At 43.1% G+C, this 256,112-nt stretch overlaps 4 protein-coding genes, 1 non-coding gene and 2 pseudogenes across 13 annotated transcripts; 4 read left to right on the plus strand and 3 right to left on the minus strand.

The window, feature by feature from the left end:
- Positions 1-1,161: 1,161 nt before the first annotated feature.
- TMEM241 (transmembrane protein 241) lies at positions 1,162-115,427 on the minus strand. 6 transcript variants are annotated; one of them, XM_042962144.1, is made up of 16 exons: positions 115,299-115,427; positions 110,115-110,161; positions 107,082-107,159; positions 91,279-91,360; positions 75,690-75,767; positions 66,268-66,293; positions 64,434-64,485; positions 62,549-62,597; positions 61,617-61,662; positions 59,741-59,776; positions 57,119-57,153; positions 45,675-45,744; positions 41,087-41,180; positions 28,213-28,246; positions 9,935-9,999; positions 1,162-2,644 (listed from the first exon to the last, which is right to left on the minus strand). In XM_042962144.1, the coding sequence occupies exons 1-15, from the start codon at positions 115,368-115,370 to the stop codon at positions 9,965-9,967; spliced, it is 834 nt and encodes a 277-aa protein (XP_042818078.1). In that variant the 5' UTR covers positions 115,371-115,427; the 3' UTR covers positions 1,162-2,644; positions 9,935-9,964. The 6 variants fall into 6 exon arrangements, 5 of the variants coding, with proteins under 5 accessions (XP_042818078.1, XP_007076050.1, XP_042818079.1 ...); XR_006209889.1 differs by lacking the exon at positions 28,213-28,246 and adding an exon at positions 18,616-18,961 and having other exon boundaries at positions 2,630-2,644; XM_007075988.2 differs by lacking the exon at positions 28,213-28,246.
- LOC122232896 lies at positions 27,215-27,323 on the plus strand. The gene has a single exon (XR_006210289.1). It is a non-coding gene; the product is annotated as a U6 spliceosomal RNA (small nuclear RNA).
- Positions 115,428-125,117: 9,690 nt separating the features above from the next.
- Positions 125,118-150,483, plus strand: RIOK3 (RIO kinase 3). Its single transcript, XM_007075989.3, has 13 exons — positions 125,118-125,470; positions 132,797-132,912; positions 133,516-133,661; positions 133,756-133,863; positions 134,078-134,187; positions 135,775-135,918; positions 136,577-136,704; positions 144,092-144,289; positions 145,953-146,112; positions 147,522-147,602; positions 147,689-147,778; positions 149,115-149,222; positions 150,167-150,483. The coding sequence occupies exons 1-13, from the start codon at positions 125,408-125,410 to the stop codon at positions 150,272-150,274; spliced, it is 1,560 nt and encodes a 519-aa protein (XP_007076051.1). The 5' UTR covers positions 125,118-125,407; the 3' UTR covers positions 150,275-150,483.
- A 10,666-nt stretch (positions 150,484-161,149) lies between these two features.
- On the minus strand, positions 161,150-163,135 carry LOC102956240 (annotated as a pseudogene).
- Positions 163,136-169,812: 6,677 nt separating this feature from the next.
- Positions 169,813-189,060, plus strand: RMC1 (regulator of MON1-CCZ1). Of its 3 annotated transcripts, none has more exons than XM_042961347.1 (20): positions 169,816-170,027; positions 170,768-170,844; positions 172,960-173,044; positions 174,685-174,741; positions 176,065-176,151; positions 178,067-178,207; positions 178,537-178,640; positions 179,920-180,009; positions 180,098-180,203; positions 181,467-181,578; positions 182,972-183,016; positions 183,267-183,320; positions 184,711-184,839; positions 185,389-185,495; positions 186,886-187,005; positions 187,302-187,379; positions 187,633-187,737; positions 187,834-187,902; positions 187,988-188,213; positions 188,896-189,060. In XM_042961347.1, exons 1-20 carry the CDS (start codon positions 169,926-169,928, stop codon positions 188,973-188,975), a joined length of 1,974 nt encoding a protein of 657 aa, XP_042817281.1. In that variant the 5' UTR covers positions 169,816-169,925; the 3' UTR covers positions 188,976-189,060. The 3 variants fall into 3 exon arrangements, with proteins under 3 accessions (XP_042817283.1, XP_042817281.1, XP_042817282.1); XM_042961348.1 differs by lacking the exon at positions 169,816-170,027 and adding an exon at positions 170,128-170,346; XM_042961349.1 differs by lacking the exon at positions 188,896-189,060 and having other exon boundaries at positions 169,813-170,027; positions 187,856-187,902; positions 187,988-188,080.
- On the minus strand, positions 189,013-242,983 carry NPC1 (NPC intracellular cholesterol transporter 1). Of its 2 annotated transcripts, none has more exons than XM_042961346.1 (25): positions 242,781-242,983; positions 226,680-226,802; positions 225,619-225,725; positions 222,937-223,112; positions 215,163-215,330; positions 214,329-214,578; positions 212,418-212,491; positions 211,518-211,888; positions 209,818-210,044; positions 207,402-207,502; positions 204,496-204,598; positions 201,304-201,493; positions 200,690-200,872; positions 199,865-199,979; positions 198,005-198,132; positions 197,771-197,911; positions 196,525-196,614; positions 195,901-196,088; positions 195,458-195,573; positions 194,712-194,841; positions 193,182-193,382; positions 191,984-192,215; positions 191,131-191,244; positions 190,236-190,398; positions 189,013-189,580 (listed from the first exon to the last, which is right to left on the minus strand). In XM_042961346.1, the coding sequence occupies exons 1-25, from the start codon at positions 242,862-242,864 to the stop codon at positions 189,498-189,500; spliced, it is 3,858 nt and encodes a 1,285-aa protein (XP_042817280.1). In that variant the 5' UTR covers positions 242,865-242,983; the 3' UTR covers positions 189,013-189,497. The 2 variants fall into 2 exon arrangements, with proteins under 2 accessions (XP_042817280.1, XP_042817279.1); XM_042961345.1 differs by having other exon boundaries at positions 211,518-211,939.
- Positions 201,955-202,053, plus strand: LOC122232839 (annotated as a pseudogene).
- Positions 242,984-256,112: the final 13,129 nt, after the last annotated feature.

Consider the following 256,112-nt stretch of genomic DNA (forward strand, 5'->3'; position numbering starts at 1 on the left):
ATACCATATGATCCAGTAATTTCACTATCGGGTATTTACCCAGGGAAAATGAAAACACTAACTTGAAAAGATCTATGTACCCTATGTTTATTGCAGCATTGTTTACAATAGCCAAGATATGGAAGCAACCTAAATGTCCACTGATAGACTTATGTGGCATATTATGTGGTATATATACACAGTGGAGTATTACACGGCCATAAAAAAGGACGAGATCAAGCCACATGAAACAACATGGATGGACCTAGAAGGTATTGGGCTAAGTGGCACAAATCAGACTGAGAAAGACAAATACCATATGACTTCACTTAGAATTTTAAAAAATGAATAAAAAAACAAAAAGGAGAATCGGAACTATAAAAACAGAGAAGGAACAGATGAGTTGCCAAAGGGATTGGGGGGTCAGGGGGAGCATAACAGTTGAAGGGGAGAGGGAGGTACAGGCTTTGGATTATGGAATGAGTAAGGCCTGGGAATAAAAAGCACAGTATAAGGAACATAGTCAATAATATCCTAATAGCGATGTAATAGGACAGATGGTACACTCGTGGTGAGCATAGTATAATGTGTAAACTTGTCAAATCACTAAGTCGTACACCTAAAACTAATTAACATGTGTATCAACTCTACTCAGATTAAGAAATTAAAAAATAAAAACAATGGGACTCTGGAATGCCATCAAAAAAATTCAAACAAACAAAAATAAAAAAGTCCTTAGTAGAGATTCTTTTAAGAACAGGTCTCCTAGAAACAGGAGATGGGCCCATTACCTGTGCATGGTTCTTTCCTGACTTAGGAACCTCAATTTGCTTGAATGGCACTTGGAAAGACAGGCTTCAGATGACATTTGGACAGATGCCACTTTCCACAAAAGGAGAACTCTCTCAGTTGTACAGAAAGAGTTTTGTGGGAGCAAAAGAACAAGGGCAATTCTAAACCCGGTTTTCTATTTGATCTTCAGCCTCTGTAAAATTTATATAGATGAAGGACATACAGCAAACTGAAACTATATGTGTGTAGGGGAACCTGGGTGGCCCAGTTGGTTAAGCTTCCAACTCTTTGATTTCCGCTCATATGATGATCTCATGGTTGTGGGACTGAGCCCCGAGTCAGGCTTTGGCTGGCAGTGCAGAGCCTGCTTGGGATTCTCTGTCTCGCTCTCTCTCCGTCCGTCCCCAGCTGTGCACGCTCTCTCTCACTCTCAAAATAAATAAACATTAAAAAAAACCAAAACTGTATCTGTGTAAACATCACTCTGAACATCTTTACCTTAAATGACACACAGAGACCAGGAAAAGACAAGGGAATGAATTTAAGGTACTCAAGTTCCAAATATACGAATCTATTCCTATTTGTTTCATCTTCTGTGTATTTTTTCAACAAGTTGGAAGAATGGCCCCTGACTAAGCTGACCTTATTCTCCATGGACAGGCTTATTTCCCAGACGCCGAAGATGGTTCTCCATGAATGGCGTGCATGGCCACCAGTGCCAGCCTGGCTTCCTGCCTGGGGAGGGCTCACTGGGACTTCACTACCTTCTACATCTCAACATGACCAGACCCGACACCTGGCAGAGCAGTCAGGCATTCAAAACCTGTCATGAGCAGAAATATTTGAAGTCAGACATTATTTTCTTAAACCTTCACTGTGAGTTCAGAAGCAAGTTACCATTTCATGCATGTTCATTTCTTTGGACTCCCACAGAGGAAGATTTAGAGTCTTAATCAAATTTTTAATCTGGCCTGAAAAATATACTTCAGTGTTCAACGATATGAATGAAATCTCCTCTGAGCCACCAGGGAATTCAATGGATTAAAAGCTTTAAGGGATGTGAATATAAATGCGTGTGCTTTTGTGTATACATATGTTCTATGTTTGTGTCACTGGCCAGGGAGCACATGCATCAACAGTTATAAACCCTATTCCCTCTGGTGATCATTTAGGAGCAAGTTAGCCTCACAGTGGACAACAAGAGTGTATAGAATGCAACACAACACACAACCCCAAAAAGGCTTTAGCACTCTCTCTGGAGTAACAGCATCCTTGCTGATGTCTTACTTGACTCAGAACTCCCATTTGACCCTCATCTCTGCCCCTGCCCCCCGTGAAAGCCCTCCATGAGGAATTCTGTCTGTGCTCCTAAGTGGGTGAGTGGGGGCTCCAGGCAAGCCCGTGACAGCAAGGGAAAGGTGTCCCCAGAAAAGTCTCCAAAGATGTAAACACATAAAACAAAGTGCAACGAAATTCCTTGAGCCCGCCTCCGTATAGTCATGTTTGGTGAAGGGTGTTTAATAAGGAGGCTTGCACATCAGTCAAGGTGAGCAGACCCATCCCCACATGGGGGGTTCCGGGTCTGGGTCTGCCCCACTGGGCCCAGCATGGTCAGCAAGGCTTGAGTGAGCCTCTCGGAGCAGGAAGACACAACAGTCAATTCTCTCCAACAGCCCAGAGACTTCTTGATGCAGTGAGAAGTGGTGGCCTTGTTGTTCCTGTTTTCTTCCTTCTAACACATTTGAGCGGGACCTCTGAGGCCCAGGGGCCGTGCATTCCAGCCAGCAGCCTGTGAGTCTATTTTTCCTGTCCTTACGAGCCCTTCTGCTCCGAGAAAACCAGCAAGGCCTCTCCGAGTCCGCCAAGCAGGAGGCTGCAAAAACAAAACAAAACAAAACAGCAAGAGGTCAGCTTTCTAGTCCCTCGAGTCTAGAGGCTGTAGACCCACAGACTGCCCGGTGCTCACCTGCATCGGGGCGAGGGATCCCTCATTCCCTAACCCCCACCAGGCCTGCCCTGCTGCCAGGTCAGGCCCAGGAACTGCCTGGTCGTCCCAAGTAAACCTCAGGTGTGTGGCAGGAGGGGAGTGGGCTGCAAAGTGGGGTTTGATCTTCCCCTGCCTCCTGTCCCCAGGAAGAAGGTTGTGTGTCCTGTTCATCCTGACCCGGTGAAGTGACATGCTCCATTCCGCAGTGGACACAGAGGGTTGATGACATGAACCCATGCAGGTATCCAGTCTGATCATCACTGGGGTGACGGTCTCTGAAGCCTGTTATTTCACTGAAACTAACAGAACACTCAGAGATGAAAATACTAAAGGCGAATCATGAATCTCCCACCAGAGCAGAAAGAAATGTGGCCAGAGATTTGAAAATGAAAAGGTGGTGAGAAAACTGCAGACCCTGAGAAGGAGGAGTTGAATATTTTAACATGCCTAAAACTGAATACATCCAAAGGTCTCTGTACATTTTCTATTTTAAACTTCTTGGTAGACAATCGACGTCTGGTCTGAATCCCAAAATTCTTCCCAAAAAGCACTTCTGAGGACTGGACTGGGCCATCACAAAAGATTATGACAGGAGGTCCCTGGTGATGAAATGCTCTTGGTCAGAGGGGCGAACAGCCCTTCGGTTCTACCTGCCCTTCCAGTCTTCTCCCACATCCCCCACAAGGCCACCCACGACACACACACATTTACACTATGGCATCTTTATGTTTCTTTCTTTTTTTTTTCTTAAACATTGTTATTTATCTTTGAGAGACAGAAAGTGTGAGCAGGGGAGGGGAAGAGAGCGAGGGAGACACAGAATCCAAAGCAGGCTCCAGGTTCTGAGATGTCAGCACAGAGCCTGACGTGGCACTTGAACCCATGAACCGTGAGATCATGACCTAAGCCAAAGTCAGAGCTTAAGCAACTGAGCCACCCAGGCACCCCGGCATCTTTATGTTTCTAACATTCGCCCGGGGCACCAAACATATGAAACACAGGTAGGCTGTGCACATCACATTCCCAGTGAGAAATGTCACCCATGCGAGGGACTCTGACATAAAGATAATGGTAAATGTACCATTTGCCCCATTTAGCACAGGAATGAGCTGAGCAAGCGTGAGACTATTAAAACAATAAACCGAGTTCCGATTGTGGCTCAGGCATTTATTAGCCACATGACCCTGTGCGTGCTATTCAGCTCTGGTCTTGTCTGTGCCCCAGGAGACGGTCACATCCAGCAGTGTCTGTGAGGCTGAAAAGGATATACCGGAAGCCATCAACCCCCACATTTGGCCTATAATGCACAAGCGATAAAATATACTGACTAGCTGACTGTCCTCCCAGAGCAGAATGCCTTCCTCACTGGCCCTCAGAGCTGGTGTCCCGACTCTGCTTGAAGACTTCTCCTGAGGGGCAGGCACGTCCTGCTGCACAAAGCAAGCCTGTTTCACTGTTGAGCAACTCTGGCCGTGGGGTCCAAGCAAGCGTCGATGGGGATCTTACTTCTCAAAGACCCTGGGCACATGGTTCCTCCCTCCTGAGGGAAGCCCTTCCTCAGACTGACCCTTAAAGAATGCACATGTCATCTTCTGAAACACTGGGGCAAGTGCAGAGTCACCGTGACCTGACACAAAGGCTGCACGGGCCTTCGGGCTTGGGCGGGGCTTATTTCTGCAAAGGTAACTAGGGGCTCAGCCATTTCTATGGGTTTCCAGGAACCCTGCTTTGTCACCAGGGAGAAGAACAGGGTATGGGCTGGCTCGTTGCCACTCCTCCCCCCATGGCCTTAGAACCATGCTGAAATGTAATAACCTTGCATTTCATCCGTTCAGTTTAGCTATTTCATGAAACACCAAAGCAGCTTAGTGAATGCTCAGAAGGAAACAAACCTTGGTTCAGTTTACTGTTAAGAGAGCCAGGGAGGTGAGCTTTGACGTTGTCTTCTAAACAGCAGGAGAAGCTGACACGGGGTGCAGGAATCTTAATAGCATTACAACCATTTAAGTCAGAGCTTGACCAAACTGTTTGCAAATCTTGTAATTCCCATCATTCCTGAAGTGAACACACTTCGTGCAATGAAGGCTCTGCCATACCAGATGGCAGAGCATACCCGGCCAGAAATACTCATCACTAGGTCCTCTCCCAGGGCTTTATTTTCAGCGGCCCTCCAGTCTTTCCCTATCTCAATTTTACATTCATTATTGTGCTTATTCAAGCACCTCCTGATTGCACTTGATAGGGGGCAGGGACTGTACCCTTTTCCATCTGTAGGCCTAGCCCTTCATGCAGCACCTAATAAATATTTTCTCAATGAATGACGGTGAATTTCTTACCCTTGCTCCCCTTTTTCCCACCTATAGTCCAAACTATTTTTGTTTTTTCTCTTTTCCTAATGTGCCTAGAGATCTGCCTAATGTACCATTCCCTTGGGGACTTGCTGAGTGACAGTTCACAATCTGATAACTTACTCTCTGTTGAGAAGTAATGAGTGACAGTAATTTAGAAGTCCCTTCCTAGCATTTTAGAGAGTTTTCACATTTTTTAAAAGGTTTTTTTTTTTTAAGATTTTTTTCATGTTTATTCATTTTGAGAGACAGAGACAGAGCATGAACAGGGGAGGGGCAGACAGAAAGGGAGAGAGAGAATCCCAAGCAGGCTCCACACAGTCAGTGCAGAGCCCAATGTGGGGCTTGAACTCACGACCCTAAGGTCAACACCTGAGCTGAGATCAAGAGTGGGACACTTAACCGACTGAGCCACCCAGGCACCCTTTTTAACTCAAATGGAAAACTGGTAAATTTCAGTCACTGTGATCCTAGCTATACTATGGCGTGTGTTGGGGGGAGTACTTTCTTCACCCCCTAAATTCACTCTTCCTACAAAGAGGCTTGGGCAGTCTCCGTGCAGTGTCCTAAAATTAAAGGCGTAAGACATTGTTACTCAAAGATGATATAAGACCATTTTCTAAAGACTGTTGGTATTAGTGAGGCTTGTGCTGAGATCAAGCATGTTGGTAAGCCATGATCACTGGTGGGCCACATGAATGACTGCCTAAGGAGAGAAGTGGTCATGGAATCCTCAAAACAAAGAGGTTGTGTTTTGGTCATTTTCTCTCCTTGTACTTTTGCAAAGAGAAACTATTGCAAAGAGAAGAGTGTCTAAAAAGGATGCAAAGAGAGGGCACCCACAACTAATTCTACTCAGCAGAGACACTGCTCACAGTTCAGCATTTTTTCTTTTGTGCGTGTTGAATCCTCTTTGCTGAAATTTTGGAATAAAGGGAATTCATATCAATATATACAATAAAACTGTTAATTGAAGGTGAATAATTAAATATTAATCTGGACATTTAAATTCTGGGTTTGCAATAGATTGTTTTTATAATTAAAAACAAGATAATTTGCTGGACAAGATCAGTTGCTTTTAAGAAAAGACTTTAGGGGGCTCCTGAGTGGCTCAGTGGCTCAGTGGCTCATCTGACTTCGGCTTAGTTCATGATCTCACAGTCCATGAGTTCGAGCACTGTGTCGGGCTCTGTGCTGACACCTCAGAGTCTGGAGCCTGCTTTTGATTCTGTGTCTCCCTCTCTCTCTCTCTGCCCCTCCCCCACTCATGCTCTGTCTCTCTCTCTCTCAAAAATAAACATTAAAAAAATAGTTAAAGACTTTAAAATTTGACCAACATTGGTACTTAGGTTTATAATTTTCCTCCATATATATATATATATATACATATACATACATATATATATATACACATATACATACATATATATATATACACATATACATACATATATATATACACATATACATACATATATATATATACACATATACATACATATATATATACACATATACATACATATATATACATACATATATATATAATATATATATATATATATACACACACACACACACATTTTTAAAGTTTATTTATTTATTTTGAGAGAGAGAGAGAGGGCCAGGGGGAGAGAGAGAGAATCCCAAGCATTCTCTGCACTGCATGAAGCATGAAGCCCAATGCAGGGCTGGAACTCACAAACCATGAGATTATGACCTGAGCCGAAATCAGGAGTCAGACACTTAACCAACTGAGGCACTCAGGTGCCCCAAGGGTTATAATTTTGGGGGTACAGTATTTAGAAGGCTGGCCACTCGTTTATTCGGCAAGCCCTTAGGGCTAGGCAGGGAGACACAGAGGTGTGTGAAATGTGGTTTCCCTTCCGCAGGAGCTCACGATTGCAGGTAGATGGGGTGTGAACCCTCACCCGGCGCTTAGTGTGGTACGTGCTGACGGGGCTGTGCACAGAGAGGTTGGGAGAGGCTGCCCAGGCCTTGACACACGAGCTGACCAAATCTCTAATTAGAGGGTAAGCAAGGTTCTTAAGATCTTGCTGAAATTTGGAATGGCGTTTTCTCCACTAACCACCACAAACATTTAGATCTGTGATTCCCAACTGGGGTCATTTTGCTGCCAAAGGGACATGTGGCAGTATCTGGAGACATCTGAGGAGGTGCCGTTGGCCTCCGGTGGGGTGGGGCTCAGTTTGTAGCTAAAAACCCTCCAAAGCACAGCACAGCTCCCTACAGCAAAGAATTATTCACTGTAGCCCAGAACATCAACAGTGCTGAGGTGAAGGAAAACCCTACTTTAGATGATGACCTGTTTTGTACAGCTAAGCTGCTCCCCATCCAAGAAGGCGGCTAATGACATCTGAACTCATTTCCCAGACGGTGACCTTGCTGGGGTCACGCACTGTCTATAGCCTCAGAGCCCACCACACGCTTTTTGTGAAATGAATGAGTATAAAGCAAATGGGTGTTCGGATGTAGCTGAGACAGAACCCCCCCGGCCTCAGCCAGCCTGGAGCCGTGGAGGCCGTGCTGACTTAGCCCACGTCCACGTGACAGGCAGCCTCTACCTGGTCCGGCAACCGCCGCCGTGGGGACGTACAGGCTCAATGTAGCACTTGTTCCACATTTCCAAAAGAATCAGGAAATTTGGACTTTTATGGGGAAATCACCTGATTTCTAAACGTGATCGAATTTAAACTCCGAAAGCCAAAAAACAAGCAATAGTGACCCTACGGGCAAACACGGGAGGTCTAAACAAAACAGTTCTGCAGTCCCTGCCCTCTGTGACTTCTGATCAGTCTAAGCTCCCACACGTCAGAGAGCAGGCCTGCCCGTGCCCAGGGTCTGAGAGCTGGTCACCCAGGCTCCGCTGGGGACGGCGCGGGCCGGCTCTGTGCAAAAGACAGGAAATCTGAACTAGAGTCTGACACTCCTCTTCTGGTGGTTCACTTTGTGGTTGGAAAATTCTTTGAGGCTGAAAACACACCATCCTTAAACTCAAGTTCTGAAAAATCAGGAAATTCCAAAGTCAAGGTTCCTTTTGCAATAATCACACATGCTGTTTCCTTGATTTGGGAACACACAGCCTTTCTTTCCATTTTGCTCAGGGCATACCATAAAGTTCACAGGATGTGAAACAGCCTGCAGACCTGGCCTCTTCCAGACTGCTGCTGTAATATCTAGGCTCAGCCTTTCCTCCCCACTGGAGAGCCACCTCCCTCCTATTTCTCACACTCTGGTCAATGCCTGGGTTTTTTAAATCCGTTCTGAAATCGTGTACAGATTATGGTTGTCCAAGGCTTATTCGTGAGAAAGAAAAATACGCCAAGAATTTAGACTATCGCTATGAAGGTTAAGATACAGACATTGGGGGAAGAGTGTCAGGAGACACTGGGAATGTACCAGGAGATCTTGGCAGTTGGGTTTTTGGATGTCACCAGCCCACTGTGGGCGTCATGCCTTCCTGGAAGGACAGGTGCAGAGGAAGGAGGAAGGCGTGAAGGATTAGCTCTGTGCCCCACAGCCCCAGCTCTGGCTCCAAATCACTAACTCTCACCGTTGGCACCCCCTGCCTCTCCACCCTTCCTTGTGTTTCCTGGGGCCAGAGGGCCCAAATCCTCTTCCACCCACCACCTTGCTCGGCCTCTGTGTTCTGCCTAAGGTCCAGTTCAAACCAGTGGCATAGCCCGCCTGCTGGCCCGTCCTCTCTCCTTCCTTCGGCCCTCACATTCACCGTGCATTCAGACTATGACTATCTTATCCCACAAACTATCTTCATGATTTCCATTCTCCCGTACTCCTTGAAGGCTGAAGGATGTCTTACTTCACATGCGGCAGTCACTCAAAAGATATTTTTAGCTAATTGATAGAATTATTGCTAATAGCATTAAAAAACCCAAGACAATGAGATCTTTTTCCTATGATCATTCCATTGGCCAGTCTTAGTTCATCATGTCAGCCCTTGAACAAGAAATAGAGCTGTCTTATCCTGGATAACACTCCTTTCGTATTGCTGTCGAATTATCTAGAAGCTCTTTATGGATGATCATATTGGTGGGAAGAGGAACATACAGGCCAATTTCTCTTATACCTCCCTTATGGCCCACTGTTACCTAGACACTGTCTACACTGCTGGTAAATCCCTGGTGTTTGCCAAATCAGTCGTGCAGAAGTACATGAAGGCTACGGGGCCTTGGATACACACAGATCTGGTTTTGAATCCTCACCCAATCATAGTAGTTATAAAATCTTGGTAAAATCACATAATACATATAAAACTAGTAGTTCACCGGTAGTGCTTACACTGGTGTGGATGAGTGGCTGAAAGATGCACGGTGGTGTTCTGTTTCTTGAACTGGATGCTGACTGCAACGGGTTTGGTATATTCAGTTGTGAAAATTCATCACGTTGCACATTCATGATATATATACTCCTCTGGACGTATATTTATGTGTCAATAAAATACATACCCCAGGGCGGCCTGGCCGGGGTGGTTCAGTCAGTTTGAGCATCTGACTCTTGATTTCAGCTCGGGTCACGATCTCGTGGTTCATGGGTTCTAGCCCCATGTTGGGGTCTGTGCTGACAGTGCGGAGCCTGCTTGGGATTCTCTCTCTCTCTCTCTCTCTCTCTCTCTCTCTCTCTCTTTCTCTGTCCCTCCCCTGCTCTATCTCTCAAAATAAATAAATACAAACTTAAAAAATACACACACACTCCAAACACCCTTTTGCCAACATTTGAGAAAAAAAAATTAGTATCCTGGTGAAACCCAAATAAATTTGCTCTTCCTCTCTCCAGGCAAAAGACTTACCATCCCACTGTTGCACTCGTCAGGATCATATCAAACAGCAATATGGACAAGCCAGCTGTGAGAACCTGTGGAAATAATTTCAACAAAAGGCCATCAGAGCAGCAGGACTTCGGTAACCTTCTCCAAAGTCATCGTTCACAATGACTTGTGAGGCCCCTGTATTTAGTGCTCCCTCTGAGCTAAGCATTTGGTGTGGAAAATGCCAAGTCCTAGTCTATTCGGGAGGTGAGAATCTTCAAAGAGACATTTAACTTCCGAACTCTTCAAAAGAGGAGGCACGCAGCCAACGTCTCACCCATCTCTCTCCAGGGCAGGGGCATGGTGAGAATATTCATTTCCATCCTGTCTCAAGGTGAAGAAATAATCCCCAAAGCCAGTTGTGCTCATTCATCTGTCCCCAGATCCTCCAGATAAAAACTTGGCTATCACCCTGCCTTTGCCCACAGCACCGTCTCTCCCCTGTCCTAATGGCCATGTCTTGCTGGCCCGTGATACACATTCTACAAAACCAGATACTTCTTGGGGGAGGGAACAATTAAATCATTAACTAACTCTTTGCAGGGGCACCTGGCTGACTCGGTCAGAGGACCATGCAATGCTTGATCTCGGGGTCGTGAGTTCAAGCCCCCGTAGGCTGTAGAAATTTCTAAAAAAAAGATGAATAAACTTAAAACAAATATTTGCAAGTGTCTAGAAGCCAAAAGAGAGGGAAGAGGCTACCCCCACATCTTTCAGAGCTAGAAATTACGGAAGAGTGTCTTGGAATGGCAGTAACAGAACTCGCACCCCCACGGTATCACCAAACAGCACACAGAGTATATGTGAACCAAAGACCCAAGTTCGTCACCATTTGGAATGCCTGCTCAGGAAAAGATGGTTATTTTCCTAGAATTCCGTATTCCCAGATGCAAGACAGCTTCTGTTAGGAAGGTCAGCCTGAGGACTTACTTTCTTGCAATGAGAAGTAAGAAGCAGGTCATTGTGGGATGGGTCACTCAGGCTAGACACCCTGGGACATGGGCAATACCATCTCACTCAAGGGGACCCATCCACTGTCCTGGAGCCCTCTTTGGGTGTCCAAGCTGGGAACAAGGCAGCAAGCAGGTGGTTCAAAGGAAGGAGTATGTTGAAGGAGCCTCATCCTCATTCATTTACCATCTTAAAAAGAAGTCTGGAAACATAAACCAGGGACCTTCAGTATAGAAACTCTGTGAAGTTTTAGAACCTTTGTAATTTACCCATTTGAGTCCCTTTCTGTTTGCTTCTTTTATTGACTTGCAGCAAAAACCCTGATAACAAAACAGACCTGGGTTGTCTTTGGGAACAAAAATGAAGCGGCGACCAGGTCAGCCAGACAGTTTGCAAAGCTGAACCCGAAGAACAGAGGAAAGAGGACTGTCAGAGTGCTGGGGGTGGTGGTGGGAGCATGTATCTTTCTTTTCTTTTTAAAAATTTTTTTACAAGTTTATTTATTTTTGAGAGACAGAGAGAGAATGCGAGACAGAGAGCACAGGAGGGGCAGAGAGCGAGAATCCCAAGCAGGCTGTGCTGTCAGCAGGGCTAGATGACAGTGGGATTCTCTCTCTCTCTTTCCCTCTGCACCTCTCCCCCACTCGCGATTGACACGGGGCTCGATCCCACGAACCACAAGATCATGAGCTGAGCTGAAGTCAGACGCTTAACCGACTGAGCCACCCAGGCGCCCCGGGGGCCGGTACCTCACAGAGCATGATGAATGGCACTTGCTCTCCTACCCTCCTCTCGTTTTATTTAACATTATATTTAGGACCTTTGCATCAATGGTCATACCTGAAGTGGGCCTAATATTTTATTAGCTCACAGTGCATCCATCTGGTTTTGGAAACAAGGTTATACCAACCACATAAGTTAGTTCATCAACCTCCCTGCTTATTTTCCTATAAAGAATAAAGATGATCTTTACTGTGGATGTTAACTCTGACTTGAACACCTTTGGACCTGCACCTTCTAGTTGGGGTGGTCTTTAACGGCCAACGTCCTAATCAAATTTTCTCCTTCTCCTTGATTCAAGTTTGTCATTTTCACTTTTTCCAAAAATGTGTTTCATCTAGGTTTTCCAACTCATTAGCAATTTGCTATTTGGAAAAAATATTATTTTTTCTCATTGGTGCCCATTTTAATTACCTTCCCTTTCATTCTTAATTTTATTGTCATTTTTCTCTTCCTTTTTTTCCTTCCTTAGTTTTTTAAAATTTAAATTTTTAATTTAATTATTTTTTTAAATTTTTTAATATTTTTTTTTTTGCATTTATTTATTTTTGATAGAGAGAGAGCACAAGTTGGGGAGGGGCAGAGAGAGAAGGAGACACACAATCTGAAGCAGGCTCCAGGCTCCGAACTGTCAGCACAGAGCCTGATGCAGGGCTCGAACTCACAAACCACAAGATCATGACCTGAGCCGAAGTTGGACGCCCAACCGAGTGAGCCACCCAGGGGTCCCTAATGTTTATTTATTTTAGAGAGAGACAGAGTGTGAGCAGGGGAGGGGCAGAGAGAGAGGGAGACACAGAATGGAAGCAGGCTCCAGGCTCTGAGCTGTCAGCACAGAGCCCGACGTGGGGCTGGAACCCATAAACGACAAGATCATGACCTGAGCCGAAGCCGGCTGCTCAACCGACTGAGCCACCCAGGTGCCCCACCCCCAATTTTTTTTTATTTTAGAGAGAGAGAGTGTGAGTGGGGGAGAGGGGCAGACGGAGGCGGAGAGAGAGACAGAGACAGAGAGACAGAGAGAGACAGAGAAACTCTTAAGCAGGCTCCACGGTCAGTGCAGAGCCTGACATGGGGCTTAATCATGACCCTGGGATCATGACCTGAGCTGAAATCAAGAGTCAGATGCTCAACTGACTGAGCCACCCAAGTGTCCCTCCTTCCTTCTTCTTAATCAAAGTTAAGTTTGTTCATTTCTCTTTACTTTTGCAACTTCTTGGGATGTCCTGACATGGTGCCAATGGTGATATGTTTCTTAGGACTGATGAAACAGGCCCCGTTCTACTGACGGATGGCCACGATGTTGGCAGCTTGGTGTAACGGAACACCTCACAAAATCTATGAAGGGCCCAACTAGCCTTTCCTCATTCTTCACCATGTCTTCATGCCCTTCACCCCTTATCACCAGCTCTTTACGGCCTTCTCTGATGAGCTTCGGCCCTCATTCTCTGGTTGCGTCTCTCAGGTGGCTTTCCATCTAGCCTGCGAGGCTGCCACCTCCCACCTGCCCTGAAGTACCCCAGCCTGGGACTTGGGCCTCTGTTTCTCCACACGCCTCTTAGCCCAGGAGGAATCCCGTCTGCCATGAGATAGACAACGGGCCTGCTTATTCCTCTTAACTGCACCTTTTGCCAAGAAAAACACATCTTAAAACTTCCAAACCAGCCCTTACTTGAAAATAAGACTGGTTTAGTAGCCACACTGGTGCCTTTGACATGTGCCGCTTCCTGGAGATGTTTGTACAGTCTCCTGCCTTTCTCCCGAGGCACTTTTTCAAACTTTTCTAACGTTTTATCTCTCGATGAGCACCTTTTCTGCTGGCTGAGACACTGACTAAAATTTCACAGAGAGACGTGTCTTATTTCTGTAGTGAATGTATGGCGAAGCTGTCTGCACTACGGAGCTACTGTGAAGTTCAACAGACCACTTTGTAATCTATTCAGTAAGAAACACTGGTTTCTTGGGCTTCCTTTTGCTTCCATTGCCAGCCCTCGCAGTCAGCATCGGAGGCATTTTCTCACACACACATACACACAGTCACCAAAGTTCTACCAGTTCACAAAAGTCACTGCTGAAGATGGGTTGAGTAGGAGCTGACAGCGCCTCGCTGAGAGGCAGACAATGGGCACTCGGCCAGCCCGACTTGCCCACTAAGAGACTTGCACCCACACATCAACCTCAACATGCAATGTGAGCGTCAAATTCATGCCTCAGCCAAGTGGAAGATTTCTGTATGCCATGGACCGTCAGGACTGCTCAAGACCCCTCAAAAGTGTGAATGATAAACCTGTTCATGCCAAGGGCCCACTCTGCTTCCGGTTCTACTGCGGAACAAACAGAAGCCAGGAATAGCTGAAGGCACACGTCTGGGTACAGAGTGCCCTACACACGGTCACCTAGGTGCAGGACCTGAGAGGTGGAAGGGACTCCCTGTGATCACAGGTGGGGGAACTGTGACCGAGAGACGGTGAGTGATTTGCTCCAGGGGCCTGGGACCCCAAGCAGTGAGGGGTGGAAAAGACCTCGACTCCCAGGTCAACCTTCTCACACAGCCAGAAACTCAAGAAAGGGCCCACGTGAGCTCCATATGGTTTTTTTTTTTTTTTTAAGATTTTGTTTTTTAAGTAATCTCTACACCCAACATGGGGCTTGAACTTACAACCCTGAGATCAAGAGTCACATGCTCTACTGACTGAGCCTGTCACACACCCCTCCATGCAGTTTTAGAAGAAGAAAAAAAGAAGAATCCACTGAAGACAGGGCTTCAAAGAGATATTTGCAAACCCATGTTCATAGCAGTATTATTCACAATAGCTCAGATTTGGAAGGAACCCAAGTATCCATCAATGGATGAACAGATACCCAAAATGTGGTATATACATGGTTATTCAGCCTTTCGAAGGAAGGCAATTCTGACCCATGCAACAACACGGATGAACCTTAAAGACATCATGCTAAGTGAAATAAGCCAGATACAGAAGACAAATATTGTATGATTCCACTTACATTAGGTGCTTTGAGGAGTCAAATTCAGAGACACAAAGTAGAATGGAAGTTACCAGGGCCTGGGGGGGAACTGTGAGTGGGGAGTTAGTGTTAATGGGTACAGAGTTTCAGCTTCGGATGATGAAAAGGTTCTGGCAGTGGATTTCAGAAAATGTGTAAACTTTTTTTTTTTTTTAAGTGTTTAAAAAAATGGCTAAAATCTGGGACTCCCGGGTGGCTCAGTCTGTTGAGCATCTGACTTCAGCTCAGGTCGAGATCTCACAGTTCATGGGTTCGAGCCCCATGTCGGGCTCTGTGCTGACAGCTCGGAGCCTGGAGCCTGCTTCAGATTCTTTGTTTCCCTCTCTCTCTGCCCCTCCCCCACTCACACTCTTTCTCTGTCTTTCTCTCTCTCAAAAATAAATAAACATTTAAAAAAATGGCTAAAATCTGCTCAAGAAATAGACTTCAAGTTACACTTGGAACTTGCCATTCAAGAAACTTAAGTAGCAGCCATTACGAGCACTTGTCCTTATTTTCAAAAAGCATTTTCAAAAATACAAATTTTTCCCCACAGAAGAAAGAGTCCTGTGGTCTGAGGAATGTCTCCCCTGTACACACAGATCTGAATAACAAACACCAGGACCTGCCACAGCTGAGGGACGCCAACAACAGCAGAACTCAATACATTGTGTCTGCGGCAGCAGGGGCTTTGAACTTCCTGGCTTTGTCAACGGATGTCACAACCTCTGTGTTATTGAAACAGATTTTGGTATTTAAAGCAGATCAGGCTTGTTTTTTAAACATTCATTTTGATCCTAAGACAAATTTTCTGTTTGTCTAAGGGAAAAATAAAGGGGAATATTGTTGGTGGGAACCTGCCAGACAGTTGTGCATTTGGGGGGCAGGAATCAGTCAGGCTTGTTGCTTGTTAGCATTTTGTTGTTTAAATACCTACGACTTCAGGGGCACCTGGGTGGCTCAGTCGGTTAAGCGGCCGACTTCAGCTCAGGTCATGATCTCACGGTCCATGAGGGCTGTGAGTTCTAGCCCCGCGTCGAGCTCTGTGCTGACAGCTCAGAGCCTGGAGCCTGTTTCAGATTCTGTGTCTCCCTCTCTCTGACCCTCCCCTGTCTCTCTGTCTCAAAAATAAATAAATGTTAAAAAAAAAAAAAATTAAAAGAAATAAATAAATAAATACCTACGACTTCAGAAAAAATGGACTGCAGCACGTATAAAAGCCCTTCAGGGTGACTGCCTCACTTACAGCCTGCACCTCCTACTTCAACTAGCTGTAGTTTTTCAAACACGGGTTCTACCATCACGCTGCCTTTGCTGCAAGGTCTCTCTGCCTGGAACAGTTTCAAAGGCCTCCCCACACAATTCCTGCTCACTTTTTGAAAACCCATTTCTAGGGACGCCTGGGTGAATCCGTTGGTTAAGTGTCCCACTCTTTTTTTTTTTTTTAATGTTTATTTTTGAGAGAGAGAGAGAGAGAGAGAGCACAAGCAGGGGAGGGGCAGAGAGAAAAGGAGACAAAGAATCCAAAGCAGGCTCCAGGCTCTGAGCTGTCAGCACAGAGCCCAACACAGGGCTCAAACTCACAAACTCACCACCTGAGCCAAAGCCATACGCTTAACCGACTGAGCCACCCAGGCACCCCAAGTGTCCCACTCTTGATGTCAGCTCAGGTCATGATCTCATGGTTGGTTTGTGCGACTGAGCCCCATGCTGGGTTCCATAATGACAGAGTGGAGCCTGCTTGAGATTCTTTCTCTCCCTCTCTCTCTCTGCCCCTCCCCTGAGCTCTCTCTCTCTTTCTCTCAAAATAAATAAACATTAAAAAAAAAAAAAAAAAGAAAATCCATTTCTAGAAAACATTTTCTGGACCTTCCCCCCTGCCTCGCCCCATCCACACATCTAAGTGGATCAGGCACTTCTTCCAGTGACTTCCATGCCCCTTGACATTGTACATGTTAAACTATGGAAATGTGTGGTCTCCCCAACCAGGGCATGCACTATGCATCTTTGTATGTTCAGGACATACCAACAGAGACCCATGTAAGGTAAGTGGCCAATATACTTTCCAGAACTGCACTAGTCATCAGAGCTGGTAAGTCACAGTCTTGTTTTTTTTTGTTATTTGTTTTAGAGAGAGAGAGAGAAAGCACAAGCAGGGCAGAGGGTCAGAGGAAGAGAGAGACTCTTAAGCAGACACCACAGAACACAGCCTGACATGGGGCTCGACTTGTTATCATAACCTGAGCCAAAACCATGAGTCAGACGCTCAACCAAATGAGCCACCCAGTGCCCTAAAATCTTATTTTTAAATCCCTTTTGATATATTAAGGGCACTTGGACCCCGGACGGGAGAAGCACAGAGACATTCTCTGCTCCTCTTCTCTGCTTCTTTGCCCAATTACCCTCCAGGAGGCTAGAAAGAGCTCCTCAGGGAGGATCTGCAGCTGGTTCACTCTGATTTCAAGTCCAAAAATGTCAGGAAAGATTCTGATTGTCTCCTGGACCAAATGACCATGGCTAGGGGGGCAGAGGAATGTAAGAGTGTGGAAGTTCATCCTTGAACTTCATGGTTGGAATCAAGGAAGGAACATTTCCCTGGGGGGGAGGGAGGGAAAGTGCTGGGCAGACTGAACACCAGATGTCTTGCATGCCCTTGCCATCTACACCTGGGAGCCTGTAGGAAATGCAGAATCCCAGGCCCCACCCCAGACCTACCGAACATCTACATGTGAACGGATCACCAGGTGATATGCTTGACCATGAAAATGTGAGGAGATCTCAACACCCCCCCCCCCACCAACTCCAGCACTGTCTCAAGAACTACTCTGTCCAGCTGGTGTGGGACAGCTTGGCACAGCCACATCTCCAAAGAAGGGCAGGCTGTAACTTCCTCACAGACCATGGAGAGGAAGGCATATGTCAGACTGGCCTGGAGTCTGTCTGTGTCGAAGACTCACCTGTGAATATTACTAATAGACCTTCCTTTTAGGGTAAAGAGTAAGGCGATAAAAATTTATAAACTGAGAGCAGATTATCTCTTTTTCACCTAGGACCCAAGGAACTATTCCAAGTCCACCAGACAAACACCTCAGCTAAGGCTGAGAATCTACTTGACAATTTCAAAATGTTCAATCAACCCTTATTATAAATCCTATGATTTATTATAATGATCAGTGTAATAATTATAATTATTACTTTTTATTTTAGAGAGAGAGAGAGCAAGCATAGGCGAGGAAGAGGGGCAGAGGGAGAGAGAGAGAAAGAGAGACAGAGACAGAGAATCTCAAGCAGGCTCCACACTCAGCACAGAGCCATCATGAGGCTTGATCCACGTCCCTGGGATCAGGACCTGAGCCGAAATCAAGAGTCGGTTGCTCAACCGACTGAGCCACCCAGGAGCCCCATGATCAGTGTAATTATTATTATTTTTGAGAGAAAGAGAGATAGAAAGCATGAGTGGGGGAGGGACGGAGACAGAGGGAGACACAGAATCCAAAGCAGGCTCCAGGCTCTGAGCCGTCAGCACAATGCCCAATATGGGGTTCAAACTCAAGAACCGCAAGATCACGACGTGAGCCGAAGTCAGACGCTTAACCAACTGAGCCACCCAGGTGCCCCGATCAGTGTAATTATTAATGAGAGACAACCCAAGCTAAACTCTGGGCTTGGCTATTAATAATCTTCGGCATCGCTTCATTCAAGTGCGCAATGAGTTATTCCTTCTGCCAGGTATCAGAAGAACAATCTTATTAATTCATCATTACAATTTTAATTACCTTTGTTCTTTTATCATAGTCTAGGGTTATGTATATATATATAATTAAAAACATATTAATATATATAATATACATCAAATATATATTTAAAAGATATATTTAAAAAATATATATATATACACACATATGTACATACATATACACACCAACCTGGGGCAACAGGACTTTCTCAAAGGCACAGTGTCTTTCTCTTCAGACACAGTTTCAGATATGATGCAACTGATGGGGATTAATAAGGCAGCCGGTGGTGAGAGGAACAAGTTCTTCCTCATGATTCTCTCTGCCCATTGGGAAGGAAACTCTTCGGCCTCCTGGCCTTTTACTCTCATCCAAGTTCATTCTGATGGGAAGACTTACTCATCTTGCTGTACATTTACTGAGGCTCGTTACACTTGTTGGTGGGATTCCAGGGCTTCAAGCACAAAACCCAGACTCTATATGGTTTCCTCTTCTCTTGAATCCAAGCAATAAAATTCTCCAGAGTTTCTGTCTCCACCTGTTCGGGGTGGGATTGGAGGATGGGAAGGAAGCCATGCCCCCTATAAGGAGCAGAAAGCCTTAAGTCTCTAAACCAGGGTTGACATTTTCAACTCAACTTTGTTTCCCACTTGCCTACTAGTCCTTGTGCATGAATTCTCTTAGTCTACATTCCCAGAAGGGAAGAGGTGTGGGCAGTAGAGTTTAAGTACCCAGACTTTGAAGTGTCCAACACATGCTATGTACTGAAAAGACCTGTGCGTCTTGTCACACCATCTGACACCGGTCCTTTGGTTGTAATTTCGAAAATCTGTGGCCCTTTGGACATGTTTTCTCTTGGGACTTGTAACTTCCTGGCACAGCTGTGCAGGTGTTAGCTCTTCCCCCAGGTGTCAGACTTTTCTCTTCGGTATTCATATTTCTCAAGCGCCCATATTAATATGTACACTGACGAGGTGTTTCCTGGTACCTTTGGAGGGCTTCTTTTTATCCCTGTTGGCATTCCACTTCAGCTCATCCTAAAATACCTGATTTGTTGGATTTTCTATCAAGTAAAGGGGCTGTAAATATGCGAAGTATAATGCTGACGTACTTAGAACATCCCATTGTTGAAGACAAATGGAGAATTTGAGACAGCCCCAATTTCCTCTCAAACTCAATTCAGGGACAGCCTGGCATAGAGTTAGTAGATTCTTCACCTCAACTTTCTCAGTTTCATCTTACTCAGTAAATGTACCCGTCTGCTCACAGACTTACCTTTAGAAGGATGGGTTTCTGACAAAGTTATTTTTTAGATTTTGTCCTGCTGATTAAAAAGTTCCATCAGTCTCCCAAAGCTAAACAGTGCTCTGTGCTTCTGGAAAGGAAGGGCATGTGGCTAAGGTGTTTAATTTTCTAAGTTGTTTTGATTCACTCAAAGGATAGATCTAATCTCTGAAGTGTATTTTTAGAAATGAAATAAATTTAAGCTCAAAGGAGCTTTAAATAAAAGCACCATAATTATATTTACTCCAAGGCCATGAGGCTTTTGTTCATCTCCTTTTGACAGAAGTTCAATTCATGCCATTGTTACCCTTAGTAATACTAGAGATGGAAGAACAGATTTGCCAAAATACATACAGCAGGACCTCCTCGCCATGTTTAAAGAAACATGGTGCCCATTTGGGAAAAACCCTTTTGCTACTTACAACCTGCCTCCTTCCTTAATCCCAGTAATTCCTGAAGAAATACCACTCGGGAGAAGTGAGGCTGTGAGGTCATGGGCAGTGCCCTGGTTCCAGGTCTGGTCACACTCGATTCTGCACAATCTGAGAGTGACAACTCCTGAGGAATGTACAAAGCTTGTGCAAGACTCACCATGTCAGCTCAGTTCCACCAGAGGGATTCACACAAACCACGAAGGCTTTTAGCTATTGCTGGACAAGATGGCACCCACTGCAAAATGTCAGCAAGCTCCTCTCTATGGACTCCCCCCTCCCCCCATTCATATGTTTAAGCCCTAACCTCCAATGTGGAGATGGGGCCTTTGGAAGGTAATCAAGCCTAGATGAGGTCATGGGTGAGGGGGTCCTCATGATGGGCTTAGTGACCTTGTAAGAAGAAACCAGAGAGCTCTCTCTCTCTCTCTCTCTCTGCCATGTGAAGACACAGCCAGAAGGCAGCCATCTGCAACCCAAGGAGAGAGCTTCCTCCAGACACCAACCTAACCTTGATCATGTACTAGTGGCCTCCCAAACTGTGAGAAATAAATATCTGTTGCTTAAGCTGCCCAGTCTGTGGTATTTTGTAATGGCAGCCTGAGGAAAGACATTATTCCTTGCTCTTTTGGAGAGTTAAAAAAAAAATGAAAGTGAAAAAAACAAGGACTAACAGTTTCAGAAGAAGCTGTCACCGAATTAGAAGTGAAAAAGGAAAAAGGCTTTGAGTTATTGCTGGAATGGAGCAGAGGCTAAATGACGTGCACCGAGCACCTCCCTGGGCGCTAGAGAGGCGAAAATGGAAGTCCGGAACCTGCCCTCGCGGCACCCTATTCCAGGTCAGCTGCTCCAGAAGGTGACCAAGCAAATTGTATCAATATAACACGCTAAGTGCTGAGATTACGAGTACACTCTGGATACCACGGAACAAGCCCCACACCGAGGCAATGCCCCTATTAATCTGGGACAGATAAGAGTTACTGGGTGAGGAAGTTTGGGAAGGGCGTTCTACGAAGAAGGAACAGTACAAACAAGTCAGCAAACTCTAAGCCCCTGGGTATCAACTAGAGCACCAAGTGAGGTGAGTAGTGGCCACCGTTAAAGCTGAAAGAAACAGAGAGGGGAAAGAAAAAACTCAATAGCTGGGAACCCCTTTTCTCCTAGCAGGTATTAAAAAAAAAGCCTTGGGGCGCCTGGGTGGCTCAGTCGGTTAAGCATCCGACTTCGGCTCAGGTCATGATCTCACGATCCGTGAGCTCGAGCCCCGCGTCGGGCTCTGTGCTGACAGTTCAGAGCCTGGAGCCTGCTTCAGATTCTGTGTCTCCCTCTCTCTCTGACCCTCCCCAATTCATGCTCTGTCTCTCTCTATCTCAAAAATAAATAAACATTAAAAAAATAATAAAAATTTAAAAATTAAAATTAAAAAAATAAAAATAAAAAAATCCCATGGAATTTTTTTTACTTAGGGAAGCAGGCATCTGGTTTCAGGAAGACTGGGTATCTGGTTTGATCAGCATGCCAGAGGTAATCCTGGACTTCAAAAGAGCTCATGCCACTCTCGTGGGCCTCTGTTTTTGTGCCCATGTCTGTGGGGGAGTCCTGGGGGTCAGAGACTCCCTGAGTGACCTCAGGTGGGCCAGCTGCCCTTTCTGGATTTCAGTTTTCCCCTCTATAAGAAAGGAATCCTCTATAAAGTGTTTCTCAGGGATTAAATTTTAGTCTTTCTTTTTTTTAATTAAAAAATTTTTTTTTGGAATGTTCATTTTTGAAGGAGAGACAGAGTGTGAACAGGGAAGGAGCAGAAGAAAGGGAGACACAGAATCCAAAGCAGGCTTCAGGCTCTGAGCTGTCAGCACAGAGCCCAATGCAGGGCTCGAACTCACAAGACATGAGATCATGACCTGAGACGAAGTCGGATGCTTAACCCACTGAGCCACCCAGGTGCCCCTTAGGCTTTCACTTAAAAAAATTCTTTAAAGGGGATTAGGGATTTTATTCATTCCCTGACTTGTTCTGGTGAGAATTTTTAAGAAGCTTAAAGAAGCAGGGGTTACAGGCAAAATACATCCATTAGAAGTAGATGAGAGAGATAAAGTGTACTCTCCCAGGCATAAGCCAGGTGTGGGACTGCTCTGTTGTAACACAGACCTCTTTTTCTAAAGTTTAGCGTTAGTGTTTTCTAAACCAGAAATGTTACTGTGTATCCTCCCCAACGTTTGGTATTGTCAGTGTCTAGAATTTTAGCCATTCTGGTGGGTATGTGGCTCCACATCAGATTGGACACCACTTGCCTCTCATTTCCCCATTCTCTTACAACCAAGCTAGTACAGGGCAGACAGCTGCAATTTCCCTACTGAAGACCCGGCCAATAATATTTAGGGCTGATCCTCTTTTTCTGGCTGCTTCTCTTTTAAATAAACACCTGGGTAGAACTTCCAAAATGTTAGAAAAAACAGATTCTCTGAGTCATTTGAAAAATTGAAAAAAGCACTTTGAAACCTGTGGTGTTGCTTGGATCTGGTCATTTTGAATTTCTCTTGACATGAGAATGGGAAAACGGAACAGAGCATACGTGAAGGCTCTCTATCAACACGAATCAGCAGCTCTCAAATTGTAGCTGAACTCAAAATGCAAACAACACGTCAAATGTTTCTCCATCGGCGAAGGAAAGGCTCATTGTTTGCAAGTAATGCTGTCCTAGCGAACATAAAATGTGCAACACACGTTATTTCCTACAATCCCTGCAACATTTCTGTGAAGTCATACAATGATTTCCATTTTACAGATGAGAAAGCTGATCCATACGAAGGCTAAGTAATCTTTCCAAGGTTACACTGCTAGAATGGAATTCTGATCCAGGTCTTTCTGTCTCCCGAGAGCTGGGCTATCTATCACAACTCTCTACTGTCTCAGCACTCTATAAATTGCTGCTGAATAAATCTGCTGAATGTTACATGTTCCAATAGAACAACATGAAAAAAAATTTTCAGGAAATAGAAAAACCTCTTAAGAAGCATGGGTATTGAGGGGCACCTGGGTGGCTCAGTCAGTTAAGCATCCAAGACTCTTGATTTCAGCTCAGGTCATGATCTCATGGTGGTGAGGCTGGGCCCTGAGTCGGGCTCTGCACTGGGTGAAGAGCCTGCTTAGGACTCTCTCTCTTCCTCTCCCTTTGCCCCTCCCCTGCTCATGCATGTACTCTCTCTCTCATAAATAAACAAATAAATAAAACACGAGTATCAAAAGCCAGTTATGCATTACATAATTCTCAGAGTGAACAGTCAACAGCCTGCCTGAGTATAAATTGAGGAAAATGTGAATAACCACGACTGACTTCCCAGAAGACGCATCAGGACTTGGTGAGGTCTGAGTGGTTCACGCAGCTGTAGCTCAACTCTGATGCTGGGCCAGGGAGTACTTCCGTGAAGAAGTATCTGTTAATCACACAGAATGGGCTCAGAGCTGGGCTGGCTGCAGTGGGGGATTCGAGAAGACACCCACCTACTCCCTCAGTTCCCTGGAGTTAACTCTTTTTCTAATTTCTCGAGAGTTCTAGCTATTCTTGAAAGGCAAAACTTATATACTCCAATGAAAGGTGACACTGAATAACCGCCAAACACCTCCCCCTGAAAGTGCTGAACTCGAAATCCTAATATTTTAAGGGTGCACAGAGGACAGTAAAGAGATCTGAACAGCACAGCCTAACGGTGCAAACATTCGGCAATTTGGGATAGTAGTGTCGACCATGCTTACTGCAGCATCCGTAAGGTAATGATTTGCAAGAGTACAGGGACCAAAGTCAAGAGAACACCTCTTAACTCTCACCTAAAGAAAAACAGTTGTTTTCACAGGTGAAAATCCTTTCTGGGGGAGAGAGGGCAGTGCAGAGATAGTAACAGGTGATTGGATCCTTGAATTCCTTCTTAGAATTAGAACTAACACAGTGTGACAATCTTGTTTCTTTTTTAGGGGGAGGGGTAGTCATTGTACAAAAGACTACCCAGAGACTTGAAGACAATGACTCCTAACTCCAGTTTCAATTAAAAAAAATGGAAGAGGCACTTTAATACTCACCAAATTCTTTACAGTTCAAATTTTGCACCTGGGAAAACCCCCGACACTTTGCACCTTATTTGGGCATGTTAATGGCGAGTGGGGACACTCTGCCAGGTGTTAGGAATATAACCTTGAGTTAAGCCTCCGACTCTTGATTTCGGCTCAGGTCATGATCTCACCGTCATATGATTGAGCCCCACGTTGGGTTTTACGCTGATGGCACAGAGCCTGCTTGGGATTCTTTCTCTCCCTCTCTCTGCGTGCCCCCTCGCTTGTGTGCACACACCTCTTCCCCCTGCCCTCTCAAAATAGATAAACTTAAAAAAAGAAAAAAAGATATTCCCTGACCTCCTTGGGCTCACAGGCTCATACCCAGGTGGCTGGCTGGGAAGGAGTGATCTGATTATTTTGATTTTTCTAATTTGCCTGATCCTTGTCCTTCCTTTTCTTCTCCTGACATGGAGGTGAGGGAAAGTGGTGGGTATTTTATCAACTCTTGACTAATCACCTACCACATTCTGGGCCAAACATCGTGCATCTGGAAAACTGTACAGAAAACACACAAAACCCCAAATAGGGAATAATGGCCTGAGACGAAGCAGAAAAGAAACGAGGTGGAATTTTCCTTGGAGACAGATGTGACTGGGGGTCTGCTCCCTGTGCAGACCCCCCAGCCTCCGGAAGTCCCAGGAGGAGAAGACAGATGTGGAGGTGTAGCCTGGGAGATCCTGTTCCCCTTACAACTACCACCCCGCCCCCAAGACCCCCTAGAAGGGCACAGAAACAACGTAATTAAATGACAAATCTAACACTAGCTGTGTTTACATGGTACCAGGCAATTCACTGTTGACTGAAAAAACTTTTCTTGCTGGGTATTTGACTGACTCGCTATTTGGGATCCATATAAACAAGAACAACCTGCCTGTTGGCCTGGCCTTACAGACACATTTACTTACATAGAAACAAAAACATCACCACAGGTCTTTCAAATCCACATGTTACTCCTTTCTATTTGTGTCAAAACTCCGCCTTCCCATCATAAGAGTCTGCACCTTTGAATTTCCCAAGGAAGGTTTCACTGTGTTAGCTTTGACTACTTCAGCTCCTTCTCTCGTGACCCAGGCAACTCATTTCTGCCCACACAGCCCACCCTCTGGTTTGGGCACACACAGGAGAGCTCTTTGCTGATCACCCTGTGTTGGGCCACACCTCGGAGAACTTAATTTTAGGGATACGGAGGGAGGGTCTTTACAAGGAAATGATAAATGCACAAAGGAAGGAATGTGTGCATCCGGAGAAGGAGAGCATTACTGGGGGCAGCTGGAGGTACTGCATGAGGTAACGAGCAGAATTCCGCCTTTCCCTGTCTCTGACGCGAGGGCACAAACCTGCAAAGATGTGTAAAATAACACGGGCAGATTCAGGCATTTACTCAGCACTCGTGTATGCAATCCTATCCTACAGTGAACAGAGTACTCGCCAGTGTATCCTCCAGCAGAGGCCTTGTGAACATCCCTAATTAACTGGACTTTGTGTCGCAAAAATCACTTTAATTTCAGTTATGTTAAATTATATACAGGAATGCCTGGGTGGCTCAGTCGGTTAAGCTTCCAACTCTTGATTCTGGCTCAGTTCATGATCTCACCATTCGTGAGTTCGAGCCCCGTGTCAGGCTCCGCGCTGACCGTGCAGAGCCTGCTTGGGATTCTGTCTCCCTCTGCCCCTCCCCTGCTTGTGCTCTTTCTCCTCTCTCTCTCTCTCTCTCAAAATAAATAAATAGACTTGAAAAATTTTATATATAAACCGTGGAGCCAGGAAATTTGTAGAAATTCAGGGTATTTCCTTAGTAAATGAACTGATACAAATTCATTCAGGTCAAAAGTTGTGAAAGCCAGCATTGTTATCATATTTTTGCAGCAGAGAACACTGTGATGGTCAATGGCACTAAAAATAGCTGAGAAAAGAATTAGGAGTTCATAACTGGAAACAAGAAAACAACAACCTTATCCAAAGTAGCAAAATGTCCGTTAGCATCCCTCCCTATGAATTTTTCTGACAATAGGAAATGGAATTTAATTTTTTTTCTCTAATCCATAACTGTATGTCTCCTCCCCTGTGCCCTCTGGGAAAACCTTATTCATAAACGGATAATTCCCAGATAACTAAATTCTTTGCTGACTGTTTCCATACAGCTCCACAACAACAAGGCAGCTCCTGAACTTGCCACTTCAAGTTCCTGTCGCTTCAGCAGTGATGTCATGGAAAGACATCCCCACGTGCTGTGTTTGTTGCCCAGCTAGAGGCTGTAAAGGAAATTATGCTCTGCCTCTAGGTTTTAATTTTCCATGAAACGTTATTCTCATTGCCAGAGCTGCCTAAACTGTGAAAGAAAAGTGATTTAATTAGGTCATAGCCATAGTTAGATTTTTAAGCACACTCTTCTGACAGAAAAGTCATATTTCACAGCTTTGTTGGGTTTAATAATTTATTTTCATCAAACCATTCCTGACGTGTTACGGTGCTGAATAACAACGGAGAGAGGAAGACGTGAGAAACACTAACTGCTGTGCGGAAAGTTATCTCTTCAAGTGAGCTTTTCTTTTCTTTTCTTTTCTTTTCTTTTCTTTTCTCTTCTTTTTTCTTCTAACATTTATTTATTTTTGAGAGAGAGTGCACAAGCAGGGGAGGGCCAGAGACAGGGGGGACAGAGGATCTGAAGCGGGCTCTGTGCTAACAGCGGTGAGCCCAATGCAGAGCTCAAAGTCATGAATCGCGAGATCATGACCTGAGCTGAAGATGGACTGAGCCACCCAGGTGCCCCTCAAATGAGCTTTTCACTGTCCCAGCAAGAGAGGTGGAGTCTTAGGCTGATTAGAGGGAAGACTGAGTCGGGGAGGCTCCTCTTTCCTGATTCCCTTTCCCCATTCAGTAAGTGTGGAAAGACAGTGACAGGCTCTCCACACCCAACAGGCGGTGACGATGACAAGAATGATGAGGAAAATAAAGGAAAGGAAGTAACTGTGCCCACTTTGGCACCATATGTACTAAATTTGGAACATTACCGAAAACGATTAGCATGGCCCCCTGCACAAGGATGACACACAAATTCATGAAGCGTTCCCTAGTTTTCTGTAACTACGTGAGGTGATGGATGTTAACTTGTTACGATGATTGTTTTGCAATAATACAAAATCAAAATCATCATGTTGTGCACCTTAAGCTAACAGTTATATGTCAATTATATCTCAATAAAACTGGGTGGGGCAGGGAAGGGGTAACAGTAGCAACAGAGTAGGAAGAGGGAGAGAACTAACACTGTTCAGCAGAGACGACCTAGTGAGAGCAAAACGTGATGGGCATCATAACTCTACTCCCAGGATTTCCCATAGTCTTTTCTTTGTGTGTGTGTGCACACCCGCACGTGTGTGTATTCTCGTGCATGCCGGATACTGAACCTAAGAAGTCTCATTCCTGAACCTGAAAGATTTGTTTACTTGTCACCTCCTCAAAAGTTCAACTTATGATTCAAAATCAAGCCTTGAAACTTCTGTACAAATACATCTAAAAACTTAAGCAAAGAGTAAACAATTATGTTATTTAGAAGACACGAAATTTGTGTGATCCCATATTAAAAGACACTAAGCTGTTCCTTCTTCTTTAGAAAAAATATTTCTACCAGAAATGGCAAGAGTGTTATCAATGGTCTTGGAGACATTTTAAAATTCCAAACATCGAACCCTCACAGCATCTGTTGACAATGCTTTTACAAGTTCATCCTATACACAAAACAGGCTTAATTTTACCCAGTAAACTGACATTGCCAAGACTCCTTCTTGGTTCAATATCTTGGTAATAGGTCAAGAGAAATGTCAACATGTCATTGAAAAAAGAAAGACATTAGTCTGTGCTCCCAAGATCTGGCAAAACAGCCGGAGAGACAGCTAGTCAAAACTCAGAAAAATTCTTATCCTTTTAAGAGATCTTCATAAGGATAAATCCGTCAGAGGCTGAAACTTACCAGTAGATCTTCTCACCCCTTTTAAGAGCAACCCCTACAGAGGAAACACAGTTCAGGATGGCGGTCTGTTACTACACAGGGAGATGTTGTTATGGAGACAGCTCTGAAGGCTCCCTGGCAATCCCAGTGTATAATTAAGGCTCCATCACAGAACAGCCAGCAGGGTGGTCTCCATAGGAACCAACAAACACACATTGTCACTGGGCCTAGCAACTGTTCTGAATCAATGACTCTTTATATAGGTTTAAAAACATTGTGAATGGGGCATCAATTGCTTGTTTTGTTAGACAATGTCTGATTAAATATGTGTGAGAGACCCCGTTCTCATGCATGCTGAATTTCCAGTAGTGTCTAGAGTAGGCTGCCCATAGCTAAATTCACTTACCTAGAACTAGGAAATACAAATGATAAATTCAGACTCAGGAAGTCACTGGTTAATTTGGTGGAAGAATTAAACCAGTGGTCGATAGTGCCAGGGAGGACTGGCACCCATTCTTCTATGGCTGTCTAAATATTATCCCATCCTCTCAGTACACTCGACGTTATTATTACATTTGTTTACAGATGAGCACACATCTAGAAGGTGGCAGACCTGGGACTCAAAGGTAGGTCAGAATGAAGTCCCGGTCCAGGTTTATATAACTCTACATAATAATGCTCTTTGTTTTCGTACCACATTATCACGCCCCAGCTACCCTCACAGACATGATCTCATATATTCTGCTTTTACCTTGAAACATTGGGGAGTTCAGTTCTAGAATTTTCTAATTTTGCAATATTTTCTTCCTTGATCTTTCTTTGTCTGCCTGCTCTACTTCTGCACCCACCATGCACTCCAGGTTTGAAGATTTACATGGGACCCTTTCTAGGAAGGTTTCCCCCATGTCTAGGAAGGTTTACCTGGACTGTGTGAGAAGCATTTTCCTAAGCAGCAAAGGGAAAGGAAGCCCATTACATAAGATTCTGACTGCTCAAACTCTAATAACAGCGGAAAACATCCCAATTAACTGCTTGTAGCATTTACACATAATCTTCTATGACAGAAGGCAGACTTGGGTGATAGGGATGGAAGGTGAGATTGCCAATTCCTACTTTATTCTGATGGGTTCTATTAAGGACTTTTTTTTTTGAGAGAGAGAGAAAGTACGAGTGCATGCACACATGCCTGCAAGCGGGGGTGGGAAAGGGCAGAGGGAGAAAGAGGGAGAGAATCTCAGGCAGGCTCCACACTCAGCTTGCAGCCCCACACGAGGCTTGATCTTGAGACTGTGAGATCATGACCCGAGCTAAAATCAAGAGTCAGATGTTACCGACCGGGCCACCCAGGTGCCCCTATTAAGGACTTTTAAATTCTGGCAAATGCTTTATTAAGTAGGTACTGATAATCAATGATCAGGCTCCTGGCAAATCATCATTATATATAATCCTACAATTGAATGTACACATCATCAGCATTTAGCCTTAAATATTAGATTCATCAACACTGTCAGAGCTCACTCGAGTCATAACATTTCTAACATTTCTGAGCTACCTGATCAAAACCAAACAGTGAGGCTCTTTCCTTGTTCCCCTGAAACCCCAGTTCCATGCATCTCTTGGGAAAGCCTACTTCCCATTTTTCACTGCCCTTCTACTGAGGCTCAGGAAAAGGGCTGTCTTCTCTAAAGCGAGCCCCCATTCCCCTTCCGTCTCCCATTGAAGTTCATTATTCTCCCTATTTCCCCTCATTCTTCAGCATCTCCAAATCTCTCTGTATATGGCGTCTTCTTTTCTAGTTTCAAATATGCCCAAGTCCTTCTTTCCTCAGAAAAGAAATTATCTTTGCTAGATCTGACTATCCCCCTGCCCACCACCAGTCACAATCTCCTTCCCGCATCTGTGTATTCTTGGATATTTATGATCTATCTTCCGCCCCCCTCCCACCCTGTGCTTATAAAACTTTTTCCTGCAAGACCAGTAATGTCCTTGGTCTAGGCTTATCCCAATCCAAATCTCTCTGACCTCTTGGCAGCATTTTGCTTTACTCCTTTAAACTCTTCCTTAGACTTCCCCACAGAGAACTTGCCCAGCTTTCCTTGGCTATCACTTCTCTCTCCCACACATTATTGATCTCTGGTATTGAAGTATCTCCCAAGAAAGGCTTAGCCCTCTGCTCTGCTCCACCCACATCCTCTTGCTCCTGCAGTGAGCTCATCTATTTCTTCACATTCCTTTTTTTTTTTTTAGTTTTTTTTTTTTTACACATTCATTTTTGAGAGACAGAGACAGCGCACAAGCGGGGGAGGGGCAGAGAGAGAGGGAGACACAGAATCAGAAGCAGACTCCAGGCTCTGAGCTGTCAGCACAGAGCCCGACACGGGGCTCGAACCCACGTACTGCGAGATCATAACCTGAGCCGAAGTCTGACACCCAACCGCCTGAGCCACCCAGGCACCCCATTCACGTTCCTTTTTTAAAAACATGTTTGTTTATTTATTTATTTATTTATTTATTTAGAGAGAGAGGGAGAGAGTGCACACGTATATGTGTGAGAAGGGGAGGGGCAGAGAAAGAGAGGAAGAGGGAGAATCCCAGGCAGGCTTCACTGTCAGAGCAGAGCCCAATGCGGGGGTCAATCTCATGAACCTTGAGATCATGACCTGAGTGGAAATCAAGAGTCGGACACTTAACCAACTGGGCCACCCAGGCGCCCCTCTTGACGTTCTTGATTCCAACTCCACTGCTCTAGGCGGAGCCCAAACGGACACATGAAGCCCTGAGCTCTGCCCTCCCTTTCACCCCATATGTCCAGCACAAAGCAGTTCCATTTAGATGCTCCCTCACCATACACATCTGTCTAAAATAGATTTCACCAGCTTCCCTCCCCAAAGATGTTCTTTCATAATCCCCCCACCCGTTTCTGTGATGCCATGGAAGTCTCATGTCTCAAGCCACAAACCTTGGGGTCATTTGTGAACCTCCCTATCGGCCACTGCCTGGACCCAAACGACTATCACACACTCCCTACTGCTCTAAAAGGATCTGGGTCTTTGTTATCTAATTCTTTGATCACATAACACTTACGTGATAGATTAAACAATCACAATTTCTTTTTCTTCAGACTGTCAGTCAAGTTGACCTTTCACCTTTATTGCCATCACTCACTACCTTGATTCACCTCCCTTCTAAATGCTTGGAACTCATTTCCAACATGACTTGCCTTTAGACCGTCTCATTCAAAAGTTCACAGTCATCTCCAGGGCGTGGCTTTCAGGGCTTCCTAACTGTCTCTTCCAGGCCCATTTCCACCCCCACACCCTCACACTCTCCTCCTCCTCTGGTCAAATTTATTTCCTCATGGTTCCCCACGTGCACATCCTGCCTTGGGACCCCTGCCGTTCATCCTGGAAGGCTGTCCTTCCATTTCCACTTCTCCCAGGCAACCTGGGTGTGCAGGGGCCAGTTCGGTCTCTCCACCACCTCAGCCCACTTGGAGCTTCCCTTTACCCAACTCCTGAAGTCAGTACTACCCCACTTAGCAATGTACTGTAACAGTCTCACCCTGTCACTCTTATCTCCTCCTCTGGATTATAAGATGCGCTCGGCAGGCCCTACACATATACTAACCCATTTTCCCCACCCCAGACTCCAAAGGTTTTCCCAATAAAGGCTGACTGGTAGAATCATGTCCAAAAAGAAGGCCATTCAAAGAGAGACCACATACCTTGATATCAGGCACTTTTAATACTACCCAAACTGAAAGAATCTAGTATACCATGAAGTCCCATGGAAATAGCAGTTGTTTCTGGCAGGCAGTAAATTATGACACATTGTCAGGGAAGGGACTGGGGGAGGCAAGCAAGGTACCTAGGGTGCAACATTTAAGGGGGCACTCATTGTTCTCAGGTGCCGACCCCACACTGCATGATGGCCCTCATCCCAGCCCTGTGCATGTGAAAAATGAGACTCTTAACATTCAAAAAACAAACTAAACCAAATCAAGAGACACATACAAGGCAAGCTATAGAAAAATCTTTCCCAGAGCCATAGAGAACAAACTAAGACTTGGTTTCCTGGTCTACCACTGAGTCAGGACAAAATGGCGGCAGCAACTATGGCATTAACTTAAAGGAAAAAAGCATTCTTATGGAAGCAGCTTTGAAATGGAGAGCAAAACCTGGATTCTAAGGGCCCTAGAGGGCCAGAGCTGCTGTCTGGGAATGAATCTTCTCTCCTGGCTCATCCTCAACATAAACTCACTCTGGCCTCAGTTGCTTCTTCCCAGTGGATGCTGAGAACACCAGTCAGTTTGAAGTTAACCAGGATGAGACAAGGCACTATTCAATCCGGAAAAAATTCTCACATGATAACTTAAATCTACTAGAGAAACCCATTAGCATACCACATCTTCCTTATATGTCTACACATTTCATTGCTTTCGTCTTAAATTCATTCACTTTTTCCTGCATCAGTGCTTTACAAGTGGGAAGAGATTCCAAGATTTTATGAAGATGAAGTTAGATTTCACACGCCCAAATTTATCAAACTGAAGGGAGAAATAAAAAAAGTTGCTAAAAAGGTTGCTTTTTAGAAGGTTTCTTCTTTAAAAAATGTTTGTTTGTTTGTTTGTTTGTTTGTTTTGAGACAGAGAGTGAGCAGGGGAGGGGCAGAGAGAAGAGAAAGAGAATCCCAAGCAGGCTCCGTGCTGTCAGCACAGACGCTGACAAGGGAATTGATCTCACAAATGATGAGCTCATGACCCGAGCCAAAATCAAGAGTTGGACATTTAATTGACTGAGCCACCCAGGTACCCTGAGAATGTTTCTTAAATTCACAGATAGAAAAACAAGAATAACAATGGTAACAATATAAAGTGACTTCAAAGGCCCTTTTTTTTTCCCATGCTGAGCATTCTCAGACCTAAAGAAGATACTAAGATAAGGACCAGAGAGAAGCATGGATACCTTAGAAGTGATGAAGTTCATGTGACAACTCCTTGGAAAATAGCAGAGAATGGATCCTTCTGGAGCAAGGAAGAAGGTGCCCTCAGCCTCTTCTGAATGACCTTCCTTTCTGAGTGTCTTTGAGTTTTTCCACAGAATCCAAATTCTCCTCTGGGGCCAACGGAACATCCTTCTGAGTCATTTTCCGAACATGCTGGCACTCACTAGAGTCACAATGACGTCATGGGGAAATGTTGTATTGCTAAGTACAATTATGTTGTATTTCAAATGTCAGCACATTCTGATGTGTAGGTGGTCCAAAGAATGGGACAGTATTATGCCACTGAGGATAACAGAGCTTATTTTCAAACAGAAAAGAAAAAGGAGGAGGAGGGGAGGGAGAAAAAGAGAGACTACTGAAGCTAGAAGAGACTTTAATGGCTCAACTAATCCAATCTTCAACATTTAAGGAGGATTAGCATTAAACCTTAGCAGCCAATTAAAAACCCTTATACTTTTGAATCAGCTACAGAGAAGGAAATGATGAACCTCACCTCCCTCCAAGTTTAAAAGAAAATGAAAAATTTAAATAGGTAAAAAGGAGGCTCATGAAAGTAGTGGCCAAACAGGCAAAGGCATACACAAGAAAAATATCCTTCCTAATACCAAAAGACAATATTTAAGCACTATTCTTTGAGTACTTTGCAGCTTTCAGGGATGGTTTAATGCCATAAAATCCACCCACTATAAATGTAAAGTTCAATGATTTTTTTAAAGTGGGCTCCACGCCTAGCACAGAGCCCAATATGGTGCTTAAACTCATGACTCTGAGATCAAGACCTGAACTGATATCAAGAGTGGGAGGCTTATCTAACTGAGCTGCCCAGACGCCCCAAAAATTCAATGATTTTTTTAACTGTTTATTTTTATTTATTTTTTGAGAGAGTGAGTGTACACACCAGCAGGGGAGGGACAGAGACAGAGGGAGAGAGAGAGAATCCCAAGCAGGCTTCACACTCAGCACTGAGCCCAACATGGGGCTCGATCTCACAACCATGTGAGATCACGACCTCCACCAAAATAAAGAGTAAGATGCTTAACCGACTGAGCCATCCAGGCACCCCCAAAATTCAATGATTTTTAATGAACACATTTAATAAATTAATTTAAATGATGGTGCAACCATCACCACAACCCAGTTTTAGAACATTTCTATGAACTGAAATAACTTCCTTGAGCCTATCTGTAGTCAATTTTTGCTCCAAGAAACCATCACTATGCTTTCTGTCTCCATAAATTTGCCTTTTTTGGAAATTTCAATAAATGGAATCATACTCTATGTATTTTTTTGCACTGGCTTCTTTCACTTAGCATAACGTTTTTGAGATTCATCCATGTTGCAGCAATGAAGTAATAGTCCAATCCTGTTTATTGCCAAATAGTATTCCATTGTATGTGAACAGTACATCTCTTTTATACATTCACCAACTGATGGCCATTTAGATATTGTCCAGTTTGCGGCTATTATGAATAATGCTACTCTGAGTGTTCATGTTAAAGTCTTTTTGTTTTCATTTCTCTTGGGTAGAGTTCTAGGAACAGAATTGCTGAGCTATTTAGTCAGTTTATGCTTAGCATTTTAAGAAACTGGCAAGACAGTTTTCTAAAGTGGCTATACCATTTTACATTCCTACCAGTAATTTATGAGGGTCCCAGTTTATCCACATCCTCGTCAGCTCTTGATATTGTCTATATTTTTTTATTACAGCCATCTTAGTGAGTGGGTAGCGATATCTCATCATGATTTAATTTGCATTTCCCTAATGGCTAATGACATTGAGTTCCTTTTTATGGACTTCACAAACCATTCATATATCTTCTTTGGTGAAATGTATGCCTATTCATATCTTTTTTTAAGAGTTTTTATTTAAATTCCAGTTAGTTAACATACACTGTAATATTGGTTTTAGGAGTACAACATAGTGAATCAATACTTCCATATCACCGGGTACTTATCACAAGTGCCCTTCTTAATCCCCATCACCTGTTTCACCCACCGCCCCCACCTTCGCCCTGGTCTTCAGTGTGTTCTCTATAGTTAAGAGTCTGTTTCTTGGTTTGCCTCTCTCTCTTTCTTTATTTTTTCCTTTTTCTTGTTGGTTTTGTTTCTTAAATTTCACATATGAGTGAAACCATGTTATCTGCCTTTCCCTGACTGATTTATTTCTCTTATTAGCATTACACTCTCTAGGTCCACCCACGTCATTGCCAAGTAGCAAGATACCATTCTCTTTATGACTGAGTAACATTCCATTATATAGATATTTATGTATTCACATCTTTCAACCATTTTTTGGTTGGGTTGTATGTAGTCTCACTGAAGAGAGTACAAAGAATTCTTTATATATTCTAGAAACAAGTCCTTAATCAGATACATAATTTGCAAATATTTTCTCCTAGGCTGTGGCTTTTCATTTTCTTAACAGTGTCTTTTGACCATTAATTTGATTTGCATACTATTTTAATTTAAATGAAGTCTAAGCCTGGGGCACCTGTGTGGCTCAGTCAGTTAAGTGTCCAACTCTTGATCTCAGCTCAGGTATTGATCTCAGTCAGGGTCATGGATTCAAGCCCTGCGTTGGGCCGCACACTGGGTGTGAAGCCTATTTTTTTAAAAAATGAAGTCTAATTTATCAATTACTTTCTGGCTTATGCTTTTGGTGTCATATCTGAGAACTCTTTGCTTAAACCAAGGTTGGTAAGATTTCCTCCTGCAGTTTATTCTAAGAGTTTTCTAGTTTTAGCTCCTATATTTAGGTTTACAATCCACGGTTGAGTTGATGATAAGAGAGAGGGTTTAAGTACTTTTTTTTTTTTTTTTTTTTTTTTGCATACCTGGTTGTTCCAGCACCATTTGTTGAAAAGAAAATCCTTTCCCTGTTCAATTGCCTTGGCACTTTTATTGAAAGTCCACAGACCATAAATGCCTATCCAATGCCAATACCATAATGTCTTGATTATTCTAGCTTTATAAAATTCTAAAATCATGAGTTTAAATCCCCCAACTTTCTTTTTCTTTTTAAAGTTTATTTATTTATTCTGAGAGAGAGAGCATGTGTGGGAGAGGGGCAGAGAGAGAGGAGGGGAGCGAGAATCCCAAGTAGGCTCTGCACTGTCAGCACAGAGACCCACCTAGGGCTTGAACTCACGAACCAAACCGTGAGATCATGATCAGAGCTGAAATCAAGAGTTGAATGCCCAACTGACTGAGCCACCCAGGTGCCCCTGTTTTTCTTTTTCTAAATTGTTTTGGCTATTGAATTTCCAAATAAACTTCAGGATCGGTCTGTGGATTTGTACAAAGCGTTTGCTGGGATTTTGACAGGGATTACATTAAATCTATTGATCAACTTAGGAAGAATTTCCATCTTAACATCGAGTCTTTCCATTTATTGAGATCTTAGATTTCTCTGAGACTTTACAGTTTTCAGTCTTGAACTGCTTTGTTAAGTTCCTAAGTATATTTTTAATGCTGTTATGAATGAAATTATTTTCTTAATTTCATTTTTATGAACATGACTGTTCATTATTAATACATAAAACTATGAATGATTTTTGTACATTGATCTTGTATCTGAGACCTTGATAAATCGTTTATTAGTTCAATTAATGTTTTTATAGATTTCTTAGGATTTTCTACATGTAGGATAAATGTCATCTGTGAATATAGACTATTTAATGTTTTCCTTTCTAATTTGGATGCTTTTTTTTTTGGTCTTATTGCACTGCCTGATAGAAGTGGTGAGGCACAAACAGTCTTGTACTGTTCCCAATCTTACGGAGAAAGTATTCAGTCTTTCATCATTAAGCATAATGTTAACTATAGGTTTTTCACATGTGCTTTTTATCAGGTTGAGAAGATTCCCTTCTATTACTAGTTTGTTGAGAGTCTTTTTTAAAAAAAAATTTTTTTAACGTTTATTCATTTTAAAAGACAGAGACACAGCATGAGTGGGGAAGGGGCAGAGAGAGGGAGACACAGAATCTGAAACAGGCTCTGGGTTCTGAGCTGTCAGCACAGAGCCCGATGCGGGGCTCGAACTCATGGACTGCAAGATCCTGACCTGAGTTGAAGTCAGAAGCTCAACCGACTGAGCCACCCAGGTGCCCCGAGAGTCTTTTTTAATCATGAATGGATGTTGGGTTTTTGTCAAATCATTTTTCTGCACCTACTGACATGGCTCCTTTTTTATTCTTTATTCTGTAAATATAATGTATTATAGTACTTTCCATTTGTTAAACCAACTTTGCATTGCTGATAAATCTCACTTGATTATGGTATAAAATTCTTTTTCTATGTTGCCAGATTCGGTTTGCTACTGTTGTGTTAAAGATCCATATTCATGGAGAATATTGGTCTATAATTTTCTTATGATTTTATTTAGTCTGGCTTTAGTATCAGAGCAACTCATAGATAAATTGGGAGTTATTCTCTTTCCTCTGCTCTCTAAGAGAACTTGTAAAGAAAAAATATCACATTTAAAAATATTTGATAGAATTCATCAGTAAAGCCCATTGGACCTGAGCTTTTCTTTAGGTAAAGATGTTTAATCACTACTTACATTTATTTACTTATTATGAGTTTATTCAGATTTTCTATTTATTCTTGAGTCAATTTTCCTGGTTTGTACGTTTCTGGGAATTTGTCCATTTCCTCTAAATTGTCTACTTTGCTGGTATAATATGAATAAAGTTATTCATAATATATAATCCTTTTAGTTTATATAGAATCAGTGGTAATGTCCCTGATTTCATTTCTAATTTTGATAAGTTGTATCTTCTTTCTTATTTTCTTAGTTAGTCTAGCTAGAAAATAAATAATTCTCCCGTGTGATTCTTTGCCTCATGGGCTATTTAGAAGTATGTTATTTAATTTCCAAATAAATGTTTTTTTCTAGATTTTTTTTCTGTTGTAAATTTATTTTTTTTTCTTTTTTTTTTTTTTTTAATTTGAGAGAGAAAGAGAAAGTGTGAGTTGGGGAGAGGGGCAGAAAGGGAGAAAGAAAGACAGAGAGAGAGAGAGAGAGAGAGAGAGAGAATCTTAAGCAAGCTTCATGCTCAGCACAGAGCCTGAAGCAGGGCTGGATCCCACAACACCAGGTTCATGACTGGAGCCAAAATCAAGAGTCGGATGCTCAACAAACTGAGCCACCCAGGTGCCTTGTTGTAAATTTCTAATTTAGCTCTGCTGTGGCCAGAGAACATATGTTAAATGATTTTGATCTTTTCAAATTTACTAAGACTTGTTTTGTGACACAGCATAACACTTAACCTGAAGAATGTTCCATGTATGTTTGAAAAGAATGTGTTTTCTGCAGTCAATGGATAGAGTGTCACATGTCAGTTATGACAAGTTGGTTGACAGTATTGTTCAAGTCATCTGTACCTTCTATACTCTTACTTTTCTTCTGGAACTCTTATATATGTTAATATGCTTGATGTTGTCCCACAGGTTTCTGAGCCTCTGTCCATATTTCTTCAATTATTAAACAGTCTTTGTTCTTTAGATTGAACAATTTCTTTTGCTCCACATTTCAGTTCACTTAGTTTTCCTTCTGCCCTTCAAGTCTGTTATTGAGTACCTCTAGAGGATTGTTCATTTCATTTATTATACTTCTCAACTCCAGAATTTCCACCTGGTTCTCTTTTTTTTTAATTATCTCTCTTTATTGAGATTCTGTATTCATTGACTCTTTCAATTCTTTAAATATGGTTTCCTTTAGATCTCTAAGCATATTTAAATAGCTGCTTTGCAGTCTTTTTCTGCTAAGTCCTATATCTGAGGACAGACACTCAGACACAGCTCCCATTAACTGCTTTTTTCCTGTGTATGGATCACGCTTTCTTGTTTCTTTGAATGCCCCTAAATTTTTTGTTAAATATTGGACATTTTAGATAACATATGGTAGCAACTTTGGATTCTGACTTTTCCCCAGAGCATTGTTGTTTTGCTTATATAGTAATTTGCCTGGACTAAGTCAATGAAATCAGTCTCCCATATACGGTACAGCTGCTGACGTCCTTAATTTTTTTTCTTGTTTTTATTTTTAAGCTTTTTCTGGCTTTCTAGAAGCCATCCACATGTCTGCATAGCTTAGTGTTCTAGCAAAGACTAGTCAGAGGTTTTGCTCAAACACCTTCAGCCAGATAGGCTTCTCTCTGCTTCTTCTGACTGTGTGTGGGCTGGGGAGTACATTCAAACTTCAGGCTGAAGTTTTTCATGTCTGCCCCAGCTTTTACTTTCTACTGGCTCTCTCCCATCTCCTCTGTGCGTGCACGCAGGCTCTGCTGGCCAGGGACATGTGGGTGTTTTGGGCACACTCCATCTCTGCTACTCGTGTACATAGACTCCGGTCAACCTGGGACACATGAAGAGCTATCAAGCCCCTGATGGCTGTCTCACCTCCCCGAACTACCTACTAGTCCCCAGCCAGACCACTGGTCCATTGCTTGCCCCAAAGAGGACTGTAAACTCAAGATAGTGGAGATACTAGCTCTTTTTACTGATTTACCACTGACATGGCCACTTTAACTAAAAATACTCCAAATAGAATATTCTGGAAGTGGCAGCAAGGCTGCTGGTTTTCACAGCCTGCCCTGCTCTGGTTGAAATAACACACTGACAGAGCTGGGGAGGAGGGAATGGGAGCAACCTGAGGTAAGAACGCCACAGGCTCACGCTGTTCCTACCCAAAGTTTAGCAGTTTTCGTGAACAAATGCTTGCTTCCCAGTTTGTTGCATGCCTTTGGTCAATTTTTAGAGAGCTGAAATGGATATTTTTGACAATCTTTTCCCAGCTTTCCAGTTACTTTTTGTGAGGAGGATTTGTCAACCTCTTCATTCTGTCATGCAAGAAGTCAGTATCTCAGTCACTCTTCACATTTTGCTATAATTAGAATTATTAATGCTGTTAAAAGGAAGAACTATACAGGTGAAAATATTACCATGAAATGTTGTTTTCAAAGAAAAATGTTTGTTTTTGTTTTCTGGCAGAAAAAATCAACAAACATAAAGACGAGTGAAGATCTAAGCTTAAATGATGATTTCATGAGATTAAGTTAAAAAATCTCATTTCTCAGGGGCACCTGGGTGGCTCAGTCGGTTAAGTGTCTGACTTTGGCTCAGGTCATGATCTCAAGGCTCATGAGTTCGAGCCCCGAGTTGGGCTCTGTGCTCACAGCTCAGAGCCTGGAGCCTGCTTCAGATTCTGTTTCCAGCTCTCTGCCCCTCCCTCCCTCCCTCCCTCTCTCTCTCTCTCTCTCTCTCTCAAATATAAATAAACATTTAAAAATTAAAAAAAAGAGAGATCTCATTTCTTAGAAGCAACACCTAGGGCCCTACGACTTGACTCCTTCACAGACATGAGAGAAATGAATGACATGCTCCACTAGGAAAAAGTTAGTCCCAAAGCATCTCAGTCACGACTGAGCATCCCCCAGCTGCTTTTCCTGTTTCTTATTTTCCAACTTCTCTATCATAGGCCTCAACCATGGTCATCAGATATGCAACGGACATTCCTAGAATAGTCTGTTGTTTGCAGTCTGGACACCGTCACAGCCCCATTCCTGCCCTGTGCATCCAGGAATCCAGTCTCGTAGAACTGGAGAAGACTTAGAGATTTTGGGGGGCAAAACCTTTCACGTTGAGATGGGGAAATTAAGGCTTAGGGGAGGCAAGGGGATTATCCTTTCCAGGAGTGTGATAAAGATTATGTCGTGCTGATAAAATAGAGGACCTCAGAAACCGTTACTGGAATGAGTGAGTTATCAAGTTCAGGGCCAATGACTGGGAATGGTTTCAGGAAGATCAAACACATGCTCCAAGAACACTGGACATGAAGGCTCCTGAGGTTGATTTTTCCCAACTTCCCTCTTTCTTCCCTCTTTCTTACCTTAGCAAAGAAAATCCAGGCTGCACACTGCCCTGGGGCCATAAGGCTTTTTAGCTTCACTGTGCTGAGCATGAGAAAGAATCCTAAAATTCCACTGGAAGGAGAAAATATTCTCTTGTTAGTGAGGCTTGTCTTCCTTGAGCCAATAGCTATTTTCTGTTACATTTTACCAGCTAGTTTCTAATTATTACACAACCTCTATCTCATCTGTGCTTTCTAGTGATCTCTGGATAAAAATATCAAATATTTAAAAACCCACGAAGCTCTAATTTTATGAGGAGCTATGATAAAAGTGTTTCACTGGGTGGGGGGCAGGAAGGGAAGGAGTATAGAAACTTGGGAAATCTCTGGCTAAATCATGAAAGAAAAAAAATGTGGAGGACAATACCTCCTGCTCCCTCCCATACTATTTCTAGAGCTTGGTGCTTGCCAAGGTAGAGCTTCAATTTTTTTTTTTCAAGCAGAACAAACTGCCAGAAAAAAACTTCCAAAGCGAAACTCACCATATGGGGACAGAGGGTCTGGACCAGCTCCTGGGTTCAAGGTAAGAATCTAAAGGGGAGGACTGGCTCCAGTAGCAGAAGCGCCCCCAACCCAGGCTGAGCTACACAGAAGCTATGCTTTGGGAATGATGCCTAAGCCTATCTGTGTGACCTGAGAGACCACACGCCATGGGAGCCCTAGAGGTCTGGAGCATCCAGACCTTGGCCTAGCAGTGGACACGTAATTAGTGGCCTATGCTGGAATCCATTTTTTAAAATTTTTTAAAAAATGTTTTATTTATTTTTGAGAAAGAGAGAGAGAGACAGAGACAGAGACAGAGCATGAGCGGGGGAGGGGCAGAGAGAGAGGGAGACACAGAATCCAAAGTAGGCTCCAGGCTCTGAGCTGTCAGTACAGAGCTCGACTCAGGGCTCGATCCCATGAACTGTGAGATCATGACCTCAGCTGAAGTTGGAAGCTTAACCAACTGAGCCACCCAGGCACCCGCACTGGAATCCATTTTTGAAAACATCACTGTGTGGCCAAGGACAAAGCAAAGGGCACTCCAAAACAGAATGGTCACTCTTCCTTGCATTCAGAGGCAGGACAATTGGAGATGAGAGACTCCACGATCGAGGCTGACTTCCTATAACTCTATCAAGTGGGCGCTTGAGTGTGACTTTTATTGGAAAATGAAAAGCAAGAGCTAGGACCGCAGTGGTACCCCAAACCAGAGAGGCAGGTCATATGAGCTATAGCTCTAGGCCCTCAGGTGACGCCCTGCCATCTCACCTTTATTATAGGCACTGGTGTGTGGCTCCAACATAGACAAGGGGCTCTGAGAGGGCAGGGACCAACCTTGGGCTACTCTGATTTCCCCAACAGAGCCAAACATGGTGCCTTGGTCATTGTAGGTATTCCAAAAATATTTGATGGGTTTACTTAGGAGCAGGCTGGATTGAATTAAACACCGATAAGGCCAAATTTCACAGAAACGTGTGCCTTCGCTTCATTAGATTAGATTAGTTTACAGCTGCATCCCTGGGCAGGACCAAGGACAGGGATGAAGGTTCCCTTGTGTATATTTCAGCCTGTTGGCCACTGATAACCTGCAAAGTTTGTTCAGATTTGAATCTGCAGTCGAGAGAGGCTGGGCAGCTATGGATGAAGACAGGCAGTCATTCATACCCGAAAGGCAAGGTGGGTAAGCAGCCGGCTGGAAATTGAGTGACCTGGGCTGTGCCCACTGACCCTCATAACCTTGACCAAATCCCCCTGTTCCTCCTTTTTTTCCTGCCTCAGGTTCTGTGTTGTTAAAGCAGGAATAAGTATAGTGGTCCTTATCCTACCTTACGGAAATCAGAGACTTTCAGAATAGGAAGCCTCCCTACCCCCAAATCTCACTTTATTAACAAGCAAACTGAAGCCCAAGCACAATTTGAATCCAGGTTTCCTGGCTCGTTTAAAGGTTCACCACAGTATGGAGTGCCTGGGTGGTTCAGTCAGTTGAGGGACCGAGTCTTGATTTTGGTTCAGGTCACGATCCCAGGGTCATGGTTTCAAGCCCCCGCATTGGGTTCCACACCGAGCATAGAGCCTGTTTAAGATTCTCGCTTTCACTTTCTCTCTCTCTCCTTCTTTCCCTCTGCTCCTCTCCCCCTCTCCCCCACTTGCACATGTGCTCTCTCTCTCTCTCTCTAAAATATGAAAAAAAATTAATAAGGGTCCTCCACAGTTCTTCAAACTTCACCATGAAGATACGTTCTTGACTCAAGAGACAGAAGAGATGCTGCAGGTGCCCACGGCCACCGCGAGGTTGGGAGTGGAAAGTGGGGCGGCTACCGCTCCAGGGCTCCTCCTGGTGGCGTCCACCCCTGCCTCCAGGGATGTAACAACTTCACATGTGCCTGTACTGTCTCCCACACGCCCTCCCCTCCGACGCTCCCTTCTCTCCACCTCCAGCCAGAGGAAGGGCATGATGCCACATCCCCTTGCCCCTCAGCACACACTCTGCCAGAGCAGAGCCACTCGGGTCTGTGCCCGACACACATGGGAAAGCATCCATGATTCCTTCCCATCCCTTGCCTGGTATGCCTGTGCATCATTTCTAAATTACTCATGGGTCCCTCTCTTTCTCCTTCCACACTCAGCTCTCTACCCCTCCCTGTGGAGGCAGATCTGAAAAGCAACAAGAGGATCCTAGAAGTAAAAGAGTGCGGGCTTCCCGTCCATGTGTCTCTGGGTCATGGCTACCACTGTCCCCTCGGGCCTCCGTGACCCCTTCTGGGCTCCCGCAGGGCCTCTGAAGGTGACAACTCTTAGTCTGAGATATGGTCATGGAGGAATCATGTGATGACATGGGGGAAACTGACACATTTTTAAAAGAGGTCAAGCTTTGTCCTGAAGGCAGGGGGATAGAATGTAATAGAGTTACATCAATTCACACAAAGACTTCCAAATCTTCTAAGTATAAAACCCTGATTTTTCATGCTGGGTTACAAGGAAGTTGCAGATTAAAAGGGGCAGAAATGGAGCTAGAACATCACCCCACAAGGCCAGCATCAATGGGCTGCGAACCGTGCTGCTCTGTTCCAAATAACCAAACAACGGATGCCCTTCCCTCTGCACTGTGTTTGCCGGTCCTGCCAAATAACCAGACCCAAAGGGAACAAGTGCACAGACCCCAAAGCAGCACTAACACTCATGCCACCCAGTCCTAGCTAACAGGCAGCCGACAAGTCCCGACCACATCAATAGGGATGGAGAAGATGACTCCTGTCAGTGTTTTCCTGAAACTTAGCTGCGGATGATAAATGAATCATTCTGAGGCTCAAATGCAAAACCAAACTGTACAACATTGGTACGTTTTGTCCTAACACACCCCGAAGTCAGAAATAGTAGCGAGCCACACAACCAGCTTTTTGACTCTGAAGAATCACTGCCTCACAAGGCACACTCTTTTATGCGTGGGAATAAGTGGTCTGGCTTGGCAACTGCTCATGGTCTGTTGACATTTTATTTATAGTCAAGCTGAGCAGATAATAATAATGGCCATCATTTCCTGGGCCAGGCACGATGCTTAGGGTTTACGCATCTTATTTAATATACACAAGCACCCATTGGTGGGATTATCTTTCCATTTTACAGATGAGGAAACTAAACCGATGCTTGGGGGAACTAGGGCAGCTTGCTCAAAGAGCAAACCAATCAACAAGCAGCAAGGCTGGAATTCAGCCCAACACTGGACTTCCCACCATATCAGAACACACGCCATGAGACTGTCCATTTCTCAGCACAATAAAGTCAAGCAAAGTGGGGATCATGGCAGGAAAGAGGGGACAGGGTGAGTATGAACTCCAACTATATGTATCCATCCCTATTGATCTGAGGAGCTCCCACAGCCAAGTATTAAGGGTCACTTTGCTGTCTAGATGTCTCCTAGTCCCTGGTTTCCAAAACCTGTTTCTCAGGGTCTTAGGATTCAGTCAAGGCTTTTTAGAGATTGTCCTCTAGGGAAAAGGCAGGGACCAAGGAGGTAGCTGAATGGGTGCAATTCTGGACCCAAGTCTTCCCTTGAATGGAATCTGATTCATCATTTTATACACTCAAGTTCTGTTTAAGAATCGCTAGTGGAAGGGGCTCAGTCGGTTAAACATCTGACTCTTGGTTTTAGCTCAGGTCATGATCTCAATTCGTGGGGCTCAAGCCCCATGTCTTGGGATTCTCTCCCTCTACCTCTGACCCTCCCCGCCCCTGTTCGCTCTCTCTCTCTATCAAAATAAATACATAAACATTAAAAAAAATTGCTTGTGGAGGGAAAAACACTGGGGGAAGCTTGGCTCTTCTGCAAGCTTGAAAACCACTGTCCTGGCCAAGGAACTTCTGCAGGACATGGTACCCCCAGACCCACGCTGGCCCTGAGCACCTGGTGATGCTCATGACAACCTGCTGATGGCCGAGGGAGCTGCTTCCAGACCTGCACAGCCACCACTTTCTTCTGCCCCTCATTTGGGTAACTGGCAGTGACCCTGGACTTGACAAAGACAGGAAGCAGTACACACACAGACAAATTAATAGTGCTAGGGGCTTTCTGAGTTAAGCTTACCTGGCACAGCAGCTTCCATGGAACCTGTAGAAATACAGGAACGGAAAGTCCGGGACACTGAAGAGATCACCTGAGGAGCACAGCAAGGGTGAGACAATGACGCACATGCCCCCCTGCCCCCAGCTGTCCTGGAAAACGCAAGGCAAGGGTCTTTAGCACAGCAGCCATCTGAGCACTGAGCTGCATGGCACTGAATTCACTTTGGCATTCCCAGGGTTTCTAGGTTAGTGGCATTGTCTTAAAATAATAGCGTGATGCTGGGGTGCCAAGGTGGCTCAGTTGGTTGAGCGTCCGACTTCGGCTCAGGTCATGATCTCACGGCTCATCAATTTGAGCCCCACGTTGGGCTCTGTGCTGACAGCTCAGAAGCCTGGAGCCTTTCCGATTCTGTGTCTCCCTCTCTCTCTCTACCTCTCCCCGGCTCATGCTCTGACTCTCTCTGTCTCCCAAAAATAAATAAACATTAAAAAAAATGTTTAAAAAAAAATAATAGTAGGATGCCCATAATGCCTATTTAGCGAGAGTCTGTCCTGTGCAGGGCACTATGCTAAAAGCTCTATGTACGACACCTCTTTCAGTCCTTGTAATTACTGTGTGGTGTTTTATCACCCCCATTTAACTGGTGCTCAGAGAAGTTAAGGGATTTGTCTAGGATTACACAACTCTTGAACTGTGAAGCCAGAATGTACACCCAGTCACTCCAAACCCTACAATCTTTCCTTGTCACCAGGCGGCCATCCTGGCCCAAGACAGAGTACAGGACAAAAAGAAACTTTTTTTTTTTTCTTAAAGATTGTTCTATTCTTTCCTGCTTTATGTCTAAAAAAAGGCTGAATGCATGCCTCTGACATCTTTTTCTCATTTTGTGTTTAATTACTGCACAAACGGCACAGGGGCCAGACCGACCATGCTTACTCATTTGGGTGTAAGGTCCAAAGGGTACATTTATTTCTAATGAAGTAAGTCCATTCTTCTAGTTCCATTTGGTGCAAGAGGAAATAATCACACATATTGGCTGCTTCCCTCTCTGGAATTTGAACTTGGTCACAAACAAGAAGTCAGGAGATTGAAAAAGCAAAAAGCCTTCCAAAAATGTCCAGAGGAAAGGAATTAAGCATTTCCACAGCAGATAGCTTAATCCTTCCAAATCTGGAATTTCTGAGACTCTGCAGGAGCCAGACCTTCCAGACCCCCGGGCTTCGGTCTGTCTCTCTGGATCTGGATGGACTGGAGCAAGAAAGGCTGGTCTTCCTCAGGACTCACCGTATGTTAGGTGTGCAGTGCAACATACGAGCAGGAATGCCTTCGTCTCTGAACCTACTAATCAAGAGTTTCAGAACAAGACACACTGGGCTGCTATACTTCCTCAGAGACCTAACTGATTTCAAATAATTCAACCACCTCTTGGCAAGGAAAATGCTGAATTCCAGTGCCCTAGAGGGCTTTTAGCACGACGATTCTTTTGTTTCGTTTGTTCGTATGTGTGAGTTCTTAGCCACGACAGGGTGGGTCTCTTGGGACCTGGTTTTTGTGCAGCCCGACCATAGGTTCAGGGCTCTGGCTTTCTTGCTGCCATAACTCTCCTGAGCGCTTCTCTCGTCTATGTGGACCTGCACGGGTGGAGGGGCTTTGCACACAACACCATCGGGCTCAGATATCTAGTGCGTGAAATACACGGTATCTGTGGAAGTGCCTTTCCACACAGAGGCGACAGCGAGGTAACCCTAGGCACCCCAGCCCCAGAGCCCCCTGTTCAGTCGGGCGAGGCGACAGTCCATGCAGGCTTTGCGCTGTCTCTCTGGCAGCTGTGGTTCTTGGCCCTGTTCCCACTTCCCTTCCGGTTTCAGAGAAACTGCAGTGCAGTCAGCGTGATGATGAGGAGGGGCAGAGAGGAGATCAACTAAGTGCAGGACCTCAATATTCTTCTGGCGCCGCCTCCTCTCTGCACCCAGGCTGTCCTCAGAAATGCTCCAGGGACATGAATGAGATTCACGGAGCATTGGCAGCCTTTCCGGCCCAGCACAGGCTGCTGAGGGGCTCTAATGAGCAGTGGAGTGCTGAGAGGTGGACTGGAAAGGAGGAAGGCAAAGGAAAAATCACAGTCCTAGGAAATTTACCAGTCACATGATAACCTTCACCCAAATCCTAAAAACTGATTCGATAAATTATTGAGAGAGAAAACAGCTTATTTTTGAGCCATTTCTATGACCTCCATATATTTCTCACACAGTACTAGTTGACCATGCCTGTCTCTCCTTTTGTAACCATCAAGTCCTTGCGAGGTGGGACCGTACGTTACCCATATCCACTGTGTTAGGATCAACCCATAATAAGCACTACGGAACCGAAAGTATCCAAAACACCTAAACTCTTCTTGCTTCCCCTGCAGAGAATGTTCCACTTTCCAGTTGGCTATGCTGGTCTTTAATTTCAAATTTGCCCCACATGCTTCCCCTCTGATGCCTTCAGCCTGCCTTGTCTTTTACTAGAGTTCTTGAACAAAGAGGGTGCGTGCCAACCTCTAAAGAGCAAAGGTTAATGACCACATGACAAATGGCCCTGAAAATGAGGCAGTGTGTGGCTGGCTGGCCCAACCTCAGTAGAATGAAATTCAGGGACCTAAAAAATTGGTAAAGATGCTCAAAAGACCACTCCTGCACCAGCGATTGTGAACTGCACAATTTAAGCACAGATTAAGTAGTTCAACAGTCGTAAACATAGTTTGTGGCAACAATATGCAGCTTAGGCAATAAAGTTCGAATTGAGCCCTCACTTTTAAGTTTTTATTTAAATTCCAGCTGACATACAATGTAATACTAGTTTCAGGTGTACAATATAGTGATTCAACACTTCCGTACAATGCCTGGGGCTCATCACAACATGAACCTTCATTTTTATGCTCCAGTTAAAATCTGCTGACTTTCCGAGTGAGGGAATGAATCCGAATTCTCTGAAGACTGCAGAACATGAAACTGCCATGGTGAAAAGCGTGGCCCAATCTTACCACACTCAAGACTTACTGATATTTGAACATCAAGACAACTTCCTCTCCCCACATTGTAGCCCTCGGAACGGGCAGGAAAATGGAAGGTCAGCTCCAAGAAGTAATTAGTGCTACTTGCTCTCATCTCACACGTGAGCAAGAGGCGCACCAGGTAACAAGGTCATTTCTGGGTCAGATTCCTGTGGTTTTCTCTCTGTTTTGGGTCCTTGAAATTCTCTCCCTTTGAACACACAACAGAGGGGCTCAGTACAAATACGAAATACACACTTTCAAGCAAAGAAAGAACTTCTCTTCTCTACTAGTGCTTAAAATGGTCCAAGGGGAAGCAAGGTTCCAGGATTCTTGAAGCCTCTGCATGAATCATGAGGTTGAAAGATTAGAGGGGGAGGTGGATTTCATTCACCAAGAAGCAAACCCAGTGCCCAAAGGGGGAAAAGTGGCAGGGCCAGAACTAAAGAGACCTACCCAATCCCTACCACCATGTCCCAAGTACTCCAAAAGTGTGTCCCAAAGCCCCATCCTATGCATCTAAAAAACCGCTTATCTTTCTAGTCACTCGGGAATGAGTGAGAAGGGTAGCTCATACAAAAGCACTAGCAAGAGACCACAAAGACTAGCTAAAATAAGGCTGACAACACCAAATGTTAGTGAAGATGTGGAGCAACTGGAACTCTCAGACATTGCTGAGTAGGGGTGTAAAATGGTATAAACACTTTAGAAAACTGGCACTTTCTTAAAAAGTTAAAACTACATCAACTCTAAGACACAGAATTCTAAGTATTTATCCAAAAGACAAGAAGAGACAAAAAGTCCTGTATAAGAATGTTCATGAGCACCAAAAACCAATAAATACCTAGGAATAAACATAACCAAGGAGGTGAAAAATCTATACACTGAAAACTACAGAAAGCTTATGAAAGAAATTGAAGAAGACACAAAAAACTGGAAAAATATTCCATGCTCTTGGATAGGAAGAATAAATATTGTTAAAATGTCAATACTACCCAAAGCAACCTACATATTCAATGCAATCCCTATCAAAATAGCACCAGTACTTTTCACAGAGCTAGAACAAACAATACTAAAATTTGTATGGAACCAGAAAAGACCCCAAGTAGCCAAAGCAATCTTGAAAAAGAAAACCAAAGCTGGAGGCATCACAATCCTGGATGTCAAAGCTGTATTACAAAGCTGAAATCATCAAGACAGGATGGTACTGGCACAAAAACACTCAGATCAATGGAACAGAATAGAGAACCCAGAAATGGACGCACAAACGTATGGCCAACTAATCTTTGACAAAGCAGGAAAGAATATCCAATGGAATCAAGACAGTCTCCTCAGAAAGTGGTGCTGGGAAAACTGGACAGTGACATGCAGAAAAATCAACCTGGACCACTTTATTACACCATACACAAAAATAAGCTCAAAATGGATGAAAGACCTAAATGTAAGACAGGAAGCCATCAAAATCCTCAAGGAGAAAGCAGGCAAAAACCTCTTTGACCTTGGCCACAGCAACTTCTTACTCAACTTGTCTCCAGAGGCAAGGGAAACAAAAGCAAAAATGAACTATTGGAACTTCACCAAAATAAAAAGCTTCTGCACAGCGAAGGAAACAATCAACAAAACTAAAAGGCAACTGACAGAATTGGAGAAGATATTAGCAAATGACATATCAGATAAAGGGTTAGTATCCAAAATCTATAAAGAACTTATCAAACTCAACACCCAAGAAACAAATAATCCAGTGAAGAAATGGGCAAAAGACATGAATAGACACTTCTCCAAAGAAGACATCCAGATGGCCAACCGACACATGAAAAAAATGTTCAACATCACTCATCATCAGGGAAATACAAACCAAAACCACAATGAGATACCACCTCACACCTGCCAAAATGGCTGACATTAACAACTCAGGCAACAACAGATGTTGGCGAGGATGCGGAGAAAGAAGATCTCTTTTGCACTGCTGGTGGGAATGCAAGCTGGTGCAGCCACTCTGGAAAACTGTATGGAGTTCCTCAAAAAATTAAAAATAGAACTACCCTACAATCCAGCAATTGCACTACTAGGTATTTGTCCAAGGGACACAGGTATGCTGTTTCGAAGGGGCACATGCACCTCAATGTTTATAGCAGCATTATCAACAATAGCCAAAGTATGGAAAGAGCCCAAATGTCCATCGATGGATGAATGGATAAAGAAGATGTGGTACACACACACACACACACACACACACACACACACACACTGGAGTATTACTTGGCAATCAAAAAGAATGAAATCTTGCCATTTGCAACTACGTGGATGGAACTAAAGGGTATTATGCTAAGCAAAATTAGTCAGTCAGAGAAAGACAAATATCACATGACTTCACTCATATGAGGACTTTAAGACACAAAACAGATGAACATAAGGGAAGGGAAGCAAAAAGAATATAAAAACAAGGAGGGGGACAAAACATAAGAGACTTTTTTTTTAATCTTTTTTTGTAATGTTTATTTATTTTTGAGAGAGGGACAGTGTGAGTGGGGGAGGAGCAGAGAGAGAGGGAGACACAGAATCCGAAGCAGGCTCCAGGCTCTGAGCTGTCAGCACAGAGCCCAACACAGGTCTCGAACTCATGAACCGTGAGATAATGACCTGAGCCAAAGACAGACACTTACTGACTGAGCCACCAGGTGCCCCAAGAGGCTCTTAAATATAGAGAACAAACAGAGGGTTACTGGAGGGGTTGTGGGAGGGGGATGGGCTCAATGGGTTAAGGGCATAAAGGAATCTACTCCTGAAATCATTGTTGCACTATATGCTAACTAACTTGGATGTAAATTAAAAAATAAATTATATAAAAAAAAGGATGTTCATGAAAGCTTTATTTGCAACAGCCAAAAACTGGAAACAGCCCCGGTAAGCATCAGCAGGTGAATGGATAAACAAAAGGAGGTATGTTTATTTGCTAGGTATGTTCATACGCTAGCACCCTACTCAGCAATAAAAGGGAATAAACTGGTGATACATACAAGAACCTAGATGAATCTCTGAACACTGCATTGAATGAAAGGGCCAGACATAAAGGAATACTTCCGGGGTGCTTCCATTTATATGAGGCTCTAGAATAAATAGAATTTATCTATGGACACAGAAATCAGATCATGGTGGCTTTGGTGCTAGGTGAGAAGGGAGTAATGAAGAAGGGGCAAGAGGAAACTTCCTAGTGACAGAAATGGTCGATATCTTGATGGGAGTAAGCTACACGGGTGTATACATTCGTCAAAATTGACCAGGCCGTACACAAGATAGGTGCATTTCATACACGCAAATTATACCTCAATTTTTTAATGTTTTAAAAGCACTACTAAATAATTAAGATACAAGTTAAAAAAAAGAAGAGGTGAAAGGAAACCAAAGGGAAGAAAGCCATGCTTTAAAAATATCAGCAATTGGTGGGGCTCCTGGGTGGCTCAGTCGATTAAACATCCGACTCTTGATTTTGGCTCAGGTCATAATCTCACGGTTTGTGAGTTCAAGCCCCGCCATCAGACTCTGCGATGACAGTGCACAACCTCCTTGGGATCCTCTCTTTTCCTTTCTCCTTCCCTCCCCCCTCTCAAAAATAAATAAATAAACTTTAAAAAAATAAATAAAAATAGAAATGTCCGCAATTGTTAACAGATCCTTCATAAAAACACTGTACCCATGGGCCTGAGACTTAACTGGGTCTCAACTGGTGCAGGTGCGGGGAATCAGGAACATGCCCTTCCTGACACTCCAGCCCTGCAGTGGACATTCTAGATGGAAAGTGTAATAAGCAAGTGGGGAAGAATAAAGGGTTGTTCTCATTTAAAAATGGGCTAGACTACTCATGGGTACAATGAGAAAGCTAACGAATTGGAAGGAATTGGAGCTCCCCCATCACAGCAGTCCTCGAATACCTCTGGAGGAGAGGTATTTTCCTCAGGTGTTTTATTTGCTTAAACTCTGTAATAATTGTAGACTGCTATGAGAAAACATCACCAGGACCCATCAAAGAGTTTAGGGTAAATGACTTGGGTTTATAAAGCTGAGAAAAACTGATCCCCTGGTTCTCTTCTAGATTCTGAGCTTCCATCATCTCTCATACCAGATTTCTACCTTAATATACCTATCTGCTTGAGTTATCCACTCTACCAAACAAATATAACCATTTTACTGTGCCTGAGTGCTTTTTGAAGCAACAAGTCGCTGCTTACAGCTGTTCATGTTGTGCACTGCCCAACTTCAAAGGGCAGGGCACTGTTCAGCTAGACCACAACAGTGTGTGGCAACCCTGAGAGTTTCGAAAAGTTAAAGCGAATCAAAACCTAGACAGTGACTTTCATGTGGTTTTCACAAGCAGCCTCCCTACTCTAGTCAGGATTGTTTTGCTTACTCAACAGCCCCGAGTCAAGCAGGCACTTAAGGGCCAGCCCTTTGATACTAAGGTTTCAAGTCAATGGCACTCCACTGACCAGAGGTGAAAAGAGAAACGGCCACACACATCTTTAAGGCCCCTTGGCACACAATTTGTAGAAGTTCTAAGAAAGCAGCAAACGGGATCATGGTGACCACACGCCGAGTACCGTCATAACACAGAAGTAGGTGTGGTTTTACAGTGTTTCCCTGGGACGCTCATGGATTAAAAGCTGAACTTGGTGCTGGTACAGATGGAAATCTTGGGCTTCTTCCAGAAGGCTGCCACCAGTCTGTATATAACCCCACACACACATCTTCACCGGGGCCTTTGCCAGAGCCCTGCTATGATGGCTACTGAGGCCAGAAGGATTCCTGAACCCTACAGCTCTGGGGCATCCCTTCACTGGGAGCCTCAGCCACCTGCAGCAAGGGAGGCCAAGGCCACCTCAGCTGTTGACACCAGGGTCACAGCCAGTCTCACAGGCCAGCAAAATCCTTCTCAGGAGCCCAGCTTTCTTTACCTGGCCCCTGCAAAGATAATCACCTCCACTACCTGAAAACCACAACGCACAAACTTGCATGCAGGAGTCCTTCCAGGGAAGCGTACGGAGCCTCTCTCTGATGAGCCCCATGGGAGTTACAACGCCCTGAGCTGCCCACCACAGACTCATCCTCAGCCATTCACCATACCGTGCAGTCAAAACCTGCAGAAGGAATGGGGGTGAGTATCTGACGTCCATTCAGTTGTTGTTGTTGTTTTTGAATATAATCTGAAGGAAAATTCATTGTTGTAAATATCTTTTTCTGGTATAACTGAGTTCTAAACAGGTTCTCAAATAAGAGCGATTTGTTTTTGTTTTTGTTTTTGATGCCCTATACATTTTTTTTAATTGAGATATAATTCACCCTTCTAAAGTGGCTCCCGGGTGGCTCAGTTGGTTGAGCGTCTGACTTCAGCTCAGGTCATGATCTCATGGTTCATGAGTTCGAGCCCCATGTTGGGCTCTGTGCTGACAGCACGGAGCCTGGAGCCTGCTTCGAGTTCTGTGTCTCCCTCTCTCTCTGTTCCTCCCCTGCTCATGCTGTCTCTCTCTGTCTCTCTCTCTGTCTCTCTCTCTCTCAAAAATAAATAAACATTTTAAAAAATAAAGTGTACAATCCAGTGGTTTTTAGCATATTAACAGAGTTGTACACCATCACCACCAGCAAATTCCAGAACACTTTCATCACCTCAGAAAAAAAAAATCTGGGGCCTATTTAAAAAAAATTTTTTTTTTGAATGTTTAATTTTTTTGTGTGTGAGACAGAGAGAAAGAGAGCATGAACAGAGGAGGAGCAGAGAGAGAGGGAGACACAGAATCCAAAGCACACTCCAGGCTCTGAGCTGTCAGCACAGAGCCTGACATGGGCTCGAACTCACAAACCATGAGATCGTGACCTGAGCCAAAGTCTGATGCTTAACCAGACTGACCCACCCAGGTGCCCCAAGGGGCCTATTTTAAATTACTCTTCTGCCTAGGCCATTCTGCAACCATAGGCTACTGACCACTTTGTGTTCCCAGAGAGTAAGTAAGTGCCCAAGATATTCTTGCATTGACCTAAAAAGTTTAGCAATATCTCAAGATGAAATGTGGGATTGCTGGCCAAACCGTATAAACTATTACCAGCATCACTCTGCTCAGAAACTGGTAGACAAAATGGCCCTCAAACTGATGAGGGAGCATAAGGCAAGCTGACAGGCCGCAGCCCTGCCCACCCCCCAACCCCCAGGTGGGATATGTGTGATATTCCTCCCACTCCTTGGCTGCCCAAGAATGAAGGAAAGGGAAAAAAACAAATGGTTAACTGATAGAGATCATAGTCCTGCAGGACCTAAGTCTCCATTACCCCTCCACAGTGATGTGGGAATCAAAGGCAGAAGGAAATGGCAGATAGAACTAAATTTCCTTATAACCTGCAGCCCCTTGACAAACACTTGAGGCTCGCAGAGTAAAAAGTTTTTCCAGGAACTTCCTACTGTTTTAATGCTAATGCTTTGCTAGAGGGAAAAACAACTTTAGCTTGACAATGGCTAGGCCTCCACTATCCTGGGAGTCTTCTTTAGCATACGAAAAGCTCACTAGAAACTTCCCATGGACTTTACCTCCCCCAACTCCATAGTATATAACCAGTCTCTCTTCATGGTCCCTGGGCAGCTCTTTCTGCCCACAGGTCCTGTCTCCATGCTTTAATAAAATCACCTTTTTGCACCAAAGATGTCTTCAAGAATTCTTTCTTGGTCATGGGCTCCAGACCCCCCATGAACCCCACTATCACCCCAAAAACCTCATCAAAACCAAGAGAAGCTCCACAAGGAAGTTTAGTAACACTGAAGGTATTCACTCACTCCAGAGACTTTATAATAAACTGTAGAATCACTGAAAAAGAAGCATTTAAAAAGAAAAACCTGAGAGAAGGGTCAGGAGACCTAAACTCCAGTCTCTCTCTGCTATTCACCTCCCCTGTACCATCTTGGCCATATCCCTTAACTGCTCTGGGCTTCAATTTCCTCATTTGTAAAATATGACGGCATCAAGGATAATCACTAAGATTCCTTCCAGCTCTGAGAATCATGAGTAACAACGAACAAGCATCACCTCTTGGTTGAAAGGCTGAGGGATTTCTTGAGGTGAGAACCATTCGCCCAAATCCACCAGTAATCACTCAGGGAGCAATAAGCATGCAAACCAAGCAGAACCAGCAAACTTTCCAAAGGCTTTGACCGAAACACATCTCAAAGGGGAGGTTCCTTAGGGGGCTCTGCAATGTCTGGTGGGTGGCAACCTCCTGGCCGTGCGAAAGAATGACAAGAGCGCATGTAAAGGCAGACAACCAGCAGTATGGGTGAGCAGACTGTTCAGGGTCAACACCATGGGGTCCATATGATTTTTATTTTACAAAGGATAGGCTTTCAACACGTGAGAGTGCAGCGAGCACTCCACAGCAAACCTCAGAGTCTGGAGATAACACCAGACTGTGGGAACGGGCAGAAAATAGATGCGCATCAGTGTGGGCAAGTGTAGACTAATGCATTGAGAAAAAGGTAATTCAAATTATCCCCATGAGGCACGATTTGGATGGGTCACATACAATCTAGAAACACTGAGTCACTCTCGACAGTTCCCTCAAGATACTAATTCAAAGAGTCTGAAGCAGCTAAAAGCACCAACAGAAACCTTTCATTGTTTTGGGCACCATAGGAGCTAGAAAGGGCCTTAGAAACAACCCGGTTCACCTTTCTCATTTTAACTGAGACTCTGAGAGCTCGGGAAATGTCTCATGCACAGCAAATGGCCAACAAACATTAGTTTAAGGAGCGTGGCCAAGAAAACATGTATTTCCAGCCATACTGCACACAGATACTATTTCCTTATCTTTGGCACCAACTTCAAAACGGTAAAAAACCACAATGGAATAGAGTATTGTGGGCAATTCCTGAATCTGAAAAACCACTATAGAGTAACCAAGGCAGCAACAAGGTAAAGGTAAGCTTTAAAACTTGACTTCCTTAATCAGGAATCTTGAATATTGCAGGCTAATATATGATAAAAAGGTATGAAAGGAGGTCGATTAGAAGTAGGGTGAATTTGAACTTTCTCACCAAATCCTTTAGCACTAGGATTGAAGAGCGATTCTGGATGTTTGAAGAAGGAACTTTAGAAGTGGAGAAGGTGAGCACTAGTTTATCCGGCAGATAATAAGCCTGTCTGTACATCTGAGACCACACCAGATGAAAACACAGACAACAAAATTGAAGAAAGGGTAAGAATAAATTCATGGGCGATAAATCCACAATGGGTCCTTGAGACCAGGTTCAATGTGGGCCGTGCCTAACCCCTGAGCTTCCATCCTGAAGGCAAACCACATTCTCCTACAAAACGTCCCTTAGGGATAATAAGGGGGCGGGGAGGGTGTGGTGTCAGAGCACTGGGTTGAATGGGCCACATAAAACAGTCCGACTTACCTGTCGGATGAGATGCAACTGCCAGGAGCACCACACTGAAAAAGAAACAGCAGAGCAGTGAAGAAGTCTTTCCCAGCACTGAAAAATCACAATGTATATTTCCACCCATTCTACTTGGAAAGAGTGAAATTAGCCTAAATGCAAATTATCTGCACTGAATGGTCTCATTCTGCCTAATTCCAACTTGTCAGTGAGAGGGTGAGAATCTCCCAAGATGCCTCAGATTTTGACAAGAGGGTTGAATGTACCCTGTGACGGACGGAGGATCTATGCCCCACTCTGAGGTCATCTATGCCACCAAGAATTATCACACTCACCTAATCTTCCAAGAATATTTGTAAGCTAAACAAAGCAAACTGTGAATTACAAATAGGCTGCAATCTAAAAAAATAGCTGTTGGGTGTGAGCTGAATCTACTTTTGCCACAAAATTAAATTTGTAGAGGGTAAATTAAATTCCCAGGGGGCACCTGGCTGGCTCAGTCGGTCGAGCACGTGACTCTTAATCTCGGGGTCATGAGTTCAAGTTTCACGTTGGACATGGAGTCTACTTAAAAAAGACTTTCCAGGAGAGCGCCTGGGTGGTTCAGTCGGTTAAGTGTCCGACTTCAGCTCAGGTCATGATCTCGTGGTTCATGAGTTCAAGCCCTGTGTTGGGCTCTACACTGGTGGTGTGGACCCTGCTTGGGATTCTCTGTCTCTGCCTCTCCCCTGCTTCTGCTCTCTCTCCCTCTTTCTCTCTCAAAATAAATAAGCTTAATTTTTTTTTTTTTTTTTTTTTTTTTAAAAAGGGAGATCAAGGGGCGCCTGGGTGGCTCAGTCGGTTGAGCGTCCGACTTCAGCTCAGGTCACGATCTCATGGTTCGTGAGTTCGAGCCCCGCGTCAGGCTCTGGGCTGATGGCTCAGAGCCTGGAGGCTGCTTCCGATTCTGTGTCTCCCTCTCTCTCTGCCCCTCCCCCATTCATGCTCTGTCTCTCTCTGTCTCAAAAATAAATAAACATTAAAAAAAAAAAATTAAAAAAAAAAAAAAGGGAGATCAAACCAGTTGTTGGCTCTGTCAGGCAGAGCTTCTAGCTGGCAGACCAGCACAGCTGCCTTAGGGATCTGAAGGATCCCAGTTCTCTGGGTGCTGATGGCCTCAGTGTCCAGTGCCCACAGGAAACTGAACGGCAGCCCTCGTTCTGATTCACATATCTTCATCACTTGTACTGAAATCCTTGGAAACAGAATCGTGGCTTCTTTAGTGGGGTGCGGGGCAGGCCCAGCCAGGAAGCCTTTGGCACCAGGCTCACAGGCAATGAGTGTTCTTACTGGAGGGGAAGGAGCTGGGCTGACAGAAGAATGAGTCAGGGGTCACAGAGGCTCACTTTTCCATCCCCTTATTCCTTTGCCACTCGAGCAGACTATAATAAGTTCTGGGGAGAAAAAGAACTGCCAGCGTATTCTGATGTCACGGAAACATTTTAAACATCAAGAGCCTTCTGCATTTTCAGAAGACTCTCTTGAAAGGCTGCTGGTATGTCTGGGCAGAGTGGAACTAATGATTGTTTTCAGCAGAGTACAAAAGAGGCCTATAGCCATGCTTGGAGTGGATCCTCTCAAAAAAGGCATTTTAATAAACTGATATTTATGAGCTTTATCTGCAGATGGAGAGTACAGCTCATGTTGAACGTTTTAAGATGAACTTCCTGCAGAAATCAGCATGACCAAATGCTGAAAGGCACATCCACGGCCCAGGTAATCTTCCCAAGCATGGCTGCATTCGTGCAAACTTGGGCTCTCCATGGCAGAGCTCATGCTCCTTCTCAGCTAGGTCCCAGTCAGCGACCACTAACCTCCAAAAACACTAGGCAGCTGTTCTATTTAGCTGACAGAGCCCTATTCTTTGCTTGGCTTTAGCCAATGGTATATGAACAACAGTCCATATACTGTATTTAAATATTATAAATCAAGCTTCAAACTTCATTCTATCTTAATAAATAAATATACCTTCAAAACAACCTGGAAGCCTGGATTAGAACTCAGAATTCTTGGAGTCCTTAGAGCTTCATATCAGAATGTGGTCGCATAGACAGATCCAGCCTCTGGCTCCTGGCCCCCAGTGAGCCCCCTTCTCTTTCCACCCCAGGCTCCTTCCTGCACACTGAGGCCTCACACGCTTGTGTGTGGACACATCAGCCTGCAAGTCCACCCTCCATGCACACCCTCCTCCCCCACTAACAGCCTGGTTTTGGACACTTCTTGGGTCTAGGAAAGAGTTGGGAAGACAGACCCAAGGAGGCCTTGGAATCAAGCTCGGGACCAATTGAGCAGGGAATTCTAGATCCCAGGCTAGAAAGGAGGGTATGAGCCCTGGGAAGAAATGTCCCCTTAGCCTTACAGACTCCATAAGCCATGGGGAGAAGCATGGCCTTCTGAAGTATGGAGCCAGACAGAGGTCCCTCTTGCCTAGTCTACGGACAGAACTACGATTTGGTTTCCTCGACTTTAAGTCATCTCACAAATTATTTAGCTTGCCTTTCTGGTAGGCACATCGGCTCAGAATCAAAATATTGGAAAATAAAAATCCATTAGTGCCAGAAAGACGTGAGTTGTTCTTTGAAAATGTAAATTATATTTTACCTGAACATGTAGTTTAAGTACTGCTGGTCAATGTCACTAAGGAATGAGAAAAAAGAAAAAAAAAGACAAAACATGTGAAATAGTAGAAGTGTTTTACATACACAAAATAGTCATCTTCTACTAATAAATTATATCTATGGTTAAGTTCCTACATTTAAAAACTGTTAATAAATGGTATAACGAGTATACCAAATGAGTATATTCAAAACTAGTTCCTGGCTCATTTAAAAAAATTTTTTTAATGTTTATTTATTTTTGAGAGAGAGAGACAGAGTGTGAGTGGGGGAGGGGCAGAGAGAGACACACACACACAGAATCAGAAGAAGGCTCCAGGCTCTGAGCTGTCAGCACAGAGCCCAATGCGGGGCTCAAACTCAAGGACCTCGAGATCGTGATCTGAACAGAAGTCGTACACTTAACCGACTGAGCCACCCAGGCGCCCCTGGCTCATTTTTAAAACACATTTCCCAGTTTGGTGCTATCACACACATGTTCACCTGTGGCAGATTATCTTCTACATGTAGTTTGCCTCCTTAAAAAGGAATGTCAACTCTCAGGCCACTGGACTGGCTCCTGGGGCTGCCATATTTGACCAGTAAAAATATAAGACACCCAAATAAATCTGAATCTCAGATAAAGAATCATGTTTAAGTATGCTCCAAATATTGCCTGGGACATAGCTACACTAAAAAAAGTATCACTACTTATCTGAAATTCAAATTTAACTGGGCATTCTGTATTTTATCTGGCAACTCCACTGGCTTCTTGCTGCAGAAACACTTCATTAAAAGAAGGAAAAGTGCTCTAGGGACCCAAGTCACAGCCTCCGAGCATAACCCTCTCCCAGGGGTCCTTCCCTTCAGGCCCACCAGCGGGCCCTGAAACCGAGAGGCCAGTGAGGCCAGTCTAGGGCCTCTGACCTCCCAGCTGCAGCCCAACTCACACCGGGACTCCCGTCTCTTCCATTTACATTTGCCAAGGCTGGTATGTTGACTGCCCACAATAGAGGCCTCATTTTACCCCAGAACAGACTGGGGAATTTCTGGGTCTAAACAAAGTCAAGTTAGGAAGGGGCTGAGGAAACCAGAAAAAAGAGTTGGTCTCTGAGTTGGAAGAAGTTAACTAGGGCCCAAAGCAGCGAGTCACATAATTTTTATAAAAATGTCGTCTGAATGCTGCCTCTGAAGGGAGAAGGTAGAGGACCCCCCTGCTCTTCAAACGTCATTGGTATGATCAGGTGCTGGTGGACCCCGCCTGGAACAGCCCAACAGCAGGACAAATGGCTTTGGGGGCCCCAGGCTGCTGTGCCCTGACCACAACCCAGACTTACAGAGTTTCTGGCTGAACAGAACAAGCTCACAACACTATGGGCCTCACCTCTTTGCTTTAACCAAACAAGAACTCACCACACTTTAAAAGTTTACCTTAGGGCACCTGGGTGGCTCAGTTGGTTAAGCATCTGACTTTGGCTCAGGTCACGATCTCACGGTTCATGAGTTTGAGCCCCACATGGAGCTCTGTAGAGCCTGCTTCAGACTCTGTGTCTCCCCCTCTCTCTGGCCCTCCCCAGCTCACACTCTGTCTCTATCTCTCTCAAAAATAAATAAGCATTAAAAAAAATAATAAAAATAAATGAATTAATTAAATTTTACTTTAGCGTTGCCTGGGTGGTGCAATCAGTTGAGTGTCCAATTCTTGATTTCAGCTCAGGTCATGATCTCACGGTTTGTGGGTTCCGACCCCCTTGGGGCTCTGTGCTGACAGTGTGGAGCCTGCTTGGGATTCTGCCTCCCTCTCTCTCTGCCCCTCCCCTGCTTGCTCTCTATCTCTCTCAAAAAAAAAATAAAATAAACTTTAAAAAAATTTTAAAGTTTACCTTAACGCATTGGGTTTCCAGGACTTCTGCAATATCTTATAAGCCCCTGAAAACAAAGCAATGGGTGTTACTGGCACAGGGCATTCTGAATAAAGGGCTGCAGCCAATTCCAGGGAAGCATGAAACCCACATGGACAAGGGCCGCCCTTCCCACGAGGGACATCCACAGCCGACAGGGGGCGACAACAACACTGGAGGGCTCCAGGATGTGAAAGCCACAATCCCTGTGATAAAAGTTCAGTACAGAAGAGTGCTGGGCCAGGAAGGCTCGTGATCACCAGAAGGAGACAATTAACAGGAAGCTTTCGGCTTCCTTTGCAGGGTGCCCAGGAGAAAGAAACACTGGATCTCTGAACTGTGTGTAACAAAGTCAGGGCACTGCTTTCCCTCCACGACAGTGGACAGGAAACACTGAGCGTATGATTTGAAATAAAGTCAGACAGCCTTTTTATTTCCCTCCCTTGCTTTTCTTGGGGTATACTGCTGAAAGAGGGTGTTTCTGACCCAAACTTCTGGATCTCCCTCACCACTTTTTGAGAACACCAACCGGCATGTCGCAAGTAGACTTGAGCAAGTGGGGCCCGAGCCATGGTGAGTTAATTAATGTTTGTCGAGAAAAAGAGGAGACTATATCAGAAATGAAAATATTTGAAGAAAACTCCAAAACAGGAAAATCAGATCAGAAAATGCCCATGTAATTTTAATCCTGACACCTGGTCTTTTTTTTAATTTTTATTTTTAATATAATTTATTGTCAAATTGGCGAACATACATACAGTGTGTAAAGTGTGCTCGTGGTTTTGGGGGTAGATTCCCATGGACACCTGGTCTTTAATCTTCCTATTGCTCAGAGTCACTGAAAAGTGGACATATATGATAAGGTCTAAATAATAAGCCTCAATTATTTAAGTGAGCATTCTTTTAAAACTTACCTACACAGAATAAGTGAATTACAGCCCAGAAATATCCATCTGGATCAAACTGTAACACAGGATTAAAAAAAAAAAGCGGCTGTAAGTATAGACAAACAGGATCCAGCATAGCACTTGGAAACCCTAAATAACGGATGCACAGTGCCAAGCCAGGGTTCCACAACAGGACTCTCGGGGTCTTGGGCCAGTCCGTCCTCATTTCTCAGCTGGTTGCTTATAAAATTTTCCTAACAGGGCTCTTTGTCTCCAGCACCCCTTGCCCCATTCTCCACACTGTCCTCACACTGTCTCTAAAAGGCTAATCCAATGGTGTTGCCTATGGCTTAAAATCATGCACTAGTCCCCCAGGGACTTTAGGATTAACTTCAAACTCATGACACCCAAGGATCTCTCTGACAAGCCCAGTCCTATCTACTGTACCCCCTCCAGGGAAAGAATTTGCACTTCCCCAAGCATGAATGCTCCCCCTCCACCAACTTGGGGGGGGCACTCCCTCTCTTCTTCCCTTCCTTATTTTTCTCCACAGAAGCTTATCTCATCTGACATGCTCTATTTCACTTGTCACCTGTCTCTTTCTCTACCATCCACTAGACTGTAAATTCCCGCAGGGCAGGAATTGGCACAGGGGCATGCACATAAGATGTGCTCACTAAATTTGAATCACAGAATACTCAGGACAGCTCCAGGACTGTGCCCACACCTGCTTTGTTCTCCCACCCAACTCCTCCTCACCCTTCAAGATTTCGGTCCGATAGCAGAGTAGGGCTATCATACCAGATACATCTGGTATCAGTTCTAAAATCCCCACTTATTCATTAGCTGGGGACCTTTGGGGCCTCATTATTCTTTTCTTTTTAAAATATTTATTTATTTTTGAGAAAAAGAGAGCATAAGTGGGGAGGGGAAGAGAGAGAGGAAGACAGAGAATCCCAAGCAGGCTCCTCACTGTCAGCACAGAGCCCAATGCGGGGTGTGAACTCACAAACTGTGAGATCATGACCCAAGTCAAAATCAAGAGCTGAACGCTCAACTGACTGAGCCACCCAGGTGCTCTGGGGCCTCATTATTCTTTAGCTCTGTAGCGGAGATAATAATAGTCCCTTTCCTCATAACACTGTGAGATTTTAAATAAAATAAGACTTGTAAAACATTGGCACAGAGCCTGGCACATAGATAGCTCCCTATAATTGTTAGCTATTCCTCCTTTCTGGGTCCCTGAGTCTTCTTAGGTGCCTCACAACATCCCGTATCTCCCCAGGACAGAGCTCTGGCCTCCCTGTTGTAATTATCTGTTTATTATCTGTCCCCCTCCCCTTCGCTCTGTCTAGACTCTGCCTGGATGAGGACAATTCTTCTTTGTGTCCCCAGAGCCTGGCTCAATGCCTGACACTTGATGGGGACTTAATAATTGCTGGGGGAGAAAAGAAAGAAAAGAGACCCACTAATGAGATGACAGTACTGGGGGGTAGGGGTGGGTCCTCAGTGCCTAATAAAGAAAAACTCAGGATAACAAAGTGAAAATCACTCTACAGATGAGGCCCTTGGCTGAGGGGGAAAATCAACTTTGCTTCAATGCATGAGGCTAAGACAACTTGGGCACTGGCTTGTGGGTCCTCCAAGCACCTACAGAGGGCAGACTGCACCCACCACAGCACCCACAGGCCAGAGCCCCGCTGCATTGCCACAGCCTTGGGGAGAAGGCAATAGCCTGAGGAAAAGATGTTAACCTGGCCAAGAGGTACCCGGCCCGGAAGCTTTGAAATGCATTTGTACAGACTAGGGTTCTTCTGATTCTAGAATGAAGGACTAGAAAGTTCTGCTCATACATGCAGGCTTCAGAGAGTAAAAGACACTTGGAAGGCAAAATGAATGCACTTGAACTGACCTGGGAGTCGTTGAAGGGGAGGCATCCTGCAGCAGCCAGGAGGAAGAGGGCACTGTGCAAAGGGAGATAAAACAGGCAGCTTCACTTTCCAACATCAAAGTGTTTCCCAGAGACCGTGGAGATTGAAACACATCGAGTGGAGCACGGATGAGGCCAAGACCCTGTGAGACCAAGCCCCATTCCCCCGTCCCTCCTCTGAGAACCCCAGTAGGGAGTTGTCAACCATGTGCTCCACTGGTGACCAGACAGTTTCTTCCCCGGTGCTCAGCTGGCCTTTCCCCAGACACAGGCATTTGTAAAACCACAGCTGGCTCACTGGAGAAAAACAGGATGCCGGTGAAATAGATAATAAAAGGAGATTTTTTTCAAACTGCAGATGCCCAAAAATACACTAGTGGAAAACTGGGCAGTCAGGCTGTAGTTATAGCACTTGGGCAAAAGAAAGCACATTAAAACCTTGGGTGCAGCACCTTCGCCAAGTGATCAAACTTAACATCTCCAATGAGAGGACAGATGTACATCATGTGCCTCCTGATATGACATCCTGAAAGGACCCAACGTCACTCAGACGGCATTCCTGCCAAATATGCGTAACCCGCCCCGCATGGCCGGCTGGACCGAGGCAGGGGAACCGGTACAGAGGACTCCTCAGAGCTGGGACCTCACAACCCTGGGAAGGTCAGGATGACAGGGAACATCCTAAGTCACAGGAAGGTCCTCCACTCTAGCCCATCCCCATCCTAACGCCTTGCCAACTCTTAAGAAGGCACACAAATGGCTTCAAGAAGACTCCAAGGCACCAGATTACCGAGGCACTCAGAGGCAAAGGGTGTGGTGAGTGGAGGGAGGCTGTCGGAAGGGTTTCTGGGACCACATAGGATGAGGCAGGTGGAAGGAGAAAAGAACTCTAATGGACTGGGTGTCTACCTATAGTAGAAGACTTTATAGAATATAGGATCCTTCCCCATCCACAGGCAGTGAGTGTTAGACAGCCCCTTGGGGCTGAGAGAAGATGGGGGCCAGCCAGGTGTGAGACAGCACCTGGTTTTCCCACCAAACCGGGCCTTGAGCAATACCTTAATATATCAGGTATTAGTGGGTTTTAATGCCTCTCTTTCACACCTGCTAATCTTTTAAACAAGAGAATGAGTCCTGACAGTGTTGCTGTTATTTTTTTTCCAAGTAGCAGCCTATAATAAAAGCAAAACAAAAAGTCCTAAATCCGTGTGTCTGTTAGTTTCCTATCTTCAGGAATGAGCTTCGTGGCTATTGTAGAGGAAGCCGGAAGCAGCTAGAGAACAAGGCAGTTATCACACTGGAGGCACAGAGACCGCCTGAGGGTCCAGCCCGGTTCGTGTTCCAGCCGAGGCGATGAGGCACAGAGGGCTGTGAAGTCTGCCCTGAGTCACTTTGCCATGGCCCAAGACGACGACTCAGATCCCTGGCCTTGCAGCCAGCACTTTTCCACCACGGGAATCATAAAAACCCATTAAGTTGCAAACAAATATTTTTCAAATTTTAAGTCATTCCCATGTTTTCCATTTTACTTCTCCCATCAGCAGTGCACAACTCTTAGTGAAGGTTTGGGCGACAGCAGCTGAAATCTAGCACACGTTATTTTCCCCTTAGGAACAGAATATTTCAGGGAAAAAATACACAAAGAGAGAAAGAGTAAAATTTAGAATAAGACACAAAATAGGGGTATATAAGCGTACATAATAAATTCTGTCCACTCTCAAATAGGAATCTGCAACAGTTTATCATCAACAGTTAAAATTAGGTTAAATCTTCTATTTTAGAGGGCTGTGGGTTTTTGGGGTTTTTTAAAACTTACCTACAGATCTTTGCAGGAGAAGTTTTCTGTATGAAAATAAAGAGACTTCTAGTTACTATTTAAAAATTCTTTTTCCCCTTAAAAGAAAATATTTTATTTTTAATTGTTTTTAAGGTTTATTCATTATTGAAGACAGAGAGAGATTGAGCATGAGTGCGGGAGGGGCAGAGAGCAAGGAGACACAGAATCCGAAGCGGGCTCCAGGCCCTGAGCTGTCAGCATAGAGCCCGACATGGGGCTCAAACCCATGAACCACGAGATTATGACCTGAGCCAAAGTTGGACGCTTAACCGACTAAGCCACCCAGGCGCCCCTAAGAGGAAATATTTAGATCCAGAGGCAAATAAGTTTTGAGTAAGCTTATCGGGGCCTTAAGCATTTGCTGCACCTCAGTATTTCTTGGGGCTTTTTCTGCTTGGACCACATGAAGAATGACTCAGAGGTCCAGAGTTGAATCATCTGGGCAAAGCACTCTGGGTGTGCAGTTTTACTACCCTCACCACTGGAATTATGTTTACTCACAAAACCCCAAAATGATGCCAGGGCTAAGCCTTCAAATATCTTACACACCAAGAAAAAAGAAAGAAATTGATGTGACCTGTGTAAGAAGAGAAATTAAGCTCTTGTTCAACTTCTGTTCCAATCTATCTTCTTATATTTTCCTTTCATTAATCCGGCTCTGACTCTGGGCAGTGTTATAAATCCTCGGGGATGATGTATAAGTGAAGAAACATGAAAATGGAGAAAGAACAGTTAACTCCCCCCACCGCCCCCAAAAAGAGAGAAAGGGCAGACTGGGGAAATTGGCATTTAAAGCTCTCTGAAATGAGGAAATTCTAATGCAGACTCTACCTTTAGCCTCTCCTTTTTATTAGTCATCTAAAGGGAATTAGTCCTTTGCACTCAAGAAAAAAGTTCTAGCAAGGAAAAGCATAGATTTTTCTATATTGGATAGAGGAAATGACAGATTAATTCTGGTCATTTCAAAAGGATTACTTTGCTAGTTGAGGACAAACTGTAGTTTTTATTACTCTAGTTCAGGGAAAGTGAAGTATGAACATATTGTTTAAAAATGAAGCACTCGGGGTGCCTGGGTGGCTCAGTCAGTTAAGCATCCAACTTCGGCTCAGGGCACGATCTCACAATTCATGAGTTTGAGCCCCACATCGGGCTCTGTGCTGTCAGCACAGAGCCCGCTTCAGATTCTCTGACCCCTTCCCCTTTGCCCCTCCCCCACTTGCGTTTTTTTCTCTCTGTGTTTCTCTCTTCCTCTCTCTCAAGAATAAATAAACGATTTTTTTTTAAGTCTGTTAAAATTAAAGCACTCAAAAGGTACAAACTTCCAGTTATAAAAGAAATAAGTCTTGGGGATGTAACGTACAACATGGTGACCATAGTTACTAATACCGTATTGTAGATCTGAAAGTTGCTGAGAGTAGATCCTGAAAGTACTTATCACAAGAAAAAAAATTTTATAACTACCTATGGTGATGCATGTTAACTAGACTTATTGTGATCATTTTGCAATACATACAAATATCCAGCCAGTATATTGTACACCTGAAACTAATATAATGTTATATGTCAATCATATCTCAATTTTCTTTTTAACGTGAACCACTGACAAGGAAGCATGTTTTGCTATGAAGGCTATCTTCAGTTTTCATGCATTACTAAATAATCCAGTTTGTACTGTTTTAATAAATAGATCTTGTTTGTATGCAAAGGAGTGGCTTGCATCTGTGTGCCGAACCTGCCTCAGCTGGCCACGCCAACCTTGACTCTACTGCCACCTGGTGGGGACACTTATCTCTTCAGTAGGGAAATGTGTCATTAAAAGAACCAAATGTAATCAACATCTCAACAGTTTGGCAGGAAAGTAGCAATAAGACAGGGACAAAAAACACGTCCCAGCTCTTCCATGAATAGTAAACATGTTCACCCAGCAAGTGTCTGTCTAGGGGCTTCCGACACAGGGCAGCAAATCAATACAGTGCTTGAAACAGTTCACCCATTTCTCAGAAGAGAGACTGCTTGTTTTATTTTATTTTAAACATGTCTTGGGGCACCTGGGTGGCTCAGGCAGTTAAATGTCTGACTTTGGCTCAGGTCATGATCTCGCGGTTCTGTGAATTAGAGCCCCACATCAGGCTCTGCGCTGACAATGTGGGGCCTGCCTCAGATCTCCTGTCTCCCTCTGTCTCTACCCCTTCTCCACTCATGTGTGCTCTCTCTCTCAAAAATAAACATTAAAACAAATTTTTTAATAAATAAACACCTCTGGCCAGAGGAGCCAGAACCTGAGATATGGATATTAAAATAAGCAATAAATGCATTATTGAGCCCTGTCTCCTAGGGCTCTGAAAACAACTGAGGAGTTGATGTCAGGGTGTTCATCTTCTGAGGCTCCTCAGTCCCAAAGTCACCCGGTGATAAGTCCTCGTGATACCTCAGTGTTCTGAATGGGTCAGTATAACTTCTCAAAAGGCATACCACCAAAAATAACAATAAATAGCTAACATAACCGGGGGTCAGCTAAATTACCATGAGGGCTACCTACTTTGGGCCGGTGTTGTTCTAAGCCCTCTACAGCCATTGGCTTATTTCATTTTGGGTTAATTAAGTCTCAAGTTATATGCTACAGATGCGGACACCAAGGCACTGAGAAATTAGCTAAGTTGTCCAAGGTCACAGGGTTTGGGTTTGGGTGATCTAGCTCCAGAGGCTGACCTTTTATGATGCTATTCTGCCACAGCCAGCCCGCCAGTCCTGCGGTGGCATCCCACCGGCCCTTTCAAACCACTACCTTCATTTGCTGCTTCCTCTGCCTGACTGGAGTGCCCTTTATCCCTGCACTTTGAAAATTCCTACCATCTGTGTGACTGGGTTCAAATCTCACCCCTGACCCTTCCAAACAGACTTACCAGTGGTCACCTCTGGTCCCTCCACACCCGTTTCAGCCCATATGACATTCTATGGGCATCACAGAGTGTGTTTACACGTTGGTTCTTCCATTTAGCTGAGTTTTGTGAGGGTGACCAATGTGTCCTCTATATCTCCATAGCCAAATGTCTGATATAGAGTATACACTTAATAAATGTTGAACAACCAAAAGAATGAGTAGCAATATTGTAATATTCAACTGTGACAACTATATCTGCAAGGTAGCAAGACTATTTCCACAAGCCACACGTTACCTTATAAAAGTCAAGCTGTGTGTGTGTGTTTGCGCATGCATGCACAAAAAAACAGGGATGGTGACAATGAACCACAGTTACAGATGGAGTATATTCTCATAACCTGGGAACAAGGTCATGAGGAGGTCAACCTTCCTTTCCGGAGTTGAGTCTGGTGAAACCTGACACAGAATGGACAAAAGAGGCCTCAATGTGAGTCATAGGTTAAGTCTAAGAGATGTCATATACAGCCGTGTTCCTGGTAATATCTGGTCACTTTGTTGAGGCTCCAGGCTAAATGATCAGGAAAGTGAATCATATTGAGAAAATATCACAGCAATACTCATCACAGAGCAGCTTTTAATGCCAACCTACTAGAAATCACCTACAAGTTTACACACAGGTACTTGCCAACACATCATGTTCCATGTAAGTGGAATGAGGACACAAATAGAGATTCCTGACAAATTGATCAGGAAAATAGGATAGTATATCATTTATGTAAGTATGTCTATATATGTGCCTAGAAAAAAAGTCTGAAAGAATAGAGTAGTATCCTCTATGAAGTAGGATCACACTTGATTTCTGGGACATTTTTCCTCTGCATGTTCTACAATTTATTATAGTTTATTCCACTGATAAAGGAAATAAAGGTTTTAAAAATATTTTTTAATGTTTACTTATTTTGAGAGAGAGAACGTGTGTGTGCAAGCAGAGAAGGGGCAGAGAGAGAGGAAGAGAGAGAATCCCAAGTAGGCTATGTGCTGTCAGCACAGAGCTCGACATGGGGCTCAATCTCACAAACCATGAGATCATGACCTGAGCCAAAATAAAGAGTTGTACACTTAACCAAATGAGCCACCCAGGAGCCCCAAAATAAAGGGTTTTTTTTAAAATAACTAAATACGTATGTAATCCATGCAATTGTTTCCTAATTTGCCCTGACAAGAAATGTTGTTTATAAAGAAAACAATCAATAAACCTAAAAGACAAGCTACTGAATGGAGGAAGATATTTGCAAATGACATATGTGATACAGGAGTAGTATCTAAAATATATAAAGAACTTATATAACTCAACACCAAGAAACAAATAATCCAATTAAAAATGGGCAGAAGACATGAACAGACATTTCTCCAAAGAAGACATCCAGATGGCCAACAGACACATGAAAAGATGCTCAACATTGCTCATCATCAGGGAAATGCAAATCAAAACTACAATGAGATATCAGCTTACACTAGTCAGAATTGCTAAGATCAACAACACAAGAAACAACAAGTGTTGATGAGGATGTGGAGAAAAAGAAGCCCTCATGCGCTGCCGGTGGGAATGCAAACTGGTGCAGCCACTGTGGAAAACAATACGGAGGTTCCTCAAAAAGTTAAAGATAGAATTATTCTATGATCCAGTAATTTCACCAGTGGGTATTTACCCAAAGAATACAAAAACACTAACTTGAAAAGATATATGCACCCCTATGTTTATTGCAGCACTATTTACAATAGCCAAATTATAGAAGCAACCTAAGTGTCCCAACAGATGAATGTATAAAGAAGATGTGGCATATTGAGGCACCTGGGTGGCTCAGTTGGTTAAACATCCAACTCTTGGTTTCGGCTCAGGTCATGATCTCACAGTTTGTGGGTTCAAACCCCGAGTTGGGCTCTGCGCTGACAGTCAGTGCAGAGCCTATTTGGGATTCTCTCTCTCCCTCTCTCTCTACTCCTACCCAATTCATGCTCTTTCTCTGTCTCAAAATAAATAAACTTAAAAAAATTTATTAATGTTTATTTATTTTGAGAGAGAGAGAGAGAACGAGCAGGGTAAGAGCAGAAAGACAGGGAGACACAGAATCCAAAGCAGGCTCCAGGCTCTGGGCTGTCAGCACAGAGCCCGACGCAGGGCTCGAACTCACAAGCCATGAGACCATGACCTGAGCCAAAGTCGGATTTTCAACCGACTAAGCTACCCAGGTGCCCCTGAAAATAAATAAACTTTAAAAAAAATTTAAAGAAGATGTGGCATATACATATACAATGAAATATTATTCAGCCATAAAAAAGAATGAAATCTGTCCATTTGCAACAACATGGATGGACCTAGAGGGTATTATAATCTAAGTGCAGTCAGTCAGTCAGTCAGTCAGAGAAAGACAAACACCATATGATTTCACTCATATGTGGAAGTTAAGAAACAAAACAAACAAACATTAAAAAAAAAAAAAAAGAGGTACAGCCAAAAACAGACTCTTAACTATAGAGAACAAACAGATGGTTACCAGAGGGGATGTGGGTGGAGGAATGGGTGAAATGGATGAGGGGGATTAAGAGTACACTTGTGATGAGCACCGGGAGATGTATGTATGGAATTGTTGAATCACTGTATTGTACACCTGAAACTAATATAACACTGTATGTTAACTATACTGGAATTGAAATTTTTTAAAAAAGAAAGAATGCTGTTTAGTGTTAGTGATGAAATGGAGATGAAGATTCAAAATATTTTGGCGTTTATCCAGTTTCTTCCTCTCAGCCTGGAAGTCTGGCCCCTGGTTTTTGCCTGATGATGATACCCCTGAGGACTCTCTAACCCTGTTTCTTACGTGCAGCCTTGACTATGTGATCAGACTTGTCCACCAGGAAGAAATACCTTGTAGAAATGCCTGGATCTCTTCCCTAGACCAGATGAATCTTCATTTTCAATTCACAACAAAGGTGTCCACTTTGAAGATAAGAAGCATGAGTCAGTCTCCCAGAACCTGAGCAGCTCTTGGTGAGTTTCTCAACCTCAGTGACTGGCTAGTGAATATTCAGCTTGGCAATTCTGGGGCTGGACTTCGGGGCTTTGCAGAGAACACGTGGTCCCTGCCAAGGGGGATTCTGAGAAAGCAGGCAGAGACCCAGGGAAACTCCTACTGCGTTTCATTGAACCTCAGATGCCACTGATTGTAAAATTCCCCATTCTTTTATATACTATCAAGAAAGAAAGCATTTGACCATGGCAGGCCATTGATAGTAAAAGCGTCCTAACTATAGGTAGTGAATACTTTTTTAAAAGTTTATTTATTTTGAGAGAGAAGGTGCAAGCAGGGGATGGGGCAGAGAGAGGGGGAGAGAGAGAGAGAGAGAGAGAGAGAGAGAGAGAGAGAGAGAGAGAGAGAGAATCCCAAGCAGACTCCACAATGTCAGCACAGAACCCGATGCCAGGCTCGAACTCATGAACCGTGAGATCATGACCTGAGCCGACATCAAGATCGGACACTTAACTGACTAAGCCACCCAGGTGCTCCAGTAGTATTTTTTTAACATGAAAAAAAAAGCAGCATGTAATTGATGAAATACGGAAATTGCCAGATGGGGTGAGAGGTATAAAGTCAGAGAGAGGTGCTCACGCTCCTTGAGGTGTCAGGGAAGGCTCCAACTGCATGCAGACCAGCCTAAAATACTGAGAGCCTCCCTCGTGAGACTTCGAGAGTCACCACAGGGTCCCCTCTCACCTCCTGCAGTCCTTTCTCCTCCATAGACAGCTGAATGAGCTTTCAACGCTGTAAATCTGATCAGTCCCTCGGGCCTTTCACACCCAACCCTGGCCGTTCACTGCGCTCAGCATAAACCCCACATTCCTAGCCCAGCCTCAAAGTCTTGTCCTGTCTCCAGTCTCATCCTAAGCCACCCTCTCTTTCTTGTCAAGCTCCAGCCTCACTGGCCAAATCCCTTCCTACATCTGGCCTTTTGCATCAGATGGCTCCTCTTCCTGGGAGCCCTCCCCTTGCCCCACCTGTTGAACTCCTGTTCAGCCTTTGTCTGTGTTTAAATGTCACTTCCCTAGAGTGGCCTCTCGGGCCGTACAATCCAGCAGGTGGGTGTAATGATTTGTCTAGTGTCTTCCCTTCTCGGTTGATGCTACGTACGAGGAGCCCAGAATGGTAGGGCCATGGCTCTTCCTCACTACTATAGACTCAGCCTGGCACAGTGGGCACGTATTTAGAATAAATGAGATGGTGTTGAAGAGGTTCTCTGACAGATCACAAGAAAGAAAACATCACGACATGGTCTAGGAAACATGAGAAGTTTGGTTGTGGCTGGATTTTCTAAAACCCTAGAGGTAGATGGTATCCTGGTGGTGACAAGCTTTACATGCCTCTGTGTAGGTCATGCGTAGTCCCCAAGTACATGGGCACGTGATCGGATCTGTATCAGAAGGTCACTTGCGTGCAGTGTGGAGGAAGGTGAGGGGGAGAGGCAGGGGGAGAGGCAGAGGCAGAGGCAGGGAAGGCAGCCAGGCACTACTGCACACCTGGCAGGCGATGGCAGGCGATGGCAGGCGACGGCACACACACAACGCAAAGACAGTCCAAGCCAGGTCTGCTCAACCCAGGCCCTACTTGGCTGCCCAAGGGCTTGGGGGAGCAAGATGTCATTTGGCCCCTAGCCAGATAGCCCTGAAAAACAGATGAGCATCTGACCAAGGTGACAGCAGCAGTGGGAATGGAAAGGAGGGGACAGATTCAGAAACAGGGTGTGGTGGAGGGGTGGGGGGAAGACGACCAAACCAGGACTTTAAGAATCCCTATATTTCTGACTTGGGTGGTGATGATCAGGATCATGGGATCGCCAAGTAGGAAGCAGGTTAGGAAAACAGCAGTTCCGGTTTGGTCCCTTTGCATTTCAGATGCCCAGGAAACAGCTGGGCAGACAGCTAGAGGCAGCAGGCCGTGGGGATCTGAGCTCAAGAGAGAGGCCTGGGCTGGAGATGGGACACAGGAGTCACAGTGAATGGAGCGGGGGCGCTGCCATGGGTGTGGATGAGACTATCCAGAGAGTGTGCATGGGAGCAAAGGGCTCCTGACACAGAGCCTTGGGAGACCCTGAAGGGCAGACGAAAGAAAGGGAGAAGGAAGAGCCAGAGACCGGGAAAGAGAACCAACAGGTCAAGGGGGCCAAGAGACTCAAGGAAAGGCAGCAGTGAACCTGGTGAATGGTGTACAAGGCCAACGGAAGTCGCATAAACGCAGCCATCGGTGACTTCAGCCTAAGCAACTCCAGGGGAATGGTGGGGGCAGAAGCCGGAGCAGGTTGGGGGTGAGAAGGGCACGAGGCCATGAACAGCTCCGAACCTGACCCTCCCTCCCTCCCTCACACACTGTGCTGGGGGAGGGCAAGGATGCGGTGGGGCGGAGGTGGAGGGGTGCACAGGCAAGAGAGCACGCCGGCGTTGGCATCCAGTGTTGGTTTTAGAAACACAGCCTTTCAGAGCTGGGTTAGTGTTGGCGGGTCTCCCAGGGCCCACTCCATCCTTGGTGGACTGAGAGCACTGAGTGTGTCCACTGGTTGAGGAAAGTCAGCCAGCAGAGACAGAGAGAGGTCAGCTATCCAGGATAAGGAGGTAGTCCATGGAGCTGCCCGCAAGCAGCAGATGGGAATGACAGGGTGCACAGGTGTATGGAGTGGCCTCGGCCATGGGAAGGATGCCTCTCTCTCCCACACACCCGTAAGAAGTGAGCTGCCTGAATGGCCAACTAGCCTCTCTGGTTGGAAAGTTCCACATTTTTATATGAAACCATCTCAAATGGGCAGATGTTAGAAAAAAGAGCTCCCAAAAGAGGACCAAATTAAAACTGCCACTAATAACATTAATAAATACCTACTAGGCGCCAGAAACTTTCAGAAATACTTAACACATGTGCCTCGCTGCGTCCTCCCAACAACTGTATGAGCCAGGTGTCGTTAGTGTCCCCTTTTCCCCAGTAGAGGCACAGAAAGCAAAGACACTTTCTTGAGCTGGTGTGAGGCAGAGCTGGGCTTGGGAAGAAAGGGGATTTCCCCCGGGGGGGGGGGGGGGAGGGAGGTAATGCTCCCAGCACCCTACGTGAATCTCTGCAATATGTTTCCCTATGGCCCCTGGGGTTCATTGTGGGTGGGAATAAGGACCCCCGCCCCCATTCCTCAGCCCACAGTAAATTCCTCCTCATATCCCAAGGTGCTTGCTCTGCCCTGACCTGCAGCTGAGTGCCATTCAGATCAAGCATTCCCACACATGCACAGTGAACTGAAGAGATGTCAAATACACGATGCTTGAAATTAGTGATGACTGCCAGGCAGTCTTGACCACTGACAGGAAACAGATGGCAGGAAAAGGTAGACACTAATTTGGGCCATTAAAAAAAAAAAAAAAAAAAAAAAGAGTTCATCTCTGAAATTTAAAGCAAGGGAAGCGAGACTAGCATTTTGCATTATCATTTACCTCTTTCCGAAAACACTTCTGGTGCCCACAGATGATAACTTCAGCTACATTATGCAAAGTAAGAAACACAGGAATGGCCTGAAAGAAAACAGAATAATGTAATAAGCATGAAAATGTTTTCTTTGATCCCTTAATTACATAATACTTGGTTTCTGCTTAAAAATAAAGATCCGTGGGAACTTTTGGCATTCACATATATGATCCTCTCCAGCAAAAACTCTTCTGCGTGGATTAGTGCTCTCTGTTGGAGTATTATTCTTGGCGAGGTGGATGTAGAGGCTCAACACATATTTATTAAGCACCTACTGTGTGTCACAGGAAAAACATCCCACGTACAAGGTGGATACGTGATAGGGAGACTGTCCCTATCGAGGTAAGAGCTCTGATGGAATACACAAAAAGGCGCACTTACTCAGCAGAGTGTCAGAACCCTGCCAAGAGCCAAGTGGCCGCTGAAGAGTTTCAAGGGAATGACATGATTTGATCTGTGTGTTTAAAGGAACTTGGGCTCCCAGTAGAGGACAGAAGGCAGAGATGGTTGCAAAAGTCTTGGGGTGTGGCAGACTGAAAAATGGCCCCCCGAAAGACAGTCACACCCTAATCCTTGGGACCTGTGAATGTCACCTAACATGGCAAAAAGGGGTCTTTGCAATTGTGATTAAATTAAGAATCTTGAGATGGGGAGTTTGCCCCAAATTATCTGGGTAGGCCCCAAATGCAAACACATATATTTGTAAGAGAAAGAGATTTGACACACACGGAGGAGGAGGCCATGTGACCACAGAGGCGGAGACTGGAGTGATGGGACACAAGCCAAGAAATGCCAGCAGCCAACAGAAGCTGGAGGAGGCGAGAAGTGGATCGTCCCGTAGAGCCTCTGGAGGGCAGTGGGGCCCTGCAGACACACCAGGATTTCGGCACAATAACGCTGATATTCTCTACAGCTGGAGACAACAAGTTTCTGCTGTTTTAAGCCACCCGATATGTGGTAATTTGTTACAGGAGTCATGGGAAATTAATACAAGGAATGGCAAGATGGCGGCCTGAACTTAGCAGTGGCAGTGAAAAAGGAGAAAAGTGTTCACATTAAGGAGATATTTAGGAGACTGAACTGAGGTAAATATTTGAATGACTGGGATCAAATTTGCACCCAAAAAAAAAGTGAGGGAAAGGAGAAGAGATAAAAAAAAAAACAAAAAAAAACAAAAAAAACCTTAACACTCCATGGGTGCCTGGGTGGCTCAGTCAGTTGACTGCCCAACTCTTGATTTTCAGCTCAGGTCATGATCTCATGGTTTGTGAGATGGAGCCTGTGTCAGGTTCGGTGCTGACAGCACTGAGCCTGCTTAGGATTCTCTCTCTCCCTCTATGTCTCTGCCCGCTCCCTTGCTCGCACATGCACTCAGTCTCTTTCTCTTCTCAAAATAAATAAATAAACTTAAAAAACAAAAAACAAAAAAAAAATCCCTAACACTCCAGAGGGTTATTAAGGTAAACAGAGCACCCACTGCACATTTACTATTGCTGAGCTGTTTGCTAAGAATGTCAGTCTCTCCGAATCTGATGGGTAATCTTGACATGGTGAGTGAGAAGGATTAAAGGGTGTGGGATTTTGTTATTGTCTCTGTTGTTGATGACAACAATACATTGTGATGTATTGATGTCAATATTTCTTGAAAAGTGAAAAAGATCAAGCATATACATGGGTTTTGGCATCAGAAGGGGCTAGTGGAGCAAGGCACTTATCCAAACCTTAGTTTGCTTCTCTGTATGGGGATAGCAATTTCTACGACCTGGAGCACTTGGGAGGAATGACAGAAACGAGTAGGTAAAGGATAGAGGAGTGGTTCGGGAGCACTACACAAAAAGTGGTCAGTATTAACAGACAGCCCACTCTCAGCAGCCTAGACAGAGGACCCTGAGTTGGGAAACTGTTCCAGCTTAGAGGACCCACTTAAGATCACGTCACTCGCCTACTTCCAGATGGATCTGTTCTTTATCTTTTTGGAGGATATATTTTTACCTTGTTTTTAAAACTTTGTAGCTCTTCCCTATTTTAGTACTTTGTTCTAACTTGCACTGTTTTTTATTCTTTTGGAGTTCTTGCCTTACATTTTCCTGCCTTTTTAACATTTTCTACTGATTTATCTTTCATTAAAAGTGCAACTCAAATTGTTTTTTCCTTTTAAAATCATACTTTATAAAAATAAATAAATGGATAATAAAATATCATACTTTATTTTAACAAATAATCCAGTTAGAAAATGGGCAGGAGACATGAACAGGCATTTCTCCAAAGAATACATCCAGATGGCCATCAGACACATGACAAGATGCTCAACATCACTTACCATCAGGGAAATACAAACCAAAACTACAATGGAATATCATCTCACACCTGTCAGAATGGTTAAACTCAACAACACAAGAAACAACAAATGTTGGTGAGGATGTGGAAAAAAAGGAACCCTTGTGCATTGTTGGTGGGAATGCAAACTGGTGCAGCCACTATGGAAAACAGTACAGAAGTTCCTCAAAAAGTTAAAAATAGAACTACCTATGATCCAGCAATCACACTACTGGCTATTTACCCAAAGAATATTAAAACACTAATTTGAAAGAATATATGCACCCCTATGATTATTGTAGCATTATTTGCCATGGCCAAATTATGGAAGCAGCACAAGTATCCATTGATAGATGAACGGATAAAGAAGATGTGGTGGGGGTGCCTGGGTGGCTCAGTCAGTTAAGCATCAGACTTCAGCTCAGGTCATGATCTCATAGTTCGTGAGTTCAAGCCTCGCATCAAGCTCTGTGCTGACAGCTTGGAGCCTGGGGCCTACTTTGGATTCTGTGTCTCCCTCTCTCTCTGACCCTCCCCCCTTCATGCTCTGTCTCTCTCTGTCTCAAAAATAAACATTAAAAAAATTTAATTTTAAAAAGAAGATGTGGTATATATATACATATATGTGTATACATATATATAATAAGTGATGGAACATTACTCAGCCATAAAGAAGAATGAGATCTTCCCATTTGCAATGACATGAATGGACCTAGAGATTATTATGCTAAGTGAAATAAGTCAGTCACAGAAAGACAAATACCATATGATTTCACTCACATGTGGAATTTAAGAAACAAAACAAACGGGGGGGGCACCTGGGTGGCACAGTCGGTTAAGGGTCCAACTCTTGATTTCAGCTCAGGGTCATGATTTCACGGTAAATGAAATAGAGCCCTACATCAGGGAGGAGCCTGCTCGGGATTCTCTCTCTCTGCCCCTCCCCTGCTCACTCACTCTCTCTCATTCAAAATAAATAAATCTTCAAAAAAAGAAAAAAACAGAAACAAAAGGGGAAAAAGAGGGAGAGAGAGATAAACCAAAAAGTAACCTCTTAATTACAGAGAACACACTGATGGTTACCAAGGGAGTGGGTGGGGGGTTGGATGAAATAGGTGACAGGGGTTAAAGAGGGCACTTGTCATGATGAGCACCAGGTGATGTACGGAAGTGTTGAATCACTATATTGTACATCTGAAACTAATACAACACTATATGTTAACCACACTGGAGTTAAAATTTTTAAAAAGGGTTTAAAAAATCATACTTGATATTTATTATTTTCTAGTTTTTAATTTATCTTTTGTGCTTCTTTTTATTCCTCTTAAATTTTTATATTTTGAATTAATATTTATTGTTTTAAGATCAATAGAGATTTTTTTTTTAACTGGCTTTACCTATTAGGCCATGTTTGGCAAACTTAGGGCCTGGGCTTCTGGTTCTCAGCTTGAGAAGATAGCAAAGAAAATCTTGGGTGGGTTACATGAAAATATGAAAGGGCAGCCTGGATACTATTTATTTAAAATTAAGACCTTTTGGGGCATCTGGGTTGCTCAGTTGGTGAAGCATCCAACTTCGGCTCAGGTCATGATCTCATGGTTCATGAGTTCAAGCCCTGCATTGGGCTCTCTGCTGTCCGTGCAGAGCCTGTCTTGGATCCTTTGTCCCCTCCCTCTCTGCCCCTACCTACCCTTATTGCATGTGCGCATTCTCTCTCTCTCTCTCTCTCTCTCTCTCTCTCAAAAATAAATAAACCCATAAAAAATGAAGACTTTTTTAAAAATTTTATTTTAATTTTTGAGAGACAGAGAGCACGAGCAGGGGACAGGCAGAGAGAGAGGGATACACAGAATCTGAAGCAGGCTCCAGGCTCTGAGCTGTCAGCACAGAGCCTGATGCAGGGCTCGAACACACAAACCATGAGATCATGATCTGAACCAAAGTGGGAGGCTTAACCGACTGAGCCATCCAGGTGCCCCCCAAAATGGAGACCTTTTTAAAGGACACCAGATTTAGGAACTCTAGACCTCAAAGGAGGCTAATTTTCTTGATTTAATAAACCATGGATAGGTTTCTCGATCTCCCTAGACTCTGCTCTGGTCACATTCTGGAAAAGGATCTATCATACACACAGAATTGATTTTCAAGTACACTAATGACAGCTACCAACAATGTGTTGGGCACAGTGCTAAGTATTTTAATTGCATTCTTTTATTTAAATCTCCTTCCCAGCTGCCATGTTGGGGCCTTGGGGGCTGCTTTGGGCTCTGCTCATGTCACAGGCTCTTTGCATTTGGCCCAAAGGGCTGCGAGAATGACAGTGAGGGCGAGGTTAGGCAGGCTGTGACCAGGAATCGCCTTCAACCTTATTTGGTGCATCTTCCGCATAAAGTGAGGAAAACACCCCCACTGCTCCATGCCCAGCATGGAGCCCAACATGGAGCCCAACATGGGCTTGAACTCATGACCCTAAAATCAAGAGCTTTGCTGAGATCAAGAGGCAGACACTCAACCGACTGAGCTACCCAGGCGCTCCCCCCACTTTTTAAAAGTGAGATGGGTCTTAATCATGGGACTTTTGAATTCATGTAAAGAAGGTATATTCTTTTTAAAGCCCTCTATTCCATCATGTTAAAAAACATTGGGAAAATTTGGTATCAAAGACACTCATTACACTAGATCACAGATCTGGAATACCAGATCAAACATCTGGAATGTTTGTTTCCAAATTAAAAACACACACACACACAAAAACTCCTTCCAACAACTCAATTAGTGGGTGCTACCACTTGATTTATAGACAAGGAAACGAATGCTCAGAAGATGAGGAAACTTGCTGAGAGCTCACAACGAGTTCAGAGGCCAAGCCATGCCTCCAATCCAGGCTCTCTACAAAGCCCAAGCTCCTAACCTTGATGCTACAAAACCCAAATTACAGCAAGCCCCCAGTGTAACCTTCCTGGCCCTACAACTGTCCAAAGTCCAGTAGGACTGGTGTGTTCCAAATCCCACCAGTCTGCTCCCTCCAGTAAGAAAACTGGTATGATCTAAAATATAGGAACTCAGGGGGACCCAGCTGGTTCATTCAGAAGAGCATGTGACTCTTGGTGTTGGGGGCTGTGAGTTCAAACCCCATGTTAGGTGTAGCGATTATTTAAAAATAAAATCTTTTAAAAATAATAAAATAAAAAATAAAATACATGAACTCAGGGTAAGCTCTATGACCTTTTTAATTTTCTTTTATTTTTTAATGTATTTACTTACTAAGAGAGAGAGAATCCCAAACAGGCTTCACGATGTCAACACAGAGCCCGACTTGGGGCTCAATCCCATAAATTGTGAGATCATGACCTGAGCCACAACCAAGAGTTGGACGCAGCTGACTGAGCCACTCAGGTGTCCCTCTTATCCTTTTTTAAAGGATAGCTTCCACTGCTACTTTAAAAAATTTAACTCTGGATTTCTCAAGCCATTTTTCTACTGAGAAGCTAGCAGGCTTTAGGAACAGTAATTGTGGGGTGCCTGGGTGGCTCAGTCGGTTGAGCATCTGACTCTTGGTTTCAGCTCAGGTCATGATCTCACAGTTCATGAGTTTGAGCCCTGCGTCAGGCTCTGTGCTGACGGTGCAGAGCCTACTTGGGATTCTCTCTCTCTCCCTCTCTGCCTTTCCCATGCACACGCTATCCTCCTCTCTCAAAATAAATAAATAACTTAAAAAAAACCCAAACCTGTAATTGTACGATTGACGATCTCAGCCTCCATAGAGGCCTATGAAAAGCAGTTACTAACACAGTTTGCAACTTTTATTACTGATTTTCCTTGGCCTCTAATTCGGTGTACAAGTCCCAGTCTGAACTATGCTATCAGTTCAGGAGAGCCCCTAGTGACTGATTCTTTTAGAAAACCTGCCCTTTATTATCTTATGAAATGAGGTTCAGCAGGACTTACTTTTTGTCAAATCAGACAAAAGTTCTGAGAAATGATACTAGCAATAATAATAGCTAAGATATATTGGATGCTTATTATGTGCTAGCTGCTATCCTAACTGCTTTTGCATATTTAATTGTCATTATAACTCTACCAGGTAGATGTTATTAATACCCCCCATTATGCAGATGAGAAAATGGAGGAATATATTTTGGTTCTCTTTTTTAACCTTCCTCTTAATAGTTTGAAAACCACTTTTAGCAAATCTATATACTTGCTTGCTGCTAAAGAGAACAGAAAAATAGGTAAGTTCTTCCACATTGTCAGGGGTCTAGGAATGGCCTCAACAACAAAAGGTCCTACCATCTTTCATTCAGGAAAAATGGCCAAGATGAACTACTATAAAGCCCAAATCATCATTTTTGACACAAAATGTAATTAGCCAAATTCAACTACACTGCAAGCCAATTTAGTTAGTTATCTAGGGGTACAGTTTGCAACTAATTTATTCTTAGAGTCCATTAGCTTAAAATTCAACATTTTATCCATGTACCATGGGAAATTTTTCTCTGGCTGTGAAAAGAAGTTGGTATCTATTATTTAAAATTTTTCATTATTCCCAGGGCAGCTGGGTGGCTGAGTCAGTTAAGTGTCCAACTTCGGCTCAGATCGTGATCTCATGGTTCATGGGTTCAAGCCCCACGTCAGGCTCTGCGCTGACAGCTGGGAGTCTGGAGCCTGCTTCCGATTCTGTGTCTCCCCTTCTCTCCCTGCCCCTCCCTCCTTGGGCTCTGTCTCTCTCTCTCTCTCTCAAAAATAAATAAACATTAGGGGTGCCTGGATGACTTAGTTGGTTAAGCGCCGACTTCAGCTCAGGTCAGGATCTCACTGTTCGTGAGTTCCGAGCCCGGTGTTGGGCTCCGTGATGACAGCTCGGAGCCTGGAGCCTGGAGCCTGCTTCAGATTCTGTGTCTCCCTCTCTCTCTGCCCCTCCCCTGCTTGCGCTCTGTCTCTCAGAACTGAATAAAAGTTAAAAAATAAAAATAAAAAATAAACATTAAAAAAAGTTAAAAAAAAATATATTTTCTCATTATTCCCATGCTGTCCAGAGTGGAATTTTGAAGCCTTGATTGTTATTTGTTCAGGTGTTGGGACTGAGTTAGAATAGTTTTCTATGGAGAAGTTGGCCCCACCCACAGGCAGGGCCTTGGGTCACTCTGTAGACAAGGATGAGACTCCCTTTTTCACGCAGGAGCTCGGGGTCAGCTTGTTAATTTTTGTAAAAGAATGTCAATCCCATCTTCTCTTTGGGTGATTTTTAAATATGTGGGTGTGGATTTAATCTACAAGATAAAATAATTGCACCCCAGGCTTTTGCCAAAGAATGTAATTTTGAACTGTTGACTACCCAATTTTTATCAAAATCATGCATGCCAGAAACAATGTTCCTGGATGGTCGCCTAAAGGCAGTCTGCAAAGGAAGCCAGATAACCAGGGTAGCAGTTTTAGCCCCAGAGAACTGCTCCTACTGAACTGTTCTATTTCATCATGCATCCTAAATACTCTAAGAATCCTAGACACTAGGCTACCACTGTGTTTGTTATAAGGATGTTGTTGAAGACCCTGCCTCATTAAGTGGCCCAGTCTACCTTTTTGGAGGACACAGGACCTGAGAGTAAGGAAGCTTTGCTCTTCTTCAGCAATGACCTCACTCTTGTTTTTCTTTTAACTTTAATTTCAATATCATGGACACACAATGGTACAACAGTTTCGGGTATACGACGTAGTGATTCAACAGTTCTATACATTATACTATGCTTGCGACAGGTGTAAAAATGACCCCACTCTTATCCTACAAGCACTGAGGGTCTTGTAACTTTTTCATTTGGCCACAGAATGCCGAAAACTAAATTCAAGGCCCAACTGTATTTATTTTGTAGGATATTACAGTATGAATGTCTATGCACTAAGTCTCTCTGCAGCCTCATCTAGTTCTTCTATTATTCTCCACATAGATTTCCTGTAAAATTCCATTCATTAAAAAAGTCTATGTTATTTTAATTATTCTTTCAACCCACCACACATCCTTTCTGGAAGATGGTGAGGTATTTAAAGATGTACATGCAAATGAATACATTCATAAGCTGATTTGAATGAGTTATTATTATTTCCATTAATCTTATTATTGTCGTTATATGGCAAAGCCCCTAAGGGCAGAGGACCAGATTCCCCTTTTGCCAGTGTATCTCCAGTACAAGCTTTTGGAGGCCATCTCTGTCCTTCCTCTGTGCATCACATAAAGTAGCTGGCCTGTGTTTTAAGGGCCTTGTTGTGTGAAAAATGGACATTTTAAAGCACCAAGGTTCCTCCACCTTGGCAAGATGCCTGGGAATAAGAAAAGACCCAAGGGACAGCGGCTTGTTCCAGCTCATTCATTTGGGGACACAAATGTACAGGCTGGAACAGAGGGCAGACTGGCCTGTTTTCAGTGAATTGCTATTTTTCTCACACTTTTTACTGAAATGCATAGACATGAATGAGTTAAAACAAATATGCGTGTCCTTACAGCAGCCAAAGAAAGTCTGCGTTAGTCAAGTGAGAACCCATTATCATCTCCTCCTCTTCTTATTATCCTCAAGAAAGCCTCTAACAGAGTCGAGGGTTTTTTAAATATATTTTAAAATTGAGATAAAATGTACACATAGCATTTACCATTTTAAACCATTTTTATTTATGTATGTATTCTTTTTAATGCTTATTTATTTATTTTGAGTGTGTGTGCATGTGCGTGAGCATGTGAGCAGGGGAGGGGGAGAGAGAAGGAGAGAGAGAATCCCAAGTAGGCCTCACGCTGGGGCTCGATCTCACGAACCATGAGATCATGACCTCAGCCATAAATCAAGGGTCAGACACTTAACCGACTGAGCCACCCAGGTGCCCCTCATTTTAACCATTTTTAAGGTACCTTCAGTGGCATTAAGTATATTCACACTGTTATGCAACCATCACCCCCATCCATCTCCAGAATTTTTTCAACTTGCAAAATTCAAACTTTGTATCCATTAAATACTAACTCCTCACTCTCTCTTCCCCCTGGCCCCTTGACCACTCTAAGCACGTCATAGAAGTGGAATTACACGGTATTTGTCCTTTCTTGACTGGCGCCTTTCATTTAACATGATGCCCTCAGAGTTCATCCAAGATGCTGCCTATGTCAGAATTTCTTTCCTTCTTAAGGCTAAATAGTATTCCATTGTATGCATATTCCACATTTTGTTTATCCATTCACCCATCAAAGGACACTTGGGTTGTTTCCAACTTTTGGCTATTTTAAATAGTGCTGCTATGAACCTGGATGTCCAAATATCTGTTCAACTCCCTGCTTTCAATTTTTTTTTTTTTTTTTTTTTTTTTTGGTGTAAACCCAGAAGTGAAATTGCTGGATCATACAGTAAGTCTATTTTTAATTTTTTGAGGGACCTCCATACTATTTTCCATAGCAGCTGCACCCGCTCACATTCTCAACAGCACTGCACAAGAGCTCCAATTTCTCCACATCCTCACCAGCACTTACTATTTTCCGGGTTTTTGATGACAGCCATCCTTGGGGATGTGAAGTGGTATCTTGTTATGGTTTTGATTTGCATTTCCCTAATGATTAATGATGCTGAGCATCTTTCCAAGGGCCTATTAGCCATCTGTACATCTTCTTTGCAGAAATATCCTTTCAAGTCCTTTGGCCATTTTTGAATTGGGCTGTTTGGTTTTTGTTGTTGAGTTGAGGATTTTTCTCTATATTCTGGATATTAATCCCTATTGAATGACAAAACTAAATTTGGTAATGAGGTTGATGTCCTTTATTCAAGGGAAAACAATCCTTGGATTGGGGAAGTATGGTGCCTCAGAAATAGTGGGGCACTCTTCCCAAGGGGTTCTGGGGAAGAATGAGTTTTATGAAGCATTAGAAGTGGCAACAGGGAGGGGCACCTGGGTGGCTAGGTTGGTTAAGCTTCTGATTTTGCCTCAGGTCTTGACTTCAGGGCTTGTGAGTTCCAGCCCCATGTCTGGCTCTGTGCTGACAGCTAGAGCCTGGAGTTTGCTTTGGATTCTGTGTTCCCCTCTCTCTCTGCCCCTTCCCTGCTCATGCTCTGTCTCTCCCTCTCTCTCTGAAAAATAAATAAACATTAAAAATTTTGAAAAAAAAAAGTGGCAATAGGGAAATGGTACGATTAGCTGGGGTTGCAGATCTGACCTTATTTAGGAAGATCAAGGAACAAGGAAATAAGTATAGAACCCAGAGTTGCCGTGGTGTTTGGGGATTGGCTGTCTGGATGTACTGTGTTTCTGGTCAAGCAAAGCATTTACAGGAATGCTAAAGTTTAGTTGGTAGCACCCCAAAAAGGAGGAGCTCTGTCTTGGGCCTAGAAATTGAACTCTGTTCAACATCTCTTATCAGATAAATGATTTGCAAGTATTTTCTCCCATTCAATGGGTTGCCTTTTTATTCTGTTGATGGTGGCCTTTGATATACCAAAGTTTTTCATTTTGATGAAGTCCAATTTGTCTATTTTTTTGTTGCCTGTGTTGTTGGTGTCATATCCAAGAAATCATTGCCAAATCCAGTGTCATAAACTTTTTCCCCTGGAGCCCCGGGTTTTTTTTGTTTTGTTTTGTTTTTTATTTGTTTTTTTTTAAGTGGGCTCCATGCCCAATACAGGGTTTGAACTCACAACCCTGAGATCAAGACCAGAGCTGAGATCAAGAGTCAGACGCTTAACTGACTGAGCCACTCAGACGCCCCTGCAGCCCTGTTTTAATAAGTCATTTTATAAGGGTTATGGAGAACATCATCTTCAGATGGAGCAAGAAGATAAGTAAAATCCAGAGGAGGGGTTTACTATTTTGCCACCAAGCCCACGCCTTAAAAAGTAATCCTTGCAAATGGACTCTGATCAGCTCTGGTGGGAAACCAACATGAAAGAGGAGAGCTGCCTCAAATCGGCAGTAACAGGGAACATCAGGGGAAGAGTCTCCATTTTATATCAACATTTACATTCTTTTCCTTTGTGGATCCAAGTTCCTTCACGTAATATAAGAGCCAAACAAATGGGAAGGGGACCCATGGGCTCCAGTCTGCTTAACTGAGTAATTTGCTCCATCTGGGTCTAGTTATCCACGTACGCTTCCTTACCAACACCCCATCCAAGCTCCATCGCAACGTGCGGAGTGAATTTTGTGCTCATGGAAGACACATCCCAACAAGCATTTAGGGAAGGGCCAAGATCAAAGAGCTGGGTGAGAGACCAAGAGTGGTCCTGTCAAACTGCCTTAGCTCAGATTTGCAGAGTCCTTCAACTACTGACCCTGGCTTCCCCGGGGCAAGAAAACGACATGGTTTGAGCAGCCAAATCACCAACACCAGGATGGCCTCTCACTGGCAAGCTCACTAATGTATGACTTTGCACATCTGTTCTAAATACTCACCAGCACAGGCTTTGAGGCAACCCTGTCACGCTGACGAGGCTTCGGCTGGGAAATTACAATGAGAGTACTAATGACCAGTCAAGGTTGTACTGACACTCCAAAGACCAACACTCCTGCCATCAGAACCATTATCATCGTCATCACTGTGACCTTATTCAGTGTAGGACAGCTGGAGAAACTGCCCCAATTAGCCCAAGTAGACGGGACAGCAACTACATGGTTCCTCTCTACTTACCCCAGCTCAGCCCTGATGGGCTGATGTCCCCTGGGTCTCCCCTGATGTGATTTAGGGAGGAAAGATGGTAAGCTTTGGAGATGACCTGTTGTGGTTGGACACGCTTGGATTTACACCTCTGCTTTAACATTTACGAGTTGTTGACCTTGGCCAAATAATTTAGATCTCAGTTTCCTCATCTGTAAGCGAGAGCAATTAAGTCTGACCTCATATGTGATGAAGAGTGGCAACGGAAAGTGCCCGGCACACGCTAACACCGAATATTCATAGTGTCTCTTCCCATGGTGAGCTGTGTGTCTTTCCCACTCCCCTTGAAGTTTCTCAAGGTCAGGAACCATATCTTCTTTGTTTTTAAGCGACCAGCCCATAGTAGACCCCCCATGAGTATGTGCTGAATGGATAAACCACAAGAATAATCCCCTTCCCTTAACTTTGTATATCATTCGGTTGTGAGCAGGAAAAACCAGTAAAGAATTTTCCCTGCTATGCCTTTACAGAATGAGTTAAACCAGCTTCCTCTTAGGAGTTGCACGTCAGAAGAACAGAGCTTCAAAATCTTGTCAGATAAGGGAGATCTTTGTGGAGCAGAACTACCTGGAAAGTGTTCTGCATAACAATATACCCACGGATTTTAACTGAGCACTTACCCCAATTCCTTGTGGATTCATTAAACTGACAGCTTGACGGCAGCAAATTGATGCCTGTTTTCTATCTAACACAAGCTGTATGACTGCCTTGTGTTTAACCCACTCTATAAATTTGTAAGCAGCTATGTAAAAACAAAAACCTCAGAAAACAAAGAAAAGATGCCGGGTTGTTATTTCACTGAAAAACAATAATGAGCGTCTCTTTTCTGTGTTCCTCCCACTCTAATTGGGTATATTTGGGTTTTGGTTGTTTTCCTTTGCTCGAAGAGTTTGAGTTTTGCAGCAGCTTCTTTTTGCCTGTTAAAGAAGGCTGTGCTCTAGCCCAGTGCCACTCACAGTGCCAGTCACCCCGAAAATAAGCTCAGGCCAGAAGGTAAATCAGTGCACTGCTTCCTTTCTCAAGAAGTCTCACTATGAAAAAAAAAAAAAGTCAGCTCAACTGAACAAGGTGTTTAGTGCCAAAGTTGATGTACATTCTAGCACAATCTCCTTATGGACAGGTGACAAAGAGCTCACAGATTGGCACCGCATGTGGATCACACTTCGAGGAGCATTGTAGTAGGTTATGGAACTCCTCATCTGCCTGAGAATATACTGGACTGACCTTTACAATGGGCTTTTGAAGGATTTTAGGCCACCTAGTATCCTTATCCCTTCTTTTGGCGAAGCATCCCAGTATCAAGGATCTGCCACACCCTGTCTCAGTCGATGGGAACCAGGTGGGGATACTGTTAAGACCAGGGCCGGCCAAATGGTGCTCTGAGTCTCTCCAGCCACAGTAAATGGAGATGATGATCCAGGACCAACCAATCGGCATAATTCCATCTTCCTAGTTGGCTTTCAGACCTGGGAAGGGCAGTGGCCCTACTGCTGTATTCAGAGTGAATACCGGGACTCATGCAGAAACTATAAGGATGAGTCTCTTTCCATTAGACTTCAAGTTGTAAGGATGTGGGCCTGGAGTCAACAACACCCATGAGGGGAGAGCCTGGCTGTGAAATGGAGAAAAGACAGAGCAGAACTGAAAGGGAGACAGAAACTGTATTTGGAACCTCTGGATAAAGCCTTGCGTGATCTACAACTTTTCAATGATATATATGATCCAGTAAATTTCCCTTTTGCTTAGAACAGTTTATGAGCTTTCTAATGTTTACCATGAGAAGAGTCTAAATTAGGCCTGGACTACTCTCCCCTGGGCTATTATAAAATCCATACATGTTGGCCCTAAAAAGACAAAGCTGAAAAGGCAAAAGGTCTGGAGTTAGAGGAGCTGTCTAGTTGGGACTAGAGGCAAGTTACCAAGACTTGCCACACCTGAGTTCCTTCCTCTGTCAGGTGATTAACATCTGCCCCATCCATCACCTGTCAGGTGAATATGGGAATCACATAAAAAGAGAGAAAATCACTCTAGAAACATATGAAAAGGCACTGCACAAACAAAAAATATTGTTATTGCTAGCCCAATGATAGTTATGCAAACTTCAAAATTCTGGCATCCATCACTATCCAGTTCCTACAAGAAATACATTGTTCTTAAAATAAACATGGTGGGGGTAAGGAGAGGCAAACCAAGAAACAGACTCTTAATTACAGAGAACACACCGATGGTTATAGGAGGGGAGGTGGGGGGGAAGGGGTTTAAATAGGAGATGGGGATTAAGGAGGGTATTGTGATGAGCACCGGGTGTTGTATGTAAGTGTTGAAAGACTAAATTCTTCACCTGAAACTAATATTACACTGTATGCTAACTGGAATTCAAATAAAAACTTAAAAAAGAAAGAATACATCATTTTTATCAATACCTGTATTGTGCTCTAGGAGGGAGAGCGCCCTCTGCAGGCCAGAAGGTGTAAAGCAAGGCAGCAGACTCAAAAGCCGGACAGAATAGAGAAGGGGCGGCAGGAAGCCAGACCAGATCTCAGGTTCTGGGCTGAGCACCAATGTGTGTGCAGTTGGTCATTTCTTGGGCCCACCCAGGACGTTTCTCCCCTATTGAACACAGCATCTAAATGACTCAAGGTTATGAATCATGCAAGAAAAATGATGGTTTAATTTAGAAATTAACCGCTAGTAACTCTCAACCACTATTTTGCAACTTTGGGGTTATCCTAACAATAACATTATCATGCAGGTAGGCAGATTTTGTGTCTGTTTTACTGTTTTCATATCTGAGATCTAAGGGACCAACAGAACAACAAACTGCATAAAAAGATTAAATCGTTCTGTAAATTTTGCATTTTTTCCAAAAGTCAGAGTACAATCATTCTGTGATAGAAACAATATGAGCAGTCAGGGTACAAGAAAGGAAGAGGCATTACTGACTTTTAAGCCTCGTTCTGAGTCTCTGGTCAATGGAAGTATCAGTGAATTGTCTTTTGATGGAAAAATAACACTTTTATATTTTCATATAGTTAGTGTACCTGGAAGAAGTTTGTTCTTTACAGTTCCCTCCTTTGAGAAGCTCAAATCTGGATGGGGTGGGTGACACTAGTAAAACAAGTGTCCCTACATACTGGGTGTCAACACTGTGCCAGGCATGTACATCACTCCTAAGCCCAGCACCGCCCAGTCCACGTCACCAGTGGGCAGGGTTACAGTTCCTCAGAAGCAAGGAGCAGGCTGAGCCCACTCTCCCTGCTCCCGAGGATGGCCTGTGCTCAGGTAGAGCAGGCTGGCCCTGTTTGTATCAGGCTCCATAAATATCACAGCTTTCTCTTCCTTGTCTCCATTGGTGCCTCTTCATCTTATAAAACAAGATGGCCCTACCCTATCATCTGGTTATCTTCAGTTCAGGGAGAGGGGGTAAAAGCCCCATGCTGTTCTCCAGTCTATGTGCACCATCACGAAAGCTGATGTCCTGTCCTCTATGGATCCAAGGCACAGTAAGTTAAAAAGCAAAGGGGTAGAGGAAAGAGGAACTGTCTCCCTAAAAAGTCTCTAAAACTTACCAGTTTGGATAATGCTCTGGAACCGGAATAGATTATGCCCACATACAGCACCGAAGCAGGAAGCCACGTCGAAACATCAGATCTGAAAAAAGGGAAAGAGACCAGAATATTTCTGTCACTTTCTGTCCAAAAGACCGAGCTGGAAGGCATGACCTTTCAGATGCACCAAATACGACGGTGATTGTCTTAACATCTCTGAGTGACCTGTGAAGTGTGACATGGGCTGTGTCCACTGAGAGTGAGGGAGGCTGCCAAAGTCATCCAGCTATAGCCCATCACTCTGCCAACTACCTAGTGTTACTGATCCCACGACGGAACACAAACGATCTGGAGATGGAAAAAGGCTTCCTAAAGTTTGGGAGAGAGAACAGATCTGAATTTTTTCAAAAAATTTTTTTTACTTTATTTATTTTGAGAGAGAGAGTGTGTTTGAGCAGGAGAGAGGCAGATAGAGACAGAGAATCCCAAGCAGGGATTCTGCACTGGCAGCACAAGGCTCGATCCCACCAACCATGAGATCATGACCTGAGCTGAAATCAAGAGTCGGATGTTCAACTCACTGAGGCACCCCTGATTTTTTTAAGGTTTTTAAGATTTTTTTTTAAGGACAGTGAACATTATTCTTTGGATTTTAAATAGCCAGAGGCGTTGAACCCATGCCAAATTATTACAAATTTTTAAAGGCTATTTACCGAGGCAATATATCAAACGGCTCCATGGAACCACAAAAGAAGGAAGCAAGTGCCAAAGGACAGAATTTTAAAAAGAATACTAGAACTCAAGCTGGGTGGCCATGTGCTAACATCTTCCACCATCAACCTGGAATCTCTAAGGACTTCTGGAGGGCACGTTTCTTGATTCAATTGTGGCCACACCAAAAACTGCTTTTTTCTTTTTTTTTCTTTTTAAGTTTGTTTGTTTATTTTGAGAGAGAGAGAGAGAGAGAGAGCAAGCAGGAGAAAGGCAGAGAGAGAGGGAGAGAGAAAGAATCCCAAGCAGACTCTCCACTGCCAGTGCAGAGCTTGATGTGGGCTCGAACTCACAAACCATAAGATCATGACCTGAGCCAAAATTAACAGTCAGACACTTAACCAACTGAGCCACGCAGGTGCCCCCGAAACTGCTTTGTTCAATACAGTTTAGAATCTTGCTGTCTTCAAGAAAGGCAAAATCCCGGTTTTTATATAGAGAACCCATCACTGAGGTTCCCTCAGTCACAAACACATTTGGTCCACTTATGCAAGTTCCCGGAGTTATTCTCATAATAGATATAAATAAATGAGACCATTCCAGCAGAATTTAACATAATAATCCCAGCTAACTCAATGAACTGCTCTCCTGGGATGATGCCTGCTCAAGAAATGTTCTTTGTGAATCTTATTAGCATGGGCAGGCATCTATGATCAGACCTGCTTTTGTACCCTTCCCAGGGAACCTGGTGCTAAAATGTCTCTAGTCTCTAGTTAGGCCTCCAAACCCTACTTCCTGAATATATTCATTCAGCAAATATTTCTAGCAATTTGCAAAGTGCTGACAGTGCTAGAGTTATTATTAACAGCAGCATCCTAATTAACATTTACTGAGCACTTGCTACAAATGAGGCAGTCTGCTAAGTGTTTTCTATGCTGTGTCTTTTAAAAATGTGTACAACCACCTTATGAAGAAAATGTCTTTGTTATTATTATTATTATTATTATTATTATCCTCATTGTGCACATGAAATAACTGAGGCAATAAAGAGTTTAATTTGCCTGTGGTCAGAAGAGCTGGTTATGGCAAAGCCAAAATTTGAATTCAGGTCATCTGACTCTAAAGCTCCAGCTTTAAGCCACCCTTTCACACTTTGCCCTCAAGGACCTCATAATCTAGTGGTAGACACTGACATATGACAAACACAGCATGATTCTGCTCTGGTCGCACACTAAGCATCTAATGACCTGAGGAATATTCTCTGTTCTTACTCGTCTTACTGCAATAAAAGACGTCTGCACTTCCAGCCAATAGGTGAATAGAGAAAGGAAGATGCTATTCTCCATCTTGATGGATAACAACATCATGCTTGACATCAAACCAATTGCTACTCCTCTAGGAAACGACTTCCCCATTAGACCTTAAGCTCACAAAGGTCAAGGGAGACAGGATCCAGGCCCATGGCCCACTGAGCACCACAAGGAGGCCCAAGAGCATACACAGCAGGGAGCATAGTGAAGAGGGAAGGAGTGCCCTGCGTGAAACAGCAGCACACCCACTGCAGCAGGCCCGGTGCTTCAGGATGTGAGCTCAGTAAGGCCCTAGGCATTTGTGCTTTGTTCCCTCTTAAACAAAGAAGACTCCTGCCCAGTCATATGCTCCAAGAGACCTCAGGGCATCTCAGTGGCCATGGATGTGAAACAAACAAACAAACAAAAAAACATGACTAGGGGAAAAGAAAGAAAGAAAGAAAGAAAGAAAGAAAGAAAGAAAGAAAGAAAGAAAGAAAGAAAGAAAGAAAGTAAAGAAAGGAAACATGGCTAGGGAACACCTTGTATTTTAACCCTGTACCCGAAACACAAAGAAATGACTTTAACTATGAAAAATAAACAGATCCAGTTGGACCAGAGACTTCTGGGAAATGTTACAGAGCAGCTGTGGGAGCATTTGGATATAACCATGGAACTATGATCCACAATTATCGCACCCAGGGCCCACCTTCTAGGTGGACAGAGCCAGAGCAACATGCACCAAAGGCAGAAATTTAGACACCTGCAAAAGCAGCTGGTTGCCTAACCCTGTCTTGGCCCTCATGAGCTCTCATCAGAGACAGCTGCCTCCCTCCCTCCCCCCCACACACCAACAAAAAATTATAGCTGCTATCGAGAATGATAAATACAAATCACGGGGAAAAGTGCTGCCGAAACAGATATGAGCAAAACAAGTATGAAAGGATGGGGGGTGGTGGGAAGAAAAATAATTAAAAATTACAAAGAACTCTGCATTCATATTGTTTCACAGTATCAAAGTTCTCACTCCACTGAAAATCTTAGGGTATGCATTAAGTGTTGTTGATGCAAGAAAAGACTCAAGGGAACACCAGTCGACCATCCATACACAAAGAAAATCTTGGGGCGCCTGGGTGGCTCGGTCGGTTATGCACGCGACTCTTGATTTCGGCCGAGGTCATGATCTTATGGTCAGTGAGTTCGAGCCCTGCATCAGGCTCTGCACTGACAATCAATTATCAGAGTCAGATAAGGGAACTTCTGCATATATTATTAACATGTCTCCCACCTGTCAAATAAACTGTAAGTTTCATAAAGGTGGGAGCCATGTATGTTTTGTTCATATAAATCAATGTAAAATATCACATGCATGAATATTATAAAAGAGACTAAAGGACTATGCCATACCATAAGGGCATCTGATCTAGTCAGTGAGGATAGAGAAACCTGCCTCCAATAAGTGATACTTGAGATAAAACTCAAAGTTCAAGTGGGTGCAGGGGGTGAGGGGGTGATGCAGAGAAGTAGAAGGGACACCACATTTCCCTCCTTGGTCCATTACTCACAGCAATAAAAGTCTCTGAAGGTTCAGTAAGACTTTGTCACAAGTTGGTTCTTCACTAACTATGACTCCCAAATTCTTTTTTTTTTTAATTTTTTAAATGTTTATTTATTTTTGAGAAAGAGAGAGAGTGGGGGAGGGGTAGAGAGAGAGGGAGACACAGAATCTGAAGCAGGTTCTGTGCTGACAGCAGACAGCCCGACACAGGGCCCGAACCCACAAACCGTGAGATCATGACCTGAGCTGAAGTCAGACGCTTAACAGACTAAGCCACCCAGGCACCCCTATTATTCCCAAATTCTTTGCAACATTGATCTCATTTAATTTATACACTAACAGGGGGCCTGGGTGGCTCAGTCCGTTAAGTGTCCAACTTCTGGTTTTGGCTCAGATTGTGGTCTCACTCGTGAGTTCAAGCCCTGCATGGGGCTCTGTGCTGACAGCATGGAGCCTGCTTGGGATTCTCTGTCTACCCCTTTCTCTGCCCCTCCTCCAACTTGTGCTATCTCCGTCTCTCTCAAAATAAACACACATTAAAAAAAAATTGACACACTAGCAGGAGAAATGGGCAGACGGTGGCAGTCACAAGAGCACACACTCTCTCCCTCAGAGAAAGCCTGCTACAGGGAGTGCAGTCCACCGACAGATGCACTTACATAATTTGAAGAATTGTTTATACTTGCTGCTTCGGGAATCAGAATTGGGATCTCTGGCTTGAGGGGTTTTCCACGACTGTTAGGTAATCTGCTATCTTAACGTGGACAGGTCAGACCTTTCAACAGTTACCTGGGGCAAATAAAATGCCTGACAACTGAGTTTTCCGTACTTTTCCAGGTTATGTGGAGACAAGGCGAAGATGGGAACTATAAAGGTGGTGCTTTGGGGGGCTTTTGCCATCTCTTTTTTTTAAATATTTCTTCAGGACAAAATGAAACTGTAATTTCAAAATCCTAATTAGCGCTGCTAAAATGGAGGATTATTTTCCAGGGAGATAACAGCAATAAGTGATGGAAATCACACCTGGTTCTGGGCACTAAAGAGTATAACCTTATAACATGCACATGGTTACCCAAATCTTTGGAAATTAAAAGTAGCTCTCTTCACTCCCAAGGAATGTTCCAGCTAACTAAACTTAGCTAACTTTAGCCAATAGCTCCAAGGGATGGACAAAGTTCACACATTTTCCCAGACTGTGTCCTTTCTTCTAGGTCAGGTCATCTAGGGCTGGGGGTATCTAGGGGTCACCTAGGTCACTAGGGGTGGGGCGGGAAAGACGCACAATTACAGAGCAGTGCATGGCACAACACCATGCAGTAAATGTTCTCCCGGTTTTTCTACACGTAACTCCAAAGACAGAGGCCATAAGGGATTTCATGTAGATTGATCTACACCTACAGAAAATGCACTGGCCAAAAAACACCATAAAGAAAATCAAGAGATGATTAACAACTTAGGAAAAAATACTGGCAACATATAAAACAGGCTGGAATTTAATATCCTTGATGTATAATGAGTGTTTACAAATCAATAAGAAAAAAAAATCGGGGCACCTGGGTGGCTCAGTCAACTTGAGTGTCTGACTTGGGCTCAGGTCATGATCTCACAGCTTGCGAGTTCGAGCATCGCATTGGGCTCGCTGCTGTCAGCCTGTCGGCACAGAGCCTGCTTCGGATCCTCAGTCCCCTCTCTCTTTGCCCCTCCCGTGCTCATGCTTGCTCTCTCAAAAATAAACACTAAAAAAGGTTTTTAAAAAATTTTTTTAAAGAAAAAACCTCAACTTCACAAAAGAAAAATACTCAGTGGACAAAAAAGGAGGTATTTGCATGTGTGTGTGAGTGTATGTATGTATATTTCTCTTTCACACACACATAAGAAATACAAATAGCCAATAAACATATGAAAAGTTACACACACACACACACACACATACACACACACACTACTCTTTACAGTATTACTGTATACATGCATACTTTTTACAGTATTTAAAGGTATTTAAAGTTATCCACAATGATGTTTTCATTTACAAGGAAAACAAAACTGCATTCTGGCCTCCTTGTTAGGCATCAAGTATCCCAAGCACCTTGGGGCCTGCTCTTGCTTCCTCCACCAGGAACCCTCCCCCTCCAGACACCTGCAGAGTCTACTCTCTCACAGGCTCAGATCTCTGCTCAAAAGTCAGCTTATCCCTGAGTCCTTCTTACCTAGAGTATATAAAATAATAACCCCCCCTCCCGCCCACTAGAACACACTCGGGCACACACACATGCACACCTATTCCCCTACCCGGCTTTATTTTTCTCTGTATTTACTACCATCTGACACATCATGTACTTCCATTTTCCTTTGTTTCTTGTCCATCTACCTCAACTAGAAAAAAAGCTCTATGAGGGCACGCATTTTTTGTCTGTTTTGTTCACGATGCACCTCCTGTGCTGAAAACAATGTCTGGTATATATGCTAGGCACTCCAATATTTGCTGAAGGAGTCATCACGTATTACTTTGGTAACTTAAAAAAAATATTTCCCTTGGGGCACCTGGGTGGCCCAATCAGTTGAGCATCCGACTTTGGCTCAGGTCTTGATCTCATGGTTTGTGGGTTTGAGCCCAGCGTCAGGCTCTATGCTGACAGCTTGGAACCTGGAGCCTGCTTTCGATTCTGTGTCTCCCTCTCTCTCTCTGTACACACATGCTTTCTCGCTTTCTCTCTCTCTCTCTCAAAAATAAATAAACACTTAAAAATATATATATTCTTTTCCTTTTTCTGGACTGATACAAGGGGAAAACAACAGCATCAAAATACACCAGAAAACTCCAGGCATGACCCTAATTCACATTTTTTCCTATACTTTTCTTAAGCCCTTCAGAGGATTTGCTCTGAACAGATTTGCTGGTGCTTACAGCTACTAGATTTTCAAGGACAGGGATGAAAGTAAAAAATTTCCCACCATTTGCCTCTTTGAAATGGCCCTAATGGGTAATTCTAACAATTTCAAATTCAATAAACATTTCTAACAATCATGTTGTAACCTACAACTGTGACAACAGAAAACTAACTGCATTAACAAACATGCTTTCTTCAATAGACATGAACTCAGAAACTTGGCATGGAGGCAGTCATTTTGTTTCCTATAATAATTTATCTTGTTTTCTTATTAAAAAGTAGTACTTAGGGGCACCTGGATGGCTCAGTCAGTTAAGCATCCCGCTCTTGGTTTTGGCTCAGATCATGATCTCATGGGTTCATGAGTTTGAGACCCACATCAAGCCCCACATCAGGCTCCACACTGGCAGTGTAGAGCCTGCTTGGGATTCTCTCTCTCTCTCTCTCTCTCTCTCTCTCTCTCTCTCTCTCCTCTCTGTGCCCTTCCAGTGTATTCTTTGTGTCTCTCTCAAAATGAATAAATAAACTTAAAAAAAAAGTAGTACTTTTCCATGCTAGAAAATTTTCAAAGTACAGATAATCAAGAAAAACACTACAATTGCAATCCTGCTACCCAAAAACAACCACTGTTAATACCTTGCTAGGTCTCCTCCCAAACAGGGCCTATATGCACATATATGAACACTGCAGCAAAAATGGGATCCTACTGTACACATTGTCTCATAATCTGCTTAACGTCTTTCCACGTCAAAAAAATCATCACCAATTTATTAATAAGTGAATAATAGGCTACTGCTGGACACTGAAGTTAATCCTCTTACTAACCTAATGCTGTAATAGTTATCTTTGAGTACATTCCCTTTTCATATTCATGTTTTTGCAATATCAGGATAAACTCCCTGAAGTGGAACAGAAGCTCAAAGACACATTCATCAAAGTGTGGCATTAGTTACAAAATTGCCTTCCAGAGGGGTTATGCCAACTCAGCCCTCTGCGATGGGGTACATGCTAGTGTTCCCCCCAAACTCCTGTGTTGAAATCCTGCCCCCGGTGTGATAATTTGGAGGTGGGGACTTTGGGAGGTAATGAGGTCAGGAGTGTGGAGCCCTCATGATGGGATTAGCGCGCGTGCTCTCTCTCTCTCTCTCTCTCTCTCTCTCTCTCCCTCTCCCTCTCTCCCTCCCCCTCCACCATGGAAGGAGATGAAAAGATAGACAAGAAGAGGTCTTCACCAGAACCTTACCATGCTGGTGCCCTGATCTTGGACTTCCCAGCCTCCAGAACTGTGAAAAATCAATGTTTATTGGTTAAGCCACCTGGTATTTTCTTTTTTTTTTTTTTTAATTTTTTTAATGTTTATTTATTTTTGAGAGAGAGAGCAAGCAGGGGAGGGGCAGAAGGAGAGAGGGGGGGACACCGAATCCAAAGCAGGCTCTAGGCTCTGAGCTGTTAGCACAGAGCCTGACACAGGGCTCAAACTCACAAACCATGAGATCATGACCTGAGCCAAAGTTGAAGGCTTAACCAATAAGCCACCCAGGCACCCCTGGTATTTTTCTTTTTAAGTTTATTCATTTATTTTGAGAGAGAGAGAGTATATGTGAACAGGGGAGGGGCAGAGAGAGATGGAGAGAGAGAATCCAAAACAGGCTCCACACTGTCAGAGCAAGCCTGACATGGGGCTCGATCTCACAAACCATGAGATCATCACCTGAGCTGAAACCAAGAGTCAGATGCCCAACAGACTGAGCCACCCAGGCATCTCCAATCTCTGGTATTTCTGTTATAGCAGCCCGAGCTAAGACACCTTCTACTGCCAGCTCTAAGACTATATAATTCTCTGGCAGCCAAATACCTACACATTAGGGACAAACCAGGCACATATCACTAATGCACCTTTTCTCCACCTATAATTTATAAGATGGCACCTCCCATGCTGGCTTATTTGTCCATTGTCCTATGTGCCAACAAAAGAGGCATGATGGAATTAAATCTTGAGGTGGTCCTCACAGAATGCTGGGTCTCTGTCGTACGAGGCCCTCTGGGGAACTGCTGAGCCAGTGAGTGTGTGAGTGTGCGTGTGTGTGTGTGTGTGTGTGTGTGTGTGTGCATGTGTGCAGGGATGGATCTCACAGCAACTCCTGGGGGAAAGTACTATTTGCCATGGGTCTGGTTTGAAAATTGTAGTGATACATAGTTTTTCTTATATGATTTATAAGCACGAGTATTGTGTCTTGTTTGAGTCTTGGGCTTGTTTGTTTTTTTGTTTGTGTACATCTCCTGTCCCTAAGGATCCTGATAAAACATTTTACAAGAAGCTAACAATAGTCTGTTGCCGTGAATTATAAAACTGTTGTTATCGAAATGAAGGCTAATTAAATTAAATCACTTGTTTTTCAAATAGAGCATGCATTATGGAAGGAACATCTGCTCCCTCAAAACACTCAGAAGTTTATCTGTTCATGAGGGCCCTTTGAGCTGAGTTCTTGAAAATTCTCTGCGTTATGCTGACACCTAGTGGAGCTAAAAATAGTTTCCAAACATAAAAATACCAAGTCTAGGTGATTCAGTCAGTTGAGCATCTTGATTTCAACTCAGGTCATGATCCCACAGTTGGTGGGTTCGAGCCCGAGTCAGGCTCTGCGCTGACAATGCGGACCCTGTTTAAGATTCCCTTTCACCCCCTCTCTCTGCATGCGCTCTCTCTCTCTCAAAATAAATAAATAAACTTAAAAAACAGTACCAAGCCACCAAGATACTAGGATTCATATTGCCTGTTGGCATTGCCAAAAACAGTAATATCTTACAATTATAAAGTCAATATTTGCTTTACAGTTTACAAGGACTTTTACATATATTAACTCCCTACTCCCTACTTAGAGCAGATACCTAGATTTCATTTTGGGGGGTCCAATCCTGGTGAACATGGTCCTTCAAGAATCCTACTCACTACTGTCCCTCTTTCCTAATATTCTTAGACCTTTCCTCCTTCATTCTTTACTCTTCCTCTGACTCACAGAGGGTCAACTCCCTTAACAAAGTTCAGCCCTAATATCACTTGAACCCAAAAACCCTGTGATTATACTGTTTCTCACAGAGCCTAACTTAGAACAAGAGTCAGCAAACTATGACCCATGGGCCATATCCCACCTGTTGCCTATTGCTGAAATACCATTTTATTGGCACACAGCCACACCCATCTGTGTATGTAGTCTATGGTGGCTTTCATGCCACAAAGGCAGAGCTGAGTTGTTGCAAGACACTGTATGGATACAAAGCAACAGTGACATGAGGTGCGGTCTACACTGAAGTGTGAGTTCAGCAGATTCCTATGCCCTGCAGGGTGGTATAGGCATGACCAGCAGCCACTATAAACTTCGAAGGTCCAAAAATTCTGTCCCAAGAAAGAAAAATACTGCATGGTATTTGGAATTATATGTGGAGTCTTAAAAAAAAAAAAAAAAGAAAGAAAAACTAAGAAAACAAACAAACAAAAAGTCAAACTCACAGAAACAGAACAGAAAGGTGGTTGCCAGGGGCTGGGGGCAGGTTAATAGAGGAGATTGGGAAAAGGGTACGAACTTTCAGTTATAAGATGAATAAAGTCTTAGAATCTAATGTATAAAATGGTGACTACAGTTGATAACACTGTGTTGTTGTGTCATTGACATTTCCTAGAAGAGTAGAATTTAAATGTTCTCACCCAAATAAATAAATAAATAAAGTGAGGTGATGGGTGTGTTCATTAATTGGATGGAGGGAATCTTTCACAATATGTACATATATCAAATTACCACAATGTATACTTTAAACATCTTACAATTTTAGTTGACAACTATACCTCAATAAAGCTGAAAAAAAAATTCCTGTCCTCTACCATCCCTGGCTTCATGGACTCTTCTCTGGGGAATAACCATAATCACCACACCAAAACCAATCAGATTTTATTCATATTACGTCCCTGCAGTGGTTCTCCGTGTTTCCTGAGAATGCTTTGAAAGCTGTTTTTATCCTCCCCCCAAAGTAATTTCTACATAATATACATAAAGCATTCCTCTGGTGAAAAAACACAATAGGAAAAAAGATCAAAAACACATGGATTTTATGTTAACTCTCCTCTGTGAGCAAAGGTAACTGTTCGTAAAATTACAGGTCACTCAAAATGAAATACAACACATTAAAAAACATATTTGAGAAATTCCAACCACCAGTAGCTTTGATGAAGACAAGCTATCTCACTTAAAAACAAATAATTAATCATAAAAAGAAGCATCCTAATTGATTGGCTCACTGTTCATTTCTTTAGGGACAGGGCTGAGTTAACTTGGAGGTTTTATCAAAGAAAATTTTTTGAAAGTATTCTTTATTTATTATGAGAGAGAATGAGTGTGGGAGTGGGGGAGTGGCAGAGAGAGAGAGAGAGAGAGAGAGAGAGAGCGGGAGAATTCAAAGCAGGTTCTACATCAGTAGTGCAGAGCCAGATGCAGGGCTCAAACCCACAAACTGTGAGATCATGAGCTGAGCTGAAACCAAGAGTTGGATGCTTAACCAACCAAGCCACCCAGATGCCCCAGAAAATTTTTTTTTCATTTGCAAAAGAGAGTGAGAGTGAGGGAGAGGGGCAGCGTGGAGCCTGACGTGTGGTTCATCCCATGACACTGGGATCATGAGCTGAGCCAAAATCAAGAGTCAGATGCTCAACCGAGGCACCCAGGCTCCCCTATCAAAGAAATGTTTTATAGTTCTCCAGCAAAGATCCCCAATGGAAAATTAAAGAGTGGAGCTTTCTCCTTCATCTGTTAGAAATCTCTGGTCACAAAGGCATTGTGGTATAGTGTTATTAACTTAGAACTTCTCATCCTTGAAAACTTGAGAGTTAAAAATTTGCTGTCTTAGGTAGAGTGAACAAAAAGTAGTAAGTACATTAAAATTTACTTTCGAAATGTTTTTATTTAAACATGTAGTCTGGTCATAAAGGGACCGGAGGATGGCATGTAATGTCTCCAATGAAATCACACCTGATTCCGTAAGCAATGGTTCAAGAATCCAGTAAAGAGTGCCATGGTCTCACTGTCAAATGTCTTGTCACGGTGTTCTAGATCACATTCTGGAAACACAGCCTACAGCCAGGGCTCCCACATCTGCTAGAAAAATCACTTGAACATTCTGCAGCAGGTTGGCAATGGCAGTAGAGCTGCCGATATAAGGACAAGCTTGCAACTGAAAGCCAGTGTGATCTTTCCCAGGACAGAAGGCCTCTAAAGCATCATCCAACACTTGGTGATTGCTGGTTGCTGAGTAAAAATCTTGGAGATGGATTCTATCGGGTCACTTAGTGGAGTCATGACATGGCCAGAGACTAACCAACACAGCAGAATGGCCTCTCTACAAAGTAGGAAATGTGGTGCCACGTTCTGGAACTTGTTTTAAGAGGTAATCTTGGATTCTGCTGCACCCCAGGCTATAAGGGGTCTAAATGAGCTCTCATGGTATATGTTATTAAATACCGATTTGGAAACCACCCTCCAGCCCCACTGGTACAATCTTCACTCTACGATGATCCAGAGGACTCCACCCTGTCCACCTGCTGCTGTTTCCATTTTTAGTAGAGTCCAACCTCTGCCACCTCCACACAAGTGCACAGTCACACAGCAAAGCCAAGCTTTGGTTCTCTAGTAACATAATCGGAAAGCCAAGCCTAGTAGGAAACAGCAACCATGGCAAACACACACCCAGCCCAGGCATACATGAAGGAACATGGGTGCTGGGTCCTTGCTGCTAGACATCTGGTAACTCCCCTTTGCTGAGGATCTGTGGAAAATGGAAATGCTGTGCTGTTGCAGCAGTTATTAATTATAAGATTCACTAAGACACTAGGATCTTTGATAAGGCGTTAACCGAGCTAACATCGTGTGTAAGGATGTGAAGCCACCTGAGGAAGTACAGGCAATAGAAGTGAAGAGGTCTCTGAGAATTTAGCAGGGGGACGGAAAGGGGACATGCCCACAGATCTGCAATGGGTAGAACCTAGCATCACACAAGCTCAAAGGACAACAGTGTCTAGTGGGTCTCAAATTTCTACTGTTGGAGGATCATTCCTTTCAGGGAATGAACCTTGAGTGTCTTTGACTTTACTCAGCTCTACCAGTCATTCCTCCTTCCCTTCCCCCAAAAGGCAGAAGTATGAAGAATTCCATCAAGAGATGAATGGATAAACAAACTGTGGTATACATACAATGGAATATTATTCAGCTTCTTAAAGAAGAAGATTCTGACACATGCAACAATTCTGAGGACATTATGTTAAGTCACAAAAGGACAAATACTGTATGATTCCACTGAAATGAGGTATCCAGAATAGGTAAATTCACAGAGATGGAAAATAGAACAGTGGTTATCAGGGACTGGATGGAGGGAAGGCAGAATGGGGAGTTACTGTTTGTTCTGTTTGGGATGATGGAAAAGTTCTGGTAATGGTTGCACAACATTGTGAATGCACTTAATGCCACTGAACTGTACACTTAAAAATGGTCTAAAAATGGTAAAATTTATATTATGTATATTTTCTCACAGGAAAAATGTTTTTAAGTGGGAACCAATGGCTTAGCTCTTAAGGAAACAGGGCCAAAGTAATGTTTAAACGACTATTATGAAGTAAATAATTCACATCAGAAATTACAAGATAATTGTAGTCAGGGGCATTGTAAACAGAGTAGAGGACCCATGTTGATGAGCACTGGTGGACCCCAGTCCACAATCTGACCATTAGTACCTGCATTCTAGACCAATCTCTTGCCTCTGTGGAGGAATAAATGAAACCATATGGAATCAACATGCTTCATTATTTAACTGAATATTAGAACTATCACAGGCCTTGTGAATTCAGGGCACATATTTATTTTTATTTTTCAAATTAATTTATTTTTTTAATTTAAATCCAAGTTAGTTAACATGTAGTGTAATAACGATTTCAGGAATAGAATTTAGTGATTCATCACTTACATATAACACCCAGTGCTCATCCCAACAAGTGCCCTCCTTAATGTCCCTTGCCCATTTAGCCCATCCCCCCATCCAACACCCTGCTAGCAACCCTCAGTTTGTTCTCTGTATTTAATTAAGAGTCCCTTATGGTTTGTCTCCCTCTCTGTTTTTATCTTATTTTCACTTCCCTTCCCTTATGTTCATCTGTTTTGTATCTTAAATTCCACACATGAGTGAAATCATATGGTATTTGTCTTTCTCTGAGTTATTTCGCTTAGCATAATACACTCTTGTTCCATCCACATTGTTGTAAATGGCAAGATTTCATTCTTTTTGATCGCTAATATTCTATTGTGTGTATATGTATGTGTGTGTGTGTGTGTGTGTGTGTGTGTGTGTGTATACGGATATAGATATATAAAGCACATCTTCTTTATTCATCTGTCAATGGACATGTGGGCTCTTTCCATACTTTGGCCATTGTCGATAGTGCTGCTATAAACATTGGGGTGCAAGGCACTTATTCATTTAAATGAAGACCCAGTTCTCCCTGAACCATCCACCATAACAATGGAGTATAAAGTAAGACCTCTGCTTAATATCACATATAAAAGTTTCTTCAAAAGTATCTTCATTTTGTGAAGGTAAGGATATTATACAGGTGAGTGACCTGGCCTGATCATTCAGTAGAGCTGTCTGCCTTGTCCATATAAACTTTGACTTCATTTCTCTTCATTTTGTGTATCATTTCAGGTGAGGCATGATGTTCTGGAAGAATTATAAGAATTTACCTAGGTGAGGCAGGAGTGGCTAGCCAATTCAGGTTGTAATTTTGTCTGAAAAATGTCATGGTTTTTGAGATTTCTTTTAAATGTATTTGACAAGTTGCCTTAAGAGATTCATAAAAACTAATATATAATACAATGTGTGATCTGAACTGAACCCTGGATCAGAATTTGGCAGGGCGGTGCGGGGGGCGGGGGGCAGGGTGGGAGTTACATTATAAGGATATTATTGAGAAAATTGGAAAAATATGACTTTGGTCTGTAGATGAGATAACAGTATTGCATCAATATTAATTTCCTCATTTTGATTACTATACTATAGTGAAGTAAGAAAATGTCCTTCCTCTTAGAAAATACACACTTATGAATTTAGAAGGGGAATTTTACTCTCAAATCTGCAACTTACTCTCATATAGTTCAGAAAAAATTATATATATATATATATACATATATATATGTATACATATACATAAATCGCAAGAGAAAATTATAGGAGAAGCAAGATAAAAGAATGAGGAATATGAGTAAAGGGTATGGAAATTCTTTGTGTTATTTCAAACTCTTCTGTAAAGTAGTAATTTCAAAATCAAAAATTTCCAAAAATTTTGAGTTCATTTAAAAACTCATTCATTGGGGAGTGCCTGGGTGGCTCAGTCAGTTGGGCATCTGACTTTGGCTCAGGTTGTGATCTCATGGTCTGTGAGTTCAAGTCCCACGTTGGGCTCAGTGCTGACAGTTCAGAGCCTGGAGTCTGTTTTAGATTCTGCGTCTCCCTCTCTCTCTCTGTCCCTTACCTGCTCATACTCTGTCACTCTCTCTCAAAAATAAATTTAAAAAACATAAAAAAAAATTATAGGGGCTCTCTTCTCCTCTCCTGCTAGTATTCTACCAAAAATAAATTAAAAATTTATAATAAAAAATTATAATGAAAATAATTTAAAAATTATTTTTAATAAATAATTTAGTATATTATATTATACTTAATATAATATAATAAAATATATTAATTTATAATTAATATAATATAATTAAAAATTTTAACTTATAAAAAAAACACACACAAAAAACTCATTCATCCGAGCTCCTGGGTGGCTTAGTTGGTTAAACGTCCGACTTCGGCTCAGGTCATGATCTCATGGTTTGTGAGTTCAAGCCCCACATCAGGCTCTGTGCTGACAGCTCAAAGCCTAGAGCCTGCTTCGGATTCCGTGCCTCCCTCTCTCTCTGCCCCTCTCCTACTTACGCTCTGTATCTCTGTCTTTCAAAAATGTATAAATGTTTAAAAAAACATTTTTTTAATTAAAAATAAATAAAAACTCATTCGTTGTGCTCCTATGATCTAAAACAAAGCCCAATTAATACAGTATTATAAGTTATGTATCTCAATTAATTTTAATATTATATTAGTAACATCACTAAGCAGGAAAACACACTCCTTCAGTTCTATGTGATTATAAAAGCATTAAAATCCCAAGGTTCAAAAGGAACTAAGAGATCAAGCAACTCAAATAAACATCTGCATTTCCCAGTGTAACACCAGAAAAGATTAAATAATGTGAAGAGAATGCAGGGTATGAATCATGAATCCAGCAAGAAGATGTTGTTCTACCTTGAACTGCTGTTGATCTCAGCCCAGCCCAGTTTCCATGACACATGAAGCAAAAGTCCACCAATTAACGTCTGCCACCTGAAAAAGACAAAGGCCAATGTGAATTTAAGAGAGTGCCATAGTCTCATATGCCATCCAGACCTGGCAGAGCTCCTGGCTGACACAAATATACACATCCAAGCCTTCCTACAATTCTTTTCTCCCATTCTCTCCTAACTAGCATCCCAGGCCCCTCCTTCTCAACCTGTATTATTCTCGAATCCAGCTGTACCATTCAGTGCTGACACTGATATTCTTCTCTTCTTATTCTAGACTTTTCCTGAACAACCTCCCCCACAGTCCCCACTTCTCCCATCATCCTTGAACTGATGATTTCCAAATCCCTACGCCCACCCGGATACCACCACCCTGACACCCACAAGCTCCCAATGATAACTTGCCTAAAACGTTACCTTGAATTTCCCTTCCTCATTCTGATTTTCGTCCTCTTCCCCTAATCAGCCAAACCAGAGCCTAGATGTCATCCTAGCTCTTCTCTCTTCAGTCACCTCTCTCATCTGCTCGCAAAATCCTATTGAACGCATCCCCATAACAGTTCTAGAGTACCAAGTCTTCTCTTCCCCACCTCTTCTGCCTCTGCCTAATGCAGGCTCCCATCATGGCACTCCTCAACTCCAGTATCAGTCCCCAAACTGGTGTCCCTATCGCTAGGATGGCCTCACAACTTTCATTCTCTACCTGCAGCCAAAGTGCTTGTTCTAGAAAGCAAACTTCATTTTGCCACTTGCTTGTTTTAAAAATGTTTGATTTGGGGTGCCTGGATGGCTCAGCCATTTAAGAGCCTGACTTTGGCTCAGGTCATGATCTCACAGTTTGTGAGTTCGATCCCTGCATGGAGCTCTCTGCTGTCAGCACAGAGCCCACTTCAGATCCTCTGTCCCCTTCTCTCTGCCCCTCCCCCACTTTCTCTCTCAAAAATAAACATTTAAAATAAAAAGGCATCATTTCTTTAAAAACAAAACAAAACAAGGGTGTCTGGGTGGCTCAGTCATTAAGCATCTGACTTCAGCTCAGGTCACGATCTCATGGTTCATGAGTTTGAGTCCCACATCAGGTGAGCTGGAGCCCTGCTTTGGGTGAACACAAGCCCTGCTTTGGGTGAGCACCAGCCCATTGGGGTAAAAACATGAATCGCGCTTTGGACGAGCACCGCCTTTCTCTCTCTCTCTCAATCTCTCTCTCTCCCCCTCTGCCCCTTCTGGGATTCTCTCTCTCTGCTGCTACTCGCTCACTTGTGCCCCCCCTTTCTCTCAAAAAACACACAAAAAAACCCAAAACACAAAATACAAAACAAAACCAGTTGATTGATTCTTCCCAGGTGGCCAGATGCAGTTCCCAGTCTCTTTTCTGCCATAAGACACTTGGGATCAAGTGAGACATTCTTCCTCTGCATGCAAAGTACAAGGGGAGCACAGGTTATAAAATAAGCACCCCTGGGGCACCTGGGTGGCTCAGTTGGTTAAACATCCAACTCTCACAGTTTGTGGGTTCAAGCCCTGCATCAGGCTCTGTGCTGACTGTGTGGAGGCTGCTTGGGATTCTCTCCCTCCCCTCTCTCTCTGCCCCTCCCCAACTTTTGCTCTCTCTCTCTCTCTCTGAAAACAAATAAACTTTTAAAAAAATTTAAATTAGCTAACTAATTAGTTAATTAATTAAACACCCCTGCCCTTCCCGCTGTACAAGGCACAGCAAACTTCAAAATGAGTGAGAGGGTACTACAGGCAATAACTTCACCCTGTTTCACTCTAATTGCTTTACTTTAGGTGAATAATTCATAGATTTCAAAACCTCATTTTTAGTTATGACTTGAGACACCTCACCACGGAAGTGATTACAACACACCCATGTGCTGCGACACAACAGTTGAGAACTGCTGGCCTACGGGGATAAAGTCACTTGCGAGTGACACACAAGCCTTCCTGGACAGGCACCCACCCCTCTCCAGGATCAGCTCCGGTGCATCTGCCATGGGCAGCTACATTCCAGCCATACTGAACAGCTGACAGCCTCGGGAATGTGTCAGGTCACTTTCTACTTCTAGGAGTCTCCATGTGCTGCCCTCTTGACACATCATGTTCTCCTACCTCTTTGTGTGTTGGTGAACACCTGCTCATCCTATTAGATTCAGTTTTTATGCCTCCTTTGTGAAACCTTCACTAACCCAGCCAAGCAGAACAGACAGATATGGGTCATGCCCTCCAAGTGTGACCTAGAGCAGTGGCATTCAACCCATATGATTCTTCCCCCTAGGGGACATTTGGCAATATCTAGAGACATTTTTGGTTGTCACAACAGGGGGTGGGGGAGGGGAGGGTTGCTAACTGGCATCTGGTGAGTTGTAGCCAGGGACTCTGCCAAACATCCTACAGTGTGCAGGACCAGCCCCCATAACAAAGGATTACCAAGCTCAAAATGTCAATAGTCATTTGAGAGACAGTGGCCTGGGGCAGGGCAGGGCAGGGGGAGGGCACCACGGTGGCTCAGTCAGTTAAGCGTCCAACTTTGGCTCAGGTCATGATCTCACGGTCCGTGAGTTCAAGCCCCGTGTCAGGCTCTGTGCTGACAGCTCAGAGCCTGGAGCCTGCTTCCGATTCTGTGTGTGTCTCTCTCTCTGACCCTCCCCTGTTCATGCTCTGTCTCTGTCCCAAATATAAATAAACATTAAAAAAATTTTAAAAACCCAGAAGTTCATATTCTTTAACCCAAATTTCTTATATAGGAATCTATTCCAGAGAAATAGCTAGAAATTTGACAAACTTGGATACAAAAATATGTCTGACAACACTATTTTTATACCCCCAAAATGGGACACAATTTAATGCCCACTAATAGAAGGGCTAAATAAATTACAGTATGTCTATTTGATAAAAAAAAAAAAATCTATGTAGTCATTAAAAATATTTTAAGGAACATTTAATGATGCTGGTTGGACATGCCCCACATATGTGTACAAAGAGCATAAAAGATACTCACCCTTGGAATAATGTAGGGTAGGTAAATTTCAAGACAGATAGGACATACTGAAAAACAAAGAGCAGATTAATGGACATTTTCAAATTATGGAGAATCGCTAGACTGTATAATCAAAGAAATCCCTATTGAAGAAATATAAGTATACTCTAGTTTCAAAAAGGCATTTACCCTTCCCCCCAAAATCATACATGGGAAAAAAAAAAAAAAAAGACCTTCTAAGTCATACTAAAAAGAGCGAGTCTTTTTTCCCCAGGGTCGCCAGAAACCTAACCACCTCTTGGTGGGGAAATAGAACTGGTATCGTCAGCAAATTGGGCCGCACAGCAGCTGGGTCTGGTGCTGTGGATGTCCAACAACTCAGTATCTTCCCAGGCCTCAGGGGAAGTCATGTTGGAACTGCAGTAATTCAAGAAAACCGGACAAACCCCTGGACGCACTCTCTTTTCTCAGGGTACCCCCTTTATCTACTGTCCAATTTACCTCAAAATCCAACCCCCTTCTTTGATTCTCTTCAAGCAAGAACTGCATCCTAGTGTTTATTTCCTTTGTTTTCCTTCCATTTGGGGGCATTTGGCTTTTGCATTCTAAAGGTACTTTTTTTGTTTTTTGTTTTTAAACTAATACTGCTTAGGCATCATACCTTTCCCTGTGCTTTAGCGTTTTAAGGATTTTTTTTTTTAAACCAACTTGGCTAAGGTCAACAACTTGTTTTTCTATTATGTCTTTTATAACACTTTATGAAATGGGACTGTGTTTTGTCTTTCTGGATATCTTTTCCTATTTTTCCTACCATTGAGCACTAAGACTTTTTGTAAAGTTTAAAAACCATTAAAGGCTCTAGGCAAGGACTCTACTGATTCTTCACATGATGTAAAAATAGAGTGGACTGGTGTTGGGCAAATTTACATACCTATTTTTTTCCCATGGATTAACCTATACATAGGCCTCCTAGTGTGACCTCCTAAATGTCACAATTACAGCTAACTGCCTGTGCTCTGTATTTACTTGAAATGGACCTTCAGGGCCCCTGGGTGGGTCAGTCGGTTGGGTGTCCAGGACTTTGGCTCCAGTCACCATCTCACAGCTTGTGAGTTCAAGCCCCTTGTTGGGTGCCCCGCGTCGGGCTCTGTGCTGATGGTTCAGAGCCTGGTGATGCTTTGGATTCTGTGTCTCCCTCTCTCTGTGCCCCTCCCCCGCTCACACTCTGTCTCTGTCTGTCTCTCTCTCTCTCTCAAAAATAAATAATAAGACATTAAAAAAAAAAACTTAAAAAAAAATGGACCTTCTTCTTCTCTGAAGTCTGTTTATTCACATAGGTCAATAGGCTCCTTCCCACTTTCCCCTGATATTTTCATTCTAAAACAGAGAAAGGATGAACAAGTGAGCATCTGGGCCATGTGCTCTATCATCCTAAACAACCCTCTTGAAGACAGCAAATATTTATTTAGTTTAGTGTATGCTGGGCTTTGTCCTACATCCTGGGGGGAGACAAAATGCTGAAGCTCTTACCTGACCTTGCTAAAGAAGAGTGACAACAGTGAAAAGTGAAATCTCTGACAAATGCAATCTAAGTCCTAATATTCATTCTTTAGCAGTTCCTCAGGCCACTGAAAAGTGTTGCTCAGAGCAAAAGGCTATTCAGTGGAACAGCAGTGAGCACTTCTCATGGAAAAAGAAGGAGCAATTTGGGAGTCTTTGAAAGGAAAACAGATGTGGACATTGTCCCCAGGCTGAAAGCTTAATAGCTGTGAGGGGAAGAAGGGCTGGTGGCTGCCTGGGCCCTAAGCCTGGTTACTGCCAGGACCTCCCACAGGCTGGAGGAACACCTCAGACACGAGGTCAGGAGAGCCAAAACACTTGCTGTTCAAACTAAAATCAACCGTTCTTTTAACACTAGAAGGGCTGGGCCTAAAATAGACAAGAGTTTTTTCAATGAATTTTCTTTTCTGCAAATACAGAGGGAAATAGTTAGAGGAGAAAACTACCCTGAGAAACAGGAAAATTAAAAAACTAGCATGGGGCGCCTGGGTGGCTCAGTTGGTTAAGCATCTGACTTTGTCTCAGGTCATGATCTCATGGTTTGTGGGTTCAAGCCCTGCATCGGGCTCTCTGCTGTCAGCGCAGAGCCTGCTTTGGATCTTCTGCCTCCCTCTCTCTCTGCCCCTCCCCTGGTTGCTTTCTCCCTCTCTCTCTCCCTCTCTCCGCCCCCCTCTCTCTCTCTCAAAAGTAAATAAACATTAAAAAAATAGCAAAGAGTCTTCTAAAAACTGGAAGAGTGGATCCTATCTCTAAACACAAAATAATGCTCACTAATTCAAAAGAAAAATCATTTCGCAGAGATTATATGCTGGGGGGCTCACTGCACAGTTCCCTTCTCACTTGGCCCCTATTTGGTCCAAGCCAACCTGTTATGGCTGCCAGAAAGAAGCACGACTGTCCTATTTGAAACAATGGCATCATCTAAGAGTTACAGAGTCCCTACCATAATCCCATTATGAAGGACTACCTCTCCCACCCCTACCTGGGCCTCACATCTGCCTGCTGCTACTCTTGACTCCATTTCTTTCCCCTTTGTACAGTCTCCTCCCCTCCCGTTCCCTCTGCTTTCTGCTGTTACTCTTCTGCTTTTGATTTGCTCCAACACTCCCAAGAGCCCTAAACCAAAGCGCTCCAAACCATCACGGAAAATGGAAAAGGATTTGTTGTTTAAGTTCTGAGGGTCCTTGGAAATCTACAATTTTTATTACTCGGATTAGATATTCCTAGAGACAGGACAGTTTGGCTTCTTTTTCTCTAGCACCTTGAAGCATGATGCACATGGAAGGTAATCCATCTTTATAGCATTGACTATAAAATGGTGAGGGACCCTAATAAATATAACAATAATGCCACAGATGCCAATGTGCATCCAGAGGAGGTATAAATTTCTGTGAACTAAGTGTTATCTGCCTGCTGGATTGTTTTGCTTAGATACTCTGTTTTTTAACCAATGCCCGCCTGGCTCATGGGTTTTCATGAAAGACTTGTCACTCTTCTCCGTCTGATGATTATATAGAAATAAAAGGAAGGTCATTTTGTTTTTAAGTGAAATATTATCAATATGTTCATCAGGTTAACTAAACAAATTAGAATAGTTGAATGAAAAGGCCAGGATTTCACAAATTCACATATTCTAGAAAAGGTGCTAAAATAAATCTTTTAGTTTAGCTTCCTGTGAGGAAGAAACAAATCTGTTAAAAGCTAATTACTGGGTCACCCCATATGCAAAAGATTGTCTTTCCTTCCTTCTAGAGTAATTACCACTTACCTTATTTACCATGATATTGGGCACTTGGCCAGTCAACTCAGTAACTCAATTAATCATTTTGATTAATCCTCAGAACGACTTTTTGAAAAGGACTTGTTAATCCTATCTTAAAGTTAAAAAACTTAGCTTTAGAGAAATTTAAGTCCCAAAGACCAAGCTAAGTGGAGCCAGGATACAAACCCATCACTGTCTCCCAGGAAGGCAGTATTAATGGATCTTCAAAGGCCCATCACCAAAACTAAAAATCAACTGGACGGGAGGAAGGATTCTGACAGGGTTCTGGTGCATCATCTGAGTATTCTGAAGACAGTCCTCACGTTAAGAGAGAAGGTATAAGGAAATGCTATTGGTTAACAGTCCTTTTCCAGAGAGCAAGAGGGCTTTGGGTTTTGAGGGGGATGGGCAGGGGAGACCCTACAATGGGGGAAGGTGGTCCTGGGCCTGGTATCCCCCACTTTGTCTTGGTGTCCAGCCAACCTCTATGACAAGAGGGGATGCCCCACCCTAGCCCTCAAAAGTCTAACATTTCCCTGTATGGTCCTAATCCAAGGCCAGCTTCTCCCTCCTAACAAAATAAAAACATGGCACCACTGCTTTTCTGGATTTTCATAAAAAACAGTTTCATGACATTACTTTAAAGAAAATTAACTTTATAAATATTTTATTTTCAAAAATAATTCCACAAAAAACTCTTGAATATAGTGGAAATGTATGGGATGGAGACATAACTTTAAAAGGACTGCCAGGGCGTCTGGGTGGCTTGGTCGGTTAAGCGTCCGACATCGGCTCAGGTCATGATCTCACGGTCCGTGAGTTCGAGCCCCGCGTCAGGCTCTGTGCTGACAGCTCAGAGCCTGGAGCCTGTTTCAGATTCTGTGTCTCCCTCTCTCTCTGCTCCTCCCTGTTCATGTTCTGTCTCTGTCTCAAAAATAAATAAACGTTAAAAAAAAAAAAAGACTGCCAAGGGCACCTGGGTGGCTCAGTCAGTTAAGCCTCTGACTTTGGCTCAGGTCATGATCTCAGGGTTCATAGTTCCAGCTCCACATTGGGCTCTGTCTGTGCTGATGGCTCAGAGCCTAGAGCCTGCTTCAGATTCTGTCTCCCTCTCTCTCTGCCCCTCCTCTGCTCTTGCTGTCTCTCTCTCTCTCTCTCAATAATAAATAAACATTAAAAAAAGATTGGCTATCAGTGGTGTGAGGGGAAGATGGATATGGAAATGGATTGATCTCTTCTGTTTAAAAGCTTGGCTGGGGGGAGGGGGGTGGCTGTCTGGCTCAGTTGGAAAAACTTTGACTTGAGCTCAGGGTAATGAGTTGAGTCCCATGTTGGGTGTAGAGAGTATTAAATAAATAAAACTTTAAAAATAAAAAAAAATTAAAATTAAAAATAAAAACTTCTGGAACCATGTGGGTTTCTAGGGCAGGGGCGTGTTTCAGAAAAAAAGGCAGGATATGTCAGATTTCTTCTACTCTTCCTGCCGCGAAAGAACAAGAGCCAATTGCTTTTTTTCCCTGAAAAGTAGTATGCATAACCCAAAATTAAGTTCCTGGGAATTCACCAGTCAAAAAATTTGGTGACTCCTACTTACGCTCTCTTTCTTTCTCAAAAATAAATAAACATTAAAATAAATAAATTTAATTTTAGAAAATTCGTTGTCCCAGGAAATGTAAAGGATGCTTTACAGGACCGGAAACAGGGCCAGTGCAGTCCAGCAAATCCTATTTCTAAATGAGCATTCCACACAGAGTCGGCTTCCTCTCCACTACCATCAGGAAAAATCAGGTAAAAAGCTGGAGGCTGCATCTGTTCCACGTACGATGTGGGGGGCTCCGATCTCCCACGTGCAATCATCGCCACCCCGCGCCCGCCCCCCTCACCTTGTTCGTGAGGTAAGACGCCAGGTAGCAGGTACAAAAGGTAAGGCCCACCAGGCACCTCCTCACGCACATCGGGCAACCCGCGCCCCTATCCGGGAACCCCGCTGGAGCTCCGCGGCAGCCTCCGGAGCAAGGCCACAGCCGCAGCTGCCAGGACAGCCACGTGGCTCCAAGCTCGGCCAATCCGCGCGGGGACCGCCTCTGGCGCCTGCCTCTTAAAGGGACCCGGCCGCCGCGGGCCCGGCTGCCGCCTTGTGGGCGAGGTCGCTCTCTGCTGTCTTGGGAGGTAGGGAGAGAAAGATCGCCGGGCCGGGGCTGAGATCGACCCCACCGCCTGTGGGGAAAGGGACACTAGTCCCTGTAAAAAAAAGTCGAAAATGGCAGACGAGGGGAAAAAAGCAGTTTACAAAACAGTTCACAACATTGCATCACCGTTTAAAGAAAAATGTTCATAGCTGTCATCTAAACGATGGGACGAACATTGTTTATATGCTTTAATGAATTTGCCCTGTTTTCTACACCGGGTCTGTATTACTTTTGCAAACGACACCAAAAAGTTAATGATAAGTGTTATTTTAAAAGAAGGAAGCCTGAGGAGCTGTAATGAATGTAGTTGTTTTTTGTGCTTTTTTTTTTTTCTCTTTTTTTAAGAGAAGTCATTCCATTGTGTTGAAATTTACATAAAATAAATCCTCCTGAAAGTGGAGTTTCAAGCACAGCCCCTATTCCTAGTATATAGGTTAGAAAATTTACCTAGTTAGGTTTCCGGCAAATAGTAGTAAACATACATGAAACATGTTGATGGACTTTGTCAGGAACTAGAGGTACAAGTGTTCCCCACATGCACACACACAGATATTTAGAAGTACCCTGTACACCAGGAAACCTTCACTTTTTAAAATTTGTATTCCCTGGGGCGTTTGGGTGCCTCAGTCGCTTGAGCCTCCGACTTGGGCTCAGGTCATGAACTCGCGGTTGATGGGTTCCACCCCGCGTGGGGCTCTGTGCTGGCAGCTGGGGGCCTGGAGCCTGCTTCAGGTTCTGTGTCTCTCTCTCCCTCTGTCCCTCCCCCGCTCACACTGTCTCTGTCTCTTGCTCAAAAATAAATAAAATTTAATAATAAAAAAAATTAAAATTTGTATTCCCTGTGTAAAATTGCTTATCAACTATAGTATCCAAGCAAACACCCGATGTATTATCTCTACATAAAAGATAAATAAGAAGTAATTTTCCCCTGACGATATTTTAGGAAACCTATTTCAGAGGTAAATAGTCCTTACAAAGAAAATTTTTGCTCAATAAAATTTCTTTGAAATCAGTAGTTGGTACTACTTGATATTCTCTGAGTACTTTTAGTACATGAACAGGTTCAGGTGGAGCCCTATTATTTTCTAGTTATTACTTAACTTATTTTCTTTGACGGAAGTTGCTTAACAAGCAGGAACAACCAGAACAATAAAAAACCACGCAAATAGAAGCTGACATTTGTAGCAAGAGCGCTGATAGATTTTGCCAGAGCCATTGATTTTTCCAAAGCTGCATTATTCTGTTTCACAAAGCAAACTAAACTAAGATTAGATGAAAATAAAATCATCAGGTCTTATACTGACACACAACAAGCTGCTACATATGAGATTGAGGTTACACCTTCTAAACACAAGAAAAGATATAACCACTTGTATTGTTAATTAACATCTTTGAGACCAAAAGTTTACAGTTATAAATTTTCTTTTTTATAATGGATCCATAAGTGCTCAATAAATGTTTGTTAAATAAGAAAAGACAGGAACTTGGATAAAACAACTCCTCTGGGGGTTTTCCCCAACAAATCTTTTTTAATAATGAATTTTTTTGACAGCTCACATGGGAGAATTCTCAAAGGATGGCAGAAGCAGCAGCATACATTTTTAAACCTAAATCCCACTTTAAAAGTAGACAGAACACGGGGCGCTTGGGTGGCTCAGTCGGTTGAGCGTCCGACTTCAGCTCAGGTCACGATCTCACGGTCCGTGAGTTCGAGCCCCGCGTCGGTCTCTGGGCTGATGGCTCAGAGCCTGGAGCCTGCTTCCGATTCTGTGTCTCCCTCTCTCTCTGCCCCTCCCCCGTTCATGCTCTGTCCCTCTCTGTCTCAAAAATAATAAAATAAACATTAAAAAAAAATTTTAAAGTAGACAGAACATAGGGGCGTCTGGGTGGCTCAGTCGGTTGGGCAGCTGACTTCAACTCAGGTCATGATCTTGCTGCTGGTGAGTTTGAGCCCCTCGTCTGACTCTGTGCTGACAGCTCAGAGCCTGGACCCTGCTTTGGATTCTGTGTCTCCCTCTCTCTCTCTGCCTCTCCACTGCTCAGGCTCTGTGTCTGTCTCTCAAAAAATGAATAAACGTTAAAAAAAAGTTTTTTAAGTAGACAGAACATTAATATTTCTTATGAATGTAGATGCAAAACTTCTCAACAAAACACTAGGAAATGGAATCCAGCAACATGTAAAAGGAGTACATGCCAAGACCCACAGTGATTTTTCCCAGGAATGCAAGATTTGTTTAACATGCAAAAATCAATTCATATAATATACCATATCAGCAGATTAAAGGACAAAAACCACATGATCATCTCAGTAGAAATAGATAAGGCATTGGACAAAATTCAACACCTTTCCATGATTAAAAACACTAAAAAAAACTGGAATAAAAGGGAATTTCCTCAATATGATAAAAGGCATCTGTGATAACCCCACAGCTAGCATACTTGATGGTGAAAGACATTTGCTTTCTTCCCTAAAATCAGGAACAAGACCAGGATGACCATTCTTGCCACTTTTACTTAACATTATATTGGAAGTTCTAGCCAGAACAACAAGGCAAAAAAGTAAAATAGAAGGCAATATCTATTGGGGGAAAAAAACCCCTCTCTCTACCATAGATTTTGAATATAAAAGATTTTGAATATAAAAAAATCCTGGGGCACCTGGCTGGTTCAGTCAGAGGAACATGTGACTCTTGATCTCAGGGTTGTGAGTTTAAGCCCCACCCCATTGGGTGTAGAAATTACTTAAAAATAAAATCTTTAAAAAAAAAAGTCATCAAGGATAGAATGATAAGGTCTAATATACATTTAATATAAGTTTGATTAACAAAGAATATAGAGAATGTGAAAGAGGCACTTTTCACAGAACTAGGATAGAGAATGAATCCTCAGATACAGTAGAGACAATGAATCCTGAGCAAACTACATGAAAAGAAATCCACTTAGCCAATTTTCACGTTCAAATACCATATTTTGATTGTAGCAAAAAACACATGACATAATGCATTATCTTAACCATTTTTATTTTATTTTATTTTTAATTTTTTTTAACGTTTATTTATTTTTGAGATAGAGAGAGACACACAGCATGAACAGGGGAGGGGCAGAGAGAGAGGGAGGCACAGAATTGGAAGCAGGCTCCAGGCTCTGAGCCATCAGCCCAGAGCCCGACGCTGGGCTCGAACTCGCAGACCGCAAGATCGTGACCTGAGCTGAAGTCAGACGCTTAACCGACTGAGCCACCCAGGCACCCCTATCTTAACCATTTTTAAATGCACACTGCAGTAATGTTGAGTATATGCACATTGTTGTGCAACAGATCTCTAGAACTTTGCATCTTGTGAAATCGAAACTCTACCTATTGAACAACTCCTCTTTTCCTGTTCTCCCCCATTCCCTGGCAAACACCATTCTACTTTCTATGTCTTAAAGTTTGACTAATTTAAATTCCTCTTATAAGTAGAATTAAATACATATTTTTAATTAAAGATTACTCTCCTTTTATTTATCCTTATAGTCAGAGTATTATATCAATTTTTAAAATAGTATACAGTAAAGGAAGCAAAACAAAGTATTTGTTATGAAAAAATGGCAATGGGTTCCATAGGGTTCAGAATCATTGAATCCCAACCTAACCCAACTGACCCATATCCATAACACTGCACTCTAGTAACCTTATCTTTTTTTTTTTTTTTTTTTAGATTTTATTTTTAAATAGTCTCTACACCCAACATGGGGCTTGAACCTACAACACCAAGATCAAGAGTTGCATGCTCTACTGACTGAGCCAACCAGGTACTCCAAGTAACCTCACTAAATATACCACAGACTTTTCCTGTCCCATGCCTTGTCTTATACCATTCCTTCCCCTGAAACTAACTTTATAGCTTTCTCCAACCTTCATGCCATAGTTTGGTGGCACCTTCTCCATGCAGCCTTTCCAGATCTCACTAAGCCACAATGAATCCTGAAACGTTCATTTTCTATAGCTGTGATTTGACAAGTAATCATGCACCCTTTTGAGATAGAAGTGTTGTGTTATTTAATGTTGTGTGAATATATTATCTTTCCAACTATATCTTGTAGTTCTTTTTTTCTCCCACAAGACTTCAGAAGTATCGTAGGCAGTTAATAAATATTTGTTGGTTGCCTGAAGCAACTATATGCAAAATAGACTTAACTAGTTTCAACATTAAAGACTAAAGAGTTTTATATCTGCTCTCTTTACTTTTTTATTAATTTGTTTTGGCTAGGCTCCATGCCCAATATGGGGCTTGAACTCACAACCTTGAGATCCAGAGTCACATGTTCTACCAAGTGAGCCAGGCACACACTCCTGTTCTCTTTAGAGACCAAGAATCTGCTGATTCCATGTGTTTAGGCAGTGCAAATTCTGGAATAGCTTTGTCTCTGCTGAGCACCAGTGAGTTTATCAAAAGATGATAGGGAGTAAATCTGGAGCTAAATGCTTTAAACGTTGTGCTTATTCCACTTCACAGAGACATGGCCATTCAAGGACTCATTCTTAAATAACATAGGACTACATGCTGTTGTTAGTAAACCACACTTTTTATAGTAATAGTATTTATAAATGTGGACTGTAAACTTTTTCAATGCTGTACATTTCACCCTATCTTCCTTTTTAAGACGTATACGGTTGGTGGCACTAGGGATATACCTTAAATCATTAAATCATTAAAATTGTTAATCCACAAGCTCTATTCTAATGTGAAACTCCATCCCAAGGGGAAAAAAACTTCCCTTATCCCCACAGCCTGCCTTCTCTAAAACTTGAGTTCCCTCTGAGACTACTCATCTCCGTCTGGTGTCCAGGGCAAGGAATAAGGGTCATCATTCTTTGCTCTCTCCAGAGTAGCCCCCAAAACATTATTCTGCACCAGCCCCCCAGGAAAATGGCTCTCCTCTGGCATCTCTAACCATCTCACTCTGTCGAAGCTTCCTTACCAGCATCATCTACCAACCTCTGGGGTACAATCTGCATGTATTCTAAAGACTCTGGCACCTGCTCATACTCACTGCCCTCCACTCCAAGCCCTGCCATCTTGCTGGATAATTTTAAGGTCCATTTGGATCACCCATCCAATGTCCTGATGTTTTATCCTGTTCCCTTAAGCTTCCCAACCTCATCCTCACCGCTGCTTCTCTGTAGCTTCCTCTGACTCGGGAATAATCTACATCTGCTCTACCTTTAAAACTCTTACATAGCAGGCTTCTCACTCACTCACTCGCTCTTTCTGAGATGAAATTCGTATAACATAAAATAAAGCATTTTAAAGTGTAAAATTCATTGGTATTGAGCAGATTCACAACATTGTATGACTATCACCTATATCGATTTCCAATTTTCTTCACCCCCAAAGAAAACCCTTTACCTATTAAGCAGTCACTCTTAATTTCCCTCTTCTTCTCACCCCACCCCCTGGCAACCACCAATCTGCTTTCTGTCTTTATGGATTTACCTATCCTGGATTTTTCACATAAGTGGAATCATACAATATGTGCCTTTGTCACTGGCTTCTTTCACTTAGCATGACGTTTTCGAGGTTCATCCACATTGTAGCACATATCAGTACTTCATTCCTGAATTAGTTTCCCTGGGCTGCCATAACAAAATACCACAGACTGGGTGGCTTAAACAGTAGAGATTTATTTTCTCAGTGTTCTGGGGGATGGGAGTCCAAGATCAAGGTGCCTACAGGACTGTTTTCCTTTAAAAGCTGCTCTCGGGGGCACCTGGGTGGTTCAGTTGGTTAAGTGTCCTACTTCGGCTCAGGTCATGCATGATCTCTCAGTTCGTGGGTTCAAGCCCCACATCAGGCTGTGTGCTGACAGCTCAGAGCCTGGTGCCTACTTCAGATTCTGTGTCTCCCTCTCTCTCTCTGCCCTCCCTCCCCCACCTATCACATTCTGTGTGTGTGTCTCTCTCTCAAAAATGAATGAACTTTAAAAAGTTTTTTAAAGTCTACTCTCTTTGGCTTATAGATGGCTGGCCTCTTGCTGTCCCTTCATGTGGATGTTCCTCTGTGAGCAGGTGCCCTAGATGTCTCTTTCTTTTCTTATAAGACTACCAGTCATACTGGATTAGGGCCCCACTCTACCACCTTTATTTTAATTTAGTCACCTCTGTGAGACCTTATCTCCATATACTGTTACATCCTGAGATACTGGGGGTTGAGACTTCAATAAGCGAATTTTGGGAGTCATGATTCCATCCATAAAAGTTGCTTTTATGGCTGGGTAATGTTCTATTGAATGTATATACCATATTTTGTTTATCCATTCATCCACTGATGGACATTTGCATTGTTTCCACCCTTTCGCTATTGTGAATAATGGTTCCATGAATATTCAGGTACAAGTATTGTTGAGTACCTGTTTTCAATTCTTTTGGGTATATACCTAGGCGTGGAATTGCTGGATCATATGGTAATGCTATGTTTAACTTATTAAGGAACTGCCAAATTGTTTTCCACAGCAAGGGCATCGTTTTACAGTCCCACCAGCCACATACGAGGGTTCTCCACATCTTTACCAACTCTTGCTATTTAGCCCACTACCTCTTCACTCTTTAGGTCCATTATGGCATTTCTCTCTCTCAATTTCTTCACTCCAACTTCATCAAAATCTCTTGCCCTTGACTCCTTATATTCCCCCTAAAAACGATCTCCTTTTTCATTTCTTTCCAAAGCTAATATAAACCACATAATTCAATATGTGTGACATTGAGCTCCCCAAGTGTCAGTTTTTCAATCTATAAAGTGGGGATAACAATATTCCCCAGGACCATTTTAAGAACCGAATGAGCTAACATGTTTGAAGTGTTTAATTCAACACGTATTAAGCATTCACTAAGCAGTAGCTATGATATTAACTATCAGATTTCTAACTTTACCCCTTACTTTTTTCTCATAAACTCCAGGCTTTCATTGGTCATTTTTTTTTGTTCATTTTTTTTTGTTCATTTTTTTTTAGTGTTTATTTATCTTTGAGAGAAAGAGAGAGAGAGAACAGGGCAGGGGCAGAGAGAGAGGGAGACACAGAATCCAAAGCAGGCTTCAGGCTCTGAATTGTCTGCATAGAGCCCAACCCAGGGCTTGAACTCACAAGCTGTGAGATCATGACCTGAGCTGAAGTCTGACATTTAACCGACTGAGCCACCCAGGTGCCCCTGGTCATTTTCAACTGCATCCATTTAGTTCATTCATTCACAGGTATTTGTTGAGTGCCTATTACATGTCAGGCACCATACTGAGCATTGATTACAGCAGTGAACAAAATAAACGTGACCCTTGCTTTCATGGAGTAAAAGAAAAAAAAGGTAAATAAATGTGTTCTTATACATGTTGATGGCTGCCATGGTTCATAGATAACTGAAGTTTAACGTATCCAAAATTAGCATTATCTTCCCTCTGAACCAGATTTTCAGACACCACCATCCACCCAGTAAACCAATTGAAAAAGCAGAAGTTATTTCAGCTCCTTGAGCTTCAATGAGATGCCTTACCTCCCATTCCACCCCTACCCCTACGTGCACTAGCAACATCAGGCACCGAAGTCCAAGAACAAAATCTTGGAAATAAGATAAAGAGTTGGAATATTCAAGTTGCCTTATAGAAATGAAAAAAAATCTGAAATTAGTCTCAAAGTATTAACCCTCATCATTAATTGCCTGGCAGGTTTTCCAGTCTCCAACCTCACCTCTCCCCAGTCTACCCTTCACACAACTGTCAGAATTATCTTCCTAGTAAGCAAACCTGAAAACATGACTTTCCCCATTTAAAATCTTTTACTGACTATTGTCTAACCTCTGAAGTTCTTGGCATTAAAATCTCTTAGACCGGGCCCTTCCCTGCATTCTCCAACTCAATCTTTTACTTTGTCCCTTTTGAACTGTGGGTTCAAACCATGTCAAACCTCTTGCCTTTTTCCAATGCATGCTGTATACAGTTCCTCTTTGTGTGGAAGCCCCCACTTGCCCTTACAGCCTATCTCAGTGATGGCTGCTTATCTTGCAAGAGTGAACTCAATGTCATTGACCTTAAGGAATCATTCCTGAACATCTAAGTAGATCTGACCTCTTTCCTTTATGTGATCCCTGGGCCCTGCATATACTTCTATCATAGCATTTTTAACACTTAATTGTACTTGTGTTTATGACTTCAAGGTACATGAGGATGGGCACTTATTTTTATTCATATTTGTCACTTCAATGTTAGGTACTAAAGAAAGCACTCACATTTTTTAAAATAAATTATCTAAAACAAATAGCCAGATTCTTAGTTCTAGTTTTGACTTCCAGTCATTTTCTGATATGTCTCCCACATGGCCCCCTTACTGGCACATTTTTGTCACACACTGCATCTCAGTCTTTCTTTCTGATCTACTCTTTTTCCTTTAATCTTTTTCTTTAGAAATTCTTGGCTAATTTAATAGGAAACTCCAATAACTTTTCTTGCTTGATTCTCTCTCCTGTTTCTTTCTTATCCAGAATTGAGGGATCCATTTAATTTTGGTTACATCCATTTTCCCTCAGCTATCTATACCCCAGTCGTAACCCTTTGGACCTTAAGAGGGAATGTAATTTCCACACACATTCACATATATGGGCAACATTTGCCAAGCACAGGTCTGTATCCTATAATTTGGAGTTTTTGAAATATTCAGAACGTGTTCTGATCGGGAACGGCAAGACCTGTGTGCTAAAGGAAACCATCAAGGTGAGTGTCCTAGGGATCTCAAGCATAGACAGTCAGGGATCCTGGCTCAGAATGGCAATTTAAGGAGAACATTGCTATTCAGAATAGTGCTTATTTCCAGAATGTCTGAAGAGTCAACAAGTAGAGATATAGAGCCAGTCCCCTAGCCCAGGGTGCCTGGGTTCACCACTCATTAGCTTTGCCACTCACTAGCTGTATGGCCTCCAGCAGGTTACTTTATGCCTAGGTTTTATTATCGGTGAAATTGAGATCATGCTAGAAACAATGCACCTCTCAGGATTCTTTTGAGGATTGAGAGTTAACACAGTACTTTGAACAATGCACAAATATAGTAAGTGAAACGTAATGCTTAGCTATTTTTATCCGGTCACTTGATAAGAATCTACAAAACACCTAACCAAAACTTTTATTACGCAGTCCTATTTTTTTTTTGCTCAATGTTCCATTACACATTTTACAAATTTTCTTTTTATGCCCCGCTTCCTAATGGCAGTAACAACAAAATCTGACTACTTTCTGTCCCCCATACCATCCCAGTTTAGAATTAACTCAGAAAATAATGAATGAACAGAAGCAGTCTCATTTGTTTGTTGTTATATACAACTGAGTCACACGCAGTCAAATTCATTTTAACTAGATCCAGCTGCAGTCTCCGGCAGCCAGAGGGGAAGGAGGGGGAGGGCGGTACGAGAACAGGGCGCGGCCTAGCCAGAGGAACCACGCCCTACGCCAGCTCTGTCTTGCACGCGCGACCGTGACCACAAAACAGAGCCAGTGGCCAGGGCAGCCCGGGACAGGGGCAGCGGCCGGAAGTGCGGCCTGCCGGGGGCGGGGAAACGAGGCAAAACCTGGAGCCCCGGACGGGCGGCCTATCAGAAGCGACGGTCCCAGCGGAGAGGGCGGAAGAGAAGAAAGCCAGTTCCGGACGCGGCCGCGCCGCCATCTGTCACCTCAGCTCCGGCACCAGCAGCCCGTCACCCCAGTCCTGCCGCCTGTCTCCTCGGCGGAGGCTGCTTCCCGGTCCTGCCACCTGTTTTCCCTGTTCTCGTCTCTGGCTTCTTTTCCAACATGGATCTGGTCGGAGTGGCATCGCCTGAGCCCGGGCCCGCAGCGGCCTGGGGACCCAGCAAGGTGAGTGGCGGTCGCGGCTGACGCACCTGCCTTGGTCACCCGGGCTGGCCCTCCCGGAATGCTCGGAGAGGGTGACAGGCACGGAGGCGGCTCCACGGGCGACTGGGGAAGTTCTGAGCGGGACCCCGGCGACCTCGGACGGTGGGGACGGGGGGCGGCGCTGCCAGGGTGGGATGGGGGAGGCTAGGAGGGTGGCCGGGTCTGCCAGTGGCCACTCTCGGCGGTTTGGTCTCTCTCCAGATCTGCACCTTGATTTGTGAACCTCGGTAGCAAATATTTGGCTGGGCTGACTTAGAAACTCTGACGTTTGAGGGAAAACAAGCACTATCTTGTTTGTCACGGGCCAAGTGAGTCAGCCCGAATACTGCACAGAAAGCCCGACCGAAGAAAGGCCATTTAGGCAGCTGTTTCCTTAGGTTGACAAATGCGGTTATTCCCTCTTAGTCAGTTTCTTGGTTTTGAAGTAGTAAATAAATGGTAAATCCAGGCGCACCTTCCTCCCTCAAACTAATACTCGCGTACACTGCATACTGTCAAAGCGGTTATGAATTCTCATTATCTGTCTGGGTTTTAACGTTTAAGCTTTTTCCTGTAGTGGCCAACTATTACGTTTATTTCACGTTTGATTTCTGGTTTTCAGACTGCTCCTCTGCATGATAGTTTCATCAGAAGGAGGAAAAGACTCTTCTGCCGCTTTGTTGAGGATTTGCTTGAAAGCAAGAGTGCTTCAGTTGCGATGTTGTGTTCCTCAAATTAAGGTTGTGAAGGAATCCAACTTTTATAGCTTCTTAATTGTTTTTCACATGCTGTCACGGAATATTTGTTCCGTGTAGAGGGTCACTCGGTTTATTAGATCTTTAGGCTAGGTCTTAACAGAGCAAGGGGAAATAATTCGCTATTCAGAAAAGTATGAAAGTTTAATTAAAGTTAATTTTATGAAAGTTCTGATACAACTGCAGGGAGAATTAAGAGAATCCACTGGCAGATGTGGTTACATCTACATGTTATTTTGTGTAATTTTTTCCTTCTAAGCCGTGTTTACAAGGCCAAGATCAGTAGACATAAAAAGACAAAATCAGTAGCCTAATACAAATAAATGTGTACTTTACATGTTAAATTCCTCCAGTTAAGCACCTAATGGCTGATAAAAATGCCAAATGAGACAAACTTTGATCAGAATACATAATGTCAGAACAAATTTCATTTAGAAAACTAATTCAGTAATAAAATGTTATCATATTTTCATTTAAGGATACATCATCAGAAATAGAAAGTTTCAGTGTCATCATTCAACAAAAAAAATAATCCGGGGGTTTATTGATGTTCTGCTGAGAAGACAGCATTTTCACAGGGTAAAAATTAGATGCTGCAGGTATTTCTTAATCCTCTCCTCCTCTAACTGCTTGGAAGACCTAAGTAATTACAGAAAGCTTAGTGGAGGAGGTAGAGATTTGAGGAAGGTCTTGAAAAATGGAAAAAATGTCAAAGGCCAGCAATTCCCAAAACTTTTTGGTTAGGACCAATTTACACTCTTAAAAATCATTGAGAACCCCAAAGAATTTTTGTTTATATTGGTTACATCTATTGATATTTGTTATATCAGAAATTAAAACAGACATACGAAAATTTTTTATTAAGTGATATAAAAGTTGTTATGTGTTAATACAAACAGCATTTTTATATGTAACCTCTCCCTTCATTTTCCAAAACAAACAAACAAACAAACAAACAAAAATTAGTGGTATAGTATTGTTTTGTATTTTTGCAAATCTCTTTAATATCTGACTTAATAGGAGACCTTTTTTCTTTTACTCTGTTGTGTATGCTTTAGTTGAAGCATATGAAGAAATTATGTTCTTACAGATGTGTAGATTATAGCAGGTATAATCAAAGATGGCTAACGAGCACATAGATGTACTGAGAACAAGCTGAATTAATCTCTAAAAATGCACATTTAGGGGCGCCTGGGTGGCTCAGTCAGTTAAGCATCCTCACTTCGGCTCAGGTCATGATCTTGTAGTTTATGAGTTCAAGCCCAGCACTGGGCTCTCTGCTGACAGCACAGAACCTGCTTCGGATCCTCTGTCTCTCTCTCTTTCTGCCCCAACCCTGCTTCTGTGCACTCTCTTGCACACTCTCTCACATGAAAATAAATATGCATTAAAAAAAACCTTAAATAAAATAAAAATGCACATTTATATCCTAAACCTACTACCTTAGAAAATTTTGGAAAATGCAAGAATATACAAGTACACATTCCAGGAGCCATCAGAGTGATATTACCATATCTGATGTAGACTGGAAAACTCCACTCTACACTCTTTATTTGAGGGAGAGGGAGGGAGAGGGAGAGAAAAGAGAGGAAGAGGGGCAGAGGGTGAGAGAGAGAGAGAGAGAGAGAATCTCAAGCAGCCTCCACACTCAGCACAGAGCCAGACTCAGGGCTCCCATCTCACGACACTGGGACAGCGACCTGAGCTGAAATCGAGTCAGACATTCAACCAACTGAACCACTCAGGCCCCCCTCCACTCCATGCTTGAGAGGATAAGAGTGGAAAAGACAAAGAATGTCTTAGTACAAAATAATTTTAATCTCACAGACACCCTGAAAGAGTCTTGGGGACCGCTCCCCCTGGGTCTTGGGGGTGCCAGTTATAAAATGCCTAACTGGTATTATAGACAAAGAATTTTTAATGGATATTCCAAGAAGGGAGAATTGGCAAACTGTAGGTAAAAGTGAGGAAATGTGTAGCTCTGTTGGAAAGAGAACTGTGAAAAATTAATTCATGGGGCTCTTGAAAACTGTCAAGTTCATCAAAAACAAAGTCTGAGAAACTCCCAGCCAAAGAGTCATGCTGACTAGATGTTATATGGTGTGCTGGCTTGATTAATGATTCTGAAATAGAAGGACGTTACAGAAAAACTAAGAAAATCTGAATAAAGTATGCACTTCAGTTAATAATAATCAAGTATATAAATATTGGTCTATTAATGATGGCAAATATACAATACCAATACAGGGGAAGCTGGGTATGGGATATTTGGGAACTCTATGCCATCTTTGCAATTTTTCTGTAAATCTAAAAGTACTCTAGCGTTAAAAGTTAAAAAAAAATTAATGTATAAACTCAGATGATGTTTTCCATAGACCCTTGTCTTTAGAAGTAAAATTACCACTTAAGTGTTCTATCTAGATTGTATCTCTTAGTTGCATGGGCAAAAAAGAGACCTTCCTATGGGTTATGATTCTCTTGGCTTGCTTCAAGTTGAGAATTGGATTTTTGTTATTACGTGCCTCCTTCATGTTTGCTGTTTTTTATTTACTTGATTCTTCCCCACAGTTGTCTGCAGGATGAGCAGCTAGGGGTGCATCTTTGTGAGCTAGAAGGAAATGGGGATAATTTCCTTCTAATCTGCAGCCATCCTGGTGTTGAAGAATGTGGTAGTTATAAAGAACTCCACAGAGCAGTGGTGGGTTTCCTAGAGGAGAGGAAAACCGGTCTAGTCTCAGGGGCCTTCAGCAAACAGGAAAGAAAGAATCAGAGAGCTGGTTAAGGCCTTGATACATGTCATGTTTAGAGCAGAATGACTAACTATAACTAGGAAAGGTTGTGTGGGGTTTCTCATCAGATCTTGATGCTGTGGGGAGTTTATATTGACGAAGGGAATAATGGGAAAGGACATTGGATAGTGACGGTGCAGCAAGATTATGGAGGGCTTTTTCTATCTCCTTGAATTTATTATTATTATTATTATTTAATTTTACAAAGTTCCTCTATTCACAGAGGGTGTTTGATTTATCGAGGAGTCGCAAGATGATGACAGAGGATTCCTCTCTATACACCCTGTAGTGCCCATGCATAGGAGGAGCCCCCGGTAAATTATCAGAGGCTCCCTTGAGATGATGAACCTCTTGTGCCTGTGGAGGACTGCCCCCTGTCTGGCAGCTGTCCCTCACACAGCCCAAAAATTTTTATGGAGGCCTTTTGACTGCTAGTTTGAGGAATTTGGATTTGAGGAATTTGGGCAACCTTTGTGAAGCCTTATTTACCTTTACCCATGGAAGTTGCCCTGGTGTGGGTCAGCCCAGCTGAGCTGGTCAGTAGAGGTACAAGGAAGGGGAGTACAGCTTGAGAGTACAAGGCTTCAAGGAGCAAGATCAGTAGGAGTGGGCAATTAGGATATCTTGGTGCTCTGTGGTCTCTCTCTGTTTCTTTTTCTGGTTCAGTATCTTTTGGGTGTAAGTCAGTCTCTGCCTCAAAATAAAGTCACCCCCTGTCGGTATTGCCTCTTCTGAGAAATTGTCAGATAATACGTTGTTTAACATCTTATAAAATTAATTGACTGCCGACAAACAGCTAGAAGCACCAGAAGTGGCTAGCCAGAGGGGCCGATTTCAAGATGGAGAAAGGGATGTTAGAATAGTAGAGGTGTAGAAAGGTATCACACCTCTACAGCCTGGGGACAGCCTGGCAGTTCTGTGAAATATTTCCAGTGGGGTTTTTTTGGCACATGTTATTCAGTGAATACCTAAGTGTCTCTTTATGTCTGAAGCTCTATGCTGGGCTCTGAGAATGAGAAGACCCTGCCCTTCAAGGGGCTCATGTTGTATTGTGGCTGATACATTAATACAGTCATTGGTCCTGACCTACAGTGTGTGCACAGTGGTACGGGAACACAAAGGCAAGGATCTGGTTTTGTCTGATGAAATTGAGAGAGCCTTATGGAGTTGGTGACAAATAGAGAAGGAGAAAAATACACCGAGAGGAGCATGTGTGTAGGTATGGAGGGGTGAAAGTATGCCATAATTAGCATATGCTTATTGTTATTAGAGCATAGGGTAGGTAAGAGTTGAGACTGGAAAGATAAAGTAGGTGAAATTGTGAAGAGCATTCCTCGTTGAGGAATTTGGATTTCCTACTGCAGGCAGTACAGAGGTTTGCTTCTCACATTCCAACACAGGGTGATTAGGGAAGCAGTATAGCAAAATACTGAGGGCGGCTTCTTAAGTTCAAAAGCTGCCTTAGTTCAAATCTCAGCACTTCCATCTGCAGTGTTATTTGGGGTTAAAAAAAACCTTTCTGTGTCTCAGTTTCTAAATCTATAAAATGGGGGTGATGTTGTAATTATGCAGTTGCTGTGTCTCGAATAATCTATGTAAGTTATGTATATTAGGCAAATGATTCACATACAGTGAATATTCTAATGTCTGTGATTCTGCTGTTAGTCACTGCAAAATGTGGTTGACAGATCTGAGTTAGAGGATACAATCATTTACCTTTTGGAACCTGGACTTTGAAACTGATCATACCAGGCATTTCTAGGTTAGGGGGCAGCATTATGTATTCTACCTAGTGGATTCAGAAGGAAGTCAGCAGAAGTCATGTGGCAAAGAGAGCTGTATTCTCCAGATTATAGAAAACTTAAAGATTCCAGACCTCAAAATCCTCACCAGGAGAGTGCTCAATTGCTGATAAGATCTGAGTGACTAAAAGTCACACCAGACCTTGAGGAAGCCTCCTTTATTCTGTCCACATCTGGCTTTATGTAAGGCTGGAATAATTCTGCAGTAGGCTAGTATAGGTATGTGCTGGGAGCCTGCTGCATCTCATTAATCTCAGGATAAGACTTGATAAAACTTGATTCTGATTCACCTAGGCATAAATAGGTATCTATCACCTGTTAGAGCTTTACCCTAACAACCTGAACCAATTCCTGAATCTCAATGTTAAGGAACCTGAACAAGGGTCATAGGCCAGGTGGAGGACCTAAACTTGATTTGAAAGTGTTGTGGCTAAAACAGATACCCATCATATGCTATATTCTAATTTAGACACTTGGCAGTAGTTAAGGGGTAAGTTTGGACTTTATCCTAAAGGCAGTGGGAAACATTAGAACAATCAAGAGCTGTAAGTAAGGAAACTCAACTAATCAAATCTGCATTTTAGAAAAGCCATTGTGCTGTGGTATGGAAAATGGAAACAAGCAGGACTAGAAGCAGAAAGATTAGTTAGGACTGTCTTAGAGTAGCCTGGTGATGGGTGGGTGATGCCTTGGAGTAGAATCTCAGAAGGAAGACAGAGAAAGCTGGGCCAGTTCAAGAAAGATTTAGACATGTTATTCAATATTAGTGGTTTAATCACTAGATTATCAAATGTGATCATCTGCCGCTAAGCAAAGCTTACCTTCTCAAAAATTAGGAATTGTAAGATAAAGTTATGGTTTGTATTTCAAGAGGGCTGAGATAGTGATGTCATTGAGAAAGGCCAACTTGCTGATTGTCCAAGAAGAGTTTCACAGGATATTGCTTTGTTGCAGTGGTATTGTTTCAAGACTGCTTCTCAGTTTTTATAGTTCAGAAATGTAGTTTTTATTCTTTGTCATTGTTAGTTTTGTTTTAACATATCCCCAGATGTCTTGTGAGAGGCTGACACACACTTTTGACATGTAGAAGACTTACCCCTTAAATTAGAATGAGGTATAATTTCTAAGTGGGCTTTGAATAGTGCTAGTTGGTATAGTCTGTTCCTAAAAGAGAATCTACAGGGGTGTCTGGCTTGCTCAGTCGGTAAAGCATGAGATTCTTGGTCTTGGGGTTGTGGGTTTGAGCCCACCTTAGGTGTAGAGATTACTTAAAAATAAAATCTTTAAAAAAAAAAAAGAGAGAGGAAATCTACATGGGAAGCCAGATTAAAAGCAGAAGATTATTTGATGAGCATGGAATCAGAACAAGGATGGTTATATGAACTCATTAGGTAGTGGGGTGATGCTATCATAGCCTGGTATTCTCCTCAACTAAAAAAACACACCTACCAAAAAAAAAAAAAAAAAAAGGGACACACCTACTAAGCAGGTTAGAAAGTGCTTTTGGCAAATGTAGTTTACATTTATCCTTGATTAGGTTTGAGAAGGGAGATCTTTTTACTTTTAAGATAATTTTCTTTTCTTTCTTTTTTTCTTTCTTTCTTTCTTTCTTTCTTTCTTTCTTTCTTTCTTTCTTTCTTTCTTTCTAGAGGGAGGGAGAGGGAGAGCAGGGTAGGGGCAGAGAAAGAGGGGGAAAGAGAACCCCAAGTAGGCTCCACGCCGTCAGCTCAGAACCCCATGTGGGGCTCGATCCCACGAACCATGAGATCATGACCTGAGCCGAGATCAAGAGTCAGACACTTAACTGAGCCACCCAGGTGCCCCAAGATGATTTCTATAAGTAGGTAATTCTTTATTTTGGATTGATTTTAACTAGTTTAATTCTCAAAAGATAGCCTTATTTTCAAGTTTGGAAGGTACTTTTCATTACTATGAATTAGCCCCTTCTTTTTCTTTAAATAGTGTCCATGGGCTACCCCTCAAAACACAATATCTTGTTCTTTGGCTGATGTAATGAGTGAACAGCTGGCTAAAGAATTGCAGTTAGAAGAAGAAGCTGCCGCCTTTCCTGAAGTTGCGTAAGTAAAATTTACAAAGAATCTATTTTGTCTAGCAGCTTATTATAAAGGTTTGAGGATTTGATTAGTCATTGTCATGGCCAGTGATTAAGAAATAACATTTTGAAAAGCAGCGCAGTAGAAAGAGCACCATACTGGGAGTTCTCCGATATTTGGGTTTTGGTTCTGATTCTATAATTAGTTGTCAGTGCTGTCTTGGGCAAATCCCTGTTTCTCTGGGTTTTAGTTATTACAATAGTTGAATCACATGATCTCCAAATTAGCAAATACTGAAGTAGGATACAGTTTTGATCAAATGTTTATAGTTTATCTTTTCATATATGCTTTCTCTCCAGAACACAGAACAAATGAATTTTGAGTGTCAGTTTGGATTTTATTATAGTCCATTTAGCTTTCTCTTGTAGCTCTCTTAATCCTAGTTGGTGCTTTCACAAGTGCCTGCCATTGGTCAGAGGGCAGCTGGACAGAAGGTGAATGATTTGGGCAAGTTTTTCCCATTGCTTCTTCAGTACAGTTTGTAACAGTGAAAAGATACTCTCATAATCCATTGCATCTGTTTACACAAGCACATTATATTAGTTTGTCTTGCCTTATTTTGAATAGTGTTGCTGAAGGACCATTTATTACTGGAGAAAACACTGACACTTCCAGCGACCTAATGCTGGCCCAGATGCTACAGATGGAATTTGACAGAGAATATGATGCACAGCTTAGGCGTGAAGAAAAAAAATTCAATGGAGATAGCAAAGGTACTGTGACCTTATTAAGACAACTCCATTGTGTGGCAAGAAATGCTTGTAATGTGCTCCTAAATACATCTTCAACTGTTTTTGCCTTTTTAAGTTTCCATTTCCTTTGAAAATTATCGAAAAGTGCATCCTTATGAAGACAGTGATAGCTCTGAGGATGAGGTGGACTGGCAAGACACTCGTGATGATCCCTACATACCAGGTATTGATGCTTTTATTTCCTGAGGAGTGGGGGGGTGGGTATAGGACAGGGACAGAGGAAGACTAAGATTTCCAGTGGATCCTTATATTTTACATTTCTCTTTGAATCTCATTTGTAACTTATTAGATTCAAATATCTTTTCAGACAATATTGAATGTAGCAATGTAGTCTTTGCTATTTTTACATAAACTTGGCTTGTCTTAATCGCCTTTAGCAAAACCAGTTCCTACTCCCAAAAAGGGTTTTATTGGAAAAGGAAAAGACATCACCACCAAACATGATGAAGTGGTATGTGGGAGAAAGAATACAGCCAGAATGGAAAATGTAAGTTACAGGAAGTATTCTCTGTCAATCAAGAGTTTTATTGGTATAAGTTTAAAAAAACATGGGATTCTAAATAAGTACAATATCTTAAATTTCTAAAAATATCCTTCATAAGGATGGATGTAAAGATGTTTTAGATAATAATATAGCAGTACCATGAAAACTCAGACATAATGAGAATGGATCTGAGAATAAAATTCTACAACAATATTAAGAAAACTGGTTTGATTTGTATTGATTCTAAATTTAAGAAATAGTTATTATGAAAGTAGTGTATTTATTTTTTAGCATATTATTTTCCATAAAATAGCACCCCCCCTCCCCCCCCCCCAAGAAACAGAGAACAGTGTTGATTGGGGGATAGGAAATGGGAGAGAGAAATACTTTCTATCATACTTTTTTATACTTTTTGAATTTTTTTACTTTGTGCCTGAATTACCTCTGCAAAATCAGAAATAAAATGTAATTTAAAAAATAGAAAAAAGAAGAAAAATTAGCATACTTTCTCTTATAAATATTGTGGTTAATAGAAAACATTTAGACTTTAGAACACAAATACTTGTTAAGTAATCTTTATTTATTTATTTAAATTTTTCTTTTAATTTTTTTTTCTACACCCGAAGTTGGGCTCGAACTCACAACCCCAAGATCAAGAGTAACACGCTGCACTGACTGAGCCAGCCAGGCACCCTGTAAACTGATTATTAAATTCTAGAAATAGGCCAGACCTGACTCTAGAACAACCCTCCCCAGTAGAATTTTATTTGATAATAGAAATATTCTATATCCATGTTAACTAATAGTAACCACATTCGACAGTTGAGCACTTGAAATTTGGGTGATGCAGCTGAAGAGCTGAATTTCTAATTTAATTTTAATTTATTTAACTTAAAACAATTTTTTTTAACGTTTATTCATTTTTGAGAGACAGAGAGAGAGCATGCGCGGGGAAGGTGCATAGAGAGGGAGACACAGAATCTGAAGCAGGCTTTAGGCTCTGAGCTGTCAGCACAGAGCTCAACGCGGGGCTCGAACTCACGAACTGCGAGATTGTGATCGGAGCTGAAGTGGGACGCTCAACCGACTGAGCCACCCAGGCGCCCCTAATTTATTTAACTTTAAATTTCTACATGTGGCTAGTGGCTACCATATTGGACAGTGGCAGCTCTAGAACATAATTGTCATGGTGTGGGCGGAGCTAGCTGTATACTAACCCACTTCTCAAAAATAATTCATTATAAGATTGTATTTCTTTGGTAAGATTTGGTGTAGCCTTCAAAATATAATGTGTCTTTTGTCTAATGTAAAAGCAAGGTGCAAAGCATATGCAGAAATGCCTTAGTTTTTAGATGTGATTCAGTATTTTCTGTGCTTTTCTTAAAAAGCCTTGCTCTCCTTTCTGTTGTGTTTTTTAGTGAGGTGTTTTTTTTTGTTTTTTTTTCTGTGATACCTATAGGTTCTGCTTTTGTAGGCTAATCACCTATTGAGTAAGAAACCTGTTCCAAGTAAAGACTGGTACTGTAGTTTTTTTGTTATTACCATCCCTGGTTTAAAGTATTCAGATGCTAATTTTCTTCTTTTTGGTAGTTTGCACCTGGGTTTCAGGTAGGAGATGGAATTGGAATGGATTTAAAACTATCAAACCATGTTTTCAATGCTTTAAAACAACATGCCTACTCAGAAGAACGTCGGAGTGCCCGCCTGCATGAGAAAAAGGAGCATTCTACTGCAGTAAGTGTTCTTACATGTTTTTCTTTGATGGGAAGTTCATATTAGAAAACTTCATATTTGGGGAAGAAACAAAACTTCCATGTTTGATATTTTTTCCATGCGATTGACTTTTCAAATCAGAGTTATAAATAAAACCTGAGTAGCTTTGCTGCTTGACTTTTCAGACTTGATGTAGCAGTTACTAATCACTTACTCAAAACTAACATTTTAGTGGTCATAATTAATTCGAATATGAATGTTTTAAGATTGAAAAAATTGGTTTCTGTTATACTGTGACATTTATAATAACTTAATCTCTAATGTTTTATGTTAGTGAAGATAGTATCTAATATCTTGAGAATAAAGTGATTTGTAAAACTTAACAAAAACAATAGTAACTACACTAGCAGCTATTTAAATTTTAAAGATAAAACAAGATTTTGACTAACCTAGTGTCTGATTTTTAGTAGTTCTTTTAGATATTCACTGTCAGAGGCACTGAGTTGTTACAGAGGTAAATTGTATTTTGACAGCACAGTTTTAGGAGCCTGTTATATATACATCTAGGTAAATTATAAAGGTAAAAAGTATATGTTTTGAATGTTGGATACTAGAAATGGCTCAGAAAATGTTTTGTTATTACCAGTCATTTTCATTTATAGCGCTTTATCTTTTGCAGGAAAAAGCAGTTGATCCTAAGACACGTTTACTTATGTATAAAATGGTCAACTCTGGAATGTTGGAGACAATCACTGGCTGTATTAGTACAGGAAAGGAATCTGTTGTCTTTCATGCATATGGCGGGAGGTAAATGAGCAAAATGCAGTACCATCATGTCAATAAAATCTTAGCCCATTCTTCCCTATATTAATGGATTTATACAAAATCAGTGCTACATGGCAAGCAGGGTAATGTAGAAAGCCTCTAGACAATATAAGGAGTGTACAAGGAAAAACGCAATCATCCTCATCTCACCATCCAGAAATAACCATTAACCAATTTGTATAGACTTCTTTAGTCTTTTTTCTGTGTATATATATTTTCTACATTATTGTTATCATACTATCCCATACAGGCTGCTGTGAGTGACAGAGCAAAGTTTGCACTTGGGTTTGTCTCAAAACCCATGGTGTTTTTACTACGGGGCCCTTTCATACCAGCTTGAGTGGGATATGCTTAGATCAGTTACTGATTCTTGCCTTTGTAACTCTGATCCTTTAAGAAATATCAACTTTAAATAATGTTTGTATCAGGGCACCTGGATGGCTCATTCAGTTAAGCAACCACCTTCGGCTCAGGTCATAATCTCGTGGTTCGTGGGTTTGGGCCCCACATCGGGCTCTCTGCTGACAGCTCAGAGCCTGGAGCCTGCTTCTGATTCTGTGTCTCCCTCTCTGTCTGCCCCTCCCCTGCTCGTGCTCTGTCTCTGTCTCTCAGAAATAAATAAATGTTAAAAGAAAAAGAAAAAAAAAATGCTTGCATCATTTAAGGAAAAGTCTTGTAAAGATCTTACACTATTTAGATCTTACCCACTTCACTTTTGTTACAAGGGCTTAGATGAGTCAAGAATAACATGAAGAAGGAAGATACTTTTTAAAGTGGAGCCTGTTTAGAGATTGTGCTTAAGCCAGGAATGTAAAATCATCTGGTCACTGACCATTGAAGTCAACCAACAAGGTTCACTACACGTCAGCTATTCCTTTACCTTACTAATATTTACAAACAAAAACATTAAAATAGATTACAGAATTCTAACTCTTTTTAGGTTCAGAATGTATTTACTGTGTACTTAAGGGGATTCAAATGATTATTGGTCAAGTCCTTGCCTTTGCTTTTCTTAAGTATTTAATCTTCCTTTCTAGATGAGACATACATGTGTAATCACATATTGAATTATACTGTTAAGTTTAAAAATGAAAAGGATAAAAATGAATATTAGGGTAAAATAGCTCAACATTTTCAAGCCATGCGATCTGGAGCAGATTACTAAACTTTGTTTAAAAACTGACCCTTACCCGGGCACGGGTTGGAGTTAAGCGTCCAACTCTGGATTTCAGCTCAGGTCATGATCTCATGGTTCATGGGTTTGAGGCTTGCATTGGGCTCCACTCTGGCAGTGTGGAGCCTGCTTGGGATTCTCTCTTTCTCTCTCTCTCTCTCTCGCTCTCTCTCTGTCCCTACCAGCTCTCTCTCAAAGTAAATAAATAACTTAAAACAAAAAAACCCTGGCCCTTACCTCATAGGATTTTTGTGGTGATAAATGAGATCATAAATTTGACAATGTCTGGTATAAATCTTTAAAAAAAAATTTTTTTTAACGTTTATTTACTTTTGAGAGAGAGAGAGAAACAGAGCATGAGTAGGGGAGGGGCAGAGAGAGGGAGACAGAATCCAAAGCAGGGTCCAGGCTCGGAGCTGTCAGCACAGAGCCTGATGTGGGGCTCGAACTCACAGACTGTGAGATCATGACCTGAGCCGAAGTAGGATGCTTAACTGACTGTGCCACCCAGGGGCCCCTGGTAATATTAATCTTAATAAATAACTTATTTCTTCCTTTAAACTTCATTGCCCTCTTCCCAAATTTTATTTAAGGTTTGCCTAAGACCAAGTATAAATTAATGACACAAATTAAAATGGGAGATTACTCATGGTAGAAATTAAAACTACAGAAAGGGCTAAAATGAAAAGTAGCCTTCATCTTACCAACTCTCCTTACCCAGATCTTTTCTTCAAAGATAACCACTATGTTTTAACAGTTTTTAGTTTAGTCTTCCAGGAATTTTTATGCATGTATCCCTTAATTTGTTTATACAAAAGAGATTATATTCTCTATTCAAGATCTTAGTTTTTCAGTTAATATATCTTAGATCTTTCTAAGCTCATACCATCCCATTTTTATAGCAGTACATTACAGTGTGTTAATGGGCTTATAGCATAGCCAAGAAGAGAACATTATAGCAATAACTGTTACGGTTGATAAAAGAGAATTATGTAATAGAGTACACAGGTAGGACTATTTTTGTACATCTACCTTGGTGTGCTTTTGCAAATATATACATTTTTTAAAGTTTATTTATTTTGAGAGAGCATGAGTTGGGGAGGAACAGAGAGAGAGGGAGAGAGAGAATCCCAAGCAGGCTCCATGCTGTCAGTGCAAAGCCTGATGCAGGACTTGTTCTCATGAACTGTGAGATCATGTCCTGAGCCGAAATCAAGAGTTGGATGCTTAAAGAACTGAGCCACCCAGGCGCCCCTCTTAAGCTGAATTCTAGTTCCGAAATTGCTGGGGCAAAGACTGTATGCATTCTTTTCCCTTTTTGTTAAATAGTGGAACGCCTCAATGAATGGAGAATACCAGCTGGCTATTGTAGCAAGCAGCATATCTTTTATTTATTAAAAATTAAAAAAAAATTTTTTTCTTGTATGTCACACCAAAGGCCAGAAATCCTGAATTTGTGTTTATAGTTTCATTTTACTGGCAGGACAAATGTGATTTCCCCTATGAGTCAGTCAAATCAAATAAGTTGTTGTACATTCTATAAACGTCAGTAGGTATTGACAGATTGCCCTGTGAGAAGGTCAATTAACTTATGCAGCAGTATGAATCTGTTTCCCTCATCCTCATTAATGCTTAGTAATATCAAACGTAATTTTTTGTCAGTGTAGAAGATGAAAAGTATTATTTTGATATTTTGGTGTGCATTTGTCTATAATTAAGGTTGTACATTTTTGGAAGTGCTTTTATACCCATTTGTATTCCTTTTTATTGTCAACTGCTTTGTTTATCCTTTATCTATTTTCCATTATACCCAATGATAATGAATGATCTCTCTTTCTTTCTGGTAGAATTGGTATTGTAATCTGTACTTGCGCATTTGTAAGTTAGCGAAACTAGAGAGCGTTTGGTTTTCTACAACTGAGAGTAAATACTTTTTAAAAAAAATTTTTTTTTTTTAACGTTTATTTATTTTTGAGACAGAAAGAGAGCATGAACGGGGGAGGGTCAGAGAGAGAGGGAGACACAGAATCTGAAATAGGCTCCAGGCTCTGAGCAGTCAGCACAGAGCCCGACGCGGGGCTCAAACTCACGGACCACGAGATCATGACCTGAGCCGAAGTCGGATGTTCAACCGACTGAGCCACCCAGGCGCCCCCTTTTTTTTTTTTTAATTTTTTTTTTAACATTTATTTATTTTTGAGACAGAGAGAGTAAATACTTCTTTTAATATTTATTTTTGAGAGAGGGAGAGAGCAAAAGAGAGAGCGGGGTTGGGGGTGGCAGAGAGGGAGAGAGAGAATCCCAAGCAGGCTCCACGCTGTTAGCACAGAGCCTTATGTGTTTACTTACTTAACCTTGAGATCATGACCTAAGCTGAAACCAAGAGTTGGATGCTTAACTCACTGAGCCACCTAGGTGCCCTGAGAGTAAATGCTTCTAAAGTTTTTAGTTTTCTGTGCTATATAACAAATTACCACAGACTAGCAGCTTAAAACAACACTCATTTATTATCTCCTAGTTTCTGTTGATTGGAAGTTCCAGCGAGCGAGGCTTAGCTGGGCTTTCTGCTCAGGGTCTCTCAGGGCTACTCTGGGTGGCAGCTGGGACTGCATTCCCTTATGGGGCTCAGGTCCTCTTCCCTTGGCACAGTTCAGTTTATTGCCGCTGTAGCACTTAGGTCTCTATTGTTGGCTGTCAGGTAGGTAGGGGCTGCTCTCAACTTCTAGAGGTCACTGCAGGTCCTGGTCATACCTCCCTTTCATGCAGCACAAGTGAGACTTCATACAGGATAGGAATAGTGAACAGAACAGTATCATTGCCATTCGTATTCAGGGAAGAGGTCATGATGAAGTTAGATCTCAACCTGGATTGTAAACAGTAGCCAAAACCCCATAAAAATCCAACAACAACCTGGTGTTGAGTGCAAAAAGCTAATTGCTTAATATTTACAGTATACCATCTGTTAAACTTTTAAAGTTATACAGAAAATAATATACATGGATTTTTAAACATAGATGCTTGTGTATGTGAGTATTTATATATTTTTTAGAAAGAGTAGGAAGATACTGTTCATGATGGTGATTGCCTCTGGAGAGGAATAAAGAAATAAGAGAAATAAGGAATAAAACTACCTAGCGTGGTAAACAAAGGGAACTTCAGCTTTATCTGCAATATTTAATTATTTTAAACGAATAAAAGGGCTGGAAATGGGAGGCTTCAAGTTTAGGCAATGAGGAGATTGACAATGAGAATAGAAAATGTATGTTTAGAGGTAACAGGGTATAAAACCACGTAAGCAAACTGGAAATTGGTAAGGAGGACCTTAAAAGCTAGACAGAGGGATGAGTAATTTACTAAGAAACAAGGAAGTTTATGAATCTTGTAAGTTAGAATCTTAGATACCTTCTGAATAGGGAATCTCCTCAATGGTATTTTTTTTTAATTTTTTTTAAACATTTATTTATTATTGAGAGACAGAGAGACACAGAGCGTGAGCAGGGGAGGGGTAGAGAGAGGGGGAGACACAATCTGAAGCAGGCTCCAGGTTCTGAGCTGTCAGCACAGAGCTGGACACAGGGCTCAAACTCACAAACTGTGAGATCATTACCTGAGCCGAAGTCACTTGCCCAACCAATGAGCCACCCAGGGGCCCCTCAGTGGTATTTTTGATAGGGTCTCATCTACCTTATAGTTAAACTGTTGCAGTGACAGGGAGCTTATCTCAAAATCTAGAGGTGTTTATAACACCTTTAAACTGGGAATTTCTTTCTGGTATAGAATCTCTAATCTGTCTCCTGAAAACTAAATCATCCATTCCCAAATATTTGTGCAGCTAACATGTGTTAGGTACTCTTCCAGGTAGTGGGGATATAGCCATGAATGGTATGAGGAAGATCTGTGAACTGATAGGATGTACTTCCTCCCCACCCCAATCCCCTACCAAGACAGTAATAAATCAACAAAAAAACATCAGATATGTGTTATGGTAGGTAAATATGGTGACATCATAGCAACTGGTTGACTTCTTTTTATTAGTAGAACAGGAAGACTTATCTGATAGAGTGACATTTAAACTAAGATTTGAGTGGCACCTGGGTGGCTCAGTTGGTTAAGTGTCCAACTTCGGCTCAGGTCATGATCTCACGGTTCATGAGTTCGAGCCCCATTGTCGGGCTTTGAGGTGACAGCTCGGAGCCTGGAGCCTGCTTCGGATTCTGTGTCTCCTCTCTCTTTGCCCCTCCCCCACTTGTGCTGTCTCTCTCTCTCTCTCTCTCTCTGTCTCTCTCTTTCAAAAATAAACATTAAAAACAATTTTTTTAAGCTAAAATTTGAATGGCATCTAGGATGCAGTATAGAGATCAGGTGGAAGAACATTCTGGACTAGAGAATAGCTAGTGCTAATGGCTTAAGACAGGCACAAACTTGGTATCTCTGAGAGCCTATAAGAAAGCCAGCATGCTGGGAGCACAGTTGTGAAGGGGAGAGAGGAAGCTGGGAAGTAAACAGCTTAGATCAGGTAGGACCCTCTCATCCAGGGTAAGGAGCCCCCTCTTTAAGTACAGTGGGAACCAAAGCTATGATTTGATTTTTGTTTTGAAAAATTACTCAGACTGTAGTGTGGAAAATAAATGATAAGAGGGTAAGAGAAGAAGCAGTAAGGTCCCTTAAATTATTGTAGTTTGAATGAGAGAGAACAGTGTGGTTTTGGACTGAGGAGGTGTAGTGAAAAGGAAGAATAGGAGGCCATAGGGATGTGCTTCGAAGGTAAGAGTCAACAGTGTGTGCTGTTGGATTAGATGGGTGTGAGAGGGTACATTCTTGGCTAGAGCAGCTGGGTGGTGCCATTTACTGAGATGAGAGTGTGAAGAGAGGCAAGTTTAGGGTGCAGTTAACAAGAATTTTGTTTTGAACTTGTTAAGTTTGAGATGCCTGCTAGACATCCGAGTGATTCAAGTAGGGGTCAGGTAAATGGGCCTGAAGTTCTGGAGAGAGTCAGGATAGAGGTAGAAATGTAGGAGTTACCTGTGATAGATAATATTTAAAGCCATGGGGCTAAATGAAATTCCCCAGGTAGAGAAGGCAGAAGGAGAAGCAGTTGGAGAACTCTGATCTTCTGAGGTTAACTGGCAGAAGAGGAATCAGCTGGGAAAATATAGTACAGAAGGAAGAGGTTGGGAGTTTGAGTTAGAGTTTATCCTCTGGAGATACAGTTCCTTTCTTTTCCAGATTAACATCCCTTCACATATTTAAAGGTAAATATTGTGTCTCTCTCTGTCCTCCTTTTTGTTTACACTGCCACCACCAGTGTTTCAAGTCTTCACTGGCTTACTATTGAGGGGCATTACATTAGCGTCCTAAGTAGGTTCCACACCTCTGGACTCTTCTGCCCCCTTCCATCTTGACATTATCATTGACTTGATCTTCATGAAGTGTGTGAAGCCCTTGATGATTCCTCCCACCTGTGGAAATACATCCAGGCTTCTCACCCAGGCAGGCAGGGCTCTGCACACATCTGCCTCCATCTTGTCCCTTAACTCTGACTTTTTTCGTTTACTCTTTCCGGCCAAGTCTTAACTATAGTGTTTGTTATTCCTCAGACATGTCCTATGGTTTCCAACTCTGCTTGTGATAATACTGTGACAGTGCTTGTTCATATCCTACCCATCTGTTTCGTTGCCACCTAATATCCTGCAGCCTTGCCTGGCCTTCCCAATCCAAAGCGACCTGTCCTGTTCGTGTACTTCTTGTATTGTCTCACGCCCCTCCTTGCATATTCATAGGGCAAGGACCCCTTTGCTTACCTTTTTATCTGCTAGAAGTGAAAGAGACATTTTAAACAGCTGTTCTGTTTTGTTGCTTTTATTGAATTTTGCCTATAAACCATCCCAGGTAGATTGTAGCCTATTTTAAAGCATCTATGTTTTTGTTGTTCCTTAAGTTTGATTCCATTGTCATTAAGAAAGGTTATTTTATTATGGGTTATTGAAAATTGGTTGGCAATTTATTTGAAAGTGTTTTACTTAAGAAATCAAATCCTAATTATTAAGACCCCAAACTTGAAAGCTTAAAAAAACACCAAGGTTTGACATTCTTAGATGAGTTAGATCTACTTTTGTATCATAGATTTTTTATTTTGAAATTGTTTTACTTCTGAGCTGGCAACTTACACTGACTTAATTTTTTTTTTCCACTTAGCATGGAAGATGAAAAGGAAGATAGTAAAGTTATACCTACAGAATGTGCCATCAAGGTATTTAAAACAACCCTTAATGAGTTTAAGAATCGTGACAAATATATTAAAGATGATTTCAGGTTTAAAGATCGCTTCAGTAAACTAAATCCACGTAAGATCATCCGCATGTGGGCAGAAAAAGAAATGCACAATCTCACAAGGTAAAGAAAATCACTGTGCTAGAAGTTATCTAGGGTAATTACCTTTCTGTATTAGGTTTACCAGCCAGGCAAAAAAAAAAGTCATGCTTGCTTTTAAATTTATTTGTAGAAATTATGGAAGGCCTTGAAATTCTAGGGTTTTGTTTTGTTTTGTTTTTTAATATTTATTCATTTTGTGAGAGACAGTGCAAGTAGGGGAGGAGCAGAGAGGGAGACACAGAATTGGAAGCAGGCTCCAGGCTCCGAGCTGTTAGCACAGAGCCCAGTGCGGTGCTTGAACTCACAAACCGTGAGATTATGACCTGAGCTGAAGTTGGACGTTCAACCAACTGAGCCATCCAGGCGCCCCGAAATTCTAGTGTTTAATGAGGCTTTCTGTAAGAAAATATTACCCTGTATATAACCTGAATTCATACTTTTTTAAAAGGTTTATTTATTTATTTACTTTGAGAGGGAGAGAGCATGAGCAGGGGAGCGGGGGAGAGAGAGAATCCCAAGCAGGCTCCACACTGTCAGCTCAGAGCCCAATGTGGGGCTTAAACTCAAGAACCATGAGATCATGACCTGAGCTGAAACCAGGAGTCGGATGCTTAACCAACTGAGCCATCCAGGCATGCCCCAAATTCATACTTCTGGGATGAATAAGCTGTTTTCTTTTTTCTTTCCTCAGTAAAGTTTGAGGGAAACAAAGTCATTTTCTGCCTAAGACATTTTGTCATATGTCTATATGCTGTCTTTTTTCAGCTTCCAATTAAGCTTATTATAAATAATAATTGTTTCAGAAAATGTTTATTACATCTAATGTTTGTTAATTTGGTTGGGGCAGAGTCTGACCAAATTGCATTTTGTTTTAATTTATTAGACTTGTTCCTCAGTTCCCTAAGCAATTAAAGAGTTAGTTTTGTCAACCAACTAACATAGTAATAATCTTTCTCATTAATAAAACTTTTCATATCTTAATCTATTAAAAGCTTAATTTTAGTTTTTTCTAGAGATGTTTACTCTCAACTGTAATTATTCATATTTATTAGTAGCAGAATTCTTCTACTTAGTATGACGTCTAAATAGGATAATTTCTTCAGAGGTGTTGCCGCCCACCAGTCTCTTTTCTACACTTCTGAGATCTCATCCCTGCCATTCTTAAAATTCTTCAACAGCCCCTATAGCCTTTAGTGTTCAAAGGCCTTTTCTGATGTGAGGCCCACCTGTAACCTCAACCCACATTGCCTTTCTTCTCATTCAAGATCATCTATGTTGATCGATACACATTCCCCAGATGGACCGTGCTCTTGAATGCCTCCATGCATTTCCACAGCTGCTTCCAGCCCTAGACCAGCATGCCCCCCACACTGTCTTAATCTAGCTAATTCCTGTTCACCCATTTCTTACACTAAGCCATCCTGATGCCACGTGCTCCTGTAGCTCCTACCCACACCTCTGCCAGTGCATGTGCCACACAGCATTGTCTCCTCACCTGTCTGTGCCTTCTAGCAGTCCATGTGCCCTGTAAGGGCAGAGGCTTTGTTTTACTGTCTCTGCACCTCCCACCCCCTGAGTAGAACATGGTACCAGCTCATTGCAGGCCCTTGTTAGATATTTGTTGAATAAGTGAGATATTCTCTCCTCCTAATTTTTACATCCTGAATTATTTCTTTCTGTGTAGAATGCAGAGAGCTGGAATTCCCTGTCCAACAGTTGTACTACTCAAGAAACACATTTTAGTTATGTCTTTTATTGGCCATGATCAAGTTCCAGCCCCTAAATTAAAAGAAGTAAAGCTCAGTAGTGAAGAAATGAAAGAAGCCTACTACCAAACTCTTCATGTAAGTTGTGCTTTTCACAGCATTTACATGCCACCTTTTAAAAATATTTTGTTTAAACCTTAAAAATTTCCTAAAATAGTACTATTTTAAGGTGATGTAACAAGGACAGACTGAAGTTTGTAAAGGAATATTAACATTGGAGAGTTGTCTTTATATCAATACGCTGCTGTCTTGAGTCACTTTAGAAAAATCGTAGACCTAAGGAGTCCACAAACACTCATTGGTTAGCATTAGTGACATGGAAGCATGAAGCTGTTATTCACAAAACAGTATATTAAATAGAAGTTGACGTTTCCACATTTAGCAGATGCCATGCCTCGTTAGTTTGTATGCCTTCTTGAATGTCCTAGCTCTTAACAGCTAAGAAAATGCCTGTTGTTGGGAAGTGGGTGGGGAGCAGGTTTGGCCTCATTTTAAGAATGCTGGGGACGACTGAAGACGGGAGGAAGTGGCTTCTTGAGAGTGTGCAGGTCTTAGAGTTGGAAGGCACATGTCAGGAATCTTGAAGCCATTTATTCTTCAGGACAGCAACTGAATTCATCTGATGTCCTCCCAGCTTAGGAAAATGTTACTAATACTGTTGTCATTCCTCTGTAGTTTTTTTTTTCCCCCGAGTAAGCTCTACACCCCAATGTGGAGCTTGACCTCACAACCCTGAGATCAAGAGTCACATGCTCGGCCAAATGAGCCAGTCAGTCTCCTCAATAGAGAAGCTTCTATGCGTTTTATGTGGTCTCTGCACGAAGCATTACATCCTACAGTAGCTGATGTAAATATGAAAGTGTTACCAAATAATTTTTTAAGACAGAGCTAGGGAGATGATCCAACTTTCTCTGCTTCCAATAGGAAAATACTGAAAGGAAAATCATGTTCATTTTTCTGGATTCTATGGGCTGGGGAAGAGATGAAGGAATGATGTACTTTCCTATTTGATTCTAGCAAGGCTGAGAAATAAAACATTAATGTTTATTTCTACTGTCAAAAATCAGTTAACGAGTATGTAATGCCACTTAATTTGTAAGAATATCTCTTCCCTAATGTGTCTGGCGGGAAGTACTTTCTACTTTGTATAAAAAGGTGAAAAAAGTTTTCACCCACTTTTATAAAGGGAAGTGGCTTTTAGATCTTCTGGTTAGTGACCATAACATGGCTGCTTTCTTAGCCCGTGGGAATCCTGGTCTGCCCCTTGATCTCCTGACCTTGTTGTTGTCACATAGACAAGGAAATAGAGTGTCTTACTCATTCCCTCCATTGTCTTAGAGTTCCCCCACCCAGTCTTAGACTGTACAAAGTAAAGAGGAAATAGTTTTGCTTTTTCGAGAAATTATTGGTTGGCATAGACATTTTAGTTGCATAGGTAACTTAGAATTACTGCTCACACCCTAAATGTGTGCCTTGCCTCTTCACAGTTGATGCAGCAGTTATATAATGAATGTACCCTTGTACATGCCGACCTCAGTGAGTATAACATGCTGTGGCATGCTGGGAAGGTGAGTACATTTTGTTACTGTCCATACTAAATATCTTGATGTAAATTATTGAATGTGTCCTGAACACATGCTCTACGTGTAAATAGGTCTGGTTGATTGACGTCAGTCAGTCGGTGGAACCAACTCATCCTCATGGCCTGGAGTTCTTGTTCCGTGACTGTAGGAATGTCTCACAGGTAAGCGTGTAAACTAATATTTCTTTATAGGAGGTAACAGTTTCAAATATTTTTCTCCTAAGATAAGTCCAATGGTCATATTCTTAGAAATTGAAGGAAGGGTTTGGTTACCGACTGCTTTCAGGATAAGGATACAAAGATCAATTTGTCAGATTTCATTTTCAACAACAATTTGATTGCGTGTCTCACATTTGGGCTATTGAATTAAATTTGCAAGGGAGTAAGTTTTTATTTTGACTGCAGATATTTAAGCAGTCAAGTAGACCTTTAATACATGCACAGTGCTTTAAGTGAAGCTGGTGTTAGTAAGCCTAATGCTGACTGCCAGTGTTATTACCATTAAAAGGAGAGTAGTCATCTTAGTGGCACTGTCTGATCACTATGAGGTAAACAGATTAACGAAGGTAAAACTCAGTAATCACACATTTGGGTCACGTTTATTTGCTGTTTCTAAAGGAAACTAATTGTTAGCCGCAGATTCAGATAAGAATGGTGTTTCTAAATGATAGAATAACTTCATATTGGAAATAATTTCTGAACCTACTTGAAGATTTTAATTCACGGATGGGATTTAGTGAATATTTTGAGTCTACACATTCAAAGCAATGCCACCCAATTTTATATATACTGCTCGTTTATAGCTATGGAAGGTGCATTGTGACAAACTAAATCCAGAAGGCAGCCTGTATGTGTACCAGAGGACAAATAGCAAGTAGAACCTGAACAGCATAGTTAAACTTGAAATGGGGAAATCTGTGGTTTGAAAACTATGGAAGGGGGGCACCTGGGTGGCTTAGTGGGTTAAACATCCAATTCTTGATTCCGGCTCAAAGTCGTGATCTCGCGGTTTGTGAGTTTGAGCCCATGTCGGGCTCTGCGCTGACAGCAAAGAGCCTGCTTATGATTTTCTGTCTCGCTGTCTCTGTGCCCTTCCCCTGGTTACGTGTGCCCTCTCTCTCTCCCTCTCACTCTTTTTCTCTCTCTCAAATAAACTTTAAAAAAATTATGGAAGGGACGCCTGGATAGCTAAGTCAGTTAAGCATCCGACTTCAACTCAGGTCACGATCTCATGGTTTGTGAATTCGGCACACATCGGTCTCTGTGCTGACAGCTTGGAGCCTGGAGCCTGCTACGGATTCTGTGTCTCCCTCTGTCTCTGCCCTTCCCCTGCTTGTGCTCTCTCTCTCTCTCTCTCAAAAATTAATAAACATTAAAAAAAATTTTTTTTAATTATGGAAGGAATTCATTGGCATCTTACAAGTACACTCTTCCCTGTGTTTTGTTTCCAAGGGAGCCTTGCTATAACATCTCCTACTGATTTATATTTCTTTACTAGTTTTTCCAGAAAGGAGGAGTAAAAGAAGCCCTTGGTGAACGAGAACTCTTTAATGCTGTTTCAGGCTTAAACATCTCAGCAGATAATGAAGCTGATTTCTTAGCTGAGGTAAATGGTGTGCGGCTGTTATTCACCTTGCTAATAAAGCATGGGATGGAGTAGATAGCTGAAACCGAGAGCTCATTTTATTCTTCTGTTTTCTCAAAAGCGAAATTAGAGATTTTTCTTTCCTTGAGATGTTTTCGTCCTTTCTGGGCTTAAAACCTAGGATAGACTTAGAGCAAAACACTTCTTCAAGGAGTTCACAGTTTAATTAAGATGGACAAATAAGATCATTTCCAGTATACCTCTATGCCTCTATTCACGAATGAGGAGGTGGGCTGGTGGACACTCTGGGTGATACAGAAAACAGTAACACATCATCCCGCCCTTAACTGAATATAGAAAGTTAGCAGTGGTCGCCCTTAGAAATACCCAGTAATTACAGTATGGATCTATAGAAGCATAAAAACAAAAAACCTGCCTCTGGAGAAGTTCTCTTAAAATTGAACAGAAATTAAAAAGTGAAATAGCTAATTATTCCCGACAGTATACCAATGCAGAGAATGATTATGGAGTCTGTTGCAGAACTCCTTAGGTATTTGAATTTGGCCAAGCTGTGCTGGAACATAAGGGCAGAGGAGAAGTAACAGGAAGATGGTATAGCTGACATCTAGCACAGTACAGTTGCTCAGTAAGTAGGAGTTATACTGTTGTTGAACCAACATTAGAATTTCCTTTTTCTTGTTTCCTGAAAGCTTTATAGAGTACACAGTAACACACAGGATCCTAGTTACTAGCTTGATAAAGATACTAAGTATTAATTCAAGCAATATAATCAAGTAAAAAAACATACATGTACGTGTCATGCTGTAGTATGTGTCACATACTGTAATTCCAATTCAAGGCCAGTGTCATTAGGAAAGACCTAGTAAGAGAAAACTGCGGGTTCAATCTGAAGTGTGGTTTCTGTGAAGTAAGATTTTGACAAATGGATTCAATGTATTTTGTAGATAGAAGCTTTGGAGAAAATGAATGAAGATCATGTTCAGAAGAATGGAAGGAAAGCTGCTTCATTTTTGAAAGATGATGGAGGTCCACCAGTCCTGTATGATGAATAGCACCAACACCCACTGCTTTCCATTGTTTACACAGTGGTGACTGTCAGCTGCCAATGGCAAATGAAGTTATGGGTGACTTGAAATACCAAAACATGAGGAGTGTACAATGGTGCTTCTGTGCTTTTTTCCCCCCTTGTAACCCATATGCCAGATGTGTGGAATTTGTAGCTCAGCATTGGGAGAATAAAATGTCACTACCTCTCGTCTTATGAACAGGATAATATAATTCTTTAACAGCTACAGCTTATCTAGCTGAAACCAACCTGATTTTATAGGAATCGTGGCATAAAATGTTTTGATGAGAATTTTTAAAACTTAGGTAACATTTCCAAACATGGGAGGAAAGGACAGTCTCTCCTTACAAGGGAGACTTTCATTACAACGTACTTGCTTTTTTCACCTCCCCATTTTGTGTTCTATCTATCCTCAAATATTTTATTGGCCTAAAACTAGCCCTTCTCAATTCTTTTTCCAGCTTGTGACCATGATTCTAAAGGAAAATTTCTTCTCTTTAGTAGGTGATAGAAATGGAAATTTGGTTGTAAAATGACTGACAGAAATAGAAGTTTATTGTTACATCAGGAATATGAACTGAATTTTTCTTTTCCATATTCCTATCCAAGACAAGGCATCACAGGTCTCTGAAAGAGAGAAATATGTCAGAACTTCTTAACTATTCGGAGTTTTTAAGTTTAACTTTAAATTCTTCTACGTTTAGGTGAAGTGGTTAGGGTAGAATTCATGGTGCAACTGCTCTGTGTTTATAATGAAAATGTTAATTATCCGGAACGATGGAATATAATTAACCATGTTTTACATATTTTAATGAAATCAGTGAAACAAAGTTCAATTTACATTTCATTCAGACTGTCTACTGATTGATTTTGAAATAGAGCAAACTAATTAGAAATATTAAATAGTCACATGTTGAAGAGTATATATAAAATAATGTGTGCACCAAATTAACCAAGCAATTTGAACTGGCCTCACTCAATAATTTTTAGTACTGGCTGGATGTCACTTCTTATATAAATCAAACACTATAGTTGAGAAGTACATTGGTTTTGTTAGGATTGAAGTTCATTAACTACAGTGTAATCATTCCTCCTGTTACTGAAGTCAAGTTAGTTGACTTCAAAGACCCAAACTTTTTGCTACTGAAAACCCAAACTTTCTGTCTGGTACTGGAAAGTAAAAATCTAAACATCATTCACACTTGAAAGCTTCTTTAACGTTATTTTAAGATGCCAAATATGTTCTTTCTAGAAAAATATTTATTTTTGTTTCTGTTACATAGCTTTTAACTGCATTTCAGAGAAGTGTGATTTTGGGTAGACTCATTACATTTCTGAAATGTTTACTACTCTGAAACAAAGATTTAGATGAGTGGTGATTATTGGCTTTACAGAAATTTCAGAGAACTAATTTTAAAAACCATGAACCATTTAAAGAATTTTTTGTTTTGTTTTCTGACATACTCTGTTTGACAAAGAGCAGCAAACCATTGCTGTGTGGCATTCTTGGAGTGTGCTGTGAACATGCTTTTTAAGATATTAAATATGAAGAGAGCATTTTAGAATTGGTTCTTTGTGTGGTTTTTACTGTTCTTTATGTTAACTTATGTCCTGGCACCAAGTTACCCCTTCTTTATAAAATTAAGCAAAGCTATCTTAAGCAGTTTTTTTCCCATTCAACTTCTCATATTTAGATTTCAGTAAATGATCTACTTCATATTACGAATAGGTTTTTCTCTTACATATCCATGAGTACATATTTCACATAGTAGAAAAAGAAAGTGGGAGTGTTGCTAAGTAAAGACTCAGATACAAATGGGAAAAGCCCAACATTTGGAAATAAGGATATTTTACTTTATTGGAAGTAGATACATGAGTATCTATAAGTTATGGAAATAAGGATGACTGTAGAGGATTTTTATATCAACAAAATAGTTGTTTGCATTGCCTTTTTTATAAAAAATCAGTTTTTCTGCTTACAAAAATGAGAACTACATGCTTATTTGAATTTAAATGTTACAGGAATTCAGAAATGTGAAAGCAAAAGTCCGTTGTATTCCAGAAACTATTGTTTCTAGTGTGGCATGCATCCCTACCAATTTTTTTTTCCCTTCAGCATATGTTACTGTTTAAAAACACCTCTGAACAGGAAGCAGGATGAAGCGGGGCCACTGATGGTGAAATGTTGGTCATGGGTAGACCCCCTAAGCAAGATGAGGAGGTGGAGTCTCTAAGATATGTCAGAGGCAGTTCATTTAGGTTCCAGGCATCACGAGAGACTGTTCTCTGCACCTTCTGAAATTCTGAGCAGTTTTCCCAGCACTTTAGAAATTACAGGTAGGGGCGCCTGGGTGGCTCAGTCGGTTAAGTGGCCGACTTCGGCTCAGGTCATGATCTCGCGGTCTGTGAGTTCGAGCCCCGCGTCGGGCTCTGTGCTGACAGCTCAGAGCCTGGAGCCTGTTTCAGAGTCTGTGTCTCCCTCTCTCTGACCCTCCCCCGTTCATGCTCTGTCTCTCTCTGTCTCAAAAATAAATAAACATTAAAAAAAAAAAAGAAAAGAAAAGAAAAGAAATTACGGGTAAAGGGCACCTGGCTGGCTCGGTCAGTAGAACACGTGGCTCTTGATCTTGGGATTGTGAGTTTGAGCCCCATGTTGGGTGCAGAGATTAAATAAGCTTAAAAAAAGAAATTGGGGGGTGAAAGCTCATCTGATTGTACTTTTCAAACCTCCATACTTATGTTTTGAATATAGGTATTTTTCTATTGGAGTTCTGTATGGATTACATAAAATTTAAAGAATGATTTAAGTTTTCAAAGCTTGTGCTTGGAAACAGTTTATTCATTTGAAAGCCTCTTGTTTTTATTTTTTGATCTCCTATGTGTTAATCAATTCAGAAATATTAGAAGGGTACTTTTGGGAACAGCATTACTTTTGCTGTCCTAGGCTTTCCAGCTTTTTCCCAAACATAGCTAGCTTTTTGAGGAGTTAAGATCAAATATAGTAGAAAGATAAGAAAGCAGCTGGAAGGGGAAGGTGGGGTATTCACAGAATAAATAAGTGAGCTACTACTGACCTTTCTAATGATTTCTGGGACAGAAAGAACACATAATTGAATAGAATATTTGACACAAAGTCATAAGAATGGTAAAGCATCAATGAGTCAAAATTTATGAAAAATCTGGAAAACATGAAAGAGGGTTTGAAAGTTAAATCTGAAGAAGAAACAAGTCCATTGCTTGTAGTATTAGTATATTGTTAATAACAAAACAACTCATCAATTTCATTTTTTTTTGAAATTGTATATTTGGAAAATGGTAAAACAAACATTGGACAGCAGAATTGAAGCATCATCCCCCCATCCTCCCAGTTCATATGTTGCAGCCTTAACCCCTAATGTGACAACTATATTTAGAAATAGGGCTTTTAAGGAGGTTAAGTGAGGCTGTTTAAGGAGGCTTTTAATAAAGGTTAAGAAAAGTCTTAAGGGTGGGACTTTAATCCAATAGGACTGGTATCCTTAGCAGAAGAGGGAGAGACACCAGAGATTTCTCCCTACACACAACAGAGGAAAAGCCACATGAGGACACTGAGAAGGCAGCTGTCTGCACCCCAAGGAGAGAGGCCTCATCAGACACCCAACTGTGCTGGCACTTTGATCTTGGACTTTAATCCTCCAGAACTGTGAGAAAATTCATTTGTTTTTGAAGTCACCCTGTGGTATTTTGTTATAGTAGTGTAAGCAGGCTGATACAAAGACTAAGGTGGATATAAAGATTTTTTTTGGTGGGCATCCTACTTCTTCAACTGATTTAAGAATTTTGCTTGGATAACAAATATCCAAGATATTTGGGGAAATTTCAGATGAGATCGTGGGAACATTGCCCATAATTGAGGAGGAATGATGGAGAACGGGAAGCTCTTGGATATTTGCAGGAGCCACTCCGGTACTACTTTTAAAAGGAAGAATATAAATATAGATTTACTTATTAAAATGTTACTATCACTTGAGTGTGCATGAATTTCAAAAAATCCATTAAGTAGGCTTGTTAAAAATAGGGCAATACAAGAGGTAGGATTTTTTTTTAATTTTACTTTTTATTTTTTTAAATTTACATCCAAATTAGCATATAGTGCAACAGTGATTTCAGGAGTAGATTCCTTAGTGTCCCTTACCCATTTAGCCCAACCCGCCTCCCACAACCCCTGCCGTAACCCTCAGTTTGTTCTCCATATTTATGAGTCTCTTCTGTTTTGTCCCCCTCCCTGTTTCTATATTATTTTTGTTTCCTTTCCCTTATGTTCATCTGTTTTCTCTCTTAAAGTCCTCATATGAGTGAAGTCATACGATTTTTGTCTTTCTCTCTAATTTCACTTAGCATAATACCCTCCAGTTCTATCCACGTAGTGGCAAATGGCAAGATTTCATTCTTTTTGATTGTGAGTAATACTCCATTGTTTATATATACCACCTCTTCTTTATCCATTCATCCATCGATGGACATTTGGGCTTTTTCCATACTTTGGCTATTGTTGATAGTGTTACTATAAACATTGGGGTGCATATGTCCCTTCGAAACAGCACACCTGTATCCCTTGGATAAATACCTAGAGTGCAGTTGCTGGGTCGTAGGGTAGTTCTATTTATAATTTTTTGAGGAACCTCCATACTATTTTCCAGAGTGGCTGCACCAGCTTGCATTCCCACCAGCAGTGCAAAAGAGATCCTCTTCCTCCGCATCCTCACCAACATCTGTTGTTGCCTGAGTTATTAATGTCAACCATTCTGACAGATGTGAGGTGGTATCTCATTGTGGTTTTGATTTGTATTTCCCTGATGATGAGTGATGTGGAGCATTTTTTCATGTATCAGCTGGCCATCTGGATGTCTTCTCTGGAGAAGTGTCTTCATGTCTTTTGCCCATTTCTTCACTGGATTATTTGTTTTCTTGGTGTTGAGTTTGATAAGTTCTTTATAGATTTTGGATACTAACCCTTTACTTGATACGTTGTTTGCAAATATCTTCTCCCATTCTGTCGATTGCCTTTTAGTTTTGCTGATTATTTCCTTTGCTGTGCAGAAGCATTTTATTTTGATGAGGTCCTAATAGTTCATTTTTGTTTTTGTTTCCCTTGCCTCCAGAGACGTGTTGAGTAAGAAGTTGCTGTGGCCAAGATCAAAGACATTTTTGCCTGCTTTCTCCTCAAGGATTTTGATGGCTTCCTGTCTTCATTTAGGTCTTCATCCATTTTGAGCTTATTTTTGTGTATGGTATAAGAAAGTGGTTCATTTTTCTGCATGTCGCTGTCCAGTTTTCCCAGCACCACTTGCTGCTGAAGAGACTGTCTCTTTATTCCACTGAATGCTCTTTGCTGCTTTGTCAAAGATTAGTTGGCCATACATTTGTGGGTCCATTTCTGGGTTCTGTTCCATTGATCTGAGTGTCTGTTTTTGTGCCAGTACCACACTGTCTTGATGATTACAGCTTTGGTAATACAGCTTGAGCTCCGAGATTGTGATGCCTCCTGCTTTGGTTTTCTTTTTCAAGATTGCTTTGGCTATTTGGAGTCTTTTCTGGTTCCATACAAATCTTAGGATTGTTTGTCCTAGCTCTGTGAAGAGTGCTGGTGTTATTTTGATAGGGATTCCGTTGAATATGTAGGTTGCTTTGGGTAGTATTGACATTTTACCAATATTTTGTTCTTCCTATCCAGGAATATTTTTCCTTTTTTGTGTGTGTTCTTCAATTTCTTTCATCAGCTTTCTATAGTTTTCAGTGTATAGATTTTTTACCTCTTTGGTTAGATTTGTTCCTAGGTATTTTATGGTTTTTGGTGCAACTGTAAATGGGATTGATTCCTTGATTTCTGTTTCTGTTGCTTCATTGTTGATGTATAGGAATGCAACCGATATCTGTGCATTGATTTTATATCCTACAACTTTGCTGAATTCATGAATCAGTTCTAGTTTTGGTGGAATCTTTTGGGTTTTCCATATAGAATATCATGTCATCTGCGAAGAGTGAAAGTTTGACCTCCTCCTGGCCGATTTGGATGCCTTTTATTTCTTTGTGTTTTCTGATTGCTGAGGCTAAGACTTCCAATACTATGTTGAATAACAGTGGCAAGAATGGACATCTCTGTCTTATTTCTGACCTTAGGGGGGAAAGCTCTCAGTTTTTCCCCGTTGAGGATAATATTAGCGTTGGGTCTTTCGTATATGGCTTTTATGATCTCGAGGTACAATCCTTCTATCCCAACTTTCTTGAGGGTTTTTATCAAGAAAGGATGTTGTATTTTGTCAAATGCTTTCTCTGCATGTATTGAGAGGATCATATGGTTCTTGTCTTGTCTTTTATTAATGTGATGAATCACATTGATTGTTTTGCAGATACTGAACCAGCATCCCAGGTATAAATTCCACTTGGTCATGGTGAATAATTTGTGGAATGGTAACTTTAGATAAAATTAGCCGTTGAGCAACCTAGTAGCCAATCATTGTCAAACAAGATTCAGGAGACTCAGGACTTTCATATCAACCCCAGTTTATTCAATGTTTTTGACAGTGACTTGATGATAAAAAAGGATCCTCTTAACAGATTTGTGAAATGACAGGAATCTGCAAGAGTGAAATACACAAATTTGTTCAACCGTTCAGCCATGGAAAGACATGGGTGGTTATTTCTGGTATTGGCTGTTATGAATAAAGCTGCTATGAACATCTGTATACATATTTTTGCATGAACAATATAGTGCAATTGCTGGGTTGTATGATAAATGCATGTTCAGTTTTATAAGAAACTCAACTGTTTTCTATAGTGGCCGTATCATTTTACACTCCCACCTGCACTGTATGAGTTTCTCCATATCCTGCCCATCATTTTTTATAATCAGGTTTTTTTTTAAATTTACTTTCTAGCCATTCTAGTAAGTGTGTAGTGATATCTAGTAAGATCAGTACTAATAGTGACATGATTTTTTTTTTTTTAACTTTTCAAAAGACTTTATTTACACAACTATAATTAAAAAAAATATTCTAAGAGAAAGGAAGGGGAAGTCTCCTCCCTTATTTTCTTTTTTTTATTTTTATTTATTTTTTTATTTTTTTTTATTTTTTAATATATGAAATTTACTGTCAAATTGGTTTCCATACAACACCCAGTGCTCATCCCAAAAGGTGCCCTCCTCAATACCCATCACCCACCCTGCCCTCCCTCCCACCCTGCCCTCCCTCCCACCCCCCATCAACCCTCAGTTTGTTCTCAGTTTTTAACAGTCTCTTATGCTTTGGCTCTCTCCCACTCTAACCTCTTTTTTTTTTTTTTCTTTTCTTTCCTTCCCCTCCCCCATGGGTTTCTGTTATGTTTCTCAGGATCCACATAAGAGTGAAACCATATGGTATCTGTCTTTCTCTGTATGGCTTATTTCACTTAGCATCACACTCTCCAGTTCCATCCATGTTGCTACAAAAGGCCATATTTCATTTTTTCTCATTGCCACGTAGTATTCCATTGTGTATATAAACCACAATTTCTTTATCCATTCATCAGTTGATGGACATTTAGGCTCTTTCCATAATTTGGCTATTGTTGAGAGTGCCGCTATAAACATTGGGGTACAGGTGCCCCTATGCATCAGTACTCCTGTATCCCTTGGATAAATTCCTAGCAGTGCTATTGCTGGGTCATAGGGTAGGTCTATTTTTAATTTTCTGAGGAACCTCCACACTGCTTTCCAGAGCGGCTGCACCAATTTGCATTCCCACCAACAGTGCAAGAGGGTTCCCGTTTCTCCACATCCTCTCCAGCATCTATAGTCTCCTGATTTCTTCATTTTGGCCACTCTGACTGGCGTGAGGTGGTATCTGAGTATGGTTTTGATTTGTATTTCCCTGATAAGGAGCGACGTTGAGCATCTTTTCATGTGCCTGTTGGCCATCCGGATGTCTTCTTTAGAGAAGTGTCTATTCATGTTTTCTGCCCATTTCTTCACTGGGTTATTTGTTTTTCGGGTGTGGAGTTTGATGAGCTCTTTATAGATTTTGGATACTAGCCCTTTGTCCGATGTGTCATTTGCAAATATCTTTTCCCATTCCGTTGGCTGCCTTTTAGTTTTGTTGGTTGTTTCCTTTGCTGTGCAGAAGCTTTTTATCTTCATAAGGTCCCAGTAATTCACTTTTGCTTTTAATTCCCTTGCCTTTGGGGATGTGCCGAGTAAGAGATTGCTACGGCTGAGGTCAGAGAGGTCTTTTCCTGCTTTCTCCTCTAAGGTTTTGATGGTTTCCTGTCTCACATTCAGGTCCTTTATCCATTTTGAGTTTATTTTTGTGAATGGTGTGAGAAAGTGGTCTAGTTTCAGCCTTCTGCATGTTGCTGTCCAGTTCTCCCAGCACCATTTGTTAAAGAGACTGTCTTTTTTCCATTGGATGTTCTTTCCTGCTTTGTCAAAGATGAGTTGGCCATACGTTTGTGGGTCTAGTTCTGGGGTTTCTATTCTATTCCATTGGTCTATGTGTCTGTTTTTATGCCAATACCATGCTGTCTTGATGATGACAGCTTTGTAGTAGAGGCTAAATTCTGGGATTGTGATGCCTCCTGCTTTGGTCTTCTTCTTCAAAATTACTTTGGCTATTCGGGGCCTTTTGTGGTTCCATATGAATTTTAGGATTGCTTGTTCTAGTTTCGAGAAGAATGCTGGTGCAATTTTGATTGGGATTGCATTGAATGTGTAGATAGCTTTGGGTAGTATTGACATTTTGACAATATTTATTCTTCCAATCCATGAGCATGGAATGTCTTTCCATTTCTTTATATCTTCTTCAATTACCTGCATAAGCTTTCTATAGTTTTCAGCATACAGATCTTTTACATCTTTGGTTAGATTTATTCCTAGGTATTTTATGCTTCTTGGTGCAATTGTGAATGGGATCAGTTTCTTCATTTGTCTTTCTGTTGCTTCATTGTTAGTGTATAAGAATGCAACTGATTTCTGCACATTGATTTTGTATCCTGCAACTTTGCTGAATTCATGTATCAGTTCTAGCAGACTTTTGGTGGAGTCTATCGGATTTTCCATGTATAATATCATAATAGTGACATGATTTTTGAAAGCATAATTATCAACATTTCAGTGAACAAATATTCTCCCAATGGCTAATGCATGATGATGTTACAAAATCATGAGTATTTTGGTTTTAAAATATGTCCGCAAATTCTTTGATACCTCTCCTTTGAAAAGATGGAAGCTAATTCCCTTCCCCTTGAATGTGGACTCTATTCAGTGAATCTGTCAGTGAACAGAACCTAGCAGAAGTGGTGGTGTGTGACTTTAGTGTATAAAAGACATTGTGGCCCTGCCTTGTGCTTTCTTGGATCCCTTACTCTGGGGGAGGTCAGCTGCCATGTCTTGAGGACTCTCAAGACTCATATGGGGAACAAAATCCTGACAACAGCCACACGAATGGGGTTAGAAGCCGATCTTCTGTCTTCAGTCACACCTTCAGATGATGGCAGCCCTGGTCAACATCATAACTGCAACTCATGAGAGGCCTTGAATGAAAATCCTGATGCTTGCCCTATCCTGATGCACAGAAAATGTTAAAAAAAAAAATGTGAGTTTAAGCCATTAAGTTTTGGGGGTAATTTGTATTGGAACAATAGGTAACAAGTAAGATACATTCAAAGCTCAAGAAAGACTAGTGCATTTTAATGCAACAGAGTACAAAAAATGTATTGATAACAGTTTTAGATACCACATTGCAACTAACCTTAAGAAACTACCACTTGTTGAATACTTGTGTAATATTAAAGAATATCTACAATGATCTGAAAAGGCCATTAATATACTCTTCCCTTCTCCAACTACCTACCTATATGAGGCCAGATTTCCCCCACATACTTCAATGAAAACAAGATAGCCCAACACATAGAGTACAGAAGCAGATATGAGAATTCAGCCGTCTTCTGTGAAGTCAGACATTAGATTTGCAAAATATAAAAATGCCATTTTACTGAAGTTTTGGAAGACAGTTATTTGTTACTTATGGATGTTCTTTACATGAACATGTAATGTTTTTTTTATTTTTAAATGTCTAAATTTTTTTCAGTTTTGACTTTTAACAGTAAATATTGATACAACCCATAAACAGAAGCTCATTGAGGTCCTCAATAATTTTTACAGTGAAAAGATGTCCTGAGGCCCAAAACTTAGAGAACTGCTCTACCACCTAGAGGCATGAGGATGTATGTAAAGGAAAGCAATTAGAATTGGACTGGAAATCATGTTGTATGTGGATTAGCCAAAGAATTTGAAGGTGCTTGGCCTAGAAAAGATTTAGGACCTAACGGCTATCTTCTAAAAGCAGAACATTGGGGCACCTGGGTGGCGCCATCGGTTGAGCATCTGACTTAGCTCAGGTCATGATCTTACTGCTCGTGGAGTTCGAGCCCTGTGTCAGACTCTGTGCTGACAGCTCAGAACCTGGAGTCTGCTTCAAATTCTGTCTCTGTCTCTCTGCCCCTCCCTCTCCCCTGCTCGCTCTCTCTCTCAAATATAAAGTAAAACGTTAAAAAAAAATTTAAAAGAAGAGTACTGATCCATTTTAAAAACCAAAAGGAATTTTAAAAATTCAAAGAAGAAAGTGAAAGTCACATGAAAACCTGCCAACCAGTGACAGCCACTATAAAAACATTGGTACCTGTCGTTCTAGACATCTGTCATAAAGTCTAAAAAAGAATAAAAAAACAAAAACCAAAAGAACTGAGAGAAAAGCCTGTATGCTGTGCTTAGGTTTTAGAAACTGTCAGAAACACTTTTTCAGCCACCGCAGGAGGAAAACAAGTCCGTAAAGCTACTTATCTTAAACACCAGGGGTTACTTGAGCTCTGGTGGCTCTGGAAAACACCTGCCCATAGAAGAAAGAAGAAAACAAAGCACCTGATGAACTTACTCCGGGCCCACTAACAGCCAGGGGCAGTCAGGGCAGGGGACCCACCTCACATCTCATCAAGGGGTTCAGTTGGAGGCTGCATTCCTTTTCTCCTCTGCTGACTTTTAGTTTACGGGTTCCTGGTAGGCGTGCCCTTCAGGGCCCCACTGACAGCCTGGCGGTCACCAGGGCTGCTCTTCCACTGCAGCCCTGCGTCTGTCTAAACATACACTTTGCCCAGCTTTTCGGCGTCTACTCATCGTTCCCTTTCCTGCTCAGTGCCTCGTCCCCTCAGTCACCGCTTTCAAAGCAACAAATTCATCATGGAACGAAGTGACAGCAAATGTCAGGCTCTCTTCTCTGGGCTTCCCTGCTCTCCAAGATCATGGCTTCTCAGGTTCCAGCTGCCGTGGTGGCTCTCCAAGCACCTTCGTGAAAGGTATAAAACGGGCGTTTACAAAGTAATGAAAACAAAGGTCCTAGGTGGTTTTTTTTTTTATAACCGTTGTGCATGTTTTAGTGTTTCCAGTTTCCAGATGAACCAAAAATAGTTGAGGAACCATAAGAAAATCTTTAATGATTTTTTGAGTTCCTATTCAGACAATACCATGCATGACTTGATCTCCCGTGTAAAACCCAGGGACCATGTGGCCGGCTATGTCGCCATCCCTGAACAGCACGGCCAGTGTACACTCATTGTCCTCTGCCTCCTCAGAGCACACACGACTCAGCTGTGTGACATTCTAGAAGTGGCACACATGTTTCAGAAACAGCCTAGCTGCCTGGCCGTGCGGTAGCTCTTTTATCCCCCACATGCAAAAAATAGTCAAGGGGGTTCCCCATCCACCCAGGATCTGTAGAGTTTCCTTTTTTAAATTTGCTCTTACTTAATATTACACACAACTGAGGAGCTGCTAGGTCCAGCTATCACACAGTATGTCATATTAATAAAAGCAATACACACACAGACATTATTTTATCTAAACACACTATAAAACCAAGTGAATTCTAGGGCATGCCTTGCCCCCAGTATTTTATTTTTAAAATACTATTGGATATGCATAGCAGTTGTGGTTTTTTGTTTGTTTTTCTTTTTTTTTTTTTTTTTTTTTCTTTTTTTGACAGATCCTGCCGCGGGTTTATTTGTAAAAGTAGCACAGGCGGCTGATAGAAGGCCAGGCATCACACCAGTCCTGCCACCCTGGCAGACAGAAGGCTCTACACCGGAGCCTCTGTGGGGGCCCAGGCACTTTGGGGAACCTGAGCCGCAGCAGGGGCTGGAGCCGGAGTTTCAGCTGCAGCCTGGGCCTTGGTTTGAGCCTAGGCCTTGGCCTTTGGCCGGCAGAGTCTGAGATCTTGGCAGTGCAGGCACAAGCACGTTTCCCAAGCTTGGGGTGAGCGATGTAGGCAAGTCGATTGATTGAGCTTGCAGCTGCCACTGTTTGGGATCTTGGGCTCGACAAGGGCCTTGATAGCCTTGGTACGTGCACTCATGAACTCGGCGTTGTTGGCCTGCATCTTCTTCAGGCCCTTCTTGTCGTGCTTCCAGGCAAAGTGTATTCCTCAGGAACTTGGGGTCTACCCCCTTAAGATATTTCATACCTTTGGGTTTTTTCAATTGTTTTTTCACATTTATTTATTTTTGAGAGGGGTGGGGAGAGGCAGAGAGAGGGAGACAGAGGATCCAAAACAGGCTCTGTGCTGTGAACGCAGAGCCCAACGTGGGGCTCCAACTCCCACACCACGAGATCATGACCTGAGCTGAAATCAAGAGTCAGCCGATTAACCGACTGAATCACCCAGGTGCCCCCAAGAGAGATTCATACCTTTGTGACCATCGTTTCTTGATGCCATTTCTGTGCCATTTTTGTGACTGGTTGTGCCTGGTGTGTTTCTTGGACTTGTCCATGCCTGCACCAAAGCCCAAGGCTCCCATTAGCAGTTTTAATATAGGAGTGTTTCAACTCAAATGTTAGCTTGAAGAGATCAGATATTGTTTTGTGCAAAGCTTTTAAATCACAAAAAAATAGTTATGAAATGGCAATAACATATCAGTCTTTTCTCATTACCTTTAAATTGTTTCATATTACTCTAAAATACTGCATATAGTAGCCTGCTTGCTTCTTTCCCTCGTGTTTATATTGTACTTATTATCATGTGTTCTTTCCGAAGTCAACTGCCCTCTTCGCCTGTCTGAACCCTGACCACTGTCAGCCTCTGCATTCTCCAACTAGCCCCTTTCTGTGTTTGACCACACTGGTCTTTGAAGCAGGGCTGGGCCAACAAGCCCCTCTAGCCCTTCTTAGCTCTAGTACAATATTACATTCCTTAGATTCTTAGGTATCATGCATGCTGCATTGTAATGCACTTTTTTGGAGCCGGGGTAGTAAATGCTTGATACATCCATGTTCTCCACAGAATTTAAGAAAAAGCTGATGCAAAATGGGAGCTTTAGAAACATGTGTTGATTAAATAATCCATAAGGGGGGAAAAAGAGTTCATGTGTAGCTTTGACTTTCACAACTAAATAAACAGTGGTTCCCGCGTTTGTCTGTGAACAGGTGAAGATCTGGATGCAAATTATCCCTTGAGGGGGTTTACTAAGAATAGTAACATTCCCGAGCTGGTGTGGGGGGTGGGAGGTGGAGGGGCTACCACAATAGGACCTGAGAATCCAAATTTTTAAGAAACAGCACAACTAACCTTGAAATGCAATGAAAAAAAAAAAAAAAAACCTCCTTGCTAGTTGCTCACCCAAGGTGTATTTACATTTCCTTTACTAAAAACTTATTTTCTACAGGGCATAATGTACCCAGCTACAAACTACATTTCCCAGACTCCCTTGCATCTAGAGTGGCTATCAGACAACCATGACCAATAGGATGTAAGCAGAGGTCAGTGGGTGTGATCCTCCGGGAAAACTCTTCAAAGATGATCGAACTCAGCCAACACTGGCTCTTTGCTTTTCACATTTCCCCTTCTTCCTGCCTGGGGACTGCAGACCCTGTGTTAGAGGTAAGCATCCATCCTGCAGCCATCACATGATGAGCATGAGGACAAAAGCCACACAGTGAGAGCATGAATAGCTAAGTGGAGAGAAAGAAGGAACGTAGATCTCCAAAGCATCTTGGAACCTTAGTACTGGGCCTGGATGGCTTACTTCTAGATTTCTTTTACCTTTAGAAAATCAGTGCTATTTGGGTAAGCTACTATAAGTTGGGTTTTCTGTTACTTGCAGGCAAATGGCAAATGCAATTCCAACTGATACAAACACTGTATATTCAGAACATTAAGACCCTATGTAGGGACCTGTGTGAAAGAATAACCTGGAGTCCATTACACAAGCTGTAATTCACAAAAACCTGGAAGAGCTGAAAGATAAATAAACACACAGTCTCTTCTGTCAACAACAACACAAAGCAATTAAGAGCTCCAGAAAAACAAACAAAAAACCGTATGACAAAGTCAGCTTTTGTTGAAGCAAACAAAAACGTGCCATGAGTTTTCGAGCAAATGGTGGAGAATTTTGACCTTGATATTTGGGATACTCTTTTTAAGAGGTCAAGTTTAGGGAACCAAAATTACATTTACTTTTTTTATAGACCCAATAATTCCACAGGGTTCTATGGTGAATATCATGATATTTAAAAAAATAATGATAGTATTTTAAAACGATTACTTTTCAACATTTAGATATAATCCATAGACAAGGCATTGAATTTATATTTATAGAATGTAAATGCCCTAAACTTAAGTTTGGACTAGTGAGTGGGAAGCAGAGAAGAGGGGTTGGTACAGGTGCCCTCATCTCTGCATATGATGTAGTATAGAGTCACTGGAAACTTGCTAACACTGGTGGATTGAAAACGGAGGCCTAGATATATGAAGTTATGTGAGTAAATACTAGAAGAATTAAAAATGATATAAGCAACAAAAATTGAGAAGTATTGGGGAAGAGAACAGATCAATGTGCTAAATTCCTCATCTTTTCATAGCAGAGCAACATGTACTACCTGAAGCTCATAAAACAAGGTAAATGTACGAGAGGTAATAGTGTTATCGTCAGAGCTAAAAGAGACGTTGGTAACAGTGGCTTCCTCTGGGTTGAGGCCTTGAGGATTTGGGGGAGGTGGGAGAAGAGAGATTTTTTGCACTTCATATCTTTCTGTACTAAAATTATATTGACCTCCACGTGTACATTCTTTTCATAATTACAATATAGCATGTTTTTGTTTATTTTTAAAAACTTTTGATTCTGACAACCACCTGGTTTGTGGAGTCATTGAACTAGACCATCTTGGGAAATACCTTTGAACTCAAACACCCTTGTGAACTTTTACTCCAATACAGTCATGGGAAGGGATGAGCAAAGAGGCCTCTTTCCATGGGGCTCAATGTAAAACACAGGCATTTAGAAAACTTTTGCTCTAATTATCTTCCCAAAAAACCCTAAATGCAGTTAAAAGAACAATGTTTTGAGATTGTTTAATGAATCATTAAAAAACTAAAACTTTTTATTCCTAATAAAAGTAAAATTCAAATGTAAAACATTTGGATTATTTTGATTTGTATATAAACTTTTATTTTTCTCTGAAAATCAAATCTAGAGCTGACAGAAAGTGTGGCAGCAATAAAAATACACCAAAAAGAGGTATATGGCTTTGCACTCTTTTGTCGATTTAATGTTTAAAGAGCAGAAATAAGAACTATGAACATAAATAATTGGACTGAAGAAGGAAACATCTGCATAAATAACAAAGGAAGTCCACAGAAAGAACCTGCTGGTAAACAAAGTAATTTATCAGGCTGGATGGGGATACAATGGAAAGAAAATTGTCACCTAATTCTAATTCTGGTCTGTCATTTATGGTGATTCCCAAACTGGTATCAGGTGCTTACACATTTGAGTCCTGGTAACATTTGCAAACTGAAAATTCTAGAAATGAATACTGATCCATTTTTAAGGCCTATTTTCAGAGTCTTGATGTTTACCAAGGAAAAGATAATTTTTTAAATCTGGGAAGAACAGGGAATTCTATATGGGCGTGGGGCCAACAATCAAACTGTCTTTAATGCTCAACTATACAGAAACAAGGACGTTTGTGACTGAAAGAAATGGACCACGGAGAGGCCAAGATTTGGTTTGCCCAAGGTGGTTCCAGATCCTCTGGATTCTGTGTGGCCTGCGGTGGCTCCCTAGATTCTCAGCATTTCCTGGGCCACGGCCACTGTCAGGACCACTGTGTTTGGGGACCTCTAACCCATAGCCAGGCAGATCTCAATGCTGCTTGCAGACCCAAGGCGAGGCGCACAAAAATTAAGCCTGGCTCTGTCAGAAGCAAAACTTTGCCACAGTTGTTGGAATCTCTCTGGAAAGAGGAATAAGATGCCCAGTGTTGAAAGGAAGTAACAGAAGTTTTCTGAGCGACCCTCCAACACACCGTGCGATTGCCTCCCTGCTCTTGGCCAACATTCCTGTGGGGCTCATGCTCCAAGTATGCCCCTTCATAGGGAAGGTTGGCATAGTGAAATTTGGGGGCCTCCCCAGTCTCCAAACTTTGCTTATTCTCACTTGATGGCCTACCAGCGTTTGGGCATGGGGATGGTAAGAGGGTGAGAAGCGTCCAGGATGACTCCAGCTTCTTGATTTGTGCAAATGGATGGGTGGAGGTGCCATTTACAGGGATATAGGACCCTGGGAGAGGACCCTGGTGGCAGAGGTCAGGAGTGTTGTTTTCGAGATGCTGGTTCCCAGATGCTCTGAGGCACCCTAGTGGAGGTGACTGGATGTAAGCGCTGAGAGACAGCAGCACAAAGACACAGCCCTGCTCTCGTGGATCTCGCTGTACAACGGGAACAGACTTAGTCAAATAACTACTGAGATAAATATCAACAAAGTTTCATGAGAATGAGGGAGTGATTAAAAGGTACTGAGTACTTCTGGGAAATCCATAAAATGAAAGGTTTTCATGAACATAGTGCCATGGAGCTCCCTGAGGACCTTGATGGGCGCTGCCTTGTTTACAGTGATGGGGCAGCAGCTGGGCTCGAGTGGAGAAGTGGAGGCAGAACATGACAACTCTTTGGAGAAGTGTGCTGTGACACAGAGGGAGGGGGTCTTATCTGGAGACAGAAGTGTTTCAGGAAAAGTTTTCATTTGTTTTCAGCTCGTTTGTTTTGTTTTTAAGAAGAGAGCAGCAAATTGAAAGACCATTTCTAGGAGCCAGGGTGTGAGAAGAGGTGTGACAATCAACACTTTAAGTTTTCTGAGAAAGTGAGAAATGGGATCCAAAGAAGTCCTTGGGCAGGACCGGTGTTTTTCTAACCTCATGGAGGATCGGAAGGGTGGAGGGGGCAGCAACGGTGGAGTGGACCCACTTTTCTCCATAAACAGAGGCAAGGGGTCTGCATAGGGCTGCAGGCAGGCTGAGGGGAGTGGAGAAGGCTTGGCAATATCTTTGCAGGGAAGGAGGGAGGAGAGGGCAGGGGGGAGAGCCAGGCAGGGCTGTGGGCCAGAAGCATTCCTGCTGGTGCCTGCTTCCAGGTCTTGCGGTTCCTCCTCCGGCAGTGGCAGGTACAGAGCAAGCAGGTGGAGTTCATCCAGGCTGAGGATCTGTCAGACAAGTGTGACAAGGACAGAGGAGCAAGGACGTTAAGGGTAATGGCAAAATTAGTACTGGAATGGAGGAAAATGGAATTGCAGCTGGATGAGGAGGGAAGGGAAGGAGAGGGCAACACTGGGCAGAAAAGGTAGAACATACGAGGGTCACAGGGGAGCAGCTGGAGGGATGGGTCATCCACAGGTAATGCTGATAGGTGATAGCAGGTAAGGGGTGGAAGGATCCTGGTTAGTGGATCACACAGACAAGGACAGATGTGGCCAATGGCAGGAGCCTTACTGAAGCACGTTTTCCCTCTTCTCTTCCCCTTCCTTCCTTCCTTCCTTCCTCTGTGTGTGTGTGTGTGTGTGTGTGTGTGTGTGTGTGTGTGTGTTCATTAAGGAAAGGAGAGGAAGGCCCTCATCTTCTTACCATGGATCTCCCAGCCTCCTTCTCCCCCATGGTTACGGAAAAGACCAACCCCTCTGTGTGTACTCTGGGTTCTGCCGCATCTCACCTGACACTGGTACCTCGTCTTCTCTACATTCCATCTTTACCTCTCTGCTAAACCATTCTCACTCATGCAAAGATGTCTCAGTTCTTTTTAAATATGGTCCTCCAACTCTGTCTCAGAGGTACCTGGCATCTGCAGATTCCTGGGCTCCACAAGAGACTTGCAAGGTTCTTAGGCAAAGTATGCACAGCCTTGCTGCTGCTTTCATTTGAAAAACCTAACTCATGCCTACATCCTCCCACCCTGGGCCACCTCCATCCCCATTCCTCCACTCCTCTCAGAGACAAGCTTCTCCAGATCCGTTAATGTGGGTTTGCCGGCTATCACCTCATCCTCACTTCCCATTCCCACTTCCAACCTGCTGCCTCCCAGTCTCTGCAGCGATACGTCCCATGGAAGTATCAGTGTCTTCCCTGGGGTAAAAGTGGGACACTTTTCAGCGCCCTCTCTGGCTTCTCAGCAGCCTTTGTCAAAGTGGACCCCACCCTACCTCCTGAAACAGTTCTTCACTCAGCCCCAGAGGCAAACGGGGCCCCTAGTTTTCTGCATATTTCTCTGGCAGGCTCTGCTTGTTGTCCTGTACTGATTCCTCTTCTTGGATTCTACAGATGGGTTTCCCGTTGCTTTATTCACTTTATGCCTCTATGTGACCAACCCCGCCCAATTCTGTGGCTTCAAATACCATCTGTATTCCAATAAGCCCCAATTACTATCTCCAGCCTTGTCACTCCTGGTGAGCTTCAGACCCACATATCCATCTGTATAGATGTCATTTCTCCTCGGATTCACATGTCCAACTCTTGATCCTCACCACTTCCCTGCCAAACTTCCCAAGTCTCTGTATCTTAGAGAATGGTGCCCAGAGCCATCGGTTGTTGACATGGCCACCTAGCGATCATCCGTGATCCCGCCTTTCCTCCCTCTTGTCTGTGTCTTGAATGAGGCGTTCCCCCAACCCTCCTTAAATGTCAAAGCCATACAAAACAGGCTTTCTGACTGCAATCTAAACTAGGTTTTCCTGTTACATGCTCACAGCATCCAGGCGCTGGCCACAGCACTCCTCTCGCTTATTAAGTTCCCAGAGGCAGGCTCAATAAACCCTTCCGAGAGAGGGTAAGCCTTCCCTAAACCAGGGGCAGCCCTGTCCCAGGAGGGTACCCGGCCGTGCGCAAGCCTCCCGGAACAGAACACGCCACCGTGGGCGCAGGCGGGACCGGCGGCGCCTGCGGGAGTAGCCGCGCGGACTACCGCCGTCGCCTCTGCGCGGCTTCCGGGTCACGTCCCCGTCCCGCGAGCCGCGCTGGGACTCCGCCCCCCAGGAAAGGGGAGGAGCCTCTTGTGCCGAGCGGGGCGCGGTCGCGGTCGCTAGGCCCCACCGCAGCCGGTCAGCAGTCGCCCATTTAAGCGCTGAGGGCGGCGGGTCACGTGCCGGACGGGGTGGGGGCGTGGCACCAGGAAGCGGCCTCCGCGCCCACTCGGATCGCCGCCGCCGCCGCCTCCCGGCCTGACTCGCCGCGCCCCGGTGCCGGGCGCAGCTTGCCGGGCTCCACGCTGGCGGCCGCCCCCGGACCCCCCGCCGCCGCCGCCGCGGCGCCTGCTATGGGCCAGGAGGACTACTATCTGGAGCTGTGCGACCGGCCGGTGCACTTCGAGAAGGCGAACCCGGTCAACTGCGTCTTCTTCGATGAGGCCAACAAGCAGGTCCGGGCCGGCCCGCGCCCTCCTTCCCCGCGCTGCCGGGCGCACCCTGCCCGCCATCCCCCGCGCCCCCAGCGGCGTCCTGCGCGCGCGCGCGCGCCCAGGCCGGGTGCTGGGGGACCAGGCCTGGGGCCTCCCCTCCGGTCCCGGCGCGGGACTGGCACCAGCCCCGTGCTGTTGGGTGGGCCGAGGGACCAGGCGCCACCGCGGCGGGGCCTGTCTCCTCCAAAGTGACAGCTGGGTCGACCCCGAACCTGCGCCACCGACCCTGCAGCGCCCTTTGGCCGGTGTGGTCGGCCGTTAGCTCGCCAGCCCTTTCTCGGTGCCTTTGTTGTGTTTGTCATTAGTTACTCTTGCACTCACGGATTTAGGCGTTGAGATTGGCTTTATTCTTGGAATTTTGGAAACGGAGGGTGGGGGAAGCAGTGTGAGGAGTAATAGGGTGTGCTTAAGTGTATCAGTGGCGCCTTTGCTGAACCGGATTAAAATTTGTAGCCTCGGCGACCCAGGCCCGGTTTTGCACAGTGGGTGGCACTCACAATGGTTTAACCTTTTTGGTCTCCGCTACTCCCTTGCCCCTTAAAATTCTTGTGAACACCAGGTATCTGTAGATGAATATGTGCCACCTTAGTTGAGCTGAACCAAGAGTGGGGTGTGGTGGAAATAATCACTTGTTAGGCTGGTGTCTGTGTCTAAAGTCTTTCAAAGTTCAGGCCATTAACGTTGCTTCTTTTGCCTCCTAGGTTTTTGCAGTTCGATCTGGTGGAGCTACTGGGGTGGTAGTTAAAGGCCCAGATGATAGGAATCCCATCTCATTTAGGTAACTATTGACATTTACAGAATAACTTTCACGTGTAAATAAAATGATGTATTTTTTTGTTTTTGTTTTTGTTTTTTTTCTGTTTCGTCTTCAGAAGGTGGTTTTAAAAGTTTGTCCTTTGTCTTCCCTAAAAGTTCTGAAGTCTGTGCGCATGCACATCCCTGCCTCTAGGCAGAGGGAAGCAGACACCTGCCAAGCAGACACCTGCGAGCAGTCTCCGTGGCACACATCAGTACTTCATGTCAGAGTGAAATGTGTAGAGTAGTTGTCTCTTGGGAATCAAATGCTCCAACATAGGGTACCTACTTCCTCCTACTTGAAATTAACAAGGCAGTTTATTGATGTGTCCATTTCCGGTGTCTTGGCGGAGGAGGGCCTTCATTTGCCTGTGGCCCGGCTCTTTCCAGAGTATGTGGTAGGTGGAGGAAGTTCCTAGGTTAGTGTTTCCTGTATAATTAAGAAAATCCCAGCTTCCACCAACGGTGACTGGATGTCCCAGTGTATGCAGGTTGAACCAGTATAATTGCAAATAGCACTTCCTTTCACTTTCTGAAGTGCCTTGATTTGGTTGATAAGTTATCTGGTCTTCGTTCCTGTGATTACAGGAAGGGAAAGTGTAGTGTGGGCCCTCGATTCAGTGGGGACTTAAATTTTTTGCAGGTGGCCTGTGTTAATAAGAACGAGTTTTTGAAGTGGAAATGAATGATCATTTGTTTGGCACACACTGATTGCAGCCCCCCCCGCCCTGTGCTAGGCGCCAGGCATGTGAAGGTTTTGAATTAGCCTGGCGCCCTTTTGGAGAGCTCATATATGTAGTGTGGGAGACAAGTGTGTAGACACATTATGTCGATTGTGAGAAAGTGCCGTAATAGCACTGTGTTCAGAATTGGGGCACACGAGAGAGGAGACATTTATCTTGGGGTAGGCTGAGGAAGACCACTGCCTCGGACGGGGAAGGCCTCAGAGAGGAGGGAGTCTTTGAGCTAAACTTTAAAGCTTGAATGGAATGATTCTGAGTGGGGAAGAGAGATGGCCTTTCAGATGGCGAAGAACGCCAGAGTGCAAAGCTTAGCAGGCAGGGTGTTTGGGGAATTCCAGGTCTGTGTAACTGAGATCAGGTGTCCTCGCAGGGAAGTAGAGGTGGGGGTGGTTTGGCCCCTGGCAGGAGTCAGCTTGAACCTTATGTATTCTGCTATGGAATTAGGGCTTTTTCTTATTGGAAATTGTAAGATGGGGGCATGGCACGATCTTACCAGCGTTCGGAAAGATCACGCTGTTCACAGCATTGACCTTGGATTACCTGGGAGCGTGTCAAAGTCAGGGGTACCACTGAGCGTCGACTGCAGTAGTCTGAACCGGGCATACGCAAGACCAGACCCAAGGCCGAGTAGACTGTCACATAGGCACTTGGGAGGTGCTTGGGAAGGTCTTGGGTAAGTCTTGGTGATCATTTGGGTGTGGAAAGTAACAGTGAGCTGCTGATCCAGATTTGGGGGCTTGGTAGGGTTTGAGGAGGAAGATACTGAATTTATCCTCTTTTAAATTTTAAGTTTTGATGGCAAACATTTTAGCAATTTTGTGTATTTTTAACAGTTGTCTGGTGGTATAATTAACTGCATATATTTAATGTATACAGTTGATGAGTTTTGACATGTTAACCATCACCACAGTCTTTAAGTTTGCTTGTGCGGCTCTGTAATTCATCCCTTGACTTCCTCTTGTAAACATCTGTTTGAGGCCCCGTAAGATGCTGGGAGTTGGGAAGTAAATGGGAAAGTGTAAGCTTGGCTGTGAGAGCATGGTGAGCGGGGAAGGTGGTGGTTGGTGAAGAAGGTTGCTGGGTGGGTTTTGCTTATTTATGTCCAAAGTGACTCTCAGGGGAAAGTGCATCTGTTCTCCATTCTTCAGTCACTTGTTAACCACAGTGTAAATTTCACTGGCAACTTGCTGCCAGTTGGATTTTGTTGTTTGAAAAGAAGTCCTGATAGTGTCAGAAACATAATTTTCAACTAAGATCTGCTGCTTTCTGAGTATTTAACTTGCCTTTTCTCACAAATTGATAGATGCTAGAATTCAGTTCTTAACTTTTTAACTCACCCCCTTTTTTTCTTAAAGAATGGAAGACAAAGGAGAAGTGAAATGCATTAAGTTTTCCTTAGAAAATAAGATATTGGCTGTTCAGAGGACCTCAAAAACTGTGGTAAGACATGCCTTTATTTATTTATTTATTAAAAAAAATTTTTAAATGTTTATTGTATTTTTGAGAGAGAGAGAGAGCCCGAGTGGTGTAGGAGCAGAGAGGGGCGGGGAGACACAGAATCCGAAGCAGGCTCCAGGCTCCCGAGCTGTCGGCACAGAGCTCAATTTGGGCTCGAACTCATGTACCAGGAGATCATGACCTGAGCCGAAGTCAGTGCTTAACCGACTGAGCCACCCAGGTGCCCCTGTTTATTTTTTTAAAGTTTTATTTAAGTAATCTCTACATCCAATGTGGGGCTCGAACCCACAACCCCAAGATCAAGAGTTACATGTTCTACTGACTGAGCCAGCCAGGTGCCCCAGGACATATCTTTAAGTACAGAGTAAAGGAAAGGACATTAGAAGTACACATAGAAGAGAATGAATTACAAAAAAACAGCTAAAGGAAGCATTTATTATTTTAATGTCCTGAAAGTTATAGTTCTGTTGTACTATATTTGAGCCTTGGGAATTCTTTTTTTAAATTTTTTTTTAATGTTTATTCATTTTTGAGAGACAGGGTGTGAGCAGGGGAGGGGCAGAGAGAGAGGGAGACACAGAATCCGAAGCAGGCTCCAGGCTCCGAGCTGTCAGCACAGAGCCCGATGTGGGGCTTGAACCCACGAACTGTGAGATCATCACCTGAGCCAAAGTCAGATGCTTAACTGAGCCACCCAGGCACCCCGAGCCTTGGGAATTCTTGAAGATGAGAGAGACATTTCAAGGGATAAATATTTGTGACCTTAGTTTGTCATTTTTGACTTAAAAATGTTTTAAAGTAATTTGGAACCTCAGGCAACCTTGGATTGATTGGTAGCGGAATAGATCATGTGAGTTGTATTTTTGGCAACTTTGTGAATTAGCTTTAATGGAGTAACTCCATTTACTCACTGCTTGCATCTTTGAATGCTTGATCCCCTAGGAACAGACATTCAAAGTTGGAGCACCCGTTTGGCATTTTCACTTTCCTAAGCATTTTCACTTTCCTAAGTATTCACCATCACCATTTGTAAAGTAGAGCAAGACCTTTTGGAAACAGGCAGAATCTGATTTCCCCCTGTCAGTATTAATTGCTAAAATTGTTGGAAAGCCTCTTCTAAGAGGCAGCAACACATTTCTCTGGAATCCATTGGTTTTCGGTATCAGTTTCTAAACTAACTGGATAATTGGATTAACTTTTTTTTTAAATTGCATTGGAAGGGGACAGATTGTCCAAATTGTTTTTTTTAGTTTTCCTGCCTTCTATCCGGTTTTTTTTCCGATCACTTTTTAAATTTGTCTTCCAACGTTTTTTTTTTTTATTTATTTATTTTTGGGACAGAGAGAGACAGAGCATGAACGGGGGAGGGGCAGAGAGAGAGAGAGGGAGACACAGAATCAGAAACAGGCTCCAGGCTCCGAGCCATCAGCCCAGAGCCTGACGCGGGGCTCGAACTCACGGACCGCGAGATCGTGACCTGGCTGAAGTCGGACGCTTAACCGACTGCGCCACCCAGGCGCCCCTTTTTAAATTTGTCTTTTGTCTGTCTGGTGGTATGCCAGTGTCTGTTGGCAGTATGCTGCTTGATCCCAATTTCTCCTTGTGGTTTTTTTACTCTTCAGGATTTCTCTAATTTTATCCCGGATAGTTCTCAGCTGGAATACACTCAAGAGTGCAAGGTATGAGCCCAGATCCTTTCCCGGCTGCTGGCCATCTCACTGTGTGGGTGACGTGGGGGAGGGGCAGCGTGCCCTGGGAATTGCCAGCACACCCTGGGAGGCAGGCTGTGCCTTATGCTGACTCCTGTTGCACGTTGGCTCTGTGACTTGGACAGTTTTAAAAGTTTTGTTTTTTTGTTTTTTTTTTTTATGTTTATTTATTTTGAGAGAGAGAGCACGCGGGCATGGAGGGGCAGAGAGGGAGAGCGAGCATCTCAATCAGGTTCCACACTGTCAGCACAGAGCCTGACTTGGGGCTGGATCTTGAGAACCGTTAAGCTCGTGACCTGAGCCGAAATCAAGAGTGGGATGTTTAACCCACTGAGCCACCCAGTCATCCCAGTTTTAAAAGCCTGTTTCTTCTTTTATAAGATGAAATCGGGAGGATTAAATGGGTGACAGGACGTTAATCGCCCGGCTGTGCTGGCTGTGCGGGGGGGTCAGACCCTGGATTCCTTTTATAGCGGCCTTGTAGGAGGTTTTAGGAAGAGGAGTGTTTTCCCCTCTCCTGATGATGTTTCCTTGATTTGTTGTCCTTGTGTCCTTCCACTTTCTTTCCCCAAGTGTAGATTCTAATCGGTTTTAATTAGATATTTGCTGGGTAGCATAAACGAGGCGAGGCGGTGGGGCTCAGCTCAAAGCAGCAATGTGACACCCTGGAAGGTAGCGGAAGGTGCTAGTGGCTGGGTATGGCTTTTAGCAGCTTCACAGTGGTTTTGCTAAATGGAGTTTAGGGTGGGCTCTGCGACAAGGAGAGGCCCTTCGGCCCACGAACCGAGTCCCTCACAGACCTCTGGATCTGTGCGCCGCAGAGCCCCTGTCCTAGCCCTGTGCGGCCTCAGGTTTGGGGCACTGCTGTGCAGCAGGGGAGGCGAAGGGCTGGGCTCAGGGCCCCAACCCCATCTTGGTCCACACTCACTGAGAACCTTCTAAGCTTTTCTACTTTTATAATGCATATTTTTAGAATACAGGTAAGAGAAAGTCACCTGCCCTTTGATTTTCCTTAAGGAAGAAGTTGATATCTGTGTGCGCTGGTCAGTTACCTTTCTGCAAAATTCAGGCTTTTCCCTCTGTTCTTGAGAAGGAATTAAGAGTCAGGTGCTTTAGTGAGGCATCCCAGGTGGAAATCTGGGAATGTTGTATTGAAAAGAAAGTTTGATTTCTTGGTAAGTAATCAAATCGGGGTAACTTTTATTAAAGAGTGTGAGAAGTAGAGTATTTTAAGCTTTTGAAGAGTTGTACAAAAACTAATTAATTAAAAAAATTTTTTGTAATCCTTTTCAGACCAAGAATGCCAACATACTTGGATTCTGTTGGACCAGTTCTACTGAAATTGTCTTCATAACAGATCAAGGAATTGAATTTTACCAGGTATTATGTTGATCACTTCTGTTTGCTGGACAACGGTCTGTGATGGCAGTGTGGCAGCCTTCTGAATTCACTACTGAATAGACATTTTGAGATTCTGAACTTTAGGTTTTTGTTTGGGTTTTTGTTCTTTATTTCTAATTACAAGAAATGCATGTTTTTTATAAAACGTTTAAACATTACCAGGCTATCTGGAAGGTAAAAGTACCCCCATAATCCCTAGAAATAACTAGTATGAATAGTACGTTTTTCTTTGTTTTCCTACACACATGCAAACTTCATTTTTTTATAAAAATGGGAATGTTGTATATGAAGTTGTGGCTGGCTTTTTTTTCATAGCAGTGGGGCTTGTACATTTGTCCATATTTTATTCTGAGTAGTGTTCTGTTGTGTGGGTGCACTGCGGTTTAATTAATTCCCTGTTGATGAACCTCTGGCTTGTTCTCATTTTTCTGTGATTGTAAACAATTCTGCAGTGAACATGCTTGCAGACATTTCTTTATGTTCTTGGGTGAGGCAGTTCTTGGAAGGGGAATTACGGCACAGATACGAACATCCGAAAAGCTGAACAGATATTGCTAAATTTGGTCCAGAAGTTTGCTCTGTGACTTCCAGTATAGGGATATCTTTTTCCACATTTTTGCCAGAACTGCATATGATGAGTCCATAGACATATAGTCTAGGTATTAGCCCTTTCTCAGGTGAGATGGTTTGCAAATACTTCCCGTTGCACAGGCTGCCCTTTTGCTCTGTTGACTTGACTTGGTACCTGCCTTGTCTTGTAATATGTTCCAGCTGCCCGACCTGTTGAGCATGCTTCTGAATCTTTCAGTGGAGCTAATCTAGAAAGTGTTCAGATATTCTCGGGGTTCAATTTTGTTGACCTAATGAAAGCAGTATAATTTAGAATGTACAGATGGAGAAAATACACCCGTTAAGCAAAATGTGAGATGTTGGTGCTTTGCCATGGGGCCATCCTCAAAACCTTTGTAATGACCACCAGAAAGAAAACAAACTGCACAAATCTCGTACACATAGAAGGAGAGTTTTGTGTATATGGTAGCGTGGATAGGATTACCTGCTTTCCGAAGGGTTCCTTGTGGCAATCATATACTTTTCTGTTCTCTGTAGTGGAAAAGTGTACATTCATGTCATCTAGATGGTCTTCAGATCTTCAAGAAATAAGTTAAAAAGAAAGAGGACTCTAGCATATCCGTTCCAGATCTGAATTGTCAAGAAACCCATGCCTCTCCACCATGACTTCCACATCGGTTCTGGAGCACAGTGTTCTAGGAGCATTCATGTCTCGGAGCTCTATACAGTGTTCCTTAATTTATATGAATATTTAGAGTATATTTAAGACCTGCCTCAACCATAAAATACTAGGTTTGCATGCAGAGTCTCACGAACACGATTGTTAGCAAAAGGGAGCTGCTCCCAGACTCAGTGCTACCTGGAGTCAAGACAGAGCCAGGTGGAAGGCAGGTGCTACAGGCTGGGTGTGGGTGATTCAGTGCATGGGATCGTTGGGGGTGGGGGGGTGGGGTGCGCGTTTGCTTCCACGGGTTGGAGGAGGGAGTATGTAGTCTGGACTCTTGGGTGGATGATGCCTGGAGAGTGTGCAGGCTCTTGTGGGGAACTGGCCTGCCTGGGCTGTGACTGCATAGCGGTGTCTGAGCCGTATTTTCTCCTTGGTCAGGTATCCATGCTGCCCGCCTCTCAGGGTCGTGCTGTGAATAAATGAGCCAAGATTGGTAAAGCACTGAGCGTGGGGAGCAGTAGCTGCAGCAAACAAAAACCTGTGCAATTTTACTTAGTGGTTTTTTCCAGATTTTTCTTGTTTTCTTAATTTACCATCAGTCGTCTTCCATTTTGCTGATTTTAAAATAAAGATTCTGTTTCTCGAACTTTGCTTCAGGTGTTACCGGAGAAACGAAATCTCAAACTCCTGAAGAGCCAGAATATCAACGTGAATTGGTACATGTACTGCCCTGAGGGTGCTGTGATTCTGCTGTCTACCACAGTCCTTGGAAATGTGCTGCAGCCCTTTTATTTTCGGGTACGAGTGAGCCTGTCTTTAGGAAAAATTCCCTTTCCCCCCTCCCATCCTGTTCTTCTAATATACTAAGGTGTCCCGGACTTCAAAGGGGCAAGTTTCTCCAATAACCTCACCACTTCTGACCACTAGAGGGCACACTGTACCATCCTGTCACGGCCAGGAATGACTCGTTCTGTGGGGACAGACTCCAGGGAGTAAAGGACTTAGTGGGACTTCGGAAAGGATGGAGAGACAGAGTGTGTGCCTGTCCTCCGTGGTTTTATGTAGGGAATGCTAAAGCATCAAAGAGGTTTAACCAGCTTTTCCTAAAACTTGTATCACCCCAACAGGCTGGCACTATGTCAAAGCTGCCCAAGTTTGAGATTGAATTATCAGCTGCGCCCAAGTCAACTAAACTGAGCCTTTCCGAGAGAGACATCGCGATGGCGACCATGTATGTCTGTCTTTTGAGAGAATTCCTTCCTGACATTGCTTTTGGTAATAGAAGTAGCAGAAGTGCATCATAAAAGCACAGCACTTTCGACAGGTGCCCTCAGAGCACATGATAAAGACTCCCGCTTTCGCGTTCAGTGTCTAGATTTTATGAATGGAGAAAACTGGTCGTCAGCTTGGCATTCTTTTCTGATTCTTCTAGCTTTGTGATCTGAGGGAAGTTTTTTTCCACCATTCTGGTCTGATAAAATGAGAACATTGGACCAATTTGTTGTTTAGGTATCTTAGTTCTATAATTTTTTTTTTATTCTGTGAGTAGTTGAAGGTTATCTAGGACTTTTATTTATTTATTTTTAGCTAAAACATATCCTGCTGGCTTTAAAGAACATAGTTTATCTAACAAACATGGAACTAAATTACTTATGTAGGAAGGTATCCTCGCTTGTAAATGCAGAGTATCTCAATTTCTAAGCTTCATTATGGAAGTTTTAAACACACCATAATAGAAACCGATGCAAAGAATACCTTATGTACCCATAACCCAATTCAAAAATGTCCCAATTTTGCTCCTAAATTACTTCTTGGATTCTTCTATGGCCTAAAACAGTGGTTTTGAACTTTAACGTTCTTTGGGAGTTAGAATGCCTTTTTTTTTTTTTTTTTTTTTTAAAGGCCATCTACTGTGGCATCCCAGGTTAGAGAACAGATACAGTGAGGGCAGTCCTCACCCAGTGGCGGCAGAGACCCACTCCCTTCCCTCTGGTCTCATCCCTGTGGCAGACCGAGGACAGTGTCAGCCACTGGAATAGCAATGTGCATGCAGGAACTGGTCACAGGAGCATTTCTTCCATGAGGCTTATAAATGAAGAGTGATTATATTTTCCTGTTATCAAGGAATGTACTCATTATGTAGAACTTGGAAGATACAGAAAGTTCCAGAAAAAGAAAGTGGACTCGGTTTATTACTCAAGGATAGCTATTAACAACATGTGTTTCTTTCTAGTAGTTTTGGACATTGTGCAGAAGTTTGTCTTCCTTTTAAAGTACTGTGATGGAGCTGTATTTAGTTTTGCATCCCCGTTTTCACTTTTATATAATGGCCTTGGGTTTTTGGTTTTTTTTTTTTTTTTAGCTGCACTTTGTAAATATTTTTGTTGGCTGTGAAATATTCTGTTAGGGAATATGTCATAATGTACTTAACTCTTATGGCCTCATAATTTAGCATTTAGAATAGAGGAGTTTCAGATGTCCTGTGTGAAGTCTGTCTCTTTGTTCTCCAGATACGGACAGCTTTACGTTCTCTTCTTGAGGCATCATTCTCGGACCTCCAATAGTACAGGAGCGGAGGTAGTCCTATATCATCTACCACGGTATATTTAATGCTGTCCTCCTCCTCCAATTTTAAAATATGAACTAAAGCTTGTCGATCTATGTTTTGACCTTTCTGTTATCCTACAGAGAAGGTGCCTGTAAAAAGATGCACATATTAAAGTTAAATCGGACGGGGAAGTTTGCCCTAAACGTGGTGGATAACCTGGTGGTCGTTCATCATCAGGATACAGAGGTAGGGGTTATGTGTGGGTGTCTGGTCTGTCAGTGTGGCTTAAGAGTTAGGAAAATTAGGGCGCCCGGGGGGCTCAGTCTGTTGAGTGGCCGACTTCAGCTCAGGTCATGATCTCACGTTCGTGAGTTCGAGCCCCTACATCGGGCTTACCGCTGTCAGCACACAGTCTGCTTCGGATCTTCTGCCTCTCTCTCTCTCTCTCTCTCTCTCTCTCTCTCTCTCTCTCTCTCTCTCTCTGCCCCTGCCCTGTGCGTGCTCTTTCAAAAATAAGTTAACATTAAAAAAAAAAAGTTACGAAAATTGACAAAACATGCAGAACAGAGACTAGAAAGTACTTTCCATGCTAAAGCTTTGGTCTTCCAGATGCAAATGAGTTTGGTATTCTAGATGGTTGAGAAAAAACGGTGATTCCCTGTCTATTGATTACAGTTAATTAAAAACTATTCCAGGGGCGCCTGGGTGGCTCAGTCGGTTAAGCGGCCGACTTCGGCTCAGGTCATGATCTCGCGGTCCGGGAGTTCGAGCCCCACGTCGGGCTCTGTGCTGACAGCTCAGAGCCTGGAGCCTGTTTCAGATTCTGTGTCTCCCTCTCTCTGACCCTCTCCCGTTCATGCTCTGTCTCTCTCTGTCTCAAAAATAAACATTTAAAAAAAAAATTTTTTTTTTAATTAAAAAAAAAAAAAAACTATTCCAGAAAGTAGCACATGAGGGTATTTGACTCTGGAACAATTATTTGGTTGGCTCAGCCAAGCTGGGAATTTACTACAGAAGCACAGTCTTGCATGAGCACACAAGCTTTGTATTTCCTTTGTGAGTACAGATAATGCTAGGTAATGATTTTGAGGCTTTGTGGCCCAAGAGAAAGACTAGAACGGGTCCTGCTTTTTTTTCCTACATGGTTAGCTGGGTATCTGGTCACAGACAAGCTCCTTGTGTCCCGTGCCTCCCGCAGGGTGGCAATACCCTTATCTTGACTAATGAAGGTATTTCTAGTCGAAGTGAAAAAGATCTGCTGAAATCACTTGGAGCTTTTCAAGGGCAGCCTGTCATAAATGCCAGGGGTGTGCGTGAGCGTGGGGGACAGTGTAACAGAGTCGTGATATCACAGCAGACTCCTCCCCGCGTAGAACCAGCCTGTGGGGGTGCAGCGCAGGGCATGCAGACTCTGTAAGCTGACGGGAATGGAGGGATCTGAGAGAACAGAAGGGACAGGCCAAGTCATGGCTTGTTTCGGCATCAGAGTCTTACTTTTTTCCACTTCAGACATCGGTGATATTTGACATCAAGTTAAGGGGAGAGTTTGATGGCACCGTCACCTTCCATCATCCGGTGCTTCCGGCACGCTCGATTCAGCCCTATCAGATCCCCGTGGCAGGTAAGGGGACCTCCGTGTAGTGGATGGAATGAGGGGTACACACAGGGGTTCCCAGGCCCCTGTGCTTTTGGGGGGGCTTTGTGTTCCTTCCAGCATCTTCCTTTTCCAGGGCTAATAATGTGAGCATTAAAAGAGTAGGTTGTGTCAAATGATTGTCTTGTGTCTCCTGCTTACGTGGCGTGAAGGTAACCGCTGGTGAACTGGTGGAAAGCCAAATCTAGACGTTAACCTTCAGCTCCGTTCTGGTTGTTTGGGACCAGTTAGAAGGCAGTCAGGTTCAAATTGGCCAGTTACAACAAAACAAATGCCAGGTGTGATCAAAATCATAGCCTGGGCAACGATTAATAAGAATTCAAAAGTCCATTGAATCTCTGGCCTCCAGAGCATGGGTTGGTAAAGCATTTTTCACAGCTAAAGGCTTTTCGTCATGTTTAACCCCCTAGGTTGTAAGCCCCATGCAGGCTTGTAGCGGCTCTGTATCTTGCCCGCCCCGTGCTGCTGCAGGGTGTGTCGTGGGGACGCACTTGGTAGCTGCTCTCATTCCCCCTTCTGCTGTTGGTCTGTTCAGCTGTTCGTTTTCAAGCTGACTGCACATCAGAATCACCCCGGGGGCTTTACAGGGGTACCCGCTGTCACCTGAGAGCGGTCAAGTCCATGTGATTGGCAGCCAGAGTTGAGGCCCGCGTGCAAGAACTTCTCAGGTTCTAGATTCAGGTGTTCTTTGCCTTAGCTTGTCTGGGCCCTTCCCTCTTTTGAGTGGGCTGTCCAAAATGACCATATTTTCCAACCAGCTGATTAAAACCTATCTTCTGATTGTCCCTGGGTAATCGGAGCAGGACTGGGAACGATGTTTAATTTGCAGGGCTGCACTTCTCAGGTTTACCATGGATGCATGGGCAGTGCCACTGGGAATTAAGAGTCCCTGTCATGTGAGGTGTTTGGGGTCTGTTTCCTAGAGGAGATCTCTGTGCCTGGACCTACCCTGTGCGATGGGGAATTGAGCTAATTATTTAGACAAAGTACAAAGCACTGTTATTTGAAATCTTCTCAGTGACTGGCCTGGGGATGTGATTTTGAACCATCCAGGACTTGGTGATTTACTGTGTAAATGAAGACGAGTCCTCTTCGGTTATTACAGAAGAATGAACAACTCTGAATCTGTCGTACTTTCCCCTTCTTGGGAGGCCATTTTCACGGATTGTTTTCAACTTCCCCCTTCCTCCTTGTATGTGGTATCAGTGGTACAAGACAGTTCACTCCTTCCTTATTCAACTGTAGTCGAATCACCATTTACTGAAGGCTTTAAAAGTACTGCATTTCACCCTCTGAGCACTGGTGTGGGCAGTATTTCCTGGTGGCATTGTCGTTGCACACTTGTTTTTTCCATTTGCAGGTCCTGCTCCTGTGACCAGCCAGTCTCCCATCCCGTGCAAACTCTGTATCCTTTACAAAGGCTTTACTGTTGGGCACAGAAGGGAAGATAGTATCCCTCTTTGTCTTGGTGTGTGAGAACAGTCCTGCCTGGCAGCTGTGAATAACCTGAATAACGTCTTGGGAGCCCCCCTGGGGGTGCTTTCCTCACCACCTGGGCCTGAGTAGCCTCTGCAAATAGGGGGCGGGCGAGTGCTAATCAGAACTGGGTTTGTCTTTGGTTTTTATCCTGGTTTACCATTTCCTATAACATGCAGATTCTTCATCCTGGATTGTCTTTCAGCCTGACATCATCATCAGCGCAAGCCAAGGTGGGTCAGAGGGGACAGTCATCACGTTAGAAAATAGTTACTTGTTGGTTTTGGATGACACTTGTAGCCAGTAACAGGTTCAAGGTGAATCTGACAAATGACCTCTTCCTTCAGTCTTAGGAATGGGAACATTTTTCACTTTATACTCTGTTCTCTACGGTTCTGTTTTATCCTGAGCATATACTATTATTTTTTAAATGTTTATTCTGAGAGAGAGAGAGGGGTAGAGATTCCCAAGAAGGCTCCATGCTTTCAGTGCAGAGCCCAATGTGGGGCTCGATCCCACAGACTGAGATCATGACCTGAGCTGAAATCAAGAGTCGGACACTTAACTGAGCCCCCAGGCGCCCCGCTTATATTAGTTTTATAATAAACAACTAAGAATGGCTATTCCCCTGCTTCTAGCCCATTTAGGTCTGTCCGTTCTGAAAAGCCAGACTCCACAGCACGGTGTACAAGGCCCTCCCTGCCCTGTCCTTATCACCCCCCATCCTACCCACGTGTGTCTTTGCCCTTTTCTGTTCCGTTTGCATAGAAGTGCGCTCCTGCTTCCCACTGTGCTGGGCAAGCTCCTTCAAGATGCTAGCTCTCTCTTCCTGGTAACCCCCTAGCACCTGTATCTTCCTGTTGGGAGTACTTTCCACATTTGTCTTCAGTCATCTTGTGTATTCTCCTGTCTTACCCACTGGGATTCACGAGAATTTTCGAGGTTTCCACTGCATGTAGAATTCCCCTCTCCCTTCTCCATCTGGAACGGTGCTGGCTCTGGACCAGCTGCAGGAGAATTGAGAAGGGGACCACTCAGGTCATCTTTAATGCAGTGTTGAATTCTCTCGTGGAACCCCAATTGAGGAAGGCACTACCTGTCTACCTGGCAGTGTGGGTGTTCAGGAAATTCATGGATTGGTGAATGCATGAATTAGGAACTTCCCTTGGGAGCCTCGGGAGTTACCTTTTGACTTGAAGAGCCAGTGCGGGAGAAACCAAAGTATAGGACCAAAGTAAATACCGCATGTTGACATCCTTTTCTACCTTCAAGGTTAAAAGGGGGCTGGGGTGTGGGGACAGAAATGCTCTGAGTTGATCGAAGACTTGTCACCCGCACTTATTTCGGGAGCTACACTGTTGATGTCCCTCTGATTGGAGAGGGTGACCTTGTTGGAGGGAACCGTCAAGCGGGCGGTGGTCGTTTGGCTGGGCGTCCCTTCTGTCGTCAGGTGTGTCCTGCATTCCCTGGACTGCGCTTGGGTTAGTAAGAAGAGGGTAGCAACAGTGCTTTGCAGGACGGCCCCCTCCCGCGCCCCCCAAATGAAATGTTTTAGGGGAACCATCTTTTGGGCTTTTGTTCTCGTTTGCGTCCAGTATGAAATTTGCTGCCTCCTCAATCCAGGTTACCTCTGGAACCTCCAAGTAAAGCTTCAGCCTATCGTAAACCTCTTGCCAGATAAAGGAAGACTGATGGACTTTCTCCTCCAGAGAAAGGAGTGCAAGATGGTCATCCTGTCTGTCTGTTCGCAGAGTAAGTGGACGAGTCCTTCCCCATCGGACTGATTCCAGTACTCGGCTTGGGCTGCCCACACCCTTTATTGGGAGCTGGGCCACATTTGTCTGCTTTGTCCATAGTGTGTAACCTCATTCTTCACTTGAAGAATGAATTATTTAACCCCCTGGAAGGAAAGACCGGGAAACAGAAAAATGACTCACAGTGACTTGGGTAGAAAAGCTAAATTGGATGGTTCCAGCAAAAGCAAAGCTAACTGTGGCGCACTTGACGGTAATGAGCTAGCATCTCCAGCCTTAAAACAGTTCCCAGAATCCAAGTCACTCACTGCGTATGTGTCTACTTTGAGCACTTTCTACTGAAAGCTTCTGTATGTAGCTCCTTTTCCTAGTAACCAGGAAGGGCTGGTGAGTGATTTCCAATCTCCAAATGATACCCTTTCTCTGAATGCTCCTTGAAGGTATGTTTACCTGGTAACCCTTTGAGGTTAGTTACTTCTGTGCTAACAACTGTCTGAATTCTGAAGTGGATATAAAGTCACTTGACCTGTCTGAACATTCTTCCCAGTGTTGAGCGAGTCAGACAGAGCAACCTTACCTGTGATCGCCACGGTTTTCGACAAACTCAATCACGAGTACAAGAAGTACCTGGACGCCGAGCAGAGTTACACAACGGTAAGCTGTGTGTGTGCTGGGACAAAGGGCTCTTCTCCACCCCCACCGCCCAGTGTATTTCCTAACCAACTATAATGCGAGGTTCTGGTGGGATAACACGACTGGGGTGTGCGTGCCAGGTGGCAAGGTGGCTGTGTTGGGGGTCACAGATTCAGAGTTTGTGCCTCCCCTTAGCTTGAGGCTGCGTGTCACTTAATGCCTTCGCTTGTTTTTAACTTGTGTTGAATCTTACAGGTAGATCCTTGGTCTTATCTGTTTGGTGGATAAGAAAAGCAGTTTCGGCTTTGCCTTACTTTATACATACTTCTGCCCGGTCAGAGCCTGGACTGAACAAATTAGGCGTATAATCCTTTTGCCGCATCTTATTTCCTTTTAGGCTGTAACAGCTATAAAATTAACACTTATGCTGGCATTCGGTCAGCGTCCTGTCAGGATAGTGATGACGTATTAGCACTGTGCTTCCACAGAGCGGGTTCACGTGTTTGTCGTGAACGGCTAGAAACCATTGATGTGGCCTGTAGCCAGGTTCTGCTATACCGTTAGGATGAGCGGAAGGACGTATTTCACTTCAAGGACCTGATTAGTCCTGAGGCTTAAAACAGAAGTGGTTTTAGGCAGTAACGAGGAACCCAGAACTGCACTCCCCTTTAGCTCCTCGGGGGTAAGAGAACTGACGCAGGCTACTGAAGGCCGAGTGACCTCGGAGTGCACCTGTCCCTGTCCTGTGAGACACGCGAGGGGGGCTGGGTTCTTGCAGAGCCTCCTCGGCCTTGCTGCTAGTGTACTGGGCTGTGGCAATCCGTAGGTCTGACCCCAGATGGGTTTCTGTGCCTCGCTGCTCTGGCTCTGAGTCTTTTTAAATGCATGCCGGTCAGAGCGTGGTTCCCCCCTCCTCCCCGGCAATGGTGGAGCTTCCCCAGCCCCTACCACAGCTGCACCGTCAGCCCTGGGGCGAGCTGCTCTAGAGAGTTCGGGCAAGTCGTCCGTCTTCTCGCAGAAGTCAGCAATGTTTGGGTGGCCTTGTTGACCACTCGGAAACGCACACATCCAGCCTTACAAGCGGTATTCCCTTACTGTGTGACCAGTACACCATTCCATTTTTATTAGATAACAAATACGAGAAAGTCCGTGATTAAGAAAATGAGGGATTTTAAGAGGTGAGAAAAATGTGTCTCAAGCAGAAGCGGACTTCTGCTTTTTTAGCTCCACGTGTGAACGTTGGCATATTTTCAAGATGACCAACTCTGACTTCTAAACCCAGCCCCAGCCCGCACAGGAAAAATGGTTTTGTCCACGTAATAAGTGCCATCCTCTGCTCGTATCTTAGGAATTCAGTCTTTTGGGAGTCCCTAGAAGCTGACGAGAGTCCCGTTTGCAATGTGTTGTCTAGGCAGTAGAAGCAGGGCCGAGCCGGTGCAGCCCGCTTCTCAAGAGGCCGGTGCGGACCCAGGCTGTGGTCGATCAGTCTGACATGTACACCCACGTGCTGTCGGTCTTCACGGAGAAGAAGGTGGGTGACGGAGCCTCCAGCCAGAGATGTTATCTGCAGGGAACTGAGGAAAGCAGAACTCCTGATGTGATTTAAAGAACCGGAGTTCTCTTGGGTGAAGACCCAGTGCTAATAGTTTGGCGTCTACTAGGCCAAAACGTGACCGTCGACGGGGGGAGGTTCTGGAGGGATCTGTGCAGAACCCGTGAACAGCACTGGGCCAGAGGCGCACGGAAGCAGAGCGGGCGGGTAGACGAGCTGCAGGCGGCCTCCTTGCGAGCGTCCGGTTTTGAGACTACTCTTCTTTTCTTCTGTAGGAGATGCCTCATAAATTTGTGATAGCCGTGCTGATGGAGTATATTCGCTCTCTTAACCAGTTTCAGATCACAGTACAGGTACTTTCCAACCATTTGTGGTCCCAACTTAGAGGAGCGGGGTCTGCGTACCAGACCGAATTCTGAGTGACTCTCCCGACGTCACCGTGTCGGGCTCAGGCGGGATGATTAGTGTTTAATCGAGCATCCTGTCGACGCACAGGTGACAGAAACCTTAACCCGTCACTTAGAATAGCTCCATCCTAGACACACCTGGCCTCACGCATGTTGTAGTTGGGTGACCGGGAAAGTCTTCTCCTGTTTTTGTCCTCAGCACTACTTACACGAACTTGTCATCAAGACGCTCGTCCAGCACAACCTCTTTTACATGCTGCACCAGTTCCTACAGTACCATGTCCTCAGTGACTCCAAGCCTCTGGTATGTGGCCCCAGGCTTTTACTTCTGGGATTAAAAACTTCAGATTTAACCGTCTGACATCTTATGCTGAAGCTGGTGTGAAAACATGTCTTTCAGGCTTGTCTGCTCTTGTCCCTAGAAAGTTTTTACCCGCCGGCTCATCAGCTGTCTCTGGATATGTTGAAGGTAACTCTTGCTTCGTCCCCGTTTTAAACTGCATTCACGTCTCTTCCTGTTGCCGCTGCTTACCTGGACTTCTCTCCCCTTCCAGCGCCTCTCGACAGCAAACGATGAAATAGTAGAAGTGCTTCTTTCCAAACACCAAGTGTTAGCTGCCTTAAGATTCATCCGGGGCATCGGCGGCCACGATAACATTTCTGCACGAAAATTTTTAGATGCCGCGAAGCAGACTGAAGACAACATGCTTTTCTATACTATATTTCGGTTTTTTGAACAGCGAAACCAGCGTCTGCGAGGGAACCCTAACTTCACACCAGGTAGGACACGGCAGTGGTAAAAAGGCCTGGGGCGAACACAGACTCAGGGTAGCAAGAGAATGCTGGCAGGCTAGGAGGTGAGAAGCCTTTTGGGAAAGTTCCCCTAAGGAGAACTGAGTGAGCTTTTTTACAAACAAAATCCCATGGCGGTGGTAAGAGGAAAGTCAGAATGCCAGTGGAATCTGAATTAGGCTTTGGAACCTGCAGCGGACGCGTTCTGGGCACAGCTCAGGCCTGAGCGTGGGTCTGGGAATGCTCCTTTCTGAAGAATCAGGAACGAAACAGGAAAGGGCGACGAAGGGTTTTAAACGGCCTCAGGCTTATTACTCACTCTTCTCTGCAGACTTACGAAACCTGAGGCATCCCCTCCTTTAGGATGGGAAGGAACACGTCCCTTTTATTTCAGGCCTGAAGACTTTTTGTAGCTTAGCGAATGGTGCAAGATGGTGTTACCTGTGACAGGTTGGCCTCTCTACTTCTCCCCAAGCAGGTGGGGATTTGCTGGGGTTGTGAAGGTGCCCAGCAGCCATGCACGAAAGGACAACTCAAAAGCTTAGGAAAACAAAGTATTTTATGAAAGAAAAATAAGTTAAAACCCAGCATATGTATCTATGAGCTGTGAAGTCTTCATTCTTTTTTCCCTTTTGTGCCACATCTGATTAAATCTGCATTTCTTTTATAGGAGAACACTGTGAAGAACACGTTGCTTTTTTCAAGCAGGTTTTTGGAGACCAAGCTCTAATGAGGCCTACGACATTCTGATATCACTTGCTAGTTTTTTTATATATATATAAAAATGTGTACAAAGTTAATTTATTGCATTAATAAAGCTCTTTAAACTACAAAATGTTATAGTAAAGTGTATCTACACCATCCTCAAATGTTACTAAAAATATGGTATAGAATCTGTGTGATGGCTTACTCCCAAACAAAAGGAAAAACATTGCATTGATTGGCCTTTAAAAAGTGTCAGGGAGCAGATCCCACTCAGCCATGCTAGTGTCACCTTCCACCTGCCAAAGGGTTAGGTCTGGTTCGCAGAGAACTGGAAGGCCCCGCAGCGTCCCGGGGCTGCCTTCCGATTCCGTAATGCTTCCGATTCACGCGTCACATTTGCATTCCTGAGTTTAAAAGCACTATGGCCGAAGCTGCTGCTGTTAAGTAGCCTGATGTCTGGTACCGTCCAGTGTCCAACTCGGCCTCGACGGTGCAGCCACTGTCCAGTGAGCGGTAGGCTGAGCGACCCACAGACACAGTTCAGAGTCCCCCGACCTCACAAGAGGGCTAGAAATTTAGGAGTTGTTCTCGCTCTGTACCTTTGTATTGCTCTTGAGTGGCCAAGCTTTTGGCTTTATTTATTGATGGGCCTGTGAGGGATTAAAGAAAAAACTTCTGGATTATTTCTTCAGTAGAAAAGGAAGGCGACAGGGTAGTTCTGTTATAGTACAAACTTTCTATCCCTCTGAGATTCAAAAACCCCAACTCCTCATGTTCCCTATCTCAATGCTTCAACTTCTTATAAAGCTCAAGTCAAGCAAATTAGTACTGTTGTCCTTTCAACCACAGGTCATTTACAGAAGCTGAGGTGGCCGCAGAAGTAAAGAGACCTTAAAGGGTAGTCTCAAGACATGACCCGAGGAGCAGAGGGAGCACTTTGCTGGCACAGGGAGGAAGGGACCAGAAGGTGCTCTCAGCACTGCTGGGCTGTGGCCAGCGGCCCAGCCACTCCTCTCCATAGCAGGGAGGAACCCCCTGGACCGCCGCCACTCAGGCTCCTTCACCGTCTGACTTCTGGGCCTTGTTCGGCAGACAAGGGGAACTTGTTAGGAAGGAAAAGTGTTAGTGGTTCACTAGTGAAGTTGTTTGGACAGCCATGAAGCCCCTAGACAAGACTCTCATCTCAGAATTTTTTTTTACACTTAGTACCAATTAAATGACCATTAGTACAAAAGAATGCTTCTAGATCTTTCTTCTCCTTTAGTAGCATACTTCCCCTACCCATTTAAAAACAAGAACACTTACCTATGTAGCTGAGTAAGACCGGGAGGAAGATCAAGCCGTGGGTGGCTCCCAGTAAGACCATAGCCAAATACATCCTGAAGTAAAATATCTGGAAAATCTGAGATTTGGCAAAGGCCAATACCACAATCCCTCCAAATTTTGTTAGTGTGATTCCACTGAACACCTGAAAGAAGAGATGGGGTTTAGAAAGCACTTACCAACCTACTCTAATTCCACATTTCCTCACACACTGATTTCTGGATGGGCAAGGCCCAAAGCAATGGGGGTGGGGGTTGAACCCCAGTCTTCAGAGTTAATAAGCATTACATTATACCTGAAATTGATTTGCTGCTTATGGGCCTGGAAAAAAAAAAGGTGTAAGGGTAAATAAAATCTGTGTATGCTGCATAGACACTGGGTTCTGTCTTTAAACAGATTTCCTTGTATTTTTTAGGTGAAAGCGATTGAGTATCTAAAATTATTACAAAAGTGTTAGTTGTTCTCTGTAACAGTATTTTCTAGGCCGGCAAAGTAACTGGCTGATAGGCTAAAGCAGGCTGTGGAGCTGACCTAAGAAGACTCTGGGCTTGAACTATAAATTGCACCATGGGCTCTGAGTGTGACGGCTCCCTCGCTTGTCAACACATGGCTGGCCTGTGTCTTACATGGAAAGGCCTTCCGGTCCTCAAATCAAACTTCTCGGTTCTTCTCCTGCCTGTCTACAAAGGATTTGCCAATGGAAACAGTTATAAAGAATTTCAGGATGTAGCTATTTCGTGAAATGCCCGAAAACTTACCCTTGGTTGTTCTTAAAGGATTCAAATTCTGTTCTCCCTACTGAATTTTACAGCTGCCGAGAAGCACTCAGTTGACGAGCTGGGCACTTTATGTGGAAATGGCTACCCCGGCTACTTACAGAACTGCCCATGTGAGCGAGCGCCTCTTCTGCCCGTTGTGCACGGCTGCCCTTCATGCTCACCGTGAATGCTCTCGTTATGTGGCTGCAGAACTCCACGGAAATGCCACAGCTCTGGAAAAAAGTGCTTCCGTTACATCCTTTTGTGGTTGAAAATCCTAAGAAAGCAGGCCCTCTTCTCCCACGATCTACGGTTCGCAGGGCATCCCAGGTAGCTCAGGAGCCTGAAGCATCCCCTTTAACTTTGTGTATACCAATCTCCTATCACACCAACTGAAGCTGTACCAGGCAACTCGTGAGATCCTCAAGGCCCAGCACCCAGAGCTCCAGTTTTCTATAGCGAATTTGCCTGTTTTAAGGGAACTTGCTGAACCCACGTTACCCCCACCCTCCGAGAGCCAGCACGCGATCACCAGATTTGCTTTAGTCAGGCCTCACTGCTGCTCCCCCCGCCCCAAACAGTTCATATTTTAAGTACAGACACACTTTGTTTTCATGCTTTCTCAAATGCTCACATCTTCAAGACGATTAAATAGCACCTGACAATTGCATGGGAAGCAAAAGGTACTGTTAAGAATTCCATCAGGAAGGAGTTTTTCTAAATAAAAAGTGAACATCTTGTCATCGGGCTATAAGCGTTTTTGCAAACGCTTCAGAGTAAGAAATTAAAGGCAAAATACCCTCGCAACACTACAAAGTCCCATTTTCAATGTCCTAAGCACCTCCCACATCCTCACTCCATCTAGCAGCCATCCTGTTTGTCCAAGAACAGGAACTGGCCTTGGTCTTTTACCCCAAGAACTAGTTCATAGAAGGGACACAGGCGTTATGGACTGAGTGGACCAGGACTCACCATAACCAAGTTGACCAAGGAAACTGCATTCAGACTGATGCCCCACAGCCACATGACGCCAAACATGTTGACCAAGATCATAGCGATGGTGATACACATGATCACTGCAGACCACAGATCACAGCCCAGGAGAATCACGGTCACCAAGAATATGGCTCCCAGGGACACGCCGAGGTTAAAGATCGTGTCATCAATAATGGTCAAGTACTGTTCGTAGAAGACATAGAACACACTGGAGAAGAGAGAAGCAGGTTCTGTCACAGCTCATTCTTGTTCTGGAAGCTCTACCTTTCATGCTGCCACTACTGCAAAACTGAAACCACTCTGAGACACATCCCATTCATAAACTGCCCCCGTCTGTGCGAGACTCCTCTACAGTAATTCTAGCGAACTTTTGATTGCCCACTGACACCCAAGAAGGGCCTAATAATGACCCAAAATGTGTACTGTATATGTCCATAAGCCCAACCTATTCTGCTTCGTAGGTATTTACAGAGTATTTCATGGTATTTTGAAAAACCAAGTCCTGATCTATCCTGAGAATTCCCTCAAGTCAAATAGGGTCTATGCAGGGCCTCAGCAGAAAATGCTTTTTGGGAAAAGTTAACCAGCTCTTCTCTGTAATTGGGACATCCTATTTGGGCACTTCCTCAATGGAAAAACAGGCTGTCCTGTCAGGAACAGGTCGGAACTCTTTAAGTGAGATCAGAGGCACGGGGAAAAATCACTTGTTTCTTCTACTTTTCCATATTTTCCAAATTCAGTATCTCCTAACATACTCTCTTAGTAAGGAAAACACCCAAACAAAAAAGAAAAGCCTCCATAAAGGCACCGTCCCAGGTAATCAGCAGTCGGGGATACCCAGCAGTTGTGACCAGGAACGGCAGCTCAGCCCTCTCCGTGAAGTCTGGTCCCCAGGTACTGTGCCCTCCCGCTCGGGTGCCATCTTAGAGTATGTCTTTTTCAGAGTGTGAGCTCTAGCCCAGAGACAGAGCTTTGCATGTCCAGCACGCAGACCTCGGTGGGTGCTGTAGATCCTGGCCCTCTTCACCCAGATGCTACTTCCCTTGATGCACTGTGCTTGTGTTCATGATGGAGAAGGTGTCAGAATGAAAGCCAAGTATCAAAATCCCACCAAGGGAGCCCCCAGGGTGTGGGCTCTAACCTATGACACCCTCACTTAGAAAATTCACACTACCTGTATGGGAACACACGGTAATTACTTCCTTCAAGGCCCATGGTTTTGGTGATGTTACTGGCGATGAGGTTGGCTTTTCTCATGGCGTCAGTAAAGTCAGCAGACGTCTGAAGCACGGTGTGGTAGGTCATGAAGTAAGTGGCTCCGACACCCGTGTCATTGCCGAGGATGTTAACTGCCGAACTGTAAGCAGCATGTCCCCTAAGAGAAGACTCGGTGGCGTCAGAACAGCCACACCTTGTACGGGATCTGCAGATCCTGAGCACTCAAGGCTAAGTGAAATCATCTGACCCTGGGCTCAAAGGTCGGGCCAAATGTCAAGTTCAGGGACGGGAAGGCCCCTTGAAAGGGAACGAGGAAGGTTTTAGCTTGTTCTCTTGCACACTGGCTTTTCTTTACTGCTCTTGGTTGTTCTGGTGCACAGGTGCTATTATTTCTCTATCTGGTTTGCTCACAACCAAACGTGCTTTCATATGGTGTTTGCGCAGCAGCGTTGTGTTAACAGGAGGCGGGAAAGGAAGGGCCCCGGAGTTGGTGGCCAGAAGACTGGTTTCAGCCGTGCCATGTGTTGGCCACAGAACCCTGGGCAAAGTTACTGAATCTGGGCTGTGGTGTCCTCTGTGAACAGGTGTACTGCCACCTACTCCCAGGGCTGTGTGATGAGCCACTGAAATAAGTGAGGAGCCTGGCACGCTACTGGCACACAGGAGGCTCCCTTAAGTGGTGGCTGCTGCCCTCCTAAAAGCTGAATGTACTTGGATTTATTTTATGTAGGCCAAGGCCTTCAGTCTGCGAGCAGACCAAGCTGCAAGACTCATTCTTATTTTTAGACACAGTACCGACTATAGGTATCAAAGCAGACATGACACACATGACCAACTGATGGGATTCTGGTCAATTACACATTCTTAGGAAAAACAGGGTTTACCTAACATACCTGTGGACACTCATCTTCCTCCTACAAAAGGTTCTGAATCACCCCACCCCAGACTTCCAGCCATCTTCCCTCTTTCTGGGCCCAGACAAGCTGCTTCCATGGGTCACTGGCCGCATGGCAAGACAGGGGAGTGAGACACCCCATAACATCATGTCCAGACAGGCTGGTGAGAAGAATGGTGGGGCTACAAGAACCTAAACCTTAACCCAGGGTGGCATGCCAAGCAGAGATGCTGTCCCCAACACCCACAGACACAACTAAACACACTCTGAGATGCCACGTGCTCCTGCTCCCCTTCTGCCCTGCTGGACACCTGCACAGGGTTCTGCACCCATCCGTGCAGCCAGGGGGGCCAGGACACAGGAGAGGAAGGAACAAACACTCGAGCCAGGGTAAACTAGTTGAAAATGAGGAGGAGTTTTCTTTAAATGTGTTTTAGGTTTCTCTGCTTTCACAGAAGGATCGGGACAGGGCAGGGAGGGGGAGAGAAGAGACCTTTCCCACGTGACTGCTTCGACGCCAGCCCTCCGCCAGCTGTCCAGTGCACAGCAACGGGAGGCAGGCACGTATCTGAGTGGCTCAGTGGCACTTACCCTTTGCCGCACTTGGGGTTCGGGTTATCAGAAAGGAACATGGGCAGGAATCTCATGAAGTCTCCACCTTGAGGCCTCTGTTTGCCCTCCTGGGTGAGGGGCCTGCAGCGGATGCAGGCAGGGTCAACCACTAGCATAAGCACAGAGGAGGGGCCGAGGTCAGAAGATTAGTCTCCAGATTTTGAAACGTTTAAAGACACTGATAAAGAAATGAGGGGGAATTCTTCTCCTGAATCTTTTTCCAGATCCAAAAGCTTCCAGCACAGATGATTTTCATAGTCTAATAAATCTGAGATCCCATCTTCACCTGAGGCAGCCTGTACATACTTTCTTCCCCGAAGCAGGTTTCCCACTTCGAGGATAACCTCAGCTGATGTTCTCAGAGTCCAAAGCTTCCATGTTTTTATCAAGAAAATTCTAGGACAACTTCAACACTCCTAACAAAACTGTAGGGCAACAGTGGTAACGAAGGGGAGCACATCTGTGAGACATTATGGCCAGACACCTATCATAAGATGCCCCTGCCCGGGCCCTGCTTAGCCCGCAGCCCCGTGGTGGGAGGTGGGAGAGAATGAACACAACCCCCTTCAGAGACCATGGCTGAGGGAAGGGATGGTGACGAAAGCTATGAGACCTGGCACTGGCAGATATGTAAGTATAACCCGAGGTGAAGTACAAATTCGCTTCAGATTATGTCAAAAGTCTTCAGAGAAAAGGGAAAGACTTGGAAAAGGAGATGAAAGTACCTGAAGCATTGCAGAACCGATCGGTGCTGTTGTAGACTCTACAGCAAGAAGACTGAGGCTTGACCCAATCAAAGTAATCGTCGATCCAGGAAGAGGGAGCAAAGCCTATTCGGGTACTAACGAAAAGGAGGGGAGATGTTACTGACTTGCTCCACAGGCAGGAAGTCTTTAGATTCAGTCCTTTTTCTGAAACCTAACTTCTTTTTCTAGATTTTACACTGCTGCCCAGTCAAAAGACACGTTTCATTACCACTTAATGGAAAATACTGCGGAATATGAATTGGTAAATTAGTCCTTTAAAAGCTTTTGCTCAGGTAAAGCTAGAGTTAGCAGGATTTGGAACAATGAATTTTCTAAGCAAATCCATTTGCAGTGAGAAATTTCAGGCCTGCGCGGACTCTGGCCGCTTCCACTACAGTACGAGACGACCGGGTGGTACTGACTAGCTGTCTAGCTGCGCCGCGTTGAATATCTGCTGCACCAGGGAGTCGTTATTGCAGCCCATGCCTCCGCACACCATGTTCTGCCCTTTCAGAGAGGTGTAGTCATGCCCTTCCTCCAGGACAAAGTACACAGGTGGACCTGCATGCAGGTATTTGAGGGACTTGAAATAATCCATCACGTAGGAGTCCTGAAAAAAGGATCAAAGAACAGGACAGAGGATGAATGCTCTGATGATGCTGTAGTGAGGTGATGATCGCTAAGGATCAGGAGAGCACCGGATGCTGCTGGTCGACAGGCCCCCAGGTCAGATTCGGGGTTTCCTACCCAGCCAGCTCCCTTTTGCTCACCCTCCCTGCACCCCAGGAGCTCCCGTGGCTGGCCCGCCCTCAGGAGGGCACCTTACAAGGTAAAAGACTTGCTGCTCGCCTTCTCTGGCTCGCCAGTGGGCTGCCTGAGAGTTCAAACGCTAAGACAACTCCCACGGGCACAGCTTTCTCCTAACATGGGAGAGCCTGTCCGCACTTGCATTTCGAAGCAGGCATTAGCTTGAAATAACTGCAGGCAAGTTCTGAAAAATTTGTTCACACCACTGGCATAACAAGATAAAAGAGAAAGCATCTTACATCTGGCATTGAAAGAGACTGATCCAATCCGATTTCCACTTTGTTCAGGACTGCAACACTGAATGACAGGACACCCACAAATACCGCTATCTGAAATGAAAAGTGAGTTATAAGACAGTGATTGCTTAGTGTATTAGAACGTAAGAACACAAAATCTTAAAACACATAAAAAACAGGACTTTCCTCAACTGAAAAGTTTAAGCGACATGGTAAGTAGAGAGAAGGGGTAGTGGCTGAGATCATACTCTCTAGAGTCAAACTACCTGGGTTCAAATCCCGGCTCCATCACTTATGAGCTGAGTGACCCTGGGGAAGTCACTTAACCTCTCTTTTAGCTTCTATTTCCTCATCAGTAAAATAGGAAAAATAAAAGATGTATAACATAAGATAGTTTTGTGGATTAAATGAGAAAATCTGGGGTAATCCAGATTTTAGCATAATGCCCAATATGAAGTGTTCGATAAATGTTAAGTGTTACTTTACCATTACTGGAGACTAATTTATGTGCTTTTAGTAGAGAAGTGATAGATTATCACTGTTGGCTACATCCAGTACATAAACTACAAAAAGCTCTTGCATGGTTGCTGGGGACTAGGGATAGTGGGTGTGGGGAGGGCTGTGTGTGACTCTATACAGAGGCAGCCCGAGGGAGAGTGTTGTGGCAGAGCAGTTCTGTATATCGATTGCAGTGGTGGTTACGTGAATCTGCACGTGTGATAAAATGACTTAGAACTGGACACACACTGTGCCAATGTCAAATTCCTGGTTTTGACATTGAACTACAACTATGTAAGACCACAGGAAGAAACTGGGCCCTCTCTGTACTATCTTTGCAACTTTCTATGAATGTATAATTATATCAAAATAAAAACTTGCTTATGTTGACTGCTAAAAGCTAGCTAGAAAAATATTTTATATGTTTGTACACATTTGCTTTTGGATATATACTTAGCAGCTGTCAGAGTCCCCTTCCCAAGCAGATTTTTTTTTTTAAGTTTATTTATTTATTTTGAGAGAGAGAGTGAACAGAGGGAGGGGCAGAGAGAGCAGGAGAGAATCCCAAGCAGGCTCCACACTGTCCGCGCAGAACCTGACTCGAGGCTCGATCTCACAAACTGTGAGATCATGACCTAAACAGAAATCAAGGGTCAGACGCTTAATCAAGTGAGCCCAAGGGCCCTGCGAGCCGATTTCTTAGAATGCATGTGACAGATCTATTTTGGGAAGGAAAACCACGAACTCCTACCACAATTGGTCTCATCCAGTCCTTAAGCAGAAGTGGAGAATAGGAGTGCTTGAAGAGCCGAAACAAGCAGCTCTCTGAAGCCTGGACACTGGTTCCATCTTCAGAGCCTCTGACACAGCAAAGAACATCCAGACGGTTTTTCTGAGAGGACGAAGAGGAACAAAGGTCACACTCTCCGGCTGCTTCAGTCAGATTCTAGACTCTAATTAGGAGACTGTGATCCTGTTAACTTACCTCTTGACGCTTAATGTCTAACCCCAAGAGACTCACGAAACAGGTAATCTGAAGAAGGAAGTCGATGAGGACTGCCATCCCGGCAAACAGAGAGAAGGTGTGAACAGCCGGCATCTTTGACAGCGCTCCTGCAGGGGTGAGAAGCTGCCACGTCACGGCCCCTGCAGCACAGGACTCTGTGCAAGTCTTACGCTGCTGTGGGCTGGGCTGTGTCAGGAGCCAGAACAGGCTGCAGCCATGAGAAGGCCCTTGCCCCCCAACACCGCCACAGAGGAACGCCGCTGAAGTCTGTGGCTGTCACACCACAACTGGAAACAGACCACAAGTCCAATGTTTTTGCAAAATGGTGTCAGCATCAGAACCACTTAGCGAGTTAAAAATGTGGGTTCCTATGCTCTAACCCTATCTTACTTAATCGGGACAGTGGGAATTCATACCCAATTCAGTTGTATTTAAGAGGCTCTCCAGGCAAAGCTATGCACATTAAACTTTTGGAACCGCCAACATGGGTCATTTCTTACAGTACCTTCTATGCTTCACTCTATAGAGAGGCAGTATTTCTATTCTGCTATTACATCAACAATGTTAGTCTCCCACTTCTGTCACAATCAGCTGAGGGCACTCCAAGTCAGAGGTACTAGGTTAATACCCAGGAACTGCAAACTGGCAGCCCAGAGGCCAGATGTATCCTGTGTGGCCCACACTAGATCAATCCATCTTAGGATAAAAAGCTGTTTCTTAAAATAAGTAGCCAGTATTTAACAAAATACTTTTGGTCTTACACAAAAATCTAGATTCACAGCTTTGCTTTTAAAAAAAAAAAGAAGAAGAAAAGAAAAGAAAAGAAAAGAAAAGAAAAGAAAAGAAAAACAAAAACAAAATTAGATTCAGCGCCACTGGGCCAGCAACATGTAGACCTGTGCACTCTGTGTGCCACAACCTCTACTGCTCTTACTGTCCCCACAAAGTCACTCCAGCCTTGAGGCACAGTGTCTATTACCATCACACTTGTGCTAGTTTTCTGCTAAAAAAGGTAAAAAGAGAAAATAACTTGTTGCACCTATATCCATCAAGAGGAAGCATAAGGGCCACGGGCGTCAAAGCGCGTTGCTTTGTGGAAATGACGAACAGCATATGAGCGCGTCTGATTTGAAAGATGGCTACCTTCGGTGACCCTACAACAAACAGCCCCATGTAAGGTGACTGAGTAGCCAAAGGAAGCATTTCCATTTGTGACCCGCAAATTGTGTCTCTCTCTGGACTTGTGGGGCAATTCTAATCCAGCCTCCTCCTCAGAAGATGCACTCAGTTTTCTCGTTCTACTGTTACTGCACACCAGACATGGGGGCAGGCCGCCCTGCCAGTGAGGCTGGCTGGTGATGTCTCCATATGAAAGAAACATGGGAGCGCTGGTTTTTGCTGCAGCTGATTCTCCCTGTATGAGGCGCGGCCCATACAGCGCTCCCCCAGTGCTCTGTAGGCACAGAGGCAGAAGGCTGTCTGGTAGAACATGGGCAAACTCCCTGCAGGCCAACACCTGTGGACTCTGCATGGAATGCTACGCGGCTCTGTGAGAATGCCCTTTTCAAAGATCAACACTGGCCATGGGAGACAAAAAGAGGAGCAACAGAGGAGTTCCAGGTATCTGTCATCCCAGACCCCAACATCGACACTGTCCTGAAACAACAGGAGGAAGAGGACGCTTCCAAAATGATATCCCAGATACTGCCAGCAAATTTTCCCGTGGTCTGCTCTGCGCTTTCCAGTCATGGAATAAAGCTCAAACAAGGAAGCAGCCCAGATCCTTCTATTCCCAGGCTCAGAAAACTGTAGGATTGGTAGAATTCAAAGAGTGATTACCTAAGAAAAATGCTACAGCCTCTGAAAAGGATGACAGGAACATACTAGGAGCCACTTCTCCTAGGACCCTGCCCAGCTGCTGATCCAGAGTTTCTCCGTGAAGACGTTCATCTCGCTTAAAAAAACAAAACGCAAAACAAGGGATGTTAAAATTTCTAAATAACGATGCCACCTCTTTGCTTCTTTGTTGCTTTGTGTTAACTCATTGGTAAATAAGAATGATTAGCAGCTTCTATTTATTGTACATAAATTTGTATGGGAGACCCACACTTGTCATGATAATTCATCCAGGTATTACTAAACCCCTTTGCTAGGTAACAGGGGAGAAGCTCAAGGCAAGACTGGATCATCTTATCAGGAAAATACATGGAATGCAGGCTGCAGGTGGCTGGACCATTTAAAGACACTCTTACATGCCAATGAGTCTCCAAGTAAGGGGACCGGGACAGAATAAATTGACCGAGACCATTTTCTCCATCAGTGGCATCTCTGGCAAATCTTTGATTCTTCTACACTATTGGAGAACCATTTTAATAACAGGCATGTCCAAAATACTTTCCACAAGCACAAGAGCCCTTTTTACATACATATTTAAAACATGAATTTTCACTTTATATATCTAAATCACCAACCAAAGAGAAGGGTGAACTTCTTGGTCTCGAAATGTCCCAAACGAGCCATGGACACCAATCGGCAACACAGAGAAAAGGAACCAAAGCCTCCTCATTGTCCACCCTCACAAATACTCTGCATGGAACTGCAGAGCCATTAATGGAGCCCAGTTTTTGGTCAGATGCCCAGCTCTGTGAGACAATGAAAATATACCTGGTAGGTCTGGACCAGAATGAAGATGTTGTCCACCCCAACAGCCAGCACCAGGAATGGGATGACTTCGATCACAATGAGGGTGAGGGGGATCCCAATGTAGCTAAAGATGCCCAACGAGCACGCCACTGAGCTCAACACAATGAGGATCCCCGCGATGCCGAGGGAGATTTTAGAGTCCACCTGGGACATGCGACAAAGACACAAACTGTCAGCGTATCATTTGTCCTATGACTTTTAAAAGGTCCTCGTGTTTTACCTCTTTTTGGGTATAGCTGATTTGGAGTTAAAAGTCCTGAGTTTGAGAGAAGAAATGAAAAATATTCTAGGTTTTCCCTAGCAATGTTTTATAAGCAACCATTCTTAGCTGATGGTGTGGACAAATTAGAAAAAAATGGATTATGGGAAATAAATTGTAAGTTTAAAATAAACCAAAGGCTTGGACCTGGAGAAAATAGCCGCAGGAAACAGAAATGTTACATACGATTAAAACACAGGGGAATGTACACTAGTTTTGAACAAAATGAGTTACGATTAAGTAGAGGCAAAAAATGACATCATGCGATGCATCGCCATTTCTCTCCAGCACAGACACACACACAAACACCACTTACTAGAAGCCTGCTACAGCTTTTGATGTGCCCCAAGGCTATGGAAATGTACAGAAACATGATGGCATAGCTGATTATAACAGTGAAAATATCACCGTTACTTTCACGATTTAGTTCATCTTCAATACTTCGCTCAGTAGTGAAAGAAATGGTCAGATTTGGATTCTTGTAGTTTTTCACAAAATTAATAAACCTAAAGAGTGAGCAAATTTTATATTTTTAGTTAAAGCTTAGTGACAGCTAAGTGAGACACTTCTTCCCAACTTCTATGACACAAAAATCATGTCTACTTAACCTATGCCCACATTAGGATTTTCTACACGCTGGAGACTAGAAGGTGAGACACCCCCAGAGTACAAATTTCCAGACACGCTGAAGTTTCTACCACTTGAATCAAGTTTAGAACAAGTTTATTTTATTTATTTATTTTTTTTTATATTAATCATTTTTTGAGAGAAAGAGCATGAGTGGGGGAGGGACAGAGAGAGAGGGAGACACAGACTCTGAAGCAGGCTTCAGGCTCTGAGCTGTCAGCACAGAGCCTGACATGGGGCTTGAACTCATGAACCATGAGATCATGACCTGGCCAAAGTCAGACGCTTAACCAACTGAGCCACCCAGGCACCCCTAGAACAAGTTCAAAAGTTGGTCCGTGGGTTTGGCTTTGGTAGCACATATACTAAAACTGGAATGAACAAGAAAAGATCAGCATGGCCCCTGAGCAAAGCTGACAAATTCGTGAAGTGTTTGTTTAAAAAAAAAAAAAAAAAAAAGTTGGTTCATGGTCTCCTTTCTTTTTCACTAAAAAAGATTCCTAACCAAAGCATACTATAATAAAGACATACGCTCATGGAACAAACTTTTAAAAGTTGATTTACAGATTCAATGCCATCCCTATGAGCCCCAGCTGACTTCTTCATAGAAAGATAAGCTGATTCTACTATTCGCATGGAACTGCAAGGTGCCCAGAAGAGCCAAACCCTTCTTTTTCAAAGAAGGACAAAGGAGGAGGATACACACTTGTTGATTTCACACTTTCTACAAAACAACAGTAGTCACGAGAGTGTGGTATCAGCACAAAGACAGACATAAAAATCAAAGATCAGAGGAATACAACTAAGAGTCTAGAAATAAACCAGGTATCCATGGTCACCTAATTTTTGACAAGATGGCAAGACTACCCAATGAGAGAAAGCATAATCTTTTCAACAAGTGGTCTGGGACAACTGGATAGCAACATGCAAAAAAGAATGAAATTAGATTCTTCCTCATGTTAACATGAAAAAATTAACTCAAATGGATCAAAGACCTAAAGGTGAGAACTAAATATATAAAACTCTGGGGGCACCTGGGTGGCTCAGTCTGTTAAGTGTCCGACTTTAGCTTAGGTCATGATCTCACGGTCCGTGAGTTCGAGCCCCACACGTTGGGCTCTGTGCTGACAGCTCAGAGCCTGGAGCCTGCTTCGGATTCTTGGTCTCCCTCTCTCTTTGCCCCTCCCCCGCTTGTGCTGTCTCTCTCTCAAAAGTAAACATAAATAAACATAATAAATAAACAAAGTATAAAACTCTCCAAATAACACACAGGCATAAATCTCCATGTCCTTGGATTGGGCAATGGTTCCTCAGATATGACACTGAGAGTATGAGCAACAAAAAACTAGAAAAACTAGACTTCAAAACTAAAAACTTGTGCTTCAACAGACACCACCAAGAAAGCAAAACAAGCCAAAGAATGGGAGTAAATACCCGGAAATCATGTAGCTGATGGCGGCCTTGTAGAATATGTAAGAATTCTTACAATTTAATAATAAAAATACAAATAATCCAGCTAAAGACAGGCAAAGGATAGGAATAGACATTTCTCGAAGGAAGTTATACAAATGGCCAATAAGCACCAAAACGGATGCTTTAAATCATTAGCCTTCAGGGAAATGCAAATCAAAACTGCAATGAAATACCAATTCACACCCACTACGACAGCTAGAATCAAAAGGTCAGCTAACAAATGTTGGGGAGGACGTGGGGAAATTAGAACCCTCATACACTGCTGGTGGAATGTAAAATGGTGCAGCCACCATGGAAAGCACTCTGGCAGTTCTTCAAAGAGTCACCATATGACCCAGAAATTCTACTCCTAGCTATATATCCAAGAGAAATGAAACCATAGAAGCTCACAGAAAAATCTGTAGATGGATGTCTACAGCAATATTATTCATAATGGCCAAAAAGGTAGTAACAACCCAAATGTGTATCAAATGATAAGTGGATAAAAATGTGGTATATCCATAGGATGAAACATTATGCAGCCATAAAAAGGAATGAGGTACTGATACATGTTACAACTTGAATGAACCTTAGAAACACACTAAGTGAAAGAAGCCAGACACAGAAGTCCATATATACGCTTCCATTCATATAAAAATCCAGAATACAAAAATGTATGGAGACAGAAATGAGATTAATGTTTGCACAGGGCCGGGATGTGGGAAGCTGACGGTGACAGGTGGGAGTGATAGCCAAAGGATTAGGGGGCTTCTTTTTGAGATTAAAAAAAAAAATTCTAAAATTCACTGTGGTGACAGTTGCAGGTATCTGTGAATACACTAAAAGCTACTGAATTACACAGTTTAAATGGGTGAAATGTATGGCATAGGATTTATATTCCAACAAAGTTATTTAAAAAAAGCAGTGAAAGGCATAGAGTCAAAAACCCGTTCTCTGTTCCTATTCTTTAGGGGTTATAAACATAGTCAACAATTTCCCGGGCCCCTTGCTTGATATTTTTTCTAGGGATGGGTATTTTTTCTACCATGGATAGCATATATTTGCCTGACCACGTTGATTGCAGCTTTTGTGTCCTCCATCTGGAACCATTTACTTACCCATCTTTAATGACTGCGTGATTTTCTACCATGTGTGTCCCCTACTAATGTACACCCAGCTTGCTCCTGGTGTTCACTATGAGAAAAGGGTGCAGGGAACATTTCTACATATATGCTTTTGCATTCCTGTGCAGGGATACAGATTCAAACAATGTTTACAGATACACCGATTTTTTTTCCTTAACATCATTAGTACCAAGTGAAAAAAATGACATAATTTAGACCTGATGTTGGTTATTAACTGAGCTGACTGTGGTTTAAGTGCATTCTGTTAGCGTCCAGCTCCCCACACAACAAAGACAGCAACTCACTCTTTTTCCCAGACCTGGGCCTTCTGGAGCCTCTCTGTATCATTATAGTAATTATTGACAGGAAAGGTAATCACAAGGGCTGTGGCATTATTGTAATTTTGATCTGAAAAGGAAAAATGTGACATTAAGAAGATAACAATTTGCAGAAAATTAGACACGAGGGAAAATTACATGACAGCCAGGTAACTGATTTCTCACAGGTGCTGTAGACTGTACTCTAAAAACAAATCACAAGTTCACTGACGTGTCTATGTAGCTCAGTTAATAAATAAAAAGGATGCTGTATCTGGTATAGACAGAGATTAACTCAGGAAGGGTAACTCCTTTAACTAAATAGCACGTGTGTGGTGAAAATTTCCATCAGAGCAAAAAGGTTTTCATTGTCTCTCCTTCCTCAATCCTTAGTTCTCCTCCCCACACTGTGGCCATCTGAACTATTTCCTAGAGATACTCCACACATGCACAAGCAAACACCTGTATTCTTCCCTTTCCTTCTTAGTCACACAAATAGCGGCACGCTGTTCTGCACATTACATTTTTAATTGATATCTTGGAGATGGCTCCATTTTAGGACATAAAGAGCTTCCTTATTCTTTTTTCTACTGTATCATATTTTCTAGTGTAATTTAACCAATCTCCAATTGATGGACATTTTTGCAATCTTTAAAATTATGAACAAAAATACTACAAAGAATAATCTGATATTTTTCACGTGTAACAACATACACATTTGCAGAATCAAATCTTACAAGTACAAGTAATGAATCAAAAAGTATGTGCAATTCTAACTTTGATAAATTCCTCCAAAATGCCCTCCAAAGAGGCTATCCTGTTTTTCCATTTCTTTACGTAGCAAAATATCTACTGAGACCCTGCTTTGTGCCAGGCATTATTTTAGGTACTATGGATATATACCAGTGAACGAAAGAGAGGAAAACCCTGCATTCCTGGAGCTTGCATTCTATTCTAGGAACCATATACACTTCCAGTAACACTGGGGTCCTCTGCACCCCGCATTGTTTTATCAAACTCTTATGTCTTGCCCCCTCATTAGGGGGAAAGATTGAAGTGAGATGCATTTCACTATCTAGGAGTGAGGTTGAGCATTTCCCCCATATAATTAACAGCCATTTGTATTTCCTTTGTTAACTTTCATATGGCTTTGGCCACTTTTCTTTTGGGTTGTTAACCTTTTCTTTTTTTCACAAGAGCCTTCATATATATTTATATATAATTTTTTTTTTTAGTTTATTTATTTTTGAGAGAGAGCACAAGTGAGGGAGGGGCAGAGAGAGAGAGAGAGAGAGAGAGAATCCAAAGCAGGCTCCAGACTCCAAGCTATCAGAGCAGAGTCCGACACATGGCTCAAACTCACAAACTGTGAGATCATGACCTGAGCCAAAGTCATACGCTTAACCAACTGAGCCAACTGAGCTGCCCAGGCACCCCCGCCCAGAGCCCTTCATATATTAAGGGCACACTATCTGTTATGTATACTGGTTTTTCCCCGTCTAGTTTGTTGCTTGCTTTTTCTTTTTAACTTTATGGTGTTAAAGTTTTTTTTATGGTGTTTTTTTTTTTTTTAAACTTTTTTAATGTGTATTTATTTTTGAGACAGAGACAGAGCATGAATGGGGGAGGGTCAGAGAGAGAGGGAGACACAGAATCTGAAACAGGCTCCAGGCTCTGAGCTGTCAGCACAGAGCCCGACGCGGGGCTTGAACTCACGGACTGCGAGATCATGACCTGAGCCGAAGTCGGACGCTTAACCGACTGAGCCACCCAGGCGCCCCGAGAAACACTTTTTAAAAAATGTTTACTTATTAACTGATGGAGGGGGAGGGGCAGAGAGAGAATCTCAGGTAGGATCTGTGCTGTCAGTGCAGGGAGACTCGATCTCACTAACTATGAGATTGCGACCTGAGCTGAAATTAAGAGTCAGATGCTTAACTGCCTGAGTCACCCAGGTGCCCCAGAATTTTAAATTCTTATGTAGTCAAACTCTTAATGTTTCCTTTTGTGGCTTCTGGGTTTTGTGTCTTGCTTAGAAATGCTTAGAAATTTTGATAATTTAAAAATTATCAAAAAAATTCTTCCTGTATCTTCTAGATCTTTAATAAGTTTCACTTCTTGTATTTCTTCCATTTAATAACTTTCCCTCCTTATATATCTGAAGTTTTTTTTGGATGGAAGGAATGAGGTATGAGATCAAATTTAATTTTGACGGCTATGGCTTGCCAATTGGTGACTCTATCTTTTCCCCACTAATTAGAAATGCCATTATATGAGGCGAGGAAAATTTAAATATAGATACAACTTCTCCCCTCCCACTGGCGAGGAGAACAACATCTATTTGACCTCTTCTGTGGGCAGGAGGAAAACCTGTTGAACTGCCTATTTTGGCTTTGGACGCCAAAGGTGTTACCTGAATCGTTACCCCATCATACCTGGTACAGTCTGTTCTAAGGTGCTACTGGAACCAGTAAAGAGCAAACCAATCACTCCTCCCCCTACAAGAGTGTCTCAATCCTCAACTAACTGGTTGAGGAGGAAGAACCAGATCAACTTTGCTTCTTTTTCCCCACATCCCACATATCATCTCTCCATGAACACTTTGACACTGAACAATGAGTTACGTGGAAATGAACTACTGCATGGCTCTGGGGAAAAGTCTTTAGCTTTCGACAGCTTCCCAGAATGTGACCTTAAGAAGGCTAACCCCATCCACTTCTTTTATATCCAGAACAAAACCCAAAGCCAAAGCCCAAAGAGAGAATGTACTTGGGATTTAAGATAGGGAATTCATAAGACTGTTCAATTTATGAAATCTTCATAATCAGCACCTGTTAGTGACAGAACCAAAACTACTTTACCTAATAGGAAAAGAGGAAGCTCCTCTTACTTACCATCATAGCCTCCTAACACAAGCCACGGGAACACTGGCCCACCGAATGTACCCAGGCAAGGATCATGGAGCAAACTGGTATCGTTCAGAGAGGCAGGAGCCCTGAGAAGTGTAGAAAACAACTCCCAGTTACAACAAGCCTCAAGACATCACAGAGACCTAAACATCTGCACGACAAACAGTTAAAGAGGCCGATTATATCCTAAGCATGATATGGGCTCTGAGCATTATTCCTCAGGTGAATAATGCAGTTCAGCACTTGCCTTTGGGAGCTCAGAACCACTGAGTGAGAGACAGGCAAAAAGAGCACGATGTGGTCATTATCGCTCAGGGCAAGGTGCACGTGGGAAGGGATGTCACACGGTACATGGAGCACTAATAGAGGAAACTGCCACCGAATGAGCGAGAACAGGTACATGGGAGAAGAGAGCAACAGGATGGCAGTGTGAGGAACCACACCAAGTCCTGTCTACAGCAGGAGGCACCCACAAAGGGGAGGACTTCAGAGGGAAGGGATGGGGCTGGAAAGAGGGAGGGACAGACAATTAAAAAAAAAGGGTGTCATACGCTGTTTTACAAAGAGAATTCGGGTGGCAAAGCAGAAGAAGGGTCTGGATGTGGGAAAGAAAGGGGAGGAAGAGCCCTCAGACCAGTCAGGAGGTCTGTGCAAGGGCCCAGACGAGAGTAGTGCAGTGGAGGAACCAGCATCTCAGGACACATCCTAAGCCAGAACTCTGCTGGGCACTTGTTCAGATTCTCACATATAACCCGAACCATGGCCCTTCTGAGCCCACAGCTGATGGGCTCAGACCCTAAGGGGTCAGATCCCCTGCTTGGAGCAAACAGGCTACGTGGACACAGCCAGAGGCCAAGTCCCATTGTCCCATACATCGGGCTTGGGAGCTCATCCAGAAGGTTAAAATCCGTAAGAATTATGTGAGGCAGGTAAGGATGGGGAAGGATGCAGATACAGCCTCAAGCTGACACAGGTGCCATCACACGACACGGGGGTATGGGGACAGTAGATCTGTGCTTGGTTCTGGGTGCACCGGGTGTGCCGTTCCTGCAGGACCTCTAGGGCAGAAGCCCACGTAGAGCTGGAGGGTAAGGAGGGAGGTGAGAGCGGGAGACACAGAAGGGCAACCACGCAGCACACAGAGCCACACGTGGGAGCGAAATGGCCCAAGGAGCGCTTCTGCACTGATCTGAACCACACCCTGCCTCAGACTAAACACAAGCCTTACGCACCTCCCTCCCTGTCAAAATTTTGTTGACTTTCATTTTGTAAGACCGGAAGTAAACAGCTTTTTCCTTTAAATATAAAAACCGAACAAGTTTCACTTTTTTTTCCAGTTGTCAAATTGCCCATGGCCACCCTATATCATCCACCCTGTGGAGAATGGGAGTGCCCTTACTGTTTTACAGGGAGAGCTCAGATTTTTAGAGGCGAGCTCCTTGAAACAGAGCAAACCGGGCTTAATCGGCTGAAGAGTCACACCCCAGTAGCCTAAGTAGAACTGAAGGCCACCAAACCAGACCAGATATCAAAGTAGCTGGCTCCTGAGATGGGGTTAGCTGACAGCACACTCAAAAGTGACAAGGAATAATTTCTCTGTCCCTGCAGTGACAAAACAGCCACGGTGATTGTCTGGCTGAACACCGGTCTCCAGGCCGGGTCAGGGCCTGCAGGGACAGCAGGCCCACCAGTGCAGACTGCTCTCCCTGCTAGGGGCACAGGTCACCAAAGCACAGATGCTCTGTGACCAGTGCACATGACAAATGCCGCCTGCCCAGCTAGACGTGCCTCCAGCGGGAAGCAGATTCAGTGCTCTCCAATCTGAACTGCACACCAATCCTGCCCTCACTTCTCAAGGGGACACTGCATTTTCAAAAACAATCTGACATCGTGGTAGTTTATAGTTACAAGACCAGAAAAAGCACTGGAGGCTTCTATTCTTGTACTGTGAGACCAGTGGCGGTGTGGCATGTGGTTTCCAAATCAGGCATGAGTGAAAGGCCGTTCCTCGATTATACATCATGAATGCTCCATGAGCGCTCCCACCCCAGGGCCTTTGTGCTTGCTGCCTGTCTACTCGGAACGGAACACTTTTCCCTCCGATAATCACAGGCTCCCTCCTTTCCTTTCTGTCTGTGCAGGTCTCCACTCTACCTAAAGTAGCACGCCCCCACTGCCCTCCATCTCCTCGTCGGGCTTAATTTCTCCAGAGCTCTCCTCTCCACCTGGCATCAGGGCAGGTATCTATTCGTTGTCGGTCTCCCTCCATCAGAGCATGCGCTTCGCAGGGCAGGTCCCGCTGCTTGCTCACGGCTAGGCCTCTGGCACCTACAACTGTGTGCAGCAACAGCAAGTGCTCGCGGGCTGGTGGGCCGAATGAGGACCGTCTCCTGCCACGTACCGTACACAGTATAGCAAGTGCGTGTGGTAATCTGCATACACAAAGAAGTCATCTCCTATTTCATGGTCCAGCATGGAATGGCTGTTCTGGAAGTAATTTAACACGCTCAGAATGGTGCAGTTCTTGTTATAGGGTGAGAGGGGGGCCACGCAGATGTCTTGAAGTGTCACAGTCTCATTGTTATAAGATGCAGTGATATTTTCGATGGCAGTTTGTAAGTCAAGAACCTGAAAGAAGATTTTAAAAATAAACAAACCCAGAAACACATTGGATTTCTCTCAGATTGTGACTGTTATTGCCCTGACAGGTGAGAAGATAAAAAGTATTTGCAGAGGGGCGTCTGGGTGGCTCAGTCGGTTAAGTGTCCGAGTTTGGCTCAGGTCATGAATCTCACAGGCTCAGGGGTCCAAGCCTGCATGAGGCTCTGTGCTGACAGCTCAGAGCCTGGAGCCTACTTAGGATTCTGTCTCCCTTCCTCTCCATCCCTCCCCCACTCATGCTCGCTCTCTCAAAAATAAAATAAACATTAAAAAAAAAATTTTTTTAAAGTTATTTGCGGAAAATCCTTCCTCACACAAGGGAGAGGACTAAGACGTGCTATGGTAAAATATCTGATGACACCAAAGGCCCACTCTTAAAAGACAGCAGCTGGGATGGAGACCCTCCTGAGAGGTGTCCAGAGAGACAGGGAGGCGACCCCAATACCAGGACAGATCTCAGGGCAGGATACATGCACATCTCGCATTCTGCCCTTCTGCAGCAATAACAACAGGGCCGCAGAGGGGAGACCGGGGCAATCTGCCTGGTTCTCTCGACACACCCTCTTACTAACAAAATACCACCTACTGCCTTGTGCTATACTAGGATTATTTATGTATATCCCTGGGGTTCCCAACAGAGACTACATTCCTGGAGGTAAATGACTACGTTGTGCTTCTTTTGCAACAAGCTGAGAAAAAGAAACACAGGGTTACTCAGTGGAGAAAAGATTTTGTTCATGTCTTGAGACCATTTTGATGTTTTTCAAGATACCAGACTTTCTGTAGGCAAGAGCAATATTTAAAGGAAAAATCATGCGATTGAGCAACTGTTCATTAAAAAAATAGGCAGGATGCCAATTATTTACAGACAGAGTTCTCCAGGTCAAGTGTGACAAGGGAGAACGGGAAGGGTTAAAGGCCTCTGTAAGAGAATGGGATGGATCTCATTCCGAATGCACCTCCTACCAAACGCAGGCCGGGGGCCTACCTTCCGGAAATGACAAATTCATTCCTGCAGCGGCAGACCAGCAGTAGCTCCTGCCTCGGTCCCCAGCACAGTGTTAGAGAGGCTTCATTCCTTTGGGTCCTGGCACATTACTTTTCAATTGCCAAGGGAAAAATTTAATAAGTTCCTAAGTAAATTATAAATACATTCTGCTTCAACAGAGAAATGCTCCTCTCAGTTTCAAGAAGCAAGACCTGCCATATGAAGGAAATATAAAAGCAGTCTACAGTAAAATTTTCAGGAAGTTCAACATCCACCATTCGCTTTCTTGAAAAGTAAATGAAAAGCATCTTTACCTTTTTACTGTTGAAATTTTCAAGATATACCGCCACATTCAGCCCCAACCCCATGTCAAGTAGAACCGGTCAATATGTCAAAGCCAGAAAACAAACCACCCGGCTTCCCAGAACGGATTTCTGCTCACAGCACGTTACCTGGTGCAAGATCGCAAGGTCAAGCGGAGGTCCGAAGGGCACATCGGATCCTGAGGGGTACGGCTGGTAAGTGTGTGCGCTGGTGTGGGGGGCCTGGATGATGAGCTGCTCCGTGCGGAAGAAAGGCCCAAAGTGTGTGTCAAAGTACTCTTTCTCGAGGCGCGCCTGGCTGCTGGGAGCTGACCACAGGTCAACTGGATTGGTCGTGACCCGCACAAACACCAGGCCTGAAGAACAGGCGGCAATGAAGGCCAGGGAGAAGATGATGATGGGGCCCGGGTTTCGGACGCAGAAAGAGCCCCACTGTGAGAAGAGCCGCCTCAGATAGCCCTCAAATGCCGCACCAAGCGCGTCGCAGCAGGACGCCTCCCCTGGAAGAGCGGGAGAGGAAGGGAGGGTGGAGGTTAAGAGCCAAGCCATTCCTGAAAGTCGGAACAGGGAAAGCGTTAGCTACTACCACAGGGGCTGGGAATAGTGTCCGCACAGGGATGGCACAAGATCCGCCTCCCTCCCGTCGCACACCCTCAGCACCTATCTGCTCAGGAAGCCACCTTCCTTGCCTGCCCACGGTGATGGCACCTACCACCCACCCCACAGAGGAGCGATGCTCACACAAAAGCAAAGTTCTCTGAGCACTCTGTCCAAGGCACTTCCCATCCACCTTTGTGGCTATGCCTGCCCCTTCACAGCTCTTACCCCAGTCCCTAATTATCCTCGGCTCTGATCTGCCACCCTGACTAGACTGCTACTACCACAAGGGCAAAGACCTGTCTGTGTTGGTCACAGCCATGTCCTCGACACCAGCACAGTGTCTGTCCCAGAACAGCGCATCAACATTTTCTGAGGAAACGTGCACTCATGCAAACATAATCCTAACCATTTGAGTACAAAAGTGCCTACCTCTGTCATTGGCATTTACAGAGAAAGCTATGTTGCTATCAATGGGGGTGTACTCGGAGACAAAATAGCGTTTTCTGAAAAACAAAAGCACATAAGCAGTATTAGTGGATATTTGACATGATGAGGCTGTTCCTCTGATAGTCCTGTAGACACTATTAAAAGCTCACTTCTTCATCCTATTTCCTTCTTGCCTAATTGCCTCCTTCTTCCCCCAGGTTCCCTTGCTCTAGGTCGTCCTGCTCACCAGTCTCAGGAGAAAATTTAAGACGGTATTAAAAACAAGTTGATAAAGGGTAATTTCACCTTGCAGCCTTCATTTAGATTTAAAACTTCAGGTCCTTTAGAAACACAGTGAGCACTAGGGCGACTGGGTGGCTCAGTTAAGCGTCCGACTTTGGCTCAGGTCATGACTTCACGGTTCATGAGTGCGAGCCCCGGGTCGGGCTCTGTGCTGACAGCTCGGAGCCTGGAGCCTGCTTCGGATTCTGTGTCTCTCTCTCTCTCTGCCCCTCCCCCCGCTCACGCTGTCTCTCAGTGAACACAGTGAACACTGCTGTGCAGCAGCAATGGGCGCACCTGGCGCCTGGAGCATCACTCTAACATCAGTCTCCAATACAAGGAACCAGGGATCCTTGCAGAAGAGGTGGATTCCAGGGCTGGCGCGGGGAAAATACCAGATGAGCCTGGAGCATTTTGTGATTCCAGGAAATAAGAAAGGCGAGGGCACGTTAAAAAACAAAACAAAAACAAAAAACAGAGGAGTAGGGACCATGATGTAAATGTAATTGAATAAGTAAGCAGAGCAAGAGGGATAACAGTCTATACAGAATAAGTGTAATTAGTAAATGAAGAAGAAATGAGGGAACTATAAAATCAACAATCATCACTAGGCAAACACCACAGTAGTAGCTGCAGATAAGATCCCCCAGTGGAGGCTAAAATCAGGGGGTGACAGCTTTAGGAGAAACAAGGTATTAGAGTTCTGACCCATCTCTCCTAAGATATCTATCAATTCCAAAGGGAGAAACAGTAACTTTATGGTAGAGAAATGCAGCAGAGACCCCCTTTATCAAGTGATCAAGGTTAACATTACCAGGGAAGAGACATACTGAGATCAGGTACGAGTGATACGTATGATACACTGAGAAGGACACATCAATTCTGTGATAATCTTGTCAGAAACACATAACCTCAACCTAATGAGAAAATGTCAGCTAAAGCTAAGTGGAGGGACATTCTACAAAATAACTGGCCAGTATGTATCGAAAGTGTCAAGGCCATAAAAGAAATGGAAAGACCGAGGACCTGTCAGAGACCAGGGGAGGGTGGTAAACAAAAAGTGGGCGTGGAGTGGGGTCCAAAAACAGAACAAGGGTGTCAGAGGAAGAGATGGTGGTATCTGAATAAAGTTTGTGGCTTAGCTAATCATACCATACCATTATTTTCGTGGTTTTGATAATTACACAGTATGGCTGACATAAGCTATAACATTAGGGGAAGCTGGGTAAAGGATACATATGAACTTCTACTATTTTTTGCACCTTCCTGGTAAGTCTAACATTATTTCAAAACAAGTTAAAGAAACTGTACTATCCTAATCAAGGTGCAAATATGTAAAAGGATTATAAGCACTGCATTGAATTAGATTTGAATCAGATTCAGCTCCTCCTACTTTCTGTTAAAGAATGTGTGGTTAATGCACAGTGCTTTAAATCACTCATCATTTTGAACAAATCAATGAAACCAACTTCTCGATCTAACCAGGCCTCTGATTGTTTACCAGTTGAAAGCCAAAAGCAATTCATGGAGACTGGTATTCACGTGATATTTGTTTCCTGGTTTAGTTAAGCTGGAAGTACCACTTGAATAATCTTGCTCTTCTTGCCCTGGGGAATAAACAAAACTGCTCACCTGTAGCACCACAAAGCAAAAAATGCTCCAAAAAACACAAGCAAAAATGCCATGTAGGTGATCCACATGATGACATACATGGCGTCCAGGCCCAAGATTCTCCAGGGCACAGGAGGCGGTGGGGGCTGGGGCTTTGGGCCACAAACAATTGAGCAGTCCTGGCAGCTGCACGGCCCGGTGACTTCGTCCACAGACTCGTCACAGCCCTTGGTGGCATTGTTCATGGGCTCCATCCCATGGGTTGGAAGATCTGCGGGGAGGATGGGGTTGAGTAAATATCTCAATAAAAAAACTACAAAGCTCGTATTAAATTATATTTGAACCTAGTGATAAGCACACTGACATTCAGAGCATGACCATAAGAGTAAAAAGGACTGGAGGTTTCTGGCTGATCAAATGGTGTGTTGCTGCTTAGTCCCGTAAAATTTTAAGTTACTTCAAGTAATTTTGGGCACAAGGTTTGTTGCTGAGACCAGAGTGCCCCACATTCCAAGGGAAATCTCCACTGAGGAGACAGTCTAACATTATTCCAGAGCTCCTAAAAAGGCCTTTGTAATGCTTCAGTCTTTTTTTTAAAAAGAAAAGAAACAAAACAAAAACCCAGGCTCATTCATTCTTTCAATGAGGCAGCAACACCGGAAGGCAGTTCCTCCTCCTCCATCCTCCCTGCCAGCCCCCTAAATTAACCAGGGGCAGGGGAAATGTTCTAGTTACCTCTCTCACTGGAGGGAAAGTCCAGGAACCAGTTATCTGAATTTGTTTACCTTCCTATTGTAGATTAAGGTTCCTGGGCTTTAAAACCACATTATAAATACACCAAACTTGGGAGTCTACCTGAAAAAATGGGTGTGATGGTGAAAGGTGCCTGGCCGTTGTCCTTATTGAACATGTACTCAATCCAGTTAGTGGCATTGCAGGCTTCGGCGTCCTTCCCACACAGCAGTCCCAGGGCTTTGTCATTACTGGAGGGGGCCTCCACGTCCCGGCAGGCATTGTACATGGCTGGCAGAGGAAGAAGGCAAAAGTACCGAACACCATGCTCAGAAGACCTTCCGAAAGGCCTCTCAAATGCGAATTTAGCCATAAACACTGCACTCCAAAGCCACGGGCTGGTAGGAGGGACAGTAAACACTAAGGGCAGGAGTGGAGACTCACCACTCTGCAAGTAACATGCTGGGCTAGATTCCAAGTAACTTAAACATAAAAGCAAACAAGAAAGGCATACATCACCCCCACGTAGCTCACAGTAGCTGGGAGAAGTATTACCACCACTGGAGAGAAGAAGGGACTAAGGCTGAGGAAGGAGAAGTAAGAACCTTAGTGTCTCTTCAGTCAATGAAGCTGGTTCCAGAAATCTGGGGTAGGAAACTTATACAGCTGAAGAGTTTGGAACTTATACGGGAAAACTGTTTTTAGAGGAGAGGTCACATATGAATGAACCTAATACTAGTCGCTCTCTTGGCTTTATTTTAGTACATATAAAGACAACACACAAAATAAGAATACTGTGACACTTTGCACATAAAAAAGTAGTAGTAATGGATCCCATATTAACATTCATTAACCAGTCCCTACTGTAGAGGCCGCTTTCAGACAAACAGGCTTGAGCAATGGAATGTAGAAAAGGCCCATCAGCTGACCCACCTCAAAATATCCACAGGCCCTAACTAACCAATGGGCTACTTGCAGCTGAGCACAGTTACCCAAAAAGGGAGAATTCCAGGGGCACCTGGGTGGCTCAGTCAGTTAAGCTTCCAACTCTTGGTTTTGGCTCAGGTCATGATCTCAGGGTTTGGTTCATGAGTTTGAGCCCTGCTTGGGAATTCTCTCTCTCTCTCCCTTTCTCTTCCCCTCCCTGACTTATGCTCTCTCGCGCTCTCTCAAAATAAATAAATAAACTTAAAAAAAAAAAAGGGGAGAATTCCGTATATCGCTATGCCTCCACCTCCTCCCTCTTTAAGAACAGCCTCCACCCACTACCTCACTGCAGACGGCTTCTGTCTGTCCTGCCCACCACTCCCTTGTGGCGTATTCAATAAACTTCTATCGCCTTTGTTCTGCCTCACGTGAATTCTCTCACCTTCCCAGCCATGGGTTGCCAGCCTATCATCACCCTACATTTGGGGGCCCCCATCCAATGGAGAGATACCTCATTTAGATACCACACCTACTTGTTACAAACTTCTTTGGATCTTCTTCCCTAAACTTTAAAGAGACACTGATAAATTCACCGTGTTTAACCCTCACTCTTGAAAGGCAGTTCAGATAGAATGACTTCTTTAGAATTAGGGTTATTCTATTGCCTTCTGGCCTCTATCACTGCTGGTAAGAAAATCTCCAACTGGCATTCTTTTGAAATGATTTGTATCTTTTTTCTACTTATTTTTAAGACACTTGTCTTTGGAGTTTTATAGTTTTTTCTTTTAGTTAAAAAAAAATTTTTTTTAATGTTTATTTATTTTTGAGACAGAGAGAGACAGAGCATGAATAGGGGAGGGGCAGACAGAGAGAGAGACACAGAATCTGAAGCAGGCTCCAGGCTCCAAGCTGTCAGCACAGAGACCGACGCAGGGCTGGAACTCGCAGGCCGTGAGATCATGACCTGAGCTGAAGTCGAATGCTTAACCGACTGAGCCACCCAGGTGCCCCGAGTTTTATAGTTTTTCTATGCTGTATTTACATATGGATTTTAACAGCTTTACTGAGATATAATTACATACCATACAATTCAACCATTTGAAGTTCCAATTTAATGGATTTTAGCCCATTCACAGATAGGTGCAACCATCGCCACAGTCAATTTTAGAACATTTTCATCACCTTAAAGAATCTCTGTACTCTTTAGCTAATCCTCCCTCATCTCTCCCCCCCCCCCCCCCAAGCCCTAAGCAACCATTAATTTATTTCTGTCTCTATAGTACATTTGCTTACTTTGGACATTTCATATAAATGGAATCCTATAATATGTAATCTTTTGTGGCTAGCTTCTTCCACTTAGCATGATGGTTTCAAGGTCCATCCACATTGTAGCATGTATCATTCCTTTTTGTGGTGGCATAATATTCTGCTGTACGAATATACCACATTTGTTTATAAATCAGCTGATGGATATCTGGACTGTTTCTACCTTTTGGCTATTAAGAACAATGCTCCTATAAATGTTTGGTTACAGTTTTTGTGTGGACATACACTTTTACTTCTCTTGTGAATGGAATGGCTGTGTCATATGGTAACCCTATGCTTAATTCTTTCAAGAACTGCCAGACTGTTTTCCAAAGCGACTGCATCTTTTTACATTTCTACTGGCAGTGTATGAGGGCTCTAATTTCTCCACATCCTCCTGACACTTGTTACCTGACCTTTTGCTTCTAGCTGTCCTGATGGGTGTGAAGTGGTATCCCAACTGTGGTTTTGATTTGCATTTCTCTGATGACTAACGATTTTGAGCATCTTTTCATGTGCGTATTGGCCATTTGTATAACATCCTTGGAGAAATGTCTGTTCGGATCATTTTCCCATTTTAAATTGGGTTATCTATTATTGAGTTGTGACAGTTCTTTATATATTCTAGATACAAGATTTTTAATGATTAAATAATTTGCAAATATTTTTGTCTTTTCTTGATGGTGTCCTTTGAAGCACAAAACTCTGTTTTGATCATGTCCCAACATATCTGTTTTTCTTTTGTTGCTCATGTTTTTGGTGTCATATCTAAGAATCCATTTTCAAATCTGAGGTCATGGTTTATTCCTATGTTTTCTTCTAAGTGTTTTCAGGTTTTGGCTCTTATATTTAGGTTTTTGACCCATTTTAGTTTTTGTTTATGGTGTGAGGTAAGGATTTAACTTCATCCTTTCCCATGTGGCTACTGTTTCCCCAGCACCATTTGTTGAAAAGACTATTCTTTCCCCATTGAATGGACTTGGCATCCTTGTCAAAAATCAGATGACCACAGATATATAGGTCTAAGTTGTATCTCATTGTCCTATATGTTTATCTTTATTCCAGTACCACACTGTCTTGATTTTCACCAGCTGGTAGTAAATTTTGAAATTGGGAAGTATGAGTCCTTCTATTTTGTTCTTCTTCAGGATTGTCTTGGCTATTCTGGGTCCCTTGAAATTACATGAATCTTGGAATCAGCCTATCAATTTCTACAAAGAAGCAAGTTGGGATTCTGACAGGGATTGCACTGAATCTGTACATCAATATGGGAAGTACTGTCATCTTAACATTTTTAAGTTTTCTGATCCATCAACATGGAGTATCTTTCCATTTACTAAGATCCTTTCTTTTAATGATGTTTTACAGTTTAATGGTGATGTGTAAGTTTTACACTTCTTGTTAAATCCTAGGTATTTTATTCTTCTTGATACTATTGTAAATGGAATTTTCTTAGTTTCACTTCCAGACTGTCCACTGCATATGAAGACATATAACTGATTTTTGTGTATTTTCTTTCTTTTTAATTTACCTGGCTTCAAGATTAATTTTTCTGCCCCTAAGTCTAAGGATTCATCTCTCTTCCAATCTGGAAAACCCTTGGCCATTATCTTTTTACTTATTGTTTCTCCCCAACTTTCTCTCTTCCTTCTCTGGAGCTCTTCACATTATCCCACATGTCATTTCTTTAATGATTCCAGATTGTCATAACTCTACACTATTTTCTAAGTAATTCTCTCATATCTTCCAGCTCACTATTTGGTTTTCAGGTTTTTATTTTATTAAATATTTTAAGCATACAGAAAATATGGAGAATAATACAATTCTCATTTATTTAGCACCCAGCTATATTAATCTTATTTTTCATTTGCCCCAACATTAAAAAAAACCAAATGCTACAGATACAGTTGAAGTCCCCTGAATACCCTTACTTAGGAATACATTCCCTTGCTTAAGGTAAAACCACAACCCTAAATTTGATGTTTATCTTTCCCATGCATATTTGTGTACTTTCATGATATACTGTATACATAGATATGTAGTAGTGTTTAATATAAACAACATACTACATCTATCCTGTGACATTTTCAATTTTTCAAGTACTTCAAGTCAGTGATGTAACTAATTCGTTTTAACAGTTTTAAATATTCCATTATAGATTATGACTATGCTCCAAATATATTTATCCATTCTTCTCTTAATCAGCATTTAGTGCCCCAATTTAGTTAATTTATTAATGGACTTTTTATTTAAAAAAAAATTTTTTTAATGTTTATTTCTGAGAGTGAGAGAGACAGAGAGAGAGAGAGAGAGAGAGTGTGCGCACACGTGCACACACACACAGGAGACAGAGGGGCAGAGAGAGAGGGAGACACAGAATCCAAAGCAGGCTGCAGGTTCTGTGCTGACAGCTCAGAGCTTGAACTCGTGAACTGCGACATCATGACCTGAGCCGAGGTCAGACACCCAACTGACTGAGCCACCCAGCCTCCCCTATTAATGGCCTTTTTAAAGAGGAGTTTTAGGTTCACAGTAAAATTGAGCAGATGGTATAGAGAACTCCCACACACCTCCTGCCTCAACACAAGCACCTCATTACTATCAACAGCACCAGAGTATATATATATTTGTTACAGCTGATGAACCTATAATGACACATCATTGTCATTCAAAGTCCACAGTTTATTTCAAGGTTCACAGTAGGTGTTGTATATTCAATGAGTTTTGGCAAATGTATAATGACTCATACCCACTATTATAGTATTAAACAATAGTCTCCCTGTCCTTAATATCCGCTGTGCTCCTCCTTTCTTCCCCTAGTACCTGGTAACCATTGATCATTTTACTATCTCCATAGTTTTGCCTCTTCCAGAATATAATAAACCTGGAATCATACAGTATGTAGGCTTTCCAGATTCACTTCTTTCACTTAGTAATACAGATTTAACATTCCTCCATGTCATTTCATGGCTTGATGGCTCATTTCTTTTTAATGCTTAAGGATATTCCATTGTCTGGGTGTACCCCAGTTTATTTACCTACTGAAGGACATCTTGGTGTGAATTATGAATAATGCTGCTACAACATGCATGTAAGGGTTTTTATGTGGACATACGTTTTCAATGCTTTGGGGTAAATGCCAAAAACCATGATTGCTGGATCATATGGTTAAGAGCATTTTTAGTTTTCTAAGAAATTGCCAGACTATCTTCCAAAGTGGCTGAACCATTTTGCATTCCCAGCAGAAATGAATTAGAGTTTCTGTGGCTCCACATCCTCACCAGCATTTGGTGGTGTTAGTGTTCTGGATTTTGGCCATTTTAACAGGTGCGTAGTGGTATTTCACTGTTGTTTTAATCGGGAATTCCCTAATAACATACAATGTTGAGCATCTTTTCATTTGTTTATTTGCCATCCATTATCTTCTTTGGTAAGGTGTCTGATCAGGATTTGTGTCCACTTTTCAATCAGGCTATTCATTTTCTTATTATTGAGTTTTACGAGTTCTTCATTTATTTTGGGGTCTGTGGGTGGCTCAGTCGGTTAGGTGTCCAACTTCAGCTCAGGTCATGATCTCACAGATCATGGGTTCGAGCCTCGTGTTGGGCTCTGTGATGACAGTCCTGAGTCTGAAGCCTGCTTCAGACTCTGTGTCTTCAGCCTGCTTCAGACTCTGTGTCTTCCTCTCTCTGCCCTCCTCTGCTCGGGCTCTCTCTCTCAAATATAAACAAACATTAAAAAAAAAAAAAAGTCCTTCATATATTTTGTTAAGAGTCCTTCATGAGATGTGTCTTCTGCAAGTATCTTCTCCCAGTTTGTGCTTGTCTTTTCATTCTCCTGATGTCACCAATTTTTGACGACCACAAAAGTGCCACAATGAATGTTCTTATATGGTTCTTTGTTTATGTGCATTAGGAGTTTCTCTAGGGCAGGCATCTATGTAAGTGGAATTTCTGGAATGAGGGTATATTCATCCTCAACTTTACCAGGTAGTGCAGAACGGGTTTCAAACACTCCTATTAAGTTATGGTTGCCAATGGTGCAGTATATTAGCATTCCTATTGCTTGAACATCCTACCAAATCTGGAATTGACCAATTTTTACATTTGTGCCTATCTGATGTGTGAAATGGCAGCTCACTGTTTTAATCTGTGTTTCAGTGACTGTTCTAGATACTGTTTATAAATCTTTTCACTTATGATTTCTGCTTTTCCTCTAGTCTAGAACACTTCCTTATCTTAAAGTCGTAAATATATTCTGTATTTACTTCTAAAAATGTCCAAGATTAGGATTTTTAATCTATACACCTTTAGTACGATATACAAAGATAAAAATTAGATGATCAATTTTACCACACCATGTATATACTAGTCCACCCTTCCTTTAATGATTTGTAACAACACACCTGTTATATATCAATTTTCAATAAGCATGGTTCTGTTTCTAGACAGATGATCTCTCTTCATACAGTCAGGATGCTTCATATGTCATATCTTTTGGTAGATTTATTCCTACATAGCTTATTTTATTGGTTTTGTGATGGAGACAATCTTTTAATTAATTGTTTTAACTAACATTAATTTATATTTCATTATTTTTTATTATTTACATTTTCTATTAAATTTTTGGTTACATTTTTAAGTGATCATTACAATTAAATCTGTATGTTGTTCTTATATGATGAATTCTTATTCTCTTATTTTGTAGATGTTCTTGGGCACATTCTTTATTCAGTGGTGTTGAATCTGCTATTTATATTTCAGTTCATTTAAGTGGCTTTTTCTTATTAAAAGAGCCAGCTGGTTCTAATTCTAATCTTTTCATTCTTTTCCCCTTGTGTTCTATTCTTTCAGGACTCTTTCAATTCAATCATTTTCTACAAACACTAGATGGTCTTTCTCATACTATCCTATGATTTCTAGTTGTTATGGATCCTTTTCCCTACTGTGGTATCTGTTTACTCTCCCTTACAGTGATGTATGTCTTGAGTCAAATCTCCCCTCCTGCTTCCCTTCTTCATTTCCACCCTTCCACACTCTCCCCTCAGTTTTGCAATTAACTCATGAAGTTACACAATTCATGTCCACTAGAAATAAAGTTCTAATGGCTTCTAAGATATACAGAAGGGGCGCCTGGGTGGCGCAGTCGGTTAAGCGTCCGACTTCAGCCAGGTTACGATCTCGCGGTCCGTGAGTTCGAGCCCCGCGTCAGGCTCTGGGCTGATGGCTCGGAGCCTGGAGCCTGCTTCCGATTCTGTGTCTCCCTCTCTCTCTGCCCCTCCCCCGTTCATGCTCTGTCTCTCTCTGTCCCAAAAAAATAAATAAAAAACGTTGAAAAAAAAAAAAAAAAAAAAAAAAAAAAAAAAAGATATACAGAAAAGTAAACTTGCACACACTAAAAATTTCCATGTGGGAACTTACAGTTAGGAAGGGATTAAGCAAATACTTCAAAAAAGATTGTTTTATAGGTTGTAGCTCAAGTCTTGGATACACGCTAAGCAACAAGTCGCATTTCATGGCCAATGGAATTTATAACTGTCATTTTCACACAGCTGACAACAAAAAGGAACAACCTGACCCAGTATCCTGATGCCAAATGTAATAATAAAGGAATAATTAAAAGCTTACTCACCCCCACCCCCCACCCCCCCAAAAAGTTTACTCACCATTGGCAAAACTCTCTCCAATGTAGTACTGTAATTCTTTTACATTTGTTTTAGTCTGGTTTGTAACAGGATCAACATAATCTTCAGTTGCTGTAACATTCAGAAACTGACTTTGCCGAGGGCTACACGTCAGCTCGCAAAACAGGTTCATTAGGTTATAGAAACAGGATGGACATCTAAAGAGAAAGTAAACTATTGTCTGATCTCACAGATAACAGGGCCAGCAAAAAAAGATGATATACAACAAAGAATATTTTAAATTTATTATAAAGTGACAAGTAAATTATCTAAGAACCTCTTAAACCCAGCAATTCTACACCTAAAATCTTGTGTTAAAATAAAGATGTCTCTTTAAAAACTGCCCTAATTACTACACATATGTTGTCCAGGTGCAATTTCAGAAAGACAAAAATGCTTCTCTGAATTCTGTGCTTTGCAATTTATAGACATGTTTTCTTTGTCTTGAACTAAGGGGACTTAGAAGCATCATGGGGACAATTCTAATTAAGAAGAAAAACAAGGGAAGGGTGCCTGGGTGGCTCAGTCAGTTAAGAGTCAGACCGGCTCAGGTCATGATCTTGTGGTTCATGGGTTTGAGCCCCGCGTCGGGCTCTGTGCTGACAGCTAGGAGCCTGGAGCCTGCTTTAGATTCTGTGTCTCCCTCTCTTTCAGCCCCTCCCCATCTCGTGCTCTGTCTCTCTCAAAAAAATGAACCTTAAAAAAAAAGTTTTTTTTAAAAAGAAGAAAAACAAGGGGAAAACGAGATTCAGGCATTAGAATTTTCATCTTGCTACTGAAGGGCTTTCTTTAAGGTAATCCCCAGGTAATCCCCTGACCCTCTCTAAACACAAGAGGATTTCCCCGTGACTTGAGAAGAAGGCATAAGAACAGCAGTGGTGTTCTCTGGCTGCATGGGTTGCAGAAACACACAGGTTCTCATGAGGACCACAAGCTGCTGTCTTGTGTCTGCTTGTGTCTGCTGTCCTTCAGGTTCAACGTTTAAGCTTCTAACGGTGACTTGTTAGGTGGGAGAACTCTCTCCCCAGTTTGGTTCACTTCTATTTGCAAAAGCTACAGCTTCATTAGACCTGCATTCTCGCTGCACAACCAGTCGAGATGACCCTCAACTCCGATCTGGTCCAGGTGCCCACGTGACACGGAACAGGGAAGGTGGTCCCAGCCTTCAAAGCCCCTGGTCTAGTAAGGGAGCAGACACGCACACTGACCTGCTCTCAGGAGTCCCGTGCTTTACTGTGACAAGAACGAGAACCACAATTACACCATTCTAACACACACTACTCCCGGGGTGCCCAGATTTCTACCATGTTCTGTGAATCACAAACCTCTTTGCGTGTTATTAAGTTTAATCTCCACGATCAATTCTGGCAGCTGCACGTGTTAGCTTCTCATTATTTTCTGTTATAAACAGAGCTGACAACATGGGGAAATCTGGTTATCTTTTGATCTCGGTTATTTTTACGTCCATAATGCCTCACCTAGGGCAGGTGCTAAACAAATGTACTTTGACTGAATGATGGCTGCAACCTGCTCCATCACCATCCACTGGCCTTCCACAGGGTATGCTGGTCCAATTAGATTCTCCACTGTTTCATCTATTATTATAGGGTACGCTGTCCTGGAAGAACAGTTTAGGGATGGTTTTCCACTCTGTGTTGTCAGTTTAAACCTCTGGGAAGATGCAGGGTTTTCTCAGAGGATGTGGACCGCCCTGTCACCTACAGTGGTATGTGCATAGAGAAGCATCGCCCCCTCTTCCTATGTCCTTTATCAGGGTGCTTCAGTGTGCAAAATTTAGGAAGAGACCATGATGTGCTGTTCTACAGACCACCACCAGCTTGTTCTTTTGCACATTTGAGAACCGCTGAGTGAGCTCAGAGAAGAACACCTATTATGCAACCCTTTTCATGGCCCTGGTCATAGAGAACAGAACAGACTGGACAAAGAACTAATGTTGACAAAACCTCCCAGCTCTGCCAGAACAATCGTGTTAACAGCTATCAAAGGCCAGCTCTAGGGAGGACTGGGACTCTAGCATCTCAGGACACTGCAGGAAGAGAGAACCACATCATCTAGGGGTGGGGCGGAGAGGGAGGTGATGCAGAGGACCACACGGAGGAGGGTCTCGGGTCACAGACCTGGCAGCACCACCAGAACCTCTCCTCCCCACAGTGCCCAGAGGCTCGAGTATGAAAAGACCAAGTCCCTTGGGTAAGGACATCTCAGAGGAAGCCCCACATTAGTTCTGCGTGTAACTAGGAAGAGAACTAAATCTGGTAACTATTATTTTATCGAGAAATTGTCCTTTATTTCTGAGAAGTCATAAGATTGCTTTCTTGAAATAAAATGAAAACCAACTTTTAAAAGGAAATCAGTAGGGGCGCCTTAGTAGCTCGGTCGGTTAAGTGTCCAGCTTTATCTCCAGTCATGATCCCAGGTCGAGCCCCGCACTGGGCTCTGGGCTGACAGCTCAGAGCCTGGAGCCTGCTTCGGATTCCGTGTCTCCCTCTCTCTCTCTGCCCTTCCCCTGCTTGTGCTCTGTCTCTCAAAAATGAATAAACGTTAAAAAAAATTTTTTTTTTAAGGAAATCAGGACGTCACTAGTTAACAAGTGCTCAAAATCTACTATTTTTTTTTTTGTTGTTTGCCAGGTGGTCAACCTACCTGGACAGAAACTGTAGAGGCAGCTGCAGGTTGTCTTTCAGTGTCTGGAGCTGCTGCACATCGCAACAAAGACTGACGTTGTCAAAGAAGAATCCTGGACAGAGCTCCTTTTGGGTGAGAAAGCATGGTTATCAGAGCAGCAAAGTCAAATCAGGACACACATTACTCAATAAGGCAATTTTACTCACATAGTCCTTTATAGGTATAGAAGGGTAAGAAATGTGTTTGCAAAGTTCTTGCAGAATTCTTTCACAGGGCTATCAATTTTACTATTTATAAACGAGGGAGTCACAAAAGTAGAAGCAGTACAGTTATTTCAAATCTTTTTCCTATTTGGAAGCTCCCTTCCCTCCATGACAACCAGTTTGATCTCTTTAGTTTTCTGTTCAGGTTTAGCCCAAATGCTACTGACTACTTCCATTAGTCACGACAGAGAAAGTCAGAGGTCTTTAACAATTCTCATGAAAGTACCAAGTCAGTCGAGGAGACCCGCCACATGCAACTTGATTTTACATTACCGAGGCCTCTAAAACCAGACCTTTCCCCTCTAAAACCAGATTTTTCCAGTTCGTTTCTAATATCCCTGTGTATCAGGAAAGGTAAACAAGGCAACAGAGAACAGAATCCTGGTAGCAACCAAAGTTCACAGGCTCTGGATGGAAAACGGGGGAATCACTAAGATAAACAGGACAAGGGAGTCAGAGCCACTTAGCAGCCCAGCCTGCCTGAGTCCTGAAATCCAGGAACCGAAAAAAAGCTAACTTCTAGTATATTTTCAAGAAGCTGAAAAGAGCAACATTTGCGGTACCAAGGTCAGTCCCTAAATAGTAACTTGTTATGTGGAAACTACAACTATGAGAAAGGCATAAAGTGAGTCCCAAAGAAATCAAGCCTCCGGGAGTTATGTTATCTTCTGTGCTATTGTGTGCCCCAGATAAGCGTTTGGGGTAAGATTTAAACCTGTTAGTTTCAGCCCCACCTCTCAGTGATATTTACAGTGTAGTTACAGAGGATCTCCGATTAGCATTTTGTGTTCCCAGTGCCCAAGATAACAAACTTACCTGCACTAAGTCATACCCATCCTTCGGCAAGGGTTTTGGTGGCCCTGAATATTTGCAGTTGTACCTCTTATCTCCAGATGCAATTCCACACTCTCCATACCAGATGCAAGACTGTGCCAACACCTACAGACAGAGTCGACACAAAACTCAGTTCATCGGGGTCCCAAAGGTAATGGAAATTTCAACAGCGAAAAGCACCCATTCAAACACTATTACAAAACCTTCCAACGTTACCTGCAAAAGGAAGTGACAGCAAGAGGCACTGGTTAGCTTAATGTTTGGGGAAATATTAATGAAAATTGACAAGATGTCTAAAATGGGCTTGCCAAGTCAGTCAGCAAAGGAGGTAATAGAAATTACTTATTTACACAATTCCTAGTTCCTGCTAGTTTATTGTCAATGAAAGGAAGCTATAGTTCCATGTAAAGATCACTAAGAACCAGTGTAGAGGAAAGAAAGCAAGATAGTATGTGAGTCTGCAATTTTTAAGGCACCATTTTTGCACATCTGCATAAGAAACTACATAATCTCCAAATAATGAAAGAACATTTCCATACGTATTTAGGTTGATTCACATCAGCCCATCAATGAGTAACATGAAAAGCAAAGCCAAAACCCCCAATAAACCCTAAGAAAGAATCCTCGAGGTTTAAGTAGAAAGCAAAGAATGTGCTAGCTCTAAGGACAACCACCTCAGCAATCTTAAAAGAAAAATAAAGATTTCTCAAGTGCCACTCATATTTCCCGCGTGAGAGTCACCAGGCTGTCTGAAAACTCAGAAGGGGAGGAGGGTGCAGCGTGAATCATCACGTCAGCACAGCCACGGAGATCCACCACACCGGCCAGGGCCACAGGCCTGCAAGGCCTTGCAATCATCCGTCCCGTGGGGAAATAGAGGCCATCAAGTAGCAACTGTGACTCTCAAGATACCTCCTGGAAAAGCCATTAAAAGAAATCTGAATAGAAGAGTGAATTCTCTCCAGCGGCAGTGGCACGTGACCAACATGTATGCAAGGAGGTCAGTCAGTCTGTGTTGATCCTCAGCATCAAGATACAAATCCCATCACAGGCCCTTGAGGCTCTAAAAACATGAAAGGAAACAGGCAGGAGGTTGGGGTGTGTATGTGTGGGGAATCAAAGGGGTCAAGATTACTTTGAACTCATTTCTCAGGTATTTTCAAACAGAAATTATGACTTACTCTTTTCTGTATTCATTACAAGTCATATGTTTAGGCCATAAGGGAGGGAAATTATACAAATGAGGAAGTGACAAGTATTCAACAATGCCACATATCAAACCTTTGGCAAGAAGCTGCAAAATTCCGCCACTGTTTTTGTTTAAAAAGAATCGCAATTATTTATTTCCATGAACCTAGCGATTCCAGGGAAAGTGCTCCTCTTTCCAAAATTCTAGTTTTCTGACTAAAAGGAAATTATCCATCTACTGAAGTCTGAAAAGGCAAAAAAGCTGAGGAGGTGGCATAACTGCTGACATGACATGTAATTTAAACACAAGTGGCCCCGCCCCAGACTGCACAGAATTCTCAACACAGCCAAAGGGCAAGCAGGTCCAAGCCTGGGCACTCTGGCAAGTCACCCGCCAGAGTGACAGAAGGCCAGTCGACAAACGCAACTCTGGCATGACTAACAGGAAGAGGGTCTGGAGTCTCAGTTCCCTTTCCTCAGTGCTCAATGTTACGAAAGGAAATAAAGACTCAGCACAATGTGCTTCCCAGTCATCCTTCATAATGCCCGCCTTTATCTCAAGGTTGTTTCCATCCCTGGGGTAGAAGAGGGGTGGGGCAGGGGGGTGGGAGGAGGTCAGGAGTCCTGGGTTCTGATCCTCAGAGCTCACGAGGCTCTCAGTCAATGTGCCTGCTGGGCCTGCCTGCAGCTGGAGGTTACTGAAACCGTGTTGAGCAGTTCTGCTCCCTGTGAACAGCAGCTCATAACCCCTGCCCATCTCACAGGTTTGGTGTGAAGATCGGATAAGGGAATTTATGTGGAAGTACTTAGTGAACTGTAAAGCTATACAATCAAATGCAAGGGATCATTATTGTCTTCCAACTCTTTGGGACCTCAGCAAAGAGTACCTGAAGTAAAACACCTGAAATAAAACACCTAGATTTCTTTGGGCCCAGGAAAACTGTGTTTGACTCAATGCTAACAGATTTGCTTCCCAAAGTCATCCTGCCTCTGGAGGCAGCCCAGGCCAGTGGGGCCCAAAGGCACTCGCAAGCCATTTACTTGTGCGGCAGGCACGGTTTCAACTGTTCTTCATTTTTTAACCCAATTCATCCTCACAAGTTGATGAGGGAAGTGCAGTTATACCCATTTTACAGTTGAGAAAACAGAGGCACAGAGAGGCTAATTTGCCCAGGAGCGGCAGAGTTAGGATTCAAACTGGAACATTCTAGTTCCAGAAACAGACTCTCAGTAAAATATAATTGCCTGCATAATTAAGGTCCTCACTCTAGCACCACACCCTCTCCCGATCCCACCCTGTGCAAGGCACGGTCAGGTGTGCACTCACTCACACAGCTGAGCCGGTGGGGGAGCCCTCTTTTCCACCTCAGCTCCCTCTCGCCTCACCTACAGCTGAAAGCGAGAGCCGCCGGCCCAGCTGGTGCCGCGCTCCTCAGCCTCCCGGGGGACCTCCACCGCCCGACCCCTCTCTTCCACATTCTCAACCTCATCTCTCTGTGCATCCCTTCACCTGCTCCTGCCAATAAACGCTCCTCCGGTATCATTCTCCCTCTTGGTCAAATGACCCCAGTTTCTCTCCAGCTGCCCTTCCAGTTACCTGCCTGACATCCCAGGTGCCCCAGGTGCTCCAAAGGACACCAATCTTTCCTCCTCCACCAATCTCTCTTCATGGGGTTTCAAAGCCCCAGGTACCTCCTGGGGAAGTTCCCAGTGAGGTGCAGTTTCTGGCACCCCTTCCTTGCCATGCAGACTGCCTTGCCGCCTCCTCTGCAGACCTCAGCACGTCCCCTAGGCACAGCTGCCAGGTGGGCTCTTCCTGAGCCGAGGCTCCAAAGCTCTCTGATGCTCAGAAGCCTACAAGCCATCTTCCCACCGCCTGGGACAAGCTCCAGACGCCTCACCTGGCTCCGGGGTGCACGCTCGTCTCCCTCCCATTCCTCATCTTCTGTCCCACACTCAGAGAGACTTGCGGACCCCTGCACCCCTGCTACCTGCCAGGGCCACTCTCCAACCACCACCTCCCCCGTGGGTTTATCGCGACCCAGCCAAGCACAGCCCCTCCCTCCCTGAGCTCCATCATTCCAGCTGTTTCTGGGAGGGCTGCCAGCACCGCTGCCACCATCACCGCCGCCGCCTGGCCCAGCATCCAGGGACTTCCTAAGAGTGCCCCTGTTATTTTCCTTAATTCTCCGATCTATGAGGTCGGTACTAGAACAATACCATTCTACAGATAAGGAAACTGAGGGTTACACAGGTGGAGTGACTCATCTGAGGCCCCACCCAAGGCCTGGCTGGTTCGGAAGCTGGAACTCCTACCCACGCTACCCGGAGGGTCACTCCTCAGTGGACCACTGGCCGGGCCATGCTCATCTCTGTATCCCACCAAGAAGCTCACTGGCTTTCAAACGCCTGGATTTCCAGTCTCCAAACCACCACAGCAGAGCGGGCAGTCAGGACTCTATCGACAAAGACGACGGATACACCTCAGATCTCTGGAATGTCATGGCGGCACATGCCGACACCGAGACCAGGGGTGGGCCGCGCGACCAACAGCTCACACACGGGGCACACGCTTTCCCAAGGTAAGGTGTGGCTGAAAGCTGCCTTTACCGTGATACAAGAATGCCTGACTTCGTATCAGTAACATCCATTTGGGGAAGGAAGCAACGCTGAAATAAAACCTACCAACGTCTGAGGTCTGCCAGAGCCCAAAGTGCACCTGATCAAACATGAGCTCGGTGCTGGAGATGGATGGTGGCTGCACAAAAATGTCTTTAATGTCACTGAATTGTACACTTAAAAACTGTACACTGTCAGTTTTATATTATGTGTTTTACCACAAAACATGAGCTCAGATGTCCTTCCTGGAAAAGTCCAGGAGCAAAGACTGCACAGAGCACTCTGTCAGTTATCACACTCGGACTTAACAAAGAAGCATGACCATACGTTCAAACAGTAAAAAACTATGGGTCTGAGTGCCACACGACACGTCTTGTTAAAGTTCCACTCAAGTCCTGGAGACCCGAGTCTAAAGGATAACAATTCTTCCCAGTTGGTCTCGTGGTCATCGACCAGTCATACGGAGCTATTTATAACCACAAGAACGATCTTACTGAAGCATTTTTAACTGGTACCCATTCCTAAAATGTTAAAAATAAATGACTATAGACTTTATTTTTTAAGTAGGCTCCACACGCAGCATGGAGCCCAACATGGGGTGTGAACTCATGACCCTGAGATCAAGACCTAAGCTGAGATCAAGAGTGAGACGCTTAACCAGCTGAGCCCTAACTTTCTTTAATTACAGACTCCATACCCACTCATCACAAACATGCAAACCCACACATCACAGATGTATGTGCAATAACACTGGAAGTCCCACTCCTCTATCCCTCCACCCCCTTTCTCAGATTTAACTGCTGCTAATCTATTAGGCTTTTAATTCCTCCTGACAGGCAAACCTGTACAGACATATACACACAAAAACATACAAGTGTGGTAACTTAAAAAAAATTTTTTTAATTTAAATTCTAGTTAGTCAACATACAATGCAATATTGGTTTCAGGAGAATTCAGTGATTCATCACTTACATGCAACACCCAGTGCTCATCACGAGTGCCCTCCTTAATACCCATCACCCATCTAGCCCATCCCCCACCCACTTCCCTCCATCAACCCTGTCTGTTCTCTATCATTAAGAAGGTGTGGTAACTTCTAAACAGCTTTTTCACAAATACATCTGGATGACCCTGCACAGACTGGCTTTTGGCTCAGCTTAAACAGCCCTTCTCTGAATTCATCCAGGTCCCCAAGGCCAGACTCCAGTGCTTCTTCACAGGTTTCAGCCCTACCCATCTTGGAATGTCCCCCGGCTCTTAAAAGCCTCTCCCAAGACTTGTCACCTCCATTAAGTTTCACTCTGACTCCTCTCACCTGGTTCCAGCACTGTGCTCTCCCGGTCAGGTGAGCTCTCTGGGGACAGAGGTAGGTCAGCTCCAGGCAGCACCTGGCTAGTGTTCAGAGGCATCATCCTCACCACTCAAGTCAGCAGGTATTCTGAGCCCAGGGCTCCGGTGAGTGATATCTGCCCCTCACTTACATTCCACAAGCTCCTACGTGGATCCCCTGGGATGGAGGCTGATAAACTTTTCCAAGAGGGCCAAATATTAAGTATTGTAGGCTTGTGGGCCATAAGGTCTCTGTAGAAAATACTCAACTACCCTGTTGTAGCTCAAAAGCAACCACAGACAACAGGTACATGATGGGTGTAGGGGTGATGAAGAAAACTTTATTTGTAACAATAGGCTATGGCCAGGCTGTGTGATTTGTGGGCTCCTGCCCGATGAAGTAGAACGAATGAGAACTGCAGATTTACGTGTGTAGAGAGAGGTTCCATGAGTAGTTTCTGGTTATTGTCTCAACTCCCTAGTAAGACCATAAAAGTGTAAAGGGCAGAAGCCCAGGTGTTTTATTTCCTTTCAAAGTCTCTATAGTACCTTATCCAATGTCCATCAACCCAGAAACCATCAAATCTCTTGATGAGTTGAAGGAGTTCAAATGGATTATGTAAGAAGTTCAGAAACGAGAACTACCGGTTATTTTGGCTTTAAACGAGAATTTAGTAGTTACAAGGCTAGAGCATCTCTACTTTTAAAGGTTAGGTCACATGGCTGTTTCAAAACATGCTCTAGGGTTTAATTATTGGCTAGATGAGTGGATAGAAGTTTCTTTCTTTCTCTCTTTTTTTTTAAGTTTATTTATTTTGAGAGAGAAAAAGCGCAACAGGGGAGGGGCAGAGGGAGAAGGGGAAAGAGAATCCCACGCAGGCTCAGTGTTGTCAGCACAGAGGTCGTGCGATCATGACCTGAGCCGAAATCAAGACTCGGAGGCTTAACAGACTGAAGCCACCCAGGTGCCCTGGGAAGTTTCTTTCAACAATAGTAGTTCAGCAAAACAAAACAAAACAAAACAAAACACCCTTCTGCTATATGTCGACAACTACACCAACTGCAAAACAGACTCTAATAGGGAACTCTATAAAAGCACATCTTATCAGATGGAGAAGCTCTGAGCATCAGCAACAGAATCCTACACTCCAGGAGGCCTTTAATAAATCTCAAGTATTAACTAACTCATAACAAAATGCTTAGTGAACATCAACCACATGCCAGGCATGAAGTTCAGTGATCCCTTCCCTCATTGCCTCATGTATTTCTTAGATAACCTCTGGAGTAGTATTGCAGCATTTTGTAGGTACGGAAAACAAGGCTCACAGAAGATTCTCTAAGGTCACATGGCTCCTAAGTAACAAAACCAACAGTGAGAAAGAAGATTTTGAAGGTCAGGTTAAGCATTCTCCATTCTATCTGCTATCCTCACCCCCTAGCTGCTGCACTGCTCAAACTCCAGCTCAGTTTGTATAGATACGTCCTCAGATTTTCACTGTGCACCAATGATGGGCTGTCCCAGCCACTACCCCTCTTTCTACCTAAATGTGTTCACTTGTGGAAATAATGATGACCATTTACCACTTTCTAAGTACATCTCCAGGCTGCTGTCAAGTCATGTTACCACCACTGACCACCCTCAGCTCTGGGCCTGCTCTCGGCCACCCCACGGCACATGGAGTGGAGGGCCGGGTCCTCTCACCTCTGCCACTGTCTTGGATGGGTAAAGTTCATGGCAGAACCCAGAGACACACCAGCTCAAGCTCCAGCAAGGGAGGGTTGGTTAGGGGGTAGGGAGAGGCCTCTGCAGGGAGCAAGGGGGCTGGCCTGGCCAGTCAGGACAACGCAGGACAGGATGGAGAGACACAGAGAATCCTATCCAGAGATTAAGCTGCCTGCTCTTTCCTTGGAGTCTGGTAGGCAGACCAAAAAATATGGCAGGATATTTGGGGCGGAGGCTGCTCTGGTGTGACTTCTAATGATGGAAATCTCCGGAACTCTCTTTTATAGCTAATGTGGTAAACATATCCACATAACAACGGATAATTTGTGTGACCACTAGGTGTGCCTATAAATGGGTGTTTACTTCATACATTTTTAGATAGGCTCAGCAAGTCTTCACTCTACAAATAACCCCACTAGCTTGAAGTTTAAGTGACTTGCCCAAGGTCACACTACTAGTTGGCATCAGACATTTCTGAGCCTTAGCACTCACAAATTTGAAAAATAATCCAAAAGCCACAGACTAAAACAAAACAGCAGATGGGAACGTATACTGTGCACAGGTCTTTTCCTATGCAATATGTATACAGTGTGGCAAATGAACAAAGGGCCAGGCCACGAGGCTAACCCCATCCCTGATTCATCGCTGGATTCTGGAGAAGCCAGACTGGAACTAGGAGCAAGCCTTGAATGAAACACCCTGTTGGCCATCTGGAACATCTGCTGAACATCTGCTGATCAATTTAGCTTGCTAAATATAAGTAATCTGGTACCAATATTTTGAATCTGAATAAACTAGAGCACAGAAGTCAGAAGACTGTGGCTCAACCCCTAGTCTGCCATTTATCAGCTACGTGACCTTGGCACAAACTTAGGCCTTAATATCCTTAATTTCTTGTAAAACAGGGCACGCAGAATCCCATCTATCTTAAAGGGGTTCTGTGGTGTTAAGATGAGACCAGATGTGTCTTAGCAATGGAATACTATGCAAAAATTAGGTAACTCTTTTTTCTTTAGATTCTTGTAATCTAGAACATCATTTCTAAAAACATTGAGATAACTTACCATAAAATTCACCCTTTTCAAATATACAGTTGTCTGGTTTTCAGTAACAACTAGGTAACTCTCCCCTACTTTCTCCAGTTTTCACCTGGTAAGAATTAATTCGCCCTCCAAAGGTCGGTTCAAAAATGGACTCCCGTAATATTCTGTCCTTACCTTTGTTAGAGCACATTTTTCATTGTATTGTACATTTTTATGTATTCATCCTTCTTCCCTTCAACTACGAACAAGATAGAGAAAGAAACTACTAACATTTACACAGCACTTTACAGTTTAGACTGCTTTCTGTGTAGGTAACTCCTTTGATCTACTTTTGTATCTACACTACCCACAGCAACCACTTTATATTTATGAAACTAGTGGATGACAAGAACTGGAGTTCCTCTGTGGCCCAAGGGACAGTAATAAGATAGAGAACAAATTTTAAAGCTTCTCTCTTAAATCCCCCCACAGCATGCTTGCATAGAGACAGGTTTGGTTTTTTCCCCAAAGTTTTCCTGCCAAAGCAAATATTCCAAAAACTGAAAATAAGAGGCATACTCCAGGCAAAAAACTTGTTGGGCCACAGTTGATTATTGATTATCATCCAGAAAGCAATGCCTCTGAATCCTTCCCCCATCTTATCCCCACACCTAAACCCACAAAGGCCCAATGATCTGATGACTCCAAAAAGAGAGTCTTGGCCATAGTGGAATTGGTAAAATACAGTTCTTGCCCACAAGGAGCCTGCAATCTAGTACTTCAATTCAAACAATATTTCTCTCTCTTTCCATAAGCACCGTGAGAAACAGGCATAGTTGTTAACCCGACTTTACAGAGGAAGAGACTGAGGTGCCAGGGGATCACTGGCTTGCCCAGGATCACTCTTGGTGAGAGCAAGAGTCAAGACCCACAGATAGGTAAAAGCTGCTGCTGCAGTATAAACACAGATGTACGGCTTCAGAAGGTAGGCATTCTAGTTGGGGGAACAGGATAACAAATGTCCCGGATGACGTAGCATTTGAACTGGGCCTTGGAAGATGGGCAGGGTTTTGATAGCAAGTCGTTAAGTCGTTTTTTTTGGCCAGAGAGCTGATGCCCTTCACAGAGCTATGGGTGACAGGGCAGAAAGGGCGCCCACGATCAGATTAGAGATGGTTTAACACCAGCTTCCGCAGTAGGTAATATCTCATCCTTAAAACACCCTGAAAAGCCTCCCTTTTGGGAGGAGTGGAGGGTGGGGAAGGATCACCCAGGAAAGAGAGATCATACTGTCTTCAGACCAGAGAGATTCTTTGTTCTGGGTAATATGACAAACACTGAGGCAATACAAAGACCTATTCAGCAAGCCATTTTCTTTCTGCCCACTCGCTAAAATAAAAACCTCATTTTCCCTTGATTACTTATGTTAATAAGATATCTGAGCACAGTATCAATCAAGGAGTAGGAGAGACTGGGAAAGATTAACCATCTGAAATTGGGGTGAATGTGGGTTTTCTTCAATGCTCTCCAGGTCGAAAGATTAAACCATTCCTGATCTATTCAGGAAAAGCCATTTTAATGGCTTAATTCCTACTTAGACCTCACTATGCTCTAAGTTCCTCAAAAAAAAAGGCTTATAAAAATTACAATCAGGAGAAATATATGTGATTTCTCAAAACTGCACACATTATTTGGGTGAGTACAAGGCTTAAAAGCCACGCAATCTAGTAATGTTATTTCATCATCTGTAAAAATTAAAAATTAAGAAAAGCAAAAATCCCCCCAAAGGACAGTTAGTCTGTTAATTCTGCAAGAGAACTTCCTGAGTGCTCAGACTGAACCCAGACAAGATGCTATCATTGGTAAGAATTCTCAGAGCAGACGCCTTTCCTTCTTCCCCCAGCCTGTTCAGGTGTGCTGAAAGCCTGTGAGGGAGTTAATTTGTAAAATAACAAAGGAATCTTTCCAGTTAAGATTTACAGACCTATCCAGGCATTTTGCAAGAGACTCATGATGAACCTCTGACCTACCCGAAAAGTCCTACGAGGAGACGCACTCATTGGCCATCAGCCTTGGATACTACCTTGAGGTAAAAGGATTTCAGAGTTAAGTTAAAGCTACTTACCAGTGTGAAGCCTGTCTACTAGATCCTGACCTAAAACTCCAGGGAAATACAGCTGAACAGCTGTATTTTCTTAAAGGCACAGAAGTGCTACTGTTCCTTGAGTTTTTACCACAGTCATAACGTCTCTCCATATGCCATATTACTTAACAACCTCAATAATCCTACAAGGTATTGTCTGTCTTGAAAAGGAACTAAGGTTTGACAGAGTAATGTGTCCAAAGCAAGAGCTAGTGAGTGGTCTACCCACTGACCCCATTCCAAACCACTTACCTGCTCTCTTCTGCCCCCCTCCCAACCAGGCACCAAATACCAAATGTGTGCTATTCCACAAGCCCACACTGCTGGGGAGCCCCTCTACATACATAGGGGAGGGAGCCACAGCTCTTCTCCTGGTTCTTGGGCCCTCACCACGTCAGCAAAACCTACCTGCTTCCAAGAACTACCCAGAAATTTGAGAGGTCTCCTAGTCCAGGGAAGCTCCCTAATTTGCTTTCCCTTCTGATTTACTACCTCATTACTGACATGTCCATGAGGGGGGCACAAGGTCACCAAATTCCCAGACCTTCACTCTTGCATCCTCATCTGGTTTAATCAGCACTATGCTATATCCTTAGACTTTGACCCACCTCCCTTCAACCACTGTTTTTTTTTTTTTTTTTTAATTTGTTTACTTTTTGAGAGAGAGAATCTGAAGTGGGGCTCCATGCTGACAGCACAGAATCCAACTTGAGGCTTGAACTTGTGAACCACGAGGTCATGACCTGAGCCAAAGTTGAGCGTAACCAACTCAGTCACCCAGAGGCCTCAACCCCTAGTTTTAAAAGAGAAAACAGCAGGGGTGCCTGGGTGGCTCAGTCACTTGGGCGTCCAACTTCAGCTCAGGTCATGATCTCGCAGTTCATGGGTTTGAGCCTGGCACTGGGCGCTGTGCTGACAGCGTGGAACCTGGAGCCTGCTTCGGATTCTGTGTCTCCCTCTTTCTGCCCCTCTCCCTCTCACACACACACACACACACACACACTCTCTCTCTCTCTCAAAAATAAACATTTAAAAATAAATAAATGAATGAATGAGTGAATAAAAGAAAACTGCAGACACAGAAATAGCAGTGAATGTAGTTAAGAATTTATCAATTTTCTCTGTTCAAAGAACCAGCTTTTAATTTCATTGATCATTTTTCATCTTTTTAGTTTCTGATTCATTTATTTCTGCTCTGATCTTTATTATTCCCTTCCTTCTACTAATTTGGGGCTTTGTTTGCTCTTTTCCTAGGTTTCTTAGGTGTAAAGTTACATTACACTGAGATTTTCCTTCTTTCTTGAAGTAGGCCTGTATCGCTATTAACTTCACTCTAAGAACTGCTTTTGCTGCATCCCACAGATTTTGGTATGTCATATTTCTGTTTTAATTTTTCTCTCGGTACTTTTAAATTTCTCCTTTGATTTTCTTCAGTGACCCATTGGTTGGTCAGTAGCATGTTGTTTAATATGCTCGCCTTTGTGGGTTTTCCTGTTTTCTTCTTTTTTTTTTAAAAGAAATGTTTTTCTAGTTTAAAATTTTTGAGGGGTGGGGGAAGGGCTGAGAGAGAGGGAGACAGAGGATCCTAAGTGACTGACAACAGAGAGCCCAGTGTGGAGCTTGAGCTCATGAACCGAGAGAATATGACCTGAGCTGAAGTCAGATATTTAACTGATACCCAGGCACCCCCGACCCCATTTTCTACATGTAATTAATTTCTAGTTTCATACTACCATGGTTGGAAAAGATGCCTGATATGATTTCAACCTTATTGAATTTATTGAGATTTGTTTGTGACCCAACATGCAATCCTACAGAATGTTCCATGCACACCTGAGAAGAATGTGTATTCTGCTTTTAGATGGAGTGTTCTGTCCATATCCATTAAGTCTATCTAGTCTAATGTGTCATTTAAAGCTGATGTTTACTGATTTTTTTGTCTATCTGTTGATGAAAGTAGGATATTAAAATCCCCTACTATTATTGTATCTTTCAATTTCTCCCTTTAGGTCTGTTAATATTTGTGTTATATATTTTGGTGCTTTAATGTTGGATGCATATATGTTTATAAATGTTATATCTTCTTGCTGGATTGACCCCTTTATCATTATGTAATGAATGCCCTTTTAGTAGTCTGTGGTTTTTTTTGGGTTTTTTTTTTGATTTTTATTTACTTTTGATAGAACACAAGTCAGGGAAGGAGAGAGAGAGAGAGAGAGAGAGAGAGAGAGAGAAGGAGAGAGGGAGGGAGGGAGAGAGGGAGAGAAAGGGGGAGACACAGAATCGCAAGCAGGCTCCAGGCTCTGAGATGTCAGCACAGAGCCCGATGCGGGGCTCAAACCCACAAACCGTGAGATCATGACCTGAGCAGAAGCCAGACACTTAACCGACTAAGCCACCCTGGCGCCCAGTCTGTGTTTTAAAGTCTATTTTGTCTAATATGAATATAGCTACTTCAGTATTCTTTCCATTTCCACTTGTACAGAATATTTTTTTCCATCCCTTCACTTTCAGTCTGTGACTAGGAAAAAAAAGAGGGCTCAAAATTAAGAAATGGAAGAGAAGTTACAAGTAATACCACAGAAATACAAAGGACCATAAGAGACTACGGTGAACAATTATAAGCGAACAAACTAGACAACCTAGAAGAAATGGAGAAATTCTTAGAAACATACAATCTTTCAAGACTGAATTATGAAGAAATATGAGATCTGAAGAGACTGATTACTAGCAAGGAGATTGAAACAGTAATTAAAAACTTCCCAACAAAGTTCAGGACCAGATGGCTTCCCTACCAAATTCCACCAAACATTAATTTAATACCTACACTCAAAGTCTTGGAGGAAAAGCCTTCAAACACATTTTATGAGGCCAGCATTATCCTTATACCAAAACCAGACCAGGGCACTATTAAAAAAAAAAAAATTACAGGCCAATATTCTTGATGAACACAGATGCAAAAATCCGCAACAAAATATTAGCACACAAAATCTAAATGATTGGAAAGGATCACACATGATGATCAAGTGGGATTTATTCCACAGATTCAAGGATAGTTCAACATCTGTAGATTAATATGATACATTATCAACAAGATGACATAAAAAATCATATGATCATCTCAATAAATGCAGAAAAAGCATTTGACAAAATTCAACATCCATTTATGATGAATATAACCACTCTCAACAAAGTGGATATAGAAGGAACATACCTCAATATAACAAAGGCCATCATGGCAATCCTACAGCTAATACCATACTCAATGGTGAAAAATTGACAGCTCTTCATCTAAGAACAAGATGCCTATTCTCACCACTTTTGTTAAACATAATATCGGAAGTCCTAGCCATGGCAATTGGGCCAAAGAAATAAAAGCATCCAAATCAGAAAGGAAAAAGTGAAATCTGTTACTATTTGCAGATGATACATGAATTCAGTAAAATCACAGGATACAAAATCAATGTATAGAAATCTGTGGCATCTCTATACACTAACAATGAAAATTCATAAAGAGAAACTAAGAAACAATTCCGTTTACAATTACCTTAAAAAGAATAAAATATGTAGGAATAATTTTAACCAAGGAGGTGAAAACTATTAGACACTGATAAAACAAACTGAAGAACACACAAAGAAATGGAAAGATAATCTGTGCTCATGAATTAAAAGAATATTGTTAAAATGTCCATACCACCTAAAGCAATCTACACACACATATTCAGTGAAATACCCATCAAAATTCCAATGGTTCACTTTACAGAACAGGAACAAATAATATTAAGATTTATATGGAATCACAAAAGATACTCAAAAGCCAAAACAATCTTAAAAAAGAAGAACAAGGCTGGAGATACCACACTCCCTCATTTCAAACTATGTCACAAAGCTATAGTAAACAAAGTAATGTGGTATTGGTATAAACAAAGACACAGATCAATGGAATAGAATTCAAAGTCCAGAAATAAGCCCACGTAAATATGGAAAATTAATATACAACAAATGAGCCAAGAACATACAACAGAGAAAGGACAGTCTCTTCAATAACTGGTATTGGGAAAACTGGACAACCACATGCAAAAGTATGAAACTGGACCACTATCTTACACCATTTACAAAAATTACCTCCAAATGGATTAAAGACTTGAATGGAAGACCTGAAACCATAAAATTTCTGGAAGAAAACATAGGTGGTAATCTCCTTGACATCAGTCTTAGTGATGTCTCTGTGGATCTGACTCCAAAAACAAGGGACACAAAAAGAAAAATAAATAAGTGGGACTATACCAAACTGAAAAGTTTCTGCACAGCAAAGGAAATTATCATCAAAATGAAAAGGCAACCTACTGAATGGAGAACATATTTGCACACCATATACCTGATAAAGGGTTAATATCCAAAATTTATAAAGAACTCCTACAACTCAACAACACCAACCAAAAAAACAACCTAATTAAACAATGGGCAGAAGATCTGAACAGACATTTCCTCAGAGGCATACAGATGGCACACAAGACATACAACAGCCACGTGAAAAGATGCTCAAGATCACTAACAGGGAAAAGCAAATCAAAATCACAATGAGGTATCACCTTGTACCCGTTAGAATGGATATTATCAAAGAAACAAGAAATGACAAACGTTGGCGAGGGTGTGGAGAAAGAGAAACCCTTGTATACTGTTGGTGGGATTGTAAATTGGTACAACCACTGTGGAAAATACTATGTGATTCCTCAAAAAATTAAGAATAGAACTATCATATGACCCAGCTATTCCACTTCGGAATATTTATCAGAAGAAAATGGAAACACCAATTCAAAAAGATATGTGTACCCCCTACATTCACTGCAGCATTATTCACAATAATCAAGATATGGAAACAACCTAAATGTCCATTGACAGATGAATGGATAAAGATGTGGTGTATTTATACAATGGGATACTAGTCAGCTAGAAAGAAAGAAAGAAAGAAAGAAAGAAAGAAAGAAAGAAAGAAAAGAAAGAAAAGAAAGAAAGAAAAAGAAAGAAAGAAAAAGAAATCTTGCCATTTGGACAGCTAAGCAAAATAAGTCAGATGGAGAAAGACAAATACCAGGTGATTTCACTGATATGTGGAATCTAACAAAACAAAATAAAGCAAAAACAAAATCATAGATACAGATAACAGACTAGGCATCAGAGGGGAAGGGGGTTGAGGGTTGGGCAAAATGGGTGAAAGGGCAACTGTATGGTTATTAATGGTAACTAGGCTTGTGGGATCACTTTGCAGTGTATACAGATATTAGATTATGAAGCTGTACACCTAAAGTTTAGGTAACAACAACAACAACAATAATAATAAATAGCAGTGAGGCATTTATGCCCTAGGATACTGAACCAAGGAAAAGCTGACCCAGGGAGTTAGGCCCCATTCCATAGCTAGTTAATATAGTGACAAGGGGAAACTCAATTATCCCCTGCTGGGCCTCAGTTTCTGAAGACATAAAAGAGTTAATAACAAGTAACTTGCACTCTAGAGAAAACCAAGCTGACTTACTTAGGACTGTTTCAATTTGGTGCTTGGCAGTTTGTTTCTTCTTTACCTCCCTTCCCCCCTTCCCACCTGGTCCGATGGGAGTGGTCGGATATTGTGAACAAATTCATAGAGTTCGTGTGCATGTGGCAGGACTATTTTTTTTTTTTTTAAGGCAGGTTAAATAAATAACATCCCTCCCTCTCTGCACCCACTTTCGTCCTTCCCTCTGATTCTACATCCTAAGCCCAGAAATTAGGTGGCCACAGATGAAATGAGCTCAAGACAGGTCAAACAAGCCGCTTCCAGTTGCCATCACAGGGGAAAGTGCGTGGCCGGGGAAAGAAACCGGAGCCGGGGCGGAAGGGGGGGGGGGGGGATGGCGCCAGGGGCTCCATCGCTGGACCAACTTCCCCAGGAGCCACTGGACCCGCGTCCCCTCAGGGAACGGGACGCACTACCCGCCGCACCGCCCGCCACCCTCCCCGTAGCCTCGCGGCCCTCCTCGCCCCCCCACAGCCCTCCCGGGTCGTGGGCGTCCCCTCACCTGCGCGGGACACAGCAGCAGCAGGAGGAGGCCGAGGGCTGGGCCGCGCGCGGTCATGCTGCCTTGGTGCGGTGCTGCGGCCATCGGCGAGACTCGACTCGACTCGGCTCGGCTCGGCGCGCGGGGCTGGCTCAGGATCCCGAGCCGGCGGAGGGCGGGGACGCGTGACGGCGGCAGGGAGCCAGCGCTCGTCAGGAAAGAGGAAGGCGTCGTTGGCCCCTCCTCCTTCTGGGTGGTGCCCCTGGAGGGACGCCCAGGATCCATTCTGGGCGGGGCGAGGTCGACCCAGGGGGGGCGGGGCAGGGGGCAGGGCCCAGCCTTGGAGGGGCGGGGCCGAACTGGGCCGCTGGGCCGGACTGTGCCACGGGCACCAGGCGGGGCGGCCTCCGGGTTACCAGCTTAGCTTTTCGTGGTTCTAAGGTTCTGGGGGTACGATATAGGGTAGGGATCCCAGACCAGGGCAGCCGAACTTCTGGAATCTGGCCTGGGAGGATATTTCCGAAAGCGTGTGGTTTTGATGTTTTAACTTTCCCCCGTTTTTGTCTTTCCTGAGCTGGGGACCGTGGGCGAGGAGGTTTTAGCAAATGGGAGCGTTTGGAGACTGTTTTCCCAATTCCGATCCCACTCCTCAGCGGAATATGTATTTATTTCGGCCCCGATTAGCATTCCGAGCAAATTCTCCGCCACGGACTCAGCACCCAAAAACGAATCCGCGCCTGGGCTTCCGCGACATATGGGGCGGTGCCGCGCGGTGGCCTGACGGTGTTGTGATCCCGGAGCGCGAGGGGCGGAGCGCGGCGGTGGGCGAGGCTCCTGAGCTAACCAATCTCCGCTTTGTGGCCTCTCAGCCCACTTTCGGAAAAGCGCTAGAACTGCACCACCTGCTGGCAGAGTCTCGTGGCTTTGGACCCGTGAGCGGGAGAAGACTCCCCACCCTGCCCTCAAGGTTGACCCAGAGGTGGCACCAGGTCCATTTTTAATTTCTAGATGAAGTCAAGTAACACAAAGAAGCGTCTTCATTTTTGAGCCTTGCTCTTGCAAAAATACAATGTATATTATATGCATTTCTAGTAACATTTCCCCTCAGATTTCAATTATTGAGACTGCTCCAAAGCATCAGTCATTACCACCTTGAAGTTAAGGAAATGAAAGTAAGGATCTCTTTTCCTAAAGTGGAAGCCAGTTTACAATGAAAAGACTAAATATCCATCTGTAGCAATGATCAAACCCAGTCCTAGGTAGGACCATGATGCAGGTGATATTCCCAGCGCACTTTACAAAACGTCTACTTTGGTTACAGTCTTGCCTGCCCACCCCCTCAGTCCTGGGATATCAGCTTCCCGGGTGGCTGGACATTGAAACTATAGGGATTTCTTCTAAACCTCAGTCCTAGATTTTACACAAGGGCTACCTGGCCCTCTTCCAACCATGTGCTTTTCTGTCCTTAATGATTCATTTGAGATAAAATAGAATGCGTTAGTTGTGGAGGGACTCGAACTGTTGTCACCAAACCAGCAGTATCAGCATCACCTGGGAACGTGTTAGGCAAATTGGAGGTTCCAACCTAGACCCACTCACTGAATCAGAAACTCGGGATGAGCCAGCTCTTTGAATTTTTTTTTTTTTATGTTTTTATTTATTTTTGAGACAAAGAGAGACACAGCATGAGCAGGGGAGGAGCAGAGAGAGAGGGAGACACAGAATCTGAAGCAGGCTCTAGGCTCTGTGCTGTCAATACAGAGCCCCAGGCAGGGCTCGAACTCACAGACAGTGAAATCATGACCTGAGCTGACGTCAGGCGCCTAAACCGACGCCACCCAGGTGCCCCAGCTCTTTGAGTTTTAATAAGCCTTCCCGGTGATTCCGATGAACACTCAAATTCTAAACTTACTGCTGTAATGGATTCCTTGGATCCTGGTGGATTAGTTACCCTTACAATTTTAGCAAAGTCCTAATGGAAAAAAGAAAAAAAGCCTTTACTAAATAATTAACTTGAGTGAAAGAAATATGAAACATTTCTGGGACAGGGAGAAAATTTGATGCCCCACTAATTATGTCCACTATTCACCAAAAAGATAACAAAAAGACTTTTAGCCATTCTTTCCTGGTTCTTTTGTAGTACTTCAATACCCAAAAGCCTAGGAAACATTTTGTAAATATTGTAAGTAAACTATCATATTTCTAAGAGAAATGTGGCTTTTTGCTAATGACAAAGTAATTCATGCATATAGTAGAAACTGAAAATACACGAAAGTTCAGAGACAGAAAAAAAATTATTTATAATTCCATCATTGTCAGTAATCTGTTACACTGTCATGTATTTTTTCTTTCCATGAAAATTGTTTTAACATGGTTGAGATCCTAAGAGAAACTTTTTGTTAGTTTGTTTAAGCAATATTTAATATCAGTATCATTATAAACACCATTAAACATTGCATAATAATAAAGGAGAAAGTGAGAGGGAAAATGAAATGATTAGACATACATCTTTATAAATATGCAGAAACATCTTTGGAAAACCATGTATTCAAAAGCATATATGTGAATATATTTTAAAACAAGTGGGATATACTGTATCCCGTTTGAAGCTTGCTTTTTTTTTTTTTTTGCATTTAGCAATATGCTTTTCCACCTCACCACTTTTACTACCTCTATAGGATTTCATTATGTGTATGTAACATTTCTGAAGTCAGAGTGATGGAAGCCAGTCTCAGAGAAGTACCTAAGTCAGGAAAATATAGTTCACCAACCAAAAATATTTCAAAATAACTTAAGTCTCAAGCCACATTTCTGGTATATATGAAGGGTTTGTATGGTTCCAGTGATACTGAAAAAATTCGCCTCTTTTCTTCCATATGCCTCCTCACATTCCTAAGCCTGTCTGGATTCCACAAAGCTTTGTATCTTTCTGTGTTCTCTGCTTTACTCACGATAACTTTATCATAAATGTCTAAAAGCTATGGAACATTTACTTTAGGGAGGCAGATGGGAAAGTTGACCCAAGACAAAATTCTCTTTACCTAGCAGATGGAAGGGGAAGTCTAGAAATACTCATGTTAATAGTTTTGATCCATTACATAATTTATTTAATCAATATCCTTTTGGACACTTGGTGTGTCACTTTGGTTACTGAAAACAATAATGCAGTGAACATCCTGTGCCTAAATCCTTGCAATCGTATGCATATGTTGGAAAAACATATTGTTGGCTCAACGGAAATGTGCATTTTAATTTTCAGTCTTGCTAAACTGCGCTCCAAAGAGATTGCAATTTACTCCTTTGCTAACGACATATAGAAGTGCCTGATTCCCACCTCCTTGGCAACAGTTATCTTTCCCATTCTGATAGGTGAAAAATGGCATCTGTGATTTTACTTATTTCTTATTTTTAAAAATCGTGATGCTTTAATTTGTATTTTATTAATTATAGGAGAGATTATAATTGTAAAAGAGATTAATTATAAGTGAGATTAAGAATCTTCATACATTTATAAATGATTTTGTTTTTTTCCTGTGTTTTTTATTTTGTATTATTTTCTTTTTCATATGGACTCGTAAAGCTGTCCATTTATTAAGAAAATTAACCTATTTGTCTAGCATATATGTCGCAGATACTTTACTAATTTATGAGTTTGTGGGATTATAAAAAATTATTCCATATTTTCCCCCAAAGTTTAATGATTCCATGGAAATCATGATCTGGAATTATTTTGCTGTAAGGAGTGATATAAGGATACAGTTCCCTTCCTTCCCACAAAGCCGAGATAATCATAGGGACACCTGCTCTTGTGAAAGTTATTGTTTTTTTGGGTTGCCCAATCTAATGACCACCCTTTCCTGTCATCACACTTGACCTCTTAGTGTATTTCGACACAGATGATCACACTGTCCTCCATAAAACATGTTCTTTAACCCTCTCATCAGTTACCTCATTGACTAAGCATTGACTATACCTCATCTTCTAGACTAGGGATGTGCTTTGAGTAGTATATTCGTGTTAATAAAATTTTATTACAAGAAAATACCTTTGAATCCTTCTAATATAGAAGCATTTTTTTTCCCCCTGCTGACTTAAAAACTTCAAAGCAGGCCATGATATAAGTGGGCAAAGAAAAAAGAATGCCTAGCTACGGCACAGATTTTGAGCTTGCCTGGTCTACTTTGAAGGCTGAAGTTCAATAACAGGAAATGAAGACAGAGCTGGGTCTTTGGGGTAGTAGGATGCAACTGACTTCACCTGGTGATATCTGAGCCCATTGATAATGGACCCAGGCCTTCTTCGCTTACTTTTTTTTTTTTTTTTTTTTTTTTTTTTTTTACTTTTTCCCCTGGATTAGCTTAGGCTGCCATAACAAAATACCTTAGACTGGGTGGGTTAAACAACAGGAATTTATATCTTATGGCTCTGAAGACTGAGAAGTAGATCAACGTGCTGACCAGTTAGGTTTCTGGTGGGGACCCAGTTCCTGGCTTCTAGACAGCTGCTTGCTCTTTCTTTCTTTCTTTCTAGTTTATTTATTTATTTATTTATTTTTCAACGTTTTTTATTTATTTTTTGGGACGAGAGAGACAGAGCATGAACGGGGGAGGGGCAGAGAGAGAGGGAGACACAGAATCGGAAACAGGCTCCAGGCTCCGAGCCATCAGCCCAGAGCCTGACGCGGGGCTCGAACTCACAGACCGCGAGATCGTGACCTGGCTGAAGTCGGACGCTTAACCGACTGCACCACCCAGGCGCCCCTCTAGTTTATTTATTTTGTGAGAGAGAGAGAGAGAGAGAGAGCGCTAGCTCATGTGCCAGCCGGGGAAAGGCAGAGAGAGAGGAAGGGAGAGAGAGAATCTCAAGCAGGCTCTGTGCTGTCAGCTTGGAGCCCCACTCTGGACTCAGTCCCACCAACCATGAGATCATGACCTGAGCAGAAACCAAGAGTTGGATACTTAACTGACTGAGCCACCCAGGCGCTCATAGACAGCTGCCTTCTGACTGAGTGCTCACAGAGGTCTTTCCTAGGTACATGTGTGTGGAGAGAGAGAAATCTCTTCCTCTTTGTATAAAGGCAATAGCCCTCTTGGATTAAGGCCACACCCTTATGAGCACATTTAGCCTAATAATTACCTTCTAAAGGCCCTATCTCTAACTATGTTTACATTGGGGGTTAAGACTTCAATGTGGGAATCTGGGGTCACCATCCAGTCCATAGTACCCCTCCTTTTGCTCAGGGCTGCATTATGACTTTTGTGGGCCCTAAGCACCTTTGTTTTTGGGTACCCCTTCCTCCTTCCAAAACAACCATTTAAAGTTACATTTTACAACTGCCTTGGTATAAAGACAAATATAATACAAGCTGGCTTCATGATTACATATTCATTATGATTGCATTCTTATTTTTCTTCTAGTTAAAAGAAATATAAATTAAAACATTTGTGTGTGAACTTAAAAGTATACAGAGGCCCTAGACACTCTGTCTACTGTGCCTGATGGAGAAGCTGGTCCCGTGTTTGCTACTAATGTTATAGAATGCCCTGTAGCATTCACAGACATTGTAAGTTTTACTGATGGATTGCCGAAAAGAAGAGAAAAGAAAAGAAGAGAAAAGAAAAGAAAAGAAAAGAAAAAAACGTCCAGGACCAGCAGCTAGAGCTGGCCCTAAAAGAAGCACCTGTAGATAGTAAGAGGTCACCTAGCTGAACACAGGGAGAGCGAGCCGATGACCTCCTCATACCCCTCTCCTGTCAGGCTATGCTTTGCCATATTCTACTGATTATACAGACCAGTCCTGATACAGTGCAGGAAAACTACATAAGCACAAGAATACTAGAAGGGAAGCATAGGAGGCCTTCTTGGGGGCTAGTTACCCCAGGTCTGTGTAGCCACCACCCAGAGGAAGGCTACAGAACATTTTTAGCACAGCAGAGGCTTTCTTAGGCTGCTTCCCAGTCAATATCATCACCCTTCTCCAACCAAGAGATAGCCACAATTCTGACTTCTGTCACCATGAATTGGTTTTGCCTGTCCTTAAACCTCAAGTAAATGGAATCATACTCTGCCTGGCTTCTTTCACTCAACATTGTCGGTTGTGTGGGTATGAGACTCATCCACATTGTTCAGAGCAGTAATTCATCCTTTTGATTGCTGAGTAGTATTCTATGGTATAAAAATACCATGCCAATATTTGGGTTATTTCCAGTTTAAGTTGTTATCAATGAACTTACTATGAACATTCTGGCACACGTCTTTTTGTTGGAAATATGCGCTCAGTTCTTTTGGATTCCGTAATAGACTTTTAAAACCCCATACTTAAGCAAGCTGAATTTTACAGACATCCTCATTTAAAAGAGCTGACAGCTATAACTCATGACTTCGGTGCCAGCGGTTTTAACTGACTCATAAGTGGGGCATTGTTGGTCAGACTTAGGGTAAAACGTTCTCTCTAGTAAGGATATGAGTCGGTGATCAATCTAGCCCTGGGTTGTGACTTCCATGCAGAGAAGATGCTACCAACATGGGGATAACTTGAAATTTATCTGTCAGTGTCTCACACTGGCATTCCCTGCTCTGTAGGATTCAGTCACATGACACAGTTAATTTCCTTTGCCTGGATGTTTGGGGTCTAATCTTTCCCCAAATAGCAAGTCCAACTCCTATACATTGGAGACTTCCTTTCTATGGCTTTTCTTACAAGTTCAACTGTGGGAAGTGGGAGTTATAGCAGCATTTCCCTTGTGAAAAATCAGGGGGTGAGGGGCTCCTGGGTGACTCGGTCAGTCAAGCCTCTGACTCTTGATATCAGCTCAGGTCATGATCTCATGGTTCATGGGACCAAGCCCTGACTTGGGCTCTGTGCTGACAGCATGGAGTCTGCTTGGGATTCTCTCACCCTCTCTCTCTTTCTCTGTCCCTCTCGTGCTCATGCTTTCTCTCTCTCTCTCTCTCTCAAAATAAATAAACACTAAAATAAACATAAAAATCAGAGGGTGAATTCCTAGTGAAGGGAGGAGAGAAGACAACAGAGAGAGAAGGAGGAAGACTTTCTGTTGACAGAGACAAAGCTGACAGGGCATGTAAGATCCGAAGATCTTTAATTAGCCTCCTTCAACTGGTAAAACATGACTTCACTTGTATTTTATTTATTTTTATGTTTAATTTTTATTTTTGAGGGAGACAGAAAGACAGAGAGAAAGGGGGACAGAGGATCTGAAGTGGGCTCTGTGCTGACAGCAGAGAAGCCCAGTGTGGGGCTCGAACTCATGAACCACAAGATCGTGACCTAAGCTGAAGTCAGACCCTTAACAGACTAAGCCACCCAGGCGCTCCAACTTCACTTGTATTTTAAAATCATTTTTAAAGTATTGCTAACAATAAAAGTGAGGACACCAGGAAAAGATTCTAAGGCTTTCCAGACCTACTAATGCATCAAGAATGTAACAGAGGGCTAAGTACAGTTGGAGAGCCTGGAGAAACCACCTCTGTTTGTTTGGGTTTATCTCACTGTGTTTGGTATGTTAAGCAGATTGAGGACACAAGCTGGGCCCTCAGCCAGCAGCATGTGAAATAAATTATTCTAATTTTTTTCTACAGAGCACATAGCTTGCTTTTCTTTTTGTTTGTTTTTCTCCATAATTTGAAACACAGGTAAGTACAGGCTTGAGCTGACATTGGACAATGGCATGCAAAATCCTAACGTGGTTGGCTCTGGTCACAGTGGGGCCTCCACGTGGTTCTATGCGCTGATTTTTTAGCATCTTGTCCCAGTGAAATAACACTCACTAAACCAACTGACCAGCAGAGATAAAACGTAGTTTTATCAGGAAGTAGTTTTATCAGTTTTACCAGGAAGGTAGTAAAACATTAACTCACAGGCCCATCGATTCTGCACCACACAGATCTCGAATGTCTATTGTGTGGCCCAATGGCAGGCACACCTCATTTCACTGTGCTTTGCTTTATTATGCTTTACAGATACTGCTTTTTTTTTTTTTTTTTTTTTTTTTTTTACAAATTGAAGGTCTGTGGCAACCTTCTGTCAAGCAAGTGTACTGGCCTGCTTTTTCCAACAGCATTTGTTTACTTTGTGTCTCTGTCACAGTTTGGTAATGCTTGCAATACTTCAAACTTTTTCATTATTCTTCTATTGGTTACGGTGGTCTGTGATCAGTGATCTTTGATGCTGCTGTTGTTGTTCTTGGGCACCAAGAACTGCTCCCTTATGAGACAGTGCACTTAACTGATAGATGTCGTGTGTGTTCTGACTGCTCCCCCCACCGGCCATTCCCCCGCCCGCTCCCTCTCCTCAGGCCTTCCCGTTCCCCGAGACACAACAATATTGAAATTAGGCCAGTTAATAATCCTATGGTGGTCTCTAAGTGTTCAAGTGAAAGGAAGAGTCACAGGTCTCTCACATTAAGTCAAAAGCGAGAAATAATAAAGCTTAGTGAGAAAGGCATATTAAAAACGGAGATAGGCTCTTGGGCCAGTTAGCCAAGTTGTGAATGCAAAGGAAGAGTTCTTGAAGGATATTAAAAGTGCCACTTCAATAAACACACAAATGATAAGAAAGCGTACCAGCCTTACTGCTGCTATGGAAAAAGTTTAAGTGGTCTGGGTAGAGGCTCCAACCAGCCACAACATTCCCTTAGACCCAAAGCCTAATCCAGAGCAAGGTCCTAACTCTCTTCAATTCTGTCAAGGCTGAGAGAGGAGGAAGCTGCAGAAGAAACGTCTGAAGCGAGCAGAGGGTGGTTCCTGAGGTTTAAGGAAAGATGCCTCTCCATAACATCAATGTGCAAGGGGAAGCAGCAAGTGCTGATGTAGAAGCCGCCGCAAGTTACCCAGGAGATCTAGCTAGGTCATTACTGAGGGTGGCTACGCTAAACAACAGATTTTCAATGTAGATGAAACAGCCTTCTATTGGAAGAAGATGCCAGCTAGGGCATTCACAGCTACGGAGGTGAAATGAATGTCTGGCTTCAAAGCTTCAAAGGACAGGCTGACTCTCTTGTTAAGGGCTACGGCAGCTGGTGACTTTAAGTCGGAGCAGTGCTCATTTACCATTCTGAAAATCCTAGGACCCTGAAGAATGATGCTAAATCTACACATGGAACGGCCAAGCCTGGATGACAGCACATCTGTTTACAACATAGTTTACTGTATGTTTAAAGCCCATTGATGAGACCTACTGCTCAGAAGAAAAAGATTCCTTTCAAAATATTACTGTTCATTGACAATGCACCTGGTCACTCAAGAACTCTGATGGACTATGAGATTGTCACTGGCGTAACCCTCGGACCCCCCGAACTCAGGAAACTCCCAGAAACTTCTATCAATTTCATCTTTTAGAAACTAACAAATTGCTGGAACAGGAAAAGAAACATTTAAGTAGATCCCAGGACTATGCCTGCTCAGATGAATCAGAAGGTGCCCTACTAAGTTACCTCAGCTTGTCATTTTTATTATAATGTTAAAATCTCCTCTGAATATTCATCCCGAGCCTTCACAAAAGGAAACTGCTCACCCTTGTTTGAGGAGTCATTCCACATGTTCTCCTTATTTGTACAAATAAAAAGGACTTGTGAGGGAACCCCACCTGGTGTAGTCTGTCCATAACTCATCAAGGAGTGGACCCACATTGGTTAGGTAACAAGATGAATGTTTTTTTCATGACTGCTAACACAATATCTATTCTCCAGCCTGTGGATCAAGAAGTAATTTGGGGGCACCTGGGTGGCTCAGTTGGTGACGCATCTGACTTCGGCTCAGGTCATGATCTCATGGGTCGTGGGTTTGAGCCCCATGTTGGGCTCAGTGCTGACAGCTCAGAGCCTAGAGCCTGCTTTGCATTCTGTGTCTTCCTCTCTCTGTGCTCCTCTCCCTCTCGTGCTCTGTCTCTCTCTGTCAAAAATAAAATAAAAATTAAAAAAAAAAAAGAAGCGATTTTGACTTTTACTTATTACTTAAGAAATACATTTCATAAGGCTATAGCTGCCATAGCTGGTGATTCCCTCTGATGGATCTAGGCAAAGTAAATTGAAAACCTTCTGGAAAGGATTCACCATTCTAGATGCCATTAAGAACATTTGTGACTCATGGGAAGAGGTCACAATATCAACATTAATAGGCATCTGGAAGAAGTTGATTCCAACACTCATGGATGACTTTGAGGGGTTCCAGACTTCAGTGGGGGAAGTCACTGCAGATGTGGTAGAAATAGCAAGCAAACTAGAATTAGGTGTGGAGCCTGAAGATGTGACTGAACTGCTGAAGTCTCATGATAACACCTGAACAGATGAGCAGTTGCTTCTGATGGGTGAGCAAAGAAAATGGTTTCACGGGATGAAAACTGTTCCTGGTGAAGATGCTGTGAAGACTGTTGAAATGACAACAAAGGATTTAGAATATTCCATAAACTTAGTTGAGAAAGCAGTAGAAGGGTTTGAGAGGATTGATTCCAATTTTGAAAGAAGTTCTGTTGGTAAAATGCTAATAAACAGCATTCATGCTACAGAGAAATAGTTCATGAAAGGAAGAGTCCATGGATGCCTGCTCTCCTTGCCTCCCTTGACTTTCTCCTCCCTTGATCTGTGTTTCACTCCCCACTATTGTCCGTTTTATCTTCTTTGCCGACTTCGCTTTTTCCTTCCAAATTCCTTCTCAGTTTTTCCCCCTCTCCCCAGAGTCTTCCTGGGGATCTCATTCATCCCATGACTTTGACAATCACTTCTACTTACACGATGGCTAAATCAGTAGTAAGTCTTGTCCTAAACCTTAAGCTGCTGTTTCCAACTATCTCCTGGAATCTATTTCACACATTCTTCAAACTGAACCTGTCTAAATGCTCTATCTCCACTTCAACTCTGCTGTTGTTCTTCCCTGTTTGCTAACATAGAACTGTCACCATCCACTATGTAAACCTTGGATACAGAAAAGAATTAACAGAAAGTTAATTGGAAAGTTTTGCTTACGAGATTGGCCATTGGCTGGTATCTGGGGACTTAGCTCACAAATAGTTCCCTACACTGATCTAAAACTTTCCCTAAATGACAGTGGTTCACTGTGCTGAAACTGTACATGACAATGTGGTTTATTCTGAGTGCCTGTTTTCCTTCTGTAAGTCTGAAATTTTGGCAAATGTTAGGCAGAGGGTACTTAGGTGACCAGCTCCCAGTTAAAAGCCTGCGTGAGTCTCTAATGAGTTTCCCCAGTAGACAACACTTGTCAACGTTGTCACATCTCATTGCAAGAGGATTTGAGCTTATCCTGTGTGAATCCACTGGAAGAGGATCCTTGGAAGCTTGCAGCTGGTTTCCTCTGTCTTCACTGCCTTTCTCTTCCCCTTTGCTGATTTTGCTATATATCCTTTCGCTGTAATCTCGGCCATGACTATGACCACATGATGAGCCCAGTGAGTCTTTCTAGCAAATCACCCAACCTGGGGGACGTCTTAGGGTCCCCCAACACATCTTAGCATAATTGTAACCCTCTTTTCCTCACTCTCTATGTTCAGTTAATCACCGATTATCATTAGCTCTACCTCTAAATTTTAAAAAAATTTTAATTAAAAATTTTTATTTTATTAAGTAATCTCTATACCCATGATGGGGCTCAAACTCACAACCCCAAGATCAAGAGTCTCATGATCTACTGACTAAGCCAGCCAGGCATCCCTCTACCTCTAAATATTTTTAAAAATATATCTTGTGTTCACAACCCTCATTGCCTTGATGCTATAACCGTGGCTCCATCTGGACCACCCTCCTTGCTTTCCTCTGGTACAGAAAGCAAAACTCCCGGACTGGAGAACAGCACCAAGCCAAAGCTATGCAGAGGTTCTCTCTCAAAACCAGTTTCCTCAGCTGCAACAGGTGGATGATGATAATGCCTATTTCATAGAGTTGCTGTCAGGGGTAAATGAGAAAAATGCAGATAAACTTCATGAGGTTATCTTGGTAAAGTCCTTAGCACGTAACAGTCCTTCAACAAATGTTAGCTGCTGTTTCCAATGCTAGTATTAATGATCTGCAGACTGCATCTGGTCACTACCTGGGAGGCTCAGCCAATTGTGGTACCAAAACCACTGTGTGAAATTAGGCCCTCAGTTTCCTACCCTATAATCTGCAGCAGGCCCACCCCAAAATGCATCTCTGTGGGATTCCACGTAGTTGGCATTTGTGGGTGCCCTTGTCCTTTGATGAGGTGTCCTCCTGTGGGAGAATGATCAGACATAGCTTTCTTTTGGTTGCAGAGGGTGGGTGCAGCAGGGGAGGAAGCTAGAATGGTCATGGAGCTCTCCAGGTTCCTGATGTTACAGCTGCAAATATTTGGAGTTGTGCAAAACCATCAGTGATTTCAGATAAAAGAGCCACTGCAAAGGACTAAAGAGCCAGTAGCATCACGGGCTATAAAAATAGAAATTAAGACACACAGACACACACACACACACACACACACAGATCAATATATGAAGTGATAGATGTGTTAATTAACTAGATGGCGGGAATCCTTCCACAATGTCTACGGATATCGAATCATCACAATGTACAATTAAAAGTTTCTATTTTCAGTATCTTCCGTGACTATCCCAGGGATTTTTGTCTGAATGAAAAACCGTATGGGTTCATTACATAAGGTCTCCACAGTTGAAATAATGAAATCGTAAAGCTTAAAGATCGACTCAGGATTTCAAATATCGATATATTTATCAACAAACTGAGTCACTCACTCTAAAATTCCATGCTATTAAAAACCACATAGAAACAACTTCTGATTAAAAACAAACAAAAAAGAGCAGCAAAGGTAAGCTGGGTAGTACATTAAGTTTATTTTGAATTATAACATGGAATATGTCATCAAACAAATGGAGGTAATGAACACTTTTGTGGCTCACTTAACAAATGATTTGCATAGGAATTGCTAGTTCTGTCTTAGGATGCAGAGCTCATTGAACTGTGAATTAGATGAACATAAAATAAGAATCATCATCAAAAAAAAAAAAAAAGAACCATCTACCTGTGTGCAAAATAAATGCAATTTTACTTCAAATAACAGACTTTAGTTTTTGGTGCATGGTTAATACAATCATCTTCCCTGTTATGGATAATGTCATAATCTCATCCAGACCAAACCTGATCCTTCTAGGCTAGAGATCTCTTACCTATAGCAAGAGATTAAATATTGTTAAATATTTAATCCATTAAATATTGTTAAAGCTACTGGATTCATTCTTATAGCTCTAATGTTGATCAAGAACATTATCCACTTAAAACAATGTAACACATAGGCCAAGGACAACATATCTTAGTGAAAACATGAAGGTCATGATTTCATCCCATTTTGTCT

The sequence above is a fragment of the Panthera tigris genome, chromosome D3 (genome assembly GCF_018350195.1).
Source record: "Panthera tigris isolate Pti1 chromosome D3, P.tigris_Pti1_mat1.1, whole genome shotgun sequence".
Taxonomy (NCBI): Eukaryota; Metazoa; Chordata; class Mammalia; order Carnivora; family Felidae; genus Panthera; species Panthera tigris.

What these genes read in the sequence shown, in the direction of transcription:
- TMEM241 (XM_007075988.2), bottom strand. Translation starts at nt 115,370, where the DNA reads ATGTGCGTGAGGAGGTGCCTGGTGGGCCTTACCTTTTGTACCTGCTAC. An exon ending in TCTCCTGCAAAGATCTGTAG is followed by an intron (nt 64,486 to 66,267) that starts GTAAGTTTTAAA and finishes CCCTTTGCACAG; the next exon opens with TGCCCTCTTCCTCCTGGCTG. An exon ending in AATTCACTTATTCTGTGTAG is followed by an intron (nt 61,663 to 62,548) that starts GTAAGTTTTAAA and finishes CTTTGTTTTCAG; the next exon opens with GGGCTTATAAGATATTGCAG.
- RIOK3 (XM_007075989.3), top strand. Translation starts at nt 125,408, where the DNA reads ATGGATCTGGTCGGAGTGGCATCGCCTGAGCCCGGGCCCGCAGCGGCC. An exon ending in TGATGATCCCTACATACCAG is followed by an intron (nt 133,864 to 134,077) that starts GTATTGATGCTT and finishes AATCGCCTTTAG; the next exon opens with CAAAACCAGTTCCTACTCCC. An exon ending in GAAATGCACAATCTCACAAG is followed by an intron (nt 144,290 to 145,952) that starts GTAAAGAAAATC and finishes CTTTCTGTGTAG; the next exon opens with AATGCAGAGAGCTGGAATTC.
- RMC1 (XM_042961347.1), top strand. Translation starts at nt 169,926, where the DNA reads ATGGGCCAGGAGGACTACTATCTGGAGCTGTGCGACCGGCCGGTGCAC. An exon ending in GACATCGCGATGGCGACCAT is followed by an intron (nt 178,641 to 179,919) that starts GTATGTCTGTCT and finishes TTTGTTCTCCAG; the next exon opens with ATACGGACAGCTTTACGTTC. An exon ending in CATCATCAGCGCAAGCCAAG is followed by an intron (nt 183,321 to 184,710) that starts GTGGGTCAGAGG and finishes TCCTCAATCCAG; the next exon opens with GTTACCTCTGGAACCTCCAA.
- NPC1 (XM_042961345.1), bottom strand. Translation starts at nt 242,864, where the DNA reads ATGGCCGCAGCACCGCACCAAGGCAGCATGACCGCGCGCGGCCCAGCC. An exon ending in CATCACACCCATTTTTTCAG is followed by an intron (nt 214,579 to 215,162) that starts GTAGACTCCCAA and finishes TCCTCCCCGCAG; the next exon opens with ATCTTCCAACCCATGGGATG. An exon ending in TAGACATTAAGCGTCAAGAG is followed by an intron (nt 197,912 to 198,004) that starts GTAAGTTAACAG and finishes TCGTCCTCTCAG; the next exon opens with AAAAACCGTCTGGATGTTCT.